This window comes from Pinus tabuliformis, chromosome 5_2 (assembly GCF_031772625.1).
Source record: "Pinus tabuliformis cultivar Carrire ecotype Pingquan chromosome 5_2, CPIR1, whole genome shotgun sequence".
In the NCBI taxonomy this organism is placed as follows: Eukaryota; Viridiplantae; Streptophyta; class Pinopsida; order Pinales; family Pinaceae; genus Pinus; species Pinus tabuliformis.
In genome coordinates, this window is record NC_142306.1 from 950,575,420 (window position 1) to 950,853,102 (window position 277,683).

Consider the following 277,683-nt stretch of genomic DNA (forward strand, 5'->3'; position numbering starts at 1 on the left):
GTTAGACATCCTCTTTGAATATAATAGACTCCTTCCCTGAGATAGTGCCTATGAATGGATCTGCATTTCTTCTTTCTTCACCAAAGCTCTAATACCATGTTGGAAAAACAAAAACGCAGTAAATATTTTCTCGATCTTGGTAATTACTTGTGATGTTTCTTATTATTATGATTCTTTATATCTTCTTTCTTTAGTTCATCATGCAATTACCAAAAGCAGCAACACATAAAACAATGGACACAAGATGTAGGCGCATGCCAGGGCCAAACCCCGCTCGAGGGGAAAACCCAGTCAAAGTAATTCTTCCTTTCAATAGTATTATTTGAGACTCTTCACCCTAGACCTTGACCAAACCTTCACTCGACACCAAGTCAGCCTCCAAAAGATTGACCTCTTCCTAGCAACTTTTACTATGCAGCAACTTGCAGCAGCCAGCAACTTTTGGCAGCAGTCCAACTTGGAAGACTTCGTTCTCCCAATCTAGAGCATGAAACAGAGTGAGACCACCACCAAAATTTTGATTTTTCTCTTCTCCTAGACTCCCCGAAACTCGCATTCAGTTCAGTGTCCCGACAACAAACTTTCCCAGCTATACACTTCACACTTCTACCCAACAACAAGATTTTTGCACTTTTGCCCAGTAAAGGAGATGAGAAGTGATGCCGCAAATGAATTCGAAGTCCTTCCTTTTATAGGCTTCTTGTGGGGTCGAATGGGTCCTTAGGCCGACATGGTGTGGAGGTTCCATAATTCATATTTGACTCAATACTAAACCGATTTACATGATTCAAAAGCCCAAGAAGGGTCTCTTTAAATGTACAATAATTCTATAGACTCAGAATAAATCCTAGAAGTCCTCAATGGGGACTTTGACCTAAAACATGGTGACCCAAGCATGAAACCCATGCTTTAATAAGTCACAACAATAATAATAATAGATATTTTCTTTATTCTTTTGACGAATACATTACATAATGACTCAAGCACATTATTGAACACTGAGCATAGTTACTTTTTCCAACAGGCAGCACAGAGGAGGGACGCAGATCATTAGCGCAGAGGGTTGACGCAGGGCCTATGCAGTCACTGCGCGGAGGGTTGAGCAGAAAGGCTAGCAAAAGGGCAGGAGGTCCTCTTTAGGGTCAGAAAAACGTTATGGAGTGTGAGAAATTCACCAGTAAATTTCTCTCAGTGATTCTTCATCTATTTTTCCTATCTGTGTCTTCTATAGAAATTATTGTTGAAGATTAATAAAAGAAACCCTCATCTGTTGCATCGGTTTTCCCACATTGGGTTTTTCTGGGGACAATTGTCCAAAAATAACTGTCACTGTGGTTATATATGTGCTAGTATTTTCTTTGTATTTACTTTCCATGGAATTTTATTTATGAAGGTTGCAGTGTACTTATCTTGAAATTTGTCGTAGAAAACTGCAAATAATTTGTTTAGGTAATTTAACAAATAGAAGAAATATTATCAATTAATGTAGTAGGATTCTGGATCACCAAATTTTCACAACGTATCGAAGGACTGGTAAAGCAGGAAGAGCTCGGTTGCAAGATAGAAGATGGATTTCGAAAAGAATTGTGTAGGCAATAGTTCGAAACCCCAAAGAAGTTGCGCAATCCATTTCCTAAGTGGGAAAATATTTTGTGGAAAAATATTTTTCTGAGTGAGTCGACAGAGAATAAAATCGAGATTTGTCAGAAGCAGAGGGAGCAACGCAACAGTTTCCACGCAGAGCAGGATGTGTATTTTTGCAGCCATGAATCCAATGTTGGGAAGGAAAATTGCACAAAAAATTATGGATAATCAAGAAGCCTCAGAATTATCTTCCAGATTGGAAAATGAGTTTGCGTGTCTGTCAGGGTCAGCTTCAAATGGTGTTTGGTAGATTGATAGCGGAGCTTCAACTCACATTATTGGAGTAAGGGAATATTTCTCGAGCTATTAAGAGGAGCAAATGGACTTCCAAATCACTATGGGCAATAGAACTAAGTGTACTACAGTGGGGAGCGGCACCATAGATTTTCAGACGAAAGCAAGAACTAGTACTGGCGCCACGAATGCACTGCATGTGCCAAGATTGGGTATGAACCTAATTTTGGTGTCCCAGTTGCAAGACAAGGGATACAATGTATACTTTATGGGAAGGAAAGTATATGTCAAGCATCTTACCTGGAAGAAGGTGAGACAGATTGGAGCTTGAAGCAAAAGGCTATATAGATTGCAAATTGATTCTCCAATGGCACTGATAGGCAATGATAACAACAATAGGAAGGAGCTTAATGAACTATGGCACAGGAGGATGGGACACTTGCACCATGGAGCACTCAGGATGCTTAGAGAGACTGTAATAGGAGTTCCAGCTCTCAACACTGAGCACGATGATCTATGTTGAGGATGTGTACTTGGAAAGTACGCAAAAGTAGTGTTTCCCAGAAGTGACAACAGAGCCAATGGCGTGTTGGGATTGATACACTCAGATATTTGCGGCCCTATGTCCACCAGAGCTCTTAGCAGTGGCGAGTATTTTGTCACCTTTATTGATGACCATTCCAGAAAAACCTGGATCTACTTCTTAAAGACCAAGGATGAGGTCTTTGATCGGTTTCGAGAGTTCAAGGCTCTCGTAGAAAACATGACAGGGAAAAAGATCAAGGTACTACATTCAGATAATGGTGGAGAATACACAGATAAAGACTTCACAGATTTCTGCACAAAGGAAGGTATCAAAAGAGAGTGGACAACTCCCTACAATCCACAGCAGAATGGAGTAGTGGAACGGAAGAACATAACTATAGTCGGGGCAGCAAAGGCCATGTTGTATGATTAGGATTTGCCTAGATTCCTATGGGCAGAAGCATGCAACACAACAGTGTACATTCAAAACAGGACACCTCACAGAGCTTTGGGGAAGAAAATGCCAAAGGGAGTCTTCACCAGGAAGAAACCTAAGGTAAGTCATTTGAGGATATTCGGGAGTGTGGCCTATTGTCACATTCTAGATGAGAAGCGCAGTAAGTTGGATCAAACTGCAAAAAAGGGGTATCTCGTAGGATATAGTGAGACATCAAAGGCATACAAAATCTACGTTCGTGGCAGCACGAATATCGTAGTGAGGCAAGATGTAAAGTTCATGGAAGATAGAGCTTTTAGAAGATCTCGAGAGATGCTTGTAGGAGATCAGTGATCAGATGTTCTCTTAGTCCAGTAGCAGCAGGGACCGCAGGTAGAACAAGTAGGGGGAGAGTCACAAGATTTGAGTACAGTGACTCGCACCAATGTCTCCTTAGTAGCAGGAGATCCAGGAAGTTCTCAGCAAACAAAGTTGCATGTACAGGTGGAGAAACAAATTGAACCTCCCACCACCAGTGGTAGGACTAGTAGGGAAGTGTGTCAAACCTTGAAGGACGCAGAAGAGTTTGTCGAAGCTCCTAGAACCAACAAGAGGTAGTGCAGACAACCTAATAGATACCAGGCCTTGGTGGCTCAGGTTGATGAACCCTCTAGTTTTCAGGAAGATGCACAACATCAGGTGTGGGTGGATGCCATGGTAGAAGAGTACAGTTCTATCATGAGAAATGATGTTTGGGAGGTGGTGCCTAGACCAGAGGATAGATTAATTGTGGGTTCCAAGTGGATCTGCAAGATCAAGTACACTGCATATGGCAGTGTAGAGAAGTATAAGGCTAGATTTGTGGAAAAGAGGTATGCACAAAAAGAAGGAATAGACTATGAGGAGACCTTCGCCCCAGTTGCAAGATATACCTCTATCAAAGCCTTCATATCCCTAGCAGTGCAGATGGGATGGAAAATTCACTAGATGGACGTCAAGACAACATTCTTGAATGGGGTGATAGAAGAAGAGGTGTACGTAGAGCAGCCTGAAGTCTTAGAAACTCATGAGAAGCGCACTCATGTATGCAAATGGAAGAAAGCCATGTATGGTCTCAAACATGCACCCAAGGCGTGGTACGGTTGGATTGACAGTTACTTGTTGCAGTTGGGATTCATCAAGAGTGATGTAGATCCCAATCTCTACTATCTGATGGTTGGAGAATGAGTCTCTCATTCTAGTTTTATATGTAGATGATATGTTTTTAGCAGGATCATCAAGGCTCATAGAGGACTGCAAAAGGAACCTTGCAGCAGAATTTGACATGAAGGATATCGGGTTGATGCACTATTTTTTGGGGTTGGAAGTATGGCAGAATAATGGGGAAATCTTCCTTGGGCAAGGAAGATATGCTACAAAAATTCTGAAGAGATTTAAAATGCAAGATTGCAAACCCATGGCAACACCCATGATTACCAATTGGAAAAAGATAGATGCCTCCGGGGACAGGGAAGTCGACCACACCTTGTACAGACAACTAATTGGGTCACTCATGTATCTCGTCAACACCGGGCCAAACATTTGTTTCGTTGTCAATACCCTTAGTCAGTGCACGGTGGAACCAAAAAGGGTACATTAGGCAACATCTAGGCACATTCTCTGATATGTGCGTAGATCAATCAGACTCAGGTTGAAATATACTCAAGGAGATGACGTCAGGTTGAGCGAATTCACAGATGCAGATTGGGTAGGTAGTTCAGTGGACAAGAAAAGTACCTTCGGGTACTGCTTCAGCGTTGGATCAAGGATGCTCTCTTGGTGCAGCAGGAAGTAGAAGTCAGTAGCACTGAGCTCAACAGAAGCAGAATATATGGCGGCTAGCACAGCTATGTGCAAAGCCATATGGCTTAGGAAATTGCTGGTGAGTTTGTTCAGGAAGAAAATGGGAGTAACCAATGTTTACTGTGATAATCAGAGTTGCATAAAACTCTTCGAGAATCCAGTATTTCATGATAGGTCGAAGCACATTGATATCAGATGTCATTTCATCAGAGATTTTGTTCAACGTGGGGCAGTCCAGCTGCAGTATGTTCCCACAGGCGATCAAGTAGCAGACATACTCACAAAATCTCTAGGGAGAGCTAAGTTAATCCAGTTCAGAGAACAAATGGGTATGATGGAGAATCTGTTTCAATAGATTCTCAGCAATAACAGTTGAGAGGGAGTTGCAGTGGTTGACAACAATTCAACAGGGTCAGCAGCAACACAAATGCAACACATATCAGAGTTACGCAATTGTTGGTGGGCAGCAACAGCCAGACATCAAGAGCGTGACAAGAGATGGTGCAGAGACAGGATGTTGCTTTAGTAGATTGTGGCACTAGAACACATTCCTCGCTAAGAGGGAGTGTTGATTTTTGTTGCATCGGATGTGTTCTAGCCACGAAATTTTGTGGAGAGGCTAGAATACATATATTTTCCAAAACCCATAATCATTTCTAGAAATTCCACCTAGAGACGACTTAATTAAAATAATTAACCTTTTTTAATGGTTCCTAAATCTAAACTTAAGAAATCTAGTTAATTAAAGGGTCTTAATTAAGTCATGGTGAGAATCTTCTAGAAGACATGGATTGATTTCTAGTTAATCTTAGCCATCGATTATGTTTTAATCTTGGTCATTGGTGCTCCAATAGAAGATTATAAGAAGCAGTCGATGGATAGGTGGAGAACACACCAGGGCAGATACTCAGTTGCTCAAGTAGATCAATTTTTCCAGCAGCTGAAGTTCGGCAAGAGAAAATTGAGTCATAGAGTGAGTTGTAGGTGGGAGAGAGAGGGCAGCAGCTTAGTCTGAGAGTGCAAGACAAGCCTGGAGGGGGCAGCACAAAGGAGGGACACAGATGATCAGTGCAGAGGGTTGACACAAGGCCTATGCGGTCACTGCGCAGAGCGTCACGTAGAAAGGCTAGCGAAAGAGCAGGAGGTCCTCTTCAGGGTCAAAAAAATGTTGTGGAGTGTGAAAAATTCACCAGTAAATTTCTCTCAATGATTCTTCCTCTATTTTGTCTATCTGTGTCTTGTACATAAATTGTTACTGAAGATTAATAAAAGAAACCCTCATCTGCTGCACTGGTTTTCTCACATTGGGTTTTTCTGGGGACAATTGCCCAAAAATAACTGTTGCTGTGGTTATATATGTGCTAGTATTTTCCTTCTATTTACTTTCTACAGAATTTTATTTGTGAAGGCTGCAGTGTATGTATTTTGATCTTTGCCATAGAAAACTGCAAATTTTTTAAGTAATTTAACAAATAGAAGAAATGTTATCAATTACTGTAGTAGGATTCGAGATCACCGAATTTTCACAAACTCAAGGAAATTCATGTTTTTCAAATTAGCATCTCACTACATCATGAACATAAAGCTTGTTCTACATAAACGATATTCAAAGTTCAAGCCTATAAATATAAATCATGAGTCAACGATTATGTGAAAATTTCATCTATCACAACAACTAGAAATTATTTTTCTAAATGTTAATTTATTTAACAAATTATCTATTGTCTGGTAAGATAAATATCAAATAATTCACACTGTGGATTTCACAAATAAAACTGCAAAAGAAAATAGAGCTGAAACTGAGAAAATCTAGCACACACACATAAAATTTACACAGTGATTTTGGACAAATGTCCCCGGAAAAACCCAACTTGGGAAAACTGGTGCAGCAACTAAGGGATTTTATTATTATGCAGTAATGAAATCTAAGTACAATTTATGGATGCCCAAATGGCAATCCAAATAGCAAGTATCTGACAAAAAAAGGTGATTAGAGAGAAGAAATTATCTCACTCCTCAAGCAATTCCGGCACTAACTCCTCCAGAAAAACTAGTCGTCCAAACCCCTGCGTAGGCCTTTTGCATAGTCCTTGCGCTGCCTTTCACATGTGTGGCTTAGATTAGCCTCTGAGCAAGTTGTTTTGCTTGTCTTAGTTGATTTCTGGTAGCATCGAGTGTGCTCTAAGCCTCAAAATTTGCAGGGAGGCTAGAACACATGTATTCTAGAATACCCAGAAATTGTTTTGGGAAATTCCACCTAGAGACAGTTTTATTAAAATAATTAATTATTTTTAATGGATGCCTAAGTCTAAACTTGGGAAATTAAAATAATTAAAGGGTATTAATTAAATTGAGGGTGAAACTTCTAAAAGAAGACGAGGATCAAGTCAACATGATCTGAGCCATTTATTAGAATCTAATCTAGTTCGTTGATTGATCAACAAGAGGATTATAAGGACTTCGATAGGCATTTGGAAAATGAACCCGAAAGATACTCATTTGCCCAAGCAGATCCATTTTCTCACGCAGTTGTCTATAACGCGACTTTTCGAAAGTCTTTCCGGCGGATTTTTCCGATTGAAATCCGGCAGGAATTATTGGAATCGCAAGTTTGATAGCTAGTTTCTGCACAATGAAAGCGTCCCAGGGGTTTTTCAGGGTGCTGAATCCAAATATGCAGTTAAAAAACCATTTTAACTGCAAGAAATCAAGATTTGACCTCAATTTCTTCCGCCGGATTCCGTCACCGGAATCTTCAAAAAGTCGCATTATAGACAACTCCTTTTCTCACTGGCTGAAGTTCGGCAAGAGAAAATCAAATCAGAGGGAGAGTTGCAGGTTGGAGAGAGAGGGCATCAGCAATAGTCGGGAGTGCAGGACGCGGAGAGAAGATGCAAAGAAGAGGAGGGACAACGCAAAGGCAGTGATGTTGGGACTGCGCAGTCACTATGCAGAAGGTGACGTAGTGAGGGCAGCAGGTCCTCTCCAAAGTCATAATTTCATTGTGAAGCGTGATAAAATTGTCTGTAAAATTTCTTCTCACATAAATTCCTCTTCCATTCTACTAGTTTTATCTTGTACATGAGATTTTATTGAAGATCAATAAAGAAACCCCCATCTGCTGCATCGGTTTTCCTAGATTGGGTTTTTCCGGGGACAATTGTCCAAAAATAACTTTGTTATTGTTATTGTACTTGTGCTAGTATTTTTCCTTGCATTTACTTTCCGCAGTATTTGAATTGTGAAGAATACAGTAGAATTTTTTTCGATATTTGTTGTAGAAACATTGTGAATAACTTATTTCTGAATTAATAAGTAGAAGAAATAATATCAATCACTGCAATTGGATTTCTATTTAGAAATTTTCACAGTCTTTGCCGCTAGAAGTGACTCTTCGACCCTCTAGAAAACTTCCTCCCCAACTAAATTGAACTGCTCTGCTTCAGCGACTGCACAGTCCTTGCGCTGCTTTTGCGTGGATCACTTATGTCACTTGCTACTACCTCTCCAGATCTGGTAGACTTCCTCTGGATCATTGTCTATGCTTCCTCACTGAAGCTCGAACTCTTCCAACACTGTTGGCTTTTTGGAAAATCAAACTCTTCAAGGAAATCGAACTTTGTGGTTCTCACAAGTGTATTATCCAAGTGCCCATTGACTTCTTCTTATAATCTTTTGTTGGAGCACCAACAACCAAGACTAAAATTTAATCAAGGGCCAAGATCATATCGGAGTCTATCCGTGTGAGTTTCTAGATGATTCTCACCTTGACTTAATTAATTCTGATTAATGAACCAGTTTTCCTAACTTTTGACTTAGGAAACATTAAAAAATAGGCTAATAATCTCATTAAGTCATATCTATGTGGAATTTCATGACTAGAACACATTCGAACACAAAGTTTCATGACTAGAACACATTCGATGCTACAAAAATTAACACCCCTCTTAGCGAGGACTATGTTCTAGTGCTTCACACCTTGCCACAACACCCTGTCTTTGTATCACCTTTTGTCACGTTGTTGATGTCTATCCATACTTCCCACCAACTACTGCGCAACTTTGATGCTACATCTATGTTCTTGCTGACACTGCAATATTGATGCCAACTCTACATCTACACTGCAACTCCCTCTCATATGGTGTTGTTGCTACTGCAACTCTAGCAATTGAGAAGCAACCTAAATACTAAATCAATTGTGTTCAGTATGATGCATTTGTCTCCCAAGTCCTGATTGCTACTAGCCACTGCACTGTCTACCAAGGAATCTGCATTGTTGCTGACTTTGCACTACTGCCAACTCTGCATTGCACTCCTTAGCACCTGATTGTTACTAGTCTACAACTGTCAATCTGGAACCTGCCTGCATCTCTGACACTGATCCATCCTGCTACTGAATACTATGGGCCCCCATAGAAAGGTACTGATCCATGAGGAGAACACCTCAAGGATCCTACTCAATCTATGTAGTTCTGGACTACAACTTCAAGTCACCCCACCTCACTCTTAGAGGTATGACGGCCAACATAGCAAAATCTGATCTACTCATACTGTTGATGCTACTGCGCTACTAATGATTTTGCACTGCTTCTGCAACTACTACAATAATGAGCCTGATCTCCCCATATCCTGAAATACTAACTTCCATAGAGATGTTCCCTCTGAAACTAGACTCCTTTTGAGTCTCGATCTCCCAACGGGAAATCTCTCTGCTCCCTCTTGGCAACTCACATTGTCCTCCTACACTGGAAACTGGACTGCGCAGTTCTGCATGGGAATCTCTTGGTTGGAATTGCACCTGCATACTGCAACTGGGCAATTTGCACTGCCTGTGTCACTGCATCTAGCTTTGCAACTATCTCCTGGGTACTAACTGTGACTAGATTTGCAACTGTCTAATGACAAATTACGTTCGCTGACACTGAACCTACTACTATGATATTGCGGGCTCTTGTAGCAAAGGTGATGGTCCCGCTGTAACAATCTGGAACTAATCTGACTAATCTCCTTGTTGCAACTGTGTTGGACACTGCCCAATATGGCACATTGGAGTCTTATACTCCTTCCCTCCTAGATCTGGTGCCCTACTATCTCCTTTCAAGCCTAGTCCCTGGCTGGGACCCTTCCTTTCTTTGCAACTCGCACTTCCTCTGGCATCTGCCTCCAGCAACTGGAAGTCGATCTGTTGCCCAGATCTACATTCTGGCTCACTAGCACAGCCTCCTCTGGCAATCTCGTACGAGCATCCCTGTAGAGCTGCAAAATATGGAAACTCAACAGTAGAGAAATAAACCTCGAAAATATCCCTCTTTCCCTCTGCTCGGTTGTTGAATATGCTACTCGCACTCCCTTTTGGAGTGAGAAAATCTGCTCATAGCAACTACCAATCTACAATTGGAAAAATTTAGATCTCTAAGACTCTAGATCTGTTAAAATTGACAACTAGGGCCAAACTCCATGTGGGTCATCTTATTTATCACAGTCGATATTTTTATTGGATCCCTCTCATCGAGAGTTGTAGGATTGAGCTAAAGATCATCCGATTCCGATAAGTATTCATGGAGTTCTGAATTTATTTGTGTTATAAGACAATTCGTCAAGGTCGGCCAGCAACCAAATAAACCCCACATGTGCTCAATGTTTTAGTATAAATAGAGGTGGCCTTCAAGTCATTTCAACACACTAAGGATCTCTTCCTCTCTCTACTTGTCTTTGGGTTTTAGTAGAAGGAGAGATCCTAAGGAATAACGTTGCCCTGATCCAGAGGGCAGAAAGCCGAAACTGCCGGAAAAGCCAGAAAAGCTAGAACTGCCGAAAAAGCCAGAAAAGCCAGAAAAGTCGAAACTGCTGGAACTGCCAGAAAAGTCGGAACTGCCGGAAAAGTAGGAAAATCCGAAACTGCCTGAAAGGAAAATCCGAAACTGCTGGAAATGTCGGAACTGCCAAAAAAGCCAAAAAGTCGGAACTGCCGAAAAAGATGGAACTACCAGAAAAGCCGAAACTGTTGGAAAAGCCGAAAAAGCCGAAACTACCAGAAACACCGAAAAAGACAGAAATGTCGGAACTGTTGGAACTGCCGGAAAAGTTGGAACTGCCAGAAAAGTCAAAACTGTCGAGACTGTCAGAACTGTTGGGAACAACCGGAACTGTCGGGAACTACCGGGAACAGCGGGAACTGCCAGAACTGCCAGGAACTGCCGAAACAGCCAGAGCATCTGTCTCCGAAGGAGAGCAACATGCAAGGGACAACTAACTAACATTGGGACAGTTGTATGGTACTTAGCAGCAAATACACCAAGCATGCAATGTTACAGCTAGCATGCAAGGGACAACTAGCATGCAACAACAAGCATGCTAAGGACAAGCATGCTAGGGACAAAAAGCAAGCAAGGGACAACAAGCAAGCAAGGTGCAGCCAACACATAGGTCAAGATGGCAACATGGTGCAGCAATGGCACATAATGCAGTACAGTGATGGGTACAGTCATGATTAATGAAGCGTGATGAGATGCAACATAGTGATGATGGGTGCAGCATGGTGCAGCGTAGTGAGGTGCAGCATGATGACGAAATGCAGCACAATGATAGGTGAAGGAGTCACCTTAGAGAATTAGTTGAAGTAGCATGTCTTCAACTGATCTCATGTATCATCTTCTTAAAGATGATCTATGCTCTTATCTAGATAAGTCAAAGTGTTGACTTCTGTTGTAAACGTACTATTTCTCTCTCTCTCTCTCTGCTGAACTATTGAAGAACATATAAGAAGAATTGATCAAGGGTTTCCCCACATTGGGGTTTGTCCCTGGCTAGTGTCACATCTTGTGTCCTCTTGTCTTGGCTTGTCCTCTACGATTTATGTTTATGTTATATCTGCAGTTTACTTTAATGCTGATGTGATTGCTAATCTGGAAAACATATGGAACTAACTGTGAAAATTGAAATAAATTGCTCTAAGCATAGAACATATCTAAAATTTAACATGGGATCAGAGTTGAGGTGAAGATAATGCCCAAGAAAGAGTGAAAGAGCAATCACTGAAGACAGTTGGGAAAGGACAAAAGGATCAATGGATTCCTCATCCCTCTTCAAATTCACCAAGGGTGAAGTCGAAGCAGAGAATATTATCAGAATGGCGCAGCGGAATATGGCCTACCTAAAGATCACTTCATTGGAAGACCAGATCTCAGGGTGGAAGGAAAGGCAAATAACTAGTTCGGCCATTATGCGAAGGAGTGTCTGAATGGCAGGGACACATCACTTGATGATGATAACAATCATTCCAGGGACATCTTTAATGATCAAAGGAATGACAGGTAATGCAAGTCAACAAGGAAATGGCCGACTCTTCATAGAAAGCAAGGAACCCCAGGTATGAAGAATCAAATGTTGTTTCTGATAAGATAAAGAAGCATTATCTTGTATTGGCCCTCTCCTTCAGATTCTTTGGGAATCTGGCTTATAGATTGTAGTGCTTCAAGGCACTTCAACGGATAGATGGGTGCACTCTCTAATTTGGTAGAGATGGAAACAATCGTGGGATTATACTTGTATCTGATGCCACCTATCCCGGAAAGGGTGTAGGGAATGTTAACTCTCAATTGAATAAGGGTAACTTGATTCATTTACAAAATCTCTTTTATGTACCTGGTCGCAAGAAGCCTGATCGCAAGAAGAACCTAGTGTCCATCTCGGAAATGGAAGTCAAAGGTTTCAGGGTGGCATTCATCGATGGAAAGGTACGTGTTAAAAAATATAATTTTCAAAAATGCTTTTTCTCATGGGTTCAGGGTTGGCAATTTGTATCAAGTTGCAGGATGGTCCATTGGGAATCATGTCAATTGACATATTGCATCTATAACACCAGAGGTCTACCTATGGGGCCCTACCTGATGTGAGTCAAATGGTGATAGGGATGTCTAAATTCAAGTAGAGCATGAAGGTACATGTCTGAGATGTACGGAAGGAAAATCTTATAAGGGGACCATTCCCCTCATGCATCAGGTCCACAGGTTTGAAACAACCCGGGGTGTTTGAGATTCATGACCAAGAATCTCATGTATACAGGTGGAAGAAAGCCCTCTATGGCTTGAAGCAAAACACCCCAGGCGTAGTATGAGAGGATTGATAGCTGTCTGATGAAGTTGAGATTCACTAGGAGTGAAACCGATCCAAACCATTACCCAAAGGTTGTGGATGATAGACCTCTCATATCGGCACCTTATGAGGACGACCTATTTCTGGCAGGTACAAACCCTCTCATTTGCAGAAGTAAGAGGGAGTTGGATTCCAAATGTGGAAAGATAAACTGTAAGCCTGTGACTACCTTGAGGATCTTAACTTTCAGAAGTTATATGGTAGTGATGTCGGACCAGATTTGGGAAATGCCTCTGAGTTTCATAAACTCATTCGTGTTGATATTCTTGGTGAAATTCCATCTGGACATATGTTTTGTAGTTAGCATGGTGAGCTCATATTTGGTTGAGCCTCACTGGATTGGTGCCAAGAATCTTCTGAGATATCTTCGGGGCACAATCTCTCATGGATTGAGATACACTGCCGGAAATATGAAACTACATGATTATTTGAATGCTGACTGGGCAGGCAGTGTGGAGGATCATTAGAGCACTTCTCAGTGCTGGTTCTCTTTGGATTCTGCTTCAATATCATGGATGAGCAGGAAGCAGAAGTTGGTTGCTATAAGCACCGCCGAGACCGAATACACAGCTACGAGTATGATCTCGTGTGAAGCTGCATGGTTGCAGAAGCTCTTAAGTGAGTTGTTTGTACACATGATGAATACCACTGTGATTCTCTATGACAACCAGAGAGGTGATTCAATTATTGAGGAATCCCGTATTCGATGATTACTCCAGCAGATAGACATCAGATACTGCCTTATCTGCGATATGGTAAGTCGATGAGCGAGGAGGCTCCATCACATTGAGACTGATGTACAGGTCGCAGACATTTTGTCAAAGCCCCAGGGAAAGGTCAAATCTGTGACTTCCCCGAATGACTTAGAGTTGTTGAGAGACCTTCTTATAAGGGTCCTGCATGTTGCATGCATTGAGCTCTGGGAGCTCTAGGGGGCTTGGGGTACTTACTGGAGCAACATACGACCACAGGGTGACTCACCCTCCCCTGGTGGTGCGCTATGAACAAGATGATTAGTTCTTTTGTGGGTCGGGATGATTCTCTCGTGGCAACTATGGAACAGGATGATTAGTTCTCTTGTGGGACGAGATGATTAGTTCTCCCGTGGCAACTATGGAACAAGATGATTAGTTCCCCTGTGAGCCGGGATGATTAGTTCTCCATGGTGACTATGGAACAAGATGATTAGTTCTCCTGTGGGCCAGGATGATTTGTTCTCCATGGCGACTGTGGAACAGGATGATTAATTCTCCTGTGGGCCAGGATGATTAGTTCTCCATGGCATCCACTGACAAGATGATTCATTCTCCTGTGGACAGGATGATTAGTTCTCTTGTCGAGGCATCCTACCCATGCAGTCTGGGACTCATGGGAAGTACCTCCCATCTGATCAATGAGCAGGGAAATGAGGATAAGGACCATAGTAGTATTATCGATGGACGCATCGTTGTATCTATCGTACTCCCTATGCTAGGATGACTTCCATTGATCTGGGATCAGTATGAGTGGTTTGAGACACTCTCTTGTGACATTAATCTAGGATCAACGAAACTGATCTGGGATCAGTATGAGTGGTTTGAGACACTCTCTTGTGACATTGATTTGGGATCTGTATGAGTGGTTTGAGACACTCTCTTGTGACATTGATCTGGGATCAATGAAACTGATCTGGGATCAGTATGAGTGGTTTGAGACACTCTCTTGTGATATTGATCTGAGATCAATAAAACTGACTTCGGGTCAGTAAGAGTGATGTGACACACTCTCTTCAGATGAAACTGACTTTGGGTCAGTAGAGAATGGTATGAGACATTCTCGATCAATTCTTCTTCTTCATGGTTCAGCAGAGCAGAGCTCAGTAGATCAGAGCATAGCAAAGCAGTGCAGGGCACTGATGGCAGAGATAGTACAGTCGGACATATGGATCAGCAGATGGAGTTCTCCCTAGTTGAGAGGGAGTGCTAAAATTGACAACTAGGGCCAACCTCCATGTGGGTCATCTTATTTATGGCAGCCGATATTTTTCTTGGATCCCTCTCATCGAGAGGTGTAGGATTGATCTAAAGATCATCCGATTCCGATAAGTATTCATGGAGTTATGAATTTATTTGCGTTATAAGACAATTCATCAAGGTCGGCCAGCAACCAAATAAACCCCACATGTGCTCAACGTTTTAGTATAAATAGAGGTGGCCTTCAAGTCATTTCAACACAATTGGGATCTCTTCCTCTCTCTACTTGTCTTTGGGTTTTAGTAGGAGAAGAGATCCTAAGGAATAACGTTGCCCTGATCCAGAGGGCAGAAAGCCAGAACTGTCGTAAAAGTCAGAAAAGCTGGAACTGCCGGAAAAGCCAGAACTGCCGAAATTGCCGGAAAAGCCGGAACTGCAAGAAATGGCGGAAAATCCGGAACTGTCGGAAAAGCTGGAACTGCAGGGAAAGCCGAAAAATGTCAGAAAAGCCAGAACTGCCAGAAAATCCGGAAAAGACGGAACTACCGGAAAAGCCAGAAAAGCCAAAACTGTCGGAAAAGCCGGAAAATACGGAAAGGACGGAAATGAGAACTGCCGGAAAAGCCAGAACTGTCGGGACTGTCGGAACTACCGGGAATAGCCGGGAACACCCAGAACTGCCAGGAACTCCTAAAACAGCCGGAGCATCTGTCTCCGAAGGAGAGCAGCATGCAAGGGACAACTAACTAACATTGGGACAGTTGTATGGTACTTAGCAGTAAATACACCAAACATGCAATGTTACAGCTAGCATGCAAGGGACAACTAGCATGCAACAACAAGCATGCTAAGGACAACAAGCATGCTAGGGACAACAAGCAAGCAAGGGACAACTAGCAAGCAAGGTGCAGCCAACACATAGGTCAGGATGGCAACATGGTGCAACAATGGCACATAATGCAGTATAGTGATGGGTATAGTCATGATTAATGAAGCGTGATGAGATGCAGCATAGTGATGATGGGTGCAGCATGGTGAGGTGTAGCATGATGACGAAATGCAGCACAACGATAGGTGGAGTCACCTTGGAGAATTAGTTGACACAGCATGTCATCAACTGATCTCATGTATTATCTTCTTAAAGATGATCTATGCTCTTATCTACATAAGTCAAAGTGTTGACTTCTGTTGTAAACGTATTATCTCTCTCTCTCTCTGTTGAACTATTGAAGAACATATAAGAAGAATTGATCAAGGGTTTCCCCACATTGGGGTTTGTCCCTGGCTAGCACCACATCTTGTGTCCTCTTGTCTTGGCTTGTCTTCTGCGATTTATGTTTATGTTCTATCTGCAGTTTACTTTAATGCTAATGTGATTGCTAATCTGGAAAAGATATGGAGCTAACTGTGAAAATTGAAATAAATTGCTCTAAGCATAGAACATACCTAAAATTTAACAAGATCCCCTAAGAGAAATTTACCCTCGGTGTGTGCTTTTCTCTTCCACTCGACGCAGGTTCTGCTACTGCAAAACCCTCTGTGTCCAATCAAGGAATCTGTTCAGCGAAAAATCTTTGTTCCTGCTCACTCTGACTATTGGAATCACTATTTCGGGCAACTCGAATTTTTTGCAACCCTGCAACTGAAAATTGAACTCCTACCCCAGCGATTCGAACTGCCAATCTAGGTATTGTGCAGCTTTTGAGAATTTTAGTTTGTTACTCCCTCTAAAAAGTGAAATTCTCTCCGCTTTTGAGTTTTTTGGCTGATCTCTCACGCTCTGATACCATGTGAAATTTTCATCTATCACAACAACTGGACATTATTTTTCTAATTATTAATTTATTTAATAATTTATCTGATGTCTGCTACAACAAATATCAAATAATTCACATTGATTTTCACAAATAAAACTGTTTAAAAAAATAACGTTGGAAACTAAGAAAAACTAGCACACACACATAAAATTTACACAGTTATTTTTGGACAAATGTCCTCGGAAAAAACCCAACTTGGGAAAATCGGTGCAGCAACTCAGGGTTTTTATTATTATGTAGGAGTGGAATCTAAGTACAATCTATGGATGCCCAACTGACAATCCAAACAATAAGTATCTGACAAAAAAAATGATTAGAGAGAAGAAATTATATCACTCCACAAGCAATTCCAGCACTAGCTCCTCTAGAAAAACTAGTCATCCAAAACCCTACTTAGGCCCTCTGCACATTCGTTGTGCTACCTCTCACACATTTGGCTTAGATCAGTCTCTAAGAAAGTCATATTTCCTCTCTCTGCTACTAGAAGTGACTCTCCATCCCTCTGGAAGACATTCCCAGACTCTAGAAGTTGAATCGACTTCCTCCCCAACTAAATCGAATTGCTTTGTTTCAGCTACAGCGTAGTCGTGGATCACTTTTGTCACTTGTTGTTGCCTCTCCGAATATGAAGACTTACTATAGATCATTGTCCCTACCCCTCACTGTCTTTGCTTCCTTACTAAAGCTTGAACTCTTCCAACACTATTGGCATTTTGGAAAATCGAACTCCAAGGAAATCAAACTCTCTGTGTTTCTCACAATTGTCTCAAGTGCATTCTCCAAGTCCTCATCAACTTCTTCTTACAATCTTCTATTGGAGCACCAACGACCAAGATTAAAACTTAATCATGTTGAGAAATCTATAGGGTAATGATTACAGTGATTTATCTTTTCTTGATAACTGCTTGTGATGTCTTTTTACTTTTTCTTACTTATTAACTTCTTTACTTGTTATTATGTTTGTATATCATCAGACAACTACCAAACCACGAAGAACAATAGCACACAAGAACACAGAATGTATGTTGCAATCCAAGGCCAAAACCTCTCCACTTAAGAGGAAAACCCACAATTCTCCTCTTCTTATAGATTTTTCAATTGATGAATTCCAAGACTTCTAGACCAAAACCAATACCCTCCAAGGCGAAGTCCAACCCTTCCGGATGATGTGCTTCCTTTGTCCAAGTCAAACCTAGTCAAATCTCTTCCAGTAGCACAACTTTGACCCCCAACTTCAGAATTTTGGCCTCTACTACAAGTCTGAAATTTTCATCCCTCCCCGCAGCAGTCGCTGCCAAATGTGTGAGCTTATTCTGGTCTCCCAAGGTTTCTTCAGACCTTCACTTGGTTTTCTCCTTCTTCTGGTGCTTGAGGATCGCTTAATGTGACCTTCGCTAGCCTTCTTTCTCTTCCTTCTTCAGGATTGAACCTGCAAAGGAAAAACCCTAGACCAATAACAGAAACCCTAGCCTTCCTTCACATGTGTGGGAGAGAAATAGCCCAAAAACAAGTTATATTCGCCCTCTTCCTCCTTCGTTGCCTTCTTCTTCTTCCTCCTTCGCTTGAATGAGTGAGTGATGAATGTGTTCCAAGGAGGTCAAGTTTCCTCCTTTATATAGGCTTCTTAAGGTGGACGCGGCTCCTCAAGTTAGGCTGAGTTTCCAGCTGCCAGGCCAACTTGGTCATGAAAGGTATTTTGACACTTTTAATGAAAAAAATAATTTTCTTTACAAGTTACAATGTGCCCGATGGGGTCTTTAACTTATGACAATGACTCTTTTGACTTCTTGACCTAGGACAAACCCTATAAGCACTCAATGGGTGCTTGACCTCTAAAATAAAAGACCTTGAGCATCAAACCCATGCTTCGAAAATAATAATAATAATAATAATTTTTCTTTCATTTTACAATATACAAGAATCAAAAGTACATTTCATATTTATGAAGACCGAACCTAGTTACACATTTTTCAACACTCCCTCTTAACTAGGGAGTTATTCATAAATGGTACATGGACATTCTCAATCTGAAGAAATCTCATAAGAAGAGTCGGATTACATTTTTCCACTCTTAACGACAAAAATAATTTTCTTTACAAGTTACAATGTGCCTAATGAGGTATTTAACTTATGACAATGACTCATTTGGATTCTTGCCATAGGACAAACCCTAGAAGCACTCAATGGGTGCTTGACCTCTAAAATAAAAGACCTTGAGCATGAAACCCATGCTCCAATAATAATAATAAAAAAAAAAAATCTTTCATTTTACAATATACAAAAATCAAAAGTACATTTCATATTTATGAAGACTAAACCTAGTTACACATTTTTCAATAGTCCCTCTTAATTAGGGAGGTATTCATAAATGGTACGTGGACATTCTCAATATGAAGAGATCTCATAAGAAGAGTCGGATTGGTAACCCATATGTTTAGCATCATACCAACCAACATTCTCATATAGAAAGGCCTTGTCTAACAAATTTATCTCTCCACAAGATTGGAGCACAATTTTGGCGAGACCAACGATTGATAGACACCATCATCATTGTCTCTCTTGGAACATACCCCACCCGAGTTCTCTCAGAGTATGTTCCACTAGGACTATTCTTATCTTAGATAGTCAGTCCTCAAAGAATATCGGTCCCCTATGACTACTCTTATCTCGGATGGCCTACCACATCCTTAAAGAGCGTCGAATGTCAGATGCTTACCCAATCCTCCATTCATTCTTCCCAAGTGAAGACAAGAATGATGTGCCTATCTCTCCCTCTCAACCAGGGAGAATATATCAACCAAACCAAGCTTGTCTCTCAAATACACAATCTTCTTGTTAGGAAGATATTTTGTCAAAATATCAGCTACATGTTCATCAATGGAGATATATCGTAGCTACATACACCATCTTGTACTAGCTTTTGAATGTAGTGATACTTGTTTATATGCTTTGTCTTTCCATTAAACACTGACTCTTCAGACAGTCGTATACAACTGGTGTTATCACAATGTATCATTGTAGGGTCCATTGGTCCTTCAAAAAAGTCGGACAACATCTTCTTCAGCCAAACAACTTCTCTTCTTACTTCACAGGCTACAATATACTCAGTGTCAACACTACTCAAAGAAATTGTATCTTGCTTTCTACTCATCCATGAGATCATGGAGGATCCCAAACTAAAACATCCTCCTATAGTGTTCCTTCCATCCTGCTCATTGCCTCCCCAATCGGAATATGTATATCCAATCAAGTGGACATCATTCCTCCTATCATATTTCAAGCAATAGTGGATTGTTCCTTGCAGATATCTTAGTATATGTTTTGCTGTTATCCCATGATCACGCTTCGGATCCACTTGGAATTGACTGAGAACATTTACAGCAAAACAAATATTTGGTCGTGTATTCACCAAGTACATCAGTGAACCAATCAATTGTCTATACTTGGTAGGATCAACGAGGCTCGATTCAGAACTCCTTAGTCTTTTCAAGTTTGTGATCAATGAGGTTGGCATTGGTTTGCAATCCATCATGTCAAACCTCTTCAACATCTTGATCACATATTTTCCTTGACCTAGATAGATCTCATCAAGTCCTTTCCAAACTTCCAATCCCAAATAATAGTGCATTAGCCCTAGATCCTTCATGTCAAATTATGTTGCTAGTTGCTTCTTACATTCTTCAATTCGACCTTCCACACCTGTCAAGAGAAGATCATCCACATACAGAAGAATGATTACCGACTCTCCCTTCACAACCTTAATATAAAGGTTCGGATCAACAGAACTCTTTGTGAAGCCTAATCTCTGTAGGTATGCATCCATCCTAACATACCATGCCCTTAGTGCTTGCTTAAGGCCATATAATGCCTTCTTCAACCTACAAACATATGCCTCTCTATCTTTAACTTCAAATCTCAATGGTTGATCTATATAGACTTCATCATCAATTGTGCCATTCAAGAATGTAGTCTTGACATCCATTTGGTGGATGTTCCATCCCATCGATGCTACCAAAGAGGCCAACGAACATATAGTTGTATACCTTGTTGTCGGAGCAAATGCTTCTTCATAATCGATGCCTTCCTGTTGAGAGAAGCCCCTAGTCACATCTCTTGTCTTATATTTATCAATACTTCCATTTGCTACATGTTTAATCTTGTAGATCCACTTGGAAGTTACCACAGATTTGTCTTCAGGCCTTGGTACGATCTCCCAAACTCCATTTTCTATTATCGATTGATACTCTTCATTCATGGCATCCTTCAATTCTTGGTGTGTGACAACTTCTTCAAAGGTGGGTGCCTCTGCTTCTATCAATTTTGTCATATAGGTTGCATATCCAGAATATCATTTGGGCTTCTTGCTTTCCTTGAATGTGCCTTGAACTGCTCCATGACCTTCTGCATCAAGTAGTGTAGACTTCAACCAATTATGTCTCTTTCTAGTTTTGGGGATTACCACAGGTTGTATAGGCTCACTGGGACCTTCATCTTCATGATTTGATTCTTCGTCCTCCCTAGTAACTTCCTCTTCAAACACCGAAAGTTCTTCATCATTAGAGTCGATAGGGAGATCCTTTGATTTATTGAATGCAATATTTTCGTCAAATATCACATCTCGACTTACTTTTATTCGATATCCTTCCTTTATGTAGATCCTGTAGGCCTTAGAAGAGTTATTATAGCCAACAAATGTTCCCTTAATTCCTGATGGATCCAACTTCTTTCTCTTGTCCTTGGGTATATGAATATAGACATGACAACCAAAATTTCGGAGATGATCCATGGTTGGTTTCTGCCCAGTGAATACTTTTTCAGGGGTCTTATTATCTAGTGACCTATGGGGAATTTGATTTTGTATGTAAACAGTTTTCTTTGTAGCTTCACCCCACAGAAATTTCAGTAAATCTTGATCATGTGGCATAGCTTTTACACTTTCTTTCATGGACTAATTCTTTCGTTCTGCAACTCCATTTTGTTCGGGATTATACGGGACTAACAACTCTCTCTTAATCCTAAACTCCTTACAGAAGGCTATAATTTCCTTGGATGTGTATTCTCCTCCATTATCAGATCTTAATATCTTGATTCTTCTTTATGTAAGGTTCTCTACTTCAGCTTTGAATTCTTGAAATTTGGTAAATACTTCATCCTTGGATTTCATTAAGTAAACCCAAGTTTTCCTTGAATGGTCATCTATAAATGTGACATAATATAGATGACCTCCAAGTGATTTAGGAGTCATAGGACCACAAACATTGGAATGAATAAGATCCAAGATTTATTTTGACCTTGAAGCATTGCTTCCAAATGGTCTCTTGGTGTTCTTACCTAATGCACATCCCTTGCATACTCCTTCGTGATCTTCTTTCAGTTTGGGGATTCCATCTACTATTGAATTTAGGGTTGGAAGGATTTTGAAATGGAGATGACCAAATCTTCTATGCCAAAGTTCACATGAGCTGATTTCAATGTGAACTAAAGCTTGAGCAAGGGGAGTTAGCAACCTGCAAAGTCTTCCTTCATGAATCCCAATCATTCTAGCATTTTCTATGCTTGCATTTTTACCCCATACTGAACTTTTCCATCAATAAAAGCCACTCTGTCACCTTTATCTTCTAAACTTGAAATGGAAAGTAAATTCTTATGCAAACTTGGAACAAATAGGATGTTGTTGAGATGAATATTTCCTCCATTCTCTAGCTCTAGTGAGGTTGATCCAATCCCTCTCATAGGATAGCTCTTATTATCACCAAGCTCTACGAAGTAAGAGTAATTTCCTTTTGACGGAGTTTTTAGTTGCTTGTGATGGTCGCTAATATGTCTTAAGGCTCCACTATCAATCACCCAAATGCTCCCATCTTGAAATGTGCCAGTGAGCGCTGAGAAGAGTCCTTCATTCTTTCTCTTGATCACTTACTTCTTTGGAGTAAATAGAATATTCCATACTTCTTTGAAGCTATTCTTGAGATGGCTTGCTACCTTTGAACACTTCTTTGAAAACTTCTTCAATGTAGTAGAGATCTTCATAATGCTCTTAGGCAACCTTAGCTCTGAAACCATGTTGAGAAATCTATAGGGCAATGATTAGAGTGATTTCTCTTTTCTTGATAACTTCTTGTGATATCTTTTTACTTTTTCTTACTTATTAGCTTCTTTACTTATTATTATGTTTGTATATCATCAAACAACTACCAAAACAAGAAGAACAATAGTACACAAGAACATAGAATGTAGGCTGCAAGCCAGGGCAAAAACCTCTCCACTTGAGAGGAAAACCTGCAAATCTCTTCTCTTCTTATAGATTCTTCAATTGACGAATTCCAAGACCTCTAGACCAAGACCAATACCCTCCAAGACCAAGTCCAACCCTTCTGGATGATGTGCTTCCTTTGTCCAAGTCAAACCCAGTCAAATCTCTTACAGTAGCACAATTTTGACCCCCAGCTTCAGAATTTCAGCCTCTACTGCAAGTCTAAAATTTTTGGCCCTCACTACAGCAGTGGTTGCCACACGTGTGAGCTTATTCTGGCCTCCCAAGGCTTCTTCAGACCTTCACTTGGCTTTCTCCTTCTTCTGGTGCTTGAGGATGGCCTAATGTGACCTTCGCTGACCTTCTTTCTCTTCCTTCTTCAAGATCGAACGTGCAAAGGGAAACCCTAGACCAACAATAGAAACCCTAGCCTTCCTTTGATGTGTGAGAGAGAAATAGCCCAAAAACAAGTTTTCTTCATCTTCTTCCTTCTTCACTGCCTTCTTCTTCTTCCTCCTTCGCTTGAATGAGTGAGTGATGAATGTGTTCCAAGGAGGTCGAGTTTCCTCCTTTATATAGGCTTCTTAAGGTGGACATGGCTCCTCAAATTAGGTCGACTTCCCAGCTGCCAAGACGACTTGGTCTTGAAGGGTATTTTGACACTTTTAATGACAAAAATAATTTTCTTTACAAGTTGCAATGTCCCTGATGGGGTCTTTAACTCATGACAATGACTCTTTTGACTTCTTGACCTAGGACAAACCCTAGAAGCACTCAATGGGTGCTTGACCTTTAAAATAAAATAACTTGAGCATGAAACCCATGCTCCAAAAATAATAATGATGATTTTCTTGCATTTTACAATATACAAGAGTCAAAAGTACATTTCATATTTATGAAGACCGAACCTAGTTACACATTTTTCAACAAATCAATGGCCAAGATCATATCAGAGTCGATTCGTGTGAATTTCTAGATGATTTTCACCTTAATTAATTTTGATTAATTAACCAATTTTTCTAAGTATTGACTTAGGAAACATTAAAAAATAGGTCAATAATCTAATTAAGTCATCTCTAGGTGGAATTTCCAAAAACGATTTCTGGGTTATGGATATCTCATGTATTCTAGCCTCTCCACAAAGTTTTGTGACTAGAACACATCCGATGCTACAAAAGCTAACAAATTCCACAGTGAAATCTAAACGAGTATAACTTTCAAAATGCAGGAGTTATAAGATGGAGAAAGAATGCCCTTCTTTAAGACTCTTAATAATCTTCCCCTATGAAAAAAAATTGTTTTCCAAGTTTATAAAAGAATGGAGGTTCCCTAATTCACCTTTTCATTAACTTGTGAAATTCATCACTTTTTACCTCATGTAGAAGGGAATTTTACTTGAGCTCTAGGTTGTCCTTCCTATAAAATAAGGAAAAATTTTCCTTAAAAGCATAAGTTAAACCTTTTCCGCATGATTATTTGTCGACTTCTTGCCAAGATGCACAAGAAAGAGAACCAAACACAGCAATTCTTGGGAAAAAAACAGAGAAATGGTAACACTTAATATTCTACACTGAAGAAAGTATTTTTTGCGGTCACTCACCATACAGAGATTTTGCATCAACAATAATACATCCTTAAGACTAAAAGATTTCATTATCCCTTGAAATCCTATCAACGATACCTTTGTAATTACATAGAGGGTTAACCTGCCCAAAAAGCAACCCATTAACGTTCACATACAAATTCTGACAAGAAAATAGTGGAAGTTAATATCTATCACTAAAATGCTTCTACAAGATACAGTACAAGCAAATGGTGAAGTCCATATCTATCACTACAATGCTTCTACAAGATACATTGCCACAAAACACATAAATATAATTGCTCCTAGTGTACATTAACACGTTTTACTCTATGTTTTCTTGTAATAATTCCTTTATGATAGTCCTTTCTTGTGGGGCAGCTAAAAGTAAACTACAGACTAAAACTGACCCCTGCAGACCACAGTGGATTGTTGTAAAACTTTTTTTATCAGCAATGAACAGAAGTAGTTGGGCTGCTGCAATTACTAGTTTCAACTGCCACAAGGATTGAAAAGCTTGCCACCGATCTTGCATCGGTATGTGTGTCCTCGATCAGGCCTGCAGTGATCACAAATTCACTTTGCGCAGACTCAGTATACTTCAGTGGCATTCTTATGCATATAACCTTGAAATAAAGTGAATCGTAAAGATAATCTTAAATACACAATAAATGTAATGTCTACCTATTTATACAGCAAATTCTTTGTATCAATGACTGGTTGCCAGAGCTGTACAAAGCAACCCAAAAACAAGAAAAGGTTGTGCGCTAGCCTGAACGGGAAAGAAAGAAGTATTTGTTTTAAAATAACCCTTATAAGAGTGGCAGCTGATCATTCAACATAATAATTATACAAACAAATATACTGGTAAAATTAACATTAGATGGATAAGTTACCTGGTATTTTACATCATATTTAATAGGGTCCTTCAGAAAGTATTGAAACTGCCAAAAGCAAACCAAAGTTAGAATAATATTGAAGAAGTGTGTAAGCTAAAAGATTAAAAGTATTTGGATAGAGCAGACAAGTAAGAAATTACAAAAGGATCACAGACAGATAAAGAAATAAATTATAATACTACCTTTACTGAAACATTGCATTCTATCTTGAAGATACATTGAAGAACACATTAACAAATAGTAGAATGCATTGCCCATAGATAATTACTAACACATACCCCAACAATGTAAATCTGACCTCATGCAATGATATATTTAATGGACAAATAACAAATCAATGCTCCACAACACAATCCCAGCCAACTTAAGTACACATAAATTAATAAACTAAAAGGATAGATGACAAATGCTAAAATGAATAAATGATAATTTATTAATTAGTAAATAAAATTAATAGAAGTTTTGCCAACTTCACCCACTCTACACGCAAAAATACAATAAATTCTGGAATTAGAGGAGGCATACAGAAATAAGGATGGAGATTTACTATTTATTAATGAATTCTACATGGACTTTTTAAGTTAAGCAGAGAACCATAAGAAAATTACGAACCTCTTCAGTACTGAGCAAATGAAATATAGACTAGACAGAATATGTCTCGTTCCACTTTCCTAACCTACAGCATCAGTTATAACCACAGGATCTGTGGTGCCCCTATCGTATTAAGCTCTGACATCTGCTTTTGCTCTATCTTCAAAATACAGTATGATAATATTTAAGGGTTGCCATCTGACATCTGTTTTTGTGCCATCTTCAGGCTACAATTTGTCAAGGGTAATCCTTCAATATTGGCATTTACATCATCTTCAGTTTATATCATTACCCCCTCATTTCTAGGGGTAATTATAGAAGGTTTTTCTTCAATGATCCGCATTACAGACAATAGTCCCAGTGATGACATTCAGCATTCCCCAGATACTGTAGTCCACAGATGCCTCTTATATCATGCTCAGTTCGCTCATCTATTGATGATGGTTCCCGACACAAATGAGGTACGTTTGTCTATTGCTCCATACTAAGTGTTTACATTTAATGTACTTGGCATGAAAGTAGGGATCAAGGGCTGAATCAAATAATCAATCATGATGCTTGGAAGTTATGCCTTTTGCCTTGTTTCAGCTTGGTGGTCATCATCATTTTCCTAGTCAACTGTTGCCAATGTTTGGGAGAGGGGTTCTAATGGGGAGCCTTGATAAGGGTAACGTGCACATGTCTTTCCATACTTAACATACTCCATCTAGTCCAGTTTTCATTATCCTTGGGTACTAATGAGGGACATTGATAAGGGTAACGTGACCATGTCTTTCCATACTTAACTTACTCCATCTATTCTAGTGTTCGTTATCCTCTCTTTGGGGTTGGCTGTTACATGTACCCCAAAAAGGTTCATGCTTCATGATCCCATGAGAAGGGGCCTAGATGCCAAAGGTTTATGCAGTTGTGTGTGTGTGTGTATATATATATATATATATATAAAGAGCATGATATGAAAATAATCTCAGCAAAATAATTTGGAGAAAAATTCCTCCCTTTTGCAAATTATCTTGGCCTCCTCTTGCCTCCTCAAACCCCGCTGAGAAACTCGGCCTCCAGGAATTCGCACTGCCTAGCCTGGAAAGATTGTACATCCTGCTAAGTGGCTCCAAGTGAGTTGTCATGTTTCCCTCTGCTACTAGAAGAAATTCGCTTGGCCTTCCGAAGCTCGATCTGAACTCCAACAACACTGCAAACCCTCTTTCGGCTACCCACACTAGGTTTCTAGCTATTCGAGCTTCCTGTAGAGATATTTCAGCCTCCCTACTTTGCTGCTGGGAATCTCTGCTGGAATACTCTGTTGTTGCTCCCTCAATCTCACTCGTGCTTTCCTTCTAGCTCAAACTCTTATTCCTTGGTCAATTTCAGCAACTAGATAACTCGATCTGCCAAGGAACTCGCTCTCCCTATGTCTCATTGCTATGCTCAAGTGTGTCTCCTTCATCCCCATCGACCTGCTCTTATAATCTTGTTGCCACACAATCTAGCAGGGGTACTAAAGGGACAACTACTAGACCTAATGACAACAATGAGGCAAGGACCCACTATCACCTTAGTTAATGTCCCCTGCACTTTACGTACTTTCACTAATGGGAGGAGTCTCGGTATGAAGGAAATCACTAGAATAATAGGATCAATGACGAGGTATGGTGTGATTTCCAAATCCCATTCAAAGGAAAGACTCCAGTAATGCCTTGGTTGCTTCAAAAGCAAGATAATGGCTCCCCATGAAAGGTGTGCGAGGAGGCCTAGACCTAGGAGGAAGGGATACTCAATACAAAAGATGCTCCTAGATTAAGGCTTCCTAAGGGAATAAAGGACCTCTCTTAGGGTTTTGTGAGATAGTGATCATATAAACCTTGGGACCACAAGAGAGACCTAGAGGCATCTAAGCAAGGCCTAGGGTTTGCAAGATCAAAAGAGGAATAAGATACCTTAGGTCAAACAAGGAAAAGATAGGTCAAGGAAATGATTAACATCCAATGAGATTTCGAGGACAAATTGTTAATTTTTCGTAGGGCTATATTGTTCTTTACTTTGATAATTGCATTTCTTCATTAGCACATTACATTCACCTCATAACATCATAACATTATTCAGTAGCATACGCAACTATATAGAAAGAACAATATCATCATCATCAATGCAGCGGAACATAAAGGAAAAATAGAAGAAAAGCATTCACACATAAAGACAACAAGATTGGTCGGAGACTAAGGCAAAACCCACTTTGGGGAAAACCCTTTCAAATTCTTCTTCTTATTAAATTATCAATGAATGATTTAGCAAAAGAGAGTACAATGATCCATGTCTTCATTTATACAACGATCCAGCAAAACAACTACAACATCCATGAAATGAACCCAACAACTGTTAAAATTGGCAACTAGGGCCAAACTCCATGTGGGTCAGCTTATTTGTGGCAGCTGATATTTTTATTGGATCCCTCTCGTCGAGAGGTGTATGATTGATCTAAAGATCATCCAATTCCGATAAATATTTATGGAGATATGAATTTATTTTGATTATGGAATTATTATCAAGCCAACCAGCGACTTATGTAGGCTCAAGAAGCCCAAACGTCATGTCTATTCAACCTATACGTTTTTGGTATAAATAGAAGAGGATTTGATGTCATTGGAAGACACATTCTTCATGTGATCTCCTCCTCTCCACGTCTTGGGTTTTTGGTGAAGGAGAGACACTAAGAAGAATACGCTGGCCTAGTATGATGCCCTAATTGTTGTACGTTGCCCTAACTGCTATACGTTGCCCTAACTGTTGTATGCTACCCTAGCCGCAGGTCAGATGTGCCCTAGCCGCAGGTCAAGGGAAGGCTCCTATCCTCTGCCCAAAGGAGTTCCAATAAACAGTTAACATAATGCCCTAATCTGCTGACAAGTAATGCCCTAATCTGTTGTCCAAGGAGACTCTTAGATGCAGCAAAAGGAGACTTTAATTTGTGGTTAAGGAGAAGCCTAACCCGCTGTAAATGGAGGATTGATACGCAGCAGAGGTGGAGGACTGATACGCAGCAGAGGAGGCTCTTATATCCACATCAACAAAGCCCTAATCCGTTATCATAAGGAGGCTCCTAAACCGCAGTCTAGAAGTGACCCTTAGCCGCAGCTAAAGAAGACCTGGCCGCAGATATAACAAGCCCAAATTCACAGCTAAGGAGAGACCTTCAGCCGCAGCAAAATGAGTCATAACACAGCAAGAAGAAGCCTGAAACAAGCATGAATTGCTGAAGGTAACAGCACAAAGATAGAGGTTGTTCCTAGGCTTGGGTCAAGGACTGTTTGCAAGGGAAAGGAGCTGCAGCATATTACACTGCTGCGTTGATGGTTATTGGAAGTTGTTTGGTGGAAGACCGTAAGCCTATCTTGCTGCCACAGGCCATAGCCAACGTCAAAGGGCAGCATGATAAACAGCAGTGATAGAATGGCATACCTATAGCAGCCCTATCACAATGAACAGCAGTGATAGAATGCCATCTGTTAGAACAGCAGCATGATGATGATGCACATTAGTATGGGCAGCATGATGATAAGATCATGGACATGGGCAGCATGATGCAGTTTGCAGTGGTACAGCAAGAGAACCAAATGCAGCACGATGATAGGTGAAGGAGTCACCTTGGAGAATCAGTTGAAGCAGAATGTCTTCAACTGATCTCATCGTTATACGAAATGATCTATGCTAGATCTAGATAAGTCAAAGTGTTGACTTCTGTTGTAAATGTACTCTCTCTCTCTCTCTCTTTCTCTGCTGAACTTTGAAGAACATAAAAGAAGAATTGATCAAGGGTTTCCCCACATTGTGGGGTTTGTCCCTGGCTAGCGCCACATCCTGTGTCCTCTTGTCTTGGCTTGTCTTCTGCGATTTATATTTATGTTCTATCTGCAGTTTACTTTAATGCTGATGTGATTGCTAACTATGAAAATTTAAATAAATTTCTCTAGCATAGAACATACCTAAAATTAACATGGTATCAAAGCTGAGGTGAAGACAATGACCAAGCAAGAGTGAAAGAGCAATCACCAAAGACAATAGGGACAAGGATCGATGGGTTCCACATCTCTCTTCTAAGTTCACAAAGGGTGAAGTCGAAGCAGAGCATATTATCAGAATGGCATAGCGGAAGTTTCTGATGGCCCATATAAAGATCACTTCATTGGGAGGTTCGGATCTAAGGGTGGAAGGAAAGGTGGATGCCTTGGTTGCAATAAGTTCGGCCATTATGCGAAGGAGCGTCCAAATGGCAGAGACACATATCATGATGAAGATAACAATCATTCCAAGGACATCTTCAATTATCTAAGGAATGACTAATAATGCAGGTCATCAAGGAAATGGTCGACTCTTCAAAGAAAGCAAGGAACCCCAGAATCACTTTTATGTACCTGATCGCAAGAAGAAGCTGTTGTCCATCTCGGAAATGGAAGTTTAAGGTTTCAGGGTGGCACTTATCGATGGAAAGGTACGTGCTTGAAAATAGATTTTTCAAAGATGTTTTAGAGTTCAGGGTTGTATCAAGTCCACTGGGGACCATGACCATTGACTCAGCACCAGAGGCCTGTGAGTCAGATGGTGATTGGGATGCCTGAATTCAAAAAGAGCATGAAGGTACATGTCTAAGATGTACCAAAGGAAAATCTTACAAGGGGACCATTCCCCTCATGTAGTAGGTCCACAAGTTTGGAACAACCCGTGGAGTTTGAGATTCATGAACACAAGTATACAGGTGGAAGAAAGCCCTCTATGGCTTGAAGCAAAACACCCCGGGCGTAGTATGAGAGGACTGATAGCTGTTTGATGAAGCTGAGATTCACTAGAAGTGAAACCAATCCAAACCATTACCCGAAGGTTGTGGATGATAGACCTCTCATACCGGCACCTTATGCGGACGAACTATTTCTGACAGGTGTAGACCCTCTCATTTGCAGAAGTAAGAGGGAGTTGGATTCCGGACATATGTTTTGCAGTTAGCATGGTGAGCTCATATTTGGTTGAGCCTCACTGGATTGATGCCAAGAATCTTCTGAAATATCTTTGGGGCACAATCTCTCATGGATTGAGAAACACTGTTGAAAATATGAAAACTGCATGATTATTCGAATGCTGACTGGGCAGGCAGTGTGGAGGATCACTAGAGCACTTTTCAGTGTTGGTTCTCTTTGGATTCTGCTTCGATATCATGGATGAGCAGGAAGCAGAAGTCGGTTGTTATAAGTACTGCCGAGACTGGATAAATAACTACAAGTATGACCTCGTATGAAGTTGCCTGGTTGTGGAAACTCTTCAATGAGTACACATGATGAATAACACTGTGATTCTCTGTGACAACCAGAGGTGGGATTCGATTATTGAGGAATCTCGTATTCAATGATTGCTCCAGTAGATAGACATCAGATATTCCTTATTTGGGATATGGTAAGTCGATGAGCAAGGAGGCTCCATTGCACTGAGATGATGTACAGGTCGCTACACTTTGTCAGAGCCCCAGGGAAAGATCAAATTTGTGATTTTTCCCAAACGACTTGGAGTCGTCGAGAGACCCTTGTAAAAGGGTCCTGCATGTTGCATACATTGAGCACTGGGAGCTCTGGGGACTTGCGGTTCTTACTGGAGCAACATACGACCACAGGGTGACTCACCCTCCCCTAGTGGTGCGTACTGGGACAAGATGATTCGCTCTCTTGTGGGACAGGATGATTCGCTCTCCCGTGGACAGGATGATTCGCTCTCCTATGAACAAGATGATTCACTCTCTTGTGGGTCAATATGATTTGCTCTCTTGTGGTACAGGATGATTCAGTCTCCTGTGTAGCAAGATGATTAGTTCTCCTGTGAGGTCTGGATGATGTGTTCTCCATGACGATTGTGTAGCAGGATGATTAGTTCTCCTGTGAGGTCTGGATGATGTGTTCTCCATGACGACTATGTAGCAGGATGATTAGTTCTCCTGTGACGTCTAGATGATGTGTTCTCCATGATGACTATGTAGCAGGATGATTAACTCTCCTGTGAGCCCTGGATGATGTGTTCTCCATGGCGATTGTGTAGCAGGATGATTAGTTCTCCTGTGAGGATAGGATTGATTAAGTTCTCTTGTCGAGGCATCTTACCCATGCAGTCTAGGACTCTTGGGAAGTACCTCTCATCTGATCAATGAGCAGGGAAATGAGGATAGGGACCATAGTAGTACCGATGGACGCATCGTTGTATCTACCGTACTCCCTATGCTAGGATGACCTTCATTGATCTAGGATCAATGATACTGGTCTGGGACCAGTGGTAGGAGTTGTACCTACTATGACGCTAACTTCGGATCGGTTGAGACTGGTCTGGGACCAATGGTACATACTCTGAGACTGACTTTGGGTCAATGGAGGACTGATCTGGGACCAATGGTAGGAGTTGTACCTACTATGACGCTGACTTCGGGTTGGTTGAGACTGGTCTGGGACCAGTGGTACATACTCTGAGACTGACTTCAGGTCAGTGGAGGACTCGTCTAGGACCAGTGGTAGGAGTGGTACCCACTATGACGTTGACTTTGGGTCGGTTGAGACTGGTCTAGGACCAGTGGTACGCACTCAGAGACTGGTCTGGGACCAGTGGAGAATGGTATGAGACATTCTCGATCAATTCCTTCTTCATAGTTCAGCAAAGCTAAGTTGAGCAGAGCAGAGACAGCTGAGTTGAGCAAAGCAGAGCTGAGCTAGCAGAGCCAGCAAAGCTGCGCAAAGCAGAACAGAGCTAGCAGAGCTGAGCTGAGCAAAGTGAAGCAAAGCCAACAGAGCTTAGCAGAGCTGGGCAGAGAAGTGCAGGGCACTGATGGCAGATAGTACAGTTGGACATATGGATCAGCAGATGGAGTTCTCCCTAGTTGAGAGGGAGTGTTAAAATTGGCAACTAGGGCCAAACTCCATCTGGGTCAGCTTATTTGCGGCAGCTGATATTTTTATTGGATCCCTCTCGTCGAGAGGTGTAGGATTGATCTAAAGATCATCCAATTCTGATAAGTATTTATGGAGATATGAATTTATATTGATTATAGAATTATTATCAAGTTGACCAGCGACTTATGCAGGCTCAAGAAGCCCAAACGTCATGTCTATTCAACCTATACGTTTTTGGTATAAATAGAAGAGGATTTGATGTCATTTGGAAGGACACATTCTTCATGTGATCTCCTCCTCTCCACGTCTTGGTTTTTTGGTGAAGGAGGGGCACTAAGAAGAATACGCTGGCCTTGTATGATGCCCTAACTGTTGTATGTTGCCCTAACTGTTGTATGTTGCCCTAGCTGTTGTACATTACCCTAGCCGCAGGTCAAGGGAAAGCTCCTATCCTCTGCCCAAAGGAGTTCCAATAAACAGTCAACATGATGCCCTAATCTGCTGACAAGTAATGCCTAATCCGCTGTCCAAGGAGACTCTTAGATGCAGCAAAAGGAGACTTTAATTCGTGGTTAAGGAGAAGCCTAACGCGTAGCAAATGGAGGACTGATACGCCGCAGAGGAGGCTCTTATATCCACATCAACAAAGCCCTAATCCGTTATCATAAGGAGGCTCCTAAACCGCAGTCTAGAAGTGACCCTTAGCCGCAACTAAAGAAGACCTGGCCGCAGATATAACAAGCCCAAATTCACAGCAAAGGAGAGACCTTCAGCTGCAGCAAAATGAGTCATAACATAGCTAGAAGAAGCCTGAAACAAACATGAATTGCTGAAGGTAACAGCGCAGAGATAGAGTGTTCCTAGGCTTGGGTCAAGCACTGTTTGCAAGGGAAAGGAGCTGCAGCATATTACACTGCTGCGTTGATGGTTACTGGAAGTTGTTTGGTGGAAGACCGTAAGCCTATCTTGCTGCCACAGGCCATAGCCAACGTCAAAGGGCAGCATGAAAATGGGCAACATGATAAACAGCGGTGATAGAATGGCATACCTGTAGCAACCCTATCACAATGAACAGCAGTGATAGAATGACATCTATTAGAACAGTAGCATGATGATGATGCACATTAGTATGGGCAACGTGATGATGGATAAGATCATGGACATGGGCAGCATGATGATAATCATGATTAGTGTAGCATGGTGCAGTATGCAGTGGTCAAGCAAGAGAACCAGATGCAGCACGATGATAGGTGAAGGAGTCACCTTGGAGAATCAGTTGAAGCAGAATGTCTTCAACTGATCTCATCGTTATACGAAATGATCTATGCTAGATCTGGATAAGTCAAAGTGTTGACTTCTGTTGTAAATGTACTATCTCCCTCTCTCTCTTTCTCTGCTGAACTTTGAAGAACACAAAAGAAGAATTGATCAAGGGTTTCCCCACATTGTGGGGTTTGTCCCTGGCTAGCGCCACATCCTGTGTCCTCTTGTCTTGGCTTGTCTTCTGCGATTTATATTTATGTTCTATCTGCAGTTGACTTTAATGCTGATGTGATTGCTAACTGTGAAAATTTAAATAAATTGCTCTAGAATAGAACATACCTTAAACTAACAATGACGCTTATCCTCAAAACCCTGATTATAAAGTTTGTAATGTACTCTTACTATCTGCGGTCAACTAAAGAACACTGTGGTCACTGAGCAAAATCTTCAGACAACCGAACTTTCATCATTTAGGTCTCGATCGCACAGAGGAGTCATGCATGCCACTAGGAAGCTTCCAGCCGCTCTCTGGAGCCTACAAGCTAGCGACTGCATTCTGCAATTGAGATTTTGAAACCATAGATGTCGGTCGCACGGAGGACGAGTTGTGCATGCGACTGGGATGCTTCAGTCACACGGATGAACCTGGTAGCGAGCGACTGTAGCCGAGATCTCTCTGTCATGTGCCTGTGACCAATGTTTTAAAACTCCGACTCGAATTCGGAACAAACCAAAGGTTGACTCTGACTTTGACTCTAACTCGGTATCGACTCAGCCAGTTTGATTTCAGTGACTCGGTCGTTGTAAAAAATACATTAAATATTTATTATTTTATGAAAAAACATAATTTTAACGATTTTCATTCATGTTTCCAAACACAAAGCATTAGAATATAGAGAGAAGAGAACATATGATCAAAGTAGGCTCATGAATATATCCATTATATCAAAATGGCACCCAATGCATTGTCCAATACATACATGATATAGAGATCAAAACAAAAACACGTAACCAAGGCAGCTCTAAATGGCCTCTACAACAAAAGTAAATTGTAAAACATCACTATTCAATGTAGTCACCAGTATTATTGGCTATTGCTAGAGAAGCCAATATCATTTGGCTCAGACTATGAATCAGAATCAGACAGGGAAACCCATGGCTCCTCCTCCTCATCACCATCTCCAACTCCAACTGTAGAAGTAGTAGCACTAGCAGGCGCAACAACTGCACACTGAGATAGACGAGATATGCGCTTTCGTCATGGCTAAGTAGAGGAAGGGACTGCAACTGGGACTTGGGGCTGGGCCTGGTATAAGTGATCTGCATTCAACTAAACATTATGTTCAACTAATGGCTCCATCTGTAAATCCAAATCAAGACCAAGATCCTCATCAGAATCAAACTTTGTTGGATGACTCTCCACTACCCAATCTGATGCTGGATCAATATCTTCTAGCACAATGGGATCTGGATCAGGCCTTTTGTTCAACAATTGGTTGCGTCTTAGTAGGCGGTTGTATTGGGCATAGACTAGATCATTTAACCGTTTTTGTTCCAAACGGTTTCTCTTCTTCGTGTGAATCCTCTCAAAGACAGACCGATTACGCTCGCACCCAGTAGCACTGCAAGTTTGACTCAAAATACGGATTGCAAACTTCTGCAATTAAGGACAATGGCTACCAAAAGCCTCCCACCATTGTGCTGCAAAAAACATGGTTGTGTAATGAGTTAGCTCAACAAATTATATTCAACTTTCAAATTATAAAAAATTTAACAAAATAAGAATTTGAAAATTGAAATTTTTGTTTACTTGGCTCATCTGCTTCACTTGCAATCCTTGTTAGGTTCTTGCCAAAGGTACTTGTGGCTCTGCTGAAACAAGTGATCTGTCGGTGTATCTCTAGTTGATCACTCTCCTTAGGGACCATGCGGTCAATTGTTGATTTGGGGTAGCATCGGATGTGCTCTAGCCACGAAATTTGGTGGAGAGGTTGGGGCACATGAGATCTCCAATACCCAATAAGGGTTTGGGCAAATTCTAAACAGTTCACGAGATATTAAAATAATTAATATTTTTAATGGAGTCCATAAGTCTAAACTTAGATAAAATAAAATATTAATGTGTATTAATATGAAACTGTATTAGAATGGTCCAAAAGACATGGATCAAGTCAGATCTAATCTTAGTCATTGATTGAGCCCTTAATCTCGGCCGTTAATATGTCAATGAGAAAAGTATAAGAGGAGGCTTGAGGGTCACTTGGAGAATACACCAGAGTGATCAGTGATTCTATTCTCTAGAAAGGGGTTTGTTAAAAGAGATAGAATCAGTGATCGGAGTTGCAGCTAAGGGGCATTGAGTACAAAGAAACAGAGAGGCAGAGATAGTGTCGGGAGAGCAGCGCAGTAGCTGGGGAGAGTGACGCAATAGCAGCTAGAGCTCACGCAGAGGTAGCCGGGAGTTGCGCAGAGCTTCAGAGAGGCCAGCATTGCTGACACAAAGAGCGAGAAGGTTGATTCAAGCCTTCCTAAGGCTGACACAGACCCATCCGGGGTGACGCAGGGCCAATGTTGGGCAGAGAGGGGCTGACCCAGTGCAACAAGGCAGACGCTGGGGTTTCTGGGGCAAATTGGAGCTGAGGAGCTGCCAGAAGGATTATTCGAGGTTTCAGCCAGGATATTTGTCTCAAACTGAGAGGTATTACTGCCAAGGAAATTCTCTGTTGGGTAGGCCAGTTTCGGCACCTAGATTGTACTATGATATTGCTTAATAAGAAAACCCTCAAATAGTTGCATCGGTTTTCCCACAATGGGTTTTTCCGAGGACATTGGTCCAAAAATAACGGTGTCATTTGGTGTGATTGTTCCTGTTTCCTTCAATTGTTGATCTGTAATATGTTGAGCATGCACTAGTGTTTATTTTCAGTATTTACATTGTAAATAACTTGTTAAGTAATGGAACAAGCAGGTAGGAATAAATCAGATAAAGTGCAGGGAGGGTTTCTAACTAAGAAAACTTAGAAACCTCAACATGGTACAGAGCGTGATTGCAAATCACAGGAGGACTGAGGACATCAGCCGAGCAGAGCAATAGCAGCAAAAAACAGTTGTCCCAAGGTGACAGAAGTTGTTTCTAGCAGAGTAGCGACAAGAGAATGGTGACGCAATGCCTGCGTCATCAAGGGTGAACCAAGAAGAGGCAGCGCAAAGGCTAAGGAAGGCAAAGGGAGCCTCGCGCAGAAGCTAAGAGGGCTAGCACAGTTGGCTGAGGAGGTCGGGTTGCTGGTGTCAGGGATTGTGTAGAGCCTAGGAGCTCTCATCTTTAGGTTGCTAGGGTTTAGAAGGCTGTGGGAATATTGCAGAGTGGAGCTGGTGAGGTACTGTAGTCAGAACAGTACCTGACAAAGCAAGGCCAAGAAGAGGGAGTTGCTACAAAGGGTTTCTAGCCGAGAAACCCGGATCAGTGGTGTGGTTGCACAAACGATCAGAGTAGGGGGCATCTCGACATCGACTGGAGGATTTCCAGGAGGGAAACCAAGACTCAGAGGGAGTCAGATCGAGAACTTCCAAGAGGGAAGTAGAAGAGCATCATGGCACTACAAGGAGTAAGAGACCAGGATAGACTGGACAGAGTATTGAACTTCGCAGTTTGGAAGGCCAGAATCTTATATGTACTTGATAGAAATCGTGTCAAGAACTTCGCCTTAAAGGTTATAGCTATCCCAATCGACCCCAATGATAACGAAAAGTACAAAGAGGCAATGGCGAGGGCCAAGAGCATCATCCTTGACAGGGTCAAGGACCATGTAGTACCACACATTGCTGAGAAGGAAACGGCGTATGAGATGTGGGAGGCCCTCAAGAAATTGTACTAGCATACTTCTGTGCAGAGAAGAATGTTACTAGAGAATCGGTTGAGGTTGTATCAGAGGAAGAAGGGAGAAGCGATTGACACCTTCCTCTGAGGATTGAATGAGACCCGAGATCAGTGGACCGCTATAGAAGCCATATCGGATCAGGAATTGATGGTGAGGAAGGCCCTGAATGCAGTCTCAGAAGACTGGGAGGTATTTGTCCAGAGTATACTGGGCAGAGGGACACTTCCACCTTGCGATGAGATGTGGGTTGCTCTTCGCCAAGAAGAGATCAGACGACAGTCGAAGACGGGTAGCAGCAGCAAGGGGATCAAAGTCAAGCAGGAGGAGGAAGATGTTGCCCTAGCCTCTGAGGGAAAGCAGAAGTGGAAGAAGAAGGATCTTTCCAAGATCAAGTGCTTCCACTTTGGGGAGCTGGGTCATTATGCGACCTAGTGTCCAAGGAAGAAGAATAAGGGAGAGTCTTCCGAGACTAAGGCAGCGCCAGAAAGGGCAGAGAAGGAAGTTTTGACAAACGATGATTGTGCCATGAGTGCACACGCACCACTTGAGCGGAAGTGGGGAGACATCAAGCTGTATTCAGACAGACTACAGGCGATGAGGGGCAGGATCCTCGAAGTACCTAGCCTCTTGGATTAGACCTTGTTGTGGGAGCCCCGACGAGGAGTAGTAGGACTGGCTAATGTGGGTAGAGATGGATGCGGATGGAGCGACAAAGAGAGCTAAAGTGCAGTAGTCCCGAGACAGCGCGAGGCTAGCAGGTTGCAGCAATGGTAGAGGCACAGGAGTGTTGCACTAGTGCAGGATGGCACAGAGAGGTGTGCAACGGTGCGAGATGCAGGGAGTTGTTGCAGCAGCACAGAGGCCAGAGAGGGAGCACTTGTCAACAGCAGAGGGAGCTTCAGCATCAGGAGGGTCTCTAGCCCAACAGGAAGGTCAAAGTTGGGAGATTAGTCACTTACTTCTTAGTAACTGAGTTGCAGTGCAGCAGTGGGCAACATGATGAGAGGAGGTGCAGTGCGGATGCAGTGCTGGGAGAAAGGACCAGCAACAGCGCGGATGTAGAGGGAGTTGTCGTACAGATGCAGCAGTGGCAGTGGCAGAACCATGGGCAGTAGTACAGGATACAGCAATGTAGAGGATGGTGGGCAGCAGGCCTAGCATCAGCATAGGAACCGATGCCAGATGATCAGAGTAATACTCAGTGAGAAGTATTGCTAGAGCACAGTCCTCGCTAACAGGGAGTGTTGATTTGGGGTAGCATCGGATGTGCTCTAGTTACGAAATTTGGTGGAGAGGTTGGGGCACATGAGATCTCCAGTGCCCAGAAAGGGTTTGGGCAGATTCTAAATAGTTCAGGAGATATTAAAATAATTAATATTTTTAATGGAGTCACTAAGTCTAAACTTAAGGAAAATAAAATATTAATGTGTATTAATATGAAACTGTGTTAGAATGGTCCAAAAGACATGGATCAAGCCAGATCTAATCTTAGTCATTGATTAGGGACTTAATCTCGGTCATTGATATGTCAACGAGAAAAGTATAAGAAGAGGCTTGAGGGTCACTTGGAGAATACACCAGAGTGATCAATCATTCTATTCTCTAGAGCGGGGTTTGCTAAGAGAGATAGAATCAGTGATCGGAGTTGCAGCTGAGGTGCATTGAATACAGAGAGACAGAGAGGCAGAGTTAGTGCCGGGAGAGCATCACAGTAGCCGAGGAGAGTGACGCAATAGCAGCCAGAGCTCACGCAAGGCCACACAAAGGTAGCCGGGAGTTACGTAGAGCTTCAGAGAGGCAAGAAGGCTGATGCAGAGGACCAGAAGGTTGACGCAAGGCTTCCTAAGGTTGACGCAGACCCATCTGGGGTGACGCAGGGCTTCCTAAGGCTGACGCAGACCCATCCGGGGTGACGCAGGGCCAAGTATTTACATTGTAAATAACTTGTTAAGTAACGGAACAAGTAGGTAGGAATAAATCAGATAAATTGCACGGAGGGTTTCTAACTAAGTAAACTTAGAAACTTCAACATCAATGCAGTCAATCAATCCATCTCTAACTTCCCTAATCAAAGATTCTGCCTCCAGAGCTTTATAACGATACCTTGGGTTCAAAAATATGATATCCATATGGTGTAGAGAGAAATCCCAAATTAGGGGAAGGATACCAATTTAGAAATTCAGAGCCTTTCCTACACCCACAAAATGAATGAATGACCAAGCTCAGGAACTCCCTATCACGATCATTGTTCATAACTTCATACTTCATGGTTGCCCTAAGGTCATGACAAGAAGAAGAAGGGGACCGAGGACATGGAGAGACACAACAAACAGATTGCTCGATATGATGGTCACATTGAAAAGGGGCAACAATTGTGTGTTCATAATCTCGAGGGTATCACTGGGAAGAAGGGATACATCTAATGAGTGGCTCTTCCTCAACATCATACTCAGGAAGGGCGAAGGATTTATTGATATTAGTGATGGTATGAGAAAGGGTAAGGCAATGGCACATGGATGATGCATTAGCTGTAATCTCATGTGATTGGAAAAACCTTCATGAAAACATTAACTCTTTCAAAGATCAAGAACAACAAGCAACTGCAAAATACGTTCCACCACATCTTCAGAAGAAGAGCCAATTTCCAAGAAGGAAAATTAAACTTACTACACCGTCAACAAACATGAGGAAGAGACTATGTCCTAAAACCCTAAGGCTCAAGGGACTCATAAAAGGTAGAAATGTCAATATACTTATAGATTCTGGTAGTACTCACAATTGTATAAACATTGATCTTGCTAAACAACTTGGTCTTTGTATATGCCCAATCAAGGACCTGACCATGTTTATCGCTACTGGAAAAAAAATCAAGGAAATAGGAGAATGTCAAAAAGTTTCAATCCAAATACAAGAACTGGAGCTACAAACAGATCTATTTGCCCTACCACTCAAAGAAATGGATGTAGTTCTAGGTGTAGAATGGTTAATACAACTAGGGAGCTATACTACAAACCTTGAAGAACAATTCATGGAGTTTAACTGGCAAGGATGACATTATAAATTAAATGGTGTTAACACTCCCAGCTCCAAGGAAGGTACAATTACTCATGAAGAATGCACCAGTCAATGAAAGGATGCCATTCCATCGCAACATTGTTCAACTAGAGAAAACCCTTCTAGTTGTGCTTTGAGGACAAAGCATCTCTAAAGGGGGTGGCAATGTTATGAATAAAAATATTCATAAACATCAATTAAATAATAAATATTAAAATAACAAATATTAATAATAATAAATTAATTAAATTAGTTAATGTCCCATTAATTGTGAAGAGACATGGGTCAAAAGTTGTGACCTTCTATCTTCGTGGCCAGTCAATGCCTATATAGGCACACCGCCACGAAGAATTGTAAGCACCATTCATATTTTTATAAATAATACAACTACTACTTACTACAAATACAGGTCTACACATACAAATTCATGCTTGCAGGCAAGTTTAATCGCTCCAATGCAACTAGAGCTTAAGTTTTCATGCAAACCAACCATGGGAATTGCTCCAAACTTGGAAGGCCAATAGACGAAACATTGGTGTAGATTCTTGTCTAATTACTTTTGCAAAATTCCTCCTGTAATGCAATTTACAGGCATCCCTAGTTGACCGTCTAGGAGGGGCCGAAAATTTTTGGAGAAAAGAAAAGTAAGGAGAAGGTGACCACCAATTTTACTTGGATCAGTGCCTAATTCTTGAGCTATAGAATCTATGATGATTCGAAATTTTGCCGAAATTGTCTTCAAGGAGGCTAAAAAGCGATGCCCTAGCAACCACTCTTTAACATTTACCCACCCAAGATCTATGGACTTTCATGGAAGAAAAACAAGTTTCAATCCACTAGGAACATTCATCTACTTGTTATTCAATGAGTAACATGTGCAATTTCACAATCTAACAATCTTTACAATGATATTCAATAAAATTAGGGCACAAAGATCTAGCTAGTTGTAATAATTCCACACATTAGACATTATTTCATGAAAAATCTTCAACAAAAATCACTTACAAGATAACAAGAGATATATCCAATCATAGATCAAGAAGTAGCTCCAAGAAAGAACAAAATTTCAACTCCCAAATATATTGAAATGCATCAAGAGATCTCCAATAGACATCCAAGAAGAAGTGTGAAATTCGTACAAGAGAATAGATCCAAGTGATGATTGGTGACAAGCCCACCAAGTAGCTCATAAAGTTAATAATAAGCCATCCAAAATGAGTTGAAATGATGATGTACATGGGTCGTTAGAGGGCCTCATTCAGTCCTCAAGGTGCCATAATGAGAGTGATGGCTCAATGAATGATAGAAAAGGGGTTGGCCCCTTGATCTCCAAGTAAAACATCATGTGGTGCTCCAAAGTGGCTTTGGGGCATAAGTAGTGGTCTCATGGGTGTCCTGATGGAAAATAAGCTTGTAGACTACTCCAAATGAGGGCACTGAAGATGGTGCTTGCCCTACCATGTCTCAAGGATGAGAGAAACCTCCTCTAAGCCTCAGATCAACTAACAAACCTTGTATATACTGCTAAGCCGACTAGGGGCACTACTGGTCCAAGTGCATCATCTCGCATATAATGTGGGCAATGAACAAGCCGCTAAAGGCGTTGAGGTTGCCCATGGCATGAGATAATGCTCTGTCACATGATGAAAACCCATGGCTCTCAATGCTTCCCCTACAAGTGTCAATATGATCCTCTAGTGGACTTAGGCCCCAGTTAAGTTGCCCAGTCGATGATGAAACCACCTGCCAATCCTGAGTAAGACCCAATGTGTCTCCTCACCTTCAGGTACAATAATTCATTAGTGCATCTAAGTGAATCAAGCTTGTTAGTCAAGGGCACAAATAAGACTTCATAGTGGGTTTCCATTCCAAAATTGGGGCTTTGAGCATCTAATGGTGTTACCTCCTTAGGTACGAGTGGTTAATAAAGAACCCTATTGTGGAAATTTCTAAATAGAAATCCAACTACAGTGATTAATATTATTTCTTCTACTTATTAACTCATAAATAAGTTATTCACAATGTTTCTACTGCAACCTTCACAATTAAAATATTGCGGAAAGTGAATGCAAAGAAAAATACTAGCACAAGTATAACCACGATGACAGTTATTTTTTGACAATTGTCCCTGGAAAAACCCAATGTGGGAAAACCGATGCAGCAAATGAGGGTTTCTTTATTACTCTTCAACAAAATCTCATGTACAAGATATAACCAGCAGAATAGAAGAGGATCCTCTGTGAGAAATTTTGCAGACACTTCTTCGCGAGTTTTTGATCCAGGAGAGGATCTGCTACCCCCTCTACGTCTCACTGCATTAGCTCCTGCATGAGGACTGCGCAGTCCCGACGTCACACTACCTCTGCGTTGTCCCTCCTCTGCATCACAACCTCTATGTTGTCCTCCCTCTACTCTGCGTCTTCTGCTCTTGCACTCTCGATTGATGTTGATACCCTCTCTCTCTCCTTCTCACCTGCAACTCTCCCTCTGATTCGATTTTCTCTTGCTGAACTACGACCAGTGAGAAAATCGATTTTACTCGGGTAACTGCGTATCTGCCTCTGGTGTGTTTTCCAAATGCCCATTGAAGTCCTCCTTATAATCCTCCAGTTGAGTAATCAACGGCCCAGATTAGATTAATGAATGGCTCAGATCATATTGACTTGATCCTCGTCTTCTTCTAGAAGTTTCACCCACAGTTAGATTAATACCCTTTCATTATTTTAATTTCCTAAGTTTAGACTTAGGCACGCATTAAAAATAATTAATTATTTTACTAAAACTGTCTCCAGGTGGAATTTTCCAAAACTATTTCTGGGTATTGTGGAATACATGTGTATAAGCCTCCCTGCAAAATTTGAGACTTAGAGCACATCCGATGCTACCAGAAATCAACACTCCCTCTTAGCGAGGAATGTGCTCTAATAATGCAACTTGCCAAAGCATCACCCTGTTCTGTAACATCTTCCTCTGTGTTGTTGATGTCAGACATCACTGGCCACCAACTACTGCGCAAATGTTGCATTTGCATTGGTGTTGACCCTACCACTACCAACACTGCATTTGTACTGCAACTCCCTCTCATTCCCTATCACTGTAACTGAGAAATCACCTGTTTCTACTACTGAAACAGATTCTCTACCATACCCATCTACTCTCTGAACTGAATGAACTTAGCTCTCCCTAGAGCCTTTATGAGTACGTCTGCTACCTGATCTCCTGTGGGGACATATTGCAATTGTACTTCTCCACGCTAAACACAGTGTCTGATAAAGTGACATCTGATATCAATGTGTTTCGACCGATCATGAAATACTAGATTCTCAGAGAGTTTGATACAACTCTGATTATCATAGTAAACCCTGGTCGCTTCCATTCTTTTTTTGAACAAACTCACAAGCAGTTTTCTAAGCCATATAGCTTTGCACATAGCTATGCTGGTTGTCATATATTCATCTTTTTTTGAGCTCAGAGCTACTGACTTTTGCTTCCTACTGCACCAAGAGATCATGCCTGATCCAACACTAAAGAAGTACCCAAACATACTTTTCCGGTCTACTAAACTGCTTGCCCAATCTACGTCTGTGAATCCATTCAATCTGACATCATCCCCTCGGGAGTATTTCAACCCATATCTGACCGTTCCACGCACTTTCCTAAGAATGTGCCTAGCTGTTGTCCAATGCAATCTTTTCAGTTCCACCATGAATTGACTAAGGGTGTTGTCAGCGAAGCAAAACAGATATATGAGTGACCCAATGAGTTGTATGTACAAGGTGGAGTCCACCTCCTTGTCTCCTGATCTATTTTCTTCCCGTTGGTGATCATGAGAGTAGCCATGGGTCGACAATCCTGCATTTTGAATCTCTTCAGAATCTCTATAGCATATCTTCCTTGACCAAGGAAGATCTCCCCATTCTTCTGCCAAACTTCCAACCCTGAAAATAATGCATCAACTCCATATCCTTCATGTCGAATTTTTGCTTCAAGATTCTTCTTACAGTCTTGTATGAGCGTAGTGACCCTGTTAAAAACAAGTCATCCACATATAATGCCAGAATAAGTGGCAAAATCTCTACCATTAAATAGTAGAGATTGGAATCAGCGTCACTCTTGACGAATCCTAGCTGCTGCAAGTAACTATCAATCTGACCATACCATGCTCTGGGTGCCTGCTTCAGCCCATACAAGGCTTTCTTTAATCTGCATACATGAGTTTTCTTTTCACGAGTTTCAAAGCCTTCAAGTTGTTCTATATACACCTATTCTTCTATCACCCTTTCAATAATGTTGTCTTGACATCCATTTGGTAAATCTCCCATTCCATTTGAGCTGCTAGGGATATAACGGATCTGATAGAGGTATATCGGGCTACTGGAGCGAAGGTCTCTTCATAGTCTATTCCTTCTTTCTGTGTCTACCCCTTTGCCACGAACCTAGCCTTGTACTTCTCTATACTTCCATCTGCAGCATACTTGATCTTGTAGATCCACCTTGATCCTACAACTGATCTATCCTCTAGCCTAGGTACTACTTCCCAGACATCATCTGTCATGATAGAACTATACTCTTCTACCATGGCATACACCCAAACTTGATGTTGAACGGCTTCCTGAAAGCTAGAGGGTTCTTCAACCTGTGCAACTAAGGCCTGGAATCTGTTAGGCTGTCTACATTGCCTCTTCTCGATTCTAGGAGCTCCAACAAACTCCTCTATGTCCCTCAACATATGTCGTACTTCCCTATTGGTTCTACCACTGGTGGTGGGAGGCTCAATCAACTCCTCCTCCTGATCCTGTCGTTCCATCTGCTAAGAACTATCTGGATTTCCTTCTTCTGAGGAAATACTGGTACTGGTCAGTGTACTCGATCCAGGTGTTTGTCCTCCTGCCTATCCTTCTCATTGCCCCTACTGCTGCTGGACTAATGGAAAATCCACTGACTAACCTTCTGTTAGCATCTCTCGAGATTTCTTGATAGCCCTATCCTCCATGAACTTCACATCCCGTCTCACTACAATCTTCCTGCTGCTAGGAATGTACATTTTGTATGCCTTTGAGGTCTCGTTATACCCTACGAGGTACCCCTTTTCTGCAGCCTGATCCAGTTTACTGCGCTTTTCGTCTAGAATGTGACAATATGCCACACTTCCAAATATCTTGAGATGACTTACTTCCGGCTTCTTCCCTATGAAGACACCTTCAGGCATTCTCTTCCCCAATGCTTTGTGAGGAGTTCTATTCTGGATATACATCGTTGTGTTGCAAGCCTCTACCCATAAGAATCTAGGCAAGTCTTGATCATACAACATAGCTTTTGCTGCCCCAACAATAGTTCTATTTTTCCACTCTGCTACTCCATTTTGCTCCGGATTATATGGAGTTGTCCATTCTCTTTTGATGCCCTCCTTTGCGCAGAAATCTATGAAGTCTTTGTCTATATATTCTCCACCATTATCTGAACGCAATACCTTTATCTTTTTCCCTGTCATGTTTTCAACGAGAGCCTTAAACTCTCTAAATCGATCAAAGACCTCATCCTTGGTCTTTAAGAAATAGATCTAGGTTTTTCTAGAGTGATCATCAATAAAGGTGACAAAGTATTCACCACCACTAAGAGCTCTTGTGGACATTGGACCACATATATCTGAGTGTATCAATCCCAATACACATTCTGCTCTATTGTTACTTCTAGAAAAAGTTGCTTTAGTGTACTTCCCTAGTACGCATCCTCTGCATAAATCATCATGCTCAATACTAAGGACTCCATGGTGTAAGTGTCCCATTCGCTTATGCCATAATTCATTCAATTCCTTTTCACCATTATGATTGTTGCCTATTAGTTCCATTGGAGACTCGAGCTACAACCTATACAGTCTGTTGCTTCGAGCTCCAATTTGTCTCTTCTTCTTCCAGCTTGGATGTTTGACATATACTTTCTTTCCAATGAAGTATACATTGTATCCCTTGTCCTGTAACTGGGACACTAAAATCAAATTCATTCCTAACTCGGGCACATGCAGAACATTGGTGGCTCGGATGCTAGTTCCTGCGTCCGTCTGAAATGCTATGGTGCCTCTCCCTACTGGAGTACACTTTGTTTTGTTTCCCATAGTAATCTAGAGTCCATTTGTTCTTCTTGATAGCTCAAGAAATATTCCCGTACTCTAGTCATATGGGTTGAAGCCCCACTATCAATGTACCAAACATTTGCTGATGTTGAACTTGTTAGGCATGCGAATTCTTCTTCTAATCTGGAAGATAATTCAGAGACATCTTGCGTTTCCATCTTTGTGCTACTTTCTAACAATCTTTGACACTATCCTACCCCGGCAACTACTGTAAGAAAAAACTACGTCTTTTCCTGAAGACTGCTATGCGCTGAAGCTTTTGCGCTGCTACCTTTGTCACTGGCAAACTTTAATCTGGAAATCTTCCTCTTTGTCAACTCTCTTAGAGAGAGATTTTCTCATGAGAATTTTGCCCTCCTAGGCTGGATTGCGCAATTTTTCTGGGGATTCAATTTTCTTCCCATGCAGTAATTTCGAACTCCTTCCTCTTCAAAACTGGCTCTTTCGGTCTGCACTCCTGCTTAACCTTCCTTTGATACCATGTGAAAATTTCTAAATAGAAATCCAACTGCAGTGATTAATATTATTTCTTCTACTTATTAACTCAGAAATAAGTTATTCACAGTGTTTCTACTGCAAATATCGAAATAAATTCTACTATAGCCTTCACAATTAAAATACTGCGGAAAGTGAATGCAAAGAAAAATACTAGCATAAGGATAACCACGATGACAGTTATTTTTGGACAATTGTCACTGGAAAAACCCAATGTGCGAAAACCGGTGCAGCAGACGATGGTTTCTTTATTACTCTTCAGCAAAAATCTCATGTACAAGATACAACCAGCAGAATAGAAGAGGATTCTCTGTGAGAAATTTTATAGACACTTCTCGGCGAGTTTCTGATCTAGGAGAGAACCTGTTGCCCCCTCTGCATCTCACTGCGTCAACCCCTGCATGAGGACTACGCAGTCCCAGCATCACACTGCCTCTGCGTTGTCCCTTCTCTGCGTCACAGCCTCTGCATTGTCCACCCTCTACTTTGTGTCTTCTGCTCTTGCACTCCCAACTGATGTTGATACCCTCTCTCTCCTTCTCACCTGCAGCTCTCCCTCTCATTCGATTTTCTCTTGCCGAACTTCGACCAGTGAGAAAATCGATCTTACTCGGATAACTGAGTATCTGCCTCTGGTGTGTTTTCCAAATACCCATCGAAGTCCTTATAATCCTTCAGTTGAGTAATCAATGGCCCAAATTAGATTATAATCAATGGCTCAGATCATATTGACTTGATCCTCGTCTTCTTCTAGAAGTTTCACCCACAATTAGATTAATACCTTTTAATTTTTTAATTTCGTAAGTTTGCACTTAGGCCCTCATTAAAAATAATTAATTATTTTAATAAAACTGTCTCCGGGTGGAATTTCTAAAAACAATTTATGGGTATTGTGGAATAAATGTGTCTAAGGCTCTAAGCCTCCCTGCAAAATTTGAGACTTAAAGCACATCCGATGCTACCAGAAATCAACACCTATTAAGTGCTCCCAACCCCTAAAGGAAAGGACATGTTTAAGGTACATCCTTCAAGTTGTAGGTGTCATGTGGATAATGATGAGGCAGATTGGGACACATGGGTCTCAAGGCCAAATGCCATGGGCCCAAGGGTGGTAATGATGAGGGATGTCCACATATCTGGATGTATGAATGTAGGAGGGATCAATCGTGGCACATGAGTTACCCCGCCCTTTGTTTTCCACACTTCTTCCTTTTCCTTTTACCTTTTATTGATTTTTCTTTTATTTTACTGCTCGGGACTCCAGGGGATGACAGCATGTTGCGTATGATATAGCAGTGATTACCCCCTTAAGGTGGGGCAGTTCATCATCCACTAGGGGTTGGGACATGCATGGGTTCCTTAATGATGTAGGGGCAATCATAGTCGTAGGAACCACGGTGATGACCATAATGATAAGGGGTAAAGCTCATTTTTCACTTTTTCCCACGTGCTAAATTTTATTGTCCCGATCATCCTTTGTATTTTGTGGTATTATTTCCTTTTGTATGTGGCCATGATATGATTTTATCTATTTTTCTTAGCTGCATTAACCTCTGGGGCATCGTTCCAAGCCCAGCCCAGACATGTGAAAAAGGGGAGGGGGAAGTACCAGAGCCTTATGGACCCAGTGGTCGTGTGGACCTAGAGAGGGAAGATGATGAAATAGGGCATGTAATGTGTGGAGGGGAGTGAAAAATGTGGAACAGGAAGGCAAGACCATGCTACCAAAATTGAGGTTTCCCAGGTAGTACCCATCCTAAAGTTGTAAGCCTATAGAGGAGATCCCAGGGGACTAAGGTTGAGGATTAACCCGCCATTTAAGGTTGAGGAACAAGACTATAGTCGAAACCCTTCCTTCTAACAAGTCCCCCAATAATCCTTACCCAAGTGTGCCCAAGGAAAACAAGCATAAGCACCCGATTGCCCAATGAAAGACATACCTTTAGGATTGGATGGCCCACCCTCAAACATATAATTTCAGCATATGGGCGAGGGTACATATGACTAGCTCAAGGAGTGGAGATCAACTGACACAATATTGGCTACACGGATGGTTATCGAGGCTACTGGAAAATCTAGGAGAAAAGTTCTCCTATGGGGTCACCCACTGGGGGTGGCTAACAAACCCTTGGGCAATTAATCTGTAAGGGGCATTACACTTAAGACCCATTTTTGTCAGTAAACTATCTTTGTTCAGTGGTACTTCCTCCTTCCCCTGCAGACTCAGGCAGCATCCTGCCCTCTCTCTCCATGTCTGCACATTTTTCTTTTCTTTCTATACTTGACATATTTCAAAACAGAAGCTTCATTCTCTATTTCTTCTCTAGCTTGTGTTTCTCTCCAGCAGCCTTCGAGAAAATAATAATAATCATAATAATATCCTCTTTCCCCCTACTTAGCATAGCACTTATCTCCAACTATGGTGTCTCCTTGGTCATGGTTATTCCTCCTAGAATCTTGGGGATAATGGAAGTTATAATTGTGACAATTGTCATTTAACTTGTCCACCACTGGGACTCCGACCACCTACAATTATTTGATAGCAAAGAACCCTAATTACTCTCATGCTAGCTCCCATAACATTTTCAAATAAAGAGAATACTTTATTTATATATTTATATATTTATTTATTTATAATAATAATACACAAATATTTACACCTGTCCTTTAAACATTTCAAATTTAGTCTTCACCTCATGGTCAGTGTATCTACTTCAAATATTTACAAATAAACATAAGACCATAGAGTCCTTCAAGAATTAATTTGCACTAGGGGTATCACACTTTGTGTGCTTTGTGTGCCTTCATTCTACACTTAATGTGTGCAATATGGATTTATGAACCATCTAATTCATAACATTGGGTCAACATATAATAATATAATTTTAATACAATTTGGTTCACATAAAAAAAAAGAAAAATTGACAATGAACTTAGAACGTACCTTTATGCATAATACAATAAAGTTAAAAACAATATCCAAGAAATGATGCCAAGAGAGAAACTGTTTCTCGGATTTTAACATTTTAGAAAGTCTATAGTAATGTGTAATGAGATGATTAAACTTTTGTACTATTTTGCCATTCATTACACCTGTAACTAAAAATTTCAATTTTTATTATAGACAATTATTATAAACTTTACTACATTATTCTAATTTCCTTGCCCACCAAATAAAGATGAACAGTAACAGCCCTAGCAAATCCCAATACAACAAAGATGATCTTCTTAAGAGCCCTACAAATTGCAAATGTATGATTTTGTGAAGTAGTGAACCAATAATGAAATGTTCATATTTTTAAATTTTAGGATCCTATCTTAAAAACACTCGTTAGTTTGCATCTCTATATGGTGACTAACTTGTAGTATTGATTTTATGATTTATTTGTTTCCACCATTATTTGAATATTGCTACTAAGCTATATACACATCTCTAATTTAGTAAATAAATCAACTTCAATATCAATGATGTCATTTATTTAACTGATATTGCTGGTTATAGACAAAAAATAAAAAATAAAAAACCCTAACAAATCACATTTCAGGTTTATATTGCCCTTTTTTTCAAGCCTTGGCGATTTTTGGTGATTTTGTTCTTAAAAATCACAATTTCACACTTTTTTTTCTAAAAATCACATTTTTTTCCAAGTGAATTCTTGTTTTCTGTTTGACATCACAATTTTTCACAATGTTGCAAATTTTTCAGTGATTTATTCATCTATTCACTGGTAGGTCTTGAAGAGTCATGAAAGTTCTAGGTGTCTACGGCTATAGATAATTTGATACAAAGTAGCACATGTTTTGACAACCCGAAAACCAGTGACTATGGCAGAAACAAAAATGTATCTTGGGATGATAGTAAACCATAGTCCATTGAAGTCATGCTTTCTATTTATTGAAGGTGCACAACTGAAATTCAAAAGGAAAGCTTCCATTGTTATAGTATGGCATAGATGGATTCAAAGACTCAAGCACAGTAGCATGATATTCAGAACCAACTGATCAACAAATTATGCAGTTCAAACAGGAAACAAGAAAACAACCAAGTTATGTTTATGCAAAAGAGGATGACAGATGGAAGAAGAGATAACAAATATATCTAAAGATCAGAAAAATAGATTAGTTGACTATAGCTCAATTAAGCCCGAGTAAAATAGAATTGATAAAACTCAGCTTAAGCTTGCCTAGAAAAGTAACAGACATGGGGTCTTACTTGGAGGATAATTTGCGGAGTGATCAAACCAAGCAGGGCTAGAGCATAGTACTGTTTCCCTGTCGCAAAAAGATAACCTGCAACCAGTTTGACATGGTGATGGAAGAGTGTTTAGTATTATAAGATAAATTCCAATTGCCTAGTTCAAAGACATATTAGACCCATTTAAATACTAAGCATTTGCCATTAAATCATAGTTTGCAGCACCTCAAATAAAAACTTTTGTTTTTAACTCAAGCTACAATGTATCCATCATGTAGCACATCTTGGTGAAGTTACAATAATACTATATTCAAGTAGAAGAGGAGGCACAGAGCAAGGTATTATGACACTAGTCACCTGGTTTTAACCAGTGTTCCACCAAGTCTCCGGGATGTGGGGACGGGGGAGCGGGGGAACGCAGGAGCAGCCTATGCAAAAGCTCCCACCAATTTTTAGGAAACGTGGGGGGGCGTCGGGGTATTTAACACAAGGGACCCCAATAAAAATAGTAACTGTAAAATACTAAAAAATTATAAATGATTAATTTTTAATAATTAATTATACAATGCTATTCATTATTTTTATAATTATTTTATTAATTATAGAAATTTTAATGTATTAGATTTTATATATCAAAAATTATTAGTAATTATATTATAATAATTTTTTTACAAATAAAGAAAAATCTAAAACATTTTAAAATATCTAATTTAATTACTTATATATAAATTTATAAACAATATTCTTAGAAAAGAAAAAATATAATAATTTTAAATCATCATAACATATATATCTTAAATGTTTTTTTACGAATAAATATCCAAACAATATCTCCAACAAAGAAAGAAGGGCAAGTAGAACAATGAAAATTATTTTTCATGCTACCAAACCATTATTTTAATATTATTCTGATCTCACAATCTGCTATCAGCGACCATGGATCTATCTGATTGTATATATTTATCAAGAAGTCGTGAACAAAAGCAAAACACGAGTCATGTCATTTAGATTATGAAGTTGGCATCATTTATGCCATTAGTTGATCTGATTCTCGGAGCGTGCAAAGGGCTAATCCATACCCAACCAACCTCCATTATTGGCGATAGAATTCAATGAATGAACAAATCAGTTTCAGTCAGAAGCTCAACACGCCTCTGCAAGTGGACCTCATAATTTTCTTGACACAAAGTACAAATTCATATTTCGTACACTCCAGACCGTACTGTACCTTACCCTTACCCGCCCATTAAATTGCTTGGCGACAAAATAGCATGTGAGCATAAATTTGACCTCGAATTTTTTTGGAAACGCAGGAAACATTTCCTCTTTTGGGAGGAATCCCCCCCCCCTTCGAGTTTCCTCACATTTCTGTTTTTTTAGGGACGGGGAGAAATGTACCCCAGACGTCCCCGGAGCGCAAGGAAGCGCAGGGACGCATTTCCCAGGTGTTGGGACGCGTCCCCGTGGAACACTGGTTTTAACTACTGTGCCCCAGCAACTTGGAGTGAATGAGAATGGAACTTGCTACATGCAGCTAATGATTCTAACAAACCACTATTCACATGCTTATGTCCAGAGTCTAGAAGCATCAAAAAAGATTGAAAATATATGTAACAATGCAATCTTTGACATGCAGCCAAATATGGATCTGCTCAACCAAGTTCCATCTTCCACCGTCAGTTGCCATATATTAGAGATCAATTCCAATATATCAATGTTACTTGCAGGCAGGTAAATATTTGCTACAATCTAAAGGTAATTGTCAAAAATAAGCCAGAGTAATGTACACTTGCTTATTGTCTAGAAAAGCAATATGTTGGATCAATTATAGTATGGTTGGTTGTACTCTATCCAGACACAAAATATCCAGAGATATTTTAGGACCATCAAATCCATTGTACCAAGCATAGTATTCAGAACCAGAACCCATGACCGGACCGGTCCAACTATCAAACCGGGTTTCAAACTAGAACCGGTCAAACTGGGACTGGTCAGATCTCAATGAACCGGTCTTTAAAAAAATAAATGAAATAATTATTTTTTAATGGAAAAAAAAAATATATTTTTAAGATTTAAAACCATAATTCAAAATCAATAGAGACAAAATATGCAAACTTTGCTCATCTATATACCATGTAAAGGAGAATATCTCAAAATGGCACCAAGTGCAATACATATCAGCAACAAAATACATAATCAATGAGGCTTTGGATGGCCTCTAGAGTCCAAAAACAATGCTATAAGCTATGGGGCCACTGGCATATTACAAATCTACATATCAATGATCAACATGATCACTCCTCATTATGACCAAACTCATCACCACTACTAGACATGGGATCATCAACATGAGCTACATAAATAATCTAGCGCAGAGTTTGAGGACTCCTAGTACTCCTCTGCAACCTCAGTAGTAGTGGTAATAGTAGCAGCAAAACTAGACATCAAAACTACAAATCACTGATCAACATGATCACTCATGAAATTCATCATTCATTCAGTACTACTAAAAATGGGATCATCAACAAGAGATACATAAACATCATCTAGCTCAAAGTCTTCAAACTTGGATTGCTCAACCTTATAATATGATAGAAATTGAAAAAGTATAAGATGCCTAACCAATGATTTTGATTTGAGTGAAGGGTTCATCTCCTCAACCTTATAATGTGGTAGAAAAAGCATAGCATGCCTAACCAATTATTTTCCTTTGAGTGAAGGGTACATTTTTGTTAAGGCCATGGTAGAAGAGTTCAACAATCAATACCACCAACATCAACAAAATTCAACAATCAATGCCACCAACAGCAAGGTACTTAAAGGGCTTCATGGTCTTCATCAAATGCCAATCTCATACCTCACGCATGACAGAATCAAATGGAACATTGCAAACCCCCAAACCATGAAATCCAGAAAACCATTAAGTCTGCTGAATTTTGAGTGAAATCTATAATTCTAGTTTCTCCATATGAAATCCAATGAGGTCGAAACCACTCTCAAACATCCTGAGTCATTTCATGGTAATGTTAAAAAATTAAGCAAAAGGATTCCTTTTAATTTAAGAATTTAACATTAGCATTACCATTAAGAATTTAACATTACCATTGAATGCCAACGTTGCTAGGGTTGAAATATGTGAGGCAAATGAGGGGGGAGGCATGTTTTTCTTGGAGGTTCTGTTTTTGGAGGGAAACAACCCCAAGTTTCCCTCAAAACCACTTCAAAACTCACAAAATTGCATTTTGTGGGGTCTGCAGCTGGCCTGTAAATAAATTGGGTGGTTTATGATGGAACTGGCTGGTTTACGAGAAAACTAGTCAATTATCTCATAAACTGGCTGGTTTATGCCCGGTCAGACCAAAAAATTGTCAAGTCTGCTCAGATAACCTAGTTTTTTAATCGATTCAGAGGCTTAGGCTAATGAACTGGCCGGTTTACGGTTCGAACTGACTTGTTTTAAATATTACCAAGAATGCAAATTGGTATGTTGAGAACGCTGAAGAAGAGAAATCTACTTGGATGCTTTCTAACCATGTATTTAAGGCTTCAATAAAGGTTTCCCAAACATTCTCAAATCTTCCATTTTACGAAAGGAATAAAACCAATGTTTTTAAAACCGGAACCAGTGACCGGACTGGTCCACCTAATGAACCGGTTTACCGACCCGAACTAGTCTAACTGGGACTGGTTTGGTCTAAACGAACCAGTTTTAGAAAAATACATTAAATAATTATTTTTTAATGAAAAAAAACTATTTTTAAGATTTAAAACCATGATTCCAAGCCAATAGAGACAAAATATGCAAAGATTGCTCATTTATATACCATGTAAAGGTGAATATATCAAAATGGCACCGAGTGCAATACATATCATCGACAAAATACATAACCAATGAGGCTCTAAATGGCCTCTAGAGTGCAAAAATAAAGCCTACAAACTATGGGGCCAGTGGCCTACTACAAGACTGCAGTATACATATATGATAATACTATAATAGTGATCAACATTATCACTTGAAACTTCTCATGAGTCATCATGATCAAACTCAGTTGGTTGAGTCTCGACTCCCAAACTTTGCAGTCACAAACTTCTCTATTGGTTCAGTGACTTGAGTCTCAAACTTCTGAAGGTATTCTGCCCTAATATGCCCTATTATTTCATTTGGTGCTCCACATGGCTTTACATGGCCTCCTATCCCAGCCAAGTGTTGCTTGAACCTGTTAATACCCCCTCCTTGAATGGATTTTTGGTAATATTTGCAAATCATTTTGCCATCAACCATATCACAATGAGCCCATGCAGTATCTCTGGCTTTTGGAGGCATGATGACTACTACTTAGCTTAAACTCTGTTGTTCCACTACTCCAGCAAAAACTCAACACTCTCCAAGCTCCCAAGCAAACTCACAAACACTCCAAATGAGATGTGTGAGACAAATGAGAGGGAGAGGGGCCTCTTAAAGGCTTGGAGAGGGTGTTTTTGGAGGGAAAGCACCCTTAGTTTCCCTCCAAAACCCCTAAAACACAATGAAAAAGTCGCTTTTGGGCTCACGGTGAGCATGCCTCCTAACCGGCCGGTTTAGGACGGAACCTAAACCAGCCGGTTAGGACTGGTTTAAGGCAAAAAATGGAGAAGTGCCCCCTCTAACCGGGTTTTTTGGCCGGTTTCGACCAGTGGGCCTGCTAACCGGCCGGTTAGACCGGTAACCGGTTAGCAAGGCTGGTTTTGAAAACTATGAATAAAACTAGCCTAGGTTATGTTGTCAGCATATAACTAGTTCATTTGCCCAGTGTACATAGAAATAAGGAAAATCTTCACTACATAGGAAAATCTAGTGCTGCCTTTTATCTAAATCACAGTTTTAAACACTGGAACCAGGTTTTGAACTAGGCCACCTATCAAACCGGGGTTCAAACTAGATTCAATGAACCATAATTAAAAAAATAAATAAAATAGATAAATTTTTAATGAAAAAAAATAAGTTATGATTCCAAACCATTAGAGACAAAATATGCAAATTTTGCTCATTTATATAACATGTAAGGGTGCATATATCAAAATGGCACCAAGTGAAATACAAATCATCAACAAAATACATAACCAATGAGGCTATAAATGGCCTCTAGAGTCCAAAAACAATGCTACAATTCAAGCTACTTGGCCACTAGCCTACTACAAATCATTGATCCACATGAGAACTCATCAAACTCATCACCACTACTAGACATGGGATCATCACCAGAACCTACATAAACATCACCTAAATCAGAGTTTGAGGACTCCTCTGCAACCTCAGCAATAGTAGAAGCAACCACCTATAAAAAACCCTTGGTTTCCTTAGAAACCACCTAAAAACCAACCGCAGGTGCCCCTCCTTGTCACATGCACGTATTGATGAACCGATCCAGTTTGTAGCAGACCTAGCTAGTTAGGACCAATTCGTACCTAACTCGTACCAACTAGTCCCCAAACCGGATTTATGTGGCAGTTAATTACCTTGACTTTACTAGTCAGCTAGTTTGACTAGTTACTGGTTTGGACTAGCGAGTTTTTAAAACTATGATCTAAATTAAATGAAATAAAATTCTTCAAAAGAAGACCCAACATAATGTACTACACTTTTTTGCTTGTAATAGAAATACATATTCATAATCTAAATATAACCTATAGCAGCGATAAAAAAGAAACATGCCAGAGGTAAGTTGCATGAAACTTAGAAGTGAGTACATGTTTCAGAAATAGGAAATTTTAGAAATGTGACTTGTTACCGCTTAATCTAGCAACGGTCCTAGGAGGGGTTCTAAAGGGGCAACTACTAGACCAAGTGGCAACAATGGGACAACGACCAATTGTAACCTCAGCCAATGTCCCCTGCTCTTTACAGACTTTCACCGATGGGAGGGGTCACGGTATGAGGGAAATCACTATGAATGGTATATTAATGATGGACAGATAGTGATTTCAAGAGCCCATTCATAGGAGAGACTCAGATGATCGAGCTCACTTTCTCAAGAAGCAAGGTGTAAGGCTCTCTAAGAAAGGCTTTAGAGGAAGCCTAGACCTGGGGATGAAGAATGCCCTAGACCTAAGATCCTTAAGGAAAAAGGATTTTCTCAATGATCTTGATAAATAGGATGATTAAGGTGCAGGACCACAAAGAAGCCCAAGTGGACTCTGTTGAAGAATGTAACTAGTGTCGGTCTTCATAATTGTATTTGAGTCATGATGTAATTTATTTGTCAAAAGAAAGAAAAAGGAAATTTTATTATTAAATAAATTGACTTATTAAAGCATGGGTTTCATGCTTGGGTCAATTGTTTTTAGGTCAAAGCCTCCATTGAAGGCTTCTAGGGTTTATGTCAAGTGTCCTTGTCCATGTCATAATGTAAAAGAACCTTCTTAGGCTTCATTTGTCAAGAAAGAAATTTATTTTAATATAAAATAGGTCAATTAGGCCTCCTCCACCAAGTTGGCCTCAAACTAGACAAGTCGGCCTAACTGAGGGGCAGAATCTCCTATATAAAGGCAGCAACTCGACCTCATTTGGAGCACTCACTCATCAAGTTCGATCTGCAACTTCTGGGGCCACAAAAAGTGCGAAATTCAAGGCATAAGCAGGAAAAAGTTGTTGAAGAATGTAACTAGCTTCAGTCTTCATATTTATATTTGAGTCAAAGAATGGAAAAAAAATTATTATTACAATGACTTATTAAAGCATGGGGTTCATGCTTAGGTCATCATTTTATAGGTCAAAGTCCCCATTGAGGACTCCTAGGTTTTATACTGAGTCATTAGAGTCATTGTCCACTTAATGAGACCCTTCATGGGCTTTTCAATCATGTAAAAAGAATTATTATTGAGTCAAAAATTGTTAATTTTAGGCAACAATGGTATGTTCTATGCTTTAGAGCAATTTTACTTCAATTTCTTTATGAGCACAATATCAATTTCAGTTTAGCAATCACATAAACATGTAAGTAAAATGTTGATAGAACATAAACATAAACAGCGGAAGACAAGCCAAGACAAGAGGACACGAGATGTGGCACCAGCCAAGGACAAACCCCAATGTGGGGAAACCATTGATCAAATCTTCTTTTAGTCTTCAATAGTTCAGTAGAGAGATAGTACAATTTACAAATTCTGATAATTTATAACAGCAGCAAATGAGCCCTAACCAGAAAAGTCAACATTGGTCAACCGGGCATATTTCTTCCTCAATTCAGCTCAGTGAAACCCAATCAAATTCGGCCTCCAACGCAAGTCTAATCAACCCAAAACAGTGCGAAAAAATCCAGTCAACAAAAGTCAACCCTGTGGCCAACCCTAGTATAGTGAACGTTGGTCAAACAAGAGGTCAGATTGCCTCGGTTCTTGTGCCCAAATCTGCGGCCTGCTAAGACAAAATTCCTCCACCCAAAATCGCACCAAAAACAGGTCAACGCTTGGTCAATGCAGTCAAAACAGCCTCCTGCAAATTTGGTCAACATTGGTCAACGATTGGAACAGAAAAGTACAGTCCTTCTTCGCACGTGTGGAGAGCTGCCCAGAAATCCATACCCAATCATGTGAGGAGAGAGAGATGTGTGAGAAGTGAAGTGTGTCCAAATGAGGATGAGGCATCATGTATTTATAGGCTAATGTTGAGGATGAATAGATGTGACTATTGGGCTTCTAAGCCTACATGAGTTTGTTGGCCGACCTTGACAATTTGTCCATAATCAAAATAAATTCATAACTTCATTTGTACATGTCAGAATCAGATGATCTTTAGATCAATCCTACACCTCTCGGAGAGAGGAATCCAAGAAAAATATCAATTGTCATAAATAAAATGACCCATTTGGAGTTTGGCCGTAGTTGCCAATTTTAACACTCCCTTTCAACTAGGGATAACTCCACCTGCTAATCCATTTGCTAATCTGTACTATCTCTACCATCCATGCACTGCTTTGTTGAACTATGAAGAAGAAGAAGTGATCGAGAATGTATCATACCATTTTCTACTGACCCGAAGTTTGTTCCAATCAAAAGAGAGCGCCTCATACCACTCTTACTGACCCAAACTCAGTTCCCATTGATCCCAAATCAATATTGGACATCCTAGCATAGGGAGTACGGTAGTACACGATGCGTCCATCGGTAGTACTATGGTCCCTATCCTCATTTCCCTACTCATTGGCTAGATGCGAGGTACTTCCCATGAGTCCCAGACTGCATGGGTAGGATGTTGTTGGAATTTCTAAGTCTAACATGTTAGAAACCCTTCATGTACTTTACTGATTTATTCCTACCTACTTGTTCTGTTAATTAACAAGTTATTTACCACGTAAATATTGGAAATAAATACAAGTACATGCTCAACACATTACAGATCATCAACTGAAGGAAATAGAAACAAGCACACAAGTGACACCGTTGTTTTTGGACTAATGTCCCCGGGAAAACCTAATGCTAGAAAACCGTTGCAGCTATCTGAGGGTTTGATTTATTAAGCAGTTTCAGAATACAATCTGGGTGCCAAATCTGGCATACCCAACAGAGAAAAATCTCGGCAGTAGTACCTCTCTACTCGGAAGCAGATATTTCGGCTGAAACCCCGGATAAACACTCTGGCAGCTCCACAGCTCCAATCTACCCCACGAAACCCCAGCGTCAACCTCTCTCTGGCCTAGCGTTAGCCCAGTGTCACTCTAGCTTGGCCTGCGTCAGCGCTCTGGCCTTCTGTGTCTCCCACGCTATCCCTCTGAGGCACTGCGCAACTCCTGGTTGCCTCTGTATGAACCCTTCGCTGCTTCTGCGTCCCTCTCTTCAGCTACTGCGCTGATCCTCCTAGTGCTATCTCTGCCTCCTCTGCTTCTGTATTCATTGCCCCTCAGCTGCAACTTTGATCACTCTCTAAACTTTCTCAGCAAACCCAGCCCCAGAAAGTCGAAATCTTGATCTCTTGGTGTGTTCTCCAAGTGATCCTCAAGCCTCCTCTTATACTTTTCTCGTTGACAAATCAACGACCAAGATTAAGTCCCTAATCAACAGCTAAGATTAGATCTAGCTTGATCCATGCCTTTTGGACCATTCTAACACAGCTTTATATTAATTCACATTAATATTTTATTTTCCCTAAGTTTAGACTTAGGGACTCCAATAAAATATTAATTATTTTAATATCTCCCAAACTGTTTAGAATCTGCCCAAACCCTTTCTAGGTATTGAAGATCTCATGTGCCTTAGCCTCTCCACCAATTTCCGTGGCTAGAGCACATCCGATGCTACCCCAAATCAACACTCCCTCTTAGCGAGGATTGTGCTCTAGTAATACTCCTTACTAAGCATCACTCTGATCATCCGACATCAGTCCTTGTGTTGATGCTAGGCATGATGCCCAACATCCTCTGCACTGTTGCATCCTATACTGCTACCCATGGCCCTGCCACTGCCACCACTGCATCCATACTACAACTCCCTCTGCATCTGTGTTGTTGCCCATGGCCCTACCACTGCCACTACTGCATCTACACTGCAACCCCTCTCATCATGTTGCATTGTGTTGCCCATAGCACTACCATTGCTAATTGTTGCACTGCAACCCAGTTACTGAGAAGTAAGTAACTGATCTCCCAACTCTGACATCTCCGTCAGGCTAGAAACACTCCTGATGCTGAAGCTCCCTCTGTCACTGACAAGTGCTCCCTCTACTCTGCTGCAACAACTCCATGCATCTCGCACCGTTGCACACCTCTCTGTGCCATCCTGCACTGGTGCAACACTCTCGTGCCTCTCGCATTGTTGCAGCCTGCTAGCCTCGCGTTGTCCTAGGAATCCTGCACTGTAGCTCCCTCTGTCACTCCATCCGCATCCGTCTCTACTGACATTCGCCAGTATGCGACTCCTCTTCGAGACTCCCGTAGCAAGGTCTAATCCAAGAGGCTAGGCACCTCAAGGATCTTGCCCCTCATCGCCTGTAATCCTCCTGACTACAACTCGATGTCTCCCCACTTCTTCTGAAGTGGCACATGAGCACTCATGGCACAATCATCGTCTGTCTCCACTTCCTTCTCTGCCCTTGCTGGCGCTGCCTTAGTCTCAGAGGCCTCTCCCTTACTCTTCTTCCTTGGACATTGGGCCGCATAATGACCCAGCTCCCCACAGTGGAAGCGTTTGACCTTAGAGAGGTCCTTCTTCTTCTGTTTCTCCTGTTTTCCCTCAGATGCTAGGGCAACATCCTCCTCCTTCTTGATTTTGATCCCCTTATCGTTGCTTCCCACCTTGCTCAGCCTTCTGATCTCTTCTTAGCGAAGAGAAACCCACATTTCCTCCCAATCTAGAAGGGTCGCCCTGCCCAGTATGCTCTGGACAAACACCTCCCAGTCTTTTGAAACTGCGTTCAAGGTTGTTCTCACCATCAATTCTAGATCCGACGTTGCCCCTATGGAAGTCAACTAATCCCAGATCTCCTTCAATCGACCGAAGAATTGGTCGATCTGTTCTACATTCTGCATCTAGTATGATCGCAGTTGATTTTCTAGTAGCATCTTCCTCTGCACGGAAGTATGCTGATACAACTTGGTCAGGGCCTCCCACATCTCCTGTGTCGTGTTCTTCTCGGCAATATGTGGTACTATATGATCCTTGACCCTGTCAAGGATGATACTCTTAGCCCTCGCCATTGCATCCTCGTACCTGTCATTATTAGCCGGGTCAACTGGGATAGCTATCGTCCTCAAGGCGAAGTGCTTGACACGATTCCTGTCTAGTACGGATAAGATTTTGGCCTTCCAGCCGTGAAGTTTGAGGCTCCGTCCAGTCTGTCCTGGTCTCTTACTCCATGTAGTGCCATTTCACTGCTCCTCTACTTCCCTCCTGGAAGTTCTCGGTATGACTCCTCTGAGCCTCGATTTCCCTCCTGGAAACCCTTCTGCCAATGTCGAGATGCCCCTCTCCAATCGTTTGTGCAACTACAACACTGATCTGGATTCCTTGGCTAGAAATCCACCTCGGCAACAACTCCCTCTACCTTGGTCTTGCCCTGTTAGGTATTGTTCTGACTACAGTACCCCACTAGCTCCACTCTGCAACTTACCCACAGCCTCCTAAACCCCAGCAAACTGAAGGTTAGAGCTCCTAGGCTCTGCGCAATCCCGGCACCGGCAAATCAGCTTCCTCAGCCAACTGTGTCAGCACTCCTGGCCTATGCGTGAGCCTGCCTTTGCCTCCCTCAACCTCTATGCTGCCTCTTCCTGGCTCAATCTTGATGACGCAGACACTGTGTCACCCCTTCCTTGCTGCTACTCTGCTAGGAATAGCTTCTGTCACTCGGGACAGTGGTTTTCTGTTGTTGCTGCTCTGTTCGGCTGATGTCCTCAGTTCTCCTGTGATCTGCAACCACCCTCTGATACCATGTTGGAATTTCTAAGTCTAACACATTAGAAACCCTTCATGTACTTTACTGATTTATTCCTACCTACTTGTTTTGTTAATTAACAAGTTATTTACCATGTAAACACTGGAAATAAATACAAGTACGTGCTCAACACATTACAGATCATCAACTGAAGGAAAAAGAAACAAACACACAAGTGACACCATTGTTTTTGGACTAATGTCCCTGCAAAAACCCAAAGCGGGAAAACCGGTGCAGCAATCTGAGGGTTTGATTTATTAAGCAGTTTCAGAATACAATCTGGGTGCCAAATCCAGCATACCCAACAGAGAAAAATATCTGCAGTAGTACCTCTCTACTCGGAAGCAGATATTCCAACTGAAACCCCAGATAAACACTTCAGTAGCTCCATAGCTCCAATCTGCCCCACGAAACCCTAGTGTCAACCTTTAGGGACTGCGTCATCCTCTCTCTGGCCAAGCGTTAGCCCAGCGTCACTCTGGCTTGGCCTGCGTCAACCTCAGGAAGCATTGCATCAACCCTCTGGCCTTTTGTGTCTCCCACGCTGGCCCTCTGAGGCACTGCGCAGCTCATGGCTGCCTCTGTGTGAACCCTTCTATGCTTCTGCGTCCCTCTCTTCGGCTACTACGCTGATCCTCCCGGTGCTATCTCTACCTCCTCTGCTTCTGTATTCATTTCCCCTCAGCTACAACCCTAATCACTCTCTAAACTTTCTCAGCAAAGCCAGCCCTAGAAAGTCGAAATCTTGATCTCTTGGTGTGTTCTCCAAGTGACCCTCAAGCCTCCTCTTATACTTTTCTCGTTGACAAATCAACTACCGAGATTAAGTCCCTAATCAACGGCTAAGATTAGATCTGGCTTGATCCATGCCTTTTGGACCATTCTAACACAGCTTTATATTAATTCACATTAATATTTTATTTTCCCTAAGTTTAGACTTAGGGACTCCATTAAAAATATTAATTATTTTAATATCTCCCAAACTGTTTAGAATCTGCCCAAACCCTTTATGGGTATTGGAGATCTCATGCGCCTTAGCCTCTCCACCAATTTTCATGGCTAGAGCACATCCGATGCTACCCCAAATCAACAGATGTCTCAGCAGGAGAAGGATGAACCATTCATCCAACTCACATGTCGCCAAGGGGTATCACAGGGGAAGGATGAACCACTCACTCTGTACACAACAAACCACTAGGAGAAGGCTAAACCACTCACCCTATGGTTGCTCACCGCACCAAGAAGTACCCCAAGCCCCCCGGAGCTCCCAGGGCTCAATGTCCATCTGATACAGGATCCTCATAAGAGGGTCTCTCCACGACTCCAAGTCGTTCTCAGAAGGACAAGAATTTGACCTTCCACAGGCTTTGTCAGAATACCGGCGACCTGTTCATCAATCCCAATGTGATGGAGCCTGTACCATATCCCAAATAAAGTGGTACCTGATATCTATATGCTTGGAGCGATCATGAAACACAGGATTCTCTGATAATCGGATCCCACTCTGGTTGTCGCAGAGGATCACGGTGGTATCCAGCACATGTCCAAACAGCTCACTGATGAGCTTCCTCAACCAGTCAGCTTCACAAGAGGCCATACTAGCAGCTATGTATTCGGCCTCGGCAGTGCTCAAGGAAACCGATTTCTGCTTCCTGCTCATCCAGGATATCGAATCAGAACCCAAAGAAAAAACAGCATCCAGAAGTGCTCTTCCAATCCACCACACTGCTAGCCCAATCAGCATCAGAATAACCATACAGCCTCACATTTCAGGCAATGTATCTCAGTCCATGAATGATTATGCCCCAAAGATATCTCAGAAGATTCTTGGCGACAATCCAATCTATATGATGAGGCTCAACCATGTATTGGCTCAATGTGTTAACTGCAAAACATATGTCCGAATGGGAGTTCACCAAGAACATCAGTGCTCCTATTTGTTGACGATATGCAGAAACATTTCCCAATTCAGGTCCAGCAACACTACCACATAACTTCTTAAAGGTAAGTTCCATCGGAGTAGTCACAAGTTTGCAGTCCACCATCCCAAATCTTTTCAATATCTTCAAAACATATTTTCCTTGAGAGAGGAAAATTTCACCTGGCTTTTGCCAAACCTCCAACCCTAGAAAATAGTGCATCGGTCCTAGGTCCTTCATCTCAAATTCAGAAGCCAACTCCCTCTTACATTTGTGAATGAGAGGGTCTACACTTGTTAGAAAGAGGTCGTCCACATAAAGTACCAGAATGAAAGTTTATCATTTTCAACCTTAAAGTAAAGGTTCGGATCAGCTTCACTTCTAGTGAATCCTAGCTTCATCAGATAGCTATCGATTCTCTCATACCAAGCTCAGGGTGCTTACTTCAATCCATAGAGCGCTTTCTTCAACCTACATACATGGGCTTCCCGATCATGAACTTCAAACCCCTCGGGTTGTTCCACATAGACTTCCTCTTTGATTGAACCATGCAAGAACGCGGTCTTGACATCCATCTGATGTAGGTTCCATCCTTGCGAGGTAGCAAGGGCTATGATCGAGCGGATGGTGGTGTATCAGGCAACAGGTGCAAATGCAAAATATCTCATTGTAATCTACACCTTCCTTTTGAGAGAAGCCTCGAGCAACAAAGAGAGCCTTGAACTTTATTGCACTTCCATCAACTCCATACTTGATTTTGTAGAGCCACTTAGAAGTGACAACCGATTTATCCTCGGGTCTAGGGACCACATCCCAGACATCATTCTTCATAACTGACTCGTATGTTGAAGTTTCTAAGTTTACTTAGTTAGAAACCCTCCATGCACTTTATCTGATTTATTCATACCTACCAGTTATTTTCCTTAACAAGTTATTTACAATGTCAATACTGAAAATAAACACTAGTGCATGCTCAACATATTACAGATCAACAACTAAAAGAAACAAGAACAAACACACCATATGACACCATTATTTTTGGACTAATGTCCCTGAAAAAACCCAATGTGGGAAAACCGGTGCAGCTATCTGAGGGTTTTCTTATTAAGCAATATCAGAGTACAATCTGGGTGACGAAACTGGCCTACCCAACAGAGAATTTCCTTAGCAGTAACACCTCTCCGCTTCAAACAAATCTACTGGTTGAAACCCCGGATAATTCTTCTGGCAGCTACTCAGCACTAGTCTGCCCCTGAAACCCCAGCGTCTGCCCAATCTGGACTGCTTCAGCCTCTCCTAGCCCAGCGCTGGCCCTACGTCAGCCTATCTTGGCTTGTGTCAGCCCCTGGAAGCCCTGCGTCAGCTCTCTGAGCCTCAATGTCAGCTACGCTGGCCTTCCTGGTCCTCTGCACAACACTTAGCTGCCTTTGCGTGGCCCTGCGTGAGCAGTGGCTGCCCCTGCGTCTCTCTCTCTGGCTACTCTGCTACTTCCCAGCACTATCTCTACCTCTCTGTCTCTCTGTACTCAATGCCCCTTAGCTGCTCTCCCGATCACCGATTCTATCTCTCTTAGCAAACCCCGCTCTGGAGAATACAATGACTAATCACTTTGGTGTATTCTCCAAGTGACCCTCAAGCCTCCTCTTATACTTTTCCTATTGACATCTCAACGGCCGAGATTAAGTCCCTAATCAATGGCTAAGATTAATCCCATTTGATCCATGTCTTTTGGACCATTCTAACACAGATTCATATTAATACACATTAATATTTTATTTTCCCTAAGTTTAGACTTAGGTACTCCATTAAGAATATTAATTATTTTAATATCTCCTGATCTGTTTAGAATCTGCCCAAACCCTTTTTGAGTATTGGAGATCTCATGTGCCCCAACCTCTCCACCAAATTTCGTGGCTAGAGCACATCCGATGCTACCTCAAATCAACATCATATTCTTCATTCATAGCATCCTTCCATACTTGTTGCTTCACGGCTTCTTCAAATGATGAAGGCTCATTTTGAATGATAGTGCTCATGGCAATCAAATATCCTTGATACATGTTCGGCTTCTTGCTTTCACGGAAAGTACCCCTTGGTGCAATGTGCTTCTCAGCATCTTAAAGAGTCTCCCTAAGCCATGAGGGTCTCCTCTTGGAGGAGGAAGGCTCATGAGGGAGTGGATCAATAGGATCCATAGGTTCATCAACATTAGGCATCGTTTTGTCCTCTTTTTCACCCTGATTTCCTGTGTTAGCTTCTTTCTCCTTCCTTAGGATAGGAAGGTTGTTGATCTTCCTAAGGGCCATATCTTCATTGAAGGTGACATCATGACTTATCTCCGTTGATTTGGGGTAGCATCGGATGTGCTCTAGCCATGAAAATCGGTGGAGAGGTTAAAGCACATGAGATCTCCAATACCTAGAAATGGTTTGGACAGATTGTACCCGGTTTGGGAGATATTAAAATAATTAATATTTTTAATGGAGTTCCTAAGTCTAAACTTAGGAAAAATAAAATATTAATGGGTATTAATATAAAACTGGGTTAGAAGAAGAGCAGGACTATTAGAAGGCAGGGTTTTGACGACGGAATGGAGCGTTCACTGTTTGTGACATGCGGCAAAGGTATGGCGAGATCTGGCAGGCCGCGGTGGGCAAGCCCATTAAGGTCGATGATTGGATCCTCAACACATTCTGGATCCCCTGTAGAGTCAGGTACACGCACACACCCTCGTTCTCGTATAAGGCCCTTCAAATCATCAACTGCTCGCCGCAGCAACAAGCCCAGGAGGTGCAACCCTACGCTGCCCAGGAAAAGCCCATCGCCATCAACAGGGAGAGGCCAGACACCATCATTGCGACCTAAGCTTTCTTCACCTTTTAGTCCAGAAGCGGGAGTTTTGAGGGCGGGAGTTGCCGAAAAACTCTCTCGCGCTGACATAATTGCTCCACTTGGAGGCCTGGGAAGATATGGCAGCCCTGGACAGGGATTTCGCTCCCCAGGTGATAAAACCAAAGGCGGCCACGCAGAAGATGTCATGCAAACGCTGATTCGAAATAGCCATCACTCAAAGGTTGCCAGTTCTATTCATTGGCAAGGATTGAACGTTCTTGAGCCGGATCAGAATCTTATCCATGGATTGAGACACATCCTATCAGATCTGATCAACCAGAAGACAGAGTTGCCCTTGATCTGGCGAGATCCGGAAGTATCTCCTCGAACCAGCAATACCCAATACCTTTATGTTGATGCTAAGCTCTCTACAAGGAAGGATCTGGTATTTTTCTAGGTTCTACCGGATCCTGCAGGGTTGGACCTGCATATTCTCTTAGCAATACAAGAACACGCCCCAGATCTGGTAAACATTGAACTCAAGAACCGAAAGGGCCTCTTTGGCATGCAGATCGGTGGTGCTCCTGCCAGCTGGATCATGATGAAGCTCTGCACGGAAGCATCAATACGCTTAGATCTGACATATCTAGGCACATGGGCAACAGATCGAGCCCCTCCTCAGACAGACCCACACTCAAAAATGGAGGACCTAATACAAATCTTCATTAAAACACTGGAAGGCAAGACTATTTGCTGGAGGATCTGGAAAGGGAGGAAGATTCAAGAGCTAAGAAACAAAATCCAGAACCACCTCGGTATACCAGCATGCCAGCAAAATCTAATCTGCTTAGGCCACAGTTTACAAGACAACCTCACACTCCAAGATTATGGCATCACCGCAAACTCGACCATCATAATTAACCTGCGTCTAAGGGGTGGAAGTGTTGGAACCAGCTCAAAAAGCACAGGATCCTTCAAGGAAGCAGTCAAAGGTAAGGAAAAAGCACAAACCAAAACCGCAACACCGCTCGAGCTTCCAGGGCCCTACATTGTAGAACAAAAATCTAAGAATCCTGCTCTTACCATCGCAATGCCTGAGGTAAAAGACCTATACACAGATCTCTATTCCAAATCAGTTATATGCAGATTTAATGGGTTTTGGCCTAAATCTGATGTATTGCACCAATGGATTTATGATACCTGGTCACCAGACTATGAAATATACTTATGCCTCAAAGGCTTTTTTATAGTCAGATTCAAAACAGTACAAGAAATGGAACATATTGTCAATAAGGGGCCATGGTTCTAGGGCAATGCAGGACTATTTATGACCCCTTGGTTTCCGGAATTCGACGCCAACACCATGGTGGTATCAAAGATGCCAGTTTGGGTCAAGTTGCACAACCTCCCGTTACATTTTTGGCATCACAATGTATTAATTGCCATAGGGAATGTATTGGGAAAATTCCTAAAGACAGATGAAGACAGAATTACAAGGGGGATATTCACTTTTGCCAGGATATGCGTGGAGGTAGACCGCAGTGAGGGACTACCAGAAAGCATAAACTTAAATTTCAATAATACACAGTGGACACAACCACTAGACTACGAAAATACAGCCTTCCGATGTCGTGGATGTCTGATGCAGGAGCATTCAGCCCAAGGAAAATCATTGTAAATAGTAGACATAGAGGGTCATACATTTTAGGAAATAGTTCTCCTAAGTATCAAGTTAATGCAATATTTAAGCCTTTAAGTGTGATTTAATTAGCTAATGGGAGAATATATAAATGCTCTCAAAACAAATAAATGAGAACATGAGTAGTGAATAAATGACAAAGAGTTAGAAGTCAAATCCAACTCTTAAACAGTTCCATGATTCAAGGGACAAGAGAGAGCTTTTAGGAATTAATTAGAGTAGAAGTGGACCATTGAGCTGATAAGGAGACTTTTCTGTTTTAAAACAAAGAAAAAGATGGAGTCGATAAAGTCTGCCACATATGTATGCATGTAGAGAGCTTTAGGGCTTTTGTTAGAGGATTGATTAGGTCCTTCATAGTAATCCAATCCAAAGTTTCCATAGAAATATATGTAAGCCTACGGACAGAAAGAGAGAGGCCACGAATAGTAGAAATCGGGCCTCTGTGTGTGTGTGTGTGTGAGCGAGACCAAGGAGTCTCGAATGTAATCTTTGTTTGACATATATATACAGAGTTTATTTCCTGTCTATGTCAGTATGCTTAAGAAGTATTTTATGTATGAATTACTTGTGAATTCGTAGGCTCTGCAATAGGTTGCAGGCAGAATTCTGAGGGACGCAAAGGAACGAAGATGATTCAGAGGAATCATATAGGGATCATTGAATCCAAGTGAAAGACAGAGTTTTCTTTAGAGAGGAGTTGCGAAGCAGGAATTCACTAAGGAGTCCAGCACAGAGAAGAAGAGCGATTCGGAGAAATCGTATTGATCCACTTGAAAGATCAAGAGTTGCTTTGAAGTAGAAGTGCATGCAAAGTGAAGCTCAGAAGGAAGAGTCGCAGCGAATAGCGAAGGAGGAAGAACCTCTGAAGAACCCAAAAGAGCCGCAGAAACCATTGAAAATGGCGTAAGGTCTAAATAAAGGGACGAGCGGAGAAGTAAAGAATTGATGCTCAGCAGCCGTTGGATCTTCAAAGATCAACGGCCACAATTGGATAGCTAAATCGCAATCGGAGGAGTAAGACTAGCGATGGAACGGAGCATAGCGATATGCCAATAACGATATCACCGATAAGCGCTAATCGGCGATCAGAAGTTCGGGAGATCAGGAATCGGCGTTGGAAAGAGGCTCGCAATAGTACCAAGGGCCGACGGATGAACAAACCCGACGTCACTTTAAACTACGGTGTATAAACTTTGAAGTCCGCTTATTATATGATTTGGACGGAAGGTTAATGCAATTCCTTTGTATTGTGTTAAGAGTTGCGCCGGTGGTTTTAGGCTTAAGCTGTGTTTAACGATCCCGACAGTCGTTGGATCTTCAAAGATCAACGGCCACAATTGGATCGCTAAATCGCAATCGGAGGAGTAAGACTAGCGATGGAACGAAGCGTAGCGATATGCCAATAACGATATCATCGATAAGCGCTAATCAGTGATCGGAAGTTCGGGAGATCAAGAATCGGCGTTGCAAAGAGGCTCGTGATAGTACCAAGGGTCGACAGATGAACGGACCCGACGTCGCTTTAAACTACGGTGTATAAACTTTGAAGTCCGCTTATTATATGATTTGGACGGAAGGTTAATGCAATTCCTTTGTATTGTGTAAAGAGTTGCGCCGGTGGTTTTAGGCTTAAGCTGTGTTTAACGATCCCGATAGTCATATATTAGAGTCGGAGGGGTGATGAACCACATATGTGGTAAGGCCTGTGAAGATAGCCGATAGATATTGCAATGAGGCTTTAACCTCGGGTTCTGTGCAGAACCTGTATAAAGGAGGAAAAAGGCGTATTGTGTGGAATTCCTTTGTGTAAGGATTATACATGGAAATTAGCGCCAATAGTGTTATGTGTTAATATCTATATTAACCAAGGTCGAGAGGAATGGTTATATATATATATATATATATATATGCGGCTAAAGGCTTGAATCAAAGGTTTGAGGGTTCCTATAATCCCGAGAGGAAGGTTCGGCGGGGTGATTGAAGTTCCGTTACAAAGGAACTGTATAAGAGGGCCACTTGACCATTTATGGTTTGAAGATTTGACTCCATTATAAAGTTAAATACCTGAGATAGTTGTGGATGCATTATTGATAAATGCATACTGTGGGCATATGCTGGATAACCTGGCATCAGTTTGGCTAAGTATGGGTATATGTCGGGTTTTTACCCTGCACCATTGTGGTATCAAAGCAGATTTGTAATCTGTAAGAGGGAACTTTGAAGTTCTTGGAAGACTGTAGCAATTCCGGTAGAGGCTTGGAGTAAACAGAAACAGAGGATTCCTTGAAGGAAAGAGAAAGCAAGATTGCTTAATCCAAGTTCTGAAAGAAAGAGGACTTGAGGGACAAAATAGAGGACAATCCATTCAAGTGCAGAAGAATGGGTGAAACAAGATCATATTGAGATCTTGAAGGTAAGGTAATATGTTCTGTTTTAAATTGAGAATGTGTGTTTTTATAGTAATGCACAGGTAACAGCAAGAGAAGCTGGGGAAAGAGAACAAATGTGTTCTTGAAGGCAGAGTAAGGAAAACACTCTGAAGGAGAAGTCGCAGTGAACCTAAGAATCCAACGAGAGATTGGACAGAGAGGATAGCTGAAGTGTTCTCAAGAGGTAGTGAGAGATTGCAGAAGCCTAGAAGGAGCAAAGATGTTGCTCAAGAGGAGGTTCCAGACAGAGGACCGTGCTTACCAAAAGACTGAGTGAGGAGAGCTTAGTGAGGTAAATTGCAGCCAGGAGGACTAGCTGTTGCAGAGGCTTGTTGCAAAGGAGCTCATGAAGAAAGAAGAGAAGAAGATGACTACTGATAGTCATAGCAACGGTTCAGAAAGAAGCCACAGCAGAGGATATAAGAAAGAGGATGCCAAAGCAAAATGGCAAGAGGATGAGTCAAGAAAAAATTGACAAAGAGGTTGTTGAATTAAAAGAACAACTTAATGCATTAAGGAGAATGCTTGAGGAAAGTCGAAGACTAGGTTGGGTCTTGAGGAAGAAGCCAGTGGAATGGCATGAGATGCAGAGAAGGCTACAACAAAAGCAAGTGAAGTGGCTGATGGAAAAACTCAAGAAAGCTGAGTTGGAAATGGAAATGGAAGAGTACATTTGTAAACCAGAACAAGGAGAAATTCTAGGAGAAAGTGAAGATGAAGACTTGAAGACTGAAACTTCAAGTGAGGCCAAAGGGTCACATGGGTTTAAAACTGACAATTTATGTGTGTATGGCTGTGAAACATGTAAAGAAGGACAATTGGTTGATATTGTCATGAAGAAGGAAGAAGACCAGCAGAATCAAAATTTTGTTTTGGAAAAAGATGAGATAGATAGATCTCATATACAGTTGGAGAAAGATATCAAGCAACCAAGTGAAGGGCTTGAAGAGATTGAAGAGGAGACAATCACAAAATTTCTAAATCATATGAAGGATTTAGAACAGCAAGATATGATGGCTGAACCATCCAGCGGGACCATAAAGTCTATTGCTTTTAAGATTGATAGTTTGTTTGTGGATGCAGAACAAATGCAGGAGAGTATTAATGCAGATGGTGAGACAAAGATAGCTCTTGGAGAAGATAAACAGCAAAGGACTGAAGGCAAACTTGAGGAAGAGACTATGTTAGCTGAAAACATAGTAAAAGATCATCCATTCACTATGATGATAGGCACAGTGGAGATAGCCATGGAAACTATTGAGACAGACAGTAGGGAAGAAGGACATCTACTGAAAGATGTGAAGAAGGAGGAACCCTATGCAAAGGATTTAACCTTGGGAAAAGGAACACTAACAAAGGAGTGTTTTGAAGAGGATGGACGGTCTTTTGAAGATGTCGAAAGTCTAGAGGAGTACTCTAGGAGAACAGAGTATGGTGGAGAAGACCTCTTGCACGAGGGAAGTAGTGATTTGCTACAGTAGAAAGACCTTGAGATTACAAGGGTCAAAAGAAGACAGGGTTTTAATATTGTAACACAACATGTAAAAGATGAAGCTAGAAGAAGAGAGCATTGTGATGAAGTGTTTGCTAAGTGTGAAGAGGAAATTAAACTGCTGAAGAAACTGAAGAGAGAACCTGACGGTAGAACAGAAGCTACAGTTATAGTTTTTAAAGAAGAAGACGTGTCTCAAGTAGCCATGGAGACAGGAAGACGTAATAATTTGGTTGCAGGTTCATTAAAAAGCATGAATGAATATGATTATGTGATCAAAGAGATTGATTGAAGATGGTAAGGAGGCAATAGGAATCAAACAATTTCAAAGTGAAGATAACCAGTCGCGGGTTAAGAGAGGAGAAGTTCACTAATGTGAACCCAAGCAGGAAGACATCATTAGAACAGATGGTGTGGAAGAGAGACTAACTGACAGTCTCATGAATTCTGCTAAGAATTCGAATCAGCATACTGATGTGCTGACAGAGGAGAAGGAGGAAACAGAGTAGCAAACTAAATTGTTGCCAAAGGAAGATAAGGCACAACAGCCTTATGTTTTTAATTTTAACAAGTGTTTTATGAATGCAGGTTTTGTTGCAAATGCTGGAGGAGATTTGGCACAGCTAAGCCACTTAAAGATGGAAGAAGGAGATTTTGTGGAAGAATTCAATCCATGGAGCAGAGAAGTTAATTTGTTGGAGAAAGTGTTGAACAGTAATGATTCAATCATGAAAGAGGGTAAGGATGATAGGGAGGCAGCAAGTAAAAGAGAAGTTAGCATAGGAGTCACAACAAGCATTGAAGCAAGAGCAAACAAACTAAAAGTTGAAGCAAGCAAAGCAAGAGTCAGCATAGGACTCAACATAGAAGACAGCAACAGTAACCTGAAACACAAAGAAATAGGTAGAAATATGAAGCAGAATATGGACCAGCCCAAAGATATGCTAGACATAGAAATTGAAGAAATGTGGCAGCAGATGATGAAGCAATTCAAATGGAGAAAAGTGGTAGCAACAGCAAGCAAGATCAATCAGAACTTGAACTTGATTGACAAGAAGAAGAAGACACCAGACATACAGCAGCAGCAAAGGAACAAAGCATCTGGACAGTTACAGAACAAAGTATGGGATCCAGGAAGACAAAGATCAGAAGACGCATGATCAGGAGATCATGAATATTTTCTACTTTGGGAGTCTGATGCAGGAGCATTCAGCCCAAGGAAAATCATTGTAAATAGTAGACATAGGGGGTCATGCATTTTAGGAAATAGTTTTCCTAAGTATCAAGTTAATGCAATATTTAAGCCTTTAAGTGTGATTTAATTAGAAAATGGGAAAATATGTAAATGCTCTCAAAACAAATAAATGAGAACATGAACAATGAATAAAGGACAAAGAGTTAGAAGTCAAATCCAACTCTTAGACAGTTCCATGATTCAAGGAACAAAAGAGAGCTTTTAAGAATTAATTAGAGTAGAAGTGGACCATTGAACTAATAAGGGGACTTTTCTATTTTAAAACAGAGAAAAAGATGGAGTGGATAAAGTCTGCCACACATGTATGCATGTAGAGAGCTTTAGGGCTTTTGTTAGAGGATTGATCAGGTCCTTCATAGTAATCCAATCCAAAGTTTCCATATAAATATATGTAAGCCTACGGGCAGAAAGAGAGAGACCACAAATAGTAGAAATTAGGCCTATGTGTGTGTGTGTGTGAGCGAGACCAAGGAGTCTCGAATGTAATCTTTGTTTGACATATATATACAGAGTTTATTTCCTGTCTGTGTCAGTATGCTTAAGAAGTATTTTATGTATGAATTACTTGTGAATTCGTAGGCTCTGCAATAGGTTGCAGGCAGAATTCTGAAGGACGCAGAGGAACGAAGATGATTCAGAGGAATCATATACGGACCATTAAATCCAAGTGAAAGACAGAGTTTGCTTTAGAGAGGAGTTGCGAAGCAGGAATTCACTAAGGAGTCCAGCACAAAAAAGAAGAACGATTCGGAGAAATCATATTGATCCACTTGAAAGATCAAGAGTTGCTTTGAAGTAGAAGTGCATGCAAAGTGAAGCACAGAAGGAAGAGTCGTAGCGAATAGCGAAGGAAGAAGAACCTCTGAAAAACCCAAAAGAGCCGCAGAAACCATTGAAAATGATGTAAGGTCTAAATAAAGGGACGAGTGGAGAAGTAAAGAATTGATGCTCAGCAGCTGTTGGATCTTCAAAGATCAACAGCCACGATTGGATTGCTAAATCGCAATCGGAGGAGTAAGACTGGCGATGGAACAAAGCATACCGATATGTCGATAATGATATCGCCGATACGCGCTAATCGGCGATCGGAAGTTTGGGAGATCGGCAATCGGCGTTGGAAAGAGGCTCGCGATAGTACCAAGGGCCGACGAATGAACGAACCCGACGTCGCTTTAAACTACAGTGTATAAAATTTGAAGTCCGCTTATTATATGATTTGGACGGAAGGTTAGTGCAATTCGTTTGTATTGTGTAAAGAGTTGCGCCGGTGGTTTTAGGCTTAAGCTGTGTTTAACGATCCCGATAGTCATATATCGGAGTTGGAGGGGTGATGAACCACATATGTGGTAAGGCCGGTGAAGATAGCCGATAGCGATTGCGATGAGGTTTTAACCTCGAGTTCTGTGCAAAACCCATATAAAGGAGGAAAAAGGCGTATTGCGTGGAATTCCTTTGTGTAAGGATTACACAGGGAAATTAGCGCCGATAGTGTTATGTGTTAATATATATATTAACCAAGGTCGAGAGGACTGGTTATATATATATGCGGCTAAAGGCTTGTATCAAAGGTTTGAGGGTTCCTATAATCCCGAGAGGAAGGTTCGGCGGGGTGATTGAAGTTCCGTTACAAAGGAACTGTATAAGAGGAGGGCCACTTGACCATTTATGGTTTGAAGATTTGACTCCATTATAGAGTTAAATACCTGGGACAGTTGTGGATGCGTTATTGATAAATGCATACTGTGGGCATATGCTGGGTAACCTGGCATCAGTTTGGCTAAGTATGGGTATATGTCGGGTTTTTACCCTGCACCAATGTCTACAAACAGGACACCTCCACAGTGTCTGTCCTAAAGCAAAACAAACTCCCAAATGGAACAAGAAGTAACAGAAACAGCCAAAAGGATGGCAATATACAGCCCCCGTGGAGGAAGAAGTAGAAAAAGCAGAAACAGTAGCATACAAAGCAGAAACGGAGGATCAAAAGGACCAGAATAGCATACAAAAGGAGGAAGACCCCAGTAACCCTATGCAACGCCAAGCATCTCAACTAACAGGAATGGAAATAATTGGCATCAAGCAAACTCATGGATCAGAAGGATCCAATTCTGACAAAGACACTCCCACTCATACAAGTGAAAATCAGTTGTCCATTGTAACGGCCACTCCCAACACTAGAGGTTGGCGAAAGGTGGAGAAAAAGAAAGGGAGAAAAGAACAGTAGTGATAATTTTTTATTTTTATTTTTGTCTGTCTTGTACCTTGTGAAAACAGTAACAAGCCATATGCATATGCTCTTCAGCATCTACAATATGTAATTTTGTCTTCTGAATAAAATTACGATTTTTACAAAGGGGAGACCAAAAAAAAAAACTAGGTTAGAAGGTCCCAAAAGTCATGGATCAAGCCAAATCTAATCTTAGCCGTTGATTAGAGATTTAATCTTGGCCATTGAAGGACCAACAAGAAAAGTATAAGAAGAGGCTTGAGGGTCAGTTGAATGATATACTAAGGGAGACCAGTGAGTTCGATTTCTGGAGTGGGGTTAGCTAAGAAATTCGAATGAGTGGTCTGGAGAGCAGCAAGAGGCAGTGAGTATAGAAAAAAGAGTCGAGGACTGCACCAGAAGACCAGCTCAGAGGTTGGAGAGGCAGACGCAGAGGCAGCAGAGTGTGCAGTGACTGGAGGGCCTGCGTGGGTGACGCAGAGAGGCCCAGCGTTGACACAGAGAGGCAGGAGTTGATGCAGAGGGTCTGGGAGTTGCGCAGAGGCCAGCAAACCTGACAGTGCGACTAGGAGAAGTGCTGGATAATTTTCTCTGTTGGGTAAGCCAGTTTGGCACCTAGTTGTACTGAAGAATTGCTGAATAATAAAATCCTCCTCTGCTGCATCGATTTTCCCGCATTTGGGTTTTTCCGGGGACAATTGTCCAAAATATCTGTGTTAATGTGTTGATTCCTTTGCATGTGTTTGTTTCTGTATTATGATGTGATATCTGCAGCAAAATTTATTTTAATGTTTATTGAAGGGTTTTTGTAAATAACTTATTGGGAAATAAGTAGGTAAAATAACTCAGTTGTTGCAGTGATAGAATTTTCACATGGTATCAGAGCAAGTAATCAGAGACAGGAAGGGAAAATCAATTATGGGTCAAGACCATGATGCAGAGGCCAATGTTTTAAAACTCCGACTCCGACTCCGACTCGGCCGAGGGTCGACTCCGACTTGGTATCGACTCAGCCAGCTCGATTTCAATGACTCGGTCGTTGTAAAAAATACATTAAATATTTATTTTTTATAAAAACACATAATTTTAAAGATTTTCATTCATGTTTCCAAACACACAGCATTAGATATAGTTAGAAGACAACATATGATCAAAGTAGGCTCATGAATATATCCATTATATCAAAATGGCACCCAATGCAAATTCCAATACATACACGATGATGATATAGAGATCAAAACAAAAACACATAACCAAGGAGGCTATAAATGGCCTCTACAACAAAAGTCTGTGACCAGTACTACTGGCTACTGCTAGAGTTTCCAACATCATTTGGCTCAATGTTACTTGGAAGTTGGGAGCAGGAGCGAAAGTGGGGAGCGAGAGCGAAAACGGGAGCGGGAGCGATATTTTCAGAAGCTCCTGGTTTGGGAGCAAATCCCAGAGGAGTTCGACAACCAATGTCACTAACATCAAGGTACATAGAGGGATTGGTGCTCTTGATTAAATACGAGTTCCATACCCTAATACATGACAAAATTCAATAGAAACATTGCAATCCTCCAATCATGAAATCCTGAAAAACTGATAAGTCTGCTGGATTTTGAATGAAATCTAAAATTCTACTTTCTCCATATGAAATCCAATGAGGCCGAAACCACTCTCAAACATCCTGAGTCATTTCATGGTAATGTTAAAAATTTAAGTAAAAGGATGAAAATGAAGATTAAGGAGAATGTCACTTTTACTTTAAGAATTTAACATTACCATGAAATTTGAATAGCATATCAATAGTAGAGAGCATTTGAGTGTGTTAAATAGGGTTTGGGAGGGGGAAATGGACCCCAAATAACATTTAACTAATTCATAAAACACATTGGAGTCCAAACCAATCAGCAAACACTTCAAAATTTCATTAAAAAAATGTCAAATCGCTGTTTTGATGGGGTTACAGGCCACTGGTTATGACTCGGCCGAGTCAATACGGAAACGGCCGAGTTGGCCGAGTTAGCCATGACTCGGCCGAGTCATTGAATGACTCGGCCTACTGAACCGTTTCCTCCACCAAGTCACATTTCTGGGCAATGAAACTTCGAATCGGCCGAATTTTAAAACTATGGCAAAGGCATCTACGTCAGGAGACTCGCACAGATTTTCATAAAATTGCACAAGAGACAGTAATTTCGATTTCTCTATGTTGGCTTCCAGGCTGGAAGAAGAAGTTGCTTGTGTGACTAGCTCTGCATCATCAAAGGTATGGTATATAGACAGTGGAGCCTCTTGGCATATGACGGGAATCCGGGAATGTTTCTCAGATTATCAAGAGGAGAGGATGAACTTTCAGATCACCATGGGGAACAAGGCAAAGTGTACTCCAGTAGGGAGGGGTACCATAGTTTTTCAAACAGAAATGGGAGAGCGATTTTGTGCTACCAATGTGCTGCATGTACCAGGATTGGGGATGAACTTACTTTCTGTGTCGCAACTTCAAGGCAAAGGCTATGACGTTTTCTTCATCAAGGAGAAAGTATACGTCAAACACCCGAGCTGGAAAAAGAAAGTGCAGATCGGGATCAAAAGTAACAAGTTGTACATACTACAACTAGAATCACCAATGGCACTAATAGGCAGTCATGGAGACAAGGATTTGAACGAACTATGGCACAAAAGAATCGGACATTTGCACCATGGGGCTCAGAGAATTCTCAGGAACACTGTAACAGAAGTTCCGAATCTTAGTATGGAACGAGGTGATGTATGCAGAGGATGTGCTCTGGAAAAGTATGCCAAAGCAGCATTTCCTAGAAGTAAAAACAGGGCCAAGAGTGTACTAGGATTGATACACTCAAATATTTGCGGACCTATGTCCACTAAAGCTCTTAGTGGTGTTGAGTACTTCCTCACCTTCATTGATAACCACTCGAAGAAAACTTGGATTTATTTTCTGAAAACCAAGGACGAGGTTTTCTGTCAATTTAAAGAGTTCAAGGCTCTGGTGGAGAATCTGACTGGAAAGAAAATAAAAGTTTTGCGCACAGATAATGGTGGAGAATATGTCAATAAGGACTTCACTGATTTTTGCGCTAAGGAGGGCATCAGAAAAGAGTGGACAACTCCTTACAATTCGAAGCAGAAGGGAGTAGCAGAAAGGAAAAATAGGACTATCGTAGAAGTAGCTAGGGCCATGATGTATGATCAGGATATGCCAAAATTCCTGTGGGCAGAAGCATGCAACACAGTAGTCTATGTCCAGAATAGAACTCCTCATCGGGCATTGGGCAATATTACACCAGAAAAAATCTTCACAGGGAAGACGCTTGAAGTCAATCATTTCAGGATATTTGGGAGCTTAGCATATTGCCACATACCCGAGGAAAAGAGGAAGAAGCTGGATCAAACTGCAGAGAAAGGATATCTAGTGGGATATAGCGAGAACACTAAGGCATACAGAATCTATCTTCCAGGGAGCAGGAAGGTAGTAGTTCGACGAGATGTGAAGTTCATGGAGGACAAGGCCTTCAAAAAATCTCGAGAAATGCCTTACGAGGAACAGTCAAAAGAAGAGCCATTGGTCAAACCTCTTCAACCAATGGAAGTAAAGAATTCTTCCTTGGATCAGGAAGAATCATAGGAGGAGGAGCTAACAGAAGCACCTACTAGCAGAGGAAGAATGAGCAGGGAACTTCGTCAGATTCTGCGAGATGCAGAGGATTTCATCGGTGCACCAAGGAACAATAAGAGGGAGAGAAAACAGCCAGATAGATATCAGGCATTAGTAGCTAAGGATGGGGAGCCTGCCAGTTTTCAGGAGGCTGCTCAACATCAAGTTTGGCTGGATGCAGTGTTGAGGAATACAACTCCATAATGGTGAAAGATGTCTGGGTGGTAGTGCCAAGGCCTCAAGACAGATCAGTGGTAGGTTCGAGATGGATCTACAGGATTAAATATGTTGCAGATCACAGTGTGGAAAAATACAAAGCCAGGTTTGTGGCTAAGGGGTATGCTCAGAAGGAAGGAATTGACTACGAAGAGACCTTTGCCCCGGTAGCCAGGTATACATATTTTAGAACGGTGATATCTCTCGCAGCACAAATGGGATGGGAGATTCATCAGATGGATGTCAAAACGGCATTTCTAAACGGGGTGATAGAAGAAGAGGTATACATTGAACAGCAAGAAGGCTTTGAGACACATGAGAAGAACTCTCATGTATGCAAATTGAGGAAAGCCTTGTATGGGCTGAAACAGGCACCTAGAGCATGGTATGGTCGAATTGATGGCTACTTGCAGAAGATGGGATTTGTCAAAAGCGATGCAGATCCAAATCTCTACTATATGGTTGTAGAGAATGAGCCTCTAATCCTAGTATTATATGTGGATGATCTCTTCCTAACATGATCATCCAAGCTCATCGAGGACTGCAAAAAGAATCTAGCCACAGAATTTCACATGAAGGACTTGGGACGAATGCATTATTTCTTGGGGTTGGAAGTTTGGCAGCAAAAGGGAGAGATCTTCCTTGGGCAAGGGAGATATGCTACAAAAATCTTGAAGAGATTCAGGATGGAGGACTGTAGACCCATGGCTACTCCAATAATCACCAACTGGAAGAAAATTGATGCATCAGAAGACAAGGATGTTGATCCCACCTTATACAGGCAGCTCATAGCGTCCCTGATGTATCTGGTCAATACCAGGCCAGACATTTATTACGCTGTCAACACCAATGTTGCGAAAATCGCGATCGGGATTAAATCGGTGAGGGTCTAAAATCAGAAAAAATCAAAAAAATCGAGATAAAATTGATAAAATCGGCAAAAATTTGGCAAAATTAAAAAAAATTAATAATAAATTTTAAAAAAAAATTAAAAAAATACAAAAATCAAGATTTTTTCAAAATGAAAAAATCACTGATTTAATTGGCCGATTTAATCGTTTCAACAAAAAAACACGATTTTCACAACACTGGTCAACACCCTCAGTCAGTTCATGGTGGAACCAAAGAGGGCACATTGGGCAGCAGCCAAACATGTTCTCGGATATATATAGGGTAAAATTGATTATGGACTCTTGTACACTAGGAGTAAGGATATCAGATTGAGTGGATTTACTGATGCAGATTGGGTTGGAAGTTCAGTGAATCGGAAAAGTACCTCTAGGTACTGTTTCAACATTGGATCAGGAATGACCTCCTGGTGCAATAGGAAACAGAAATCCATGGCTCTGAGCTCAGCTGAGGTAGAATATATGGCTGCAAGCACAGCTTCATGTGAGGCCATATGGCTTAGAAAACTGCTTGTGAACCTATTCAAAAGAAAGATGGAGGCGACCAAGATCATGTGTAATAATCAAAGTTGCATCAAGCTCTATGATAATCCAGTTTTTCACGATCGGTCAAAGCATATTGATATCCGATGTCACTTTGTCAGAGACTGTGTCCAATGAGGAGTTGTATAGTTGAGCTACACTCCTACAAGAGAAAAGGTGGCAGACATCCTTACCAAGGCCCTTGGAAGAACCAAGTTTGATTATTTCAGGGAGAAAATGGGGATGATAAAGAATCCATTTCAGTAGCAGAAATGGGTATGATGTTGCAGTGTAGTAGCAGTTAGCAATAGCATGATGCAACATGATGAGGAGTTGCAGTGCAGATGCAGTGTTGGGAAGAAGGACCAGCAGCAGCATGGATGCAAAGGGAGTTGCAGTGCAGATGCAGTGTTGGGAAGAAGGACCAGCAGCAACATGGATGCAGAGGGAGTTGCAGTACAGATGTAGCAGTGGCAGTGATAGAGCCATGGGCAGCAGTACAAGATGCAGCAGTGTAGAGGATGTTGAGCAAGGAGGCTTAGCATTAGCACAGGCCGTATGATCAGAGTGATACTCAGTCTGGAGTATTATTAGAGCACAGTCCTCGCTAAGAGGGAGTGTTGATTTGGGATAGCATCGAATGTGCTCTAGCCATGAAAATTGGTGAAGAGGCTAAAGCACATGAGATCTCTAAGACCCAAAAATGGTTTGGACAGATTGTACCCGATTTGGGAGATATTAAAATAATTAATATTTTTAATGGAGTTCATAAGTCTAAACTTAGGAAAAATAAAATATTAATGGGTATCAGTAAAAAACTGGGTTAGAAGGTTCCAAAAGTCATGGATCAAGCCAAATCTAATCTCAGCCGTTGATTAGAGATTTAATCTCGTTCGTTGAAGGACCAACAGGAAAAGTATAAGAAGGGGTTTGAGGGTCAGTGGGATGATATACTAAGGGAGACTAATTAGTTCGATTTCTGGAGCGGGCTTAGCTGAGAAATTCGAACTAGTGGTCTGGAGAGTAGCAAGAGGCAGCGGGTACAGAACAGAAAGACGAGGACAGCACCAGAAGACCAGCGCAGAGGGGTTGGAGAGGCAGACGCAGAGGCAGCAGACTGTGTAATCACTAGAGGGCCAGCGTGGTGACACAGAGAAGCCCAATGCTGACGCAGAAAGGTAGGCGCTGACGCAAAGGGTCTAGGAGTTGTGCAGAGGCTAGCAAGCCTGAAGCTAAGACTGGGAGAAGTGTTGGAGAATTTTTCTCTGTTGGGTAAGCCAGTTTGGCACCCAGTTGTACTGAAGAATCGCTGAATAATAAAATCCTCCTCTGCTACACTGGTTTTCCCGCATTGGGTTTTTCCGGGGACAATTGTCCAAAATATCTGTGTTGATGTGTTGATTCTTGTGCATGTGTTTGTTTCTGTATTATGATGTGATATCTGCAGCATAATTTATTTTAATGTTTATTGAAGGGTTTTCGTAAATAACTTATTGGGAAATAAGTAGGTCAAATAAATCAGTTGTTGCAGTGATAGAATTTTTACAATCTCAACTTCCTTTCGGCCAGCCATATAAATTCAATATCCCTTAGAATTTTCACTATAGCCCACAAAGATTCCTTTCTTCCCAGATGCACCCAATTTGCTTCTTTTCTCTTTCGGCACATGAAAATATACGGGGCTTCCAAAAATTCTAAAATGAGAGACATTGGGTTTCTTACCAGTGAACATTTCTTCGGGAGTCTTGGAGTCCAATGCTTGATGAGGGCATCGGTTTTGAACATACACAACAGTATTTGCAGCTTCAACCCATAGGAACTTCGGAAGGCCTTAATCATGAAGCATGGCACGAACTGCTTCTACAATAGAGCGATTCTTCCTTTCAGCCATACCATTCTGCTCAGGAGTGTATGGCATTGTAGTCTCCCTCTTAATGCCAACTTCTCTGCAATAATCTTGGAATTCATTGGATTCGTACTCGATCCCATTATCAGTCCCCAACAACTTGATTTTCCTCTCGGATTGGTTTTTGATCAAGGCTTTGAAGTGTCGGAACCAGGTGAACACTTCATCCTTCTTCTTCAAGAAGTAGATCCAGGTCTTGTGAGAATAATCATCCGTAAAGGTGAGATAATATAAGCATCCTCCCAAAGAGTTTACAGGCATCAGTTGTCATAAATAAGATGACCCATGTGGAGTTTGGCCCTAGTTGCCAATTTTAACAAAAATGTAATTCGTCACCTCCACACCAAGTTGGCCCTTACCTGATGACGTCAGCCTACAAGAGGACAATTCGACCCACAAAAGAGGCTATATATACAAGAGCAGTTCGATCTATTTGGACATCAACTCAACAAGTTTGATACACATCAAGGAAGTGCAGAAAAAGTGTGAAGTTCAAGGAGAAGAAGGAAGAATTGCAAGTCGAAGTTTTTGGGCTATCTCTCTCTCTCTCTTTTATGTGAAGTTACTAGGCTATTTGCTGGGTCGAAGTTTTGTTGCTAGGAAGGTCGAAATTCTGAATGTGTTGGGTCAAAGTTCTGCTACTGGGAAGGTCGAAATTCTAGATTTGTTGGGTCGAAGTGTTGTTACTGCAAGGTCGAAGATCTAGATCGAAGTTGTTGGAAGGAAGGGTTGACTTGGTGGTTGGAGGAGGTATGTGTCTAGGTTGAAGAGTCTTGGATTATCTTGTCTTAACTATTGAAGGAAGAAGTTTGATTGGGTTTTCCCCTACATAGGGGTTTTACCCTAACAGAGTGCCTACATCTTGTGTCTCTTGGTCTTGTGATCTTCATACACACATAATTTGGTAATTGCTTGATGAAAGATAATATAATTAAGAAATAAGAGAAGACAACATAATTCACAAGTAATTATCAAGGAAGAAAATCTAACCGTGATTCTACTAGCATTGATTTCTCAACATGGTATCAGAGCTAAGGTCAAGGAAGATTGGAGATCACTCTATTGGCTTAAAAGAAAGGACTACTCCCTCTATGATAAGATACTTGAAAATGGGATTCAATATTACAGGAAGTTGGATCAAAAGAATCATCTACAACTTATTCAACAAGGTCAAAAGCAAAGGGTTTTTGGCTGCACTCACAGGTTCACTCAATGATGACAATGCATGGATTATTGATAGTGGAGCATCAAGACACATGACAGGAGATAGCAAACAACTTCACACTCTATCAAAGGAACAATCTTCTCATGCAGTGGAATTGGGAGACAACAAAAGCTATGTTGTTAAAGGCCTGGGATCAACTTCTTTGAAGTTGGACAATGGAGCAAAGCTACATCTCAACAATATACTCTATGTTCCAAGTTTGAAAAAGAATTTACTTTCAATTTCTTGCTTAGAAGATAAAGGTGATAGAGTTGCTTTTGAAGATGGAAAAGTTTTAGCTTGGGGTAAAGATTCAAACATTGATAAAGCTCAAGTTGTGTAGAGTTATCTTCCAGAGTCATCGCATTCATGTTTGTAGGAATTGATGTTTCGAACCAACCTCTGTGGTTCATCATCAGGAATAGATCCATAAGTGGATAAGTTAGAACTCAATAGGGTTAATAAATAAGGCTAGGGTTAGTATGGGAATGAATATAAGCCAACAGGTCTATTACAGTTCTGTTATAATTTAATTTATTGTTAACTTAATAATTATTTTAGTTGTTGGTTTTTAATTTCTGATTTAATATCTAGTTTTTCTTCTTTAAAGATTAAAGTTAGGATTTTAATTTATAATTAATATTGATAAGTGATTATAAACTAATTAATAATTATCTGTATTATTAATTAATTTTTATTAATTATATGATTATCTTAATTTTAAGTTATGTTTGAAAATAAAATAATAAGTGCCTAGTGACAATAAATTAATTTGTATGATTAATCCCAAGAATGAATCTAATGTTTTGAATTAAATTATATAAAAACTTTTTTGTTCTTTTTTGTTCTTTTTTTGTTCTTTTGTATTAAAGGTTAAGTGTATTGTAAAATTAATTATGTTTTTAATTAAATTATTAATTAATTTTTATTAATTATATGATTATCTTAATTATAAGAATTAATGTTTTGAATTAAATTATTAATTAATTTTTATTGATTATATGATTTTTAAGTTATGTTTGAAAATAAAATAATAAGTGCCTAGTGACAATAAATTAATTTATATTATTAATCCCAAGAATGAATCTAATGTTTTGAATTAAATTAAATAAAAAAATTTGTTCTTTTTTATTAAAGGTTAAGTGTATGGTAAATTTTTAATTATGTTTTTATACCATAATTGATTACTTTATAAAGATTTATATTTTAGAATTGAATGATTAAATTAAAGTTGTTAGATTAAATTCTTTTTACCTTTGAATTATATTTTAGAATTGAATATGATTAAATTTAAGTTGTTAGATTAAATTCTTTTTAACTTTTTTGATAATTATAAAAAAAAATTATTTATTTTTGATGATTTGAAGAAAATGGTTAAATGAATATAGGGTTAGTGTAATACAAAGGAAGAGCATGGAGGTCAAGTCAAGGGATAAGAGGGCAGGGAATATTTAGGGGAAGGCGGGATTAGAGGTAAGAGTCGGGATCCAATTATCACTAATTTTCCAACCATCATCACGGTTAAGGTTGTTAGGGTGTTTACCTATTTCGATAGCTTCTCTGAATTTCCTATGGTGATAATGATTAATTTTGGCCACAGCACAAGAGTTTTCAATACAAATATGATAAGTGGTTTTATTGGAGTGCTTGGCCAAAGCTAAGGTTTTGGAACGATTTTGCTTAATGTCAGTTGCATGCTCTTGTATCCTAGTTGAGATTGATCGACCGGTGTCACCAATGTAGGTTTTGCCACAAGAACAAGGAACCAGGTAAACCCCTTTATGGCATTTAGGATCAATGGGATCTTTAACGGGTTTTAGGCATCTGCTAATGGTGCTCATAGGTTTAAAGGTAGTTTTATGTTGTTTTTCTTTAAAATATATGAAATTTTATCAGTGGTGCCCAATATGTAGGGGAGGTTGACCTTACCAACACACTCATCCATAGGTTGTTTGTTTTTAGGATTCTCAACTTTCTCGAAAGCTTTGATTCCTTGGCATCGTCTATATCAATTCTTTTCAAAAACATCCATAAGATGGTTCTTCTCTTGTTCAAAATGATCCTGATCCGAAATGCAAACAGCCCTGGTAGCAAGAGTGTTGAGAACCCCTAGTTTTTGAGCAGGATGATGGTGTGAGTTGGCATGAAGGTAATGCTCTGTGTGGGTTTTCTTACGATAGACCTGGTGAGATATTGAGCCATCTTGGTTTCTTTTGATTAGGATGTCAAGAAAGGGAAGGCTCCCATTCTCTTCCACTTCCATAGTAAATTGGATAGAATTAGATTGACTGTTTAGGTGTTTGAGGAAAATGTCTAGTTTTTCTTTTCCATGGGGCCAAATAATATAGGTGTCATCGACAAATCTTTTCCAAAGCTTAGGTTTTAATGGTGAAGATTCAATGGCCTTAGTTTCAAAATGTTCCATAAATAGATTGGCAATGATGGGAGACAAAGGTGATCCCATGGCTACACCGCAAGTCTGCTCATATATATCATCTTTATAACTGAAGAAGGTTGATCTCAAGCAAACTTCTACTAATTTGGCTATGTCAGGATCAACGAGTTCTTGGATTACCTCCATGGCTTCACCTATGGGAATATTGGTGTAGAGTGATTTGACATCAAAACTCACCAAGATGTCATTTTAGTCAAGTTTTATGTGCTTGATTTCATTAATGAAGTGGTTGGAATCTTTGCGAAGGAACTAGTATTGCCCACCAAGGGTTTAAGTTTTTTAGCAAGATATTTGGCGAGATGGTAAGTGGGACCTCCAATGGTGTTGACAATGGGTCTTATGGGGATACCTTCTTTGTGAATTTTGGGGGCTCCATAAATCCTAGGGGTGTAGGGATTAGTTTCAATAAGATTCTTAATGTTGTGTTCTTTGCTAGATTTTATTAAGTTACTGACAACCTTGGATACCTTTCTTATGGGATTCTTTTTTAATTTGATGTAACAGTCGCTGTTAGTTAGGTGGTCTAGCATCTTATCATTGTAATCCTTTGTGTTCATTATAACAGTCACACCACCTTTGTCAGCTTTCAAGACCACAATATTAGGGTTTTGGTTAAGGGTCTTAAGAGCAAGATATTCATGTTTGGAAATGTTGCTTTTGGGAGGTTTGGCTCTCCGGAGGATGATGGAGCAATCCTATCTAACAATTTCTTTAATGTTGTCTGGTAAATCCTTAATCCCATACTCAATGTTGCACAGAATGTCTTCTTTGGGGATGGTCCATGGAGAAATGGCAAAATTCAAACCTCTTTCAAGCATACCTAACATGACTTGGTCAATCTGGGTGCTAGATAGATTTATGATATGCTTACCTATTTTCTCAGCATAGGATGATGCTGTCCCCTTCTCATGAACATCGTTTGTTGTCTCAATCTTCGTGGATCCAACTTCAGCTTGGGGTAATGTTAAAGACTTATCGTATTCCTCATTATTCGAAGGAGTTGTTCTCATCTTCATGTAATCGACGTCCATTATCGCATCAGATATCGAAGTTTGTAAGTTAATGTATTCAGTGGTTCTCATCTTCCTACAGTCGCTATCCATTATCGAATGAGACATCGAAGTTCGGGGTAAGTATTCGCTGGAATCCTTGTTCGCTGGAGCTGTTCTCTTTTTCTCAATCCCACTGTCTATTATCGCAACCGAGTTCGAAGCCAAAACAACTTCCATACACCCGCAACCCGAATTAGGTCTCGCGTGTTTCTATGCAGTCCTGTCACTAACTACGCATGCGGATTCTGTATATGTTTTAGCCTTCGTATTGACTTTAGGAACAGCGTTAGTTTCCCCGCTATCTCTCGAAGCCTTGTCATCTTTTTTTGAAGCCAAAACGACCTCCGTGTACCCGCCATCCGGATCATGCCTCGTCTGGTTTTGCGCAGTTCTAACACTAACCATGCATTTTGGAGAATATTGCTTCACAGATTCTACAACAACGTAAGTTTCATTGATTACCGTTTCCCCCGTCGAGTTGTGTTTTCTAGTTTCATCCGTCATCATGGATAGAGACCGAGGGGATTCATTTAGCTTCCCGGATTCTGGAGTCGTTGTAGCCTTTGTTATGGTTGCTTGAATAGCGTTGGTTAATGTCGTTTCTCCCACCGAATTGAGATTTAACCGTGGCCTGGTTTCATTCGAAACGAGGGAATTTAGAAAGGAGATTTGTGCAGGGCTAAGTCACCTGACGCAGGGATTCGGGACACGTAGGATTCGAGATTCGTGGTGTCGGATTCGGACACGTTGACCCCCCGGAACAGGGCACATAGGATTCGTTATATATTATTTTATTAAAATATATATATATATAGTAAAAAATAGATATTTCTTACACAAATTTTAGTTAATGATACAAATTTATTGATATAGATCTTCATCTATAGCTATTAGCATGCATAGTACATACAAAATTCAAATACATGTCAATCTATTATCTATTTCTTATGCTTGGCCCTCTTGCCACCACGAGAAATGTCTAATTTTTTAGTCTTGCTGGAAAATCAGGATCTTTGTCATTAATATCACCCTCTAAGCATTAATATCCAGAGGTATCTTTGTCATTACCTCTATATCTGTATAGGGATCTTTGTCATTAATATCACCCTTTAAGCATTAACATAAGATAGAACAAGCATAACATGTCAAGTCAAGATTTTGTTTGAGTGATGCATACGTTTTTAGGAGGGTCATGATACAGGAGTTCGACAACCAATGTCACTAACATCAAGGTACATAGAGGGATTGGTGCTCTTGATTAAATACGAGTTCCATACCCTAATACATGACAAAATTCAATGGAAACATTGCAATCCCCCAATCCTAAAATCCTGAAAAACTGATAAGTCTGCTGGATTTTGAATGAAATCTAAAATTCTAGTTTCTCCATATGAAATCCAATGACGCCGGAACCACTCTCAAACATCTTGAGTCATTCCATGGTAATGTTAAAAATTTAAATAAAAGGATGAAAATGAAGATCAAGGAGAATGTCACTTTTACTTTAAGAATTTAACATTACCATGAATAGCATATCAATACTAGGGCCTAGAGTTGATCATTAAGCTGCCAAAACGCTTGCCAAATGAAAATATGCGTGGCTGTAATGACCAAATGCGGCCTTTTCATACCCGTGCAGGTCACTTTTGCCGCCTAATGAGTCTTGTGAAACAAGACACACTGCCAAAATTGTGACACGACCTCGGATTCGACGAGTCAGGAAAGGACACAACGTGGCATGGTTTTTGGACACGAATCAGGGCAGAATCGCGTCGGACACGCTGGATTCGGGATTCGTGGGGCCTATAGGACGAATCCGGTTATCTAGGCGTAGGGTCTATCCTGGATTGAGACTGAGGTTGGTCGGATGTTATCATAGAGTTAGGATAGGTGACGACTTTCTTATTCAATTTTTGAAATTTTAGGGTATGTTTGAGGTTCTTTTGTTCTTTGATTTTAAAAGATTTTAATGTTGACCAGGCGTCTATTCTAGACCAGAGCGGAGGCTCTATGTGGTTAAATAGAATTAAGTATAGTTTGAAAGCTTTATTGTTTAATAGGTTAAGTTCAGCCCTAATTTTGCTAATTTCTAAACGGAGGAGAGCTTGGCTAGCTTTGGCTAAAATGTGATTATTCCTGGAGTTTTTGAGGTTGTCTTTGATGCAGAGAAAGCTATATAGACTCTAGAGTAATAACACCATCTCCTCGAGCCCTAGTTCACATGGAAATCAATCCCAATGAACTATGGCATAGAAGATATGGACATTTACATTACAATGTTATTCCCTCTCTCAATAAATTGGTAAATGGCAATCCCAATATTAATGAAGATCGTGAAGGAATATGTTGGGTCCCTATAATACTAGTGATTACCCCATTACTATTGTAGTTGTACCTCCTATTAATATTGTTGTGCCCCTATTATCCCCATATTGTTATTACTATGCCCCATAGAATCCCTCTATTGTTATTTTTGTGGCTTTATATTATTATTGTTAGGTCGGCTGGGTTATATTGTGACTCCTTAAACTCCTATATATAGAAATGAGGTTTTGTCATTTGAATCATCCAAGAATTGTTCATTTATGTAATGTAAAGGAGGTTGCCCCCTCGAAGAGGCTGAATTCTAAGGCTTTGATCTATCTTTTCTATCTTTTTCTTGAGCTGGTTTCATAACATTTGGTATCAGAGGTTTGGATTCTAGGGTTTCGCTGCTCCAAACAGGTCATCGTGGCATTTTCGCTATAACTTTTTTCTGCGACGTTTCAGAAGTTGAAAAAAAAACCCATTTGAGAAGAAATCGTGCTGAACCTCGGGTCCGAATTTCAGAATTGTTTGCGCTATATTTGCGGAGATATGATCTGAGGAAGTTGGTCTTTTTGCAAACTCCTGAATTACATTCCAAACAGGTGACCTGGGGAAAAGCATCATAACTTTCTCTCTGGGAATCGGATTGAAATTTCGTAAGAAGGTACAGAAAGATAACGGACTGTAGTTTCTTGTATGCATTTTTCAGATCCAAAGGTCGAAACAGTGACTCGTGGCAAGTCGTACAAGTTCGCTCTACTGAACTAGTCTATAATCAAGTCACTGTGGGAGATTTCACATAACTCTTCCTTGAAGAATCCAATTTGGGTCAAACTTGTGGCATTGGAAAGAGGACACAGAGGGCTACAGCAGGTCACAAATTCAGATCTAGATGATTGGAAAGTACAGAGATACATCAGAGGCAATATCGAGCTCCTACAAAGTGAAAAAAGGTGTGTAGATTTTCTTAAATTTTTGCTTAAGCTTGGTTTGAAAATTTATTTTGAAGGAATTCAAAGGGCATAGTAGAGCATTATTATCGGTAACTGATGCCCCGAGGAAAGAAAATGCAAACACCTAGTAAAGAACCTGAAAGCTCTAGCATGAATCATGAAGAAGAGAAAGAAATGCAACATGATATATCAAAATTACAAGACCAAGTGCAACAACTGTCCTTGCACAAAAAGGAACAGAATCTAAGATGGATGGTTTAAAGAAAAGCGTAGAAGCTAAGATGGATTGTTTAAAGAAAGGTGTAGAAGCTAAGATGAATGACGTGGAAGCTAAGATGGATGATTTGAAGACAGACATGGAAAAATTGAAGATAAATATGAATAAGTTGCTACAAGAAAGGGTCACTAATGGTGAAAGGGTAGTAAAGGAAACTCATGATGAGAACAAAAGAAATGTTAATCATGATTCCATAGACTCTAATGTTGGATCAAAGACCCACCATATTCCAAAAATCGATATGAGGAAGTTTGATGGCAAGGATCCCGCAACATGGATATTACAGATGGAGCAATTTTTCGATCTCAATAATGTGCAAAACACACAAAAGGTACGTATTGCAACTTTATATTTGGAACCAAATCAGTTTGTATGGTATCAATGGCTTTGCTCTCGTAAACAATTTATCACTTGGGCAATTTTTACGGAAGAATTGATAGCACATTATGAGGATACAAAAAGCAACACTTTTTTTAGCCAATTGATAAGTCTCAAACAAAAGGGTTCAATAATGGAGCACATTGAGGAGTTCCAAAAATTGAACATAAGGGTAAAAAATATTCCAGAGGAGCATAGGATTGATGTGTTCATAGGGTCTTTAAAGGATAATATCCAACATGATGTTCGCCTTTGGGAACCTGATTCATTAGAGAAGGCATTCAGGTTAGCAAGAAAAATGGAAAGCAAAATTATGGCAACCAGGAAGCATACCACTCACAACTATAAAGACGGAAGTGTTGTTGCCGCTAGTCTTCCACAACCTATAAGGTTGACACCACAACAATTGGAAGAAAAAAGAGCAAAAGGGCTTTGTTACAGTTGTGATAGCAAATACACTAAAGGTCATAAGTGTGCTGAGAAGAAATTATTCTACATAGATTGTGAAGAGGAAGAAGAAAAGGAGCAAGAAAGGTCAAAAGAAGAGGATATACTCCAGGAACAAAGCCTAGATAAAGAAGAAATGAATCCGACCATATCTTGTAATGCATTGGCGGGAATTACCACTCCTCAAACCATCAAGATAGAAGGACAAATCAAGAAGAAAAAGGTAATAGTGTTGATTGATTCAGGAAGTACCCACAATTTTATTCATTGTAAGGTAGCAAAAGAATTGAATTGCTTCTTATATCCAACACCAGAGTGTCAAGTGATGGTTGCAAATGGAGGAACAATAAATTGCTCGGGAAAGTGCCATAATATCAAGCTATCCATGGGAGAATATGTATTGACTAGCCCAATGCTTTCCATTCCAATGGGAGGTGCTGATGTTGTACTAGGAGTCCAATGGCTACAATCCTTGGGTACAATAGCTTTTAATTTTCAAGAACTTTTCATGAAATTTTCTGTGGAAGGAAAGGAAGTTGAATTAAGGGGTATTGCAGGGAAACCGGGAAAGATAATCAGCTCTAATGGTATGACAAAGCTTCTAAAAAAGGAACAAAGAGGTGTAATTGCACAATTATGTTCGCTAGATGTTTCCACATTGGAATCATCTATTTCTCCAGATCTCCAAAAAGTCTTGGACAATCATTCCAAGGTATTTGAGACTCCCAAAGGTCTCCCACCTATTCGTGATCATGATCATGCTATTCATCTGATTCCAGGAAGTGTTCCTCCAAACATCAGGCCGTACAGATATCCCTATGCCCAAAAGAGTGAAATTGAACGTATGGTTGCAGAAATGCTAGAGGCTGGTATAATTCAACCAAGTCAAAGTTCTTTCTCTGCTCCAGTAGTATTGGTGCACAAGAAGGATGGATCATGGCGCATGTGTCCGGATTATAGGGAGCTCAACAAGCTCACTATTAAAGATAAGTTTCCCATTCCTGTCATTGATGAATTACTGGATGAATTGCATGGATCAATTTACTTCACCAAGTTGGATCTTCGTTCAGGATATCATCAAATCAGAATGAAGATTGAAGACATTCCGAAAACAGCATTTAGAACTCATGAGGGTCATTATGAATTTTTGGTCATGCCTTTTGGCCTTACCAATGCACCTTCAACATTTCAAGGTTTGATGAATTCAATTTTCAAACCATTCCTTAGAAAATTTGTGTTAGTATTTTTTGATGATATACTAATCTACAGCAAGTCTTGGAAGGATCATGTTGAACATGTTGACAGGGTGCTACAACTATTGGAGGAGAAACAATTATATGCAAAAAGATCCAAATGTTTCTTTGGAGTACAAGAGGTGGAATATCTGGGTCATATTGTATCTCATGAAGGAGTTAAGGTAGACCCTAGCAAAATTAAAGCCATTAAGGAATGGAAAATCCCCACATCCATAAAGCATCTGCGAGGATTTCTCGGGTTGACAGGGTATTATCGCAAGTTTGTTAAGAATTATGGGAGAATAGCAGCACCTCTAACAACATTATTGAAGAAAGATGCATTTTCATGGACTCCAGAAGCAACAAAGGCCTTCGAACATCTTAAAGAGGCAATGTGCCAAGCACCGGTCTTAGCTACACCGGACTTCACAAAAACCTTTATTGTGGAATGTGATGCTTCAGGAAATGGAATTGGTGTTGTTTTAATGCAAGATGAAAGACCCATTGCTTTTGAAAGTCGTCCAATCAAGGGAAAGTTTTTATACAAAGCTATTTATGAGAAGGAAATGTTGGCAATACTCCATGCACTTAAGAAATGGCGACCCTACCTAATGGGAAGACACTTCAAGGTAAAAACGGATCATGATAGCCTTAAATACTTTTTAGAACAAAGATTATCCTCTGAAGAGCAACAAAAGTGGGTCACAAAGATGTTGGGTTATGACTTTGAAATCATCTACAAAAAAGGGAAGCAAAATGTGGTGGCAGATGCACTCTCAAGAAAGGATGAGGATGTGGAAGCATTGTTGTGTGCCATTTCTATTATCCAACCAGATTGGATAAACGAAGCAAGGGAGGAATGGAAGAATGACGAAGAAGTGTGGGCACTTATTCGAAAGTTACAACAAGATTCCAGTATGTCTGATACATTTAGCTGGAAAAATGATTCGTTATGGTACAAAGATCGCTTATACCTCTGTAAGAATTCCCAGCTAAAACAAAAGATTCTTATGGAATTGCACACTTCTCCCTTAGGGGCACTCGGGATTTTTAAAAACTTACCACAGGGTTAAGAAGGAATTTTTTTGGGATGGCCTTAAATCAGATATTCAAAAGTTTGTGGCGGAATGTTTGGTTTGCCAACAAAATAAAGTTGAAACAATTAAGACACCGGGTCTATTACAACCTTTATCCATTCCAAGCCAACGTTGGGAGGAGGTTTCAATGGATTTTATCACAGGTTTACCCAAGTCTGAGGGAAAGAGTGTCATCATGGTGGTAGTTGACAGACTTACCAAGTATGCACACTTTTGTGCATTATCACATCCATTTAAAGCCAGTACAGTTTCTACTGCATTTATGGAAACAATTCAAAAGCTACATGGAAACCCAAAGATTATTGTAAGTGACAGAGATCCCATTTTCACTGGAAATTTTTGGACAGAATTATTTTCTTGTCTTGGTACTCAGTTAGCTCATAGCTCATCTTATCATCCTCAATCTGATGGGCAAACTGAGATAGTAAACAAATGTTTGGAAGGATATCTTCGTTGCTTTGTATCTGATAAACAAACACAATGGGTCAAATGGTTGCCTCTGGCTGAATGGTGGTATAACACTTCTTTCCATACAGCAACAAAAATGACCCCATTTATGGCACTTTATGGGTATCAGCCACCATCCATCACATCATATTTAAGAGAAAATTCTAAGGTTCAAGCAGTGGAACATCACATCGAACATCAACAACAAGTCCTCCAACTCTTAAAGGATAACCTCGTGTTGGCACAGAATAGAATGAAACAACAGGCAGATCAACATCGCAGCGAAAGAAGTTTTGATGTAGGTGATTGGGTATTCCTACGGCTACAACCATATAAGCAAATGTCCCTCAAGCAAGCTAAGAAGGATAATAAATTATCACCAAAGTATTATGGTCCATACAAGGTGTTGCAAAAGATTGGTACTATGGCATACAAATTGGAGCTTCCTGCAGCTTCTCGATTGCACCCAGTTTTCCATGTTTCATGTTTAAAGAAGGTTATAGGCGACAAGCTCCCAGTTCAAACAATATTGCCAGAACTTGACGAGGAAGGAAAAATTATATTGGAACCGGAAGCAGTCACAGAAACAAGAACTCGACAGCTACGAAATCGATCAATTTCGGAGTATCTTATCAAGTGGAAGAACTTATCCGCTGAAGATTCCACATGGGAGGATGAGAATTTTATACAGAAGCATCCAGAACTTCTCAAGCGTTGAGGACAACACTTTTTTGAAGGAGAGGGGCATGTTGGGTCCCTATAATACTAGTGATTACCCCATTACTATTGTAGTTGTACCCCTTATTAATATTGTTGTGCCCCTATTATCCCCATATTGTTATTACTATGCCCCATAGAATCCCTCTATTGTTATTTTTGTGGCTTTATATTATTATTGTTAGGTCGGCTGGGTTATATTGTGACTCCTTAGACTCCTATATATAGAAAGGAGGTTTTGTCATTTGAATCATCCAAGAATTGTTCATTTATGTAATGTAAAGGAGGTTGCCCCCTCGAAGAGGCTGAATTCTAAGGCGTTGATCTATCTTTTCTATCTTTTTCTTGAGCTGGTTTCATAACAGAATATGCAAGTGATGTGCCTTAGGAAAGAATATAAGGAAACCATTTACAAGCAATGAAACAAGGTCTAAAGAAATAATGGACCTCATTCATTCAGATGTGTGTGGGCCTATGTCTGACAAATCACTTGGAGGTCATATTTATTATGTAACCTTCATTGATGATCACTCTAGAAAGACATAGCTCTATCTACTCAAAACAAAGGACGAAGTATTTGAAAAGTTTAAGGAATTTAGGTCTGAAGTAGAGACCTTAACTGAAAGAAGAATAAAAACTTTGAGATCCAATAATGGTGGAGAATACACTTCAAAAGAAATAATTGCATATTGCAAAGAAGTAGGAATTAAGAGGGAGCTTATTGTTCCCTACAATCCCAAACAGAATGGAGTTGCAGAAAGGAAAAATAGAACACTTGAAGAATGTATACAAACAATGATTTTTGATCAAGATATACCAAAATTTCTATCGGGAGAAGCAGCAATGGTTGTTGTATATATACAAAATAGAAGTCCTCATAGAATCCTCGATAATATGAAACCCGAAGAAGCATTCACAAGAAGGAAGCCATGAGTGGACCATCCCTAAATCTTTAGATGTCCTGCCTATATCCATGTTCCAAAGGACAAATGAAAAAAGCTAGATTCTACAAGCATTAAAGGGATTTTGATTGGCTATAGTCTTTCTTCAAAGGCATATAGAATCTACATCAAGGAAGACATATTGAAGTAAGCAGGGACATTATATTTGATGAAAATCATACCTACAAAAGATCCAAAGATATTTCTATTGATTCTGATGATGAAGACATACCACTATTCAAAGAAGAAGAGCATCATGACAATCCTATTATAAATCAAGAAGAAGAAGAAGAAGGACCAAGTGAGCCTATTCAACCTGTGATCATACCCGACACAAGGAAGAGGCCAAATTGGTTAAAAGCTACTCTTGAAGATGTCAAAGGACATGGAGCTGCGAAAGGAACTTTTAGAGAAAGAAAAAGACCAAAAAGATATTTTGGATATGTTGCATACATGACAAAACTAATAGAAGTTGAACCAACTACATTTGAGGAAGTTGCTCATCAAGAAGTATGGAAGAAGGCTATGCAAGAAGAATATCAATCCATCATGAAGAATGGGGTTTGGGAAATCATTCCTAGACCAAGTGACAAATCGATTGTCACTTCTAAATGGATCTACAAGATCAAGCACGTTGTTGATGGAAGCATAGACAAGTACAAAGCTAGATTCATTGCAAGGGGTTTCTCTCAAAAGGAAGGCATAGACTATGAAGAAACCTTTGCACCTACCGCAAGATATACTACTATAAGATATTTGGTTTCATTGGCTGCAACAATGGGATGGAATATCCATCAAATGGATGTAAAAACAGCATTTATGAATGGAACCATCGATGAAGAAGTATACATTGAACAATCTGAAGGCTTTGAAATAAACGACAAAGAAACTCATGTTTGTAGACTCAAGAAGGCCCTATATGGTTTGAAGCAAGCTCCTAGGGCATGGTATGCAAGAATGGATGCATACCTTCTAAGAATCAGGTTCGTCAAAAGTTTTGTTGATCCAAATCTCTATATCAAGGTTGTGGATAATGAGCCAGTCATTATTCTACTATATGTGGATGATCTATTTATTACAGGTGTAGAGCGAAGGATACAAGAATGCAAGAAGATGTTGGCAGCCGAGTTTGAGATGAAGGATTTGGGACTGATGCATTATTACCTAGGTTTGGAAGTATGGCAGAAACCTGGGGAGATATATCTGGGGCAAGGAAAGTATATAATTAAGTTGTTGCAGAAATTCGATATGATGGATTCTAAGACCATGACTACTCCCCTAATCACCAATCTCAAGAAGTTGAGAAGCGCTGACTCAAGTCTAGTAGACCCTACCACCTATCGAAAGTTGGTGGGTTCTCTAATGTATCTGATAAACACTAGACCGGATATATGTTTTACTATGAACATTCTTAGTCAATTTCAGTTGGAGCCTCGTCATGATCATTGGATAACTGCCAAGCATATATTAAGATATCTATGTGGTACTATTCATCATTGCCTAAAGTATGATAGCAAGGAAGTCAAGCCAACAGGTTTTACAGATTTTGATTGGGGTGGTAGTGAGACTGATGGAAGAAGCACTACTGATGGATGTTTTAGTTTAGGATATGGGATGATTTCATGGATGAGTAGAAATCAAGATCCAGTTGCTTTAAGTAGTGTTCAAGCTGAGTATGTAGTTACATTTGAAGAAAGAAAGGAGGTTGTATGGTTGAGGAAACTTCGGTCAAATTTGTTTGAGAAACCTCTAAGTCCTACTATGATAAATTGCGATAATAAAAGCAGCATTAAGATGTCTGAAGATCCTATGTTCCATGCAAGGATAAAGCATATCAACAACAATACCACTATATTAGAAGTTCGGTACAAGATGGGATCGTGAAGCTACAGTTTGTTCCGACCAACGAACAGGTAGTTGATGTGTTAACAAAGTCTCTTCCTAATAAGAAGTTTGAATATTTAAGAAGCATGCTTGGTTTGGTTGATATCGTTGATTTCGTTAACGACAAGTGTTTGGAAGAGACTTGAGGAGGCATCTTGTGTGATACAAAATGTCTAGGAGGACATCTGATCAGCGTATGTGTTGATGTCTAGTTCCAGAAGTAGGGAGGGTGGCGTTGGTCATAGAGCTCTGACCTTGCATTACGCACCTAGTTCCTTGGGTTGATGGTTAGCAAGTAAGCCTAATGGTACCTAGAGAGGCTGAAAGCTTTAGTCCATCTTAGTCCCACCCGGATAGATTTCCTTGGTCAGGAATCTAGTCCATGGCACCATGTGTGCCTAAGTTCTTCGTAGTTCTTGTGTTTTGAGATCTTCCTTGTACTTGTATATACGTGTGTAAATTATGAATACCTCCTTAGTTAAGAGGGAGTGTTGAAGAATGTAACTAGGTTCGGTCTTCATATTTATATTTGAGTCCAAGAATAAAAAAGAAACTTTTATTATTATTACAATGACTTATTAAAGTGTGGGTTTCATGCTTGGGTCATCATATTATAGGTCAAAGTCCCCATTGAGGGCTTCTAGGTTTTATACTGAGTCTTTAGAGTCATTGTCCATTTAATGAGATCCTTCTTAGGATTTTCAATCATGTAAAAAAAATTATTATTGAGTCAAAAATGTAATTTGTCACCTCCACACCAAGTCGGCCCTTGCCTGATGAAGTCGGCCTACAAGAGAACAATTTGACCCACAAAAGAGGTCATATATACAAGAGTAGTTCGATCTATTTGGACATCAACTCAACAAGTTGGATACACATCAACAGTGTTCCACAGGGACTCGCCCCCCCTTAGGGGTCTAGTTTCCTCGCTCCCCCGCGCTCCGGGGACTTGGGGACGAGTAGGGGACGTTTCCCCACGCTCCCAAAATGGAGGAAACTCAGGGGGACGTGCCAGGGAAACGTTTCCCTTCTCTGAGGGGACGTTTCCCCACGCTCCCAAAAAAATGGTCTTGCTTATAGTTTATGATTTAATAGACCTAAAGTGGTACAAAGCTACTCATGTTCTGTATGGGGATAACGTCTTGTGTTGTCTTTTGGTTTCAACAAGCGTTATTTTAGAGGGTCAGTATCATGGAAATTTGTTGGACCATATAGCACGTACATGAATTTTCCCTTTTAAAACTTCTCCTTTTTTTCTCAAGTGATGGCTGGATTACGGTGGGGAGATAACTGGAGTGACAGGCAAAGAATATGAGACATTCAGTTTGTGTTTTTAATTTGCATGACATTTGACATACAAACTATGGAAGCAGCACCTATGTCACGTGGGAAATAATTGGGTGGACTATAGACTAACATGCGTTTACTGCAAGCATGACAAAATACTATGGGCAGCGAGAAATCTCAAGAACTGTCGTTATATATGAATTTATACAGTTACAAAATTTACACAGACCACAGTTGCTCAGCTTGAATTCTCAGGTCTTAAAATTATTTTCACCCCTGAAATACACTGCTAGTTTGAAGTTTGAACTGCATGGCATTGCTCTAATAAGGTAGACAAATTATCCATGCCATCGTTGGTCACCCAAGTTGGTTTGCAGATGGTCATCTTGCAGTCAATGTCATTTGATAGTAAACTGTCAGAAACTCTTTCATGTGATCTTCTCATCTCTCCTGGAACTAAAACTCTTCTTTCAGCATATGGTGTACTGTCTATATTATATATAATATAACAAACTTTCTAGCTGTCGGATCCAATACAGCTGGACAACCCATTGTAGTTGCCCCTTCTACTGCCAATGCAGTGTTCCTGATCTGTTCATTTACCTTTTCACAGAATTCAGTGGCTACCTTATCACGCTGAAGCTCTCCCTCTGTCTAACCAAAATCTAAATTAGAATTTGACCAAGCTGAATTAGAATTTTAAATTTATTATTTTATATGATATTATAAATTCGGATAATGTCAAATGATATTCATGTCAATGATCATGCTTTGCAGCTTTTCAATTCAAACCAAATTGTCATAGTGGACTCAATTAATAAATTATATTTTATATTTATAAATTTTTAAGACCCTGACGCTCCCCCACGTTTCCTAAAAAATGGTAGGGAGCTTTTGCATAGGCCGCTCCCGCGCCCCCTCGCTCCCTCGCCCCCTCGTCCCGGAACCTTGGTGGAACATTGCACATCAAAGAAGTGTAGAAAAAGTGCGAAGTTCAAGGAGAAGAAAGAAGAATTGCAAGTCGAAGAATTGCAGGGTGTGCAACACTAGAACACATTCCTCGCTAAGAGGAAGTGTTAGTTTTTGTAGCATCAGATGTGTTCTAGCTACGAAATTTGGTGGAGAGGCTAGAATACATAAAATCTCCAAAACCCAAAGAACATTTCTAGAAATTCCACCTAGAAATGACTTAATTAGATTATTAACCAATTTTTAGATATTTCCTAAGTCTAAACTTAGGGAGTATGGTTAATTAATCAATATTAATTAAGTCAAGGCGAGAATCATCTAGAAGCTCACACGGATCGATCCAAAGATGATCCTAGCCATCGATTATGTTTTAATCTTGGTCGTTGGTGCTCCAACAAAGGATTATAAGAGGAGAACGATGTGGTGATGGAGAAGATATCTAAGAGCATCAGAAGTTCGATTTCTTGGGAGATCGATTTCTAGAGTAGTAGCAGTCAACTACCAGAGAGAGCCAAAGTTCGAAGCAGTGAGTAAGGGGCAGAGACAGTCAGGCTAGAGGAAGTATTCCAGATCCAGTGAGTGCATTTGCGAAGAGGCAGAAGAGCCACAGAAAAGCTAACGCAGGGGCAGCACAACAGCTTCTAGAGGCAAATTTGATTTGCTAAGAGCGGTTGACGTCTTCAGTTCCAGAGGTCAGGAAGGAGTCTCAGAGTGTCGGAGAAGCATCTTTTCAGCTAGTAGAGGGTAGAACGACTTCATCAGAGACCAGTTAGAGGCTTGACGTCAAGAAGGTTGCGCAAAGCAGCGCAGAGGCTTGACGTCAAGCAGGTTGCGCAGAGCAGCACAGAGGCTGACGCAGACGGTCAGAGGGTCGAGTTTCTGAAGGCAAGTTGTGCCAAGGATTGCCTATGGGGTGAAATTCCTCACTAGATTTTTGCCAGTATTTTTCTATGTAGGATTGCCAGATTTCGACATCTAGTTGTACTCAGAATTTGTTACTGTTGCATAATAATAAAACCCTCAGCTACTTCACCTGTTTTCCCGCATTGGGTTTTTCTGGGGACTTTTGTCCAAAAATAATTGTGTTAATTTTGTGTGTGTGCTAGCATTTCTCAGCTTCTAGTGTTTTATTTTTCTGCAGTATTTTATTTGTGAAGGTTGTTGTGTGTTTATTTTGATATTTATCGTAGCAGATAAATTGTTAAATTAATTAACAATTAGGAGAAATAATACTAGTTGTTGCAATAGGATTTCAATTTGGAATTTTCACAATTCTGTTGTTGGGAAGGTCGAAATTCTAGATTTGCTGGGTCGAAGTGTTGTTGCTGCAAGGTCGAAGATCTAGATTGAAGTTGCTGGAAGGAAGGGTTGACTTGGTGGTTGGAGGAGGTCTGTGTCTAGGTTGAAGAGTCTTGGATTATCTCGTCTTAACTACTGAAGGAAGAAGTTTGATTGGGTTTTACCCTAGATACGGGTTTTGCCCTGGCAGAGTGCCTACATCTTGTGTCCCTTGTTCTTGTGATCTTCATACACACATTATTTGGTAATTGCTTGATGACAGATAATATAATTAAGAAATAAAAGAAGCCAACATAATTCACAAGTAATTATCAAGGAAGAGAAATCTAACCCTAATTTTACTAGCATAGATTTATCAACAAAGGCTAGCGAAGGAGAAGGAGGTCTCTATCAAACACAAGAAGTCAAAATTCTCTCTCTCTCTCTCTATCTCTCTCTCACACACACACACACACGCACACACATGTGAAGTTGTTGAGTTGCTGGAAGGGACGGAGTTACAGTAATATTGTTGGGCCGAAATTCTGGATCTAATGGGGGCCGAAATTCTAGGTTGTTGTTGTTGGGCTAAAGCTGCTGGACAAGAAAAGACTACTAAAGTTTGTTAAATCATATTAGAAGGCTGATTTGGTGGAGGAAGGTCTTTGGGTCTAAGGGTCTTGGTCTATCTCAATTTGAATTTGCTAGTGGAAGAGTTTGATTGGGTTTTCCCCAATAGAGGGGTTTTAGCCCTGGCAAAGTGCCTACATCTAGTGTCTCTGACATTCATGTTTTTCTTTTGATAATTGCTTGATAAAACAAAGATAAAAGAAGAACATAAGAAAGTTAATAAAAGCTCAAATATATCACAAGTAATTATCAACATAAGAAAATCTTTCTGCCTTTCTAATTTTCTAACAAAGCAAGGGCTAGGGTTTTGGGTGAAACTCTAAACAAAGACCTAGACCAGGCAAGGGAGGAGAAAAGAGTCAACGAAATTGAGTTTTACTTGAGATTTCAATGCAATGACTCTTGATGAAGCCACTAACCAAGGAAACCTAGGGTTAAGAACGAAATTGGAGCTAGGGCTTGGGATAATTCCAAATCTAGCCACGGGAAGTCCTTCAAAATTTGTGAGGGCCTAGAGGACACCCCAGGGCAGTTGTTGCCCAACTCGCTCTTGAAATGGATGGCTACAATGAATTTCGCTTGATGCCCTAGGAGACTTCTAGGGTTAGGGCTTAGGAAAAGAGGAAAGGAGGTCCCATATATTGAACAAGATCCTGAGTTTGATGCTATATTTTGAGAAATAAACAAGGTCGATAGTCTGATGCTCATGAGCGATATTAGAACGTATATAGATCAGTGAGAAGCAAACCTACCCAACAAAAACACAATATCTCTTCTTTGGATCTCACCCAGATAGAGGTAAGACCCAAAGAAATGCTATGTGGATGGGACTTTTATATAGGATCCTTGCCTAGCCTATTGGGAGAATGGAGTCAATGTGCTATCAACTTTTGGAGATCTTTAACCGAATCAAGGAGTCCTCTAGCAACTTCGCATGGCCCTAAAGGCAGCAACCAAGTTACCAAATGTGAAAATTCCTTAATCTAACACATCAGAAACCCCTACTGCAATTTCTGGTTTACTATCTCCTACTTGTTCTTTACATTAACAAGTTATTTAATTGCATAAATATCGAAGTAAACACAAATGCATCCTTCACAGATATACAGATCATACACTAAAGTAAACAGAAACAATAACACAAGGGACACCATTATTCTTGGACAATCATCCCCGGAAAAATCCAACGAGGAAAAACCAATGCAGCATATAGAGGGTTTGTATTATTAAGCAGATTTCTGAATACAACTAGGGTGCTAGAAATGGCTCACCCTTCAGAGAATATCCTTGGCAGTAGTACCTCTCTCCGGAGACAGATATTCCAGCAAATCAGCAACTAGATGATCAACCCCACAGTGACTTTGACTGTTCCTTGTGTTGGACAGCGAAAGCTACTCCAAACACTGCTCTGGAACTGCATCACCCTCTTTGGAACTGCGTCACCCTCTCCCGACTCAGGATCTGTTGATCAGCTCCCAGTCTGCCCCACAAAATCTCGCAGCACTGCCTCTGAAGCCCTTTGCGTCAGCCTCTATGGCCCTCTGCGTCCTCTACGTTGGCTCCTCAGGCCTCTGCATCATCCCTTCTTGGGCCTGCGCTGCCTCTTCCGGCACTTCATTGCCTCTCTGCTATGTATTCTTCAGCCTTGGATCGAAATCCCTTGTTGAACTACCCCTCACTGCAACTAATCTCTAACTCGATTTCCTCAGCAAACCTAGCCCCAGAAAATCGAATTCTTGATCTCTCTTGGTGTGTCTCCAACTGACCCTCAAGCCTCCTCTTATACTTTTCCTGTTGATGAATCAACAGCCAAGATTAAGTCCCTAATCAATGGCTAAGATTAGAACTGACTTGATCCTCGTCACTTAGAACTTTCTCACCCATTTTATATTAATAAACATTAATATTTTTATTTTCCTAAGTTTAGACTTAGGAACCCATTAAAAATATTAATTATTTTAATATCTCTTCATCTGGGTGGAATTTCTCCAAACGATTTCTGGGTCTTGAAGACCTCATGTGCCTTAGCCTCTCCGCCAAATTTCATGGCTAGATCACATCTGATGCTACCAAAAATCAACACTCCCTCTTAGCGAGGAATGTGCTCTAGCAATGCTTCACCATAGAAGCATCACACTGATCCTCTGCATCGGTCCTCTATGTTGATGCTTGGCCTGCTGCCCCACATCCACTGCACTGTTGTTTCTTGTACTGTTGCCCATGACACTGCCGTTACTACATCTGCTCCCTCTCAAAATGCTGCCTCATGCTGCCCATAGTACTACCACTGCTAACTACTGCACTGCAACTCAGTTACCGAGAAGTAAGAAACTGACTTCACCCAAACACTGACATCCTAGTCAGTCTGGAAGCCTCATGATGTTGAAGCTACCTTTGCTGCTATCTTGTGCTCCCTCTGCTGCTATCTTGTGATCCCTCTGCTGCCACTGCGCTACTGCAACTTCTTTTGTGCCTCTCGCACTGCTGCAACTCCACCACGCTGCTACAAACTTCTGCACTCTAGCACTACCTTGTCGTTCCATCACACCTTGCTCCACCCGACACCTATCATCATGCTACTATCGTTAAGGGCTCCCGTAGCCGTATGTGATCCAAGAGTTTGGGCACCTCAAGGATCCTGCCCCCTTCTATAGTCCTCTTGACTATAGCTCTATGTCTCGCCACCTGTTCTCTAGAGGCGCGTGAGCACGCATGGCACAATCGTCATTTGTTTCGACATCCTTCTCCACCTTTGTTGGAGCGGCCTTTGAGTCGAAAGCTTCTCCCTTGCATTTCTTCCTGGGCCACTAAGAGGCATAATGTCCCAGCTCCCCACAGTTGAAGCACTTGACCTTGGAGATATCTTTCTTCTTCCTCTTCTGAACCCCCTGCTATCCCGCAGATGCTAGAGCTGCATCCTCCTCCTCTTTCTTGATTCGAACTCCCTTACCGCTACTCCCCACCTTGGTCAACCTCCTGATCTCTTCATGTCGAAGAGCTGCCCACATCTCCTCTCAACTGAGGAGAGTTTCTCTGCCCAAAATGCTTTGGACAAACGTCTCCCAGTCCTCGAAGGCTACATTCAGAGCAGTCCTGACCATAACCTTGGCTGATTTTCCAATAACATCTTTCGTTGCACGGAAGAGCCCTGGTATAAGGTGGTCAGGGTCTGCCACATCTCCCTTGCTGTGTTCTTCTCAGCAATATGTGGTATGACATGATCCTTGACCCCATCTAGGATCATGCATTTCGCCTTCACCTGGGCCTCCTCATACTTCCCATTTGCATCAGGGTGAACTGAGGCAGCTACTATTCTCAAAGCATAGTCCTTATGCAATGTTTATCCAAGATTGCCAGGATCCTGGCCTTCCAGATGACAAAATTGGAAGCCTCGTCCAATCTATCCTGATCCCTCAATCTGTTCACTGCCATCTCTGCTCCTCTCCTCTAGACTCCCTCTAAGTCCTAATTTCCCTTTCGAAAATCCTCTGGCCAACTGTCGAATCACTCCTCTCCAATCCTCCCTTTTCATTGCAACCCGGATCTAGATTTCTTGGCTAGAAATCTATCGAGGTAGTGCTTCCCTCTACCTTGGTTCAGTCTCCTTAGACATTGTTCTGCACTAACAGAAACAGCGTCCCACCAGCTCCTCAAATCAAAATCTGCACATCTTCCTTAGCCCTGGCAACTCGAAGAATCTGAGCCCTTCTGGCTCTACGCAATCACAATAAGAATTGGATCAACTCCTCCTGCCCACTGCATCAATCCTTCCTGGCTGAGAAAGATGACTTGCCACTGCGTCAATCCTTCCTGGATGAGAAAGATGACTTGCCACTGCGTAGGCCCGATCTGCTCCCCATCTGCCTTTGTGTTGGCCTAGGCTGCTAACGCAACAACTGCGTGGGCTCCTCCTAGCTACTGCGTCACCTTTACCTGGCTCATGCGTCACCTTCTCTGCACTGTGCCCCTCCTCCTTCGACGTCTCTGGCTCCGGAACAACGCTATCTCTCGGGATAGCTGCTTTTCTGTTGCAAATTCTCAAATTTTCTCGGCTTGTGTCTTCAGTCGCCTCTGATCTGCAATCCCTCTGATACCATGTGAAAATTCATGAATCTAACACATAAGAAACCCTTACTGCAATTTTTGGTTTACTATCTCCTACTTGTTCTTTACATTAACAAGTTATTTAATTGCATAAATATCGAAGTAAACACAAACGCAGCCTTCACAGATATACAGATCATACACTGAAATAAACAAAAACAATAACATAAGGGACACCGTTATTTTTGGACAATCTTCCCTGGAAAAACGCAATGCGGGAAAACTAGTGCAGCGTATACAGGGTTTGTATTATTAAACAGACTTCTGAATACAACTAGGGTGCCAGAAATGGCTCACCCTTCAAAGAAAATCCTTGGCAGTAGTACCTCTCTCCGGAGATAGATATTACAGCAAATCAGCAACGGATGATCAACCCCACAGTGACTTTGACTGTTCCTTGTGTTGGATAGCGAAAGTTGCTCCAAGCACTGCTCTGGAACTGCGTCACCCTCTCCCGGCTCAGGATCTGTTGATCAACTCCCAGTCTGCCCCACAAAATCTCCCAGTGCTGCCTCTGAAGCCCTCTACGTCCTCTGCATTAGCCTCTATGGCTTCTATGTCAGCCTCTACGGCCCTCTGCATCCTCTGCGCTGGCTCCTCAGGCCTCTGTGTCAGCGCTTCTTGGGCCTGTGATGCCTCTTCTTGCACTTCACTACCTCTCTGCTATGTATTCTTCAGCCTTGGATCAAAATCCCTTGTTGAACTGCCCCTTGCTACAACTGATCTCTAACTCGATTTCCTCAGCAAACCCAGCCCTAGAAAATCGAATTCTTGATCTCTCTTGGTGTGTCTCCAACTGACCCTCAAGCCTCCTCTTATAATTTTCTTATTGATGAATCAACGGCCGAGATTAAGTCCCTAATCAACGGCTAAGATTAGCACTGGCTTAATCCTCGTCACTTAGAACTTTCTCACCCATTTTATATTAATACACATTAATATTTTTATTTTCCTAAGTTTAGACTTAGGAACCCATTAAAAATATTAATTATTTTAATATCTCTTCATCCCAGTCGAATTTCTCCAAACGATTTCTGGGTCTTAGAGATCTCATGTGCCTTAGCCTCTCCACCAAATTTCATGGCTAGAGCACATCTGATGCTACCAAAAATTAACACCAAAGGAATTTATACTTCTTATTGCAATAATTTGATGACTTCTGAAGGCAATTATAGAGATTTTGTGCCCCTAGGAACATTCATTCACTATACCCAAACATGTAACATATGCAATTCCCTCACAAGATCAAATTTGATTAATTTGCATTAAATTTGAGCAAAATTTCAGATTTCATGAGCGAAAATTCCCCACATTATACATGTACATCATAAAGAGAGAAATAAATCATGAAAAACACTTACAAGTATAGCGAGTATATCCAATCATCAAATTGAGACAAAATCGAAGCTCCAAGACCAAGAAAATATATTCCAAACATCAAAATGCATCAATGGTTCTCCAATTCTTCCTCAAATAGGTATAGCGCAATTCTCAAGAGAGGGAGATACAAATCCAAGTGATGATGAGGAATAGAATGATCCTCTCATCAATATATATCATCCTCTAAGGGTTTGATTTGCCTAATTAGGCCTAGTGATGCCCCTAATGATAATATAATGTGCAAAATAACATTACTTGGTGACAAGCCCACCAAGATAGCTCCATAACATGAAAAGTAAGCCTCTCAAGAGGGTCGAAATGATACAAAAGTCGTTAGGAGGGCCATTGAAAGGCCAAGTAAGGTCCAATATGTGACAAAATGAGTGCAAGGGTTCCAAATAATTACAAAGGGGGTGGCCCCTTGATCTTTAAGCAAATGACCTGTGGTGCTCCCAAGTGGCTTTGGGGGCACAAAAACATCCTCATGGGTCTCCATATGGATCGAACAAAGCTTGTATCCCATCTGTAAGGGTTGGAACAATGATGCAAGTCCTCTTGTTGTCTTCCATGGTGAGACTCAACCCCATCTGGGCCCTGGATCAACTGCCAAGTGTGTAGCCGATTGGGCAAGGTGGTCCAAGTGCATCATCATAATCAAATAAGTAGAACATGAGTGAGGAGCGGGTGGTACTGAGGGATCCCATGGCATGGGTATCTACTCTTTGCTATAGTGGAGGCTCATGGCTCTCAACGCACACCTTAAAAATGCCAATATGACCCTCTGGAGGGCGTGGACCCCGTATAGGGAGACCAAACCCCAAGATGAAGACCGACCTACAATCCTGTATAAGACCCAATGCATCTATCTCAAAACTACCTTCTTGCATGGTTTGCTTAAGGAGGAAGTATATGTGGAACAACCCGAGGGGTTCGAGGTTCAAGATCGTGAGACACATCTATGCAGGTTGAAGAAAGCCCTTTATGGGTTGAAGCAAGCCCCCAGGGCTTGGTATGAGAGGATCGATAGCTATCTTATGAAGCTAGGATTTACAAGAAGCGATGTTGACCTAAACCTATACTTCAATGTTAAAAAGGATAGACCTCTCATTCTGGTCCTTTATGTGGATGATCTCTTTCTGACAGGTGATGACCCTCTCATTCATCAATGCAAGAGGGAGTTGGCTTTTGAGTTCGAGATGAAGGACCTAGGTTTGATGCATTATTTCCTAGGGTTGGAGGTCTGGCAAAATCCAAGTGAGATATTTCTTTCCCAAGGAAAATATATTGTGAAGCTACTTGAGAGATGTCGGATGGTGGACTGCAAGTCCGTGACTACTCCGATGGAACTCAACTTTAAGAAGCTATGTGGAAGTGTTGTTGGGCCCAAATTGGCGAACCCTACCAAGTATCGCCAACTTGTGGGGGCTTCGATGTTTTTGGTCAACTCTCGTCCTAACATATGCTTTGTTGTGAACACATTGAGTCAATATATGGTCAAGCCTCATCAGATTCATTGGATTGCTGCCAAGAATCTCTTGAGGTATCTCTGGGGCACAATCCACTATGGATTGATATACATTGTTGGGAATTTGAGGCTACATGGATATACAGATGCTGACTGGGTTGGCAGTGTGGTGGATCGTAAGAGCATGTCTGGGTGTTGCCTCTCTTTGGGGTTTGCTTCTATATCTTTGAGGAGTAGGAAGCAGAAATCAGTTGCTCTAAACATCGCCGAGGCCGAGTACATTGCTGCGAGTATGGCTTGTTGTGAAGCAATCTGGTTGAGGAAGCTCTTCAGCGAGCTATTTGAGCATGTGTTGGATACCACCATGATCATCTGCGACAACCAGAGTGGGATTCGTCTATCAGAGAATCTCGTGTTCCACAACCGCTCCAAGCACATTGATATTTCAATATTTGTTGTAGACAACTGTGAATAATTTGTTTCAATAAATTAACAAATAGAAGAAATATTATCAGTTGTTGCAGTAGGATTTGGAATTTCCATATTTTCACAATATACACTACCCACAGGTGGTGAGTAACAAGGACTAGCCCCCATAGTTTGTTGTAGGGAGACAGCTAGAACAGAGGAGTTGGGGATCAAGTGACAGCCCCCAACCTGATCGTTGTCGCATCTTGCCTATACAATTTGAGTGACAACATGGACTATGTAACGAATAAAATATATATAAATAATGTAAAATAATATAAATAATAATAAGAATAAATAATTATTAGTTAAGAAATAATTAGGTTGAAGAGGCATGTCTAATTGAGACATGACTCTTCATGAAGAGACACTTGCCTAATATATAAGCAAGCCTCTCGTTCTCATTGTAAATAATTATCATTCTTATTCTTATTCATATATTTAATATAATATTTATATCCTCAATGGATAACTTCATATTCCAAGTTTTCTGGAATAATTAATTTGTAGAAGGAACTTTGTTTGCTTCATTTGGTATCAGAGGAGTTCGGTCCTCTAGGTTGTTTAACCGGTGCACAAAGCTCATTCTCTGATCCAAGTCTTTGGCTATCGACTCTTCGTCAAATTTATTGCTGTTGCAGTCAAGCGTTTCGCTAAATATTTGGGGTTTCTCCGTCTCGCTACCAGGCCTTTGGCTATATATATAACAAAAATAATAATAAAGATTATTTGAAAAAAAAAGCCATAAAAAAAGAGACTAAAAAAATATAGAAAAAAAATCAAATTCAAAAAAAAAAAAAAGTGCATAATAAAGATAAGAGGGAATCTTTCCAAGTATATTTAAAACTTTTTACGTGGAGAAGCCTGTGGTTTTAAAAACAACCCATGGTAATTGCCCATGGTATTTTAAAAAGTTAAAAAACAAAAAAAACAAAAAACAAAAGGAATACGTTTTACTTTTTACGTGGAGAACATTTTAACGGAGGTTTTAAAAACAACCCATGGTAATAGCCCATGGTATTTTAACATCGTGACCGTGTCATATGAAAAGACGTGACCTTTATATTTATTAAGTGGGGTGACATTAAAAATTTATCAAGGAAGTAATTAAGTATATAAAAAAAGGGGACCAATTTATTATTAAAAAAAAGAAGTGAAACTATTATTATTATAAGATAATAAAGTTATTTTGAAAAGGGGTCTTAATATAAAGAAATACATACATATATAGAGGGCAACAATATAAAGGAGTATTTTTTTTAATAAAAGCTAAGTTACCGGATCCGGCAGCAGAGGGTCAAAGATCTCCGTATCCTCGGATCTGATCCGGATCCGGATCCGAATACGGAGAAATACGTGCCAAATACAACAGGTGGCGGATGTACACTTTTTGGAAACAGCTCCTCCTCGCCAGAAACGTATGCCTAGTATAATGCCGGAACCCGCATAACTTTTGCCTAAATTCTGAAACCCGAAAAAAGTTAAAAATTAAAATCGTTGTATGCGTTGGAGTTTAGGGTTTTTGCTTTGTACACTAGTTAAAGTTAGGTGGTCCCCCTTTGGTCGGCAGTGCACCCAACAGGTGGAACAGAAGCGTTTGGCGTTTAGCTTTCAACGTTTCTTCAACGGGCCCAGCATTCAGGTTCAAGTTTCAACGTGTGTCGGCTGGACCAAGAAACCGTGCAAGGTATTTTAAGTTTTTTATATTCTCGCCATTGGAATGTGGTGAAGCCTGAAATCTTTCCCACGGCCGCATTGTTTTTATATAACCACAATCGCATTGTTATTGCCACAACCGCATTGTTATTGCCACAGCCGCATTATTTAAAACATAACCATAGTTATAACTTATCAGCGTTATTACCACAGCCGCGTTTTTTTTTTTTAGTTATCAGCATTTACCCATAGATTTTATAATATATATATTATTATTATCAACGTTTACCCATGGGCCATAGCGTCTATATATTATCAGCGTTTGCGTTTATAATATATATATTATCAGCGTTTATAAATTATTATTATCAGTTTGATAAATTATCAGCGTTTAGTTTATTATCAGCGTTTATATAGTTTGAAATATATATATAAATACCAGCCATTAACTTTGGCTTTGTAGGTTATTGTTTCTCAAATGAGATTTATTTCTTCACAAACAGCACGCCCCATCCGCTTTGTTGGTTTGTCGACTGCTTTAGCCAATGCTCAGTAAGGGTTACTTATAATACCGTTTGACTTTTCAATAATTTGAGTCTTTGTCATATGATTGTTTATGTAATATTGGATAGCAAATCCTGCTTTGAGGTTTTACCAGCCATATTGGATATGCCTCAGTTTCATTAACTTTCAAATGAGCTTTCAAATGAACATTTAAAAGAAATCATATATATTTTAATTTTAGCTTTTGGTATTGATATTTTGATATATACATAATATTATAATAATAATATATATATGTAGCTATTTAACCCTAATAAATGACTATAGCCTAGAGGGTTAAATGGGTTATGATCCTTTTTGTTACTTTGATTTTTGAACTCTAAAGTGTTTTTTAAAATTTTAAAAATATTATTATATTTTATTTTTTTGTACATGACGTATCCTTGTCGTATCCGGATCTTGGATTTTCAAAAAACTAGCGGATCCGTATCCGTATCCGTATCCGAATCCTGGTAACATAGAATAAAAGGGTATTCAAGTTTTAACAATCCACATTAAAGGAGAATATTTGAAAAATATATATAGAAGAAATAAGTGATATTTTATAATAAAAATAGCTCCAATTGACATATTGTTTACGTAAAAACATCAAGGAAAAAAAGGAGACTAGTAATGAAAGGTTTCCTGAAACCTATAGTACATGTGTTTACACACTATTTAAAATCAAAGGATCACTCACAGGAAGAGACATCATAATCTCTATCAGTCCTACTGAAAGAAGTAATTATGTTAGTCCTAAATGTGCTAACCAATTGGTGATTCCTGAATCAAATATAGTTGAAACAAATATTTTTGGCAAACAATACGATATAAGCAATCTACACCTAAATATTGGAGATTATACTTTTACCTCACAATTCACCGTGAAAACCTTATGTTTTAACGATAGTGACATTGTTTTGGGATCACCATGGATGAAAACTCTAGGTTCCTTTATTCTAAATACTAAGAAAAAGTTTTTTACATTTTCTTACAAGAAGACGAAAATAACACTCCAAGATGTTACACTGAAACCTAATTCAGTAACGCCAGAAGATATATCGGATATTTCAAAAGTAATTTCTCAATAAGGTTAAAAAGTATTACAAAATATGCAAAATGAAATTGACAAAATCACTATTGACAAAAATGAAGAAGTTTCTCGCCTTAAAAACCATAGTGAAAAATTATTGACGCAAATTAAGAAACTTAAGAAGGATAAGAAGTCATTAGAAAACAAGGTAGAACAATTTATTGAGAAAAAAGTATCAAATGTAGGAATTCATTTGATGAAAAAAAAACAAATACCGATCCAGTGAATATGACAACTCAAGAAGACAAGTCAGTTGAAGAAACGACACATGTAGATGTTGCAGTTCAGACAATGAACATCCCAAGTGAATGTTCCATAACCATCTCAACAACATCTTTGCCAGAAGAAAATATAAAAATTGGCACATGCCCAGTAAGGAGAAATCAAACCAAAAAAGTTCCATATCGGCATCCGAATCATGAGAACAGACGAATCAACCATGCTACATATTTGAACCAATCAGAACCGAAACAACAAACTGATGTTCCGGATAATAGTGATGTAATCTCAATCCAGTCTTATGCTAACAAGTCGTTACAAAATTCCAGTGATCAAAATACTATACAGAAGATTAATCTCGGATGGTCTGATCCCTTCTCAGTGCGACAATTTTGTTTGTCACTAAGAAGATCATATCAACTTGTATCAACGAGGATGACTATTCCGAGAGAGAAAGACGTTCGAAGCCGAAAAAGAGATCAAGCCTTTTTTCATCGACAAGCTTTGAGGACAAAGCTCTTTGAGGAAGGAGGCAATGTAACGAATAAAATATATATAAATAATGTAAAATAATATAAATGATAATAAGCATAAATAATTATTAGTTAAGCAGTAATTAGGTTGAAGAGGCATTTCTAATTGAGACATGACTCTTCATGAAGAGACACTTGCCTGATATACAAGCAAGCCTCTCATTCTCATTGTAAATAATTATCATTCTTATTCTTATTCATATATTTAATATAATATTTATATCCTCAATGGATAATTTCATATTCCAAGTTTTCTGAAATAATTAATTTGTAGAAGGAACTTTGTTCGCTTCAGACTATTAAGCCAAAGTACTAAGGATAAATAATAAAATAAGTGATTTAGATATGATCTCAACCGTTGATCTTTAAGTGAGGCAGATAAATAATAAAATAAGTGACATAGATATGATCTCAACCGTCGATCTTAAGTGAGGCGAGATCTAATCTTGACCGTCAATCACTTAGGCGATTAGTGTTAGGGATTTGGCTTAATCAAGTTACAAAATAAGCCTAAGGGAGAGGTGAACACACAGAAGTGGAGGATTTTCTCTAGAGCGAAAGGCTCAACTAGACTAAAGAGAAGGAATGAAGAGTGCAGGGAAATTTCGGGAATATTTCCAGGAGGCCGAGTTCAGGAAATCGAGAGACCGAGTCGCTGAAGCACGAAGGAGGCTGAATTGTGGAGAGATGGATTTATCCAATGGGCTGATTTTCTTGAATGCGCAAAGGTCGTATGAGGAGGAAAGGAGAGAGCCGATTTGTTGGTGGTGGAGGTCGAGTTTCTCCAAGTCCGAATTCTTTAGGAGGCCGATTTTCTGGTGGGCTGAGTTTTCCAGGGGGAGAAATATATATTCCATCAATGTATTTTTCTGTGGATCTCTCTGTGGATCTAGGCCCAGATTTTCCAGGGGATTTTAATAAAAGAAAATTGTTATGGTGTATACTTACTGTTGCGATGTGATTGATCTCTCTGATTTTTATTTTTTCCGCTGCAAATTATTTTTATCAAAAGTTAAATAACAGTGATTTTATCTTCCAGCAATTCATAATTTTATTTAATAATTTTCTGGGAATAAAAAATTGTTGAGGTATAAATAAATCTGGGCTGGTAATGAAAATTTAACACTAGTAGTCACAAATCCTGAAAAGATGCATATTTCTGATAATCTGTCCAAAAACAGCCCAAAATTACACGACTTTTGCAAAATCTGCTCAAAAAATGGCCAAATAAACCACAGATCTGCTCTAAAACAATTGAAAAACACAGATCCAAAACAATCAGATCTGCTAACTACCAGCACCAAACCAGTTAATTTTGACATGGATCTGTTGAAAAAGAATAAATCAGCAACCAACTCTTCCAGATCTGCAAATCTAGGCAGCAATACAGAGTTCAAACAAGAACACTCTGAATATACTCAACTCCTCCAAATTGAAAAGAAATTTCACTAAATAACAGCTAAATCCGGCCATACATGTCCAAATTTCTGTTCAAGATCTCCCTAACAGCATCCATATAGTGCTAGCGGTTGCAATGCTTGTACTGTATAGTCAAATGGCTGTTGTGTGGCCGAACCTGTTGTCTATATGACTCAATTTAGCTATACGGCAGCTCATGTGTCATGGTTATATGGCCGTACAGCTAAATTCCATACACCTTTCTTTAAATTTGAAGTTTGAACCCAGGTTTAAACCCAAAATTCTTAAACCTAGCTTCTAAAACCAAAATTCAATCAATCCTAGCTTTCAATGACCTGAAAGGCTGAAACCCTTTGGATCCTTGGATGTGTCATACCAGCAATCCCTTGATCTGTCTCTACCGGCAGCAATCCTTAAGTCTTCACACTCACACAAACTCCATGGCACACAGACCACTAAAGTGACAAGAGTGGAAACCTTGCCTTTCAAAGGCATGAGACTCTTGATACAGCTTCACAAATGTAGAACTCTAATAGCATATCATGATAATACAAACAAATAAAGCTAACCAAGATTGCATTCATAACGCAGTTGCAAAAGTTTTTCTTAACGAAGGGTTACAAGCTAGTCTAGTCAATCCACATTATGAATGCGGGATAAACCAAGAAACACACTAAACTGAAACAAAGCATAGAAAGCATAAAATAACTTAAAGTCAAAGTGACTTTATTAATGCCTTTGTCTAATATCTAACACCTTATAATCTGATATTTACTTTAACAAGGTAATGCACCCAACACGCGTGAGTTACTAGAATGGAACCGCCAATAGGGGAAAACAGATAGCATGTAAGATTGTGTCATCTTCTTTGGAAAAAACACCCACTCTAAATCTGGAAGACTACTTTCTCAAGTACCCTGTCTAAAGTTTGATCATGCATGCATTCTAAAAATGAACGGAGCTGAAATCTGAACTGAAGACTAACAAAAGCAAACCTCTGACAGTAGACTAACTCTATATAAAACTAGAACTGCTATTTCTGAAACTGGACATGAACTGATGGTGGTCCATGCAGCCTCTACCAAACAGCAGCCCATATGTCTGTCCACTATACCCTCATTAAACCTATTCATTACTGCTGTAAGGAAATATTGAAAGCACCCTCTCTGCTGTCTTCTCTGCTGACTGTGGGCACTGTGATGCTGTGCAGAAAGCTATCCAAGTTAAAAGTTAAAAAATCTAACACAATAAGGGAGCCATTTGGCTACTCTCCGTTGCCAATTCAAGAATTTCCCAGGCAATAGTAAGACTATCTAGGATGAAACACCCTTTACCCCATTTGCTTAGGTTGAACAATTTGGTGTCATGTGGTACAAGTAGCAAGAGCTTCAGCCTTCAAGTTAACACTTTGTAAGACATTGAGAAAATTGATAGGCCACCAACTACTCTTTGTGTCCTTCCATGTCCCTTTAGGAATCAACTTAATAAGACATGCATTTATTTGTTCCTGCATGTAGCCTACATCCAAAGTCTCTTGGCATATCTGCAACAGATCATTGCCAATCACAGACCAAAGAGAAATATGTCTCATACAACAACTAATCAAGGCCCAGTGATTAGCCATTAGCCATGTCTCACAATATCTAAACAATTCATCTTTGTCCAGAGGCTTAGACAAAAAGGACTGCTCACAGTTAGGATTTTTAGTAGGAACAATACTACTGGTGAGTTTCTTAATAAAGTTTAATTTACATACCTGCAACCGATAATTGAGTGATGTCAATTGCGCCAACACATATCCATTTTGCAGTGTCTACTCCAAATGCAACTGGAAGTGACTGCCACATTGGATAAAAAAGTAAGACAAATGCAAGTCTTTGATATGAAGAAGAAGCAGAATAGGTGTTCAGTGAAATGGAACATGACTCAAAAGTATCAGACCATCTTAACTAACAAACATCAAGATTTCTGAACATGCAAGAGACCTGCAGTCCCATGGCTCGATCACCTTCAATGCTTTTGAAGTCATTTATGATAGCAATTCCTAACTGAAATGCACCAAAATAAAGTCAGAAAAATGTGTTCCAGCACACATCATGAATGAGGTTGCTATCATTAAAATGAGATTCAACTGATGGGCCTAAAGAATGACATACCCCTGCTATACTGTACAAGACAGTTAACACCATTATGTCAGGTTTAAGTGTCCCAAACAATGCTTGACCAGCCCACCTACTCATTGAAACAATGAATCTTTTATTTTACAAAAACATTTCACATCAATGATGAAAGATATACTTCCTTGCAAGAGTTTCCTTGCCAGTTGCAACCAATGCATAACTTTAACTACACATTCTATAGAGGTACTTAGTTACTTGACATGATCCTGTTTAGCAGCCAAAAAATTGTCATTCATAACATAAATATTGTACAGAGACATCAATTTATTGTATGCAAGAGATTGTATTCTGACTTTCCCCATCCATCTTTTCAAAGACACAAAATATACTTTAAACAAATTAAACCAACAGCTTAAAAGGGAAATGATCATCACAAATATTAACAATGGAGAAACTAGTCAGGCAGTATCCAGAAACATTTCACAATATCCTACTTACCAGGGCAAACATATGTAGCTTGAACCAAGTGCAAAATTACCTATCCAACCATTCTGTTTAAGCTGTATAACGAAATGTTGCCAGATTAAGTTCCTTAGGTATACAAAAAATGGATCAACTCAATTTGCAAAGGAAAATGAATCCTCGAGGATCTTATTTCAACTAATTGTAGATATGAAATGAGAACAAAAAATGTGCACCTTTAGAGGCGGAGCTGAATATATATAAGAGAGTAAAGAACCACCAACAGCAATATAAAAAACAGATGGAACTGTATGCCCTGCCTGTACAACAACCAAAATATATGTTAGTAAGCAATTTTTATGGCCATTAGACATACAAATATTAGATTGTCAATGTATTCTTGATAACAATCGCACAATATATGAAAAAGTTTACACTTGCTTACCCATATATCTAAAATAGCCGCCAAGCCCAGGCCTCCTAGAAGAAGTACCCAAATCTGGGTTATAACCTGAAAGTGCAGATATCACCAAATGTAAATCCAGAATCTTGAAAGACAATCCTTATTATCAGTGCCAATACTTAAATTTATTTTTAAGGGGTATAAGTTAAACTCTACCCTTATTTCACTACAAATTCTGGATCCACGTTTCAGACTTAAACTGAACAACCAACACAAAGCTATAAATAGAGCCTCGGTTTTAATTTATCCGAGATAAATAGTCAAATTCAAAATTTGATTGCTATGAAGCAAACATCGATAATGCAGGTGTCAATCAGATCAAAACCAAGATAACAGCTGAGTACAAGCCTTCTGCAGAGAATAAGTAAACTGGCTACTACCTACTTATTTATCCTTTGGGTGCCAAGTAGAGCTCAGTAAATCACATAATCCTTACTGAGGACAATGTATTTATTGATCGATCTCCAATAGAATTAATGATAGAAAGCTGATGGAAAATTCCACGGCAACCAGTTCATTTTAATGAAACACCCAGAAACTTGTCCACCTCGCGGTTGCTTCATGCGACAGAAACACAAGTTGTATCTATCATCATCATGACCAATTGTCTATTTCCGTATACACATGAACAGTGTCATGTCCCCAATAAATAATTTTGCTAAGTGAAATCCTCATTTTTGCAATTTTGGCGTTATGTAATATTTTGGCACATAAAGCTTAGGAAAAGTGGGTTAAGGGGCCACTTACTTTATTTTCGGTGAAAAAGGAGAAATAAACATTAGAGTAAATAAGATTATTTTGTAAGTGAATTGTGGGGGCCAATCAAAAAAGGAATTTGAACCCCCCCCCAACCACCTCCCTTCCTTGAGAAATTCACACTAGGGAAAAGAGAGAGAAAAAGGGAGTTCGAACTTGTGGAGAAGGGGAACTACGAAGGAGAAAGGGACCAGCATCTATAAATAGCACATGGGGGCTCCATTTTTGCATTTTTTGTCCATCTATTTTCTGGAGATCGAACTCTCTCTTGGAGGTTGTTCAGCACAAGAGGAGCAGAGCTGTTTAGCTCAAGAATTTCAAGCAAAACTCAACCTCATTTCGGAGAATTTCGAGTGTCTCCCTAGTGGGGCCTTGGGGAGTCTATTCCAGGACTTCAGTTGGGGTTTATTGCAGAGATTCCACTAAGAAATTCAAACTTCCTGGGCGGAGAAGAAGAACCACAGCATATAGTCGGAGCAGCTTCCTTCATTTGTAGGTTCCAGGCTTTTGCAGATGAATTTCTTTTGGGAGGAGATTGGTACCAAATTTCGGAGCTGAGATAGTGGCATTTTACTGGGCCAAATTTCTCTCTTCCAGGGCCTGCGCAGGGGTTGATAGACAGGAATTTCGCAGGCGTTAAGGGCCGGTGTTTTGCTTGGAGTTTCAGCTGGGAAAGACTGTCATTCCAAGAGGATATTTAGCATATAATTTCTCAGCTATTTTGCAAATGGAGAGATCCATTTCTCAGCAGTATTTTCCAGGTTGGATGAAGCATTAAAACTCAGAAATACATATATCTATTAATTGATTGAATGATGGTGTTTTTACAAGAAGGGCCCTGGCTTAAATAAGCCCTTGGGCACCGTTTCGACAAGGATCATGCCCCAATTACATAATTAATTAATTACATAACATTGTGGGTGCTACAGTATCGATCAGAACCATTACGTTGTTCTTCTTGATATGTCCTTTTAACTTTAATCTCTAGGGCTGTGATATACCTGTCATGGTCAATAATGACGTGGAATATTCTCGTTATCTAGTTCTTGAGAGAATTCTAGGGAATCTTTGATTTCTTCTACGTTTGATTCATCACTATCTAAATCATTAGTTGCTTCACATTTATACAAGTTCTTGGTCTCCTTCCCTTTAGCACACCTATGTTTAGGGTCCCATTTTTCCCCACAATGTTTGCACTTGCCCTCTTTCATTCTTTGTTTTTTCAAGTTAGTTTTTTCTCCTTCACAAAGATGTGGTGGAACATATTTTGTGTTATCTGTGTTCGCGGCTTGGGAAAATCTTCGTCTCGAATATACTCTTTCAACCTTTGGCCATTGCATCTTTTCGTGCTTCTTTTCAGCAATTTTTGCCTTCTGTCTTGCTACCTCTATAGAAGTGATGTCATGAAGCTCAAGCTCAGCCTGGAGATGGGGTTTAAGTCCCGTGGTGTATGATTGAATGAGACGAGTTTCTGATAATCCAAGTACTCGTGTAGCTAAAGTTTCCCATTCTCGAGTGTATTCGTCCACATCTCCTTTTTGTTGCAATCTGGTGAGTGCCGAGAAGAACTCTTCTTCCTTGACACCTTGGAACCTTTTAAAGAACGCATTTTTGAATTTCCTCCAACTGATAGCAAGTGTCGTCTTTTTCCACCACATATACCAATTATATGCTTCGCCTTCCATTTGCATGGATGCATGCCTGATCTTTTCATCATCATTGTCAATACCGTAAATCTCGAAATATTCTTCTACTTTATTGAACCATGCAACGTTGCATTTCTCGTTACCGTCAAATTTGGAGAGTTCAAGTTTTGCTCTCCATTGATATGTCACATATTTGAAAATTGATTCCAAGGCTGCATATTTTGAAAATTCGTATTACTATTTTGTTGAAGGGGTATGGACGATGCTTTTGGAGACTCGGGTTTCTCATGTAATTCTGACAAATTTGACAAATCCGGAGAATTGAGATGTTGAGTAGCTTCATTATTCGGGGGTATTTGATTGGGTGTAATCTTCAACTTGTCACAAATACAGGTCAACATCACCATTGCTTGACTATGATTTAGATTCACCGTATTTGAAAGGATTGCATGATCCTTTTTAAATTCATTATGGTTCTGCTCGAGTTGACTTTCTATTCTCTTTGTTGTTAACTAGAGTTCCTTGATCTCATTGGAATGCCCGGTAACTTTATTCTCAAGACCAATCAATTTTTTACTAAAATCAGCCATTTTTTTATTTATGGTAGCATCAAATGCTCTCTAAGCCTCAAAATTTGTAGGGAGGCTTGGACACATGTGTTCCACAATACCCAGAAATCGTTTTGGGAAATTCCACCCAGAGACAGTTTTATTAAAATAATTAATTATTTTTAATGGGTGCCTAAGTCTAAACTTAGGAAATTAAAATAATTAAAGGGTAGTAATCAAACTGTGGGTGAAACTTCTAGAAGCTATGTTGCAGGAAACGTGGGGGGGGGGCCGTTTCCAGGTGAAAACTGGGACGAAACGCGGAAACGCGTTTGGTACGGCCAGGAAACGCGTTTCCGGCCGTACTGCCACGTTTCCCGAAATGGAAACGTGGCAGTATGGCCGGAAACGCGTTTCCCGGCCGTACAGCTCGCGTTTCCCAATTGAATTGTGTTTTTTTTTTTTTTTTTTTTTTCAAATTTGTTTTTTAATTTTCTAGATGTGTGTCTAAAGTTATAAAAGTGAATTTTTGCCCTAGTGTTGATATGCAGTTCATGGTAATGTTAAATTCTTAAAGTAAAAGTGATATTCTCCTTTATTTTTCATTTTCATCCTTTTACTTAAATTTTTAACATTACCATGAAATGACTCAGGATGTTTGAGAGTGGTTTCGCCCTCATTGGATTTCATATGGAGAAAGTAGAATTTTAGATCTCACTCAAAAACCAGCAGACTTATTTGTTTTTCAGGATTTCAGAATTGGGGGGATTGCAATGTTTCCATTGGATTTTATCATGTACTAGGGTATGGAACTTGCATTTAATCAAGAGAACCAAGCCCTCTATGCAGGGGAAACTCCCAATAATCAAGATCATGTAGGGTACTAGGGTATGAAACGTGTATTTAATCAAGAGCACTAAGGTCGTTCGACTATGTAGGAGCAGACTCTCAATACAATAGTGGTCCTTCTAAAGAATGGGATGTGAATGCAGAAAATCCTAATTTGGATCTCTCTCTCGCAGCCTTATAGTCTTTATTGTACTTGCAGCCTCATATATTAATATAAATAAAGGCTGATTTTGAGATTTGGATATCTAATAAAGGTTGCTTTTGGATATTCCGATATTTTTATTTTCATTATGTGATCATTCATGAGTAAATGTGATGTAAATTAAATCTTAATGTTTAAGTGTAATAAATTATAATGTATCATTTATGCTTTATGATTGCACACACACACACACACACATATATATAGATATATATATTTAAATATTTTCTATATATATATATATATATATATATATATATATTTAAATATTTTCTATATATATATATATATATATATATATATATATTCACGTTTCCCGTTTCCAAAATTTGGGGAGGTCGCGTTTCGTATCGCTTCCCGTTTCCCCGTTTCGTGCAACTTAGTCTAGAAGAAGACTAAGATCAAGTCAATATGATCTAAGCCATTGATTAGAACCTAATCTGGGTCGTTCATTACAAGAGGGACTTCGATAGGCATTTGGAAAACACATTGGGCAGATACTCAGTTACCCAAGTAAGATCGATTTTCTTATTGGTCGAAGTTCGGCAAGAGGAAATTGAATCATAGGGAGAGTTGCAGGTGAAAAGGAGAGAGGGCATCAGCATCATTCAGGGGTGCGAGAGCAGAAGAAGACGCAGAGCAGAGGAGGGACAACGCTGAGGCTGTGACGCTGGGATTGATGCTGGGACTGCGCAGTCCCTACACAGAAGCTGACGCAGTGAGACGTAGAGGGGGCAGTAGATCCTCTCCAGAGTCAGAATTTAGCTGAGAAGCATGAGAATATCGTCTGTAATATTTCTCACAGAAATTCTTCTTCTATTCTACTAGTTGTATCTTGTACATGAGATTTTTGTTGAAGATCAATAAAGAAACCCTCATTTGCTGCACCGATTTTCCCACATTGGGTTTTTCTAGGGACAATTGTCCAAAAATAATTGTCATTGTGATTATACTTGTGCTAGTATTTTTCTTTGCTTTTACTTTCCGCGGTATTTTAATTGTGAAGGTTGCAATAGAATTATTTCAATATTTGTTGTAGAAAAACTGTGAATAACTTATTTCTAAAATAATAAGTAGAAGAAATAATATCAGTCACTACAGTTAGATTTCTATTTAGAAATTTTCACATGGTATCAGAGATGAGTTAAGTAGGAGTGCAGACCGAAAGAGCCAACATTGAAGAGAAGAAGGGAATTCGAAATTGCTGCATAGGTAGAAAATCGAATCCCCAGAGCAATTGCGCAGTCCAGTCTAAGAGTGCAAAATTTGCATAGGAAAATCTCTCTTTGAAAGAGTTGACAGAGAGGAAGATTTCCAGATCGAAGGTTGCCAGTGATATGTTAGTTTTTAGTAGCATGGGAAGTGCTCTAGCCCTGAAATTGGTGGATAGGATAAAGCACATGAGTTCTAAAGAACCCAAAAACCATTTGGTGAAATTCCACCCGGATTGTATTTTATTAAAATAATTAATATTTTTAATAGAGTTCCTAAGTCTAAACTTAGGGAAATTAAAATATTAATGGGTATTAATCAAAATATGGGTGAGAATGATCTAGAAGGCGGATCAAGTCATTTCTAATCTTAGCCATTGATTAGAGACTTAATCTCGGCCGTCGAAGACCCAACAAATGGAGGCTTTGGGTTCATTTGGAAATACACATGGAGAGAATGAATTGATCTGTAGTTCGATTTCTAGGGCTAGGAAGCTGAGAATTCAAACTGAGTGATCATTCTGCAGCAGAGGGGCAGGGATAGTTCAGGAGTACTTGACAGAGAGGCAGAGAGACAGTAGTGGACGCAGCGCAACAACTAGAAGGACTGATGTTGGGCCAATCTGGGCCCACACAGGCCTGACGCAGAGCCCGAAGGGCCAGCGCGGAAGCAGAAGTTGTCTTCACGCAGAAAGCTGGAACTACCAGGAACTATCGGAACAGCGAGGAAAGCTGACACAGAGGCAGCGCAGTAGCCGGAAAAGTTGTCAGAACTACCGAAACAACTGGGAGAGCTAACGCAGAGGGCAAAGAAGGTGATGCAGAGCCAGCACAGAAATAGTCGGGGTTAGCCAGTCTTGTGCTGGATCAGCTGGAATTCTGCCAGGTGAAGTGAGGTAAAACTCACTTAGATTTTCCGCCAATATTTTCTCTGTAAAGGATTGCTAGATGAGCATCCTATATTTGTATTCAAATATTTCTCCTGCATAATAATAAATCCTAAGAGCTGCTACACCGATTTTCCCGCATTGGGTTTTTCCGGGGACTATTGTGTCCAAAAATAAGTGTCCTATGTATCTTGTTCTTTGCTCTGTTTTTCGTTTCATGAGATCAAATATTTAATAAGTGTAGGCTGCAAAAGTAATTTGCTTCAGTATTCAAAAGAATAACTTGATTAATGTATATTAAAAAATCAAGTAGGTGAGGTAGATTCAGATTTGCTGCAGTAGGGGTTCCTTCGAGTCTAGGAATTTTCACATGGTATCAGAGCATTGATTTTGAAACAAAAAGAACAGATCAAGTGCTAAGCAGTGAGGCAGAAAGTTGTACTTGGCAGCAATTTGAATGCCCTTGAAGGAATTGCGCAGTCCTTGCCAAGAAGCAGATCCGAGGAAATCTCTCTCTGAGTGACACGACAGAGAGGTACGATTTCCAATTCGTGAGTTTGCAGAGGCAGGGGGAGTGACGTAGAGCCTCAGTGCAGTGCTTGAGGAGCAGATGAGTAGTGCTAAGCAGTGACTAGAGCAGTCAGTTCGACAGTTGGGTGAGATGGCATCACATGGGCTCAGAGATCAGGACAGGTTGGACGGAGCCTCCAACTACGTCATATGGAGAACCAAAATCTTAGTTGTTCTGGAGGAATATGATCTCGAGGCCTACGTCAAAAGTGTTGTAACTGATCCTGCTGACAACAATCAAAGAAGAAGTACAAAGCCGAGCAGGGGAAGGCGAAGAGGCTCATTCTTGATGGAGTTCGAGATCATGTGGTCTCACACTTGCAGGGCAAGGATACAGCGCGAGAGATGTGGGAAGCCTTGTCTTCTCTGTATGAAGGCTCTTCCGAACAGCAGAAGATGTACGTAGAGCAGAAGTTGTAACAGACCTTGATGCAAAAAAGAGAAGGGGTGAACCTCTATCTTTAGCATCTTTAGAACACTAGAGACCAACTTGCTGCAGTGGGGTCCACTCCTCAGCGAACCGCGATGTGAGGGTAGACCTGAATGGAGTCTCAGATGAATGGCAAGTTTTCGTCCAAAGCATATTGGGCAGAGAAAAACTATCTTCATGGGAGGAGATGTGGGTGGCTCTTCAACAGGAGGAGTTAAGGAGGGACCTAAGGAAGGTCAACCTAAGTGGCAGCAGTGGGAGTGGCACAAAGATGAAGGAGAAGGAGGAGAACGCAGCTCTAGCATTGAAGGGGTAGCAAAAGCTGAAGCCAAAGGACATTTCGAAGGTCGAATGTTTTAGTTGTGGCGAGATGGACCACTATGCATCCAAGTGTCCTTTGAAGAAAAAGGGCAAGGATGAGAAACATGATCCTAAGGTTGTTTCAGCAAAGATTAACGAGGATGAGTTTGCCATGAGTGCCCACGCATCTCCAAGCGGGAGATGAGGGGATATTGAGTTGTAGTCGAGAGGACTACGTGTGGGCAGGATCCTTGAGGAGTCCACCTCTTGGATTAATTCCTTGCTACGGGAGCCATAGTTTCAGCGGTAGCGAGATGGACTTAGTGTCAGATGATACAGTGGATTGTTTGGATGACAGATGCAGTAGCTTGGGACCAGAGACTGATCAGTGAAAAGCAAGGTTGGCAGCAATGCAGTTGACACAGTGCAAGGGTCAGTAGCAGCGCAGAGGATTAAGAGGGTCAGCAGCAGTCAGATTCCAACATTCATTGTATTGAGCTGAACACAATTAAGTTCAGCTGATTTTGGACCTTTTTAGTTGCTTCTCTCAACAACTAAGTTGCAGTACGGATGCAATGCTAGCAGTGGCAGTGCTAGCAGCATAGCAGATGCAGTGTTTGAGAGGGAGTTGTAGTACAGATGCAGCAATGGCAGTGGCAGTGTCAAGGGCAGCAGTACTGTGGAAGCAGCAGCACAATGTTGGTGGAAACAGCAGTGCAGAAAGGAGGTGCTTCAAAAACAAAGCAGCATGCAAGGTGGACATTGTTACTAGAGCACTTTCCTCGCTAAGAGGGAGTGTTAATTTTTGGTAGCATCGGAAGTGCTCTAGCCATGAAAACTGGTGGAGAGGCTAAGGCACATGAGTTCTAAAGAACCTAGAAACCATTTGGTGAAATTCCACTCGGATTGTATTTTATTAAAATAATTAATATTTTTAATGGAGTTCCTAAGTCTAAACTTAGGGAAATTAAAATATTAATGGTTATTAATCAAAATATGGGTGAGAATGATCTAGAAAGCGGATCAAAATATGTTTTAATCTTAGCCATTTATTAGAGACTTAATCTCGGTCGTTGAATACTCAACAAGGAAAGTATAAAAGGCTTGGAATAAATTTGGAAATACACTCGGAGAAAATGAATTGATCTGAAGTTCGATTTATGGGGCTAGGAAGCTGAGAATTCGAACTGAGTGATCATTCTGCAAGAGAGGGGCAGGGATAGTTCGGGAGTACTGGATAGAGAGGCGAAGAGACACTAGTGGAGGTAGCGCAGAAGCTAGAAGGACTGATGTTGGGCCAATCTGGGCCCACGCAAGCTTGACGTAGAGCCAGAAGGGCCAGCGCAGAAGCAGAAGTTACCCTCACACAGAAGGCTGATAATTGTCGGGAACTACAGAAACAGCCGAGAGAGCTGACGTAGAGGCAGCGCAGTAGCCGAGAGAGCTGACGCAGAAAAGCTATCAGAACTGCAGAAGTTGTCAGGAACTATCAAAACTGCAGGAACTATCGAGAACTGCCGAAACAGCAGGGAGAGGTGACACAGAGGGCAGAGAAGGTGACGCAGGGCTGATGTAGAGCCAACGCAAAAATAGTCGGATTTAGCCAGTCTTGTACCGGATCACAACCGGAATTCTACCGAGTGAAGGTAGGTAAAACTCACTCAAATTTTTCGCCAGTACTTTCTCTGTCAAGGATTGCTAGATGAGCATCCTATATTTGTATTCAGATATTTCTCCTGCATAATAATAAACCCTTAGAGTTGTTGCACCAATTTTCCCGCATTGGGTTTTTCCAGGGACTATTGTGTCCAAAAATAAGTGTGTCCTATGTATCTTGTTCTTTGCTCTATTTTTTGTTTCATGAGATCAAATATTGTGTCCAAAAATAAGTGTGTCCTATGTATCTTGTTCTTTGCTCTGTTTTTTGTTCCATGAGATCAAATATTTAATAAGTGTAGGCTCAGAAGTAATTTGCTTCAGTATTCAAAAGAATAACTTGATTAATGTATATTAAAAAATCAAGAAGGTGAAGTAGATTCCGATTTGTTGTAGTAGGGGTTCCTTCGAGTCTAGGAATTTTCACATGACAAAGGGAGCAGCGCATAAGCTTTAGCATAGAGCAATCTTCAGGTGAAGACGCAGTTTTTCTGCAGCAGTTGCTGGGACAGAAAAGCATCAGAAATCAATAGGAAAAATAGCACAAATAAGGATGGAAAATCAAGATGTCTCTGAATTTTCTTCCAGATTGGAAAAAGCATTTGCATGCTTTTCAAGTTCAGCATCAACAAATGTTTGGTATATTGATAGCGGGGCATCAGCCCATATGACTGGAGAACGAGAATATTTCTCGAGCTATCAAGAAGAGCAAACGGACTTCCAGATTACTATGGGAAACAGAACGAAGTGTACTCCAGTTGGGAGAGGCACCATAGCATTTCAGATGGAAGTAGGAACCAGCATCTGAGCCACTAATGTTCTGCATGTGCCCAGGTTAATGTTGATTTTTGGGTAGCATCAGATGTGCTCTAGCTCTGGAATTTTGTGGAAGGGCTAGAACATATGTGATCTCCAAGACCCTAAAATCATTTGGATAAATTCCACCCAGATTGTATTTTATTAAAATAATTAATATTTTTAACAGAGTTCCTGAGTCTAAACTTAGAAAAAATAAAATATTAATGAAAATATGGGTGAGAAGTTTCTAAGAGATGAGGACCAAGTCTAATTTAATCTTAGCCATTGATTAGAGACATAATCTCGGTCGTTGATTTCTCAACAGGAAAAGTATAAATGGAGGCTTGGGGTCAATTGGAAAGGATACACAGAGATTGAGGAAATCGATTTTCTGAGGTGAGAAGTTCTCAGGAGGGAAATCGATTGGGGAGATCTTGCAGCTGAGGAGCAGTGATAGTTCGCGAATATAGATAGAGAGGCGGAGAGAAACTTGTGGAGGCAACGCAGTAGCCAAAAGAGCTAACACTGGGCCAGTCTGGGCCCACGAAGCCTTGACGCAGAGCCATAAGGGTCAACGCAAAGGGAGAGAGCTGCCTTCCACACAGAGTGTCACACAATGGGCAAAAGAGTTGATGCAAAGCCTAAGAGAGCTCCACGCAGGCTCACACAGTTACTGTGAAGGGGCAGCGCAGTTGTAGCCGAGGCTAGCCAAATTTGCTGCCGGATCAGCCGGAATCTACCAGGTGAAGTGAGGTAAAACTCACTCAGGCTTTCCACCATTGTATTTCTCTGTCACTGGTTTGTTGGGAGGGAAACCAGCATTTGTATTCAGAACTTCTACTTAATAATAGAAAACCCTCAAAGTTGTTGCACCGGTTTTCCCGCATTGGGTTTTTCCGGGGACGTTTAGTCCAAAAATAAGTGTGTCCTTTGCATGATTGTCTCATTTATTTTTCAGTACTTGATCTATATATTGGTGTAGGTTGTAGTGTATTTGCATTTAATATTTTCTGAATATTTCTAAAAATAACTTGTTAAATGAAAAACACAAGTAGGTTATGCAAATCAGTTTACTGCAGTAGCATTTCTGACTAGTTAGATTCAGAAATTTTCACGTGGTATTAGAGCAATTGGAGATCAAGGAGGACTAAAGCCATCAGCGATAGGATAGAGGAAAATGTGTGTTGAAGACAGTTGTCCCAAGAGACAGTGCAGTTTCTGGTCAAGAGAGCAGATGAGGGGTGACGCAGTCACCAAGGGAGGCTCACTCAGAGCCTACATCAGCGTGATTGGGTGACGTTGTTGCTGCAAAGGGCAGCGCAGTGGTTATTGGACTAGCACAGAGCCTGTTGAGTCTCGTTTCCGGTTGCCATGGCTAGAGGTGCAACGCAAATTTCATCTGGAGTTGCTGGTGGGGTGCTGATTCTATTGGTGCAAAACAGTACCTAGTGGGGCAGAAGCAAAGTAGAGGGAATCAGTTCCTCAGAAGATTTCTTGCTAACAAATCTAGATCCAGCGCTGAGCAGCAACAAAGAAAGATCAAAGAGGGGTGGTTCAACAGTGGTTGGCAGAAGGATTTCCTTAGAGGATTTCTAGCGCCAAAGAAATCCAGATCCGAGTTTTGTTGGAGCGGCAGCGAAAGAGGGAAAAGAGAACCAGTTCGACATTCATTTGAGCAAAGATGGCAGAGAACGGACTGAGGGATCAGGACAGGTTGGATGGAGCATCCAACTTTGTCATCTAGAAGGCCAGGATCCTGGCAATTTTGGATAAAAATCGCATCAAGGATTATGCCTTGAAGACGGTTGTTGTTCTAGTTGATGTTGATCCTCTCAAGAAGTACAAGGAGGCTCAAGCTAAAGCGAAGTGCATGATCTTGGATGGGATCAAGGATCATGTGATCCCACATTTCTAAGAAGGACATAGCAAGGGAAATGTGGGAGGCCTTGACCACATTGTACGAGGGAACGTCCGTTCAGTGGAAAATGTTGCTTGAGAGTCAGTTGAGACAGTTTCAGATGCAGAAGGGAGAAGAAATCGATCCCTTCCTTCTCAGGTTGCAAGGGATCTGTGACCAGCTAACTTCTGTAGGGGCTACACCAGATCCTGAATTTATGGTCAGGACTGCCCTGAATGTAGTCACTGAAGATTGGAAAACCTTTGTCCAAAGCATCTTGGGCAGGGCTTCTCTTCCCAGTTGGGAGGAGATGTGGGCAGCTCTTCGACAGGAAGAGATCAGACGGTTGACCAAGGCGGGAAGCAGCAGCAAAGGGATCAGAGTCAAGGAGGAAGAGGAGGATGCAACTCTCGCGTCAGCGGGATAGCAAGGGTAGCAGAAGACGAAGAAAAAGGGCATATCCAAAGTCAGATGCTTCAGATGTGGAGAAATGGGTCATTTCGCCACGGTGTCCTCAAGAGAAAGGCAAAGAAGAGAAGTCTGACTCAAAGGATGCTCCAGCGCAAGCTAACAAAGAAGGCGATGATGATGATTGCGCCATGAGTGCTTGTGCACCTCTAGAGAAGAGGTGGGGCGATATTAAGTTGTAGTCGGGAGGACTACACCAATAAGGGGGAGGATCCTTGAGGTGACCAAACTTTTGGATCACATACGGCTACGGGAGCCCTTTAATGACAGTAGCAGAATGACAAGAGTTAGTTGGTGCGAGGGATGATGGAGCAACAGTGGCAAAGCTAGAGTGCCAAAGTCTGAAGCAGCGCAGTAGAGTGTTGCAGCAATGCGGGAGGCACAGAGCAGATACAACAGCAGCGCAGTAGCATCAAAAGGTCTGCAAAAATTAGCAGCAGAGGTAGTTTCAGTGTCAAGAGGCATCCAGACTTATCAGCATGACAACTTTTGGGTCACTTTTCAATTGCTTACTTCTTAGCGACTGAGTTGCAGTGCCGCAGTTAGAAGTGGCAGTGCTATGGGCAGCATGATGCAGCATATTGAGAGGGAGTTGCAATACAGATGCAGCAGTGACAGTGGCAGTGTCATGGGTAGCAGTACAGATTGCAGTGACGCAATGGATGAGGGGCAGTAGGTCGAGCATCAGCAGAGCAGAGGACTGATGCCATGGATCAGTGTGATACTTCTCCTGAGAAGTATTGCTAGAGCACATTCCTTGCTAAGAGGGAGTGTTGATTTTTGGGTAGCATCGGATGTGCTCTAGCTCTGAAATTTTGTGGAGGGGCTAGAACACATGAGATCTCCAAGACCCAGAAATCATTTGGACAAATTCTACCCGGATTGCATTTTATTAAAATAATTAATATTTTTAATAGGGTTCCTAAGTCTAAACTTGGGAAAATTAAAATATTAATGGGTATTAATGAAAATATGGGTGAGAGGCTTCCAAGAGACGAGGGTCAAGTCTAATTTAATCTTAGTCGTTGATTAGAGACTTAATCTCGGTCGTTGATTTCTTAATAGGAAAAGTATAAATGTAGGTTTGGGGTCAGTTGGAGAGGATACACAGAGAGATTGAGGAAATTGATTTTCTGAGGTGAGAAGTTCTCAAGAGGGAAATCGATTAGGGAGATCTTGCAGCTGAGGGGCAATGATAGTTCGAGAATACAGACAGAGAGGGGGAGAGAAGCTTGTGGAGGCAGCACAGTAGCCAGGAGAGCTGACGCTAGGTCAGTCTGGGCCCACGCAGCCTTAACGCAGAGCCAGAAGGGCCAGCGCAAAGGGAGAGAGGTGCCTTCCACACAGAGTGTCGGAACTGTCAAAAATTGTCGGGAAAGCTAACGCAGTGGGCAGAAGAGCTGACGCAGAGCCTCGCAGGCCCACGCAGTTACTGCGAAGGGGCAGCACAGTTGTAGCCGGGGCCAGCGAGATTTTCTATCGGATCAGCCGGAATCTGCCAGGTGAAGTGAGGTAAAACCCACTCAGGTTTTCCACCATTGTATTTCTCTGTCACTGGTTTGCCGAGAGGGAAACCACCATTTGTATTCATAACTTCTGCTTAATAATAGAAAACCCTAAGATTTGTTGCACCGGTTTTCTCGCATTGAGTTTTTCCAGGGACGTTTAGTCCAAAAATAAGCGTCCTTTGCATGATTGTCTCATTTAATTTTTAGTACTTGATCTATATATTGGTGTAGGCTGCAGTGTATTTGAATTTAATATTTTCTCAATATTTCTAAAAATAACCTGTTAACTGAAAAACACAAGTAGGTAATGCAAATCTGTTTACTACAGTAGGATTTCTGACTAGTTAGATTCAAAAAATTTCATAGTTAGAAATGAATCTAATTTCAGTGTCCCAGTTACACGACAAGGGATACGATGTATACTTCAATGGAAGGAAAGTATACATCAAACATCCAAGCTGGAAGAAGAAGAGACAAATTGGAGCTCGAAGCAATAGACTGTATAGATTGCAGCTCGAGTCTCCAATGGCACTAATAGGCAGTAATCATAATGGTGAAAAGTAACTAAATGAACTGTGGCACGGGCAAATGGGACACTTACACCATGGAGCACTAAGGATGCTCAAAGAGACTGTTATAGGAGTTCTAGTCCTTAGTACTGAGCATGATGATGTATTCAGAGGATGCATACTAAGGAAGTACGCTAAAGCAGTTTTTTCCAGAAGTAACCATAGAGTGTAAGGCGTATTGGGATTGATACACTCAGATTTTTGTGGCCCAATGTCCACAAGAGCTATTAGTGGCGCCAAATACTTTGTCACCTTTATTGATGATCACTCTAAAAAAACTTGGATCTATTTCTTAAAGACCAAGGATGAGGTCTTTGATCGGTTCAAAGAGTTTAAGGCTCTCATAGAGAACATGACAGGGAAAAAGATAAAGGTATTGCGTTAAGATAATGGTGGAGAGTATACGGACAAAGACTTCATAGATTTGTGCACAAAGGAGGGCGTCAAAAGAGAATGGACTGCGCCATATAATCCAAAGTAGAATGGAGTAGCAGAGTGAAAGAATAGAACTATTGTTGGGGTGGCAAAAGCTATGTTGTATGAACAAGACTTGCCTAGATTCTTATGGGAAGAGGCTTGCAACACAGCGGTGTATATCCAGAATAGAACTCCTCACAGAGCATTGGGGAAGAAAACGCTTGAAGGTGTTTTCACAGGGAAGAAGCCGGAGGTGAGTCATCTCAGGATATTCGAAAGTGTGGCATATTGTCACATTCCAGACGAGAAGCATAGTAAACTGGATCAGACTGCAGAAAAGGGGTACCTCATAGGATATAGCAAGACTTTGAAGGCATATAGAATCTACATTCCTAGCAGCAGGAAGATTGTAGTAAGACGGGATGCAAAGTTCATGGAGGATAGAGCTTTCAAGAAATCTCGAGAGATGCCAGCAGAAGGTTAGTCAGTAGATGTTCCATTAGTCCAACAGCAACAGGGGCAGCAAGGAGGACAAGCAAGAGGACAAACACCTGGATCGAGCACAGTGACCAACACTAGTATTTCCTCAGAAGTAGGAAATTCAGGCAGTTCTCAATAGATGGAACAGCAAGAACAGGAGGGGGATTTGATTGAGCCTCCCACCACCAGTGGTAGAACCAACAAGGAAATACGGCAGATGCTGAGGACGCAGAGGAGTTTGTCAGAGCTCCTAGAACCGAGAAGAAGCAGCGTAGACAATCTGACAGGTACCAAGCCTTGGTAGCACAGATTGAAGAACCATCCAGCTTTCAGGAAGCTGTACAACACCAAGTTTGGGTGGATGCCATGGTAGACGATTATAGTTCTATCATGACGAATGATGTCTGGGGAGTGGCACCTAGACCAAAGGATAGATCAGTTGTAGGATCAAGGTGGATCTACAAGATCAAGTACGTCGCAGATGGAAGCATAGAGAAGTACAAGGCTAGGTTCGTAGCTAAGGGGTACCCACAAAAGGAAGGAATAAACTATGAGGAGACCTTCGCCCCAGTAGCCAAATATACCTCTATTAGATCTGTTATATCCCTAGCAGCTCAAATGGGATGGGAGATTCACCAGATGGATGTCAAGACAGCATTCTTGAACGGGGTGATAAAAGAAGAGGTGTATATAGAACAGCCCAAAGGCTTCGAAACTCATGAAAAGAGAACTCACGTATGCATGTTAAAGAAAGGCTTGTATGGGCTTAAGCAGGCACCCAGAGCATGGTATGGTCGAATTGATAGTTACTTGCAGCAGTTGGGATTCGTCAAGAGTGATGTTGATCCCAAACTCTACTATCTAATGGTGGAGAATGAGCCACTTATTCTAGTATTATATGTGGATGACTTGTTTCTAACAGGGTCATTTAGGCTCATAAAGGATTGCATGAAGAATCTTGAAGCAGAATTCGACATGAAGGATATGGGGTTGATGCATTATTTTCCAGGGTTGGAAGTTTGGCAGAAGAATGTGAAGATCTTCCTTGGGCAAGGAAGATATGCTACAGAGATTCTGAAGAGATTCAGAATGCAGGATTGTTGACCCATGGCTATGTCCATGATCACCAACTGGAAGGAAATAGATTGCATCAGGAGACAAGGTGGTGGACCCCACCTTGTATAGACAGCTCATTGGGTCACTCATGTATTTGGTCAAAACTAGGCCAGACATTTGCTTCAATGTCAACACCCATAGTCAGTTCATGGTGGAATCGAAAAGGGTGCATTGGGCAACAACTAGGCACATTCTTAGATATGTGCGTGGAACAGTTGGATATGGGTTGAAATACACCCGAGGAGATGATGTTAGATTGAATGGATTCACAGATGCAGATTGGGTAGGTAGTTCAATAGACCAGCAAAGTACCTCCGAGTATTGCTTCAGTGTTGGATCATGAATGATCTCTTGGTGCAGCAGGAAGCAAAAGTCGGTAGCTCTGAGCTCAGCAGAATCCGAATATATGGCGACCAGCACAGCTACGTGCGAAGCTATATGGCTTAGAAAATTGCTTGTGAGTTTGTTCAGGAAGAGGATGGAGGCGACTAATATTTTCTGCGACAATCAGAGTTGTATTAAACTCTCCAAGGATCCAGTATTTCATGATCGGTCGAAACACATTGATATCAGATGTCACTTTATCAGAGACTGTGTTCAGCGTGGGGCAGTACAATTGCAATATGTCTCCACAGGAAATCAGGTAGCAGACGTACTCACAAAAGCTCTAGGAAGAGCTAAGTTCATCCAGTTCAGGGAGCAAATGGGTATGATAGAGAATTCGTTTCAATAGCAGAAATAGGTGGGTTCTCAGTTGCAGTGGAAGGAAATGAGAGGGAGTTGCAATACGGATGCAGTGTTGGTGGTGACAGGACCAGCAACAGTACCGATGCAGAATTCGTGCAGTAGTTGATGGACAGTGGTGTCAGACATCAGCAGCACAGAGGGAGATGTCACAAAATCAGAGTGATGCTTCAGCAGGTTGCATTACTAGAGCACATTCCTTGCTAAGAGGGAGTGTTGATTTATGGTAGCATCAGATGTGCTCTAAGCCTCAAAATTTGCAGGGAGGCTTGGACACATGTATTTCACAATACCCAGAAATTGTTTTGGGAAATTCCACACGAAGACAGTTTTATTAAAATAATTAATTATTTTTAATGGGTGCCTAAGTCTAAACTTGGGAAATTATAATAATTAAAGGGTATTAATCAAATTGTGGGTGAAACTTCTAGAAGAAGACGAAGATCGAGTCAATATGATCTAAACCATTGATTAGAATCTAATCTGGGTCGTTGATTACTCAATTGGAGGATTATAGGAGGGACTTCGATGGGCATCTGGAAAACACACTATGCAGATACTAAGTTACCCAAGTAAGATCGATTTTCTCACTGGTCGAAGTTCGGCAAGAGGAAATTAAATCAGAGGGAGAGTTGCAGGTGAAAAGGAGAGAGGGCATTAACATCAGTCAGGTGTGCAGGAGCAGAAGAAGACGCAGAGCTGAGGAGGGACAGTGTTGAGGCTGTGACGTTGGGACTGCACAGTCCCTACGTAGACGCTGACGTAGTGAGACGTAGAAGGGGCAGCAGGTACCCTCCAGATTCGCAATTTGAGAAGCGTGAGAATATCGTCTGTAATATTTCTCCCATAAATTCTTCTTCTATTCTATTGGTTGTATCTTGTACAACAAAGAAAGAAAGAAAGAAATTATTTTATAATCCACGAGGCTAAAGATAGTCTATGGGACAGATTGCTTCTTCATCTACTTGATGTATTCGGCCCTTTTTCTGTGAAGCTTCACAATAAATGCTCCAGCTTCTCGACAGACCCCTCTCTAAATAGATTATCCCAAGAGCTAGCTGCCAGTATATCTGCATAACTTTCCCTGTTGTCTTTGAAGGCCTCACATTCTAAGATGAAATGTTTTTGCGTTTCCACTTTTCTGGAAGAACAAAAAATGCATACCCTTTCCTCCCACACTTCCTTTGGCCTTTTCTAGCGCCCTGTTTCACAATGGAGTTGATGAGAATTAGTCCTTAACTGAGCAACAAGAATTTTGGCTCTCCAAGAGATATTGGCCTCTATGTATAATTTTGGTTGATGATTATGAGTGGGATTAAACACTTCAATATAGTCATTTTTCTTTCTTCCTAGCTCCTTATCCCAAGTACGTTTGTGGAACTTTTCCATAACAAAAGCCTTTCTCTCTTTGTTGTTTATGGGACACGCATTCAAGCAAATACCCCATTTACTAAACCATTTGTTATTTTATTGCATCCAAGTTTTTTTGCTCTTACACAATCTATCATTAAAGACAACCTTAGGCCATCTACCCTCTTCCATTTGCTCAATTTTTTTTAAATACCTTATGACTCGCACCATAGCAATTGCTTCATGAGATTTTTGCTAAAGATCAATAAAGAAACCCTCATCTGCTACACTGGCTCTCCCACATTGGATTTTTCTGGGGACAATTGTCCAAAAATAATTGTCATTGTGATTATACTTGTGCTGGTATTTTTCTTTGCTTTTACTTTCCGCAGTATTTTAATTGTGAAGGCTGCAATAGAATTTATTTTGCTATTTGTTGTAGAAACACTGTGAATAATTTATTTCTAAAATAATAAGTAGAAGAAATAATATCAGTGACTGCAGTTAGATTTATATTTAGAAATTTTCACACCATTGTCATAGACGACAACATTGAACGAGTATGTGATGGTGTATATTTATCCAGCTTTAACTTTTTCCTTAACTTGATCCTAATTTATTTCTTTTTATTTTTTTTAACTCACTTTATTTAAATATGAGTTAACCTATATAGTTATTAAATATTAATTAATTATATAATATAAATTATGTTGACCACTCCATGCCAACTACCCCATAAATGTACATTTTTTCGCGCCTGCATTTCCATCATGTCTGAGCACTTAGATGATCCACAGATTCATCATCATCAACTATATGTACACTGAAGTTTTGTAAACCCATTCTGCATTTTGTAATGTAAATAATCCTAGTAAGACAAATGTATGTAATAACCTAGGTAAATTTATTTTTTCTGATGATGATTTCTATCCTAGGAGATTTTTAGTCTCACAGATTCATGTGTGTTTCTAAACACGGATGATCGGTAGAGTTTTTCCCTCCAGCCTCACCCCAAAGCTAAGGTGGATTTTGTCGTCGGGATTTTAAATGAATCCTAGTGTTATTTATCTAGTCTCTATAAAAGTGATTTGGGAATAATTCTGACTATTTGGTTAGATTATTTTTTTACAAGTCACTTAGTCAACTAGATCATATTGAGTCGCAGAAATGGGTAAATTTTGACGGTCTATAACAAACGGGTGCTCCCCCTCATGGGTTCGAAATGTAATATTTCATGTAAAAAATATTTAGTGCATGGTCCCTCATAATTAGACACCATGGCTAAATATTAGAGGGTTGGAAAAATTAATAATCCCCTCATGAGTCAATTAATTAAAATTTTTGGCTAAAATAAATTAAAATGCTAAAGCCAAAAATTTAATTAATTTAGGTCCTAGGAAAAATTAAATTCTCCAACATTTAAAATTCGTGGGTTTTAAAGTTTTTAATTTTTGGAGGTCCCCGACCAAGGGAATATTGAAAATTTCAAGATATTTTGAACCCTTGGGCCATAGTAGTTAAGTCAAAGTCAACTTTTTGCGGTAATTAACTCAAAATAATCATTTTTTAGTTAATTAAAAGTGAAATTCGAATTCCCTCGAAAAATAACTTTATTTCAACATAGATGATTAAAAGATCATTTGATCTTCACCAACAGTTGAGATTGCTTTGACGGGGATCAAATCAACTAGCCATTGGAGAATTTTTCTATAAACCAAAGGTCTTTCTCCATTATTTGGATCCGATTTTTGAATCGTGTGCTTGCTCTAAGAAAGCTCCTGTAACTTTTTTCCGGTTAATAAAACGCAAACTTTGGGGTTTCGGACCGTGGTGTTCCTCTTTCAAATTTATGTGGTAATATTGTTCTTAATACTTCGTTGCTTTTATTTGCATTTGTTGGTTAATAGCCTTTGAAAATTGATCTATGCACACGTATCTTGCACAGATTTCTGGGTTTTTAAAATATCATTTTGGTTTGATAGAAATAGCAGGTATCTCTATTGCTTGATAATCTTATGATTATTTTGAATCTCTATTAATCTAACAATTAGGTCTAAGTGTTGAAAAGTCATCATTCAAGATTTGGGAGTTTGGGGAAATCCTCAGCTGGATCAACTGCCTCTCAGATTACAGAATCTAAAGAGCCCATTGTTTTTAATTTCTGAAGTCATCTTACAAAGCATTTTACTTGCAGGGTTTTTCTTGGGCTTGTGCCTCTTTAAAATTTCCAATTTATTTCTCAATTTGTGCAAAATGGTTTAATGATCTGCAGATCTGCTAGATCTATAGAATATTAGTGCAAATTTGTAAATATCAAATTTTAATTCATTGAGGTTTTGGGTATTTCATATTTTTGTATATACATGTTTTGGGATTTTCTATCTTTCGTTTGTGCAGTGGCATATCCATTTTGATTGCAAGTGATTTTGGTGGATTCCGGAGACAGATCTAGACCCCGGAGGGCATCTCCATTTTGTTTACAGGTTGAAGAGAAATCTCAAGAAGATCGCGGGCAATTTTTTTTAGAGCCTTGAGGCCCTATGCTGGCCATCTCCAGCGTTATTCTGAGCGTCCATCATTCCACCCTTAAGCCTCCCCTCCACCAAGAATTTTTCACTAATTTTTCCTAAAAAAATTCCCTAAAAATTTTAACAAAAATTTCTCAAAAAAAAATTGAGTTTGGCATTTGCAATTGGAAGATTTTTTTCAGTGATTTGGACAGCATATCTCCAAGTAGCTTCAAGCCCCTAAGGGTTGACTAGTGCACATCCTCTAAACCTTTACTCATTTCATTTATCTGTGTGAAAGCAAGGCTAACATTGGCATAGATTTTCAATTAGCTGAAGTTTAGCAGCAAATTTAATTTACATCTTTTGATGTTGTACATTTCAGAAATAGAAGTTATCTCTAGTAACCTTTCGCATGCAAATTGATAAATTTATGAACATTGTTTCACTGTTTTTCAGTAATTTATTTCTGAGTTTTCAAATTAAATGCATAACTATATTAGAAATAGTTAAAACTCATAAATTTTCTGAATTTTTAGTTCTCAGTGTGTCATTTGAATTTTCTGTTGTTATACATAGGAAAAATATGAATATTGCATGATAATAGGATTGTTGATTTAAAATATATTGCTAGCCTTAGCACTTGTTTTATGAGCAGAGTATTAGACTGATATTTCATTAATGTGATCTGAGTTTAAAACACTTAGTTTAATTTTTGAATTTCATTTGTTTTTACATGCTCATGCAAGTAGGACTAATCTAGTTTACTTATGCACCTAATGATCTTTGATTGAGTACCTCATATAAATGGATTTTTGAATTTAAAGTGTTTTATTTCCAGCATTTTACATTTCAGTCCTATTGTACATTTCAGCAATTACTTGTGCAAATTTTACCTTTTACATTGTTGATATAAGCATTTGGTTTCACATTTTTCTGAACCTTAAGTTAAAGAACACTTGTGAAAATTCCTACTATGAAGGAACCCCTACTGCAGCAAATCTGAATCTACTTTACCTACTTGATTTTTAAATTACATTCTTCAAGTTATTCTTCTGAATACTGAAGCAAATTACTTCTGCAGCCTACACTAATTAAATATTTGATCTCATGAAACTGAAAACAAAGCAAAGAACAAGATACATAGGACACACTTATTTTTGGACAAAAAAGTCCTCGGAAAAACCCATTGTGGAAAAATCGGTGCAGCAATTCTGAGATTTTATTATTATGTAGGAGAAATATCTGAATACAAATCTAGGATGCTCATCTAGCAATCATTTACAGAGAAAATACTGGCGGAAAATCTAAGTGAGTTTTACCTCACTTCACCTGGCAGAATTCCAGCTGATCCAGCACAGGGTTGGCTAACCCCAGCTATTTCTAAGCTAGCCCTGCGTAGGCCCTGCATCAGCGCTGCGTCAGCGATCCCGACTATTCCGACAGTTTCGGTTGTTCTGGCAGTTTTGGATTATGCGTGACAAGTAGCTTTTCTACTCTGAGCTGGCCCTTCTGGCTCTGCGTCAGGACAGCGTGGGCCCAGACTGACCCAGACTGGCCCAGCGTCAGCTCTCCCGACTTCTGCGTTGCCTCTCTGCAACCTCTCTCTGCCTCTCTATTAGTATTCTCCGAAGAGTCCTTCTGAATTCTCACTGCCCCTCAACTGCAAGATCTCCCAAATCAATTTTCCTCCTGAGAACTTCTCACCTCAGAAAATTGATTTCCTCAATCTCTCTCTCTCTGTTTCCAAATGAACCCCAAGCCTCCATTTTATACTTTTCCTGTTGAGTCTTCAATGACAAGATTAAGTGTCTAATCAACGGCTAAGATTAAAACATGACTTGATCCCCCTTTTAGATCATGCTCACCAATATTTTGATTAATACCCATTAATATTTTAATTTCCCTAAGTTTAGACTTAGGGACCCCATTAAAAATATTAATTATTTTAATAAAATGTAATCTAGGTGGAATTTCACCAAACAGTCTTTGGGTTCTTTAGAACTCATGTGTCTTAGCCTCTCCACCAATTTTCAAGGTTAGATCACTTCCGATGCTACCAAAAACTAACACTCCCTCTCAGCGAGGAAAGTTCTCTAGCAACAACGTCCACCTGCATGCTACTCTGTTTCTAGTCAGAGTAGCATGCACCTATAGCTACGAAGAAGAGTTAGTGAAAGTTGCATCTATAGTTACGTAATATAAGATAAGGAATCAACATCTAATATTGACTAGAAGGATAGGCTATGACATCTCCATGGATAAAGTATGAAGACAGTAATAAAGTCTGTAAAGGAAGGAGACCCTTGACATCGAATGCCTTGGAGATCGAGTCATACATATGCAGGATTGCGATGTTGCATGAAGTTGATGTCATGACAAAAGGCCATCATAAAAAGATAACTTTGATTTGATGTTCATTTTGATTTTTGAAATCATTTGGTTCGGTTGAAACAGGGCTACCAAAAAGAGTTGTAAATGTCACCTACAACTAGTACTCATGAGATTGGATGGAAGATCCTAAAAGAAACATGACTTGGAAGAGGTAGTTGTATGAAGAAAAGCCAGATGTGGACTAGAAGATCACTTTCCGATGAAGAGAAGGATGACATGACTATTGGTTCAACCCTATGGTTCGTTGAAGGAAAGTGATGGATGGTCGATGCCCTACGAAGAAGATCTAGAAGATGAAATTCATGACATCGAAAAGGGGAGCCCTACAAGCAGTTGATAGCAGTACCATGATCTCCACCAAAGAGAAAATAGCTGCTATTCATAACAAGTCCCTAGTTAAGAGAGAGCTTGGGCAAGTCCCTAGGTAAGAGAGAGCTTGGGTATATTCCTTTTATAGGAATGAGTATATCTTCCCTAGTTGAGAGGGAGAGATAGACACATCATTCTTGTCTTCATGTTATGAAGAAAGATTGGAGAATTGGGTAAGCATCTGAGATTGATTCCATTACTCTTTGAGGATGTGGTAGGGCATCCAATAGGTAAGAGTAGTCAAAGAGGAAATTTTTTGAGGATGTGTTATTCCAAGACAGGAATTGTCCTAAAAGCACATAACCTTTGAACAACCGTGAGGGGTACGTGCCTTGAGAGACAATGATGATGGTGTCTATCAGTCACTGGTCTCGCCAACATCGTGCTCTAATCTTGTGGAGAGATAGAGTTGTTAGTCAAGGCCTTGCTATGTGATAATGTTGGTTGATATGAAGAGATACAATAAGACAAGCCTAAATAATAGCTTATGAGATGGCTTACCAATCTGAATCTTCTTATGAGAATTCTTCAGTTTGAGAATGTCCAAGTACCATGTATGGATTATGAATACCTACCTAGTTAAGAGAGAGTGTTGAAATATGTAACTAGGTTCGGTCTTCATAATGACATATGTACTCATGATTTTATATATTTGATGTAAAGTGAAAAATAAATTTATTATTGCCATTCTTGAGGCATGGATTTCATATTTATTTATAGGTCAAGCACCCATTGAGTGCTTCTAGGGCTTGTCATTGAGTCTACAAGTCAATTGAGTCATTGTCATGTATGAAGACCCTTTTGGTCATGTTACATCTTGTAGAACTTGTAAAGGAAATTTATGTAAATTCAAAAGTGTCAGATAGACCCTCCAAGACCTTGTCATCATCAAAAGAACAAGTCGACCTCTATGAGTGGACAAGTCAGCCTACAGGCAGCAATTTGACCTAGAGAAAGACCTATATGTAAGGCAAATCTCGACCTCATTTGAGAGCGAAGGAGAAGCAACTCGTGAAAGCACAAGATGAGCATAGAATACCTAGCAAAGGGAAGAAGAAACCAAGGAAGGAAAGCGAAGTCTTAGAACATTGTTTTTGGGTCATCTACACCTCTCACATGCAAGAAAACTGGGCATCAATTGCAGCAGTAAGACCGAAATTGCAGCTACCTTAGGAGACCGAAATCAGGTGTGAAAAGACTAAGTTTGCAAGTCGAGTAGTCAAGAAGGAGAAGGCTATCCAAGCGAAGAAGGAAAGGAAGCAAATTCATCATTATTATCCCACACGTGCCATCTAGGATTTCTGCAATCAAAGTTGCAGAAGAAGTTGTTGGGGGTCGAAGTTGCAAAAGAAGTTGTTGGGGGTTAAAGTTGTTGGAGAAGCAATTGGGGTCGAAGTTGCTAGAGAAAAGAAAGCTCATCAAGGAGGAAGGATTGACTTGGTCTTGGAGGGGACTTTGACAAGGGTCCTAGGTCTTGGAATTCGTCATTTGAAGTTCTATAAGAAGAGAATAATTCTTGTGGGTTTTCCTCTCAAGAGGAGAGGTTTTGGCTCTGGCTGATAGCCTATATCATGTGTCCTATTGTCTCACTGATCTTCATTGTTTGGTAGTTGTTTGATGATAAAGAACACTAATAATAATCAAGTGAAAGAAGAAGCTAATCAAGTTAAGTAAAAATACATCACAAGTAGTTGTCAAAGTAAGAGAAATCACCTAATCTAATTGCCCCTAGATTTCTCAACACTAGCCACCACCAACTACACACAGAACAAGGAAGAGTAAGACAGAAAAGTTCAAATTCACAACACTGACACTCTAGAGTCTAGAGTCTAATCTATGAAAAAAGTAGAAAATTGTGAATATATCTACTAACCTCTCTTCCTTACACCACGACCACCACGTGAGCCTCCAGGAGGTGGCTATGAAGAAGATGGTGGGCGTGGAAGTTGTGGAATTGTTGAGCCTGAAGATGAAGCACCTTCTGCACTAGTTGAAGAATGGAACCTGGGCACCATGAGACCGGATGGGGGTGTCGTCTCAGATTGATCATCATCATCGTGGCTAAGAGCATCTTCAAATTGCTATAATTGCAACACTCCATCCTCCAAATTGACCTCCTCTGGATTTTTTTCCCAAAGCTTAAGGTCTTTATTATTCTTTGCATCCTCACAATAATGGGACAACAATCGCAAGTTGCAATGAACATAAACCAAGCTCTCTACCTAATCTACATTTAACCTGTTCCTTTTGTTGATTATTCAAGTGCAATAGATACAAGCACAAAATTTCGGAAATACTGATAATTACTTCTAATGATCTAGATCTTCTTTTAACAATTCTAGTTTATCATTAAGCCATTAAACTTCACAAAATTCAACCGTAAACCAATAAGGACAGTAGAGATCGCAATGCACAAAGAGAACACAAGATTTTCCCTAGGAAAACCCACTTGGGGGAAAAACCCAGCGAACTTTTCCTTATCGAAATTCCTCAGTTCGACAAGAGATACATCTAATGCAGCTAGTCAACAATCAGGCCAAACTGATAAACAAGCTATCATCAAACCTAGTCAGGCAACCCTCTAGTCAAGTCAAACTTTTGCCCTTCAAACTTCGGCCCTCTCTGATCTACCTAGGCCGAATTTCAACCTCCCAAAATATGCCCAGAAACTCAACCTGCCTAGAATATGTTGCCTAGAAACTGTCTAGAAATTCACACGTGTGAGGTCAAGAGAGAGAGAGAGAGAGATAGATGTTAGAGATGAATTTGTGCTTCTTATCCTTCTTCATCCTTCATCTCCTTCGCTTGGATGCCCATAAACTATCTTTTGTTGTGTGTGATCAAATGATGCCTTGAGGAGGAGGTTGAATGTTCTTTATATAGTGATTTTCCTATCCAAATGGGTGTGTCTCTTCACTGGGGCCGACTTGACTTGAGGGAGGGCTGACTTGACTAGTTTGGAGCCAAAAATTCAAAATTCAAATTTTGAAATTTTCTCTTTTAAATTTGACATGAAGAACATGTCTTATAATAATTCTTTCAAGGGCTAATCAATGAAAATGACATGAAGAACATGTCTTACAATTACATTATACATTTCAAGGGCTAAAAATATAAATTATGAAGACTAGCCATAGCTACAAAACTCAACACCTTTTAACATTGTGGATGAAAGAATAGGTGCTCCAACACCTCTGTAGAGAAAGTGTTTACCACCTATGATAGCACTCGTCAATGTCACATGGTTTAGGTTCGAGTTCGAGTTCGGAAATGATTATGTTTGAATTGAGTTTGAATTTTTTGATGAGGTTCGCCATTAAGTTCGTGTGTGTGTGTGTGTGGGTGTATAATATATATATATATATATATATATATATATATATATATGATAAAATAGTAAGAAATCAACATCAGTAAACATCAAAAATGCTATCACGTACATGGAAACTGCAAGGATAAATTACAAGCTTGAGTTGTGACATGAGGTTATGAGTTTTATCTATGGACTTGGTCGGTGGCTATGAGATTCGATGAGGTTTGCCGAACCTCAAATTATTTTTAAGGTTCGCTAAAGTTTGAACCTCAATGTTAAAGTTCGACGAACCTTGTAACCCAAAATTTGCAAGCCAAACTTTTTACCAGAGACAAAGTTTGCTATTGTTGGTTGAGTATTAAAATTGCAATAGGTTTCATCTACTTCAAGAGAAGATCCAGGGCTTTCTTCAACAGTCTTTGTGCATCATAAAATATCTTGATAAATCTAACAGTGAAAAGCCATTGATCACAATCATAAAAGCTCCAATGTCAATAAAATGTCTCCAGAAAAAACAAAAAAAAAAGAGATGGAATTTTGCACTTTCTAAGGGATTTGATAGCAACGAAAATGAGAGAATCCACATTGGGAATATTTCGTTTTCCAATGTAAATGAAACCACTCTTGTGTGGACTGTAGACAAAAGTTCCCTGGTCGACAAAGTATCCCAATTGCATTTATCAAGATAATAATATTACATTTTGTAAGACCGAACAACAAAATCCTTAGCCAAAAAGGTCATTGCATGTATTCTTGAGGACCATGGACAAGGTAAGGCTGCATCCACAATATGGAACAACCTCTCATCAAAATCCAAAGAATTCAAGGCTGGTAACATTGTATAAATTGTTCAGTTGATCGTTATTGATCAGTGGATGACTTGCACGACGAAAAAGTATGCAATGTAATACATATAAGGCAGGGCACAATATAATATGGAAAAAGAAGTAAGTAGAGTGTGAATAATAGGCTGCGAACTCTGCAACTTGTGAGCAACATGTTGTCCATGTAGTGACACATCACAGTCCTACATGCAACCATTGGTTGCACAAGTCTCTACACTAACTACAAATACAAGGAAATGCATTGGCATTGACAAGTAGTAGTTGCAAGGTTTGACAAGTTTTATGAATCAAAATGCCAACGTAATGAGCATTTCATTACTCCAGAAATAGAGGATAGAAATTGAATAAGCTGCAAAGTGTCTCTCTCACTCAGCGCATAGAATCCCTATTTGTGCCCTCCAGTAACCAAGAAAAAGGGAACTCATTCCAGGCAATGAGGAAAATGGTTCTAAGTATTGAGGTGTGATGCCATGCTCTAGAGAAGAGCTAATGCACTAAAAATATGATTTAAGGCACCTGCTATTAGAGGATTTATATTTATTCTTTATATGGGTCATCTATATATTTTGGGAATGATCATTGTTACTTAGATTTATATGACAAGGGAGCTTTTTAATTTGCTTCGATGAACTCATGAGGAAAACGAGCTGCCAGGTTTTGTTTGGTTTGTTTTAAGTTTTAACCCTAAAAAGAAAATCGTACAAGTATCAGTTTGGACTATATGCATGAAGACCAATTGTTCTAAATAATAATTACGACTATATTGATGTCATGTCCTTGAGTGCGGATCGAGACCTCAACTCAACTCTAAGACTTGCTTCACAGAGTCGGTGTCTTTTTCTAATATGCATGGCAACCAAGATTCCCATGTATTAGAAAAGCTTGTTGAAGAGTTCTTATTTAATTAATTGTTATCTGTGATAACCATTTAGTATTCGTTGGTGTGGATTATAAGAATTAAACTACATTATCACTACAATCTTTGTTTGTGGAGCGTTGGTGTGGGTTTTGAAGCCAATTTCCAGTGAATTGGATCGCTAAGCACAAGAATTGTCGTGCGTGATATCATTTAGATATGGCATCTTTCTATTGCACTTTATCCATTCACAATTCAATTACCCACAGCTTGTTGCTTTTTTCGTTGACTTGTGGATTCATTGGATGGTTGTTGAGTGCAGCGTTCGGTTTCCCACAACATCCATAGACTCTTTTTCACATAACGATTGCTCTTTCACTAGATCGTGAGCCTAGTAATCGATGTTATTCATAATTCACATCTATTCGACTTTCTATATAAAAATACCATCCACCCTTTTCATTTCACAGATAATATGAAATGTGACCGAATGAAGAAGAATAGGATCCAACGGAATTGGTCAATCTGAGTTTAAATTTCGTAGAGGCCTCAGGAAGTAAATTTCGAGTGCATTTTCCAGACAATTGACGAGGAATTTCAAGAATCCGCAACATGGGCTTTTTGCAAATCACCTTCAATTAACTTACGCGTGGGCAGATTTGAAAATTTGCGAACCATTTAAAAGATTATGTTGGTTCTTCCAAGGGGTATGTGCCAAGTTTTTAAAACGGCCACCAGTTCCTACTAAGTCACTTATCAAAGGATATTGAGATATCCATGATTGCTACCAGAGACATAGTTTATCTAAAATAGCCAAATTTAAAGAAGCAATATGTCGTGAATTCAATAGGCTTTGGGAGCATAACAGATGCCTTACAATGAACTTATTAATCTGAATGAATTGGCTATGGAGATTATGAAACCATTTCTTGGGGCACCATTGAAACAAGTCGCTTTGGGAGATTTTTTTATAAAGACATCAGCTTAATATGAGTCTTACCAAAATGCTCAAGGTGAAACCCAGACTATTTTGAGAAGTATAGAATATAACCAAAACAAAGAGGCAGTAAAAGTCAAAGATCCGTAGAAGTAACACCATCACAAACCAGTTAATCGTCTTGCAGGTGCTTGAGAAGTCAATGGCTCGCGTCGTTTTGTCTCCAAATCAATGGATTTCCAACAGGTCAACAAAATTGAAGTTTAATTAATAGGGACGTGTCGAAAAGGCAGAAAAGCGAAACCACCCATCTGGAGATCTACAGCTCTGATCTATTCCAACGAGTACCCCTCCATTTCCAAAAACCACTACGGGTACCCGTCAGAAAGCAGTTTCAGGTTTTCATGAAACTAGTAGTGGATTCTGACATGTGCATGACAAAAGCCTGGGCCTGCACAACTTTCACACTAGCCTCAAATATTATTATTTTATATATATTTGTTGCAGAATTAAAGACCTATGGTTGTTTGTTACAAAGACTTGTGCAATCTTTAAATATATGGCACAACATTTATTTATTTACATTGTTCAAAAGCCCAAAGGCATTTTTGTAAACATTGTAACAAGAGGGCGGGCTCCACTTTAGAAGTCAATTTTAATTATGTCTATTGTATGAGTTATTAATATTTGCTTTTTGGACTTTGACCTTTTTAAAAAAAAATTAAAAAGAAACAGGTTTGTAACTGAATCAGCTTAAAAACTGATTATTGGACAATTAGTCTAGAAGGAGGGGAACAAAAATCTGAGATGAAAATTTTGTAGGGGTTCAAGGGTCCGGAAATTATGAGGATTATGTAATGAGGAAATCTCTTGGAGATTGAAGAATAAAAACCAGATGGATTCCAATTTTAGGGTAAATTGCAGTGTTTCCCATGTCTTGTTTTTCCGACTTTTTGGCATTTCATTTATGTTTTTCTTTTGCTGGTTAAGTGTATGTAGCAGTAGGGTTATTTGAATTTAAGACTATGAATTTACCCACTGGCAATCAGGTTTTAATTTAAATCCCTTAATAGATGCTCTGTTTTTCCATAAATTCATCCACAAATTCTTTTGCTTTCACCATTCATTCTGCAAAGTTAAAGCTCAAATTCGTAAATGCCTGAGGTCTACCCAACTAATTTTAGCTAATGAAGACAAATAAACCTTGGATTATAAGCCAACCCACTAGATCAATGCTAAAACATGCCATAAATGCCCACATGTGTGAGTCATAAGCCTCATTAATGCTGATGTCATTCTCTTTTTGGGCTCCAAATGCCATGTCATGGTGTGATGAAGGCTAAAAATATGTCTATGTGCCAAGATCATCCAAAATTTGAGGAGTGCCACTCAAACCATCCTCTGGGGTCCCAAATCCCGCTGGGGTGCCACCATGTCATCTCCATGGATCTCCAATGGTCAATGAGAGGCCTCCTCTCTCCAACTTTAGGGTTATATTAGTTGCAACAAGCCCTCTCTAGTCATCTCATGGAAGACCATCCTCATCTGGGCTCTGAATCATGGCTTGCCCATCAAGTAGTGTCAAGGTCAGCCTGGAGGCATGTTGGGTCCAATAGTGCAATTATCAAGAATCCTCTATGTTGGGTCAAAGAAGATCGACGTCCTGGGACATGGATCATCTGCTCAAGTCATCATAAGACCCAACGCTCTCAAAGTTGCATCTGCTAAGTCATCTAACTCTCTGAAAGCCCTGGGTATGTATGGAGTGGGTGCCTTCAAAGCCTGGGTTGCTATAGACCACCTGACAAGACCAACATGAACACAAGTGAAAGCAACAATCCATTAGAGATTAATATCATGTGAGAATCTAAGTGGACCAAACCTATATGTTAAGGGCATATTAATACTTCAAACTTGGATCACTTTCTAATCTCTAACTAGACCAAGTCCCGTAAAGGTGTTCCCTACCTTGATAGAGGTGGCTAATGGTCAAAGCTATTAGGTACTTCCAACCCTCAAGGAGAAGTGGCTTTTACGAGGTCAACCCCTCAATCAAAAGGTGTTAGTGTAGATGTATAGAAATGGAGGGGAAAGGGCTTCATGGCCAAGTGTCATGTTCAAAGAGACTAGTTGATGGAGAGTCCACATCCTGAATGTATAGATGTAAAAGGAGGGAACAATCATGGAGGCATAAGTTACCCTACCCAACCTGCATTTTCCACCCCTCTAGTGTGTCTTTTACTTTTTCTTGGTAATGCTTTGTATTACGATGTATAGCTCAAGGGTTAAAGCTTGCTCTTTATGATGTAGCATTTAAAATCACCCTTTAAGATGAGACAATTCATAACTCATCAAGGTTGGTACACGCAAGGGTTCATTTTGATGTGATGGAGCATCATGTAGGGTAGAGCTCATGCTAGGTTTTTTCCCATGCGCTATCTTATGTCTCGGCCATCTTTTGCATCATGGTTTTCGTCTTTTGCTTTTGTTGTGGCCATGATATGTTTTTTCATTATTTTAGCTGCATCAACCTCCAAGTCAATGGTTTCCTGGCCCTACTCAAGGAGTGTGGGCATGAGAGTGCCAAATCCCAATGAACCAATGAAAAGTCAGACCCAAAGAATGGAGGTGGTACATGGGGCTTGTAATGTGGCATGAAAAGTATCAAGTATGACGTCGGGGGGAACAAACACACTATTTCAATCCAGGTTTTCCAAGTAGTTCCTCTCCTATAACCCTAAGGCCGCAAGGGAGGTCTCCCTGGACTAGCGTTAAAGGTTAACCCCCATGGTAAAGAGAGAGAACGAATTTACAGTCAAGATCGGCCAATCTTCCAAATCACCCCTTTATCCATACTAAATGCCCAAAACAAACAAGTACCCGATTGCAAAATGATCAAAATACCTTTTGAATAGCATCCCATCTTCATCCAAGTGGAAATGTTGAATAGTGAGAGCTATGTGGCTGATGCAGATGGTGGAAGCACATGGCATATCATCATCAAGAAGTGAATATTAGGCGCTGCTTGTTGAAATTTCTAACTATTACCCGTTATAGATTTTATCTATATTCGGTGTTTTATTTCGCCTACTTGTTTATTTATTAACAAGTTATTTAACCATATAAATACTGAAATAAACACAATATAGTCTCAACCATCTACAGATCAACAGTTGAAAGAAATGAACAAACACACAAGGGACACCGTTATTTTTGGACAATCGTCCCGGAAAAACCCAACTTGGGAAAACCGGTGCAATAGTTCTGAGGGTTTTATTATTAAGCAACTTTTCTTAAGTACACTGGGTGCCAAACTAGCTCACCCGACAAACATAAATAATCTGGCAATAATACCTCTCTTAGGAAGCAAATATTCTGAAAGTCTGCCCCACGAAACCCTCTCCAGCACAATCTGAAGCACTGCATCAGCCCTCCTGGCCTCTGCGTCAGCTTAAAACCCTCTGCGCAGCCTCTCTGGTCCTCTGCGTCACTTATGCAACCTCTGTGTGGGTGACGCAGGCCCTTCTAGCCTTTGCGTAGTCACTGTTGGCCTCTGCATGGCTCTCTCTGGCTCTGTGTCTGCCTCTTTGCCTCTGCACTGGTCTTCCGACACTATCTCTGCCTCTCTGCCTCGTACTCACTACCCCTCGCTGCAACTCTGATCACTGGTTCAATTTCTCTTAGCAAACCCCACTCTAGAAATCGAACTAACTGATCACTCTAGTGTATTCTCCGACGGCCGAGATTACATCTCTAATCAACGGCTAAGATTAGATTTGGCTTGATCCATGTCTTTTGGAACCTTCCAACCCAGTTTTATATTAATACCCATTAATATTTTATTTTTCCTAAGTTTAGACTTAGGAACTCCATTAAAAATATTAATTATGTTAATATCTCCCAAACCGGTTAAAATCTACCCAAACCATTTCTGGGTCTTGGAGATCTCATGTGCTTTAGCCTCTCCACCAATTTTCATGGCTAGAGGACATCCAATGCTAAGCCCAAATCAACACTGCTCGCTGTCCGGCTAGTGGTCAAATTAGGAGAAAATTTTCCTCCTATGGGGTTACCCATTTTGGTGGGTAACAAAATCCACACCCAGTCCAACTGGCCAGTTTAACCTGTTCTGGTTCAGACTGGGTGGGTTTTGAAGGCTATTGTGGTTCCAAGTTCGGTTTAACAAAGCAATACTTCAGCTCAGGCCAAGAGACATTATAGACAGGACATGGGTGTAAGAAGTACGAAGAACAAATACAAATATTAAGCTAACAATTTCTGCAAGTCATTGAAGTTCTTTTAGCTTTCACACAATACATCATATAAACTGAAATGAGAAATTCAAAACAAATAAATTGAATACACGATGATATTGAAACACAACTATTTCGGTAACTCGGCCTAATCCCTGATGAAAACCAACCAAGGTATCACAACATAGAACCAAAAATGAGGCTCTATATCCAATGATTCCACAACAGTGGATATTGGTATTTCCTCCAGTTCACTATTAGTACTAAACTGTTTTAAAACCTTAATATAGATCCTAGTCTAGGCTGATTACTAAGAACGGACGTTATAGTTGAAGAGCTCAAAATTCAAACATGTCTATCTGAGCAAAACATAAAACACTGACAATGGAATAGACTTTATAGGCCTATAATAATGGCAAATAAAGTTTTGATGTGAACCTATCTGCATCACCTCAAGTTACCATATATATTCAAAAATGAAATTTAAAGCCTGGATAAATCTACTCACTTCACTCTCAGAAATTGCTCCTGATGGAATTGGGCGGTATGGTTCATTGATGGCATCAATTTCTCTGTCATACCAGTCATTTAAAGTCTGCAGTCATTGTCAAATGCTGCAATGAGGATTCCACGGTTGTGCCACTTTAAAACCAATACATTCAGTATCAAACTTATAAAGATCCACTAGGACAAACTAGACCCATTAATCCAGCTATATAATTGCAAATTAACATGATAGGTAAATATAAAGATCGCTGTTAGATTCTACCATGAATAGGAATAGGTATCTACCTGTGTGTAACCAGTGAGAAGGGGCCCTGACATAACCATGCAAGCAATGGCTTTGGTTACATCTTCAACAGTCCAGTTAAAGTTACCTGCAAGAATCGGTGCCATTTCTGTCCAGTGAATGTCTGAAATTTACTTTATTTTAATTTAATTAATATCCACAACTGGCCCAAATGGCCAAGAGGACTACAAAAGATACGAATTTTTATTGGGAATGCCCAATACATTTCTGCAGTGCCAGTAAAGTATATAAGAGTGTAATGAAACACGCTGTCCAAGAAATACAATGAAGCAAAAGTTAATCCTAATGAGTAAATACTAAAAACTCAAGAGTAGATGACCAAAGGAGGGCATCAAGATAGAAGCCCTAAAACTGTAACAGCCAACAAAGCTTATCTGGGTACAGAGTCAACCAACAATTCTCCTAACATCTAAGTCTGAGAAAAAGGAGATATAAATGCTTAGTATACATCTTACAAAATTATACATCTTTCATCACAAGCTATGGAAATAGAAACAATGTACAGATGAATAATTCTGCAACTTTTTCATATCTATTTTCCTTTCAGAAACCATAAACTTGTTATAATAATGTAAGCTGTGAAAAAAGAGAAACAAATGTATATATTCATGCTGTTACAAATCTCTTTACATCATCATTGGTGTTTTTCATAATAGTATATACTACCTTTGAAATTTGTATGTCAAAAAGTTCAAAGGAGTGAGTGGATATATCATAAATAAAACTACATTCAAATGTTCAAAATGGATGCAAAGAGAATAGGTTTGGATCCCAGGAAAAACAAAGTTTGATGCCATCACCAGAAGCGGCAGCACCGCAGACTACTCCCCAGATCAGTGGTGCCCAAGTAACTGGCTTTGTGAGTTGCAAGCGAATCTTCAATTTATCCTGCAAAACAAAATACATAATTGTTAAACTTCCTTTGAACCCAGCAACCTGGCTATTTAATTCCTAGCAGATACACATCTATTGAATAAAAGCACGACTGGGATCCTAACATAAATTATTCAGTGTCAGTAAATAAAACAACCAATCTCACACATGCGCATTACACAGATATTCTGCTCAACCAGATCAGTTCTAATTAGTATAATATCAAACTATATTCACGCTCCCTTCCTGGGAAAATGGCTCATTGAGGAACTTACATGTTGAGAAATCATGTTGCTTGCATATTAGGGTAGATTTCTCTTACATGGTAATACTTCTGAATGTTTGTTGGCTTCTTATTAAATTTATATTCTTCTTTCATCAAGCAATTACCAAAATGAACAAAACATGAAAATCACAAGAGATAGAGAACACAAGAAATTAGGCTCCAAGCCAACGCAAAACCCCACAAGGGGGAAAACCCTAAAACCTCTTCTTCTTATAGAATCAGATCAAAGTGAGAAATCCAAAACCCAAGACTAATACAAGAATCCAACCTCCAAGATGCCAAGTCAAGCCATCCAAATTCTGCTGCGTTTAGTCCATGAATAATTCTTTCAATCAGCCATAAATCTGTCCTTCTGAAGCTTGCATCATACACTCATCACCACAGAGAGAAATACATATTACTGCATTACTGTCACTGAACTTGCACCACAGAACTCACATAACAGAGGTGTGTCACCATAGAACTTGCATCACATAGATACAGAACTCGCATAACAGAATTGTGTCACCACAGAATTCGCATCACAGAAGTGTGTCACCACAGAATTCGCATTGCAGAGGCACAGAACTCATATCATTCCACAGAAGGTACAGGAAATTTGCATCTTTGCACAGAAGGTATCACAGGTTTCACAGAGGATAGACATCTGAATTCTTCTATCCACGGATGACCACCGAAATTGCTTGCCATTTGGTGGAGGATGTATGCCAAGATATAGTTGTTTTCATATGCGAATATACATGTCTTTTGAGTGACCCGACTTGGTTTCTTGAGGTGAGTTGACCCAAATTATATTTTTGTAAATTCTTTTCCTTTTTCTTCACAAGAAGTCCAAATAGGAATTTGACTCAATAAATCCTAGAAGCACAAAGAGCATGCTTTGACTAGAAAAGAATAATAATTTAGTTTTCCTCCTTTTGTTTTTGCAATAAATTTATATGGATACAAGTACAAAGATAATTATGTGTTGATTTTTGGTAGCATCGGATGTTCTCTAGCAATGAAATTTGGTGGAGAGGCTAAGGCACATGAGATCTCCAAGACCTAAAAATCGTTTGGAGAAATTCCACCCGGATGAGATATTAAAATAATTAATATTTTTAATAAGTTCTAAGTTTAAACTTAGGAAAATTAAAATATTAATGTTTATTAATATAATATGGGTGAGAAAGTTCTAAATAACGAGGATCAAGCCAAATCTAATCGTAGCCGTTGATTAGGGACTTAATCTCGGCCGTTGAATTGTCAACAGGAAAAGTATTAAAGGAGGCTTTATTGAAATTTCTAAGTCTGACCCATTAGAAATTCTTCTTGCATTATCTGGTTTATTTCACCTACTTGTTTATTTCTTAACAAGATATTTAACCATATAAATACTGAAAATAAACACAAATGCAGTCTCAACTCATCTACAGATCATCAACTGAAATAACAAACAAACACACAAGGGACACCGTTATTTTTGGACAATCATCCCCAGAAAAACCCAACTTGGGAAACCTGGTGCAGCAGTTCTGAGCAGTGTTGAAAATATCGATATCGGCAAAATATCGGTGAGGGTCCAGAAAACATCTTATCGACAATATCGGCAAAATATTGGCAAATATCGGCAAGCATAAAAAATGCATAATATATTCATTTTTTTCAGATTTTTAAACATATAAAACAATAACAACATGAAATAAACACATTGACACATAAATATGAAGAAAGCACTGATATATATGATGTCAACTAGAAATGATACATCAAAGGCGATACCAAATCTTGCTAATCCCTGATAATTGTCCATTCAAGGACTCAAATGTGGAGAACCAATACAAAATAACATCACATATATAAAAGTATCTCATCCTCATGAGTTATATGTAGCATAACAAATAAAACTAGCAGCTATCTATCTGAAATCACTGCCATCTCCCACTTTTACGGGAAAACATGATAGGTTGTTTGCCAAGCCTGCCCCTAGTAGTAGAAGGCGCTGGCCCTGCCTCTGCACCTAATGTCAAATAATGAGTGCTAGGTATGGAGTTGTGCTGATCCAGGTGGATGTTGGTGGCCACCCACCAACCCATTTGGACCCCCACAACTGTCTCCTTCAGCATTTTCAGTTTCCTTAATTGTAGCACAGTTTACTATTTTTAGCAGTTTTTCGGGTCCTGAACTTCCGGAGCTGTTTTGAGGCCCTAAACGACGTTTTTTTTGGAATTCTGGGGCGACCGAGCCCTATGTTGCCTCCCAAAGTGTTAGTACTCGGATAGATCTTTCTAACGAGCTATCGTACGCGTCAAACGGAGATCGTATGCCAAAGTTACGACCCCGGGAAATTGATGTACCAATTTACCCAAACGGGGCCCACAATTTGGCGTTTCATCTTCTAGGGTTAGGTTTCGGTATGTGAAGGGTTTTCCATTGTTTCTCAACAATAAATAGGCCTTCGAGCCTCATTGTAATACAGTTCGGAACAGTTCAGAGGCATGTAGCCGCACATCTCTTCTCAGAGATAGCTACCATCGCCCTAGCTGGTTTCTCTCCATTTCTATTTGTAAGCATATTTCAGTATTTTACAGTAATGAAATGAAGTATTATTTCCGCTGCATATCTGTGTTTATGGTTATTGCCTCTCTGTATTTATGGTTATCTCTGTAATCTATTGCGTTCCTGTTTAAATCCGGATCAGTGGTATCAGAGCGGTCTGCTTTTTCTCTGTTTTTCTTTGCATGTCCCCAACGAGGTCAGGGTATAAGGAGTTAGGGCTTGAACTGGTCGAACCTTTGCAAGACCAGCCTCGAAAATCCCGACGGCCTCCCATGGCGGACGAGAAGAAAGACGAGGGGGCAGGAGATCCTATCAAAATCTTGCTCGAAGAAGCGCTCGAGCGGCAAAGGAACGCGATGATGGATAGCTTTGCGCAGATCCTTCAGCGGCTACCTAGAGGCGACGCATCGGCTTCAAACAGCGACTCTAGAAATGCCACACCCTTCAAGGTACAAGTTAATTTTGAAATCCCCATATTCGAGGGTCAAATAGACGCAGATGCCGTAGATAAATGGTTAAATCTGCTCGATGGGTATTTTTCTGTTCATGAATTTTCAAGTCGGGAAAAGATTGTTTTTGCCCTTCTCAAAGCAGCCCCCCACGTCAAGGACTGGTGGGAAACCTACTGCGAGCAGAAGGATGAAAGTACAGGCTCACTATTTTCGGCCGCACCCACTTGGAATGACTTTCGGGATGCCATCAAGGAGCAGTACTACCCTGTCGGAAGCTATGAGGACAAATACATCAAATGGACCACACTGTGGCAGGGACGAGACCAAGATGTGCCAGAGTTCACAAACATTTTTCATACCCTTCGCACACAGTTGGGTATCAAAGATTCTGAGCTGCATCTAGTACTCAAATACCGCGGCTGCCTACACAGATACATCCAGGAAGAGATGGTGTTCTTGAACATCTCCTCACTCGGCACAGCATACCGATACGCTGTCAAAATCGAGCAAAAGTTCAAACAGAAGAAGCGAGACTTTGGATCTGCAAATCCGAAGCCCAAAGGACAAAGCCAAGGCGGGGTGACCCAAGACAACCCGTCAAAGCCGCAAGAAAAGAACAACACCATGAAGCCGAAGAAGGACACAGGGAAGTGGTGTGAGTTCCACAAGAGTCCCACTCATAACACAAGTGAGTGTCGGACCAAGCAGTCACTGGTGGCCGAGTTGAAGGCTTCCGAATCAGATGCATGTTTCGATCCTGAGCCAGAACCCGACAAGGGGAATGGAAAAGGGAAGCAGATCATTGATGCGGATCCCAGCGCCACTGTTGCCACTGCCAAGATCAAGAAAAATGAGCCCGAAGATCCAGAGGAGGGGGAGCGTCTTTTCCACTCACAGATGTGGGTGAAGGGTTCACCGCTGCGATTCATTGTCGACAGTGGTAGCCAAAAGAACCTGGTTTCAGCAGAGGTCGTGAAGCGGTTGGGCCTACCGACTACACCACACCCGCAGCCGTACAGTATCGGGTGGCTTCACGAAGGACGAGATCTGAAAGTTCGCCAGCAGTGTCGCCTTCCCTACAGCATCAAGCCCTTCACAGACGAGGTATTGTGTGATGTTACACCCCTGGATGTTTGTGATGTACTATTAGGCCAGCCATACTTGTGGAGGCGACATGCTGTGTATGAGTCAAGGCCTCGTGGTGTCATTATTTCTTTGAATAATTCATTATACAGGATACCAGAGGTAGCCCCACCTACTGCCACATCCTTGATCACTACCAAGAAAGGCAGCAAGCTCATATCACAGACCAGAAAATTCATTTGTCTGGTTCACTCCCAAAATAAGGGGAAGATCGTTGCTACATCCATGACCCCTGCAAAGGGTTCCTACACGCAGCAGCAGCAACAAAGGGATACGGTCATGACAGAACACAGGAACAACTTCTCCTCACCCACAGGGGTACCACATAAGTTTCAGGTGGGCAACAAAGTTTGGTTACATCTGCAGAAAGAACGCCTTACAAGAGCCCATCAGAAGCTCCGACCACTTCGACATGGTCCTCACAGCAGTACCAAGGCTATGGGCAACAATGCTTTGAAGCACAGCATTCCTCCATTCCTTCGCTTGCACCGAGTATTCAATGTGGACCATCGTCGACCATGCTTTCCACCATCACTGGACACATCAGAGATTGCAGGACAAGTTCAGCAGATGGAGGAACTCAACGCAATGGGGACCATTGCTTCCTAAGGGGGGAGGAATGATCCAGGTGGATGTTGGTGGCCACCCACCAACCCATTTGGACCCCCACAACTGTCTCCTTCAGCATTTTCAGTTTCCTTAATTGTAGCACAGTTTACTATTTTTAGCAGTTTTTCGGGTCCTGAACTTCCGGAGCCGTTTTGAGGCCCTAAACGACGTTTTTTTTGGAATTCTGGGGCGACCGAGCCCTATGTTGCCTCCCAAAGTGGTAGTACTCGGATAGATCTTTCTAACGAGCTATCGTACGCGTCAAACGGAGATCGTATGCCAAAGTTACGACCCCGGGAAATTGATGTACCAATTTACCCAAACGGGGCCCACAATTTGGCGTTTCATCTTCTAGGGTTAGGTTTCGGTATGTGAAGGGTTTTCCATTGTTTCTCAACAATAAATAGGCCTTCGAGCCTCATTGTAATACAGTTCGGAACAGTTCAGAGGCATGTAGCCGCACATCTCTTCTCAGAGATAGCTACCATCGCCCTAGCTGGTTTCTCTCCATTTCTATTTGTAAGCATATTTCAGTATTTTACAGTAATGAAATGAAGTATTATTTCCGCTGCATATCTGTGTTTATGGTTATTGCCTCTCTGTATTTATGGTTATCTCTGTAATCTATTGCGTTCCTGTTTAAATCCGGATCAGTGGTATCAGAGCGGTCTGCTTTTTCTCTGTTTTTCTTTGCATGTCCCCAACGAGGTCAGGGTATAAGGAGTTAGGGCTTGAACTGGTCGAACCTTTGCAAGACCAGCCTCGAAAATCCCGACGGCCTCCCATGGCGGACGAGAAGAAAGACGAGGGGGCAGGAGATCCTATCAAAATCTTGCTCGAAGAAGCGCTCGAGCGGCAAAGGAACGCGATGATGGATAGCTTTGCGCAGATCCTTCAGCGGCTACCTAGAGGCGACGCATCGGCTTCAAACAGCGACTCTAGAAATGCCACACCCTTCAAGGTACAAGTTAATTTTGAAATCCCCATATTCGAGGGTCAAATAGACGCAGATGCCGTAGATAAATGGTTAAATCTGCTCGATGGGTATTTTTCTGTTCATGAATTTTCAAGTCGGGAAAAGATTGTTTTTGCCCTTCTCAAAGCAGCCCCCCACGTCAAGGACTGGTGGGAAACCTACTGCGAGCAGAAGGATGAAAGTACAGGCTCACTATTTTCGGCCGCACCCACTTGGAATGACTTTCGGGATGCCATCAAGGAGCAGTACTACCCTGTCGGAAGCTATGAGGACAAATACATCAAATGGACCACACTGTGGCAGGGACGAGACCAAGATGTGCCAGAGTTCACAAACATTTTTCATACCCTTCGCACACAGTTGGGTATCAAAGATTCTGAGCTGCATCTAGTACTCAAATACCGCGGCTGCCTACACAGATACATCCAGGAAGAGATGGTGTTCTTGAACATCTCCTCACTCGGCACAGCATACCGATACGCTGTCAAAATCGAGCAAAAGTTCAAACAGAAGAAGCGAGACTTTGGATCTGCAAATCCGAAGCCCAAAGGACAAAGCCAAGGCGGGGTGACCCAAGACAACCCGTCAAAGCCGCAAGAAAAGAACAACACCATGAAGCCGAAGAAGGACACAGGGAAGTGGTGTGAGTTCCACAAGAGTCCCACTCATAACACAAGTGAGTGTCGGACCAAGCAGTCACTGGTGGCCGAGTTGAAGGCTTCCGAATCAGATGCATGTTCCGATCCTGAGCCAGAACCCGACAAGGGGAATGGAAAAGGGAAGCAGATCATTGATGCGGATCCCAGCGCCACTGTTGCCACTGCCAAGATCAAGAAAAATGAGCCCGAAGATCCAGAGGAGGGGGAGCGTCTTTTCCACTCACAGATGTGGGTGAAGGGTTCACCGCTGCGATTCATTGTCGACAGTGGTAGCCAAAAGAACCTGGTTTCAGCAGAGGTCGTGAAGCGGTTGGGCCTACCGACTACACCACACCCGCAGCCGTACAGTATCGGGTGGCTTCACGAAGGACGAGATCTGAAAGTTCGCCAGCAGTGCCGCCTTCCCTACAGCATCAAGCCCTTCACAGACGAGGTATTGTGTGATGTTACACCCCTGGATGTTTGTGATGTACTATTAGGCCAGCCATACTTGTGGAGGCGACATGCTGTGTATGAGTCAAGGCCTCGTGGTGTCATTATTTCTTTGAATAATTCATTATACAGGATACCAGAGGTAGCCCCACCTACTGCTACATCCTTGATCACTACCAAGAAAGGCAGCAAGCTCATATCACAGACCAGGAAATTCATTTGTCTGGTTCACTCCCAAAATAAGGGGAAGATCGTTGCTACATCCATGACCCCTGCAAAGGGTTCCTACACGCAGCAGCAGCAACAAAGGGATACGGTCATGACAGAACACAGGAACAACTTCTCCTCACCCACAGGGGTACCACATAAGTTTCAGGTGGGCAACAAAGTTTGGTTACATCTGCAGAAAGAACGCCTTACAAGAGCCCATCAGAAGCTCCGACCACTTCGACATGGTCCTCACAGCAGTACCAAGGCTATGGGCAACAATGCTTTGAAGCACAGCATTCCTCCATTCCTTCGCTTGCACCGAGTATTCAATGTGGACCATCGTCGACCATGCTTTCCACCATCACTGGACACATCAGAGATTGCAGGACAAGTTCAGCAGATGGAGGAACTCAACGCAATGGGGACCATTGCTTCCTAAGGGGGGAGGAATGATCCAGGTGGATGTTGGTGGCCACCCACCAACCCATTTGGACCCCCACAACTGTCTCCTTCAGCATTTTCAGTTTCCTTAATTGTAGCACAGTTTACTATTTTTAGCAGTTTTTCGGGTCCTGAACTTCCGGAGCCGTTTTGAGGCCCTAAACGACGTTTTTTTTGGAATTCTGGGGCGACCGAGCCCTATGTTGCCTCCCAAAGTGTTAGTACTCGGATAGATCTTTCTAACGAGCTATCGTACGCGTCAAACGGAGATCGTATGCCAAAGTTACGACCCCGGGAAATTGATGTACCAATTTACCCAAACGGGGCCCACAATTTGGCGTTTCATCTTCTAGGGTTAGGTTTCGGTATGTGAAGGGTTTTCCATTGTTTCTCAACAATAAATAGGCCTTCGAGCCTCATTGTAATACAGTTCGGAACAGTTCAGAGGCATGTAGCCGCACATCTCTTCTCAGAGATAGCTACCATCGCCCTAGCTGGTTTCTCTCCATTTCTATTTGTAAGCATATTTCAGTATTTTAAAGTAATGAAATGAAGTATTATTTCCGCTGCATATCTGTGTTTATGGTTATTGCCTCTCTGTATTTATGGTTATCTCTGTAATCTATTGCGTTCCTGCTTAAATCTGGATCATGTGCTCTCCTATATCTATAGTAGATGGTGTTGATGCTGATGCTCCCACAGTGTCCTCCTCCTCCTCCTCCTGCTCCGAAGAAGAAGATTGCTCCTCCGAAGAGTCCTCCTCCTCTTACTGCCCCTGTTCTAATGGATCATCTGGATCTAACCATGAAGGTGACTCCTCCAAGATGGGCTCCTCAGACTCCACCCTCCACTCAAACAATACATCAATATTGTCTAAGGAAATGGCATCTGGATCCATTCGTGTTTCTATTTGCCTCACTCGAAGTCGGATGATGTAATGCACATACACTAAATCATCGAGGTGTGCAAACTCCAACCTATAAGAGTGTCAAAAAAACTAATGAGTCTTGACTCTTGACTCTTGACACTTGAAGGTCACAAATTAAAAATTAAAAATTACAATAAGTGTAATTGCTCAACTGAAGGCTGGAGCTCAAAGTTATACATGTTGCGTTTTTTTGCGTGTATTTTCTCAAATACACTCCAATTGCACTCACACCCTGAAGAGCTACATGTTTGACTCAAGATTCTTATGGCCAATTTCTGCAAATTTGGTGCCCTTGCACCATAGCTTTGCCACCAAATATCTACAACAAAATAAAGAAATAAAAAATTCAAAAACTTAAAACATAATTAAACTTTCAAATAAAAGTTACATAATTGAATTTAAAAAAAAAGGAATTATAAGTAAGGAAATTCTAAATTGAAAATTCTAATTTCTAATGAGTGATGACTTGTCACTTACGTGGCATGAAGAGAGTCATTTCCCTAATAGCATCATCAAAGCCAAATAGGCCAACACAATCCCGATAAAACTGTATCTCGTGATTGATTTTGCTACGAAACTCAGGATCAGGTACCATCCTATGAATACAGGAATGGAGCCCTTCCATCACCTCGTCATCAAAATCAAAGCCACATTTGTATGAAAATGCAGGGTTGAGGAAGAGTGTTGCTGCATGAATGGGTCGATGAAGCATCCCTGTCCACCGACTATCAATCACATCCCATAACATCATATGCCTATCAAGGCCAGCAGAACCCTTGTCTGCATAATAAGAACGAATGGCCTCCTTGGCCCTATCCATGGCCTCATACAAATAAGCCATTGCAAGCTTCTCTCCATCTACCAATTTGAGAACCTTTACTATAGGTTCACTAACTAAGCATGCTTCTTCTACTCCACGCCAAAACATCTCAGAGTACACCATTTTTGCAATGGCTTTCCCGTCCTGTCTCCTGCTGTATCTACAATTACGCCAGTCATCAGACACAAACATTTGCTTCAACTCGAACTGACATCGAAGCAAAGACTGAAGAGTAATAAAGTTTGTGGCAAAATGTGTGATCGCAAAACGCCGCAACTCCTTGTTTCTAGTGAACTTCCTCATGAGGCTAAGAACAAAAGCATGGTTATAAATAAACTTGGGGATGCTCCTAGCCATATCAATCGCCTCCATGATGAAGGAGAGTTTCCCCATATCCTCAAGCAACAAATCGAGACAATGTGTTGCACACGGAGTCCAAAACAATGTGCGATGCCTCTCCATAAGCATCTTGCCGGCAGACACATAATTAGCTGCATTGTCTGTTATGACTTGCACCACATTCTGCACACCAATTTCTCGAATGAACCCATCTAACAATTCACATATCATCGTTGCATCTTTGATATGTTCTGATGCATCCACTGATTTAATAAACATGGTACCTTTAGGACAATGTACCAAGAAATTTATAAGGGTCTTACCCTTCCTATCTGTCCAACCATCAGACATCACTGTGCATCCAATAACTTCCCATGTTTTTTTCAACTCCGCCAATCTAGAGTTGATGTCCTGCTTTTCTGCTTGAAGAATTGGCCCCCGCAACTCCTCATATGTAGCACTTTTGTACCCTGGGCCCACAACAGCAATAGCATCACACATTGGCTACCAAAATGGATTGGTTTTGGTGATGCTGAGAGGTAAGTCGCTCCAGAAAAGACACCTCCCCATGACTCTATCTGCTTCTTGCTTCTCCTTTTTTTTAACAAGTGATTTTATGCCAGGTTGTGATCCATGTCCTGTTCGTGGAACAAAAAATGATGACCTCGCACTAGTAGTAGCAGGTGATGCTGTGGAGCCCCTCCCACTACCCTCAGCATCAAAATCATGAGAAGATATCCCTAAAGATCTACCTGCACGTTCAGCCTTGTTTCTTTCTGTCTCTTCCTTCTTTCTATCTTTTTCATCAATTGCCTCAAGAGCTTTTTGTATAAATTCCGGACTAGAAACTGTACAAATCCCAACATCATGTCCAGTGAGTCTAGCCAGATGATATTTCAATCGTGTAACCCCTCCTGTCATCCTGGTCCCACACAATTTGCATGTAAGATATGCCCGATTTGTCCCACCATCAGGCTCCCCATACTCCCAAAATGGGTCCAAGGCTTTTGGCATATTTAATTTTGTAGTGAGCTAACTCAAACCTAGGGCACCAAAAAAGAAATTTGGAATTCATAAATAATAACCACATCATTTTACAAAATATTTGTTTTGCTACATTATTTGCAATGTGAATTTAATGCAAAACCATAAATGACAATAAGAGGGTGCATTTGAAAGTTTCAAAAAAAAAATGGAGTTTGCTCTCCAAATATGAAGAAAACCCTTGCATTTGCTCATGAGCATGAAAATCATAGCAAATGGAAAAAAAAAAACAAGCAAAATGATTGTAGGCAAATAGGCAAGCAAGAATAATCCTAAAACTATCAAAAAATTCATTAACATAGGGGTTTATTTGAACATACCTGTTAATGGAAGAAATGAAATTGTCTCACTGTTCTTCAATCTTAGATCAACAAAATCTTCATTGTTGGTGGCGATAATGGTTATTCAACACTCAAACCCTCCTTGGCAGCGAGCACATAGCTCTCCCCTTCCTTCTCCAGCAATCAGAAATGAAAATGATTGAAAAACAAAAACAAAATTGGCCTTTTCTAGCCGCGGCAGCATTTTTTGCCGTTGCCCGGCGATATTTTAGATCGTAGCGCAATATTTCCCCGAGATATCGTCGATATTTTGAAAATATCGCGATATTTTCGGGGAGACAGAATATCGCGATATTTCCTCGGCGATATCTCGTCTCCCCGAAAATATCACGATATTTCCGAATATCGACGATATTGTCTTCACTGGTTCTGAGGGTTTTATTATTAAGTAGCTTTCTTGAGTACAACTAGGGTGCCAAACTAGCTCACCCAACAGAGAAATCAATCTGGCAGTAATACCTCTCTTCGGAAGCAGATATTCAGCAAGTCTGCTCCACAAAAATCTCTCTGATGCTTCTCTGAAGCTCTGCATCAACCCTCCTGGCCTCTGCGTCACCCTGAAGCCCCCTGCATCAGCCTTCTGCTGCTCTACGCCAGCTCTCTGGCCCTCTGCATCACCCACGCAGGCCCTGCTAGCCTCTGCGCAGTCACTCTGGCCCTCTGCGTGGCTCCTGTTGGCTCTGCGTAGCCTCCTCTGTCTCTGTGCTGGTCTTTCGGTACTATATCTACCTCTCTGCTATGCACTCACTGCCCCTCGCTGCAACTCAGATCACTTGTTCGATTTCTCTCAGCAAACCCCACTCCAAAAAATCGAACTGACTGATCAATCTTGGTGTATCTCCAACTGACCCTCAAGCCTCCTCTTATACTTTTTCTGTTGAGCCTTCAACGGCCGAGATTAAATCTCTAATCAATGGCTAAGATCATATTTGGTTTGATCCATGTCATTTAGAACCTTCTCACTCAGTTTTATATTAATACCCATTAATATTTTTATTTTCCTAAGTTTAGACTTAGGAACCCATTAAAAATATTAAATATTTTAATATCTCTCTAATCGTGTGGAATTTCCCCAAACCATTTCTAGGTCTTGGAGATCTCATGTGCTTTAGCCTCTCCACCAATTTTCATGGCTAGAGCACATTTGATGCTACCCCAAATCAACACTCCCTCTTAGCAAGGAATGTGCTCTAGTAATGCTCCACCACTGAACATCACCCTGATCGTCCAGCACCGTTACCTGTGTTGATGCTTCGCCTGCTGCCCAACATCATCTGCACTGCTACCTCCTGTAATGCTACCCATGGCTCTGCCACTGCCACTGCTACATCTATAATGCAGCTCCCTCTGCATTTGTACTATTGTTGGTCCTTCCTCCCAACACTACATCTACACTGCAGCTCTCTCTCATCATGCTACATCGTGCTTCCCATAGCAATAACATTGCTACTGCTGCACTACAACTCAGTTACTGAGAAGTAGGTAACTGATCTACCCAACTACTGACATCCTTGTCAGGCTAGAAGCCCTCCTGATGTTGAAGCTCCCACTGTTGCTATCCTATGCTCCCTCTGCTGCCTCTGTGCTACTGCAACAACTATGTGCCTCTCGCACTGTTGCAAACACCTTTATGCCTTCCTGCACTGCTGCAACCTCCTCTATGCCTCTCGCACTGTTGCAACCCTCATTGCGCTGCTACAGATCCCTGCACTCTAGCATTGTTCTGCCGCTCCATCCGCATCTTGATTCTACCGACATCCATCATCCTGCAACTATCACTCGGGGCTCCGTAGTCGAATATGATCGAAGAGTTTGGGTACCACAAGAATTCTGCCCCACATCTCTTGTAGTCCTCCTGACTACAGCTCGATGACTCCCCACCTCTTCTCTAGAGGTGCATGAGCACTCATGGCACAGTCGTCATCCATCTCGACTTCTTCCTTTGCCTTTGCTGGAGCTGCCTCGGAGTCAGAAGCTTCTCCCTTACTCTTCTTCCTGGGACACTAAATTGCATAATCACCCAGCTCCCCACAATGGAATCACTTTATCTTGGAGATGTTCTTCTTCTTTCTCTTCCCCTGTTGTCCCGCAGATGCCAAAGCCGCATCCTCCTCCTCCTCTTTCTTGAATCGACCTACTTTACTGCTACTTCCCGCCTTGGTCAGCTATCTGATCTCTTCTTGGCGAAGAGTTGCCCACATCTCTTCCCATCCTGGAAGATTTGCTTTGGACAAATGTCTCCCACTCCTCGGAGACTACATTTAGAACGATCCTCACCATGAACTCTTGATCTGGCATGGCCCCTATGGAAGTAAGTTGGTCCCGAACCTCCTGCAACCTGCTGAGGTATAGATCTATCTGCTCCCCCTTTTGCATCTGATACGACGTCAACTGATTCTCCAGTAGCATCTTCTTCTGCATGGAAGTGCCTTGACACAATGTTGTCAAGGCATCCCACATCTCTTTTGTCTTGTTCTTCTCGGCAATATGGTGAACTACATGATCCTTGACACCATCAAGAATTATGCACTTTGCCTTGGCCATTGCATCCTCATACCTTTCGTTATCAATTGGGTCGACTGGGATAGCCACGATTCTCAAGGCGAAGGCCTGATGCGATGCCTATCTAGAATACACAGGATCTTGGCCTTCTAGATGACAAAGTTGGATGCCCCGTCCAACCTATCCTGATCCCTCAGTCTGTTCATTGACAACTCCGCTCTTCTCTTCGACTCCCTCTGAGTCTAGACTTCCCTCCTGGAAGTTCTCTCTTAGACTCCCTCTGAGTCTTGATTTCCCTCCTGGAAATCCTCTCCTCGACTCCCTCGAAGTCTAGATTTCCCTTTGGAAACCCTCCTTCCAACTGTCGAATCACTCCTCTCCGATCCCTTTTGCTCCTGCAACACTGATCTGGATTTCTTGGCTAGAAATCCGCCTAGGTAGCAACTCTCTCTACCTTGGTTCTGTCCCGTTAGGTACTGTTTTGCTTTGACAGCAACAGCGCCCCACCAGCTTCACAATCCACAATCCGCCCACAACTCCCTAGACCCCAGCAGCTGAAGAAACTGAGCCTATTAGCTCTGCGCAATCCCAGCAAGGCTGAATCACTCCTCTAGCCAACTGCGTCACTCCTACCTAACTGAGCAGGATGACGTGGCTCTTCGTGAACCTCTTCTGCCTCTTACTGCTTCTGCAATGGCCCTCTCTCTAGCTCTAAATGATGACGCAGGCCCTCTGCATCACTCCTCTGCTGCTTTCTGCTTAAGAACAGCTTCTGTCTCTCAGGACAACTGTTTTTGCTGCTAATTCTTTGATTTAGCTGGTGCCTTCAGCTTTCCTGTGATCTGCAATGTTCTAATACCATGTTAAAATTTCTAAGTCTGACTCGTTAGAAATTCTTCCTGCATTATCTGGTTTATTTCACCTACTTGTTTATTTCTTAATAAGATATTTAACCATATAAATACTGAAAATAAACACAAATGCAGTCTCAACCCATCTACAAATCATCAACTGAAATAACAGACAAACACACAAGGGACACTGTTATTTTTGGACAATCATCCCCAGAAAAACCCAACTTGGGAAACTCGTTGCAGCAATTCTGAGGGTTTTATTATTAAGCGGCTTTCTTGAGTACAACTAGGGTGCCAAACTGGCTCACCCAACAGAAAAGCCAATCTAGCAATAATACCTCTCTTCAGAAGCAGATATTCAGCAAGTCTGCTCCACGAAAATCTCTCTAATGTTTCTCTGAAGCTCTGCATCATCCCTCCTTGCCTCTGTGTCACTTTGAAGCCCCCTACGTCAGCCTTCTGCTGCTCTGCACTGGCTCTCTGGCCCTCTGCGTCACCCATGCAAGCCCTACTAGCCTCTGCACAGTCACTCTAGCCCTTTGCGTGGCTCCTGTTGGCTCTGCGTAGCCTCCTCTGCCTCTGCGCTGGTCTTTCAGCACTATATCTACCTCTCTGCTATGCACTCATTGCCCCTCACTGCAAATCAGATCACTTGTTCGATTTCTCTCAGCAAACCCCGCTCCAAAAAATCGAACTAACTGATCAATCTTGGTGTATCTCCAACTGACCCTCAAGCCTCCTCTTATACTTTTTCTGTTGAGCCTTCAACGGCCGAGATTAAATCTCTAGTCAACAGCGAAGATCAGAATTAGCTTGATCCATGTCATTTAGAACCTTCTCACCCAATTTTATATTAATACCCATTAATATTTTTATTTTCCTAAGTTTAGACTTAGGAACCCATTAAAAATATTAATTATTTTAATATCTCTCTAACCAGGTGGAATTTCCCCAAACCATTTCTGGGTCTTGGAGATCTCATGTGCTTTAGCCTCTCCACCAATTTCCATGGCTAGAGCACATCCGATGCTACCCCAAATCACGGGCTTGAAGGTAAGTTGGAGACACACCAAGAGAGATCAAGAATTCGATTTTCAGGGGTTGGGATTGCTGAGGAAATTGAGTTAGAGATCAGTTGCAGCGAGGGGCAATTCAGCAAGGGATTTCGATCCAAGGCTGAAGAATACATATCAGAGAGGCAGCAAAGTGTCGGAAAAGGCAATGCAGAGCCTAGGAGGGCTAACACAAAGGCTAAGTAGGCCAGCGCAGAGGACACAGAAGTCGTAGAGGCAAACGCAGAGGCTGACGCAGAAATCCGTAGAGGCTGGCGCACCGTAGAGGGCTATAGAGGCTAACGCTGGGCTGAAGAGGCTGCGATGAGGAGGTTTTGTGGGGCAGACTGAGAGCAGATCAGCCGGGAAAGGGTGACGCAGTTCCAGAAGAGTGCTTGGAGTAGCTTTCTGTTAATTTTAGGTATGTTCTATGCTAGAGCAATTTATTTCAATTTTCCAATATCTTTTCCAAATTAGCAATCATATCAGCGTTAAAGTAAACTGCCAATAGAACATAAATATAAATCGCAGAAGATAAGCTAAGACAAGAGGACACAAGATGTGGCACTAGCCAAGGACAAACCCCAATGTGGGGAAACCCTTGATCAATTCTTCTTTTATGTTCTTCAAAGTTCAGCAGAGAAAGTGAGAGAGATAGTACATTTACAATAGAAGTCAACATTTTGACTTTTGATATTTGCATGAAATCAGTTGAAGACATATTGCTTCAACTGATTCTCTAAGGTGACTCCTTCACCTATCATAGTGTTGCCTCTCATCCATTTGCTACACCTTACCGTGTAGCACCATGTTGTACCATCACAGTGTTGGACCTAGATGACTGAGCTGCTCTCATCTGCTCTCATCATCATGTTGCTCTTTACTAACATGCCCATTATGTTGCATCTTCCTTCATCATGCAGCCCTATTCATCATCATGCTGCTCCTTACTTAACATGCCCATTATGCTACATCTTCCTTCATCATTCCTTCCGCTGAGATCATCATGATGCACATTCACATTAGTGCCATCAAGATCAAGTTTGTGAGATCATCTTTTATACCACCATTCACTGAGATATGAGAGTTATATCGAGATCAAGAAATGATCCTATAATTGTCATAAGACTGTAATTAAGAACATATCACGGAGATCATTCCTTGTCATTAATATATACTCATTGATCACCAAGTATAAGTCATATCCTTACAGATCTGACTGGGAGAATGCCGAGATATATTATGAAATCATAGTGATCTTCTATACTATAATAGTTATGCAGAGAACGTAGCCCTTCTGCTTCAAACCCTAACCACTGCTGGCCATTATGCTGAGACTGCTATAGGAATACCACCTGGATCTACTTCATCAATGGTATGCCAAGATTGTAATGTTGCTTCAGTGATGACTGAGATCACCGAGACTGGGAGGAGGCTGAAACTATAACAAGACAGTGAGGAGGCCGAAACTCCATGACTGCGTATAACTGTCTTCATTAACTGTGTATAAGGTGTTTCCATGTCTGCGTATAAAGAGTCTCCATGACTGCGTATGGATGTCTCTATGATCTGCGTATAAGTGTCTTCAAGAACTGCGTATAAGAAGTCTCCATGACTGCGTATTGATGTCTCTATGACCTGCGTATAAGAGTCTTCAAGAACTGCGTATAAGAAGTCTCCATGACTATGTATGGATGTCTCCATGACCTGCGTATAAGTGTCTCCATGAACTGCGTATGGATGTCTCCATGACCTGCGTATATGAGTCTTCATAACTGCGTATAGAGTCTTCATTGACTGCGTGTAAATAGTCTTCATGACAGCGTATAAATGAGTCTGCGTTGGATCATCATACTGTGGCTAGGGCATCATCTGCAGCTAGGGCATTATACACTTAGCCCAACGTATCTTCTTAGTGTCTCTCCTTCACCAAAAACCCAAAGACATGGAGAGGAGGAGATCACATGAAGCGTGTGTCAAAATGACTTCAGGTCCTCTTCTATTTATACTAAAACGTAGATGATAAATAGACATGTCTATTGGGCTTCTGAGCTTACTCAAGTTGTTGGCCGACTTGACAATTTGTCTTATAACACAAATAAATTCATAACTCCATGAATACTTGACGGAATCGGATAATCTTTAGATCAGTCCTACACCTCTCGATGAGAGGGATCCAACAAAAATATCAGCTGCCATAAATAAGATGACCCACATGGAGTTTGGCCCTAGTTGCCAATTTTAACACTTTAGCTGTCCAACACAAGGAACAGCCAGTCACTGTGGGATCGTTCATCCGGTTGCTAATTTGCCGAAATATCTATCTCCGGATAGAGGTACTACTGCCGAAGATATTCTCTGAAGGATGAGCCATTTCTAGCACCTTAGTTGTATTCAAAAATCTGCTCAATAATAAAACCCTCATATATGTTGCCGGTTTTCTCGAATTGGGGTTTTCCGGGGACGATTGTCCAAAAATAACGGTGCCCCTTGTGTTGTCTCAACTTATTTCAGTTGTTGATATGTATATTTGTGAAGGCTGCAATTGTGTTTACTTCAATGTTTATGTATTAAATAACTTGTTAATGTAAAAACAAGTAGGAGATAATAAACCAAACATTGCAGTAGGGGTTTCTGATGTGTCAGATTCAGAAATTTTCACATTATGAAGACTGAACCCAGTTACATTTTCAACACTCCCTCTTAACTAGGGAGGTATTCATAATTTATACAACATAATACAAGGATACTCTCAAATTGAAATATTCTCGTAAGAAGAGTTCGGATTGATAGGCATCACCAACTATCATCATCATAACCAGCATTTTTTATTACAAAATAGCAAGGCGTTGACTTGACAAGCTCTGACTCTCCTCTAGATTAGAGAAAAATGTCGAGAGGCATACATTTGGACACCACCACCGCCTCTCAAGGCACATACCCTATCTGGATGTTCACCAAGTATCTCCTTACAGGACTATTCTTATCCTGGATTCCCAATCTTCAAAGAATATCGGTCCTCCTCAGGACTACTCTTATCTTGGATGCCCTACCCTATCCTCAAAGAGTATCGGCCATCGAGACTACTCCTATCTTAGATACCATTCCTCAAGGAGTATCGGTCCCAGATTCTTATCCAATCCTCCATTCTCCCTACCAGTACCTTCACTAGAATTACGGCTATTAGTCCTGGCCTAGTGCATGACACTTGGAGAATACGGTGTCCATCCTCACTCCCTTTCAACCAAGGAGGAAATCCTTACTCCCTCTCAACCAGGGAGACATAACCACAAGCCTCGTCTTGTCGCATTTATCAGCTACTTGTTCTTCCGCAGAGATCTACTTATAACTTGTACGGCTTACATCACATCATACTAAGCTTCGACCTTCTTGGACCTTTGTCAATCTTCACATAGCTATATCATGTCATCCAAACATCTTATGGAGCCAAACTCTTTCATTGTTGATCACACAAGCCTCCTTAATCTTCATTTTCATCCTTTTACTTAAATTTTTAACATGACCATGAAATGACTCAGGATGTTTGAGAGTGGTTCCAACCTCATTGGATTTCATATGGAGAAAGTAGAATTTTAGATCTCATTCAAAATCCACCAGACTTATCAGTTTTTCAGCATTTCGGGATTGGGGGGATTGCAATGTTTCCATTGGATTTTGTCATGTACTAGCGTATGGAACTTGTATTTAATAAAGAGCACCAATCCCTCTATGTACCTTAATGTTAGTGACATTGGTTGTTGAACTGCTCTATCATGACCCTATTGTCGCCCAGATTGTACAAGCACCGCAAGAATCGCTCAGGGAGGGGGTTGTCACTCTGATCCCCACCCACACCGTTCGAGTTGTCTCCCAACAACAAGCTATGGGTGGTAGTCCCTATGGAATGAGGTGAAAGAAAACAAGTTGGAAACCAACTTGTTTGGGAGACACGGATGAGTGGCCTAGTTACTTGGTTAAATTTAGCAAGATTAATGATTAGATTATATTTTAAGTATGATACCAATGCCTTAATGGAGTAATAATTCTTGCTTATGATAAATTAAAAAAACCAAGTGATAGGATGGACACCCGTTCTTGAATGATTAACTAACCTATATGATATGCAAGTCCTAGGACCTATGTGAGGTGCAGTGATCTTGGTTGATTTAAATTATATGCCTAATCTAAGTATGGCCTTCCCTGGCTCCAAAGTAGGTTATGGAAAGGAGGCCAATAGGAAGCAGGCTAGGGCCTGATTAACGATACCTTTAGTTGTGCTCCTATCACCCGATGCCTCCGACGCTGCAGAGATTGTGGCTCTGATGACTGCAAGGTCATAGTCTTAACCACCGACGAGTTGTCAAGCCCCTCAAGCTAGGTGAGAAGGGTTCCCTAGATTTATATCAACCTAGCTTATGCGAAGAGGTAAGTTTTAATGCAATCTAGATCTAGGATGCTTATGCAACGATAATGACTGAAATTATCTTGAGTTAGGATTGTTTGAGATACTTAAGTACTTAGTGTGAATTGTCTTAAAGCAAAGAGTAATTAACAATTATTGAGATAACAATCTTAACAAGATAAATGGTAAAAAGATACAAGTGCAAACTCACAAAGCTATAAGATGCCAATGTTCAACAATACCCAATACTTCAGATGAGCCAAATTATCTTAATGGAAAATAAGTTTTAATGCAATCTAGATCTAGGATGCTTATGCAACGATAATGACTAAAATTATCTTGAGTTAGGATTGTTTGAGATACTTAAGTACTTAGTGTGAATTGTCTTAAAGCAAAGAGTAATTAACAATTATTGAGATAACAATCTTAACAAGATAAATGGTAAAAAGATACAAGTGCAAACTCACAAAGCTATAAGATGCCAATGTTCAACAATACCCAATACTTCAGATGAGCCAAATTATCTTAATGGAAAATTAGATACCCAAATTCAATCACATCAACAAGATACCAATATGACCAAGAGACTTATTGCCAAGACAATTTATGGTTTCAAGTATTTATAGGTGAGTGAGCACAATGTTAGCCACTTTCACAATATTAATACTAGGAACAAGTAACGAAATGTGAAGATACTTAGGCACTTTATGTTCCAATCATCATTTTATGAGAACAAGTGGTTGTTAGGACAGCAGTTAAACAAGTTATAACAGCAGTAAGTAAATATCAATTTATCAATGTTTGTGTTTGCCCAATGTCACAAAAATTAACCCAACCACCAAATAACTTGACAAACTTGAAAAATCAAGAAGTGCTAGCCTCTTTAAGATATTTCCAGAAATATTTCAGACCTGATATGTTTATTTCAGCAGTAAGTAAATGACAAAACAACAAGCTCGCAATGCCAAAGGCAATGCCCAAAATGCTCAAAAAATAGTAAAAAATTTACAAACTTGAAAAAATCAAATTTTAGGGCTTTTATATGGTCTGATTCAGAAAATTTTAGATCTGATCTATTTATTACACCAGAGAATAACTAACAGATCAACAAGTTAATGAAACTACAATCAATGTCCAAAACAACTAAAAAATAGGAAAATTTCACTGTAACTGAAAATTTTGAGTTTTTGACCCTTTTTAAGTGTATGCTTCAGAAATTTCAGATCTGAAATTTTCAGTTATGCAGTAAATTCCAGCAAGCATAAAAATAGATCTAGGCTATATCTAGGGTGCCCAAGTGGCCAAAATTCATAAAAATGAAAATTTTGCAATTTTAAACAATTTTGACCATGTAGCATGTGATTTTAGGGCCTAATTATTACTGATCTAACTGTTGTAATAAAACAGAGATAAAACTAGGGTTTAGAGGTCAAACCCTAGGCCTCAAGCCTTGTAGAAGCACTTGCCCAAGTGGCTCAAAAATTTTGGATGAAGATGCCACTTGAAAATCATAATTTTGGAGACCCTAAACCTGCAAAACCACCAAGGAATCAGTCTTAAAAATCTAGATGAGGCTTTTAGGGCAAAAGAGGCCAAGGAGAGGGCAACGCTCGGCCAAGGTCGGTCAGCGTTGGGGGATAAGGAGGCTAGGATGATAGATTTGGGGCTGAAATGGCAAGAGAAGGCCACAAAAGGTCAACGCTGGAGGAGGAAGATGCCCAAGGACTTGACGTTGGGGCAGAGGAGGCTCAACAAGAAGGACATTGAGGGTTTAAGGGTTTAAAAGCCCACGGCAAGCCCCCTAGGGCTTCCGTCTAGCCTTCCAGAGGGAGGCCATGGAAAAAAGGCCACCGCCAGCCCTATAAAGGGCTTAAACCCTCTACGTGGGGGGCTGGAAAGGAGGTCGAGGCCTCTAGGGCTCACAGCCTGCCCTAAAAGGGTCGAAAAAGGATGACACAAGGGCTAAAAGGCTAACGTTGAGGCCTGGAGAGGTCGGATCTGGTCCCGGGAGGCCAGAAAATGAAAACCCTTGTCTCAAAAAAAAATCTTTTTCGAATTTGAATTTTGCTGCAAAATCTTCAGTGAATAGTCCTACAAAATTTCCTATAAACTAGATCTTACCCTCAAGGGCCTAGATCTAGATCTACTTCAACTTGATCCCTTGGTCCAACTTGCAAAAATGAAAATAAAACACCCAAACCCAAAATATATACAAAATACTTTAAAGCCCCAAAACCCAAGTTAGAAAAAATAATTTACAAATTAGGTTTACAAAATTATTTACAAATATACAACGGTTTTGAAAATTTTTAAATTTTGAGAAAAATATTTTTATGGAGTTTTTTCCTTTAATGAATGGCTAAAAATACTTTAAAAACCCCAATGTATACTATAGCCTTGGTGAATGTTTAATCCACCATACAAATATTTGGAATCCAAGCAACAGCGATTCCTGTCCAAGACTGTGAACTTGGAGGCCAAGGATAGATGTACCTGCAAGCACTATGTATTTATCTCAAAATAATCTGTTAGATCACATGGGAAATCAAACCACTTAAAATTAGCCCAAAACTGTCAATAGTATGATTTTATCTCCATCTAATGAAAAAACAAATCTTACCAATATTCAACACAACACAGAGATGTCTGTTGTCAGCACATACTACAAATCAATAAGCAAGAACATCTTGAATTGCACCCCAAAGTCTTTATTATGATAGAAAAATAGTTCCCAGCGGGACAATAGTTACAAAGATGCTTCAGCAACAATTTTCTAACCAAAGATCAAGATGCTAGACTCAAATGACTCTAATTTATAGATTTATCCTCCAAGTGGAAAAATAACGACTAGTTTCTTTGATCATTGTCAAAATAATCTTGGTTGTTGATAAACACTTCAAGATCTTTTAATCTTGGCCCTTGATTTTTTATTTTTGATGAATTTTCGAATTTATCTTTTAATTCCATTTTTATTATCTCAAATTTAATTATTTTGAGCTAATTTCCTCAAAATTTTGACTTTGACTTAACTACCACGGTCCAAAGGTCCAAATTTTCTTGAAATATACAATATTCTCTTGGTGGAAGACCTTTAAAAATTGATTCCTTTAGGACCCACGAATTTTTCCACTTGGAGAATTACTTTTCTTAAGACAATTTAATTTTGACTCTATTATAATTTTCTAGCTTAGGATTCAAGTTTATTTTGCCAGAAAAATTAATTAATTTACACATGGGGGGTTTTATTTATTTTTTCACCCTCTAATACATAAGATTTTACATTTACAACCCTCAAAGGGGGAATACACATTTAGCTTAAACGTTCAAGACACACAACCCATCTGCGACACAATATGGCCTAGTAGACCAAGTGATTTGTAATAAAATAATTAAGCCAACTAGCTTAAATTATTCCCAAATCACTTTTACATCAGACTGTTGATTTTTGGTAGCATCGGATGTGCCCTAAGCCTCAAAATTTGAAAAATCTAATCTAATCAATAAATATTGTTGTAATCTAACCAAGTGTCTAGGCCACTCATCTGTGTCTCCCAGGCAAGTTGGTCCTCAACTTTCCTTCCTTCACTTCGTCTCATAGGGACTACCCCCCATAGCCTGTTGTTGGGAGACAGCTAGAAAGGAGTAGGCAGGGATCGGAGTGACAACCCCCGCCTTGAGCGGTTGTTGCAGGTGCCTGTACAATCCGGTCAACAACATTTTTTGGCGCCATTTCCAAGGACCAATTTATTGGACCTTGGCCTTACGACAATTTCTCATAATCTTCATTCTTCATATCCTCATCACTTTATCTTTTGTCCTCTCACTAATCTTCTCATCTTGTTCATTCACACAATTAGCACCTAGACATTTAGGTTGGTTTCATGTTTGGGTGGCAACTCCACTTATTCATCCATGCACTAGAACGTACTCTAGAAGGAATCCTGGTAGCCTGGTTAACCCCATTCCCAATCCTTAAAAGGTTCTAAGAGCTCGGTTAAACAAGTTACATTCTAGAGATCGTTTAAATTTTCTCGAACAGGAAGCTCTCCTTGACCTCCATCTGCTTTTCATTAATCCTCCAAATCAAGATATCATGGGTGACTTCTATGGGCCTTGCAACTTCACCAACATCCAGGGGTACCCGCATGATATGCCAAATGAGTCAACTATTTTTTAAGGAAATAATGCTATCAATGTCGAAGAGCATATAAAGAAGTTTAATGTGTTCCTCCATAGATATGCTCATTATGTGGATTATAATCATGAAGATATCAAGATGAAACTATTTGTCTTATCATTGGAAAGTAGTGCACTTGATTGGTTCCAAGACAAGGCCGATAATTCCTTTGACTCTCTGGGAACCCTCCTCAATGCATTCAGAGACAAATATGGGCATAGGAGGGAAGGAAAATACTTAGTAAAGGAATTCAATACCATTAAGAAAAAAGAAAATGAAACAGTGGTAGAATTTAACTAGAGGTTCAACAAATTGTTAAAGGATATGACTCAGGATTATAAGCCTCCTAACAAGACAGTCTTAGAAACATACCTTGAGGCTTATCATGTAGAAGTGCAGTATGAGATAAGACGTGCTCACCCTGTTATTTTGGTTGCTTCTCAAAACACAGCTGAAGAATTATAAGAAGATAAAAAGGCTTCAGGAAAATCAAAAATCCCTGGTTATGAAAGATGTCCAGCCAAAGTCAAAGAAGAGTTAGAAACGATAAAGTAATGAACCCGATTGGTTAAAGAAATGGAAATTAAGCATGCCAAGCAAATAAGTGACATGCATAATCAACTAATACAGATGGAAAGGAATACCAGGATACAAATGCAGAGCATGCCTCCCCAGAACAATAATAATAACAGGGGTAACAACAACAATCAATGGCCAAGAAGGAATTCCTCAAACGATCAAAGGCCTCCTACACCACTTGAGTCTGCCAACATGGTTGATGAGTCTATTCCCTTCTACAGACCTTGTGACAGTTTTCATGAAGAAAGTACATGTGCCTTTGCTAGAAGGATCTTAGAGGAAAGTAGAAATCAACAAAATAATAATGCAACTCAAGGTGAGTCAAATGAGAGTCGATGCACCAATATGATTTCTTCAGCCTTCGCAATAAACACCTTCGGTGAAGAAAAGGAGCCCATTACTCAGGCATATGGTGAGAAACCAACTCAAGAACAAGTTCTAGAACTTGCAAAGAATAAGGGCTATACAGAACAAAGGAAGGGTAAAAGTCAAAGTCAAGATAAGCAAGTTCCTTCTGAAAGATGTAAACTTGCTTTAAAGGTAGATTGGACAGCATGGATAAATAACATCAAGATGTCAGTTCCATTACTTGAACTTTAAAAATTCCTTCACAAAGGGCATCTTTCTTCAGGGCATTGGGTATGCTTCAACAGAAAGATGACAGAAATAATTATCAGACAAAGAAATTTAGTTTAAAAGACATTAATTGTTATGTGACTAATGAAAACCATGAGCCATTCTTTCTTACCTTGGACATAAATGACAGATTGCTTCACAATTGCATGCTAGATTCTGGTGCATCTAAGAATGTTATGACCAAGAAGGTCATGAGCAATTAAACTTTAGGATTTCTAGACCGTACCATAACATTTGTTCAATGGACTCTAGAAAGGTTGAAGTCCTTGGTGTGGTTAAAGATTTACAGGTAGCCTTAGTCGATTATCCGTACAGAATCATTACCATGCATATAGCAGTCATTGATACACCAGATGTATAGGAAATGCTTCTCTCGAGCAAGTTTGCGGCTGATTAGGTGGGTCCATTATGCCAATATCCCCTCAACAGCAGGTGGAATGGTTAGAGTGTACAGAGAAGTACAAAGAAGGTACCACATGGAAGTCCCAAAGAAGTTGGAAAATGGTGAACAAGTTCTGCCACAGGAGCATCCGCCTCATTTTGAATCAGAGATATGTCACTTTTTCCACCACCCATCCCCTCCGCCAAGCAGAAAAAGAAGAAGATTTCAGATTGACAGAGATATGCAGCGCAGTGATGAGCAGTCACATCGACCTAAGAGGGTCAAACTTCAGCAAGGGACATCTGAAAAGCAGCCAAGTGATCTACCAGTCAGTGGACAGATGCCCAAGATTGTTCCTCACCAATGACATTTGATGCCATAGGGCATCGTTTTGTATAGTATCTCTAACCCTACTCCCTTTTATTTCATGTCATTAGATAGTTTATTTCACGCATATATATTATGCCTTTTATATTTTAGTTTGTTAGAGTAGATTTTTTCTATTCCAACAATACTTTCTATATATACATGATGATTTTGATGTTGAAAAGATATCTATTTGATGGACTTTTGTTTTCTTGGATGCAGGATTCTGGGGTTCTCACATTACTTCTTGGAAGCAATGTGTCCCCATATGGAGCCATATGTTGCACTCAAATTGTCAAAGTTCCAGGGGTGCGGAAGTACCCATTTTTCCAACACAATCGGATCACATATCAGTAGTCCATGTGTCATGTTTATCCTATTCTGCAAGTTATGTAATGTAAATGATCTTAGTAAAACCTTGAGACTATGTAACAACCTAGGTAAGCTTATAATTTTGATGACGAATTTCATCTTAGGAGGTTGTTTAACCTCGTTGATTCCCTGTGTTTCTAAACACGGCTAATCAGAAGAGTTTTTTCCCTCCAACTTAAACTCCAAAGCTAGGGTGAAATTTATTGTCAAATTATTAGGTGAGTCTTAGTGTTTTTAGTCAAGTCTGATGTAAAAGTGGTTTGGGAATAATTTAAACTAGTTGGCTTAATTATTTTATTACAAATCACTTGGTTTACAATATCATATTGTGTCATAGATAGGTTATGTGTCTTAAGGGTCTAAGCCAAATGTGTATTCCCTCTTTGAGTCTTGCAAATGTAAAATCATATGTATTAGAGGGTTGGAAAAATATTAAATCCCCTCATGTGTAAATTAATTAATTTTTCTAGCAAAATAAAATTAAATCCTAAGCCAGAAAATTAATTAATTAGAATTAGATTTAAATTGTCTTAAAAAAATAAATTCTCAAAATGGAAAAATTTGTGGATCTTAAAAGACTCAGTTTTGAAGGTCCTCCACCAAGGGAATATATATTTCAAGAAAATTTAGACCCTTGGACTTTGGCGGTTAAGTCAAAGCCAAATTTTTTAGGAAATTAACTCAAAATAATTATTTTGAGCTAATTAAAATGGAATTAAATGATAAATTCGAAAATTCCCCAAAAATAAAAAACAAGAGCCAAGATTAAAAGATCTTTAAGTGTTTATCAACGGCCAAGATTATTTTGACAAAGATCAAAGAAACTAGCCGTTATTTTTCTATTTGAAGGATTTGTCTATAAATTAGAGTCATTTGAGTTTCTAGCATCTTGATCTATGGCTAGAATATTGCAGCTAAAACATTTTTGTAAACTATTGTCCCGTTGGGAACTATTTTTTCTGCTATAATAAAGGACTTTGGGGTGCAACTTGAGGTGTTCTTGTTCGTTGATCTGTGGTATGTATTGACTACAGGCTTCCTATGTTGTGTTTTATGTGATTATTTTGAGATAATACATAGTGTTTACAGATACTCAATCATTGGTCTCCAAGTTCACAAACTATGGGCAAAGATTATTTTGCTTGGATCCTTAGTTTTTATATGGTGAATTAAATCTTCGCCAAGGCTATAGTGAGCATAAATTTTCTGAAGCATTTTTAGCCATTCATCAAAAAGAAAAAATATTATAAAAAAATTATCTCTCAAAATCTATTTGAAACCATTGTGTAATTTGTAAAATAATTTTGTAATTTAAATTGTAAATTATTTTTTTAGATTGGGTTGAGGTTTTTAGATTTATTTTGTATATATTTGGGGTTTGGGTGTTGTATTTTTAGTTTTTGTAGGTTGGATCAAGGGATCAAGTAAAGGAAGAGCTAGATCTAGGCTTTTGAGGGTAAGATCTAGCCTCTTGAAAATTTTGCAAGGCTATTCACTGAAGATTTCACAGCAAAATTCATATCCGAGGAAGAAAAAAATTCACGACAAGGGTTTTCATTTTTCGAGCATAGATTCAACCTCCTCAACCCCTCCATCAGCCCATTGACCTCCTGCATCAGCATTTTTCAACCTTTATGTCTGGTCATAAGGCAAAAAGGCCTCATCCTTCTCCCTCCTTCCCTGCCCCTTCTCAAGACTAGTCGTAGCCTTTTTGGGGCCTCAGGCTCCCTCTGGAAGGTTAAAAAACTACCCATGAGGGTTTGTCGTGGCCTTTTGAGGCCCAAAACCCTCAGCGTCCTCCCTTTTGAGTTCCGGTTACCCCTGCGTCAAGCCTTTGAGGCTCTTTTTCCCCCAACATTGCCTCTTTCCGACCTCCTCTTGCATTTTCTGCCCCCGATCTATCACTCTAGCCCCCTTATCCCCAAATGATGGATTTCTTTGGCCTAGCATTGGCTTTTCTTGGACTTTTTTGCCCTAATCTGCCCTAAAACCATCCTCTGATTTTTCAACATTGAATACTTGGTGGTTTTGCAGGTTTTGAAGCTCAAAAATTCTATTTTTCAAGTAACAACTTGATCCCAAAGTTTCAACAAATTTTGACCAAGGGATCTTCAAGGCCTTGGGCCTAGGGTTTGACCTCTAAACCCTAGTTTTATCTCTGTTTTATTACAGCAGTCAAATCAATAATAATTAAGCCCTAAAATCACATGTTTAATGGTCAAAATCACCTAAAATTGTAAAATCTAAATTTTTATGAGTTTTGGCCACTTGGGCATCTTAGATCTAGCCTAGATCTAATTTTATGCTTGCTGGAATTTACTGCATAATTGAGAATTTCAAACCTGAAATTTCTGAAGCATACACTTAATAAGGGTCAAAAATTTTGAATTTTTAGTTTCCAACAAAATTTTACTATTTTTGGGCATTTTGGGCATTGTCTTTAGTATTGCTAGCTTGTTGATCTATCATTTGTTTACTGCTGTAATAAACATATCAGTTCTGAAATTTGTTGAGTCATACTCTGTAAAATCCCTAAAAATTGTAATTTCCAAGTTTCAGTTCATTTTTGCTATTTTTGGGCATATTGATCATTTATTCTTGGTATCATTAGCTTGCTGATTTGTGGTTATTTATGCTGTAAATTTGTAATTAATCAATCAAATCTGAAATATCATTGAATACATCATCATAAAGTGGACTTAACGAGTTAATTTTCATTTGTTGGTCATCAGAAAATTTTATGTTTCATGTGTTGGGCAAATTTCATGATTTGAAGTAGTTTCCTTACTATTGTCATAACATTAACAAAGTCTGAAATTTCTAAAGTGTTATTGCTGATCTAAATTGTCATAAATCTAAAATTGGCTTATCTCATCTTGGTCTCAAAGGTTATCTAACATTGCACTCAAAATCTGAAGTTAATCGTGTTTATGAATAGATTTAACTTGGACATCTAAGTTTAAATTGGTATAATATCTTGTGTTGATAATCATTGGTGGATAAATTGATTTACTTAAGCATCTTGTGGATTGACCTATAGTTGAATTTTGCACTTGTATCCGTTAGCATCTATCTTGTTTAAGATTGTCATCTCAATAGTGTCAAGTACTCTCGTAATAAGTTGATTCTCACTAAGTACTTAAGTAACTTGAACAATCTTAACTCAAGATAAATTTCACTCATCGTCTTGCATTAAGCATAGTAGATCTAGCTTGCATTAATAATTTATCTCCTAGCATAAGCTAGGCTAATAGAAAGATAAGACAACCCTTCTCATCTAGCTTGAGGGGCCTCGGCAACTCTTCGGTGGTTAACACGGTGACCTTGCAGTGGTCAGATCACAGTCTCTGTAGCGCCGGAGGCACCGAATAATAAGAGTCTAACAGAAAGTATCGTTAATCGGGCCTAGTCTGGTTCCTATTGGCCTCCTTACCACAACCTACCTTGGAGCCCAACTTCAAAATAGTTAAGGGAAGGTTACATTTAGACTAGGCATATAATCTAAAACTAACCAAGATCCTTGCACTTCACATAGATTTTAGGACTTGCATTTCATATAGGTTAGTCAAGCATTTAAGCAGCAGGTGTCCATCCCGCCAATTGGTTTCAATTTATAATAAGCAAGAATTGTGACTCCATCAAGGCACTAGTCGCATTACTTGAAAAAACTAATCTAATCAATAAATCTTGCTCTAATTTAACCAAGTGTCTAGGCCACTCATCGGTGTCAACCACGCAAGTTGGTCCCCAACTTGTCTTCTTTCACTTCATCTCATAGGGACTACCCCCCATAGCCTGTTGTTGGGAGACAGCTAGAATGGAGTGGACAAGGATCAAAGTGACAACCCCCGCCCTGAGCAGTTGTCGCAGGTGCCTATACAATCCGGGCGACAACACAACCTATGCCACAAATCAACAGCTGTCATACCAGAACTTAAAATGTGAACTCCCCTTGATAAAAATATGTTAATGCATTAAAACATAAATAGGTGGTATGTTAATGCATTAATATGTATGCATTAAGATATAAATATGTGGTATGCTAATGCATTAATATGTATGTGCCTGTCAAGCAGCTATGTTATGCAGGGTACAGTTACACAATATACCATATAAACCATACATGTAAAAAAAGAATGTCTTAACAGCATTTAAGGTGCATAGCCTGATTATGTTCTAACATATTTCATTTAGAGTCATTGGCTATGATAAATTTATTTATAATTCAAATACAAAGAACTAAGTGCCATAACTTGCCAAACAGCTGAAAGCGGCACTGATATATTGCAATGAACGTGGCATTTAAAATTAGAAATCAAAGAGAGAGTTTTACTACTTAGACATTGATAAGAAACTGCAATTGCATTCATGAAATCCACATACAGTACATTGATAACAATCTGCAATTGCATTCATGAAATCCACATACAGTTTCTTGCGCTGCTCCTTTTATTCCAAGAAGTTGATTGAGGCTAGATGATCCTTCATTTTTCGCTGGTGCCTTTTCTGGAGTTGTAGACTCAACTGATAGAACAAGATTAAAAAAAAGTATTAAACGAATGGTGACTGCATTTACCTAGTACTGCACCTAAGAAAAAGCGACAAATGAATGTGAATCAAATTCATATCAATATGCTTCCATGGAATTATAGTGTGAAATTCATAGACAATTATTGTTTATGATGGGAATGAGGGGCAGGTGGGGAAGACACAGTGAACCTTTGGGATCATCCATGGAATGGAGGGATTGTTTCAACTTTCAAGGACTGGTGACATGCTGAAAAAAATGGTGGTTTTCAAGGATCATGAGACAATAAAGGTGGTACAATATGCAAATAGTCAAGCCTTGGGCAAGAATTAGAATAAAATATTAGCAGCAAGAGGGAATTCACTGATGAAATGCTGGAAAACACCTATATTATCTTTCTAACTTGAATCAGAAACATATATCTGTAGCTGTGGGGCAAGGCAAGTTTGTGTGGCATATGGAATCCTATCGTGGTGAATACAAAGTATCCTGGTAAGCAAAGTTGATGCAAAGGGAGCTGATATAACAAATGGTAACAAATTATGGGAATAGCTGTGGCTGTAGAGAACTCTCCACAAGAAGCATCTTTCGTGCAATATCCTAAGCAAGACTACCAACTTGTACACCAGAGGAATGCACTGCCTAGTATTGGGGATGGATACCCTGCCCACTGGGAATAAGGGGACTGTGAGGAGATGTCCATCAGCATCCACAAGTTTAGAGGGAAAGCTCAGGGAAGTGCCTTGTGATGGATCTGTCCCAAGGATGTCCCTTCTAATAGTGGATGCTGGGATGTCCCTTGGTACTTGTGTTACCAGGTCCGCGGGTTCATTAGGCTAGATACGCAAAACTGCATCTGGTCCACCTGGTAGGCTAGTACACGGATCCTGCTTGACAGGAAACAAATCTTGTGTGCTGGAAGCAGATCCCATTTCTGGAAACATATCTAATGAAGTGAGACCCCACCACGTATGGATCCAAACGAAAAATACATTTTTGCAACTTGTTGAAACCCTAAGCAATAAGTGCATTGATATTTATTAGAAAACCCCTGCTCCACTTCCAAACCACACCATAAGCAATAGAAAGTGAAATTTCAGTGGGAATGAACAGTAAGCATCAATCATGACCAATGAAGTTTCGTTGTTCAAGGGGCAGAATCGAAGCCATAGAACTCGTGAGGATTCGAGGGGAAGTCACTTCATCAATCGGTGTAAGATTCCTCCCTGCAAATTTCCCAAATTCTGCCTATAAAGTTCTGAGGTTTGTAGTTATTCTTCAGTGATCACTTTCGTCAAACAGTTTGATTGTTAACTGCTGTAGGCTGTGATTTTATAGTTTTAGCTCATATGACATGTGCAGTGAGTATTGTAAACATGAGAAATGCTTCAAATAAATGAACAAATGCTTCTATAAAATCAGAAATAAAATTATCACTCTTGATAACACTTTTCAATGAATATAATTTTCAATATGGGCAGTCATATATTCAACTGGGCACAAGCTTACATGGGGGATAATAGAAAGATGGAACCCAGTATATTAACTTCAGCGACAGAGGCTCAGATTGATCAGTCTTCCTCAGTGGATGCTATCGAAAAAAATATCAGTCCATTAAACTAATTTCCAGCAGTGCCTTCTTCAGTGATACGTCCCAGCCATGAGTTAAGACGTGCTCAGCGGCACACAATGGCTAGCTCAGGTGGTGGAGAATGGTGGCACATCGAGCTATCTGGTGGCTGCAAGGCGCTGCTGGCTGCCGGCTGAAGACAAATATAGGAGAAAATTTCTCCTATAGGGGTTACCCACAGGTGGTGGGTAACAGGTAAAGACTTGGGAGAGTTGTGGCATAGGAGGATGGGACACTTACATCATGGAGCACTCAAGTTGCTCAGAGACACTGTAACAGGGTTCCAGAATTGAGCACAGAACGCGATGACATGTGTAGGGGGTGCTTACTTCAGAAGTTCGCAGAGGCAGCGTTCCCAAGAAGTGACAGTAGAACCAATTGTGTGTTGCAGTTAGTACACTCAGATATTTGTGGCACAATGTCCACTAGATCTCTCAGAGGTTACAAGTACTTTATGACATTCATAGATGACTTCTCCAAGAAGACCTGGATTTATTCTCCAAGAAGACCTGGATTTATTTTCCAAAGAGGAAGGAGGAGGTCTTCAGTCGCTTCCAAGAGTTTAAGGCTCTTGTGGAGAATATGACAAGCAAAAGGATCAAGGTGCTTCATACAACTAATGGAGGCCAGTATACAAATAAGGACTTCACAGGGTTTTGTGTGAAGGAGGGTATCAAAAGAAAGTGGACAGCTCCATACAATCCACAGTAGAATGGAGTGGCAGAGCGAAAGAACAGGAGTCAGGACTATTCTTGGGGCAGCAAAGGCGATGTTGTATGACTAGGATATGCCCAAGTTCTTATGGGCAGAGGCATGTAGCACAACAGTGTATATACAAAATAGGGTTCTTTACAGAGTGCTAAGGAAGATAACACAAGAGGAGGTCTTCACAGGGAAGAAACCAGAGGTCGAGCACTTCAGGATCTTTGGCGGCATAGCATACTATCATGCATCAGATGACAAACGCACCAAACTAGATCAAACTGTAGAGAAGGGATATTTTGTTTGCTACAGCAAAACAACCAAGGCATACAAGATCTGTATTCTTGGTAGCAGGAGGATTATCGTGAGACGAGCCGTGAAGTTCCAGGAGGAGAAAGCCTTTGGGAGATCTTGCAATTTGCCAGCAGATGATCAAAGTGGGCCAGCAGAAGCTCCAAGGGTTGAGCAGCAGTCGCAGGGACAGCAAAGCACGAGTACAGTTACCAGTACGAGCACTAGCTCAGGTGCAGGAGGTCCTGCATGTTCACATCAGACGAAGTAGCAGGGCAGGGTGAAGAGCTTGAAGCTCCAACCACCACTAGTGGAAGAAGAAGTAGAGAGGTGTTTCAAACATTGAGAGATACGCAAAAGTTCATGTGAGCTCCTAGATTGAGCACCAGAGAGCGCAGACAGCCATACAAGTACAAGGCATTGATGACAGAGGTCGTCAACAAGGATCCTTCCAGTTATGATGAGGCTGCACAGCATCAGGTGTGGCAAGATGCCACGCTGGAGTAGTACAACTCCATCATGATCAATGATGTATGGGAGGTCATGCCTAGACCAGTTGACAGGGTAGTGGTCGGCTCCAGATGGATCTACAAGATCAAATATGTTGCAGATGGCAGTGTAGAGAAGTATAAGTCAAGGTTCATGGCCAAGGGGTATGCGCGGAAGGAAGGCATAGATTATGAGGAGACCTTTACACCAGTGGCCAGATATACCTCTATCCAGGCAGTAATCTCATTAACAGCGCAGATGGGATGGCAAATTCACCAGATGGACATCAAGACTGCATTCTTGAACGGGGTGATAGAGGACAAGGTGTATATCGAGCAGCTAAAGGGATTTGAGACGCATGAAAGAGACACGCATGCGTGCAGGCTGAAGAGAGCACTATATGAGCTCAAACAAGCTCCTAGGGCATGGTATGGTCGGATAGACAACTACTTGCAACGGATGGGCTTCGTGAAGAGCGAGGCAAATTCCAACCTCTACTATCTTATGGTAGGAGGTGAGCCACTCATACTAGTTTTATATGTGGATCATCTCTTCTTGACACAGTCATCAGGGCTCATAGAGGACCGCAAGAGGGACTTGGCAGTTGAGTTTGAGATGAAGGATTTGGGATTGATGCATTACTTCCTAGGACTACAGGTATGGCAGACGGGCAGGGAGATCTTCCTTGGGCAAAGGAAATACACTATGGAGATTCTGAAGATGATTACCAACTGGACGAAGATAGACGCATAAAGGATGCAGATGTAGACCCAACCTTATATAGGCAGAGCATCAGATCTCTTATGTATCTGGTCAACACTAGGCTAGACATTTGTTTCACGATCAACACTCTCAGTCAGTTTATGGTGGAGCCAAAGAGGGGTGCATTTGACAACAGCGAGACATGTTTTGAAGTATTTGCGGGGTACAGTCGAGTATGGTTTGCAATATACTTGAGGTGATGGTGTCAATGTGTGCGGATATATAAATGCAAACTAGGAAGACAGTTCAGTGGATTGGAAAATCTCTTTAGGGCACTGCTTCAATATTGGATCAGGGGTTGTCTCTCGGTGCAGCAAGAAGCAGAAGTCTGTGGCACTAAGTTTTGTAGAGGCAAAATGCATGGCAACAAGCATGGCCACATGTGAAGCTATTTGGCTTCGAAAGATGCTAGTGGGTTTGTTTGGTCAGCGGATGGATTCAACCAATATCTACTATGATAATTAGAGTTGCATCAGGCTCTTTGAGAATCCAGTGTTTCATGATAGGTCGAAGCATATCGACATGAGATATCACTTCATTAGAAATTGTGTTCAGCACGGATCAGTTCGGTTATAGCACGTTCCCACAAATCAACAGGTTGTGGATATTCTCACGAAGGCCTTAGGTACGGTAAAGTTTGTCTACTTCAGGGATAATATGGGAGTAGTGGAGAACACCTTCCTCGCTAAGCGAAAGTGTTAGTTTTTGGTAGTAGTGGACAAGTGTTCTAGTCTCTATAGTGTCTATGAGACTAGGGAACACATTTCCTCCAACACTCAGAAAAGGTTTCGCAAGAAACACCTCAATTTGATCAATTAGCCAGTTATTAATTATTTTCCTAAATCTAACTTAGGAAAACTGTTAATTAAATCAGATTAATTAAGGAAAATCGTTTTTTCTCTAGAGACTTCTGGAAGCCATCGATTGTGATTAGATCATGGTCATTGATTGCTCAACGAGAGATTATAAGAACAAGTTGATGGGGTTTGGAGAGACACACTTGAGCAGTTTGACTTACCCAGTTGCAATGATCAGCAAGGGCATGGTTGAAGCAGCGGGAGACACCAGCAGCAAGGGTTTAAGCAGAGAATTTGGGAGGATATTTTCGAAGAAGATTTCCACAGATTTTCCAGTGATCCAATGACAGGAAGAGACGCCTAATTTACTTGCAGGGAGGCCATACTAGAAGGTGTGAATTAGCTAGTGTGAACTGCCAGTTATCCAGTGCGAGTTTCAAAGGTTACAGATCAAGTCCAATGTCGGGATCAATTACCAAAGGAGGTGTGAGTGGCTTCAATGAGTAGAAGGAAGCAGTGTGGTTGTCGGAACATATTTCCGGACGCTAATCAAACTTCACAGAGCTAGTGGTGTGCATTTCTAGTCACCAATGTGAGTAGCAGGAGGAGGTGCGAGTAGGCTAGGAAGAGGCCGAGTTATTTTTGCAAAGGAAGCTTGTGTTTCCAAATTATTTTGTCAGTGGAGAAAATTGTATGTCGGAGCTTTGCCAATATCAGGAAAGCAATTGTATTTCTCAAATTGTTAAAGAATTAATAATAAAACCCTTATCTACTGAACTGGTTTTCTCCACATTGGGGTTTTTCCAGGAACTATTGTCCAAAAACCTTGGTGTCCAAAATGTTGTGTGTGCATTATTTTCTCAATTCCTAAATTTTATTTGTGAAGATTACAGTAGTGAATTAATCGCTATTTTCCATAATAATTTTTGAAGACAAATAAACTGCATAAGTTAGAAGATTAATTTTTGGTTGTTGCAATCAAAGAAATTTCACACTTAGCATCATCAGGAAACTCAACCTGTACTTTTGAGTCTCGCTTCCTCAGATTAGAAAACAATTAAATGCATTCCTCGAAATCAATCATGCTGATAGAAAGGCAAGATAACAATAGAAAATATTTCTCGAACATGGCAGCAAACTTGTTCATCTGAGTTTTTGCAGAGGCCGCTACCTGTTTATGCTACTACTCTTTACCCTTCTTCTTTTATGGACATTGTGATGCATAATGATCTAAGTCACATGACACAATGGCATGGGACACGAAGGACACAAAAATATGAGTCTCTAACACGAGACACGACAACCTTGCAAATAGGACACATTATACACACACACACACACAAATTTGTTATATATATTAAAAAATATAACAAATTAGTAAATTACACATAAAAATGAAATATAGACAAAGATTCTTTTTTTGGAATTTAGAAACTAGAATATTTACAATTTTACATGATCATGATACAAATTCAATCATTCGACTTTTGCTCTTGAGCCCGATATCATGCTAATACAATTTTTTTTAGCATTTGAAGTTATGGTTGCAACCCCACTTCTAGCGGATAGGCAATAGAAAACCCTGAAGAAAATGGAGGGGGTAAAACATTTGTGGAGGCATTCCTGCCTTTTCTTTAACTTTTTCCAGATGCCCTTGATGATTGAGCCATGATTTCTGTGAAATGAGGAATCCAATGGACTGTTGTAGGAAGAAACTCGAAGATTGCTACACCAATCCACTTGCACAGCACTTGGAATCCCTTCTAACATTACACAATAACCCTCAGCTACACTTCAAACATCTGACACCTCCAACCTGTTGAAGTGAAATGAACTCAAATGAAAGGGAAAATGTGTTTTTATGGGTTGCAAGCCTCTTTTACGAGTGACGCAGTGAAGGCATGTGTCGAACACATGTTTGGCAGGTAACCTGTCAACAAGACACATGCCAAACATGTCTCAAACATGTGTCCTCAGTTATTGGTGTTCGACACGTAGGACACAAGACATGGGCCCTGTTTGGAGGTGTTATGTTACTTAGATAAGATTGTTTTTATGACAAAGGAAGCAGGTGATTTTACTCAAGTCCTTTCTTAGTTGTGAGATTGACTCCTCACTCTTTCCCTTCCCTTGTTAGGTCCTTCACCTTTATTTGACTAACCAAATAGAGATAAGTTGTTAACACCACCCTTCTTGTTGGTGTTTGACTTCATCTGAGTCTCCTCCTGAATACAGTCATCCCAAATCCTCTCAAAGTTAGGAAGGTTTTCCCAAGCGCAGAATGGTTCCCATTAAGCCAGAAAACCATTCAATGCCTTATTCACTAGCTCTGCATCTACAATCTTTTCTTCACCTTTATTTGACTAACCAAATAGAGATAAGTTGTTAACACCACCCTTCTTGTTGGTATTTGACTCCATCTGAGTCTCTTCCTGAATACAGTCATCCCAAATCCTCTCAAAGTTAGGAAGGTTTTCCCAAGTGCAAAATGTTTCCCATTAAGCCAGAAAACCATTCAATGCCTTATTCACTAGCTCTGCATCTACAATCTTTTCCCCAACTGCTACAAGTTGATCACAAATCTATGTGATTTTCATAAGATAACTAGTGACTGTGTCCGATCTAGACACCACTATGGATTTGAGTTTGTTCCACAATATCATCTTCCTGTTTATGTTCTAAATCTATTAGAAATTAACCAGAGCATCAAACATCCCCCTCGTTGTCTTCTAGGAAGAGTGTAACCCTCACCTTCCATGACAAGAAATTCAAGACACCATCTAGTTTGTCCTCAAACATAAAGCTCGTTAATGCCATCTTTGAAATCTACAACACAAACTCCCAAATCTGAGAATAAAACTTTGAAACCCTCTAAATGTTGAACCTTCTTCCCTATGATAGATTTGCTGTTGTGAATCCCTCAAAATCTCCATCAGAGAAATTTCTTTGATACCATGTGGAAATTCCAAGCCCTAAGTAACCAAACTCCTGAAGATCTCAATTAAACAAGTAATTCCTAATTTAAATAATACAAAAATAAATTGTAACCATAGCATCAATCACACAATAGCTAGAAATTAAATAGTGGAAGCATGAAATCAATTTCACGTATCCACAAGTAATTACTCTTTAAAAACAATTTTTCATTCCTTAAAAAAACCTACAAGGAAATCTCCACATGCTGCTCGCTTAGAAATCAACACTGCACAGTTACTGAAAAACACCTTGAACCTAAGTCACCTGACACGGGGATTCGGGACACGTAGGATTCGGGATTCGTGGTGTCGGATTCGGGACACGCTGACCCCCGGAACAAGACACGTTAGGACACGTTATATATTATTTTATTAAAAATATATATATATATATATATATATTTAAAATATATATATATATATATGATGATATATCTTAAAAATTAGTTATTAGCATATTTCTTACACAAATTTTAATTAATGATACAAATTTATTGATTTCAAACATAGATCTTCATCTATAGCTATTAGCATGCATAGTACATACAAAATTCAAATAAATGTCAGTGGTACTGGTCACATAAATGATAAATGATAAATCTATTAAAAATTTAAATCATGATTCATAATTCATAACTGAAAGACAACTTACAACTACAAGATAGTAAGATAAACACACTGACAACTGTAGTTTTCTCATTAAGTCATCAAATCAAAATCTGTTACATAGGTAGTGTTGGTGCAATGCCAATGGCAAATAGAAATAGAAAATATAAAACAACTATAGGTATACAAGCCTCAGGCCCTCAAGGCATCAATCAGCATCAGAATCAGCATCACTGTCCCCATCATCATGGTCCCCACTGCTCTCCTCTGCATCCTCCTCCTCCCCTGTATCCATAGTCGCCTCTGCATCTGCTGGTATGGAGGTTGAGTCATCAAAACTAATAGGGTCTAGCACTGGATCACTGAGATCCATGTTGGCCAATGCCAACTCAACAGTGGTGTCCAGACCCATATCTTCAGGAAAGACATCCCACATCTTTGTCTTTCCCCTCAACCACTCTTCCCTCTGCCTGTAAATAAGACGAAGGTTGGTGTGCACATACACCATTGTCTCTGCCCTGGACTGCTCAAGCCTGTTCTTCTTCACAGTATGCAAATTCCCATATGTGCTACAATTCCTCTCGCAACAAGAGGATGAAGTCACCTGAGAGAGGAGCCTCATGGCTAACTGCTGAAGAGGACGGCTTGTTGCCCCATGATATGCCCACCAAGAGTAGGGCTTCTTAAGCCCCCTGTCTCTAATCACATCATAACCTGCAAACCGACCAGTGCCAGTGGAAAACTCTGCAAAGGAATCCTCCACCTCAGCAAGCAATGCACTATCCTGATAAATCCGCTGAAGCGCCTCTTTCCTCCCCTGTGAGATTTCACCATCCATGTGAGGAGGGAATCTGCGGGAAGGTCCACCATTCAGCCACTCATGGCTGTAGTATTTGGGGTTCAATGAGTGAGCCAAACAATGTAAAGGTGTACAATTCTTGTCCCATCTGCGGACAAGAATATCATGTATGGTATCGCAGAAGGCCTCTGGTGATGTCTCATACGGGGGGCACTCACTCTGTAGAATAATGCTCCTCACAGACTCAATCATGGAATCCCATCCCTCATAAACCTCTCCTAGGATGGGTTTGTTTGTATCTGCAACTCGAAGCAAAGAGATGATAGGGTCCATGATCCGAATAATTAGATCTACCCTCTCCCACCAAGCATCATCTAGTACCGTGTCCTTCACTCTTTTAGAGGCTGCCTGATCTGTCTTTCTCCAAAAAGACCAAAACTCAGAAATAACCATGGACCCAAGAGCAGTCTTGACCTCCCTCAACCTCTTCAACATCATGAATGAAGATGCAAACCGTGTATCAGCAATCTTCAACAATGATAGATTGCTGTACTCCTTGTAGATAGTGAGGGCATTTGTATGATTTTGCACAAAGTTACGGATATGTCTTGCATCCTCAATAATGCTTCCAATCCAAAGCACATCAGAAGCAATGGATTTCAGTGCTAAGTTCAATGAATGGACAATGCAAGGTGTCCAAAACACTTGTGGATATTTAGCTTCCACAATCATGCCAGCCGCCTTGCAAACAGGTGCATTATCTGTAATGATTTGCACACAAGAATCAACACCTACCTCTTCAATAACTCTAATAAATAACTCACCCATAAATTGTGCATCCTTGTATTCGCCAAGTGTATCCACTGCTTTCAGGAAAACTGGACCATTCAAGGAAGACACCATGAAATTGATGATTGGGTGTCGTGCTGGATCTGTCCATCCATCAGAAACAATGCTAACCCCAGATGTTGGCCATGATGCCTTAATAGGCTCGAGCATTTTTTGCACCTCTTTTTTTGCCTTCGTCAACAATGTGGTTCTCAGCTTCTCTGACCCAGGAGGCACATACCCTGCTGGAGCCCCTTGAGTTAGAGCTCGGCACATCTCAACAAATAAAGGTGAACGTGCAACATTAAATGATATGAAGTTTTGATAGAAAAAGAAGGCAATGGTGAGATCAAGCTCGTCCCGTCTCTCTTTTTGGAAAATCCTGTCCATTGGACCAAGTGATCTTCTTTTTAATGCTTGTCCCCCAGTAGAAGTAGAACTCTCAAATGGAAATTTGGAGGTGGCTTTCCTCAAAAATGGAAGGGGGTCTTCATTCTTGCCCTTGGGTGCTTTTGATTTTGAAGCCAGTGCCACATGTTCCATACCAACATGGGCCTCCTTTACCAATTCTTTTCTCTTTTGTTTAGGAATATCTTTACAAGCTCCAATCCCCTTACCAGGTATAGCCAACAAATGTGCTCTCACACGGTGATATGTGCTTGTGAAAAAAATGTTACAAAAGCTGCATTTCCATTGCACATTGCCTCCTCCCTTTCCCTTGCTGTTTGACCCATCCTCTCTTGCGACATATTTCCACAATGGATATTTTTCATTGTCTTTAACTCCTCTTCCCTCAAGATTACTTGCAGCAGACTCTGATGATATTGGGGGAGGAAGAGCATCTCTACCCATGACATTCTTGCCCTTCCTTGCTGCCCCTGCCGTTGATTGAGCCATGTTACCTCAACCTGTAAAAAAAATGAACAAACTGCTGTAAAAATGAACAAACTGTTGTATTACGAAACTGCAGTCAAACATTCAAGTACTTTATTTCTGAACTATGATAATTATTTCCAATGCTAAGGAGTTTATTTCTGGTTATGAACATTGAGGTCAAAGTTAAATGTCATCTAGTAACCATTCTGTAAAGAATCAGATTCATTCACAACTGCCAAATGGTAAAAGTCACCTAATAAAAATTACCCCCACTAGAAAGTGCCACCAAATGGTCAAGACAAGCAAAAGTTCTTAAAACTTATCCTGAGAACAGCACCTTCTAAGCATGATAGGGATGTCTTTTTTCCTAGTTGATAGAGTCCCATGTTTTATTCAAGCAATAAACAATGGTATAAAAATATTGCAAGCCCACAGAGGAAAACATAGTATACATAACAGAGATTTGCAGATGTTGAACTCTAAATTTTTATGTAGATATTAAATGAACCCGGTCCCTATGGAATGTGCCCACAGGTCAGTTACTCATCTCATAAGTACGATGGATTTAAGGGCTGAGATCAATGTGGGCACTGGGCATATTCCCGGCCTGATGACAATAATAGTAACAGCTACAACTACAAGGTTTCTAGAGCATTTCGGGTATGGACTGCTATTGTGTGCACTGTGTGCAGTAACCCCTTCATTACCCTGCTTCATCGTTAATGGAAAAGGGTTCCTTTTGGAGACAAATGGATGATCCGACAGGCAGACAGGAATTGTGGGGCGCGATCATGCTGGCACATATCTCCTTATAAAACAACACTGCCGTCAAACACTAAATGTAGTTGAATGACCTGCCAAACTGTATGAATGGCCACCTGGAGGATAATAAGTTAATATTAATAACTATAAGGTTCCAACTCAAGGTGTAGAGGCACACTGTTCAGATCTGAAGCAATCGATTTGGGTTTCGAACTTGGTCACACTCTCAGTCGGGCAGATATGTTCTTCGGACTTCCCAATACAGTCTCCCATGCATATATGACAAGCGCAATACCCAGCGGCAGCCAGGAGATACACGCAATCATACAACAGTATATAGCAGACTATATATACGGGTTCGGGGTTTAGTGTTTACTATATATACGTATTACGCAGGCGGCAGACCTGAGACTATATATACGCAGGCTCAGCAAACTAACCTTAAACCTGCAAATTGCAATGCGGTCCGCCGCTCCAAATCGCTGTTACTCGCTCCAAATCGATCTTAAGGTTGCAAATGCGGTCAAATGGGAATGAGAACAGCGAACTTAAACCTACAGCAGCCCGAAAAACGAATCCGAAACCAGGATTCGATTCCAAAATCGTGACACGTTCTTCATTTTTCTGACTCGCTCATGACACGACGTACCCGAATATGACACGACGAGTCATTGAAACATGACACGTGTCAGGACAGAATCGTGTCCGATTCGTCCGATTCGAGATTCGTCCAGGGGTTTGGACGAATCCGGTTTCATAGCCTTGAACTAAGTGGAATGGTCGTACGTACAACTATGTAGCTCACTGTATTGATTACACAGACACTAGTGTTATCAGAACCACAACTGATCTAACTAGTTTGGAGGAAGAAACAATTCAATCTATGGTTGTGAACCGTTTGAAGCCAATTCAGTACCAAACTGGCCTAAAACATTAAATCGATCAGTTTTGTACAGTATGGCTAAAGACCACAAATTTCTAATTTATTAAAATAAATAAACAAATGATCATATTTTATGAGTGGGGTTGCCTAATAATCAACCCTAGGGCTTATTAAAACTTATTTAAAGAGGTCACGACCATCCACTTCACTCATACTATTAATTTGAGCTACTTGAAATTCTTGAACTGAGTTTCTTGAGGGGCCTTGGAGAGATATCTGCATGGTTGTTTTGAAGTTCTTGGGCAAATTGGGAAGTGTTGATTTTCTAGTGCAATCAAGACTAGTATAGTTTTTTGAAATTGATAACTACTTCCAATGATACAATTACTCTTCTTATACCATTCCAATCATTAAGAAGTTACACATGAAAAACTTCAACCATTCACTTTCTACAATAGAGCAATAGAGATCACAGTAGACAATAAACAAGAGACACCGGAAATTAGGCTCACAGCCAGGGCAAAACCCACAAGAGGAAAACCCAACTTATGAGAGAAATTTTGTTCATCAAAAGTACATCCAAAATATTCCAACAAGATTTCAAATTCTGACCTCAACAGACACCAATTCAAACCAGTCAAGGTAGAGAGAAGAAAGTCAACGTTGGTCAAAATCACAATCTACAAAAAAGGTCGAGTTTCACCCTAAGGTAGCTCAGAATAGAGGGTCGAAATTCGGTCAGATCCACAATCAACGAACTAGTTGAACTTTCGGTCAAATTCACAAGGTTGACCTACTGAGAACAGAGATGAAGATGCGATCAAAAAGAGACAAAGTATTCCTGAAATGTTCGGCCTCCAAGACAATAAAAGAGCTCGGTCAAAACAGAAGCAATGTGTCCAAGTCAACGTTGGTCAAACAGAATAAGATAGGTTGGTCAATGCAGAACAGATTCTCCTTCGCACTTGTGGATGTCTTCTCTCTATTTCATATTGAATGTGATGGATGAGATGATGCCAAATGAAGTCCAACGATGTCTTATTTATGTGTCATAAGAGGTGGCTTTTCCACATGTGGTGTGACTTGGTCAAATGTAAAAAAATGAACTTTCTCCATGATTTGCCAATGAAAATACCAGCGATAGATACCCAATTTTCAACAGTCCCTCTTAGCTAGGGAAGTACTTTTCATTCTCTCTCAAGATCAATCTCTCCGACCAATCCATAGGTCTCCCAGCCACAGCCTGCGAGAGAGATCACACGTACAAGTCTCTCTCTCTATCAAGATCAATCTCCTTGACCAATCCATAGGTCTCCCAGCCATAGCCTAAGGGAGAGATCATCAGTCTCATCATAAGGAAAGATACATAGCATCCAACACATCCCAAAAGCCACAAACCTATGGCATCTAGGTCAATGCCCTACAAACCAATGGGATCAGTCAGTGAGGCCAAACCAATCATATGCACTGGATACATCTCCCCGATCACAAACAAGGTCTCTCGGTCCACAACCTAAGGAGAAACTCGAGATCAATCTCCCTGACCAATCCACACATCTCCCAACAATTTTCTAAGGGAGAGATCACAAAATCAATGTCCCCGACCAAACTAGTCTCCCAATAAAAACCTAAGGGATCACTTTATGCCTCAAAACCAAGCTCCCCGACCAGATTTATTGGCCTCCCAGTCAACTGACCTAAGGAAGTGATAATCTTCCAGACCAATCCATAAGCCTCCCGGCCACAACCTTAAGGAAGATAGTCAATCATATGATGTTGTATAATCAATGCTCCCACCCTCTCGGAGATCAGTTCTCAACAACTCCAAATTGTTCTCTGAAATAAGCAAACTTCATCCGAGACAATAGCTTTGTCAACACATCAGCGACCTGCTCATCAATAGGGGCATACTCGAGCCTCACAACTCCCCTCTGGACAATATTCCAGATGTAATGATACTTGACCTAAATGTGCTTCGACCTGCCATGAAACATCGAGTTCTCATAAAGCTTCACACAACTTTGATTATCACAAATATATAATGGTCATTCCAATGCTTGATCAAACAAGCAACAACATCAACAATTCGCCTTCAATAACTTTGAAGTACAGGTTTGGATCAGCATCGCTCTTCTTGAAACCAAGAGTCAACAGATAGCCATCAATACAGAAGTACCATGCACAAAGAGCCTGCTTCAGCCCATACAGGGCTTTGTTCAATTTGCAAACATGAGTTTCTCTAACATGGACCTCAAAGCCTTGAGGTTGCTCAATATAGACTTCCTCTTCAATGACTCCATGTGAAAATTCCTTGAAAGGCAACAACTAGAAATAATTTTTCTAACTGATAAATTAATTATGCAGTTTATTTTGTTTACGGCAAAATAACGAATTATTCACACTACAATTTCTTCACCATAAAAATGATAGAATTATTTTTGGACAATTGTCCCCGGAAAAATCCAATGTGGGAAAATCGATGCAGCAAATGAGGGTTTTATTATGCTGCAGCAGTAGAAATTTTCAGTACAATAAAATGACGCCAAACTGGCGTTTCTATCTGAGAGAAATACTGGCAAAAATATCTAAGGGAATTTATCCCCCTCCTCAAGCAATCCCACAACAAATTGAGCCTCAGAAACTGGCTCTCCAAACCCTTGCGCAAGCCCCTTTGCGTTGCCTCTACGTAGGGCTACACAAACTACCTGGAATTTGCCTCTAAAGATGGAGTCCTGCCTGCCGCTACCTCTGGAAGTGATTCTCCCAGCCTCCTAGAAATTTTCCCGGCCACTGGAAGTTGAATCGACCCCTCTTGGTTGAATCAAACTGCCTTTCTTGAGGCACTTCGTAGCCCTTGCGCAGCCTCCTGAAGAATAATTTCAGCCTCCTCTTCTAGCTCTTCTGGAACTAGAAACTCCTCTGAAAATCTGCTCTACTGCCCCTCTGCCTTTGATCACTGGCTCGATTTCTCTGCGGAATCATCTACTACTGGAAAATCGAACTGTCTTGATCACTGAGTATCTGCAACTAGTGTGTTCTCCATCTACCCATCAACCTCTTCTTGTAATCTTCAGTTGAGACTTCAACGGCCAAGATTAAAACTTAATCGATGGTTGAGATCATCTCCAAGTCAATCCTTGTGAATTTCTAGAGAATTCTCACCTTTTTCAATCAATTACTATAATTAACCAATTTTCCTAAGTTAGACTTAGGAAAAATTTAAACAATGATCAATTAATTTAACTAAGTTATGTCTAGTTGGAATTCCATAAATGATTTATGGGTTTTGGAGAACTCCAGTGTTTTAGCCTCTCCACAAAGTTTTGACACTAGAACACCATCCAATGCTACAAAAACTAACACTCCATTCAGAAAAGTAGTCTTGACATCCATTTGATGCAATTTCTAACCCGTAATAGAAGCAAGAGCAATGACAGATCTAATAGAAGCATACCTGGCAACAAGAGCAAACATGTCTTCATAATCCTCTCCCTCTTTCTGGGAGAATCCTCGAGCCACAAATCTTGCCTTGTACTTTTCAACACTTCCATCAGCAACATGCTTGATTTTGTAGATCCACTTTGAAGGCACAACAAACTTTCCTTCAAGTCTTGGCACAATTTCCCAAACATCATTCTTCAATATAGATTGATATTCTTCAATCATAGCATCTTTCCAAACTTGTTTCTCAGTTGCTTCTTCATAGGTGGATGGCTCGGACTCAATGATCTTGCACATCATTCTTGCATAACTAGAGTACTTCTTTGGCTTCTTACTTTCCCTGAAGGTTGCACGAGGTGCAGCATGTCCTTCAGCTTCCTTCAAAGTTTTTTTAAACCAAGCAAGTCTCTTTCTAGTCTCAGGTGTTAGTTTTTGTAGCATCAGATGGTGTTCTAGTCTCGAGACTTTGTGGAGAGGCTTGTTACCATTCAAACTAGCAGGGATCCTAAGGGGGTTTCCTATAGAGCAACTACTAGGTCAAGTGGCAACAATGGAGCAATAACACACTGTCACCTCAACTAAAGCTACCTGCTCTTTACAGACTTTCACCGATGGGAGGAGTTCGGGTATTAGGGAAATATATCAATGGTGTAAAGATAGTGATTCCAAGAGCCTATTCAAAGGAGAGACCCAATGATAGGGATTGCTTGCTTTAGAAGTGTTGACCACTACCGGTCAACTGCCCATAGCAGTACACCCCCTTTTCTTTGCAAAAAGGGTAGCGCTTGATCGACATGTCCGTGCCATTCTGCAGTCATCGACAGCTTGATCAATTTATGTTGTAAACCCAGTCTGCATGTATAAATTGTAAATAATCTTAGCAGATATGAGTCATGTCTGTAAATTGCCTAGGTGGACCTAATTTTCTAAGTGATAATCTACGTTCCGGAAGGTTTTTCGTCTCACCGATCCATGATCGGCAGAGTTTTCCTTCAGCCTAACCCCAAAGCCGGAATGGATTTTGTCATTAGAATCTTAGGAGAATCCTAGTGTGTTAATCTGCTAGATTATAGTTGTGTCGCAGAACTGGGTGGTTTATGAGGGTCTATGTCAAATGGGTTTTCCCCCTTTGGGATGTAAAGTTGTAAAAGTCATGATGTAAAGTGTCTTGAGGGTTGAGAAATGTTTTAATCCCCTCATAAGTCCTAAGTCCTAAGTCCTAGGTCCTAGGTAATTTTTCCAAAAGCTAAGTTCAAGAATCCATTTAAAATAAATTTAAAAATAATAATAATAATAATAATAATAATTATAAAAATTAAAAAAAAAATAATAATAATAATAATTAAAAAAATATAAATAATAAAATATAAAAATATAAAGTAAAAAACCTAAAAATAATAAAATAATAATATTTTGAGTAAATAAATTTTTTAATACATTAAAAAATTCGACGAATGAGATTAAGAGATATCTTGATCCTCATCGACGGTCGAGATAATTTTGACGTGGATCACTCGAACTAGCTGTTGGGAATTTTTCCTTTAAATAGGGTGCTAGGGGTCATTTGAGATCATTCGATCTGTGAGTCTTGTGCTGAAGAAGCTCTCTTGTAATCTGTTTCTGGTGCTAATAAAGAAAGACTTTGGGGTTGAAATCTTGCTGGTGTTACTCTCTGGAAGTGTTGTGAGCTATTTTATTTCTGCATATTTTAATTTTCAGCCATTAGTAACAGCTTCTTATAGAGTATTGTTGAGCACAGGTATCTTGTTCACTTGCTAGGGTTTGAAGGGTATTAGGTTTTCTGAAGTAGTGGCAGGTATCTCCATTGCTTTTTGAGACCTAGTATTGTTTTTTCTCTCTTTATTGATGGTTGAAGTGAGCTGTGCAGGAAACCCTTATCGAAGAAGACCAGTGGGCGTTTGGGAAAGTTCTCGGCTGAACCAGCCAACTCCCGCAAGCATTTTCTTGCAGAGCCCAGCTTGTTTTGATCCTGGGTTTATCATTCAGTTTATTTTTCTGAATTGCATGAGAGATTTTCTGAAGTTTGTTTTATAATAAATATGAAATTTTGATAATATTATTGCTGATTATTGATCAATCTGGCTGTTTAAGAGTCAAAAGCTGTAAAAAAAAAATTCGCTGATCTAGGGTTTTTATTCTTGTTTATGCATATATTATATTAGGGTTTTCCTTTCTTCTGCAGGTTACAGGTATTTTTGGAGCGGGGAAATTCAAATATAAATTTCGTGGAGAGCTTCAGTGGTTCCTCTTGCAAATCTGGGTAATCCATTTCATCTCCATAGCTGCCAAATCCACAATCTGTCAAACCTTCATGCAGTTCCTTCTGGCATTTTCAGCTGCCCAACCTGCAAATCTATTTTCACTCAATCTCCATCCCTGCAAAGCCCTCTTATCTGTCTGCTGTCAGCAATCTTTTTCCTGATCCGCCCTCCTCTTTCATTTCTTTTCTGTCACGGTTCCATTCATCCCCGCGCCATTTCAAACCTGCAGTTGCAAAAAACATTATATATAAAGCCTGCAAATAAAGCAAAATAGCGTGATCGATCCTTGCTGCTGATTCATCGCATATCTCTCAGCCTACGTCTGATCCTTCTCTCCTTTCCAGGCAGTCAAGAAATCGCATTTGAAACCCGTCAGCCAAGACGTGGAGCGTGCGTCTAACGTTGCCCAAGCGGTCCATCCCCATTCGCTGCGTCGTTCTTAATCTTCTAAAGCTCCGCCCTCCTCCTCTGCTGCAAAGCTGCACTCCCCATCCTCTTGCACTGTCCTCAGATCTCATTCCGTCAAACCCGCAGCCTTTTCCTTCGACCTACACAAGCACCAAACGAAATTATCGATTTTTTTTTTGGGTCTGAGTTTTAGTTGTGGGATTCGATATGCATGCGTAGGTTTTCATTTGCATACATATTCACGTGTTAGGAAATCATATAGGCCGGTTTTGCATATATTTTCTTTGCTGATCTCTCTTAGTCTAGGTTAGGTATCGTTTAGTTTAGTTTATTTCCTTTTAATTATAATATTAAAAAAAAAAAAAGAGAGGCACATTTTTATTTTTTAAAAGATTTTTTCTTTAGACTTAAGTTCTAATTCGATTTTAGATTAAGCTCCTGTTTTGAAATTTAAAATCATAAAAAAGGGGTTTTGGGTTTTAATTCTATAGTTCAAGTTTTATTTTAGGATTTAGATTTTATCCTTTATTTTTTAGGTTTTGTTTTAGTTAGAGTTAAAAATAAAAACAAAAATCATAACAAAAAAAAAAAATTATAAAAACCGTAAAGAGTTTCTTTTCGTTTAAATTTTGATTAAACTCAGTTTAGATTTAATTTTGTTTAAAGTAAATAAAATTAAAATTAAAAAATTAAAAAAATATATATAAAATATATAAAAAAAATTCATAAAAAGTTTTTAGCTTTAAGGTTTTAGTTCATTCTTTTGTTTAAGTTATAAAAAAAAATAATAATAATAATAATTTTCTTAAAGCTTAGATTTTGATTTAGCATCATTTAGATTTTTGTTTAAAGTTTCTTTTAGCTTTAAATTTTTACTATATCTGGAAGGAAATATTTTGTCAGATTCGATCTTGGCTCGGGGATTTATCACGTTTTATTATCTTTGCTAAGGCTAAAATTTTTGATGTGGAATGAATGTTTATCATTTTATGTGAGTTGGCATGCATGAATGATCATTAGCTACATGAATATGATATCTGGTTAATATTACGTGGTTGTGTATCGAGCTTTATCTTTCGAAGTTTTAAAATTGCTAGATCATCGTTAAAACATTGTGAATTTACTGGATATCTTGCATCGTTCAAGTTATTTGATGGTAAATGATTGCTGTACACGGTTTACATTTCTGCAACATCTAGTAAGTAATCGTTTAAACATCAAACCCATAAGGCACTGGTCCATTAAATTAATAAAATCAATTTAGTGCTTGTTCCTTCGTGTCTCCCAATCCAACTGGTTCCCAGTTGGTCGTCCATTTCCCTACAGGGTCTACCCCCCTTAGCCGCAGGAGACAGGCTTAAACAGAGAGATCGGGGATCAGAGTGACAACCCCCGGTCTGAGCGTTGTCGTGACAATCTGTGCGACAACAAGAAGCAAGATGAATGGCTCTCCAAGAAGGGCTTCAGGAGACCTAGACCTAGGTTTGAGGAGTATCTCTTGGTAAGAAGTGCCCTAGACCTAAGAATTCTAGAAGAATAGGGTTTCTAAGCAATCCTTATGAAATTGGAGTGACAAGGTTGAAAGACCACAAAGAAGCCCTAGTGGACCCTGTTACCCACCACCCGTGTGTAGTATTCATAGGAGAAAAAATTTATCCTAAGATGGTCCTTAGCCAGCAGCGACCGAATAGCTCGATGTGCTACTATCTCCCCCACCTGAGCCAGCCATATGTTCCCTCGCCCATCTGTTATGATCGTATGTTTGAAGGTGGGCCTTTCAGCCCCGAAGGTATGGCTTTTCATTGTGTAGTTGGGTATTTTTGTTTACTTGTCATGGACACTTTGGACATGGACTAGTGGGGGTATTTGGCGGAAAGAGTGGGCTTGCTTTGTACTCTTGTCTCCTCTGTCCAATTTGATGGTTAACCTTGTATCCTAGTCCTAGGGGATTTCCTTTATTGGCTACTAGCTTTAGGGGAGACACTACATGGAAAATCCCGATTTTGGTTGTGTGGTCCCGCTTCCCGACACCATACACATCACTCCCCTCTGCTCATTATAACCCCATTCACCATATTTTCCATTTGGTTCCACGTTTGTCCATTGGGTCTATTGCACCCATTTTGTCACAAGTCTAAGAAAGCAGTTGTACAAAAAATTTCAAAGTTCAGAATCATCAATCAGCCAGTTATCATGTCGTTGTAAACCCAATTTCTGCAAATTGTAATGTAAATGATGCTAGTACGACCATTTAATTATGTAAAAACCTAGGTAAGCTTATGATTTTGGCAATGAATTTCATCCTAGGAGGTTTTTTAACCTCGCTGATTACCTGTGTTTCTAAATAGGGCTAATCGGGAGGAAAATTTAAAAAAAAAATCCCTCCAACTTAAACCCCAAAGCTAGGGTGGAATTTATTGACAAAGTCTTAGGTGAGTCCTAGTGTTCTTAGTCGAGTCTATTGTAAAAGTGATTTGGGAATAATTTAAGCTATTTGGCTAAATTATTTTATTACAAATCACTTGGTCTACTAGATCATATTGTGTCGCAGAATTGGGTAAAAATTATGAGGGTCTATAACAAATGGGTATTCCCCCTTTGAGGGTTGAATTTGTAATTATCTGATGTAAAAATATTTTAGTGCATGGTCCCTCGCAATTAGACACCATGGCTAAAGTATTTGAGGGTGGAAAAATAATTAATCCCCTCAAGTGTCAATTAATTAATTTTTCTAGCAAAATAAAATTAAATCTTAAGCCAGAAAATTAATTAATTTAGAGTAACAAAATTAATTCCAAAACATTAATTCTAGAGAAATTAATTTCTCCAAGTGGAAAATGACCAAAAAATTCGTGGGTCAAAAAAAAGTCAATTTTTGGAGGTCCCCCACCAAGGCAAAAATGGATTTTTTAAGAAAAATTAAGCCCTTGGACCTTGGTGGTTAAGTCAAAGTCAATTTTTTTAGGAAATTAATCCAAAAAATCAATTTTTGGATTAATAAAAAATGGTTTTTATGAGAAACTCGAAAACTCCTCAAAAAATAAATATTTTCGACGGCAGAGACTAAAAAATGATCAAATATTAATCGACGATCAAGATTATTTTGATGGAGATCAAGCCAACTAACCGTTATTTTCCAATTGGAGGACATATCTATAAATTAGAAGCCAATTGCTTCTCAAGTCATGATGAAAGCTCTAACTCTAGTCAATATAATTATTTAACATTGATTTTGTTCCACTGATATGCTGGGAACGTTTGAAATATCATAATAAAATACTTTGGGGTTCAGTTCATGGTGTTCTTTGTCCGATGATCTATGGTATGTGTTGGGTATGTGTTTTCTTATATTGTGCTTAAAATTTTATAAGCTTGTTTATTCATTAGATGGTGATAAGAACATTCTATTGGTAAATTTTGGATCTATCTTAGCTGATCTGGTTCGCCATATGTCTAACAAGTTTTCTTGAAGAAAATATATAGAGTTTGCAAGTTCCCTGGCCCTTAGGCTCCAAATTCACAGAGTTTGGAGGAGAGCTGACCTTGTTTGGGCTCCAAGAATTTTATTTGGTTTTCTTACTTCACTAAGGTTGTGGGCAATACCATAACTTTCGAAACACATTTGATCTATTGTCATTATTCATCATTTTAAAAAAATATATTTTTATTTTCAAGCATTGTACATTTGTAAATATATTTGTAAATCATTTTTGTAGGATACTTTTTTGTAAATAAATTTATTCTAACCCTTACTTTGCAGCTACTAGGGTTTGGGGTTTATTTTCAAATTTTTGTATATATAGGGGTTTTGGGTATTTTCATTTTTCATTTGTGCAGGTGAACTTCAAGAAGATTTGATGGGATAGATCTAATCCCTTGAGGGTAAGATCTCGTCTCGAGAAATTTTTGCAGGGCCATCTTCAAAAAAATTTCCAGTGAAGTTGAGCAATATTGAAGATCTGAAGCAAAATCAAATTTTTGGCAAGGGTTTCAGAAATTTTTAGGGCCTCCAGGCTCGGCGTCCTCCCTTTAACTTTGTCATTTCCCTTGTGTACCGTTCCTTGGCTAGCCATAAGCATGAAAAGGCCTCTAAGGCCTGGCCATGAACCTTTTTTCAATGTTCCAGCAAGACTCTGGGACGGGGAGACACGGGTGCGGGGAGACGCACAAGGGGGACGTGTGGGAGTACCCTCAAATTTTAGGGAAATTTAGGGGAAGTGGGGTGACGTTGGGGTATATAATTTTTTTCCTTTTTAATATATATATATTTCAAATTCATATTCAATAATGAAAGCATAAATACAATGATACATACATAATTGAATTAAATAATGAAATACATTGATCCATACTCGATCATCCTTACTAATATATACATGATTCATCCATAAACCATGAGATTCAATAATGAAATACTTTGATCCATATTCATTATTCATTATTCACCATTCTGGAATCTACATTGATTTAAAAATTAAATTCATCATTCATCATTCTAGATTCTAAATTGATTTAAAATTAAAATTCATCATTCTAGAATCTAATTAGTACTAAGCAAAATAGACTATAATAGACACAGAAATCTGAACACAGGAATAGTAAATTGATATAACTAAAACTCAAAAACACTAGAGTGATGAGTCTAAATGTCACTCTAAAGTACACATAGGGCTTGGTGCTCTTGATTAAATACTAATTCCATACCCTTGTACATGACAAAATGCAATGGAAATATTGCAATCCATCAAATCCTGAATTCCTAAAAAATTGTTTAAGTCTACTGGATTTTGAAAGAGATCTAAAATTCTACTTTCTCCATATGAAATCCAATGAAGCTGGAACCACTGTCAAACATCCTAAGTCATTCATGGTAATGCTAAAAATTTAAGTAAAAGAATGAAAATGAAAGATAAAGGAGAATGTCACTTTTACTTTAAGAATTTAACATTACCATGAATTGCATAGCATTAGTAGGGAAATATGGTCATACTAAGTTTCCCCTATCATAAATCATTGTTTACAAGAAAATTAAGGGGGGATGCATAGACCATTTTCAGGACATTGGGGAAATGTCCCCCCTGCGTCTCCCCAAAAGGGGGACGTGGGGAAACGTTTCCCCAGACATCCCCCCGTCCCGCGTGCGTGGGGTGCAAGGGTTGTGCGCACCCGACCCTGGGGAACACATCCTCGTGGAACACTGCCTTTTTTCCCTTCCCGTGGGCATTTCCAAGCCTCTTAAGCTTGGTCGCAGGCCTTGGGCCTTTCTGCTTAGCCATATCCCCCTATTTTCCCCTGCGGCACCCTTATTTCTCCTCCTTCTCCCCTTGGTTCCCCTTATCTCTCCGAGTCGCAGCCACTTTAGGGCTTGAAGCAGGCCTTTAAGGCCTTAGAACCCTAGGTCATAGGCCTTAGGGCTTACTCCAACACCTCAACCCTTCCTTTAACCAAGCGGCAACCCCTCCAAGGCTTGTCGTGGGCCTCAATTGCCCTCTTGACCCTAGTAGTAGGCCTGTAAGGCCTTGGAAACCCTAACATAGGACTATTTGGCCTTGTGTCCCCTCTTTCCTAGCCCTAACCTTGCCTCATTTGCTCTCTCTGTCTCTGTGGGTGATTATTCAATTTCTGAGCTAATCTATTGATGTTTACAGTGGTTTTCAAGTGAATTTTTAAGCTAACATTGGTGGATGTAGGTAGCCTAACCATTGGGAGAAGTTGGGCAAGTTTCTTTAAGGCATCAAGGCCTAAGGGTTTGATCTCTAAACCATATTTCTCCTCATTGTTTGCTACAACAAGATAATCATTTCATAATAGTGACATTTGAGTCATTGAATTGACATAAAATTAACTCACACATTGTCTAATGCACTGATAAATCAATTGGATAAGTTGGGCACTCATAATTTCGCTTATTTATGAAAAATAGGTGACTGTCATAAGTTCACTGAGGTCTGGTCTATAGTAGTGATATTAGCATCATAAGAAGGCCTAGCTCATTCATGAATTTGGTCTTGGCAAAGTGGTTTTGGTAGTGGATTGTTTCATTTGCATCTAAAATTGTTCTATAGTAATCTAACTCACTGTTGTCATAAAGCTCACTTATTACTCATTTGGATAACATTGGAACATAAGTAACATAAGATTTCCATTGTTTCGTGCTCTAGTTACTCATTGTTGAAAAGATTTGTTTACATTGTCTAATATGCTATTATGAAAAAAGATTGTTGGCATTGTAACATTGGATAAGATTGTTGGCATTGTTCAATGGAACAATGTCTGTGGTGGGGACTGGATGGAAATGGTATACTCAGGTACATACCGTTGTTTGTTATTTGGGAAATCTGGAAGGCCCAAAATCACCCCGTATTTCAGGGGCTCCATTGTAATGCGTACGGGATTTGCTCTAAAATTATTGCCTAGATAAAATGTATGGAACCACAGAAGAAGACCTCCAGGGACCTATCGGGGAGGTTTTCGTGCCCACAAATCAACCTGCCAATGGGAATTTTCGATGGTGCAGCCCAGATGGGGAGATGTGGTTGTGGGGCTTGGCTCCGCATTAGTGAAAACTCTCACTACAAACTGGATTGGTTTGGGGGGATGGGCACAAATTCTAGGGCGAAGATGGTGGCTCTACAGGGCTTTCTCTAGTTTGCAAAAGAAAAACAAGTCCAGAACATTCATCTCTACGGAGACTCTATGACTATTATTCAGGGAATTCTAGGCAACACAAGTTTTGATCCCCCTTATCTTCGAGGTTGGCGGGATCGGATGGGTGCTCTAATACAATCCTTTTTAAGTTTTGACATTCAGCACATCTTTAGAGAATTGAACAAGACAGTGGACTCCCTGTCCAAAAGGGGACTGAATGACGTGGAAGGATATATTTTCTTTACTTTTGTTTCAGGTGGTGTTACCAGGGAGGAGGGGTGCATCACTCTACCATAGACTTGATAGAAGTTGGTTTCCTAGTCATTTACTTTCAATCATATGGTTTACAACTTTGTGAAATTTTCAGACATTATTCTTTGTTTTGCATTTTGATAGATGATGTTTCTATAGATATATGGGCTGGAAATGCTTTTTTTGTATTCAAAAACATGATGGCCTTTATTGATTGATCTGGAACAAACTCAGCATCAATGTAAGAGTCTAAGACACAAATGTAACTAGTTTTTAGTCCCTTAATAAAATCGAGTTTGGTTTTTTCATCTGCGAAAAAAAAAAAAAAAATAATATATATATATATATATTAACATTCTCTTGTCTTGTGAGTTTCATGATCCTAATTGTGCACTAATCAGCTCACTCTCTAAAGCACTTGACATTGAATCTATCTTGTTAAACTGTTGAGTATCTTGGTTATATCACTTGTCTTTTGGGAAATCTAATTGTTTCTATCACTCTAAATGGCATTAAAGTAACTTGTTCCAATTGTGTTTAAAGAATATCTTTGAATGACTCTTGAGCAATTTGTGATCTATAGGTATCAAAGATCAAAATATCTTGAACAATTGGTATTGAGGAATATAATTGCAATATTGGCATTATCTTGTTGGTATATCTTAAAAGGCTTCTAATTGCATAAGAGCATTGATTGTCTAATCATCATTGGCATCTTGTATTGTCTCATTGGCTAATTGCTTTAAGTGGATAAGTGCTCTAGTTCTTTTTCTTGCCATTAATGTCATTTCATGGTTATTGTGGATCTTTGGCATATTGGTGATCTTTCCTTTTAAGAGCATATATCTTATAATTATTAAGCAATTGTATCGTCTTATATCTTGTTGTATCTTGGTTATTTCTTGTAGCTTTTGAGCACTTGTTAAGTCGGCACATTATCTTGCATATAAGATTGTCTCTTAATTCATTGTTAAGTACTCTTGTCACAAGGCTAATCATAACTAAGTACTTAAAGTCATTAAGCAATCTTAACTCAAGAACCACTCAATAATCTTGCATTCTCATCCTAGAGCTAGCCTTGCATTAATAATTTACCTCCAAGCATAAGCTTGGTTGATAGAGAGATAGGAACACCCTTCCATATTTGCTTGAGAAGTCTAGGCCCTCTAGTATTTAAAATGGTGACCTTGTAGTTGTCAGAGCCATAGTCTCTGCAGTCGGAGGCACCGGGTATGTTAGATTTCAAGGAGAGGGATCGTTAACCAAGCCATTGCTTGCTTCACCTTGACTTCTCTCTGCCACTTACTCTAGAGACTAGGCTCAATATAGATAAAGATCAAGGGATATACTTAGCTAGGCATTTAATTTAAAATAAACCAAGATCTTGCATTCACCTAAGTCATAGGATCTGCATTTCATCTAGGATAGTGAATCATTCTTTAAGCAACGATTGTTCATCCAATTACTTGGTCTCTAATTGATTGAAAGCAAGTAGTTGACTCCATAAGGCATTGGTCTCATAATAATCTAATCGAATCCTTTAAAACTTGCTAAAATCAACCAAGTGGCTAGCCAATTCAACTGTCTCGAGAAACTTGTTGGTTTTCAATGAGTCTTGCATTCTCATCTTTCATAGGGACTACCCCCATTGTTTGTTGTTGGGAGAAACCTAGAATAGAGAGGTCGGGGATTAGAGTGACCGCCCTTGACCTGAGTCATTGTACCGTGCCTATACAATCATATCAACAACAGGGGTGAGGAAAATTCCTCACAATATTTATGCCAGTAATTTCTCTACATGATTATCATTTTTCAGCATCCAGATTGTACTCAGAATTTCTCATTGTTGCATAATAATAAAAACCCTCAGCTACTGCACTGGTTTTCCCAAGTTAGGTCTTTCTTGGGACATTTGTCCAAAAATCACTGTGTTAATTTTGTGTGTGTGTGTGTGCTAGCATATTTCTTAGTTTGCAGTTCGAACAAGTCGAACTCACAATTGGTCTCTGCAATTTTGTAGTGTTGGTCTGCCAATGGTATATGGTCTAAGTCAATTGCAGGAGGGATCATCGGATTTTCACTGGTTTGCTTTGACTTTCCTTTAGGTGCCATTATTCAGAATAATGAGGAACAAAGGTGAGGAGTTTGGTCTTTTACCCGAGAAGATTTGAATGTTTGCTGAGTAATCTGGTTGCTGTGACAGGTACGTGATCGAAAATGGTTGACTGGAATCTGCAGGGGTGACCGAGCAATCGAGCAGATGAGGTGGCAGTTTAAAATGCTGCATTGTTTATCTGAAATGGACGGGGAGCAAAAAGGAGCCACAGTGATCAATTTGAGGATTTTTATAGATAATTAGGAGTTTTTCATTACTTCTGATCCATTATGGAGTGGGTGTGATGACAGGTGGTGAATGTTTGGACAGTAACGGGCAGAGTGTAACGAAACTAGCTAGGTGTCAACGGGAAAAGACATGTGGCAGCAGGGATATGCAACGTTATACTAGAGCGGGGAGGCCACGTGGTGGAATAAGAGTGGCAGGGAAGTAGGGACGTGGCGGAGGAATGATGTGATGGGCGCAGATAAACGTTGGCGGGGAGATGGGAGTATTTCGGGGGGGGCAGGTGGTAAGCAGTTTGGAGCGGGGGGTGCAAAGTGATGAGCACCCGCCACGTATCGTGGGGCCCGTGAACAGGAATACGCTTTTCGGACCCCCTGCTGATAAAGATAGCATGGGCAGGGGGTCCGAGATTGGTTCCACGTTGTTGATCTGGGCAGGGTAAATCACAGCCAGTGGATGATGCGTGCCAGATACCATAAGCCGACAAAATAAGTCTTGTCGCTTTTCAACCTTATAATAAAATCATAACTTTAGCGCCCGAGCATAATATTACAATTTTATTAATCATGTTTAAATGACATGATTAACAAAATTAAACTAAGATTAATCTTTTCAAAATATAGCTAATGTATCCTAAGGGCGCATTTAATCTAGCCGGCCCTTTTTATTTTTCTAAGGTTGCTTCTAACCCTATTCTAATGCATATTTATGCAATTAACCAAGTTTAGACACTTTGGTTAATATTCCTCTAATCTACCTATTTATTTCAACCAAGATTAGGCTTGATGGTTGATTTATTATCTAACCTATACAACCTTTTTATTTAGCTTAATCATGATTAAACAGTATGATCAAACTATAAAATTTATTCCTATGTGGCATTTAAACAAGTTGCACACTTTTATTTGAAAAACTTCTAAAGTAACTTCAATGCATTTTGTTCTTTTTTTTATATGGTGGCATTTAGACTTGCTCACCTGCATACATATATTTCTTTTTGGGGTTTTCATTCTTTTCTTTTTTATTCTATTTTTTCTTTTTCTCATATACATTTTTTTTATACCCTCTTTTCATCAATTTTTATATATATTTTTGTAAATCATTTGCAGAATACAATATTATTTACTATTTCTATCAACTGAAAGATAATAGCCAATCATCATTTGATCCTATGATGTTAATTTTAGGCAACAATGGTATGTTCTATACTTTAGAGCAATTTTACTTCAATTTCTTTATTATCCCAATATCAATATCCAGTTTAGCAATCACATCAACATGAGAGTAAAATGAAAATAGAACATAAACATAAACAGTAGAAGACAAGTCAAGACAAAATGACACAAGATGTAGCACCAGCCAGGGACAAACCCCAATGTGAGGAAATCCTTGATCAATTCTTCTTTTAGTCTTCAATAGTTCAGCAGAGAGAGATAGTACAATTTACAAATTCTGATAATTTAGAACAGCAGCAAAAGAGCCCTAACCAAAAAAGTCAACGCTGGTCAACAGGGCAGATTTGACCCTCAAAGATTCGGTCAACTTCAGTCAACTTTGGCCTCCAAACAGCAAGATGAAACAGCCCTCAAAACAGTGAAATTCAGCCCAGTCAAAGTCTGGTCAAATAGTCAACCTGCGGTCAACCCTAACCACAGTCAACGTTGGTCAAACAGTCAACAGATTGCCTCGATTTCTGTGCCCATAAATGTGGCCTGCCCAAACAGAAATTCCTCACACAAAACCACAGTCAAAGATGGTCAATGCAGCCCAAAACAGCCTTCTAGAAATTCGGTCAAACTTGGTCAACGCTGAAACAGAAAATGCCCTTCCTTTCCTTTGCACGTGTGGAGAGAGAAGCTGCCCAGAAATCCATACCCAATCAGATGAGGAGAGAGAGAGATGTGTGAAGATGAGTGTGTCCAAATGAGGATGAGGCATCATGTATTTATAGGCTAACGTTGAGGATGAATAGACATGACTGTTGGGCTTCTGAGCCTACATGAGTTTGCTGGCCGACCTTGACAATTTGTCCATAATCAAAATAAATTCATAACTTCATTTGTACATGTCAGAATCGGATGATCTCTAGATCAATCCTACACCTCTTGGAGAGAGGAATCCAAGAAAAGTATCAGCTGTCATAAATAAGATGGCCTATGTGGAGTTTGGCCCTATTTGCCAATTTTAACATATGAATTATAGGACCCTAACAGCTTGGATTCATATGGATGCATACTAATATAAGTTTTTTTCAAAATTTGAATATTTTATGTATATTTTGGTCAACCGTTTTTTTTTTCGAATTTTTCCTGGTTTCGGTTTGGTTCACGTTTTTGGCATCAATCGGTTCAACGATTGGTCCGGTTCTGATAACATTGGTAATGCAGACACTTGTACAATATCACCATACAATTGTGTGGATCTATATGGTGTTATCCCTACAACTATACAAAACTAATCTGTGTGTTGTACAAAACTGTTGTATGGAACTGCACACTACCTAGAAACGTCTCTTTCCTAGCTATATCCTCTCTCTCTCTCAACCTGCTTGACTGCTCAAGTGTGTGTGAACTCTCTATCTTGTCATGTCTTTATACTTTTAGCTGAGACCCAAACCCTAAACTATTTTTGAATTTACTCCTAGTTTAAGTCATGCATGCATGAGATACATTTTTTAAGACTCAACAGCTAAATAGAAGACCTTCACTTTTTTCACTAGAGTGAATTACAAAATAGAATTTCTTTCCAAAAAATGACTTTTCAAAAATATCTCAAACTACTACTAGAATGTTCACATTGAAACTGTCTGAAAGTTCTTGTTCAAGCTAAAATTCTCAACATGGTCCCCAAGAGCCATCTTGGTGGTGGAGGCAGATTTGGAAGCTCAAAACTCCCCATAAAACTCGAATATTCTCTGGTTAGAATTAAAGAACAGGGCTCCGACTTGGGAATTCATGCAGAGGCAAAATAGACAGGATCTTTGGATCTGTATGTTACGTAAAATAGATGATGAAAATATTCCCCCCTTTCTGATTAAATGCCTTTGTGCACAATGAATCTGGAAGGAGACACAACAGACTACTTGCACGTTCACATTGAACCTGTCCAGAAGTTCTTGTTCAAGCTATAATTCTCAACATGATCCCAAGAACCATCTTGGTGGTGGAGGCAGATTTGGAAGCTCATGGCTCCCCTTAAAACTTGAATTCTCTGTTTAGCATTAAAGAACAGGGATCTGACTTCGGAATTCATGCAGAGGCAAAATAGACAGGATCTTGGGATCTGTATGTTATGTAAAATAGATGATGAAAATATTTCCCGCTTTCCAATTAAACGCCCTTGTGCACAATAAATCTGGAGGGAGACACAACAGATCAAAGGCACTCCAAATGTGTGGAAAGAGGAAACTGTGGAAGAATGTTTAAGGTTTTGGTATACCAAAAGAGAGTTGAAAGAACTTAGGGCCCTGCCATGCCTCATCATCCAGGGAATTTGCTAGCTAGGAACTCCCAAATTTTGAAGATAAATTCATTCTTAATCTTCAAGTTCTGTCATAATTCAGGTCTATGGTTTTGTGTGTAAGAGTGCCTTTCAAACAAAATGCCCCCTTTGTGTTGGGGGATCTGTCAATTAACAAGTCAAATGCCTGGGGTTATTTTGATGGAGCTAAACAGGGTTCAAATATAGTCATTGTTGATGGCATTGAGATTACTGCTCAGTTGATGGCATTGAGACTACTGCACAAATGTGCTAGAGTTGGGAATGTAAACAAGTTGCAGATTTTTGTTTATTCTTCCGTCGTTATTAACTGGATGAAGGGAAGTGCCCAAGTACATGCCATTTGTCTTAGGCCTTCGAGAGATCAGCTTAGGGTGATAGCAGCATCCTTTCAATTCATCTCATTTAGCCATACAGGGAGCAGAAAGAGGTAGCATACACACTTTCAAATGACGGGCAGCAGAATGCAAAAGGGTCATGGGCTGTGGAGGAAAGCAAAGATAATATCTCTGTGTCGTCTTTGAGCAGTTTCTTATTCGTTTGCAAATTTTTTTCTAATTGCATCTTGCTTTTCCAAGTGTTATGTTTCTAGTCTTCCAGCTGGAAGATTTGACTAATAGTGATGAAGCAGCTTTTTGCTGTGTTTTCCTTCATTATGTGAAAACATAGGTATAGGAATGTTCGTAGGCTTCCTTTCAGCATAATAATTTATTTATCTTTTTTCCGGAACCATTTTAGATTATAGGTTTCTAGGATCTAACTAGAATCTGATTTTGAATCCAAACATGGGAAATCACCTGAGAAATGTAATTTCCTTTCTCTTCAAATAGAAGTCGATTTTTTTCTTGGCGAAAAAAGTGAAGAAGCGAAAGGAAAAAAGGTGCACCACTCTTAACGGTGTATCTGAAGAAAGAAGCCATACGTTTCTGAGAAAAAGGAATCCTTCTTTGCATTAGGATCAGAGCGTTCTGGGCCTCTAGAGAAAACCAGCAACAGAACTAGGAAAGTAAAATTATTGAAGAGCTCCAAGAAGGAAATTCTCCTGCAGCTAGACAACTTGAGGAATTCAAGGAAACTGAAAACGGGTCAGACATGCTAATTGCGTATCCATTCATTGTTATATTTTACCAAACAGGTATAGCTGGGGTTTTAAATATCTAACCATTTCTTCTATATTGCCAGAAAAAGCGGACGTGTTCTCGTTTGGGGTTTAAAAAGGCAATTGAACTATATGTAGCTAAAGAACCGTTCCATTTGGTTAGAATTAATGTTCGCTGAGATTCAAAACTGCTACTACAGACTATCTCCGACCCTCATTGGAATTGAATAGAAACTAAAGTAGTTATGTTTGGAAAACATGGCATGAGAGCCTGACCTGGATTTGTGTCTGTTTCTGCTGCTCTGACCCTGATATTTCTCCCTGGGAGAATGTATGGCCACCGATGAAAGACAATGAATCAGCTAAGCTTAAGCATGTAAACTAAATAATGTGTATTGAATGTGGCACTTATTGAACTGGCCATTGGACAAAATGCACAGAGAAATTCAAAGAAATCTCACTGTGAAGAGACAAGGTAGGGTTCGGAGTAGGTCTGAGTAAGATCGAGGGTGTCCCAGTGTAGCTTCCATTAAAGAGCGAGCGTGTCCCGCTGTAATTTCCATTCTTGAAGCCCGTGAATGAAATACCATGCAGGAGAGCAGCCATGGCAGCAGCACCTGACGAGAATGGATGGTAAGATATTCTGAAGATAGAGTGATAATATAATGCATAATACACATTATATTATATTTAAAAATATAATATTATATCTTTATAATATAAAATATGTTATATTTTGCTCTATATGTATATGACCTTTAGATGGAAAGATGTTTGTTGATTTTTAGATGGAAGGAGGTTTGTTGATTTTTAGTTTTTTTTTAATGAGGGTTTAGATTGATTCTCAAGGGAATATGCTCATCATATGTTTTTTCTTAATGTTTATCAACAGCTGTAGTGTATTATAGAGTTTGTTAGGTTGCATTGACTTTTAATAAATTTAAAAAATTATATTTGTGTCACCTCGCTTCCCACCCACCAATTTCCTAGGGATTTGAGATTATTCAAATTCTAATAAGTTCCTCCGTGTTGAAATTATTCCAATTCTAATTGTTGTGTCTCGTTGAAGGAGGTTGTCGGAAGGTGGAGTGGAGTCGCTTGATGTAACAACTGGTATCATTAACCTGCACGGGAGGAGTAGGAGGCGTGGGAGGAGTACGCAGGTGCAGAATGCGTGTGAAGGTCGGTTTTGCGTCGAGACAAAACCTGCTCTCACCATCATATCATTGCTCTCACCAGGGTTGATTACATCAACGGGTCGTGGATTACCAGTGGAGAGTTCAGGGGGCCAATCACATCGTTGTTATCATCAGGGTCGATTACATTTTCTGCGGGGCGAGTTGAAGAAGTAAATCAGTGGGTCGTGTCACTAGTGGAAAGTTCAGGGCGGTAAATCACATCGTTGCTATCATCAAAGTTGATTACATTCTCTACGGACTGAGTCGAAGGAGTAATTGAGTTTCACCGGGTCCGCAGGGTTCTAGAATGACGGATTTTTTATTTTTAACATGAAGAAACCCACATTTTATGGACAAGTGAACAAACAAGGGACAACCAGGCAAGAAATTTCAGAACCTGTGGAAGCAAATGATCTAGGACAAATGAAAATTGCCTCATTTGTCAAATCTGGGAAGTGGGTTTGGGTCAATGCCAAACAGTATTGGGGCATCTTAAAACGAAGACTAGCCCATCTAAAATGAGAGCAGACAAGGAAAAAAGGTCTCAAAGGGAAAGTACTCGAGCCCTTCACAATATGCATTCAAGCAAGTCCCCTATGCAAGCATGTGGCAACAGCAAGTCCAGAAGAAAAGTCATTGATGATTCTGCCTTCTATAGTCCCACATCCACACCTCTCACTTGGTCATTTGATCTATATGTGAAAGAATTGTTAAATGCAAAACAGAGGTTGGAGGTTTTAGAAGCTAAAGAGCAGGACAGAGATCATAAAATTCATATAATATCAGCTAAAAACAAGGCTTTAGCAAAAAGCAATAAAGTTTTGAAAGAACAAGTGGCATTGCTACAGGAAGCTCTTTGATACAAAAGATAGAATGGCAGCGCATGAAGGCAGATGTGCAAAACATAAATAAATTTGTAGTGGACAGTACAGAGGTGGTGAATGTGAAACCATCCCAAGATAAAGGGAAAGCGGTTGCCCAAATAAACAACCATGAAGAGAAAGCCAGAGAAGAAAGGAAAGGAGATTCCACAAAAGTTTCCAAAACTTGGGCTCAAGTTATTAGCAATTCTGCTAATAGGGAAGGAGAAACAAACATTCGGGTTGACAACATGCAAGATAGAGAAAGCAAGGAAAAACAAAATAGAGCAGCAAACATAATTATTAAAGGGGTGAAAGACTATGGGAAAAAGGAATGTACTTTTGACCTTGCAAGGGATTTCTTGAAGGACAAGTTGCTATGGCAAGGACAAATATGCCAAGCATGGAGGGTGGGTAAGTTTAACAGTGAGAAAGCAAGGCCCATAAAAGTTATCATGCCTAGCTTGTGTGATAAATATATCATTATAAGCAAAAAGCATCTCTTTAGGGGTTCTCGTTTTTTTCTAGAAGAAGATTTAACTGTAAGACAACAGGAGGAAAGGAGGGGGGAAATGTCAAAGGTTAGGGCAGCAAAAGATGAAGGCAAGACAACATGGATTTATAAAGGTAAAGTTGTGATAGCGTGATTTGGACCTCCTTCCAGAATAAAGCAGCAAGATGGTAATAAAGAAGAAGCAACAAACTCTTCAATAGGAAATCAGGAAGCAAGGTCAGTATGGGAAAGCAGGGATAAAGACTCAACAGTGAGTCTTGCATGTCAAAATAAATAGCAATCAAGTCATACCCAAGTTTCCTTGAGATTAGTTTGTTGGAACCGCAGAGGTTGCCCATGGAGACGAGCACTTGGGTTAGGACCTATTGCGGAAGATAGAGACATAATTTTCCTCATAGAAGCACATGAGCATGAAGGGTGTAAGACACCTTTGTTTGAAGGATACTGGAAGATGGTAGTGTGGAACAAGGCAACAGGGAATGGCAAAAGACATGGGGGTATCATGGTATTAGTGAGGGAAAAAGAAGGTTGTCTCATTCAGTTAGAAAAAGAAGACTCAAATAAACAATTCATTTGGTTTAAAATATTAGAAAATGGAAATCACATCAGAATTGCAGCATGCTATGTTGCCCCGCAAGTTTCAAAAATCTACCAAAGTAGAGGGTTGACCACAAAGTTCCCTTTGCAACCTTAAAAGCAGATATTGCAACCTATTCTCGTTAGGTGAAGTGCTTATAGTGGGTGCTTTCAATGCTAGGATTGCAAGTGAAAAAGCTAGCATTCTTTGTTGTAAAGAAGATTGCGACCCTATTTGGCTTACAAAAGAGAGTAATCATCAGTGGGAAAGAATTTCAGAGGACAAGGGCTGCAATCTCTTTGGTGAACAATAACTTACTTTATGTGGGGCCTTCGATTTAGTCATTTGTAATGGCTTTACTAGATGGGCAAGTCTAGTAATTTCACTTGCAATACTTACAATGGAGAAAGTGTAGTAGATTATGTAATGTGCTCGCATGGTTTGTGTGAGAAAATGGAGGAAGTTTTGATTGGAGATCAACTTTGGGATTTAAAATCAAATCACAAGCCAAATTATTTAAGTTTCTCTTGGACTAGAAAGAAGCAATTAGAGTTAAAAACAAAGTGTGTTCAACAAAATCTTCCAAAGGGCAGAATTCTTTTGACTCCAAAAAATTGCAATACCTTCAAAATGATGCTAGAGAGGATCTTCAAGAAGGAGAAAATCTCAATTCACGGCCTTCATTGCCACAAATTAACACATTTAATTCAAAGTGCACTTGCAGAGTGCAAAAGAGCAAAAATTAAGAAGTCTAAAACAAATTGTTTTTCGGTTAATGCTTGGTTTGACAAGGAATGCAAAAAGGCAAAGAGAATGTGGAAAGAGTCAAACAAGGATAACATAAAGCTCAAATCTTACAAGCAAATCTTAAGAAAAAAAAAGGCTGATTTCATGGTTTCAAGGAGGGAAGAACTAATATTCCTTAGGAAAAATAATCCCAAATTATTTTGGAAGCAACTCCAACCAAGAAATATGCAAACTGAAAATAATATTACAACTTCTAAGTGGTTTGACCATGCAAGCAACTCTATGAGAAATATCCCAAGGTTGACCCTCCCCCTTGGTCAACACTAATATTGAACTCTTCACAATGCAAGAGGTAGAGATGGGTATCAAGAAGTTGGGTGTTGGAAAAGCAAAAGACTTAGCTAAACTCCAAGCAGAGTATCTAAAGTGGGGCTTAAAGATTCTTGCACCTCACATTACAAAAAATTTCAATAACATCATACAATAGGGGTTCCCCACAGATTGGACAACTAGTCTGGCAATACCTCTTTTCAAGAGTGGTGACGTCAATAATCCCTCCAATTATAGGACCATAATGATAAACCCCTTGTTTGCAAAGTTATTTGGAAGCATGCTAGAAAATAAAATCAGCAAGTGGGCAGAAGAAAGAGATAAGCGTGCTAAAGGGCAAGCAGGTTTTAGACCTAAACATTCCACAGTTGATCATTGTATAACTTTAAGGCACATCATTGAAAAAGTTTGGGAGAAAAAGGAAGAAGTTTTTTGTTGCTTTGTTGATTTCAAAAAAGTGTTTGACATGGTTCCTAGGGATAAGCTTTGGCACAGAATGGAGGAACTTGGGGTTCCTAAACATTTGAGAGCAGTTGTGCATAAGTTGTATGAAAAGGTGAAAGTCAAAATTAGAACTTCAGCAGGCATTTCTGAAATTTTTAGAAGTGATATCGAGGTCAATCAAGGTTGCCATTGTCTCCTACCCTTTTTGGTTTATATATTGACAAACTTGAGGAGTGGTTAAATTCGCAAGGGGGTGATGGTATCCATTTGGGAAAGTTTGTTATAAGGCTTCTTTTGTATGCGAATGACCTTATTTTGATTGCTAAATCTGCTCTTGGTTTGCAAGAGCACTTATTATCCTTTGAGCATTTTTGTAGAATGGTGGGGATGCAAGTTAATATTAGCAAAACAAAAGTAGTGGTTTTCTCTAAAAAAAAAAAACATAACCAACATAAGTTCTACTTTGAAGGCAACATTTTGGAAGAAGTTGTGATTACAAATACCTCAGAATTGACTTCAACAAATCTAAGTTGGGATGGTTGTAGAAAGAAAGGAACTTTGGGGGCTTAGAAAGCATTATGCTTTTCAAAATAGGTGTAAATAGGCAGGGTTATGGGACTGGAAAACCACTCAAACTCTTTTTGGGCTTCTAGTGATTCCAATGATTCTCTATGGTTATGAACTGTGGGCCAGCAGTACATCCAACATGTAGTGGAAACAAATTGAGAAAATTCAGAAGTGCTTGATTACAAACAAATTCAAAATTAAAAGTGCAGTTCCTTATGCTATTTTGTTAAGTGAAACAGGGGTTGTTCTTATTGAAGCAATTGCTATGGTGCGAGTCATAAGGTATTTTAAAAAAATTGAGCAAATGGAAGAGGGTAGATGGCCTAAGGTTGTCTTTAATGACATATTGTGCAAAAGAAAGAAGACTTGGATGCAACAAAATAACAAATGGTTTAGTAAATGGGGTATTTGCTTGAACACGTGTCCCATAAACAGTAAAGAGATAAAAGTTTTTGTTATGGATAAGTTCCACAAGCATACTTGGGATAAGGAGCTAGGGAGAAAGAAAAAATACTATATAGAAGTGTTTAATCCCACTCATAATCATCAACAAAAAGCGTACATAGAGACCAATATTTCTTGGAGAGCCAAAATTCTTATTGCTTAGTTAAGGACTAATTCTCATCAACTTCGTTGTGAAATAGGGCACTAGAAAAGGCCAAAAGAAGTGTGGGAGGAAAGAGTTTGTATTTTTTGTTCTTTCGAAAAAGTGGAAACAGAAAAGCACTTCATTTTAGAATGTGAGGCCTTCAAAGGCAATAGGGAAAGTTGTGCAGATATTCTGGCAGCTAGCCCTTGGGATAATCTATTTAGCAAAGGGTTTGTCGAGAAGTTGGGAGTGTTTATTGTGAGGCTTCATAGGAAAAGGGTTGAATACATCAACCATATGTGGAAGCAATTTGACTCATAGGCTATCTTTAGCCTCGTGGACATTAAAATAATTTGCTTTCTTTCTTTATAACATTCATTTATATATAAGCAAATTTTATTTATCAAAATGGTCCATTACTTTTAATAAATTTTAAAAATTAGATTCATGTCACGTGTCTCCCCACCCACCAATTCCTAGGGATTTGAGATTATTCCAATTCTAATGGAGTTGTCTTTAGTGTGACTTTTGGATTTTCTTGTGTCGGAATCTGGTGGAAAAATTTGAGGTGAAATCTTGATGTGTGTTATTTAAACTGGTTTTTTCATGGTCAGCCATGGTCAATAACCATTGTCAACCATGGTCACATTATGACAAAGACTATCCCTTAATCTAACGTCACATTATCACAACCATGGTCATCTATGGTCAACCATGGTTTGACGTCGCATTGTGAAAAATATTGTCTCAATATGGAGATCAACCATGGTCAACGATGGTCAACTATTGTCCAACGTCACATTGTGACAAACGTTGTCTCAATATGAAAATGAATCATGGTCAACCATATTCCAACGTCACATTGTGACAAATATTTATCTTAGGGTTTATAATCCCTTGGGTTTATTATTACCTTGGTTTTATAATATTTATCTTAGGGTTTATATACCTTTGGTTTCTAATATTAATCTCTTGGGTTTAATATTACACCATTATGTTTATATTATCAATTCATTGGGTTTTAATCCCTTAGGTTTTTAGTATTAATCCCTTGGGTTTATTATTCCATTGGGTTTATAATATCAGTGCCTTTAGGGTTTATATACCTTGCATTTATAATATTAATCCCTTAGGTTTAATATTATTCCCTTGGGTTTTAGAATTAGTCCCTTGAGTTTATTATTCCCTTCGGTTTATAATATCAATCCCTTGGGTTTATTTGGTTCATATTCCAGGGTATAATATTATTCATAGGGTTTATAATATTAATCCTATGGTTTAATATAAATCCCTTGGGCTTACAATCATGGTAATCCATGGTCAACAATGGTCCAATGTCACAATGTGTCAAAGATTGTCTCAATATGAAAATCAACCATGATCAACCATGGTCAACCATGGTCCAACGTTAGATTGTGACAAATATAGTCTCAGTATGAAAATCAATGATGGTAAATCATGGTCAATCATGTTTATTTTAAGGTTTATTTGTCTCGATATGAAAATCAATCATGGCCAACCATATTCCAACGTCTCATTGTAACAAATATTTATGTTAGTGTTTATATTCCTTGGGTTTATAATATTTATCCCTTGGGTTTAATATTATTCCCTTGGGTTTATAATATTTATCTTAGGGTTTATATACCTTGTGTTTATAATATTAATCCCTTAGGTTTAATATTATTCCCTTGTGTTTATATTATCAATCCGTTGGGCTTTTAATCCGTTGGGTTTTTAGTATTAATCCCTTGGGTTTATAATATCAATCCCTTTAGGGTTTATATACCTTGCATTTATAATATTAATCACTTGGGTTTAATATTATTCCCTTGGATTTATAATACACTTGGGTTCAATCATGGTCAACCATGGTCACATTGTGACAAAGACAATCTCTTCGTCCAACGTCACATTGTCACAATGATGGTCAACCATGGTCCAACGTCGCATTGTAACAAAGATTGTCTCAATATGGAGATCAACCATGGTCAACGATGGTCAGCCATTGTCCAACATCGCATTGTGACAAAGATTGTCTCAATATGGAGATCAACCATGGTCAACGATGGTCAACCATTGTCCAACATCGCATTGTGACAAACATTGTCTCAATATGAAAATCAATCATGGTCAACCATATTCCAACGTCACATTGTGACAAATATTTATCTTAGGGTTTATATTCCTTGGGTTTATAATATTTATCCCTTGGGTTTAATATTATTCCCTTGGGTTTATAATCCCTTGGGTTTATTATTCCCTTGGGTTTATAATATTTATCGTAGGGTTTATATACCTTGGGTTTATAATATTAATCCCTTGTGTTTAATATTATTCTCTTGGGTTTATATTAACAATTTGTTCGGTTTTTAATATTAATCCCTTGGGTTTATAATATCAATCCCTTTAGGGTTTATATACCTTGCATTTATAATATTAATCCCTTGGGTTTATAATACATTTGGGTTTTAGAATTAATCCCTTAGGTTTATAACATCAATCCCTTGTGTTTATTTGGTTCATATTCCTAGGGTATAATATTATTCATAGGGTTTATAATATTTATCCTAGGGTTTAATATAAATCACTTTGGTTTACAATCGTAGTCATCCATGGTCAACGTTGGACCAATGTCACAATGTGCCAAATATTGTCTTAATATGAAAATCAACCATGGTCAACCATGGTCCAACGTCACATTGTGACAAACATTGTCTCAGTATGAAAATCAATGATGGTAAATCATGGTCAAGCATGTTTATTTTAGGGTTTATAATATTTATCTTAGGGTTTTTATACCTTGGGGTTTATAATTTTATCCCAGGGGTTTAATATTATTCCCTTGCAACGAGCCACTATCGATATTGGAGACAGAGAGAGGTAGGGTTTGACATTTACAGCTATATCAAGAGTGAAATCAATAGATGGTTTGCAAATTTCACTACCTTTTTCTTTTCAACGTTATGCAAAAATGCAAGACAGTGCAAGAAGGGATTGGTTGGAAAGCGTGAATGGTTGTGATCATTATCTTGTTGATTTGAATTGGTGCAACTTTTGTCATCAGTCTCAGTGTGTTTTGGAAGAGACTAGCGTTTAATAATTGTGTTCTAGTGGAGTGTTTAAAGTTGAATTTCCTATCAACCACATTTAAATTGTTGTTTGATTTTTATTAAATGTTTATTTCATAATTACTTCATTATTATTTATTAAATGATTATTAATATAATTGTTGTTATTATCTTTATTTATTTATTTATTATTATTTAATATAATAGTAATCATATAATATAATATAAATTATTATTAATATGGTTCTTATATTTATATTAATATTATTGATAATAACATTAATAGCATTAATTCTTAATATTATTGATAATTGATATATGTGCTTCATATGAGCTATCGGCATTTATCGACCACATTTATTAACGTGGTTGTGCTAGTATAATTTCTTTGCTAGGTTGGACACATTTGTATTGTGTCATCGTATTGATCTCTGTATTTGATTGGTTATTTTTTCTTCCTTATTTTAATATATGCTACATGTTATATTCTATGATATAATATAGAATAATGTATATATGTATGTATTAGGCTGAAGATGTTTTTTATTAATGTAATTATTTATTGGAAGATGTTTTTTATTAATGTAATTATTTATTGGAAGATGTTTGTAATGTATGATAATATTTAGGGATTTTATTATGTATTTATTTTGTGTAAATTAGGATGTTTAAGTGGTTTAGTTTAAATTTTTTAGATTATTCAAATGTGATTTGTCGATATTTTGTTATTTATATGGTGTATTAATGTTATTATACTGTGTTATCTACTTAAAGTGCATGATTTCATTTGAGAAATGCTTCCTTTATCATCTCATTTAGTTGGTAGTTGACAGTCATTAGTAGTCGATGATGATGTGCCACTTATATATATGCCACCTACATCAATCATATGTTTCCTCGTCGATCTCACAAGAGCACATGTTAGAAGGTGGGCTTCTGATCAAAAGGTACTTTATTCATTTTGCAATTGGGTTCTTATACTTGTTTGTATTTGAACCTTTGATATGGATTATGGGGTAACTTGGAAGAAAGAAGGGTCTTGGTCATGATCTTGTTCCCTCACCTTAAATGGGGGTTTAATTTTCAATCCTAGTCCAATGGACCTCCCCTAATGGTAATAGGAGGGGCACTACTTGGGAAGCCATGATTAAGATATTGTAGTCCCATATCTCCCTGTTGCATGCTTACCACTTTCCATATTACATTACAAATCCCTATTCGACCTTCATTCTTTGGGTTCAACTGACCACTGGTTCAATGGGATTTGGCGCCCACATCCTCATGTCTGGGTAGGCCCTGGAAATTTTCCTTGGGAGGTTTATGTAGGTAAAAGAAACAAAAAGAGTATATGATGGCCACAAGTAAAACAAAAGAAAATTCAAAATGCAAAAGATGGCTAGGACATTCAAATTAGCAAGTGGGAAAAAGCCAAGCATGAGCTCTAGCTCACTCATATGGCCATCACCTGGTTCCTAAGCTAATGATGCCCTATCTCATAGAAGACAAGGAATGTTTACATGTCCTAACCCCTGATGGGTTATGAATTACCCCATTCATAAGGAGGTAATAATTGTTATAAATCACCCCCGATCAAGGTGTGAGTTGGATAGCACTCCCACCAAGATAATTAAATGTGAAGGATCTTGGGGTAAAAAACCCACCACCCTCCACATGCTCGAGGTGATAGTTGTGGTGGCTCCTTGCATGCAAGAGGTTAATACTCCCATAGGAGGTGGCAGCAACATTGTGTCTTAGGTTTGTCATTGTGTCAAGTGCTCTACGAGAGTTGATGGTAGGTTATTTGTCAAGGGTAAAGAATTGTGGAAAGGTGACGCCGAGAGCAGAGGAACGACACGACTCCAGGCAAGGTGGTGGGCTAATCTTCTCTGGACGAGGGTAAATTGGTGTGTGAACTACTTCTTCTCTCCCTCCTCCATGCATCGGTTTGTCTTGTTATGGGATTTCGGTTTGCATAGGGTCGACTTGCCTAAGGTTGGGAGCAAGTGGGGTTTCAAGAAGTTGTCGGTGCTTGGAACCTTGATGCAGTATGTCATGTTGACCAGTATGGTCTCTCTGTTTGTTAGGTTTGAAATTCTTCTTTATCGGATGAGGTTATATGGGATTTGTGCCCCTGTCGTCGACCCTTGGGACCTTCTTTATCTAGTTTGGTATGATAATCTTGGGGTTTTGGGATGGGTGGAAGTTTTGCTCCCTGCATGTCTTTTGGCCCTAACACTATAAGTTTTTCTCTGTCTGTCTTGCTAATTCCCGTGCCTTTTGCCTTTGTGGAAGTCTTTGCAGGGTTAGATGTGAAGGTATGCGACAGTCTGGGTACGGGGACTGCACTTATGCTGTAAGCCTTGTCGGTCTCTTAAATTTTTCTTCTGATTACTATGATAATTGGTTTTGGCTTGTGGAAGATGAGTCTTTGTATGGGTCAGATGGAAAGGATGGGGTGCATGAGACAAGCCTGAAGGAAGTTCATCGAATTTTATCATGGAAATTATTGTTTCATTCTCCCATAGCAGGTGCGATAGGCGATTGGGTCACCTAGAAGCAAAAAGCTTATGGGCTCAAGCCACCACCTGTAAAAGAAATTCACCATACCCACCTTTTCATTGCGCACTGTGAGCTCGTGGCAATGGCGCGAGCTGTGAATGATAGAGGTCGCAGCAAGAGAACCCTGGTGACTATGCAGGAGGAGCAACCCAACTCCTATGGGGGAAAAACAAGGGGCCGCAAACTGGTAGCTAACATCATAAACGATGCGGACACAACATATCATGAAGGGACCAACGAGAAAATTAAATGGTTAATCGAGGAGTGGGAGGCTGATCTGAACCGCCAGGCGGGATTAATGGACATTGAGATGGAGGATTGGCGAGCGTTGGTGCCAGATCCCGGACATACTCGAGGGCGCATTACCCAGTTTAAATAGACTTTATACCTGTACTAGACCATGAAAAGTATCCTGGGAAAGGCCTTGGAGTAGATCTTAGTGAGTATGGCAGCAATAGTGCAAGACTTCCCCAACTACAAGCAAGACTTCCAGAAACTTCAGTTCCAGCTGCAAAAGTAAGATGGACGCCTTCATCGGATTGAGTATCACCTTCCACGCCCCATTTCGAAGACAATACTGCCGAGTTCCAATGTTAAGGATTCGACCCCTGTAGAGTTTGCATCTTCCGAGGGAGAAGAGTAGTCTGCTAGATGGTTTCAGTTTTTTATTTATTTTTGGTAGGTAAGACCCATGGGGGATTTGAACCAGTGACCTATCACACGGAGTGCCTTAACAATGCACCCATTCATCGTCAATCCAAAGCCCCATGGGCTTTTCAATTTTTTATTATTATATATGTGGTTAGCTTTTAATTTCCAAAATGTTGTTGTTTTTTTTTATGTTAATAGGAAAATAGTTTTTGGACAAGGGAAAGACATTCAAACTTATATAGCTTGGGCAGAAAGACTTATTATTTTTTGCTACTGGATGGCTTATCATGTTGTTAGGTGGCCAACATACTTGGTTTCCCTTTGGGAAAGTTGAGGCCACCTAACTATTCATATGTGGATGTAACTTGCTTATATTTAATGAAAATGAATGGATCTATCAAGCTTATACAAAAAAAAAAAATGTTATACATCATACAAAGCAAACTCTAACCCTTTGAGTAATGAGTAGTAATACAAAGAAGAATCAAGAAAAAGTAAAACGCATAATAGGGGTGGAAAAACAAAGACTAAGTTGGTAAATCAGGCATCCATGAATGCTCCTGCCTCACATCTATACACCCAGGATGAGGATCCCCATCATGTTGGTTCCTTTGATGATGGCACTTGGCCATGAAGTCTTTTCCCTTTCGTTCCATCATTATTCAGATGGAACCTATCAATTGAAAGGTGGACCAAGGACATGTCACCTCCCCTTAGGGGTTGAGAGCACCAGATAAGGTCATCTATTAACCACCCCTACCTAGGGAGATAACACCATTATGTGACCAAATACAAAATTTTGGAAGAGAAGCCTTATATGAAGTGTTAGTTTGCCCATTATTTTCAATCTTGGTCCACTTAGATGCAATACTAATTAAACATACCTAATGGTGAAAGTTGCAGCACTAGATCTTATGTGTAATTGACAGGTGGTTCCATCTATAAGTCTAGGCAACTTAACTAGGGTCCAGGTCCTCTAAAGGGACATATTGACACCCACAAGTGAAGCATTGAGAACCATGGGACTCTAAACAATTTTCGAGCATCATTGACATCCTTGGGCACCTCTAACACCCACATCTTTCCAGCGCTTTGACCCACATGCCTCCAGCACCTCTAGCACCAGCATGCCCCCAATTGGCTTAGAACTGATCAGATGGATGGCAGGCAATCCAGGGCCCTAATGAGATGGTCTCACACATCGAGACATGGGAGAGATAGCAGCACCATGAAATCCCTCAATGTTGGATCAAATATAGGCATCTTGGCCACTTAGAGAACCATGAGACCACTTTTTCACCCCAAAGTTAAAGTTGGGGTCCACAGAGGGAGATTGACAAAGATCTAGGGGCCAACCCCTCGAGGATGATTTTAGAGGGCTTCTACACACTTCATGGCACTATTGACCCTCAACGCTTGCTCTAGAAGGGCCTACACTTGCATGATGTTGACACATTTCCTTATTTTTGGCTCAGATATGTGAAAGATTAATTTGTTTTTCAAAGGCTACTAGGCCAGCTTGTGACCTAGCACATTATTTTATGATTTAGAAGGGATTCTATGCTAAATAAGAACTCAAACTCCTCATATAAATAGAGGAGGCCCCTATTGTTGTATTTCACCACATCACACTCTTGTAGATTTCGACTTCTATCTCTTTAGAGAAATTTCACCCCTATTTTCTTGTGGTAGAGATTGGATCTATAAATGCACTTTGCACTACAAGGAAAAGTACTTCTAATGGAGGTTTTTATAGAACATGTGGGTTTCACTGACAAAGCAATACCATATCACATGCATTCATATTGGGGCATAAAAAAGGAGGAAAAAATGAAATAATATATTGAGCGTATAATATGGGGTAAAGGGTTTTTATATGTTGTATAACAATGTGTGTATTATAAGCTATTGTTTATATAATATATTAGCCATGTGGAGGAAAAGAACAAGTGGGTTGAAGAAATAGAGGTTTATGAGTATTGTGGGAGTATCAAGAGTGGGAGGGAGAAAGAAATTTTTTTGTAATATTAGGTCCATCGTAGCCTAATATTCAAACTTATGGCCCTAGTATTGACATGTTATTCATGGTAATGTTAAATTCTTAAAGTAAAAGTGACATTCTCCTTTATCTTTCATTTTCATCCTTTTACTTAAAATTTTAACATTACCATGGAATGACTCATAATTTTTGAGAGTGGTTCCGACCTCATTAGATTTCAAATGGAGAAAGTAGAATTTTAGATCTTACTCGAAATCCAACAGACTTATTAGTTTTTTAGGATTTCAGGATTGGGGGGATTGCAATGTTTCCATTGGATTTTGTCATGTACTAGGATATGGAACTCATATTTAATCAAGAGAACCAAGCCCTATATGTACCTTGATGTTAGTGACATTGGTTGTCAAACTTCTTAATCATGACCCTACTAAAAATGTCCCAATCACTCCAACAAAATCTTGACTTTACATGCTATGTTTTTTATATCTTATGTTAATTCTTAGAGGGTGATATTAATGACAAATTTCCAATATAGGCAATGATTTTGATGATATGTAGGTATTTGTTGTAGCATGATTTTTTTGGATGCTAAAGGCCATCCAGAGCCTATTTGTTGATGTATTTTTGGTTCAGAGTTGGATTACACTTGATGTTATTTTGATTATGTGCACCTTTACATGCTATATAAATGATAACTTGTAATTTGAGATATGTTGTTGATGAAAGTTATAATTACAAGATGAATGATGTTATACGATTTAATCCACGTTTTATGTTTTATTTATCATAAATTTATTATTCTACATGCTTTTGTTGACATAGATGCATCAAAATATATAAAAAGATATATTATATAAAATTCACTCCCAAAATCGCTCCCAACTTGGGAGCTTTTGAAAATGTCACTCCTCACTCCTGCTTCCACTCCCACTTCCCTCTTCTACTCTCGATTCTCACTTCCTCTCCCATTCCTAAGTAACCTTGCTCCAAAACAAACATGAATCACATTACTATTACCTCTATGACCTTTGTCTAATGAGTGTGTTAAGGTTTTTTACCTATTGCTCGGTTAGTGATCCTCCCAATGATGGGGTGGTGAGAAGACAATAGGTATGGCATCTTCACCCTTTCCTTACATTAGTGATGAGTAGGTTGAAGAAAAGTGAAGGAAACAATGATATCGACTATTTCTTGGTAGAGGGAACATGCATGCCACAAGAGATAGTGAAATAGACTATTGTTTGGAAGAGGGTGCATGCATGCTAAGGGCACACATGTCACACCTTCAGTTAATTCTAGTTTAGATGTTGTTTCAAATTTAGCAATTTCAATTTTGGATAGAGTTTTTCTATTATTAGAACTTTTATTTTGTTATTTTTAGCATGCATGATCCATTCTTACTAAGAGGGTGTAGATCCTTAGTCAATTAGAATACGTATTCATGAGAAATTTAAATCTTAGGTAGAGGACACAAATCTAAAGGAAGGGATGCATGCTTGCATGTTCTAGTTCATATTTTGATGGTGACACACTTACTTTGCACTCTTACCATGCAACTATGGTGCATTATGTGATCAGATTAGGGCTATGATTTGAAAAAATCCAACTAGATTTGTTGTCGGCTCAAGCTTCTTCCATGCATCCTTTGTCACATGGAAATATAGCGATGAGCCAAAGATCCTGAAGTGACCCACATCTAGTCTCTTACCGGAGAAATCTTCCTCTGGTGTCTTCATTCCAAGTATGCGATGCAGGCTTATATTTTGCAAATAGACCATTGTGTTGCATGCCTCAGCCCACAAGTGAAGTGGTAGGCCTTAGTCATGCAGCATTGCTCGTGCTACCCCTACAATAGTTCTGTTCTTCCTCTCGGCCACCCCATTCTGCTGTGGGTTATGAGGTGCCGCCAACTCTCATTTAATTCCTTCCGCTGCATAGAAGTCCTTAAACTCTTGAGAGACATATTCTCCACCATTGTCGCTTCTCAGGACCTCGATCTTCTTCCCTGACTCTTTCTCGACCAAAGCTTTGAACTCACAAAACTTTGTGAAGGTTTGGTCCTTTTTCTGCATGAAATAAATCAAGCATTTACGAGAATACTCATCAATGAAAATCACATAGTACCTTTGCTTCGCTATGGATGTTGTTGAGAATGGTCCACACAAATCAGTATGAACTTGCTCTAAGATAGCCTCTGCTCGACTATCTCGATCATGAAAGGAAGACTTGGTGTAATTTCTCAAGGTACAACCTTTTCATGTGTCAACTTGCTCAAGTTTACCTTTGGGAAGTCCTATAGATATCTACTACATTATCTTCAAATCCCTGTGATGAAAATGGCCAACCTGTGCCATAACTCGCCAATGGCTTGGCTTTGCACCAATTCTGCTTTCATAATCAAAGCTGCACAATCATCTACCTCTACTTTATAGATTATATTCTTCACTCGAATCCCTATCCTCTTGGTCTAATCCATGGCTATGTGTCTAGGGAATGTCTTTCCTTTACTGAAGACAACATTGTAGCCTTGGTCCTCCAACATCGCGACTGATACCAAGTTCTTCTTCAGTCCAAGCACATACATCACATATGTCAAGGTGAGAGGAGCTCCATGCTCCCTCTAAAAAACAACTGTGCCCACTCCTGAAACACTATACCTTCCGTCGTCACCCATCTCATGTGCATCTTGAGGTCTTTATCTTCCAAGGCACTGAATAAAATTTTATCACCGGTCATGTGGAATGAGGCTCCACTGTCAAGATACCAGACACAACCCATCATCGATGACACCATGCATGCGATGAGGGTAAAGTCCATTTCGAACTGAGAGGCTAATGCCTAACCTTCCGATCCTTTCGAGGACCCCTTCTTGGACTTCTTCGATGGGCAATTAGTTGCATAATGTCCCATCTTGTGACAATTAAAGCATCTTACTTTAGACATGTCACCCTTCTTCCCTCCATGAGAAGAATTCGATTTGAAATGGGAAGCCTTCCCCTTCCCTTTCCTTACCTTACTTGCTAAGGCTAGATTTTCTTCATCATCATTCTTGGATGAAGAACCATCTCGTGTGCTCCTCCTGATCTCCTCTTGCATAAGATCCGACCATAGTCGTTCCCAATCCGGCAATTTCTCCCTTCCATTCACAGAGTCCTAGTAGCTATTCCAACTCTTTAGAAGGCCAAGGAGAGCGAGGCTCACCATATCATCATCGGCAGTAGTTATTCCCACACTGCCAAGCTCATCTCTGCAAGTGGTGAGCTTGTTCAGATATGTGGAAATAGTATCGCCCTTCTCCATCTTGATTCTTCGAAGCTTATCCTTGAGCGCCAATTTCCTCTGGTCACTACTGTTCTGGTAGAGGTCCTTCAATGTCTTCCACATTGAAAATGGAGTATCCTTCCCATGGAGACTCGAGACAATATGGTCTCGAACTCCCTCAAGGATGATCCGTCTCGCCTTCGCCACACACTTCTTCTACTCAGCTAACTCTTGTGCATTATTTGAAGATGGGTTTGGGATTTCTTGATCAATGAATTCCTTCAAGCCATTATCTTCTAATACAACCTCCATTCTATCTTTCCATGCTATGTAATTCGATCTACCTTCCAAGGCATACTCGAGTCTCAAGCCATAGAATTCCATTGGCCAACCTTGAAGTATGATATGAATTCGATTTGCACTTGCAACCCCGAACTTCAAACTTTGAATTCTCTTCTCAGTATACTGTTCACAGCTCCAATACCATGTAGAAAATTTCTACAAATCTAGCTTTCATACCATGTAGAAAATCTGTGTAGGTTAACTCGATAATGCAATATAAACCAAAGTAGAATACTATAACCTACTTCTACTATCAATTTGCGAAAGCTTAAAGATTGAGCTGAACAATATAACCAAAAGAAGAAGAATCAATGGCACAATACACATGAAAATAGTTTGGAGAAAGCCTTAGCTAAAAACCCCACACTATTGTATTATCATACATGGTGGAAATACATAGGATTATACAAAGCCTTAGCTCTCACAGCTAGCCATCTCTCAGTACAAACCTCACTGATGCTCAAAGGTAATCTTGGCTTCTCTCCAGCCTTCCTCTCTGCCCTCCAAGCTCCTATTTCCTTGTGTTGTTCCTTGTGAATGATTTTCTTTTACCAAGTGGAAAAACTCTTCCTCCAAAACTGCGCAATCCTCAAGGATAAATCCTTGACTGAATGCATGAGTTTTCTCCATGAGAAAACACATGCAACCGATAGTACATTGTCCTTGAAGCTTAATCTCAATTGGGTCTTTCTCATAATATACATGCATGAGTTTCTGATGAGGGAATCTTCAGTTAAGTAGAGTAGCACTAGTTGAGTGCATTAATGCATCAACTAACTATTATCTCACTATTAGTTCCTCAAACAGTTTGGAACTAATTTAACTGGACTTAACTCAGTAAACTAAGTTAACTAATTACAACTCAAATATAACTCAATCTTATCTCCTTAATTTAAGGGATAACTCTTACATGACTTCAAAAAGACTTCTAACTTGAATTTCTCCAACTAATTAATTTAAAATTAATTAATTAATTATTTCTAAGTAGCTATTAAGACTAAATTCGATTTTAATTCACAATTTAATTCAAGGACAAATTAAATTGGAATATTCTTGTTGCCATATTTCAACAGAAACAATGTAAAGAAAAGAATTTTGCGAGAAAAACTAGATCTGACCTAGTGTGGGGACCTCATCAGGATTGTGAGAACTTGACATAACCATCAACGAGATTTGAATTGCCTCGACTCCTTGATAAGTCCCATAACTTTTCAAAGTTGAAAAATCACATTTTGAGAGTTGAATAAAATCACAAATTATATGTGGAAAACTACTGCCAATTACTACAACAAGATCACTATTATCAAGATAACAATTATATACATCACTAGTTTGATCAAAATTTTCTACCTCAACAAAAAGATTACTCGAGTCATAAGATTATGAGAATGTAAAGATCGAAGAAATTTGTGGATAGCTTGAACTAAAGAATTATCTTCATGTGAGACTAGAGATTGTAAGGAATGAAATGGATGCTCAATTATTTGATTGTTTTCTTCTTCATCATGTGCGACCTTACCACGTTGTGTCAATTTAAAATCCTCTCATTAGATTGTGAATTAAAAAAACATGGCATATTTTCATCATGAGTTACTTCATTATGAACAATGTAACACAAGAGATAGTTAGTTGAGGAAGAATTTCCCATGAGGATATTTTCTTGACAAATAGAAAGATTGGCCGATGTAACTAGGAAATCATCACCATGTATATTAATGGACTCATGGTCATCAGAATGATGGCTGCCTAGAAATTTCGATTGATTAAGCATATTGTTTTCATTTGATTTCTTGCTGAGATCACTAGATTCTAAATCAACCAAGAATGAAGGAATAACATCTTGACATGGAGTACTTTGAAACAGATAAAATGGATTAAAAGGATCTTCACACTCCTATCCCTCTACCTATGGAATGTGACCAACTTGTACTAGATCAAAACTTGGACCAACAAATCAATAATTGAAAGTATTTGAAGAAGTAGTTGGTGGAACATATTGATCAAGCGAATCAAGGTACAAAGGGTCATGAGATGTAGATGATAGAGGATGACAGGTATCCCTTGAAGAAATACTACTTTCCATGGTATCAAATTCAAAATTTTGGTGATCTGGAGGAATCAAGGGATCAATATTCACCTTAGGCTCCATGGATTTATTATAAAATTCAAGGTTTTCTCACGCAAATAGATAACATGAGGATGGGATGAATGGATCAAAAATCAAATTTTCAGACTTCTCAACTTCAACAATAATACCAGAGACGACCTTGTTAGTCAATGAAAAAGGAGGAGGATGAGGGACAAAAGGAATAGTAGGTTTCTCCTCTAAGATTGGAGGTGTCTCATGATTAATAAAAGTTGGGAGAGCACTATTAACCAAGGATTAAAATTCATATTGTTTCAAGGATAGTTGAACCAAGTGTTGAAACTTTTCTTTGAAGAAATCCCAATCCATATCTTCTTCAGGAAACTCATAACACAAGTGAAGAAATCTATTAGAAAAATCCTCTATTGATTCATCAGACTTCATTTTAAGTTGACTAATTCTTTTATAAACATCTGAGTAAGCATTCCCATCAAAAGCTTGATGAAGCTACTAGAACAGTTGTTCAAATGAATGAATAAAAGCAAATGGTAAGCTATGAAACCATAACTTAAGTCGACCTTCAAGGGTGAGGGCGAATAATTTACAAGCCATATCTTCATAATTCCCTTCATTAAGATCACAAAACTTAAGAAATTGATATGTGTGCTCAGTTATGGGTATTCCACCCTCGCCAAAAAAATTTAATTGAGACAAGTTGAAATAAGTTTCACAGGGAGTGTAAGATTTTCTTTATTAGAGAAACATCTTGGGATTATGATTTTGGAACAAGCCATTCAAGATAAGAGATTCAAAACAAAATCAACATGATTAGCTTGTCATCTGGCCCTTCTTCTAGCACCAATTGTTGACAATGTTGGAATTCCATCAATGAAGGGGGTCTCCCAAGTATGAACTCCCAACTAGACCTCACACCGTTTGGAGTAGGAGCCCCAATTGGGAAATATGGTTGGTTGCCATTATTCTCGAGAATTTGCCTTAGCTGCAATTATCAACATAAGAGATTATGCAAACAATATTTGAAACAAGCAAGTTAACATTATTAGGCATACAATTGCAATACATATGAGGTACTTTCACAGAAGGGAAATAGAAAGTGAGCCTCTAGAAGAAAAGTAATAATACTTGTTAAAATGTAGCAAGAAAAGGATTCATTTGACTTGTGCCTTAGTCAAATGGAGAAATTTAATTTTCCACATTAGCAGGATGACTTGGATTGTAGTTAGCTGGAGTGACATGGCTTTGTCTCCTAGTTAAATTAGTAAATTTGAGTTTGTAGTCTAGAAGTAGAGTTGTGCATGGGTTGATTGTTAAAATCTAGCAATCTAGTGGAATTGTTGTTAGTTAAACTCAATTAACTGAGCTCTAGTCTTTAGTGGAGTCATTAAGAGTTAAGTTGAGTAGTTATAATAGTTGTTAACTCACTGATATCTTAGTTAACTGATAAATTTACTAAAAATATACCCATCCATGCATGGAATTCGAATTTCCTAGTTGGAGTGGAGGAAAAGGCACATTGTAATTATCAATTGTATACTAGTTGAGTGCACTATATTTTTGCATTGAGAAGTTGGTCAATTCCTTTAGGATTTGCGCAAGGAAATAGGAAAATCTCCTATTTTTTAGGGGATAACTTCCTCCAGGATTGCGCAAGGAAATATGAGGAAAGTTGAGGCGAAGTGTTGGTCAAAACAGGTTAGTGAGCAGGAGATCATAATTTCAGTGCAAGATGTGCTTCAGGATTGAACTAAGACATTGTAATTGATCCATATTCTCATATGAATTAATGTAAAGTAGCAGAGGGGTTTTTCTCGGTTGGGTTCCTCTGTAAAATCGTTGTGTTCCTTGTGTTTTGATGGTTGCACATTGTTGCATGTGTTTATATCATGTGTTTTCCTTTCCACAATAATAGTACAAGAAAATTATGTCTCTTGATTTCAGTTCGATTTCATTAGCAATAGCAAATTTCTTGCAATTTCTACAGTACTATCCTAAAAAGAGACACAAAAGAGCATGAAAGAATCGTTGATTAACCTGAAAATTAGTTCACAAGATAACAACGATAATAAAAATGAGTAACAATGCACATTCAATAATATGCATTCCAAAGAAAATGAAATAGTTCATTTTCCTTAGTATGTGTTAACATAAACATACACCACAAAAATTTAATGAAAGAATAGTCTCACAATAATGCACAACATATGCATGAAAGTGCGTCGGCTTTGAGAGCTTCATATATTAAGTGAAAGTCCCAAGATACATGATTACAATGATACCATATTAGACCCAATAGTGGAACTTTAAGTCACCACTTGCTCCTCCAAATAAAGAACTTCTCTCCTATGCCAAACTAGAGAAGCCAAGGTGAAAAGTCCAAAGCCTGAAGCCCCTTATCTTGAACTACGAGGGTGTATTTATAACAAATGAGGTGAATCTTCACCTCCCATGTGACTCTTGACCTCCCTCTTGACTCTTGAGCTCTTACTTTGACTTTTCAAATTCCTATGTGACCTTTAAGCTTCTACCTGATTTTAAAACTTTCTAGTGGCTTTTCACATTCCATTTGGGACCCTTGGTCTTCCACAAATTTTTTAAAATACAATAATTACATTCCACAAATGTTGTGGAAAATACATTGACACATAGGACCTTGTAATGACACTTTGAGAAGCCATGACTTGGCGATGGTGACATAATACTTCATTTCATCAATGCCAAGTTCTTCTCCTTGTTGTTATGACTTTGACTTCTTTATGATGGATATTTCTTATTCTTTATCTTCATCCTCCAAAAGGTCTACATAAGTGTCGAAACCTTCCGAGTCAGCATGAGTTTCCACCTCTTTTCCTTGGTCCAAGATTCTTTCTTTGTCCTTCATGACGGTTCATCCTTTTGTTTCTTCTTCACAAGTGCCTTATTATAGCTTCTCTTTGATAACATCCCTTGAGAATCACCTTGCCATGTTGCAATGATAGCACTTGCAAATGAAGTCCACTCATGATAAGGCAACATTAGTACAAAAACCACCTATTCTACCCTTTCTTACTCATGGAAGATGTTTATTGTGATGAGGAAACAAGCAAGGGTTTTGAGAGTAGGGAGCTACAAATTGCGCATTTGAGAGCTATAGGGACCCAGGGATGGACACACTATCCTTTGAAACTACACAATGTGCGATTAGGGAAGGTTTTTCAAGGTCGTGCATAGAGGGGAAGTCTAGGAGACAAGGTGATGGGATTGCTTACTGAGAGTGTGCAATGAATAATGTTCAAGGAAGAGGAGGCAAATATTTTGTAATTGAGCATCATAGAGGCTAAGGGATGACCCAAATGTCCTTTTTAACTATGAAATATGTTGTAGGAGGCAAGGTAGGGAAAGGTACTGCACAGTGGGGGGTTTCATAAGAGGGATAAGATTGGCCACTGTAACTGCACAAGGCACAGTGAATAAGGGGAAAACTCCAAGCATTGTGCAGTTGAGGGTTTTAATGACCTAGATGTGACCCATTGTTCACTAGAACTGTGCAATGCATAGTAGGAGTTTCACTAGATGAAGGGATTGTGCGTTTGGGCAAGTTAGTGAGACAAGGAGGCAAGGTTACACACTGTAATTGCGCAATGCGCAGTAACTGAAAATGAGGTTCAGGAGACTACACAGTTGGGAAATTTAGTGACATAGGGAGGCTCCACTATCCATTGTAAGTAAGCAATTCAAAATCTAGGGTAGAATATATCATAAATTGTGCAGTTGAAAGGGCTACGCTGCTAAATTTATGGCCCAAAATTCGAGGTTGCTCAATGTACAATTGAGGGGGACCATCCTCTAGGAATGTGCAGTTCATAGTTCCAAGAGGGAGAGGATGCTTTAATATAACTTAAGACTGTGTAGTGCCCAGTTCCAAGATGGAGAAAGGTTAGCAAGTTGCAAAGACAGACAAATCTCCGAAAATAACTGTGTGTGGGATCAGCGAGATAAGAGAGAACAAGACATGCAAAAAAGTATTGAAATGGTGATCTCACACTTGGATAATCATCAACACAATCTAAAGAAATCACAATAACCAAAATCCACATGAATAACTTGAAGCAACAACAAAGCGACTCTTATTTCTATGTGCAATAGTTGAAATGTAGCTTTGCGACACTTAGAATGCAAGTTAAGATAGAAGTGTCGACGGTAACCAAAATGTGCACTAAGTTGTGGGAGAGTGTCTAGCACTAAGGGTGTTCGTCGCAGTGACAACAATATCATTTCTTGAGAGAATAGGTTGTTGCTAGCATTGTTCATCTTGATTATGTCACCATTAATGAGCAACTTTCATATATATTTACAAAGCCCCTATCGTAGGAGACATTTGAATATCTCAGCGAAAACTCAGAGTAGTATTTCTAACAAACCATTGGCTCAAATCAGGTAATGATTTGCAACTACTTGTGATGGAAATTAATTTAATAAGTAGGATGTAGGAGAAGGGAATCATATTTGGGCTTGGTTTTAGGGGGAGATGTGCTACCATTTTCCATTGATGTCAATGGGGGAGATTAATTGTTGGGAGTAGTGGCCCAAAATTTGTGACATGACAACATCCAAAGGGGGCACTGTGGCTAAAGAACATTTGTAAGTCTGATATTTCAGGGGGACTGTCTTCAAGAAGAATAAGAGTCTAATTTTTTTCAAGGTGAGTGCTACTATTTGTTAAATGCGTCAATATTACAACAATGTTTGCAAGTGTTTCCACCAATGCCAAAGGGGGAGATTATTGGGCAATATGTTGTCATTGATGTCAAAGATGCGAGTTCCATGGAGCTTACCAAGAAATTTAAATTTATGGGGAGTCCTCTAGTAGCTATAGTTTTTAGTATAGAACCATCATAGTAGTAGGTTAAGTGAGGAAGCTAAAGATGGTTGGGTGAACCAATATTTGAAGGCACTTTTGCCTTAGGGGATCTGCTCATTTGCTCTTACGATGTGCTCAAGGTATATCTCTTGGAAATGCCTTTACAAAAATATAAGGCATATTGAAAAACTCCAAAGGATGATGGAGTTATGATCAATTAATGTTTAATAGAGTTATAGGCTTCAAGGTTCCACATAGGCCTTCTGTTTTGTAAGAAATTTTAGACTTATTTAGATTTGTGAAGAAGTCGAACTAGTGGGGAAAGTCAGGATTTTGGCCTAGTTGGTAGGTTGATTCAGTTGGGAGGTCATCTCGTCATAAGGTTTTGAAAGGAGTACAAAGGACTGACCCCTAACCCCTGGCCTATGTGAGACTCGAATAAGACAAGTGGCTAAGATATTTTTGGTAGTGAATGGTGTTATGGAAGCATATTTTTGGAGGTGAATCATGCACCAAGTGGTCTCCTCAGGCGATCCGACGATATGAGGGACCCTTCCCGACCTATATGGGAGCTAATGTGAAAAGACTCAAAATGCATGATAAGTTGGCCAATCGGTGATCGAGAAGTCAAACTATTTGCACACTAAGAGATCTCCTAACCCCAGAGTTGTACTTTTAAGCACTCAATGGTTAGGTCATTGTTTCTAACCCCTTGGGTGTATGATGCCAAGCCATCAAGTAGTGCAAAATGGCATGTTTGGTGACGTTCGCTGAATCTGGAAATTAACCAATTTTGGAGATATAGTTATAGACACTACTAAGAACCTGTGATATACTATAATTGTTAAATTAAGCATGTTGATCAGAATATGATGCCAGAACAATAAACACAACATGGAATCAAACTACATTGCTTGAATGCAATAGATCATAGTTAATGTGTTTGGTGCAGCGTATTTGTTTCAGTAATGAATTCTCTTTGATCCTAAACACATAGCAATGGAGGACATATTTTAGATAGTTCAGATTAAGAATAAAATCTTTGTTGAAAGACCCTAATCAGGTACTATGGTCATTTAATTGGCAAGGGGAGCTATAATGAGAATTAAACGATAAATTGTATCATGCAAGAAAACACTTTAAATAATTATGATTATATATTTCATGCCCCATTGTTTACTTTCTTGCAAGCTCTGACTCATTTAATGTGGTTCTCAAACTACATGACAGAGTGGGAGGAAATTATTTATATAGTGTCACAGTGAGATTATTCTTGGTGGGGAAGGGATCGTAGTGTGTGAGTGTCATGTATTTGAGTGAGTTGTGTATGAGCCGAAACAGAGTGGAACAATAGAGTAAGTTGTGCAGAAGAATATGTATGGTTGTGAGCTAATATTGAATATGTTGAGTGAAGCGTAGAGAGTGTAGTAGACCCAAAGTAGCTGAGACAAAGACAACCGAGTGTGTGCATGCAGAGAAAATGAGAAGGAGATATAGAGAGACAATAGATCAAAGTCAAAATTTAATTTTGTAATAATGAGGTAGGTCATTGTTCTCCATTTGAAAATTGTATGAAACGTATAACACTTGTATTAAGCAGGTTGGGGCCTACATTTATAAGATGTTGGAGCCTCTGGGAAAGTTGAGCTTGTTGATTTGAAGGGGGTTGGTGCCTCCTATGAGGAGGTTCTCACAAACATATGATGGAATCATAGTTGGTGCCTTGATTATCATCATAATACCAAAATAGTCTTGGGTGGTTATTCTCCCAGAAGGGTTTCCATGTAAATCATTGTGTTCAAATGTATGTGAATGGTGGTCTATCATGTGTTGTTTGATTGTTTTCAATTAAAATTTTAAGTGATAAACATAAAAGAAAGAAAAAATGTTAATTATTGATTTACCCCCATCTTAGTAATTCCTAATTCTCAACATAGATAAACTCTCCGAGCGTTTAAATAATAATAATAACTTATAAGAGGATAGGGTAAACCCTTGCAATGATAATGAGACCTTTCAACAAAGTCTAAACTCTTTATTCTTTGATCTGGCTGAAGAATTATCCATGACCATATGACTCTAAGCTTGGTCCTAATCGAGACCACACATTACACTGGGGCATGTCATGACCTAAAGAAAACTATAGGTTTTCACTTTACTTAAAATTACAAGAAAATGTATAAGAGAAACCTTGAGGGTTTTACTAAACAAGAACCGCTTGGGCTGAAGAGATTAGTTACCTGAAGTACGAACCCTCGTCAAGAGTGTTAGGTCCCTATACTACTAGTGTAGACCCTTATTGTTATTATTGAAACCCCCTTATTGTATTCTTGTGCCCATGTAGTCCCCATATTATTATTATTTTTCCCCATAGAAGCCCACTATTGTTATTGTTGTGCCCTTACATTATTATTGTTATGTCAGCTCTGATTATATTGTGACCCCTTAGACTCTTATATATAGAAAGGAGGCCTTATCGTTTGTATCATGGAAGAATTGTTCATTTGTGTAACGTAAAGGAGGCTTCCCCCTCGAAGAGGCTTATTTTGGGGTCGTTGATATATCTCGTTTTCTATTTTGTGAGATGGTTGCATAACATTTGGTATCAGAGCTTTGGATCCTAGGGTTTCGCTACTTCAAACAAGTCATCGTGGAATTTTCATTATAACTTTTTTCTATGAATATTTAGAAGCTAAAATTAAAACCCATTTGAGTCGAAATCTCGATGAACCTTTTGCAAGAATTTTAGACCTTGTATCGCTATATTTTCGAAGATATGATCCAAGGAATTTAGGGTTTTTGCAAGATCCCGAATTCTGTCTCAAATAGGTGACCTAGGTAAAATTGTCATAACTTTCTCTCTGAGCATCAGATTGAAATTTCGTAAAAAGTGACAAAAAGAGGATGGACTTTAGTTTGTAGTGTATTGTTTTCAAGGCTGGAGGTCGAAACATTGACATGTGACACTTCGTACAAATTCACTCTACTGAACTAGTCTATAATCAAGTCATCGTGGGAGATTTGGCATAACTCTTTCTTGGAGAATCCAATCTCGATAAAACTTATGGGGTTGGAAAGAGGAATCAAAGGGCTACCACATGACAAAATTTAATAACTTTGAGATCCAAAATTACATAGTTACAATTGTTTCAATATTGAGCTCCTAAAAGAAAGAAAAAAGAATGTCTTGAATCAAGAAAATAGAAACACCTAGTAAGCAAAATTGGATGGATGATTTGAAGAATGCAATCGAAGCTAAGATAAATGATTTTATCTATGGCATGGAAGCTAAGATCGATGGTATAGAATCAAAATCAAAAGGAAACATGGAATATTTGAAGAAAGACAAGGAAGGTTTGAAGGAAGGTTGGACAAAGTTGCTACAAAAAAGGCTTCCTAATGACGAAAAGGTAGATATGAGGAAGTTTGATGGAAAAGATCCGGTAACTTAGACACTACAGATGGAGCAATATTTTGATCTACATGCGTGCAAAACACACAAAAGGTATGTATTTCATCTTTATATTTATAACCAAATCAGTTTATATGGTGTAGAGGGCTTTGTTCTCGTAAACCACTTGTCATGTGGTCAATTTTCACGGAGAAAATGATAGCACATTAGGAGGATACAAAGAGAAACACCTTCTTTAGCCAATTGATAAATGTCAAACAAAAGGGTTCAATGGTAGAGCACATTGAGGACTTATAAAAATTGAATATAAGGGTAAATGATATTCTAGAGAAGCATAGGATTGAAGTCTTCATAGGGAATTTAAAGGATAAAATACGAGATGAGGTTTGCCTTTGGGAACCCGATTCATTGGAGAAGGAATTCAGGTTGGCAAGAAAAATTGAATGGAAAAATATGGCAACAAGGAATCCAACCACTCATAACTATAAATATGGAAGTGTTGTTTCTCCTAGCCTCTCACAACCTACAAGGGTGACACCACAACAATTGGAAGAAAAAAGAGCAAAAGGGCTTTGTTATAGTTGTGATAGAAAATACACTAAAGGTCATAAGTGTATTGAGAAGAAATTATTTTACATAGATTGTGAATAGGAGGAAGAAAATGATCAAGAAACATCAAAAGAAGAGGATATACACCAGGAACCAACCCCAGAGAAAGAAGAAATGAATTTGATCATATCTTGTAATGCATTGGCAGGAATTAACACTCCTCACACTCTCAAGATATAAGGACATATCAAGAAGAAAAAGGTTCAAACAATGAAATATCACATCGAGTATCAACAAAAAGTTCCCCAACTTTTACAGGATAACCTCACTTTGGCGCATAATCAAATGAAACAATTGTAAGATCAACATCACAATGAAATAATTATTGACGTAGGCGACTCGATATTTTTATGGCTACAACCATACAGCAAATGTCCCTCAAGCAAGCTAAGAAGAATGATAAATTATCACCAAAGTACTATGGTCCTTACAAGGCGTTGCAAAAGATTAGTACTATGGCATACAAATTGGAGCTTCCTGTATCTTCCGAAGTGCACCCAATTTTCCATGTTTCATGCTTAAAGAAGGTTATAGGTGACAAGCTCCCATTTCAAACAATATTTCCAGAACTGGGTGAGGAAGGAAAAATCATATTAGAACTTGAAGCAGTCACGAAAATAAGAACCTGACAGCTACGAAATCAATCAATTTCAGAGTATCTCATCAAGTGGAAGAACTTAACCGCTGAAGATTCTACATGGGAGCATGAGAATTTTATACAAAAGCATCGATAACTACTCAATCGTTGAGGACAACATTTTTTTGAAGGAGATGGGAATGTTAGGTCCCTATACTACTAGTGTAGCCCCTTATTGTATTGTTGTGCCTATGTAGTCCCCATATTGTTATTATTGTGTCCCATAGAAGCCCACTATTTTTATTGTTGTGCCCTTACATTATAATTATTATGTCGGCTATGATTATATTTTGACCCCTTAGACTCTTATATATAGAAAGGAGGTATTGTCATTTGTATCATGGAATTGTTCATTTGTGTAATGTAAAGGAGGTTTCCCCCTGGAAGAGGCTTATTTTGAAGTTGTTGATCTATCTCTTCTTCTATTTTGTGAGCTGGTTTCATAACAAAGAGGAAGTTCCAGGGAAAAAGGCATCACTTCGCAAGGCACCTAGACACAGTAGAAATATGTCAAGAAAATCTTTGAAACAATGTATAACTCAAAGAACGGAGATTTTAAGGATATAAAATTTCAAACAATGGAAACCAAATTACTTAAAGAGTTGAATAAAATTTACAATGGAGTACTTGAGTGTTTTGACGCGTCATAGGGTTTGAAAACTCTAGAGATTCCCAATTTGGTTGAGAAGTATGAAATTGAGAAATTCAGAGGACCTTGCATTCACCATATTTGCACATATAGAGACAACGTATTAGAATAACATAAAAAAATGATTTATTAGAAAACCTTGTGAAATTTTGGTCTGAAAGTGTGCATCGTCGAATTGCCATGTCAAAAGGATAAAGTTGTGAAATGACACATTAGAAGCAGCGAAATATTATCTTTCGTCGAACCCCAAATCAACCAAAAAATCTTTGATCAATCCCCTTCAAAGTCCACACATCTAGATTTTCTCTCTAAATTCTACAGGCGGTGGAACACCTTTTATTTTCCTTTATTTAATCGAAACCCTTCCTTTATAAATGTTGGCATGATTTTCCTTTAAGTTTGGTCCTTGTTCCCTCATCACAAAAAACCCACCTGAAGGTTATATTTTCATGGTCCCTCTGGAGCAAGTTGGGGTCGAGCCCTGACTCGAGGTCAGAGGTTGGCTCTCCATTGAAACATGTCGATCACCAATAAGCCTAAAGGCCCAAATTCTTTCCTAGATGACTAGTTAAACTAGGTTCCATCAAGTTCGGGGGTCAAGATATCGTTATGGTCAGAGGTCAGAATGGAGTCGACTTTCCATCCCACTTCACTGTGCTTCGAATTAGCTTTGTCCCGACTTGAGATTTCCTCACATGCCTTCAGTAATTTTGGCAGGTTTCACAAAACCTTTTTTTTAATGATTAAGTATTATGTGTCAGTGTTAATGTACTCATGTTGGAACTTCACAATTTTCACGACTTCAACAAAATTCACTGATTCTTAAGTGACCTTTCGCATGGTACCACTTACTTTCCTTAGAATTATTTCTCAGGCTTCAATCCTTTCCTTCTTCCTTCTTAATATATTCATGATGATGGGCTCTTCTACTCTTATCCAAGCTAATTTTTCCTCGAGTTGTAAAATCTAACTCCTGAAACTTATCCCTCATGCACTCTCCTAAACTTGTACTCCACACATGGACTTTAGAGTGAAGTTGAAGTCAGTGCACAAATCTATCAACAAAAAATTGAGGCACTCACCCTTCTGCACAAGCACATATATATGTATACGCGTTGAATACCAATGATCGTTAGATAAATAAATGATGCTTATCACTTAGGGGATATAATTTAGACATAGAGAACACAGAGCGCTTCATAGAAACACATAATAAATTCCAAATTATTTTGCAAAACAATAATTATTCATAGGGGGGTGATCTCCTTATACAAATATTTAGAGCTTTTGTGCTCCTCCTTGCACTCTTTTTGCGTCTCTTTCAACAACATCACCCACACATAGGATTCTCTCGAAATTCGAACTGGATCAGACCAAAACTTTAACCTACCTATACATAACTTTTATGGTTTCCCATAGGATGGAAAATATCCTAATTAATTACAGATATGTGTACATCTATCCAAAAATAACACACACCACACTTAGACACATGTTTTATTTACAAAATTCCCATTTTGCCATAAGGCCAAGTCACTAAAATATCCAAACAACACAACTATTCCTGGCTCTTCTAGAATAAAGACACTTATATTTACATTAAAACAACTTATTTATACTTTTATTTACAGTCGAGGGAAAATAAAATTCTCTTTGGAAACCCCATGACCCCTTTTGGGTCTTAAACAAAAAAAAATATTGTCAAGGGTTGATGCTCGTGTATCAGACTCCCTAGGTGGAAAAAGTTTGAACTCCTGTCAAATGTCTTCAATATTCTAAAACCTATAAGATCCTAAACAAAGTGTTGTTACTGCCCACATGTTTGGTTATTTTGTTGCTTTAGCCTCGAATTCAGTCTGCTAGGATCCCATACATGATTCTACAATGTGCCACTTACTTTATTAAGGTAATCTTGCACAGTCAACTTGATGTTGGTTGTCCTCTTCCCTCCTCGATCCCATATTCTACTTTGTAGTTTCTTCACCTTTGCCATGTTGATGTAGTTCCCTCCAGTTAGCCAAATGATGAAACTAAATAATCTTTCTTCACCGTTGTATCATTCCCTAGGTACTCCTTTTATCAACATCATTATTTCCTCAACCTCCATATCCAATCTGCCTTCTTGCTTGTACATGCTAATTCTCCCTTGTTGATTCAAACTAATGATACCAATTGCTAATTTTTAGGGCTAGATTGTTCTTTACTGTGGATAATTACAATGTCTAAAGTATCCATAATTTACACATTAAATTCACCCCATAACATCGTATCATCATTAACAATTATGTAGAGAGAACAATAAACATCAACAATGCAGTGGAATGATAAAGAACAACATAAGGAAATCATGCACAATAGAGACACCGAGATTTATTTAAGAGACCAGGGAAAAAATCCACAAGGGGGAAAGCCCAACCAGATTCTTCTTATATTAGATTTTCATCAATTGTGACATGATATAATATAGTGATATATTCAATGAAGGAAATGATCAAACCAGTTAGGGTTCTTTAATGATAGTTGGACATTAATTGTGTTCATGATGACAGTGCCCTCGTTCATATGCCAGAGATAATGATACTTGATGAACATTGACCATGACGAAAATGACCTTAATGATCATCGCTGATGACAATGATACCCTTGATAGTAGTACTCCCTTTGATATGGTTGTAACCTAGTATGGAAATGACCCTAACATTACAGTGACCCTAATATGAAAATTATCTTATGGTAGTGATTTTAATACATGAAAATGATATACATGATGCCAACAACATTGATAATAACATACTCTTTATAACAATGATAACATGATGGATAATAGATGTGACAATGGCAATTGTACTATTGTACATGACATTGTATTTGACAATGATGTAATAGCAAATCTTTTGGACAATTGTCCATACCACACTATAATACAAGCCATAGATCATTGTATGCTAAGCCATAGAGTGAGCCATAGATCAATCAATATAGAGAGACATAGAACACTTGTAATGTGAGCCATAAAGTGAGACATAAAACACTTGTAATGTGATCTAGGAAGTGAGACATAGAACATTGTTATGATAGTGGACCATAATGAAAAGAAAACCACAAATATGCGAGCTATTGTAGAGATGTCATAAATAAAAGAGTGTGAGCCATGGTGATATGAGTGCCTGAAAGCACTAACGAACCACATACATGTGAACTACTATTACCATACGGACTGCCTCAAACCCATCCTAATTTTTCCACAGAGTAGTGCCATATGAAATTATAGATCCTATTGATTATCTTTTCCATTTGGTGATGAGTGTATGAGTCTTCACTTCTATTGATTTATACAATTTGATGAGGATATTTTTAGAGACAGGCTAACATGAAATCCTTTTATTTATTCCACTACAACTTAATATAAATCCCTTTTAAATTTATTTACCAAATTATTTGCCAAAATAATTAATAATAAGAGACTGCCATGACAATTTGATTAATTCAATAATAAATTTCTCTTTACCTAATTTGAATTTATCTTCGGGGCAAGATGAGCTTCATTTGGCTTCTATAGGGTTTCTATGGGGAAAATCATCCCATATCTGCCCAAATTTCAACACTCCCTCTCATCTAGGGAGGAATTTCCATCTGCATCATTAGTCACATCTCAGATGTCTTATCATTGCTACATCATATCTCATCTTGTCTCATCTCATCTTATCTCATCTCGTCTCATCTTGTCTCATAGAAGTAGAATAATCCACAACCAATGGTAGGGGAGATCAATTAGATCCACCAAACCCTGCTAGTCTCCAGGTCATGTTTCGTGACCTTTATCTCAAATGCATCAACAAGACATCCATATAATCATATCTCATCTCAACTTGTCTCCTTTGATCATCAACTGGATAATCATGTATTTATATAAGAAGAAGAATCATCACAGGGGAGATCAATTTTCCACCCTATATCTAATGAAAATAGGCGAGATACAAATTAATAGGCAAGGATCACAACTATCATATTATATAATGATAATAGGCAAGATACCACTTTCCATGAGAGGTAAGAATCACATCTATCTTATTGTCCAATGATAATAGGAAAGATACGACTTATCATTAGAAGTAAGGATCACAACCATCCTATTTCCCATTGATATTCCCACCTTGACCCTCAAGAATCAAGTGGTATAACACCAGGCATCCCAGAATTAGGGAGCTTAGTATACCAGATGTGTTAGTCATGGGTAAAGCTACTCCAACCTAAGACTCTTCCCTACTCATTGGCTAGATGAGTGGTACTCCCCACAAGCCTAACTTGTGGGTAGGATGCATACTGGGGTATACTCTATCAAGTCCAAAACATGATAGGAGGAAATACCCAACTTGACATAAATGACAAGGATCACACACACCCTATAGTTAAAATAGGCGGGATACTACTTACTACAAAAAGTAAGGATCACAACCATCCTATTTTCTAGAGATCCCTCAACCCTAGGATCTCGTCAGCTCAATTCCCCTCCATGAGAGCTTAAACATGGGGGAAGAGCATAGCTCAGTGTTCTTGATCAACCATGACCCTTACCCGGAAGGGTCATATCCATTAGTCCAAACTACTCTCTAAAGACCAAGAACTTCCCTTTCAACAAAAGCTTGGTGATAATCTCAACAATTAGCTCATCTACCAAAGCCTCACTACTTCAATTCCACAACAAATCAATTTTAGAGCCTCACTACTCCCTCTGCATCATATCCCAAATATAGTGAAAGTCTAATCTTAAAATGCATGGACTAGACATAAGACACAAGATTGTCTAAAAGTCATATCCCACTCTTAATATCTCAATATATCATAATCATGTCCAAAACAAATCTCCAAAGATATTTCTCGATCACAGTGCCTCACAACTACCCATTCTAGCAACAATTTGCTCTACCTTAGTTGTACTGAAATCAAAAGACTTGTGTTTCATGCTCACCCAAGAAATCATGGCAGACCCTAAGCTACTGCAACACCCATATGTTCTTTTCCTGTCAACAACATTTTCAGTCTCAGTCAGTCATTCGTGTATTCATCAAGTTTTTGGAAGTGTGTCTCGGTCCATGATTAATAGTTTCATGTAGATATCTTATCACATATTTGGGTGCAAATCAATATACATATCTAGGCTCTATTTGGATCAAAGTACATAATGTAAAGTAAGGATCCATTTGACTACCTACACATCATGAGATCCATAAAATATGAATCTGAAGAAGTGTCTCTCTCAACAACTTCATTTTAAATCATCATGCCAAGTCTTAGGTAACATACTTCCCTTAACAAATAAGTCCTCGTCATCATTTTTTGAGATGTTGATCATCTATGCTCAAAGGTCAGCTCCCTCTAGCATTGAATACTAAGATGATTTGATCTTGTCAGGAAATAAATTGTTAGTATATATGAAGCCAAATATAAAATACATACCTTCAACCTTGAAGATTGGAGTCTGCATCATATGTACAATAATCCAGACTTACCAAGTCTAGGGGACTTTCTAGCTTCCATATGGGAATTTATTCAATCTGCAATCATGAGTCTCTTTTTCATGTGCCTCAAAGCTCTAAGGTAGCTCTAAGTATTCTTCTTCCTCAATTACATCATGGAGGATGCCAACTTCGTATACATTCGATAATGCCTCTGGAAACAGGTGCTAGGATATTATCATAGTCCTCTCCTTCTAAAAGCATCTTGATTATCACTGTTGGACTTAAAATTGCGAAAGACTTTGACAACATCTTTGTCATTAAGAATGGTCCTTACATGAGCTACATATTACTTCTCCTCTTCTCCTTATCTCAGAATAAGTCATTGTTACATGGAAGTCTACTCCCTATGAACAGGATGCCTCTTCAATCAACATGGGAGACATGGATCCTTCCTTCAAGGTCTGATTTCTTTCTCATATTTCAAGTATCACTCTAATAATGGGATGTATTTTCATCCTCCTCAATCTCGATATTAAGGACTAGGTCCTTCCATCCATCTTACGTACCTATTGACCCTAGGATAAGAGCAAGAGAAATAATAGCAAAATAAATAAACATAATGAAAGTGTACCCAACGATGAGGCATGACTATCTTTCTTCTCTAGACGTGAGAGAGGTTCCTTCATTTTCCCGCACTAGATCCATCTTAGATCTTACATTTCTTGCACTATTATACATCCTGATGATCCTTGGGATTTGATTTTCTTGATCACATCCTCCTCCAAGAAGTTAGTGAAAGAACCATTTTCAAATATTCATGCAGGAAGAATGAAAAATAGTTTAGATAATAAATCTAAACAAGAGTAGTGTCATAAAGAAATAAGATGAACTTTAAAGTACTTATCTTTAACGAGGATTTATAGGAATCTCTCAGCTCCCTCTGTTGGTCGAAGTTGTCATTGATGTCAATATGTTGGACCATCGTTGAAGATGATGAAAATCCTACTTGAAGGAACCCTAGTTATTGCATGAGTACCAAAACCCTAGTTTTTACATGAAGATGGATGGCATAATCCTAATGATGTATGCATTTATGAATCCCTTTCACAAACCCTAGGTGCCCTGGCCTTGTTTAATGATGCTCTTGATGTCCTAAGGAAGCCCTAATCCTAATAGGTCCATTCCATTAATGTCAAGCCTTAAATGAACAAAGAAGGAGCCTTAATCTAGAAGAAATCCTAATAGGTTCATTCCATTAATGTCAAGCCTTGAATGAGTAAGGAAGGAGCCTTAATCTAGAAGAAATCCTAATAGGTCCATTCCATTAATGTCAAGCCTTAAATGAATAAAGAAGGAGCCTTAATCTAGAAGCAAATAATGCGTTAATCCTAAAACTATATCCATATTATAAATCCCTAAATACACATGTCAAATATATAACCTAACCTTAAGTCCTAAAAATCCTAAATATATAACCTAACCTTAATTACATTTTTTTTTCCAAAGAAAAAAACAAACTTTTTATAATTATGATAAAAAGTTACATATCATATGCCGAAGCATTCCTTTGACTGTATGATGGATCATCATAAAGATATGTATGAAGACTATTCTGCCTTCCTTCATCAAAAGAGAGGTGGAGCATACTGAGCATAACAAGAGCATCCTCTATAGAGGAAAACAACTCCCTTCCTCAGCACCATCAAAAAGTATCAACAATTTTCCATATATTTAGCATCCATGGTAATAAAAAATAGCAGCAAGCATCTATCCCCCGGGTCTCCTCTATCGAGGAAAACAACCCAAGTTGAGAAAGGATGTCCAAGTCTAGATTTTCAAAAAAGAAACTCTCAGCTGTATACAAAAAGAAACTATATAAACCAGTCTGCTAAGTCTTTAGAAGCATGCATCTATACATAAGGAGGCTGGTCCGGGAGATGGATTTCTCTATTGTTTTCCTCCACTATTCTCCAACTGCCCATAGCTTGTTGTAAACCTTCTTTATAAAGCTTGTCTGCTGAATCGTTGCGCTCCCTGTTAATGTGATGAATAGAGAAAACATTAAAAGATAATTTTAAATGCTGAATTTCTTCTAATAAAGGATACACGATATAATTTTGACATTTTCTTTGATCATTTGTCCATTTGATAACATTTAATGAATCCCCAAAAATCTGAACTATGAAGATGTTCCTGTGTATAAGCCAACATAGGAGCAGCTTTAGAGCAGATAATTCTGCAAAATTATTTGAGCCACTGCCTAAGCCCACAGAAGCTTTTAGAGACCATCTTTTGTTTATATGGATGATTAATCCTGCTCTAGCTTTGTTATTTTGAGATGCTCCAACAAAATAAGCCCATGGCACTCCTTCCTTGATTTGTTCTTCTCTAACCTGTCTGGGCATCCTTTCTTCCTCTGAATCAGGTATGTTTGAGTAAATAGATGTACATTGAATGGCGATTGATTCAACAGGGGTTTCCTTGTCTAGAAAGATGGTTCTGTTTCTTGCAATCCGGATACCCAAGAGATAATAGGAGGCAGATTCTGCAATTTCCCATTTGAATATAAGCGCCACCATTTATGCCTTGCTTCAGGGATATTTCCCCCTTCCCAGGCTGCCGATAATTGAATAAGCTTCTCAACCTCCACCCATACTTTTTTAACTACAGGACAACCAATAAAAAAGTGTGCTATAGTTTCAGAGTCATTTTTGCACATAGGGCATCGTCCAGGCCCTGAATTAAACCTGGATTGGAGAATGTCCCATGTAGGGAATTTTCCTTTTAGAATACACCAGAAGAAAAGCTTGGCTTTAGCAGGGCACTTTAGCTTCCATAATGACTTTGCCCACAATTCCGGATCTCCCCAACCTTTCTTAGTCATGAGGAATTTGTATCCAAATTTTGGGGAGTAGGATCCAGAATCAACATGAGCCCACACCAGCTGATCCAGTTTGTCTTTTAACCTTACATTAGATTTGGAAAGTTCTTGAATGTAGACCTTCCAATCGTTCCACCAATGGGGATGAAGGTCCAATTCCTCTCCTGATTTCCATGCTTGTCCCCATATGGATGAATGACCAATTTTCTCTACCTGATTAAGGAAAAGAAATCCTTTTGACTCTAGATGCCTAATCAGGCCTGGGGGCAAAGCAAAATTTTCGTTACACCCCACCCAGGGGTCCCTACCAATTCGAATATTTTCACCATTTCCAATCTGCCAGGACAAGCCTTGTTCAATAATCTTGAAGGCATCTATAGTCGCCCTACAGACTACCGACACATTTCCTCCTTTCTTTTCTGGGTTCCTTATCCAATCTTCAAGAGGGGTGGGGTCAATGTATTTCCGTTTTACCACTTTTGTCCAAAGATTTTCCATATTGATGATTCTCCACCCTGATTTTGCCGCCAGGGAGGTTTCGAAAGCAGTGAGGTCTTTTATACCCCACCCTCCCCATTCTTTTGGTCTTGCCACTTTCTCCCAGGCAACCAGGGAAGCACTGAATCCTCCTTTGATCCAACCCATAGAAATCTACTACAAATTCTTCTTATCTTTTCCAAAATACCTTTAGGAACCCAGGTCAGTGCAACCCAGTAAACTGGAATTGCTAGAAGGACTGATTTAATTAAAGTTAGCCTTCCTGCTCTAGAAAGCCACCTGAAGCTCCAATGAGAGATTCTGGTTTCAATCTTCACTACCAACCAATTCGAGTGGTGTTTCCTGTAATTATCCGATTTTAGCCAAAACCCCAGATATTTGAAAGGATATTCGAGCTTATAAACATCAAAAGGAAGAACTGAGGTAATTTGGCTTGTCTCCTGTCTATTAAAGCCTTCCAGAATGAGCTGAGATTTCCTATGATTCACTTGCATTCCGGTAGCTTTCATAAAAAGCTCAAGAATATTCTTAATCTCCTTTATTTCAGACTGGTTCCCATTGCTGAAGAGTAAAATATCATCGACAAAGAGAAGGTGCGAAATGAATAAGTTGACTGCAACCTCCAACCCTTTTAAAGTTCCTTCCCTTTTGGCTTTTAGAATTAGTTGACTCAGCCCTTCTGCTACCAGAAGGAAGAGCAGTGGGGACAAAGGGAATCCTTGTCTTAACCCTCTTTGTCCTTTGAAGAAGGGAGAGGCTGCTCCATTAATAAGGACCGCATAACTGACACTGGTGATACATCCCATAATCCAATTGATAAAGTCAACTTTAAATCCTAGATGTGTTAACAACATCCAGAGGTAGGTCCAGCTGATTCTGTCATAAGCTTTTGACAAATCAATTTTCACCACTGCTCCTTTCCTTTTCATCTGTTTAACACTATGAATTGTCTCTTGAGCCACCCCAATGGCTTCATGTATTTGGCGACCATCCAGAAAACCAAACTATTCGTTTGAAATGCATCTAGATAGAATTGGCTTTAAACGGACAACAATCACCTTAGCTATAATTTTATAAATGCTGTTGCACAACGATATAGGTCTGAAATCTTCAAACGATACTGGATCTTCTTTCTTAGGAATAAGGGCTATAAAGGTTGAGTTGAAAGGTGCATAGACCATACCTTTTCTTTTGGATTCCTCAACCACCTCTGTTAATTCTGAGCCAATCTGATCAAAGAAATGCTGGAAGAGTTCAATAGGCCACCCATCCGGCCTAGGGCTTTTGTCTTTGGCCATAGATTTTATAATACTCTCCACTTCTTCTGTTGTGACTTCTCCCTGCAAACCCTTGGCTTCTTCCTCCTCCACATATCGGGGAAAACATTGGGCTGTTCTGATAACCTCTACTAAAGTTGGCTCCCCTTGATCAGAGAATAATTTTTGGAAATGGTTCCTCCCCATGAGCGAGAGAGATTCAAAGGTATTGGCCTCTCTACCTTCCTCTTCCTTCAACTTCCAGCCTCAATTACATATGCCAAACATGCATATTGAAACACGTGTCCTAAGTCCTAAATTTTTAGCTCATATATGAAACCCAAAAGAAAAACTATTTGAAAAATAATTATCTTAAAAAACACCTCAAGACCTTTTCCAATCATATCTCCTCACCATTCCTTAACTCCCTAGCATAACGAATTTATTATTAATTTCACAAAATGCATAGATTGAATTTATTATATCAAAATACATAAACTGATATCGGCCTTTCCATTCACATGTCAGCTCCACCTCATATATTGGCTTCAATCTACATATTGACTTCTCCTTTGTTTGTGATAGTTCCATCTTCAAATTGTATTAATACAAATGACTTGAGCTAGATTTCATACATCAGAATTGCAGCATGCTATTTTGTGCTGCAGATTTCAAAAATCTACAAAGGTAGAGGGCTTGACCACAAAGATCCATTTGCAGCCTTAAAAGCGGATATTGCAACATATTCCCAGCTAGGTGAAGTCCTTATAGTGGGTGATTTCAATGCTAGGACTGAAAGTGAGCAAGCTAGCATTCTTTGTTGTAGAGATGATTGTGACCTTATTTGGATTACAAAAGAAAGTAATCATAAGTGGGAAAGAATTTCAGAGGACAAGGGCTGCAATCTCTTTGGTGAATAATTGCTTACTCTATGTGGGGCCTTTGATTTAGTCATTTGTAATGGCTTGACTAGATGGGAAAAGTCTGGTAATTTCACTTGCAATACTTACAATGGAGCAAGTGTGGTAGATTATGTAATTTTCTCGAATGGTTTGTGTGAGAAAATGGAGGAAGCTTTGATTGGATATCAGCTGTGGGACTTGAAATCAGATCACAAGCCAATTTATTTATGTTTCTCTTGGATTGGAAAGAAACAATTAGAGTAAAAAATTCAACATGTCCAACAAAATCTCCCACAGGGCAGGATTATTTTGACCCCAGAAAATTGTAATATCTTCAAAATGACGCTAGAGAGGCTCTTCGAGAAGGAGAAAATTACAATTCATAGCCTTCATAGTCATGAATTAACACATTTAATTCAATGAGCACTTGCAATGTGAAAAAGAGAAAAAATTAAAACGTTTGAAACAAATTGCTTTCCGGTTAATGCTTGGTTTGACGAGGAATGCAAAAAGGCAAGGAGAATGTGGAAAGAGTCAAACAAGGATAACATAAAGCTCAAATCTTACAAGCGGTTATTAAGCAAGAAAAAGGTTGATTTCATGGTTTCAAGGAGGGAAGAACTAATCTTCCTTGGGAAAAATAATCCCAAATTATTTTGGAACGAGCTCCAACCGAAAAAGATACAAATTGGAAATACTATTACAACTTCTAAATGGTTTGACTATGCAAGGCAACTTTATGAGCAGGTTCCCAAGGTTGACCCTGCCCCCTTGGTCAACACTGATACTGAACTCTTCACGGTACAAGAGGTAGAGATGGGTATCAAGAAGTTGGGTGTTGGAAAAGCAAAAGACTTAGCTGAACTCCAAGCAGAATACCTAAAGTGGGGCTCAAATATTCTTGCACCTCACATTACAAAAATCTTCAACAACATCATACAACAAGGGCTCCCCACAGATTGGACAACTAGTCTGGCAATACCTTTTTTCAAGAGCAGTGACGTCAATAATCCCTCCAATTATAGGACCATCATGATAAACCCTTTGTTTTCAAAGCTATTTGGAAGCATGCTAGAAAAAAAATTAGCAAGTGGGCAGAAGAAAGAGATAAGCATGCTAAAGAGCAAGCATGTTTTAGACCTAAACATTCCACAATTGATCATTGTATAACTTTAAGGCACATCATTGAAAATTTTTGGGAGAAAAAGGAAGAAGTCTTTTGTTGCTTTGTTGATTTCAGAAAAGCGTTTGACTTGGTTCCTAAGGATAAGCTTTGGCACAGAATGGAGAAACTTGGGGTTCCTAAACATTTGAGAGCAGCTGTGCATAAGTTGTATGAAGAGGTGAAAGTCAAAATTAGAACTTCAGCAGGCATTTCTGAAAGTTTTAGAAGCGATATCGGGGTCAAGAAAGGTTGCCCACTATCTCCCACCCTTTTGGGTTTATATATCGACAAGCTTGAGGAGTGGCTAAATTCGCAAGGGGGTGATGGTATCTATTTGGGAAAGTTTGTTATAAGTCTTCTTTTGTATGCAGATGGCCTTATTCTGATTGCTAAATCAGCTCTTGGTTTGCAAGAGCACTTACTATCCCTTGAGAATTTTTGTAGAAGTGTGGGGATGCAATTCAATATCATCAAAATGAAAGTAGTGGTTTTCTCTAAGAAAATTAAACATAACCAACATAAGTTCTACTTTGAAGGCAACATTCTGGAAGAAGTTGCGGATTACAAATACCTCAGAATTGAATTCAACAAAAATCTAAGTTGGAATGGTTGTAGAAAGAAAAGAACTTTGTGGGGTTGGAAAGCATTTTATGCTTTTCAAAATAGGTGTAGAGAGGTAGAGTTATGGGATTGGAAAACCACTCAAACTCTTTTTGGGCTTCTAGTGATTTTGTTGATTCTCTATGGTTGTGAACTATGGGCCAACAATACATCCGACATGCAGTGGAGACAAATTGAGAAAATTCAGAAGCGTTTGATTACAAACAAATTTAAGATTAAAAGTGTAGTTCCTTATGCAATCTTGTTAAGTGAAACATGGACTGCTCCTATTGAAGCAATTTCTATGGTGCGAGTCATAAGGTATTTAAAAAAATTGTGCAAATGGAAGAGGGTAGATGGCCTAAGGTTGTCTTCAATGATAGATTATACAAGAGCAAAAAAGCTTGGATGCAACAAAATAACAAATGGTTTAATAAATGGGGTATTTGCTTGAACGCGTGTCCCATAAACAACAAAGAGATAAAAGCGTTTGTTATGGAAAAGTTCCACAAGCGTACTTGGGATAAGGAGCTAGGAAGAAAGAAAAATTACTATATTGAAGTGTTCAAAAGCATACATAGAGGCCAATATCTCTTGGAGAGCCAAAATTCTTATTGCTTAGTTAAGGACTAATTCTCATCAACTCCGTTGTGAAACGGGGCGCTGGAAAAGGCCAAAGGAAGTGTGGGAGGAAAGAGTATGCATTTTTTGTTCTTCTGGAAAAGTGGAAACAGAAAAACATTTCATTTTAGAACGTGAGGCCTTCAAAGATAATAGAGAAATTTATGCAGATATGCTGGCAGCTAGCTCTTGGGATAATCTATTTAGCAAGCGGTTTGTCGAGTAGCTGGGAGCATTTATTTTGAAGCTTCATAGAAAAGGGTCGAATACATCAAGTAGATGAAGAAGAAATTTGTCCCATAGGCTATCTTTAACCTCGTGGATGTTAAAATAATTTATTTCTTCTTCTTTCTTATAGACATTCGATCAACAATTAATAGAAGAAGAAATAAAGAGAAGTTCACAACTCGTGAAATTAAGAAGGAAGAGATTTGAAGGAGAACTCGTGAACAAATTGTGAACTTAATGCTATTGTAAGAAGAACTCTTTTTAGCCTGGCAAAACTGTGCATCTGAGATAATTCACCTGCAAATTTATCAAAGAAATCTCGAACCTGTGAATACAAAGGATCTAAGTGAACGCACAACGCGGAGTAGAAATTGACATCACGTGAATTTAACGTAAGGATGAGAAGCTTGACATCGTTGAGATAATATTGGTCGGTGGATATCTAACAGACCAGTTTTTTTAAATTTGAATATATTAGAGCCTGTTCTTCTTGACCTATATCCTAAGAAGTGGTTTTGAACCTGAAGAAGCATCTAGAATAGCATGTTTGCATACATACTCTCGGTTTATTGAATAGTGTGGATCTGGCCCATATTTGAGTCATGATTTTGGATTTGGATTGAATTTTCTAGCATTAAGCATTCAATTGTGACCATTTAACCTTTTGAGCAGTGAACAAAAGGACCTTGGGCTTGGATCTCAAACCTATTATCACTTGCTCAAGCACTTGTTGGAGGACTTGTTGAATATCTGTTGGAAAACCTTTTTGTTGAGGACAATCTAAAGCAAGACTAAACAATATTGTTGAAGTATCATTAATTTTGTTTGTGGAATCTTGAGCATCCATTGGAGACATCTTGGAGTTTCCTTTTGAGGTACTCTTGGGCCACCCTTTTGAAGTAGACTTGAAATTTCTTGAAGAAAACATAGAACTAGACATTGGAGTGACTTTAAAGAAGATTTTGGAAACCTTTTTGGAGGATTTATTAAAGCCATATTTGAAGAATATTTTAGTCCAACACTTAAAGAATTCTATGGAATATTAATACCAGAATTGGAGCAAAAGTGAAGTGATCCTTGTAAACCTCTTGATCCTTGAAATATCTTGAAGAAGTATTTTTGGAAGCACACTTGATTATCTTTGAAGCAGACTTGAAGTGGACAGACCTTGGTAATAGACTTAGAGACATTGTTGTGTATACTTGAAGGAAGTTGTAGACATACCTTGAGTAGATTCTTGGAAGACTTGAAGAAGTTGACATGAAGGCATCCTTGGAGATCATGATGAAGCCCTCATAATGTAACCTTGAAGATTTTGTTTGGGTGACATGAAGAGTTGTGGAGACACATTCTAAGAAGATAAATTTGTCATTGATGAGTTAATAAGTGCTTTGGAGATCGATTGAGAGCATTGTTGAAGGTGAAGATATTGTCAGGGTTGGTTGCAGAAGATATTGGAGCCTTGAAGAACCATTGAATTCATATTGAAGATATGAAGAATTGGGTTGGAGCCCTAGAGGACAGGAGTCCTTAAGAAGATCAGGTTGGAGACTGTACCAGTGAGAGGGTTGGAGCCCTAGAGGTTGGTGCATCATAGAGACAATGTTGGAGCTTTGGAAGATAGGATTGGATCACTAGAGGTTGAGGCCTCATGAAGTCCAAGTCGGTGCTTGGCAAAGTATAGGTTGGATCTCGGTGGATTGGAGATTGGTGTCGTCATCTAAGGTTGGAGCCCTAAGCAGTATTGTACCTAATTTATTGTAAAGAAGAAGATTGAAGTCCTCATTATTTCTGATTAATAAAATCATTTATTCTATATTGTTGATTTTGTGTTTTGGTTATAAGTGATCTAAAAACTCGTAAAATAACAATTGTAAAAGAAATATTGATTCACCCCCATCTCAATATTTCCAACAATTAGTATTAGAGCCAATACTTTCACTGAAAGCCTAAAAACTTGAAGGTAGATCCTTAGAACACAAATGGAAAAGACAAGGAAGAAACCCTCCAATGTTTCTAAAGATGTTACTTCTTTAACCGTGAAAATAGAATATAATCAAATTGGGAAAGATCCATTGTTCAATGGAAACTTTGAAATATGGAAGGCAAGAATGAAGAATTTCTTAATGGCTCAAGGTTTTTAAGTCTGGGAACCAGTGATTACTGAAAGCTCGATGAAAGAAGAATCCAAGGAATATAATGCAAGAGAAATAAAGGCAATCTTAAGCTGGCTACCAAATCCTATAAAGACCAAATTGGAAAAATGCTATTATGCAAAAGATATATGGGGAAAACTTCAAAATCTTCACTAAAAGGGGGTATTGACCATAAACTATAGTCAAGAAGATGATGGAAATCAAGAATGAAATCTAGAACCCATAAAAGAAGTTGAAAACAAGAGTGAAGACATCAATACCAAGGAGGACCTAGAAGATGAAGAAAATGAAGAAGATCTCAAAGAAGGTCTCGAGGTAAAACTTGTAGTTGCCCTAGAAGAGATAATTGGTTTGAAAAAAGAAAATGAGGAACTCAAGAAGAAAGCACAAGATGGTGACCATGACCTTGAAAAGACAAGGAAGGAAGTTTACATTTTCAAGATTCAAGTACAAGAAAAGGATGAGGAGCTCACCAAGTTTATGGAGGAATTTCATCAAAACAAGAAAAGGCATCATGAAGAAGTCATATCTAGTGACAAATCAATTGGATAAAGCAAAGAAAAGGGAAGACACTTTGTCAAGACGTCTTGAACAAAGACACAAGGACTCGAACAAACTTGAAGCAAAAATTCGTCAATACAAGGAAGAGGTCTCCTCCCTTAAATATCAACTGGAAGAAGCAAAGAAACAAGCATAAGGAGATGAAAAAGGTGATGGAATTTTTGACCCTCCTAGAAGGACAAGTCAATGAACCAGAAAAAGAAATAAATGTCATGACATGCCAACTAGAAGAAAAGGATGAAGACATCATCGAATTAAAATAAAAAATCACCTCACTTAAGGCCCAATCATGTAAAGCAACCAAGATGAAAGAAGAAATGGAGAACCATCTAGCAAAGAAAGATGAAGAATGAAAGATGATGAAAGAAGAAATTGATCTCCTAAAGAAATAAGTTGTTCATTTGAACAAGAGTCTAAAGAGCTCTCAAAACCTAGATGACATCCTAAGTCATCAAAGATCTCCTCTTGATAAATCGGGTCTTGGTTATGCAGGTGAACCCTCAAATAGTAATGATGCAAACCCTAATGCTTCAAACAACAAGGATGTGTAGAATCTTGGAATAAATATTGATTCCCCCAGTTCTAGAAAAAGCAAGGAGAAGAGTCAAGTTGACATTGGAAGAAACCCTACTCCAAGAAGATATGTAGATGGTATAAAAAATTCAAGAGGCAATAATTTTGATCAAAGGATCCCAAGAAAGAATGAATTTAGAAGTACATCAAGGCAATCACCATCCTCCACGTACCAAAGTATATATTTTTGGTTATTTCTATTATTATACAAATTTTGGGTACATGACAAAGGATTGTAGGGCATACCACAAGAACAAATATAATGGTTCACATCATCTTTCTAGAAGCATCTTTTCAAGAAGAATTCATGTTTCCTCATTGATGAACAAGACAGAATTCTTCAAATGCCATAACATTGGACATATGGCTTGTGATTGTAACTTGACTTGGGTTCCTAAACAAGCTAAAACCATGACTACCAAGCATGAAAGGAAAGTTACACAAGTATGGAGAAGGAAGAAAATTGGATCAAAAAATGTCTTGAACACTCAAGGCATCAACCCATGTTGTTGATCTGATAAGTACATCTTTGGCGTATATATTCCAAGTTTTCATGGTGAAATTTTGCCAAAAAGGAGACCATGCATACTGTTAGGGGGAGCTTGTGATTCTTGACTATTCTTGCAGAAGCTATCCGTGAAGAGCCCTATGAAACCCTTGATGAGTCACACATGGACTATCATCTCTTGATAGATCATCTCTCTAGAGTAACTCCATTGAACAAAATCATGATAATGTGAAGATGTGTTCCAGTTGATCACAAGAAAACAATATTTCTTATCTTGAGAAAAAAGAAGAGCTAGAGGAATTTATGTAGGTAGGGGGAGTTAGTTGATCATCTACCTCATCCATTTCCATGAAGGCATACAAAGGCTTAGGGGGAGAAAGTCCATTAAAGAAAATCATAATGACAGAGGAAGTTGCAAAGAGCAACATGACAAGGAGCACCATGACAGGGGGAGAAACATATATATCATGGTGAACTATCATTGATGAAGAAAATACAATGGAGCAGCATGTCAAGAAGCAGCTTTATAGGGGGAGTACTTGGGCACCCCATTTTCCATTGATGTCAAAGGGGGAGAGAATGTTGGAAGGGAAGAGAATATTACCATCAATGAAAAATGGGGAGAATGTTGGTCTAAGTTGTCATTGATGCCAATATGATGGAGCATTGTTGAAGATGATGAATATCCTACTTGAAGGAACTGTAGTTATTGCATGAGTACCTAAACCCTAGTTGTTGCATGAAGATGGACGACATAATCCTAATGATGTATGCATTTATGAAATTCTTGCACAAGCCCTAGGTGCCTAGCCTTGTTGAATGATGCTCATGATGCCCTAAGGAAGCCCTAAACCTAATAGGTCCATTCCATTAATGACAAGCCTTAAATGAATAAAGAAGCAGCCTTAATCTAGAAGCAATCCTAATAGGTCCATTCCGTTAATGTCAAGCCTTAAATGAATAAACAAAGAGAATTAATCTCGAAGAAAATAATGCCTTAATCCTAAAACACTATCCATATCCTAAATCCCTAAATATACATGTCAAATATATAACCTAACCCTAAGTCCTAAAAATCCTAAATATATAACCTAACCCTAAATACATATGCCAAACATGTATATTGAAACGCATGTCCTAAGTCCTAAGTTTTTAGCTCATCTATGAAACCTAAAAAAAAAATTATTTAAAAAAATTTATCTTAAAAAAAACCTCAAGACTCTTTCCAATCATATCTCCTCACCATTCCTTAACTGCTTAGCATAACAGATTTATTATTAATTTCACAAAATGGATAGATCGAATTTATTATATCAAAATACATAAACTGATATCATATAATCGGCCTTTCCACTCACATGTAGGCTCCACCTCATATGTCAACCTCAATCTACATATCAACATCTCCTTTGTTTGTGATGATCCGCTCTTCAAATTGTATTAATACAAATGACTCAAGCCAGATTTTGTACAGAGATTAGGTCAACAATTAATAGAAGAAGAAACAAGTTACATAGTAGCAAGTACCTGCCACCTAGTTTAAATATAGCTAAATTAAAGTAAAAAACTATGAATATTTGGCAAAATGGAAGCCTATATAAGTGCATGTAGAAATTGAAAACCAAAAATGAAGAAAAATAAGAAGAAAAATAAAAAGAAAAAGAAAAAGAAGTACTCACAACTTAGTTTAAATATAGCTAAATTAAAGTAAAAAACTATGAAGATTTGGCAAAATGGAAGCCTATATAAACGCATAAATCAAAACTAGAAGAAAAATAAGTAAAATTGGAAAAGAAGAGATTAGGGAAAAAAGGGTGACTATAATTAATTATACACAGTCAAAATCTACAATGATGTCTTATATTTTTTTTAAGATTAGAAATAAATATTTAGGAATATTATTTTATAACTTTAAAAAACACTCTTCACAAGTCATGGTCATTTGATGACTATAATAAGCCATGAACTATAATTTCACTATAAAATTCTACCCTTCATGGAGATATTAATTTGACTTATGAAAGGGACAATATTTATCCACCATGTAGAGTTTTTACTCATTAAGTTAAAGAATTTTACATTCAATTTGAACTCTTTTTTAATGAATGGTTCTTGAACAAATTATGCAATTTGTAAAATTTAAAGAATTTGATAACAAATTGTTAATTATTTTCCTTTTACAAATATACCCCATTTTATGAATTTTATTTCAAATACAAAATTTGGTTTTTTTCATAAAATTTAAATTACCTAACACAAATAAAGTTTGTTCAAAGTTAGACTAAGCTAATGTGCTTGTTTATTATTATTTTAAGGCTTTAAATTGCTACGGTCCCACATAGATGAAGTATTTCACATAGATGAGCAGTTCATAAATGAAATTTAATGTTATTGTCCAATTCTATGGACTACACTTATGTGATTAGTTTATTATTATCTTAAACATTTATATTAATATGCTCCCACATAAATGAATTTTAATGTTATTGTCCATTTCTATCTATGTTATGCTTTACACATGGTTTGCTTGCAACCTTTATTTTAATATCAATTTAAATTTTCTAATTTTGGGATTGTGATTATTGTCCAACATACTCAACATTTTTTCATATATATATTTATTTGAACAACGTGATGAATTGAAAAGTTACTGGACTAATGGTTCGCATTGGCCCATGACTACCTCAATTTTCTACTCACATGCATGCATTATTAATGTTTAATTATTGCCCAGAGAATATTTGTGTACATAAGCACATGCAATATTTGTGAACACTTTATTGTCATGACATTAGAAAAAAGTATAATAAAATAGGCACAACACAATAACTTAGAATTTAATTAAAAAAACTTTAGAGAATGAGAATCATGAGATTACTAGGTATGCTAATACATAGGTCCGTGACAGTTGAAATAGTTGTCAACCATCAATAATGAACAACTCTTCGTCTTCACACGTCAATAGGTCGAAGACCACCCTCACATTTCACATTAAATGCTAACTAGTCCATCTTTTAATAAATAATAAAAATAATGTGGACTGTACAAAAATAATTAATGATGTTGTACAAATGGTGAATTAGTAACATGTTGGAGTTATATAGGCGAGGCCTAGGATAAAAAAATTTGACTATTGTTATAACATCAAGAGTATATCTAACTTCATACAAGCTAGATATACCAAAAACTTATGACTTAGCAAGAGGAAAGATGTTGCCGTAGAAGGGGGTCCCTACTCTTCAAGCCTTGTCACAATGGGTCAACATGTCCCTTTGCAGGAATTAATCTCGTGCGGAGGGGAAAATAAACCATTTTCCCAACCACTTGAGTTACACCCACGGGGCAATTGCATGATAACCTTTTATCAATAAGTGTAACAATTACATATTGAAATTTTATTTAACGTATTAAACACACTGTCCAATTGACTGTCGATAGATTACTAATGTGTAATGATTACATATACACTACATTTTTATTATTGTATCCCTTTACACTGTCTCATTTTGTATGACGATGGGACTCTTATTCATATATAAGAAAATTGGTTTCTTATTTTATTGCATTGTCTAATATTGTAAATTGTTGTGTTCCTTTTTAATTAATACATTGATCATTACATAGTTATAGATAATAGAAATGTGATTTGTTAGATAATGCATTAATGCAATTATTGTATCAAAACACAATAATTAAAATATAACCATCAATATTATTGTAAAAAATATTTGATTTTGAGATGATTATTTGATATGTGTGTGTGTGTGTAAGCACATACCATATTTGTGAACACTTTATTGTCATGACATTAGAAAAGTGTATACTAAAATATGCGCAACATAATAACTTAGAATTTGATAAAAAAAACTTTAGAGAATCAAAATCATGAGATTACTAGGTACACTAATACGTAGGTCCATGACAGCTGAAATAGTTGTCAACCATCAATAATAAACAACCCTTCATCTTCACACGTTAAGAGGTCGAGGACCACCCTCTCATTTCACATTAAATTCTAACTAGTCCATCTTTTAATAAATAATAAAAATAATGTGGACTGTACAATAATAATTAATGATGTTGTACAAATGGTGAACTAATAACATGTTGGAGTTATATAGGCGAGGTCTAGGATAAAAAAATTTGACTATTGTATAACATCAAGAATATATCTAACTTCCTACAAGCTAGATATACCAAAAACTTATGACTTAGCAAGATGCAAGATGTTGTCGTAGAAGGGGGTCCCTACCCTTCAAGCCTTGTCACAATGGTTCAACATGTCCCTTTGCAAGAATTTACCTCGTGCGGAGGGGAAAATAAACCATTTTCCCAACCACTTGAGTTACACCCACGCGACAATTGCATGATAACCTGTTATCAATAAGTGTAACAATTACATATTAACATTTTGTTTAACGTATTAAACACATCATCCAATTGAATGTCGATAGATTACTAATGTGTAATGATTACATATACACTACATTTTTATTATTGTATACCTTTACATTGTCTCATTTTGTATGACGATGGGACTCTTATTCATATATAATAAAATTGGTTTCTTATTTTATTGCATTGTCTAATATTGTAAATTGTTGTGTTCCTTTTTAATTAATATATTGATCATTACATTGTTATAGATAATAGAAATGTGATCCATTAGATAATGCATTAATGCAATTATTGTATCAAAACACGATAATTGAAATATAACCATCAATATTATTATAAAAAATATTTGATTTTGAAAGATATATATATATATAGCATTGTATTCTGTTGAACTCATTAAATGGTGTGTGCAATAAAGATAGAAATCAACGTGTTTTTATGAAACATATGCACTAGTGCTTAGTAGCAAATAATAGTGATGACATCTCACATTAAGTGTCTACAATTTCATGTTGCTCTGGTGCACATGGTAATATAGGCACTAGGGTTTTTATATGTACAATATAAAGCTCAATAGGCCTTGGTGTCGTATTTAGGTGTATGACCATAAAAATTTTTATAAACTAAAAGAATGGGTTGATGGGTACATAAAACAAAAGACAACCTAGTGCATAACAAATTATATTAGTATTGTTGCATCATCAAACAAACTAGGTTATTGTAGTGAGCAGTGATTGAAATTTGATTATTTATTTATGGAAGAACAACCTGCCCACCAATAGGATGCTATCACTAGGATTGTCACTAGGATTGTGCGAAACTTGATCGAGCTTGGACGCCCCTTGGAATAGTTTAATTCCACCAAAGGTGACTCTCATCCTCAACCCCTCCCAATGAAATTTGAACCGATGACCTAATCGGGACTAAATCCCCACACAAACCAACTGATCTACACTTCATAGCTACAACAGTATATAAATTCTAATAAAAACATTAAATATAATTGTCTTTAAAAAAATCATATTTTTTATTAAAATAAATCTAATTTTTGATGTGAAGAATCTCAAATATAGTTACAATTGTTGAATAAATTTGCATTATGAAAATAGAGACTTTTTCTTTTTTAATTGAAACTCTTTAATTTTTTTGATAAGTGGAGTCACTTTCTAACCTACTCTCTTATGTGTTGCTTTAGAGATCATTAAATACAATTATATCAAATGCATTGAAAATAAACCCAAATCAATGATAACCAATTTCAACCAACTTAATGTTAGACCATAACCCATCCAATAGTGAAGTAAAACCTTAATCATATGCCCAATTTGTTGTTTGCCATTTTAAATATAGATTCGAGGAGGTGTAATATGCATAGTGGGAAATTAGAATATGGTTGAAGGTACCAAAAGGTATTAAATTGAATGTTGTTTAATTTTAAATTATGAGGAATTATTATTTAGATTTATATTTATAACGAAGTTGATTTTGTAATTAAAAAAAAAGAAGTAATAATAAATTAGATAAAAATTTCAAGCAAAAAATTTACAAATGATTTTTAAATTGATAAAAATTACTTAAAAAAAGTTAAAATGTTAGCTTTTTATTTTGTGAAATATATATATATATATATATAAAACAAAAATAAATAAATATAATTATATTAAAAATAAATAAATAACCTCCTTTTCCCGTAAGGATTTTTTTTTTTAATATGTTAATATCCAAATTTATTGTATATATATATATATATGTGGGGTGAAAATCAAATATAAATTAGGGTTTGGTATAATCTGTTTTATGTTGTTTATTTTTGTCAAAATTCAATTATATAATTTTGTGAGTTTGTAATTTTTTGTTGTTTAAATTGCATTTTTCAATGCATCAATGGGTTTAGCATCTTGAAAAACTTTTATGTAAACTATATAACTCAGAACTCAATTCCAACAAACCTTCATTTGATTTTGGGCAAAACTTACTAAAAATATATACCCAAAAAAAAGATAAAACATAAAATAATTTAACTATATTTTAGAACATAAATTTCAAATAATGGAAAAGCCTACCATAATTCAATTATCAAATAAAAATTGGAAATCATTACTCATTGTTATAGGAAATACACACTAATGTATATTATTATTAAAGAAAACCAAACCATCTAATATAATTAGTAAATAATCTTTACTCTCCCACTTCAACCAAACAAACTCTTAATAAAACAAAAAACAATTAATTAAACAAAGTCTTTCGGTAGAAATCACATGAGAGAATTTTTTGGCCGCCCCGTTTCGAACCAACAAGTGTGGTTCATCATCACGACTAGATGAAGAAGCACACCATGGAAAAGACTTAAATAGAGAGCAATGTTGAGACATAATTTCAATAATATTAGATCACACTACAAAATAAAATAAATCTTGTAATTATCTATATTTTTAAATTAAATTTATTAATTATTTTCTTAATAATATCCTATTACGTTGATGCAAATCACTTAAGAAAAAATATATTTGATTTGTTAAATATTTTATATTTTGAATATGTTATAATAACTTACGATGAAAATTAAATTGTTTTTCATAAGATTGGCCAACAATCCTCAGCGATATACATCTCATGTGACAACCGCTTGAGGATAGTGATGTGTACAATAATCCTGGAAATAGTATATAAAGTATGCTTTGTAACCATAAACACATTTTATCTACCCAAGAAAAAAAAATTCATGAACATAGTTTATCTTTGTGAGGTTTGTTGAAATTGACATGCATGGAATCACATGAGCCACACGAACTATTGGATGATGGTTGGGTACTGATCCCTGAGCTTTGTTAGCATAAAGTTTATGCATATATATGTATTTGTTAAGTAAGTAATTATTGAAAGATATATTTAGTGTTGGTTAAATAAGTAGTTATTGAAAGATATATTTATTTATTTGTAAATGGTTATAAAAATAATAATAATAACAATGTAGATAGTATAGTAGTAATGATGTAGAATATTGAAATTAGTGTTTATGATTATATAATAAGAAGTAAAAAAATTAACCAATAATATTTGAGATAAATGAATTTAAAATTTATTTAAAAATAATAAATTTTATTTTATAATATTAAATTTGGTATAAATTTTAATTTTTTTAAACCAAAATCAAATTAACAACCAGCCAATCAAAAACGGAATATATTATATCTTACAAGCCGTCAGATTCAATAAAAAACTTGTGAACTTAAGAAGACAAATATTCGAAGGAGAACTTGTGAACAACTATTATAGGAAGAATTCGAAGACAGCTCGTGAACTTAACGCTATTGTAAAAACTCTTTTTAGCCGGGCAGAATTGTGTATCTGAGATAATTCACGTGCAACTTTATCAAAGAAATCTCGGACCTGTGAATAAAAAGGATCTCGGTGAAAGCACAACGCAGAGTAGAAATTGTCATCACGTGAATTTAACGTAATGAAGAGAAACTTGTCATCGTTGAAATAATCTTGGTCGGTGGATATCTAGAAGAACAATTTTTTTTATCTGAAGATTTTCGTACCTGTTCTTCTCGACCTCTATCGTGAGAAGTGGTTTTGAACAACATGTTCGAAGAAATACTCTCAGTCTATCGAATACCGTGGATTTGGCCCATATTGGAGCATCTAGAACAACATGTTCGCAGAAATACTCTCGCTCTATCGAATAGCGTGGATTTGGCCCGTATTGGAGCATCTAGAACATGTTCGCAGAAATACTCTCGGTCTATCGAATAGCGTGGATTTGGCTCATATTGGAGTCATGATTTTGGATTTGGATTGAAGTTTCTAGCACTGCGAATTCTATTGTGATCATTTACCTTTTTGAGCAGCGAACAAAGGACCTTGGGCTTGGATCTCAGACCTCTTATCACTTGCTCAAGCACTTGTTGGAGGACTTGTCGAAGATCTGTTGGAAAACATCTTTGCTGAGGACAATCTCAAGCAAGATTAAACAATATTGTTGAAGTATCATTAATGTTGTTTGTGGAATATTTACCATCCATTGGAGACATGTTGGAGATCCCTCTTGAGGTACTTTTGGGCAGCCCTTTTGAAGTAGACTTGAAATTTCTTGAAGAAAACCTAGAACCATACATTGGAGCGACTTTAAAGAAGATTTTGGAGACGTTTTTGGAGGAGCTCTTAAAGCTATATTTGAAGCATATTTTAGTCCAACACTTGAGAAGTATATGGAATATTAAGACCAGACTTGGAGCAAAAGTGAAGTGATCCTTGCAAACCTCTTTATCCTTGAAATATCTTGAAGCAATATTTTTGGAAGTACACTTGATTATCTTTGAAGCAGACTTGAAGTGGACAGACCTTGGTAATGGACTCAAGAGACATTGTTGTGTATACTTGAAGGCAGTTGTAGACATACCTTGAGTAGTTTCTTGGAAGACTTGAAGAAGTTGATCCTGAAGGCATCCTTGGAGATCATGATGAAGCCCTCATAATGTAACCTTGAAGATTTTGTTTGGGTGGCATGAAGAGTTATGGAGACACATTCTAAGAAGATAAAGTTGTCATTGATGAGCTAAGTGCCTTGGAGATCGATTGAGAGCATTTTTGAAGGTGAAGATATTGTCAGCACTGGTTGCAAAAGATATTGGAGCCTTGAAGAAGCGTTGAATTCATATTGAAGATCTGAAGCAGTGGTTTGGAGCCCTAAAGGATAGGAGTCCTCAAGAAGATTAGATTGGAGCCTGTACCAGTGAAAGGGTTGGATTCCTAGAGGTTGGTGCCTCATAGAGACAATGTTGGAGCCTTGGAAGATAGGGTTGGAGCCTCGTGAAGTCCAAGTCGATGCTTGGCAAAGTACACGTTGGATCCTGGTGGATTGGAGATTGATGTCTTCATCTAAGATTGGAGCCCTAAGCACTATTGTACCTAATTTATTGTAAAGAAGAGGATTGAAGTCCTCGTTATTTCTGATTTCTAATTAATAAAATCATTTATTCTATATTGTTGATTTCGTGTTTTGATTATAAGTGATCTAAAAAATGGTAAAATAACAATTGTAAAAGAAGTATTGACTCAACTGCCTCTCAATATTTCCAACAATTGGTATCAGAGCGAGTACTTTCACTCAAAGCCTAACAGCTTGAAGGCAGATCCTTAAAACACAAATGGAAAAGCTAAGGAAGAAAGCCTCCAATGTTTCTAAAGATGTCACTTCTTCAACCGTGAAAACAGATGATAATCAAATTGGGAAAGCTCCATTGTTCAATGGAAACTTTGAAATATGGAAGGCAAGAATGAAGAATTTCTTAATGGCTTAAGTTTTTTAAGTCTGGGAATTAGTGATAACTGAAAGCACGATGAAAGAAGAATCCAAGGAATATAATGCAAGAGCGATAAAGGCAATATTAAGTGGGCTACCGGATCCTATAAAGACCAAAGTGGAAGTTGAAAGCAAGAGTGAAGACATCAAGACCAAGGAGGACCTGGAAGATGAAGAAAATGAAGAAGATCTCAAAGAAGGCCTCAAGGTAAATCTTGTAGCTTCCCTAGAAGAGATAATTGGCTTGAAAAAGGAAAATGAGGAACTCAAGAAGAAAGCACAAGATGGTGACCATGACCTCTAAAAGACAAACTGGTTATAAGTGATCTAAAAACTGGTAAAATAACAATTGTAAAAGAAGTATTGATTCACCCGCCTCTCAATATTTCCAACAATTGGTATCAGAGCCAATACTTTCACTCAAAGCCTAACAGCTTAAAGGTAGATCCTTAGAACACAAATGGAAAAGCCAAGGAAGAAAGCCTCCAATGTTTCTAAAGTTGTCACTTCTTCAACCGTGAAACAGAAGATAATCAAATTGGGAAAGCTCCATTGTTCAATGGAAACTTTGAAATATGGAAGGAAAGAATGAAGAATTTCTTAATGGCTTAAGGTTTTTAAGTTTAGGAATCAGTGATTACTGAAAGCATGATGAAAGAAGAAACCAAGGAATATAATGTAAGAGCAATAAAGGCAATCTTAAGTGGGCTACTAGATCCTATAAAGATCATAGTGGAAAAATGTTCTTCTGCAAAAGATATGTGGGGCAAACTTCAAAATCTTCACTCAAAAGGAGCATTTACCATGACCTATAGTCAAGAAGATGATGGAAAGCAAGAAGGAAATGTAGAACCCATAAAGGAAGTTGAAAGCAAGAGTGAAGACATCAAGACCAAGGAGGACCTAGAAGATGAAGAAAATGACGAAGATCTCAAAGAAGGCCTCAAGGTAAAAGTTGTAGCTTCCCTAGAAGAGATAATTGGTTTGAAAAAGGAAAATGAGGAACTCAAGTAGAAAGCACAAGATGGTGACCATGACCTCTAAAAGACAAGGAAGGAAGTTGACATTTTCAAGCTTCAAGTACAAGAAAAGGATAAGGAGCCCACCAAGCTTAAGGAGGAATTTCATCAAAACAAGAAAAGGCATCATGAAGAAGTCATATCGAGTGACAACTCAATTGGATAAAGCAAAGAAAAGGGAAGACAATTTGTCAAGCCATTTTGAAAAAAGACACAAGGACTTGAACAAACTTGAAGCGAAAATTGGTCAATACAAGGAAGAGGTCTCCTCCCTTAAATATCAACTAGAAGAAGCAAAGAAACAAGCACAAGGAGCTAAAAAAGGTGATGGAAGTTTTGACCCTCCTAGAAGGACAAGTCAATGAAGCAGAAAAAGAAAGAAATGCCATGACATGCCAACTAGAAGAAAAGGATGAAGACATCACCAAATTAAAATAAGAAATCACCTCACTTAAGGCCCAATCATGTGAAGCAACCAAGATGAAGGAAGAAATGGAGAACCATCTAGCAAAGAAGGATGAAGAATGCAAGATGATGAAAGAAGAAATTGATCTCCTAAAGAAAGAAGTTGATCATTTGAACAAGAGTCTAAAGAGCTCTCAAACCCTAGATGACATCCTAAGTCATCAAAGATCTCCTCTTGATAAATCTGTTCTTGGTTATGCAGGTGAACCCGCAAATAGTAATGATGAAAACCCTAATGCTTCAAACAACAAGGATGTGGAGAAGCTTGGAATAAATATTGATGTCCCCAATTCTAGCAAAAGCGTGGAGAAGAGTCAAGATGACATTGGAAGAAACC

General features: G+C 39.2%; 1 protein-coding gene across 2 annotated transcripts; it reads right to left on the bottom strand.

The window, feature by feature from the left end:
- Positions 1 to 24,393: 24,393 nt before the first annotated feature.
- LOC149162409 (chlorophyll synthase, chloroplastic-like) lies at positions 24,394 to 219,464 on the bottom strand. Of its 2 annotated transcripts, none has more exons than XM_089437253.1 (16): positions 219,267 to 219,464; positions 219,082 to 219,126; positions 186,338 to 186,432; positions 155,296 to 155,383; positions 154,477 to 154,562; positions 154,193 to 154,279; positions 119,791 to 119,856; positions 119,582 to 119,665; positions 119,382 to 119,443; positions 118,920 to 118,995; positions 118,749 to 118,811; positions 118,520 to 118,601; positions 51,874 to 51,950; positions 25,336 to 25,383; positions 25,124 to 25,211; positions 24,394 to 24,998 (listed from the first exon to the last, which is right to left on the bottom strand). In XM_089437253.1, the coding sequence occupies exons 1-15, from the start codon at positions 219,409 to 219,411 to the stop codon at positions 25,149 to 25,151; spliced, it is 1,167 nt and encodes a 388-aa protein (XP_089293379.1). In that variant the 5' UTR covers positions 219,412 to 219,464; the 3' UTR covers positions 24,394 to 24,998; positions 25,124 to 25,148. The 2 variants fall into 2 exon arrangements, with proteins under 2 accessions (XP_089293379.1, XP_089293380.1); XM_089437254.1 differs by having other exon boundaries at positions 24,394 to 25,018.
- Positions 219,465 to 277,683: the final 58,219 nt, after the last annotated feature.

What these genes read in the sequence shown, in the direction of transcription:
- LOC149162409 (XM_089437253.1), bottom strand. Translation starts at nt 219,411, where the DNA reads ATGGCTGCTCTCCTGCATGGTATTTCATTCACGGGCTTCAAGAATGGA. An exon ending in CGGCTATTTTAGATATATGG is followed by an intron (nt 119,666 to 119,790) that starts GTAAGCAAGTGT and finishes GTTGTTGTACAG; the next exon opens with GCAGGGCATACAGTTCCATC. An exon ending in AATATGATGTAAAATACCAG is followed by an intron (nt 25,212 to 25,335) that starts GTAACTTATCCA and finishes TTTCCCGTTCAG; the next exon opens with GCTAGCGCACAACCTTTTCT.